The following is a 275699-nucleotide window of genomic DNA, read 5'->3' as shown; positions in this document are numbered from 1 at the left end:
AATCGACGAGTGAACGAAAAACCATAACTGAAATCCCCAGCTTTTTGTCCAAGCGAACACACTTTTGCCACTCATTGATCGCGGGGATATAGAAGAAGAGAGGATCCAGTAATGAGACCTCAATGGCTAATAACACTACAGGTATCCTAACAAAAAATAACACTATAATTGTCCTTAACATCTCCATAACCCCAAGAGCCAATCTTATATGATTAAACACTAGCTTCCCATCTGTTTCTTCCTCCAGGTTTTCTGTGCCTTTTCCTTCCTCTACATCACTTGTGTTGGACCTGAGCGAATCACACACTGTATCATGGCCAATTCATAATGCTTTCCATAATATGAACCCAAAAATTTTCAAGGGCCAAGTCAACAACTGATGAATGAGTAAAGGATTAGACAGTTCCTTGAAATTTATACCCACAAAATTACGAAGTATTTATTAATTATTATACACATAGATATGAACTGGGTCAGTACTAGAGTTTTCATTGCAGTCTGCATTCATAAATAGACAATATAAGAAAAGGGTGAGCGCTAAGTGATGCTATCAGAGCTTTCTGTGATGGTAATTTCTGTTTGAAAATATGTGCAATTTTGGATAATCTGATAGTATTCCAGTTACAACATCACTACATCAACATATATAGAGCAATATTAGAGTGGCGTTACAGTATGCATATATATTCTCTGTAATGTGATGTAATATCATGTCTACAACTAATTGTGCACTGAAACTAACCTCATTGAACTGAAGCTTCAAGCAAGTTGACAGGCAATCGACCAAGAAAAAGCTTGTAACTCTGAGAATAACTGAATTGAGAAAGTCTTAAGAGTTATGTAGCAAATACCAAGCAAGGAGCCATGTTCTTTTCTGTCAAGGATAACGAATCTGCTGTGCTTTGGGGAGTTCCCATGGGCCGTGGCTGTGTGAGAGAGGAAGAGGGCAAATGGCTGCTTTTTGCTGGGCCTTGGTCATCTATACAGTCATATACCCAAATATTTAAACATATTTACTTGTCTTTATTTTTTTTTAAAATATTATTGAAAAATATGTTTCTCATTGGAATCGAACTTTAGACACATATATGTCTAAATCCATCGATTGTCAATCGAACCACCTCTCGTTAGAGAGGCATATTTATTTGTCAATTGGTTTCTGATCTTGGACAATCAACGAGCTGGAATAGCATAAAAAAATAAAATCATATCAAAATTATTACAAATTAATCATGACAAAAGCGAGACCAACCAACTTTGACATTAAATCATATCAAAATTATTACAAATTAATCATGGAATAATTATGTGTATCAAAGTGGTTACTACTAAAACTTATAGCAGACCCGTATATCAAAATGGTTATAAAATAAAATATCCAAAAGGAGTGTATATATATATATATATATACACCATTCAAATACATTTCAAAATCAAGAACTCTAATTTCCTACCAGAATATAGAGAACCACATCGCAAGATTGTACAAAAATTTTCATATCTCATATCTTTTTATCTTTAGTAAAGTTGTTTACTTTGAACAACTTTGGTAAAGGTGTGGACCACTTGTCTGCCGTTACGAGATGGTAGGGTATTTGCATTCTTAAAATAGTGAATTGTTTGTGTTGTCATCTATCTACTGTAGAGTTAATGAAACTTTTCATCACTCAAAGATACTCTTTGTTCCAACTCAGTCACTCAATTTCAGATTGTTCCAACTCAATCACTCAAAGTTTAGTTTTGTTTCAATTTCATCACGGGCAGTCAAACATTACACCTGGCATGTTGACCACCAAATCAAAGGCTGATGTGGAAAAAATGCCACGTGGAAAAAAAATTTGTAACAAAACATGTCAAAATTCTACACCTTAACAAAACAAATCAAAATAACTCCACCATAAAGATTAAAATTCCACCATAATAGACCTTTATATTAATTCACCATATCATATTTGTTTCATAGAAGCAAGTCCAAAACAACATTATCTAGATGCCAGATGATTGTCATACGTAAGTCCAAAACATATTCAGATGCTAAGTCCACCAAAAACATATCCAATAGATATTTACTAATCTAGTTAGCACGACCCTAATATTATCACTAATATGACTACCTCCTTGCTTTCGTTATTGATTCCTGAGTTGCATTCAGCATGGTAGTGTACCTAGCTTTGGATGTTGCACCTTGAATTGTAAGAATAGTGTTTGGCATCCTCCTGGCACTTGATTTTGTTCTTTTTCCAGGGCTGCATGATCCACCAAAACTCAAATCCATTGGCATTGTATGGCTCTCGGTCATGACAATTCCACCACCACTTCCACCCCCTCGCATCATAGATCTTTTCATGGGCATCTTTGATCGAAAGACATTGCCACTGTTGACTCGATCCGCATCAATACTCACTGCATCAGTATTAGTAGTAGAAGACCTACCAATGCCACCTCCTCTCATTGGACCAACCTTTCTACCACCTCTACCACGACCTCTTCCCTTAGTACCCCTTCTTCCAACTGCACTTTCTATGTCGACATTAACATTCACATTGGGTGGCTGGCAATTTAGAATTTGATATCTTAGTTACAGAATATTATAGAAATCTCATGAATTTTGCATTTAAAACAATGTCTACCTGAGATATTGCAGGATTATGACATCCTCTTTTGTTGTGCCCTAGTCCTCCACATTTGCCACATTTTATCTTCGGATACCTTCGTCTTAGTCGACTGCTTGTCTTAGGCTCATCGTGTTCTCTCCTTCTCTTTTTTGTTGGTCTTCCAATAGATACTTTCATTGGAGGAGGTATAACGGTATCACCACCAGTGGCAACCCATAAGTTCTCTCCATTTGTTGGTTCAACATTGTGATGGTATACCCTGAAATATGTTTCCCTTGTATATGCTTCATGCACAAAGTCTACTGGATCTTTGTGAAGCCATCCAATTGCAGCGACAGCATGAGTGCATGGAATGCCAGATAAGTCCCATGACCTACAAGTACATGATGCTTGTTTTACATTGACAACGTATTGCTCTGGCTTTTTGCTCACCTGTTACAGACAAAGTTGTGTGTTTATTAACTACCATCATCAATGTGATATGTAAAAGACTAATATTTGATAACCATATACCTGAAAAACTGACTGTTCTGAATCTCCAGACCATTTTGCTGTCCATAATCTACTTTTCTGGAACTCTTTAACTAATCTATCGTGCACTTCTGGCACAAGTCTCCCTTGTTTTCCTTTCCATCTTTATCCTCAATCTAACATGCCTATCCATTGCATCAGCTCTTAGCTCCTCTAACATTGTGATAATTGGTTTGCCTCTAATTTGCACAATCTTACCATTGAAGCTCTCTGACATGTTATTCACAATGGCATCATTCTTGCTAAATGTCGAGAAAGCTGCCCTAGTCCACAAACATGGAACTATGTCATCCAAATACTTCCAAGCCTCTTCATCTAACTCTTTTACCTTCTGCATGTGTGAGAGAAAATCTTGCATTGTTGTGGCCTTTGCACAATCATATACCAAATTTCTATAATGAGCTCCTGGCCATTTTTTACTGAAGTTGGCATAAATATGCCTCACACAGAATCGATGCTCAATGCCTTGTTCCACTTCTCTTTCAAGCTTATCAATGGTTGACACCAATCCCTACAACATAATATATCATATAGCCTTAGTAAGTAGAGTTAATAGAGAATGTATTAATATATAGAAAACGTGTGCAACTTGAAAAACAGAATGTTAAATGTGATACCTTTTGCCTATCAGAAATAAAGCACCATCTCCTCCTATCGAACCCTCCAATGTCCAATAGTAACTTTCTTAAGAACCATTCCCATGAATCTCCGTTCTCCCTTTCGACAACCGCTCATGCTATGGGAAAAATCCCATTAGCACCGTCATGTGCTACTGCAGTGAGTAATTGACCACCATAAACAGTTTTCAGAAAACACCCGTCTAGACCATTCAAAGACCTACATCCAGTAAGGAACCCATTCCTCAACGGAGCAAGGCACATATATACCCGCTTGAACACTGCAGGGTCTTCTAGTCTATCCCTATCCACAAGTAAATTGCATGTGCTACCGATGTTGGTCCTTAAAACCTCGGACATGTAACTTCTCAATTGACCATATTGTTCTTTATGTTTCCCATCGATCATGTCCAATGCTTTCTTCTTTGCTCTATATGCATGTGTCCTTGAAATTGCCAAAGACATGTGTTCCTTTGCATATGTAACCAAATCAGCCGCACTCACTTTTGGTTCCCCTCTTATCTTGTCCACCAATCTCACTGCTAGCCATGTGCTATTGGCTTGCTTGTTTTCTAGTCTCCGATTACACATATGTTGTTTAACGTATGTCTTGATTTGGTAAGTACTCTCCCCTTTGATTTGAGAGCACCATATCACCCACGGGCATCCAACATCACACTTTGCTTGACATCTTGTCTTCTCATTCCTCACTATATGTATTTGGTACCCACCATCAACTGTATAGCTCTTGATAGCTTTTTTTAAATTCTTTGAGATCAGTAAATTCCATTCCAAGTTCAAAGATCAACTTTTCTGAAGTAACCTTAGGATTGAACTTTGGATTTGCAACCATACTTCTCCTAATGCCATTGTCACCATCATCTTCAAATAGTAGTATGTCCTCATTATCTGATTCATAGACCTCTTTAAAATCTTCATCACTACCAATGTCACCCAAACCATCACCGTCACTGCTATCATCCCCACTTTTATCATCTTCATTCCCCTCAGCATCATTGCAATTATCTCCACTCCCATCAACATCAACATCAACATCAACATCAACATCAACATCAATATCCTCATACCCACTCCCATCGACATCACTATCCTCATACCCACTCCCATCACTACTAGTATCTCCACTGCCACCATCTCCACTGCCAATAATAGAACCTCCAACATTGTTTTCCAAAGATGTCATATATGCATCAAGGAGATCATCATCCCCATCATCAAGAGAACATTCAATAGAAGGTTTCATTTCAACAACAAACTGCAAGCATATAAGTACAAAAACACATAAAACGAATTACAAACTCAGATCAACAAAAACAGAACACACAATCACAAAAACCTAAAAACCTTGATACCCAAATCGGGTACAAACTTAAATCATAATAAAGAAATCGATTGAATCTACACAATCATGAAAGATATGAGATAAATAAACTCTTACTAGAGTGATAGTGATATACAGTTGTTGTCAAGCTGGAGCCAGATCGCGTCCAAGAGACTGCAGCAACAAAGTCTTTTTTGAAGACAAAAGTTTTAGGTCTTTTTCGCATCTTCTGGAAGTATGCCAAATATTTGGGCAATTTTTTTTTTTACAAATGCCACATTTTTATTTTTTCCACATCAGCCTTTGACCTGGTGGTCAACATGCCAGGTGTGATGTTTGACTGCCCGTTTTTGTGAAAATCTGCCCAGGTGATGAAATTGAAACAAAACTAAACTTTGAGTGACTGAGTTGGAACAATCTGAAATTGAGTGACTGAGTTGGAACAAAGAGTATCTTTGAGTGATGAAAAGTTTCATTAACTCATCTACTGTAAATCCAACATCCCCATACAATCAATTATATTATCCGCTTTGGGTTATTCGATTCTCATATATACATTGGGCCCGCACGACTTTATTTGCTACATAACTCTTAAGAATCATATTTTTAGAGGATACGGGGCTCTGAAATTCTTTAGAGTCTCCAATTAACATTCAAGATTAAAAAGGTGTCAGTCTTTCTCATCAAATTATTATATTTTTAAGTATTGTAAATTTTGAATCTCTCTCCCAAGAATGCGGCTAGATCTATCATTGGCAACAATTACTGGCCACACCACAGTCGCCTACCAACTACCATAAGCCAGCTTCATTGACTCCACATGTCCCACAAATCATTCCACGAAGCCCAAAGATAGAGACTAGTTTCAAATCTAGTATTGAGACTGCAGATGTTTCAAATCCTGTCAGTAATCTATTATGGAGGCTTTTTTCAAATTCAGTATTGAGATTGTAGATGTGAGGGCTATTGGTTGCGAGGAAGAACAGGTGAAGTTGAGGAAGTTTAGAGACAAAGAAGTTGATGAAGAAGCTATTGATTGTGCAAGATTTAACGGATGGGGTAATGGTGTTGGCTGATATTAGGGATGGAAAGGGGCTCCTCTTTTGGCCGTTGGATTAAAATTATGCAGCAAGTTCATAATCGTCAGATGTTAATTGGAGACTTGGGAATTCTTAAAGAATTTTAGAGTGTCAGCACCGTCATAACTCACTATTTAAGTTCTGAATGAGACAATTTTCATGGCATTCGAGAAAAAACTCTAAGACCCACATAATTATGTCCAATACATATTTGGAAATTCAAATATTTTAGAGATCAAATCGAGACTCAGAATTTGTCTCGGCTGAGAGGGCAAAAATCTATAGAGAAATCGATCGATAGGATGTCTTTGCATCCCGAATATTTTAGACGATTTTTATGACGTACCAACTTTCTTGACTTATATTTCTTATGACCTATGAGCACCTGAAGCCGCAGAAGCTTAACACAAAGTTACGTCCCAAGAGTTTTTCGCTTCAAGCTTCACAAGCCCTGAAACTGGAGTTGGAAAACTGGGATTTCTCATTGTCCATTGGTGGCCGTCGATCTCGTCTTCTTATGTTTTGAGAACACGTCCACTAATAGCAATACTAGTTCTTTATTCTTGTAATCTTCTCCACTATAGTGGAACATATTAATCACATATAATATATAATTACAATGTCAACTGACTAGATGGCGCCGGAGGGGTGGATCTCATCCATTCTTTGGATTTAAGATATTCCTCATTCGAATTCACGACGTATGCTCCTTTTGAGGTCGTCAGGAAGGCGACGGAGAAAATCTCTCACTTCATCGGCTGGGAGAACAAGGGCTTTAACTCTGGTGACCAATCAGATGACCAATCATTAAAAACATCCCATGTAACTTCTTCTCCACAGAGGTCATCATATTTTACGACCTTAATTGTGTTTCTTTTATTGAAAGAACTATGGACCTCTCGCTTACCTTGCTCGATAAAGACCATGTACTAGTTAATCGGCTTTCCCTATTGCATAATGTATTCACCTAATTCATTGAAAATACGCAGCTCAATAGACTACGACAGATCATCCAACTCTCAAGAATGAGAATCAAGAAGTGTGATAACTCGTCAGGAAAGAAATTTGAAAGACGCAAATCAAGCAAAGTTCATGCCTTACGATCCTTATCATTTCATTGGGGAGGCGACCAAGAAAATCTCTCACTATTTCGGCTGGGAGAACGAGATAGCATGAACTTTCGTGCGGGTTTTAGTAGTCATAGTTAACCCCCAAAGATCAGATGACCGCCGATCATTAAAAACACCCCATGTAACTTCTTCTCCACAAACGTCATGCACCATGTTTTAAGATATTACTTGGAGTTTATATCACTGAGAGAACTATCAGCCTCTAGCTGTCCTTGCAAGATATAGACCATGTTATTAATCGGCTTTCCCTCTTGCATAATAGAGCACATATCAGGTGCCCGTAACTACTTGGCAGATACTCTTACAAGAAATCTGCTAGAAGTTCCAAAAAATGATAGTGATATACATACATAGGATTTGTGTACGTAAAAGATACATAATGATGTGGCAATTGATTGGATATGCAGACTAGGCAACTTCAAAATTAAAAAATTAAAAATCAAACCCTACAAATCACTTTTATCTCTCCTCATATCTCACTTTTCTCTCTCCTCTCCTCTACTCTGTCTCACGAGATTCTCTCTTCTTCTCTCACGGCCAATACCGGACCTCCACCGTCCGGCCATCGATATGACCGCCGTTGCCGCCAAAAGAAGCGTCTGGCCCCCAGAGCAACGCCCAATCACCACTTGCCGTCACCGGTTGTTGATTTTGTCGCAAATCCACCATGAAGCCATGAGTATCCATCTAACAAAATTCACAGATCCGACTGATTTCGGTGTCGATTTGGCAACCCGACCTCACCAATGGACTCCCCTACGTGAGGAGCACCTAGCCCAGCCCTTCGTCGACCGAAACGACCATCGAAAAACGGAGACCCACATCGAAGGTATGCTCCGTGCGTTATTACACTATACATTTGACAGTGTATTTAGATTTTTCTGTTGATTGAATGTCTTATGGATTACTTGTGAAGCTTGATAGTGGGTTATTGCACTGTCATAATGAAAAGTGTAATTATTTTATTTCATGGTTTATTTGGAAAATATAGTTAACTACACTGACAGTTTGAGAAATTTAGATTGTGTTGTCTCATTCTATGATTTAGTAATTTATTTTGTTTCATGATTTGTTTGGAAAATATAGTTAACTACACTGCTGGTATGCATAACGTATTTGGGATTAGTAGGTCTTGTAGTTTTTTTTGTTTCATTGTTTGGTTAGAAAAGTGATATAAATACACTTGCAGAATGCCTAATGCAGAATTGGGGAATTTAGTTTGTGTCGTCTCATTCTATGATTTACTAGTTTATTTTGTTTCATGGTTTGTTTGGAAAATATAGTTAACTACACTGCCAGTATGCATAATGTATTTGAGATTAGTAGATCATGTTGTTTTTTTTTGTTTGATTGAACGTCTTATGGATTACTTGTGAAGCTTGACAATGGGTTATTGCACTGTTATAACAAAAAATGTAATTATCAGGAAAGTGGACTGAATTGGGTGAATTGATTGGAACTATTTTACTATTTTCTAACTACACTGCCAGTATGCATAATGTTTCTCTTGTTGTTTCAGGTTCTTATTTAATGTATTTTGATGAACACTGGAGTTTATGTTTGTGTTTTTGTATGGATTTGTTGAGGCTAAGTTGGACGTGGTAGATGCTCATGTTTTTCCTTTTAGATTTGTTGTGACTGAGTTGAATGTGGTAGATGCTAATTTTTTTCCTTTTAGATTTTGTTGTGATTGAAGTATTATTTGCTAAAAAAGTTGAACAATTTGCTGTTGATGAACATTGTCATTCCCTTAATACGTCTTTCATGATGATACTTTATTACTGGATATACCCTTTTTTTTTCATGGCAATGACTTGTTACATTATATTTTTGATAGTGTATTTGTTTGCCAGTTTATAATGCGTTACGAATTACCAGTGTATTTAGCGTCGTTGTTTATTACATAGTCATTTTCCTTGTTAAATACATTGGTTTCACTTTTTATGGCATTGAGTTATTACACTCTAGTATGATAGTGTAATAATGATAGAATCATTTCATTTTGGTGTTGATATTATATGAGTTATTACATTATGAATCACTAAATTTATGTATTTATCAAACAAATGTATGTTTCAATATTGTTTTGTAGTGAAGAGATGGGTTTTCAATCAAGAGGAGGTCAATAACGAAGGATGCGAATGGTGATTACAAATATATGATATTTACATGCGGGAGGTTGGATAACAAGGCGAGGCTTGTTGATAGACTTTCCGTCGATGGGAAGTGGAAGATTACATTGTTTGAAGATATCCATAACCACGATCTAAGTCCTTGTCATTCTAGATTCTTCGTGTGTAACAGATAAATAAATCCGAGTGTGAAAATGTAACTAGAGATTATTGATATTGCTGGAATTCGACCGAACAAGAGTTACAATTCAATTGTCATTGGTGCCGGTGGGCATGATAATTTTACAGTATATTTGTTTCTCAGTTGTTAATGCATTACGAATTATCAGTGTATTTAACCAAGCTAATCATGGCAGTGACTTATTATATTATGTTTTGACAGTGTATTTGTTTCCCATTTTTTGGCAAGTTCGATTGTTATCATGCAATACCTTATTACATTATGTTTTTGACAGTGTATTTGTATTCCAATATTTAATGCATTACGTATTAACAGTGTATTTTACTACTAATAGAGGAGAGAGTCTAAAGAGAGAAAAGCGGAAAAAAAGGTGGACATTTAGGGTTTTGTGTTATGTATATTATGTAATTGAAAAATTATATATGTATGTCATTTTCCTAAAAAAAAAGAGGAAGGGGTCCCACGTGAGCTGGAAAGCAAGGAGTCTGAGTCATTTCCAACTCAGAACAATAATGGAAGAGTAAAGATGTCGGCAACGAATCTTACCTCCACTCCTACATAAAGAGAAGTTTGTGCATAGAGCTAGACACCAGTTATTACACACAACACATCACAACACGACTACTTACCTCTGAAAGACTTAGAGATGAAGAGGAAAGAGCTCGAACTCGAGCTAGAAATGGCCCAACTTGAGGTGAAGAGGAAACAGCTCGAACTCGCGCTAGAAATGGCCCAACCTGAGGTAAAGATCTCAGAGGCCCAGTCTCCCTCAGAGACTACGGATTCACTCGATAAAATTCGAGCCCAACAAGCTAGCAAAATGATGTCGAAAGCTGCTCCCTTTCAAAAGGGGGAGACCCAATTGTCCAAAACCACTCGTCTCCCTATTGGAACGAGAATCCAAAGAGCACAGCACACTGCTGTCTCAAGCAAAGGTGTTGTTGAGTCATCTACTCACACCGAAGCCCCCGGTAAAAGCCTTGAGCCCACAGAGAAGCTCAAGCCAAACACCGTCCTCCCGGCAAAGGCCGATGATCCATTCCGGATGATTGACCATTTGGCTCGCCAGTCAATCCAAGTTGACGAAGAGACAAACCCTGATTTAAGACCCGAATCCACTAAACCTAACAAGGTGAAACAGAACATTTTAAAGACTAGTATTAATCAGACTCAAGGTAATCAGACTCATGTAGAACAGACTTCTTCATTCAGACCTCAGGTAGCACAGACTCATTACATGCAAGAACACATTAGATTTGGAAATCAAGAACTTTTAGTGTTTCCAAACTCAAACATTTCTTTTAGGACTCGTCAGCACGTTTCAATTTCTAAAGAACAGAAATGTATTTTAGACAATCTTTGGATTTCTTTCAAAAAAAAAGACCAAAAATATTTTCTTACATGCATGAATGCTTTATCAGAACATTTTCATTCCAACCAGAGTGGCTTTAAATTTATGTAGTCATTAAAGGAAGACTCCCAGGTGTTTTCCACACTTGGATTGAAGTTGTTTATTTTCAACAAATTTTGTAAAGGTGTCGACCACTTGTCTAGCATTATGAGGTGGTAGGGTATTTACTTTAAGACTCAATTATACAACTCTGTCTGTCAAGTTGTAGTAGTAAAAAGCTGTGTTAACCAATGTAATTAAGTTGAGTTTTATAGTATGATTCTCTGACTTCTTCTATTTTCTTGAAAGAGTGAATTGTGAATTGTTTGTGTTGTCGTCTCCTCTCCTCTCAGAAGCTTACATGCAGTTACAATCTTGTCTGAAAAAGAATATTAAAAAATAGGATAGTGTTTGAGACCACACGACCTCAAAAAGATCTTCATTTAATGTGGAGTGTTGGATGTGAAGTGAGTTCTACATGTGTGTTTTTAACCCATGACTATTTTAACGCCACATAGATTTGAGGGACGTATGACTATTTTAATGCCACATAGATTTGAGGGACGTTTGGGGGTCAAATTATATATCATTGACGATAGGAATATTTAACGTTTGAGGCGGACATCTAATTAGTTCATTTCTTTGATTTTACTTGATCTCTTTTCATTCCCATTAAAAAAAAAAAAAAAAACAACAACTATCGAGAATCTGACGTCTTTATACATGAAAGCATAAAATTTATCCTCAAATTCTTCCAAATAAGCAAGGATTAGGACTAGTTGCGGAGCAGCAACAGCATCACATTATCTGTGTTGCAGAATTCAAGTAAATCTCCGGCAATGGCAGAGTTTGTATCATACTTTTGGAGGATACGCAAACTATTGAAGTCTTATTATTTGATGAAGAATTGAAATCGAAGATGGGAAAGCGAGCAACAGAATTACAGTTAACAGGTACTTCTGATTTGTATTTTACAAGCTCACGGCCTATAACATATTATAAGCCCGACAGGTTGAACTCACGTCCTCAAGGATCATTCTATGTGGAAGCAATTCATCGTTCGAATTCATGGCGTATGCTCCTTTTGAGGTCTTCAGGAAGGTGATGGAGAAAATCTCTGACTATATCGGCACGGATAACAAGGGCAGTAACTCTAGTGAGGGCTTTAATAGACATAGTTGACATGGGGAGCTCATCCCATGTAACTTCTTCTCCGTAGAGGTCACCATCTTTTAGGACATTAGATGAGTTTCTTTCACTGTGAGAACCATGGGCATCTAGCTTTCCTTGCAGGATGAAGACCATCATATTAATTGTCTCTCCATCATGCACAATGTATTCACCTTTTCCAAATGACAGCAGCTCAATAGAGTCAATCAAATCATCTAGCTCATTTTGACCAATGGGTTTAAACGCCTTTACCTTTCACATTCAAGAAAAAGAATTAGCAAGTGTGATATCTCGTCATGAAAGAATTTTAGAAGAGGCAAGATCAAGTTTCCAGTACTTGAGCAATGCAAAAAGAAGAAAACTAACCTTCTTAAGTAAATCAAAGCAAAGTTCATGCCTTATCCTCCTCCGGAGGGAGTAGCAAAGTTCATAGAGAAAATATCTCACCGCATGGGCTGGGAGAACAAGGGCTAGACCTCCCGTGAGGGCGTTAATAGTCATAGTTGACTTGGGGAGCTCAGATGACCAAGCATTAAAAATATCCCACGTAACTTCTTCTCCACAGAGGTCACCATCTTGTAGGACGTTAATGGGGTTTATTTCACTGAGAGAACTACGGACCTCTACCTCTCCTTGCATGATAAAGACCATCTTATTAGTCGTATTTCCCTCATGCATAATGCAATCACCTTCTCTGAATAGCTGCATCTCAATAGACTCAGAAAGATCATCCAACTCATTTTGAGGAATGGGTTTAAACGCCTTTACCTTTCACATTCAAGAATATTGAGAATCAGTAAGTGCCATATCTCGTCAGGAAAGAAATTTGAGCTGACCACAACAGAGTAATATCTTTAGGGATAACAACTGAACATAGATAAATATTCAAGTTTTCACCAACCATACGAGGAGAAGGAACAAGAAATAACCTTCATCAATAATTCCAAGCCGAGGGCGCGCTCTATGCTCTTCTTGAGATTAGTGGGAAGCTCATGTAGAATAATACCTGCATCGGTGGTTTTGTTTTCCCAATTATGTTTAAGGTATTTTTTAATATCCTGTTTGAGATTCACAGAGAGCTTTTTGAGCAGCGGCCAATTCTCTATGCTCTCTATAGCTTTCAATATATTTTTTTCTTTCTTCTTTCTTTGAGACTCCATAGATGTCTGTTTCACAAATATAGTTCATAATTATTCATCAAATTCAATTCAACCTAAGCTGTGTAACAAATGCATTGATCAACTTTTTATAATGATCGCAATAGACAAATATATTGTCTGCGAGAGGCATCGCAGTTAAAAACAATGAAAAATTAATTTCATTTAGCTTCTCCTTAAAATATATGAACAGTAACCAATGCAAAATAGAACTTCACTTAGCTTATACAATTTTAATGATTCTATAAAGGCATTCAAGGTGATAAAGCAAAAAAAAAAAAAAAGAATCCTGGTTTTCTGTTATACATAATTTGCATGGAAAACCTAAATCATGTGAAAACAAGGTAATCATTAAATTTAGTACCAACCTGCAGGTTTCCAATGAGAAGTAAAAACAAAAGCATACCCAATATGCTCGTTGATATTGCAAATAAGTTTTCCGAGATATAGGTGCTTGTTTTGAGGTTTTGACCAAAGCCACTGCAAAAGGTGCACGGGACCAGTTTATAAAATTAGCTCAAACTAAGAAACTTAAAACAAAGATTAAAGCTTTCCAAGAGACAGCAAGAGGGAATAAGGGTCATATTGTGTGGTAGAGTAATTAAATAAAACAAAATAATAATACGTGCAAACCTAAGATTTTGTAGACTCCATTGGAAGCAGTATAACAACTTCTTTGGAAAATTTGTAGTTTCCACAACACGAGTCAGAAGAGCATCACTAAATATTCCAAAGTCAAAGAACTCGGTCTTTCGGGAATCTGTGCCTATGGGGCAAAAATCTTTCAGAGAGGTATGGTCTCCAATACTGTCCTTGCAGTAAAAGGAGTTGACACACCCAACATGAATTTCACAGGCTTTGGTCCAGCATTGCACTAATCGCTCAATGGAGAGAAAGTACCATAAGGCTCCGATAACCTAGAAGCAGTAAGCAGTCAGTCTCTTGGTGATCAGCATGAGCGCAAAAGTTTGGTCAATTTATCAAAGCAGCAAGAAGGTGCAGGCAAGAACTGCAATGAGGCTAAGTTAATGGCCTCTAAAAATCCAAATTTTGATAAAACTAAATCAACTGTCAATGAAAACATTTAATGGGGAGAATTTAGAGTTGGGGGAACAATATTGATAAACTAATTCATACTACGATAAATTACAATTTCTTATTGACATGAAGAAATGTCTGACTTCAGATAATCATTGAAATGGTGGTAATGGTAATTCAACTTACATCAATGCCTAGCATGAAGACAAATGGACTGAACTTGACTCTTGCCATTGCAGGTTCTCCAAAAGTGCCTGAAGAAATGAAAAGGTATGCCCGAAAAGACCTAGGCACAAATTGGCAAAGGACAACAGTTCTCAACAAGTACATCGCATTCAAAAACCTGGAGCCTCTCATTGCTGGGATGATCAATATAACCACCTAAACAATCCATATCGTTTCAAATCAAAATATGCAGAAATTCAAACGTAAGTCTGAATAGCACATATATTTCTGGGGATAGGTGGTCTTCAGATTCAATTGCTAGTAAAACAGATGGAAAGGACATAATTAGCAGAATCAAGAATCCCTTACCTGTGGTAGAGGAAGAACAGCTAGAAAGTCAATTAGGAACAGATATTTCCCTAACCTTGCGTACTGATCTTCATCTTGATCTTTTCTAGAACGCGCCACCAATAAATGTTTATGAAGTTGAGCAATGATATAAATCACATAAAAGGAATCGATGAGTGAACGAAAAACCATAACTGCAGTACCCAGCTTTTTGTCCAAGCGAACACACTTCCGGTGGTCATTGATCACGGGAATATGGAAGAAGAGAGGATCCACTAATGAGATCTCAATGGCTAATAAAACTATAAGTATCTTCTTAATCCACTTCACACTCTCATGAAGCGTTCTTATGTTTTGAATCTTTTGATCTAGCTTCCCATCAGTTTCTTCCTCCGAATTTTCTCCGCTTTCTCCTTTCTCTTCATCTCTTACGTTGTACCTGAGCGTATCAGAGACGGTATCATGGCCAATTAATATCGCTTTCCATAATAGGCGCCCAAAAAATTTCAAGGGCCAACAACTGATTAAGTAAATGATTAGAAAGTTCCTTGAAATTTATACACACAAAATTACTAAATATTTATTAATTATCATATACAAGACATGAATTGGGTCAGTACTAGAGTTTTCACTTTTCACGACAGTCTACATTCATAAATGGACAATATAAGAAAAGGGTTTGAGCAAGGTGATCAGGGAAGGTCCTAATGGTCATAGGGAAATATTGTGATGCTATCAGAGCTTTATGTGATGGTGATTTCTGTTTGAAATTAAGTGGAATTTTGGATAATCTGATACCCCAGCTACAACATCACTACATCAACACATATATAGCAATATTACAGTTATAGTGGGCATATAGTATCAGTATGCATACATATACGCTGTAATGTGATGAAATATCATGTGTGCATTGAAACTAACCTCATTAAACTGAAGCTTCAACCAAGTTGATAGGCAATCGACCGAGAAAAAGCTTGTAACTTTGAGAACAACTGGAAGTGAGGAAGTCTTGAGAGTTATATAACAAATACGAAGAGAGATGTCACTCATACCAAGCAAGGAACCATCTTCTTTTCTCTCGAGGATAACGATTCTGCTTCCTTTCTTTTCCGTTAGGGATTCTGCTCTGCTTTGGGAAATTCCCATGGCTGCGTGAGAGAGGGAGGAGGCAAATGGCTCCTTTTTGCTGGGCCTTGGACATCTATATAAAGTTACAAAATACACACCCATATATTTAAGCATTTTTATTTGTAAAAATATATTAAAAAAATTGACGTCAACCCGTTTTAGTTATCAATGAGTTCTAAAACATTAAAAATGAACGTCAACCCATTTTATTTTAGGGGTATTTTTTTCCAAAAAGAAATATACCTTATTACATTAGGTTATCAAATAAATTAGGTAATTGAGAACCATAAATACTCGAATCATGATAAAGATATAGTCAAAAAGATTAAAAAAGCAAGAAAAAAATCAAAAAACACAAACACGATCATTGACGATCTTCTTCTATATTCAAAGAGTGAATTGTTTGTGTTGTCATCTTCTCTTAGAAACTTATTACAGTCACAATCTTGTCTGAAAACAATATCAAAAAAAAAACACCCTCTACTAATAACAAATTATCATTTACGACAAGAATATTTGTTGTTTGAGGTAGACATCTAATTAGTTCATTTCTTTGATTTTACTTGATCTCTTTTCATTCCCATAAAAAAAAACTATGGAGAATCTGATGTCTTTTCCCACGAAAGCATAAAATTTATCCTCAAATTCTTCCAAATAACCAAGGATCAGGACTAGTTACAGAGACTTATCCAAAAAAAAAAAAGGACTAGTTACAGAGCAGCAACAGTAACATTATTGGTTCTGCAGGATTCAAGTAAATCTCTGACAGTGACAGAGCTTGTATCATATTTTTGGAGGATCCATTAACATTCAACGATTGAAAAGGTGACACTTTTTCCCATCAAATTATTATATTTTTAAAAATTGTGAATTTTGAATCTCTCTCCCAAGAACGCTCCTAGATCTATCACTGGCAACAATTACTGGCTACACCACCATCGCCTACCAACTACCATAGGCCAGCTTCGTTGACTCCATGTCTCACAAGTCAGTCCGCCAAACCCAAATATAGAGATTAGTTTCAATTCGTATTGAGATTGCAGATGTTTCAAATCCTGTCAGTAATCTCTTATGGAGGCTTGTTGCAAATCCAGTATTGAAATGTGAGGGTGATTGGTTGCGAGGAAGAAGATGTAAAGTTGAGGAAGTTTAGAGACAACAAGTTGATGAAGAAGCTCTTGATTGTGCAAGATTTAACAGATGGGGTAATGGCGTTGGCTGTTATTAGGGATGGGGAGGGGCTTCTCTTATGGCCGTTGTATTAAAACCATGTGGCAAGAGGATAATCCAAGGCCCAGATCTTGACTCAATTCTCTTGTATGTTGGCCTACAGGGTCAGTTGGCCTTGCGCTCTGTTGAAGTATAAAGGGCACGTTATTCTCTAACCGGTGAGAGTTTCCAAGAGGTATTAAGATTGTTGTATCCAGTGAAACGTTTAAAAATGCAGCAGTATCCAATATGGTCAAGCCTGACCTCTTCAATTTTAATTCTTGAATCTAACAATCTCCTCTTCTTATGTTTTGAGAACATGTCCACTAATAGTAATACTAGTTCTTTATTCTTGTAATCTTCTCCAATATAGTGGAACATATTAATTGCATATAATATAATTACAACGACAACTGACAAGAGGGGAAGGAGGGTGTGGATCTCATCCATTCTTTTTTGGGGATGGAGTTATAAAAAAAATTCCTCATATTCTAATTCAAGGCGTATAATCCTTTTGAGGTCGTAAGGAAGGCGACGGAGAATATCTCTCACTTCATCAGCTGAAAGAACAAGGGCTGTAACTCTGGTGAGGGGTTTAATAGTCATAGTTGACTTGGGGAGCTCTGATGACCAATCATTAAGAACATCCCATGTAACTTCTTCTCCACATAGGTCACCATCTTTTAGGACCTTAATGGGGTTTATTTCACTGAGAGAACTATGGACATCTAGCTTCCCTTGCACGATAAAGACCATCTTTTTCATTATGTCTCCCTCCTGCACAATGTATTCACCTTCTCCGAATGACAGCAGTTTAATAGAGTGAGTCAAATTATCTAGCTCATTTTGAAGAATGGGTTCAAACGCCTTTACCTTTCACATTCAAGAATATTGAGAATTAGTAAGTGTCATATTTCGTCAGGAAAGAAATTTAAAATACGCAAATCAAGATTCCACAAACTTTTCCTATTTTTAGCAGGCTTTATAGTAATGCAGAAAGAACAAAACTAACCTTCTTGAGTAAATCAAAGCAAAGTTCATGCCTTATGATCCTTCTCATTTCGTAGGGGAGGCCACGGAGAAAAGCTCTCACTTTATCGGATGGGAGAACAAGGGCATAACCTCTTGTGAGGGCTCCAATAGTCATAGTTGACTTGGGGAGCTCAGATGACCGATCAGCAAAAACATGCCACGTAACTTCTTCTCCGCAAAGGTCACCATCTCTTAGGGTGTTTCTTTCACTGAGACAACTATGGGCCTCTAGCATTCCTCGTATGATAAAGACCATCCTATTAGTTGTTTCTCCTTCATGCACAACATATTCACCTTGTCCGAATGACGACAACTCAATAGAGTCGATCAAATTATGTAGCTCATTTTGACCAATGGGTTTAAATGCTTTTACCTGTCACATTCAAGAACGATAAATAATCAATAAGTGTGATATCTCGTCATAAATTAAATACACAAGAGGCTTAATTTATTAGTGTGCATAAGCAATGCTAAAGAACAAAACTAACCTTCTTAAGTATATCAAAGCAAAGTTCATGTCTTACGCAACTTTTGAGGTGGTCAGGAAGTTGATGGAGAAACTCTCTCACTCTATCGGCTGGGAGAACAAGGGCATGAACTCTTGTGAGGGCTTTAATAGTCACAGTTGACTTCCAGATATCATATGACGGCGAATCATCAAAAACATCCCATATAACTTCTTCTCCACAAATGGCGCCCTCTTTTAAGACATTAGTTGAGTTTATATCATTGAGAGAACTAAGGGCCTCCAGCTCTCCTTGCACGATAAAGACCATGTTTTTAACTACTTCTCCCTCCTGCTCAATATATTCACCTTCATCGAATAGCTTCAGTTCAATAGACGTAGACAGATTATCCAGTAAATCTTGATCAACGCATTTAAACACCTTTGCAGTTCACATTCAAGAGTAAGAATCAGTAAGTGCGATACCTCATCGGGAAATAAACTTGAGCTTACCACAACAGAGTAATATCTATATATATATATATATATATAGGGATAACAATTCAACACAGACAAATATTCAAGTTTTCACCAACCATAAGAGAAGGAACCAGAAACAACCTTCTTCAATGATTGCAAGCCGAGTTCGCACTCTACGCTCCTCTTGAGGCCAATGGGAAGCTGAAGTAGAATACTAAGTGGATCGACGGTTTTTTTTTCCCAATTATATTTAAGGTATTTTATAATATCCTGTTTGAGATTCACAGAGAGCTTTTTGAGAGGCGGCCATTTCTTTATGCTCTGTATAGCTTGCAATCTCCTTCGTTCTTTCTCCTCCATGCTTTGAGACTCCACAAGTGTCTGTTTCAAAAGTACATAGAGTTCATAATTATCCATCTCATTCAATTCAACCTAAGCCAATGTACCAAACCACCATCATCCAATTTCGAGTATATGCCTTGACCACCTCAGGTGAGGTGTTGTTGGCTTTGCATGGAACACCAAAATCCAAAATCATATGAGAACAAGGTAGTAATAATTAAATATATATAGTACCAACCTTCAGGTATTCAAAGAGTTGAACAAACAAAAGCGCGCCCAAGATGCTCATGCAAATTGCAAATAAGTTTTCCGAGAGATGGGAGCTTGTTCGGAGGTTTTCACCAAAGCTACTGCAAAAGGTGGACGGTACCAGTTTATAATAATAGATCTAATAATTAAAAACAAGATTAAAACTTTCCCAAAGAGCGCAAGAGAGAACTAAATAAAACCAAAAATGTTTTGAACCCAAAAATGAATCATAAAAGTTAATTAAGATCTCATAAAAGAATTCCTCATATTTATTTATTTATCTATTTATAAGGCGAACCTAAGATTTTGCAGACTCCATTGGAAAGTGTATACAAACTTCTTTGGAAAATATGTCACTTCCATAATACGAGATCTAACAGCATCAGTATATAGTCCAAAGTCAAAGAACTCAGTCGGTTCTGTATATATGCCTGTGCCGCAATAACCTTTCAGAGAGCGACGGTCTCCGGCAATATTGCCGTTGCAGTAAAAGGAGTTGATAGGCAGAACGAGAGTTTTAAAGGCTTTGGTCCAGCATTGCACTAATCGCTGAATGGAGAGAAAGTACCATAAGGCTCCAATAACCTATAAGCAGTAAGCAGTCGTCAGTCTGTTGTTGATCAGCATATATATATGATCGAGCGCAAAAGTTTGGTCAATTTTATGAAAGGGGCAATAAGTTGCAGGAACGAACTGCAATGAGGCTAAGCTAATGGCGTCTAAGAAGTTCAAATACAACTTACATTAATGCATAGCAAGAAGATAAATGGACTGAACTTGACTCTTGCCTTTCCAGCTTCTCCAAAAGTGCCTGAAGTAATGAAACGGTATACCCGAAAAGACCTAGGTACAACTTGGCAAATGACAACATATCCCAACACGTACATCGCATTCAAAACCCTGGAGCCTCTCATTCCTGGGATGATCAATATAACCATCTAGACAAATCCGATTGTTAGTAAATTAAACAGATGGAGGAAAGGACGTAAATAATTAGCTGAATCAAGAATAACTTACCTGTGGTAGAGGAAGAACAGCTAGGAATTCAATTAGGAACAAACAATATTTCTTTACTCTTATGCACTGATCTTTATCTTTATCTTTATCTTTATCTTTTCCTTTTCCAGAACATGCCGGCGACAAATATTTATGAAGCTTACCAATGATGTAAATCACATAAAATAAATCGATGAGTGAACGTAAAATCATAACTACAGTCCCCAGCTTTTTATCCAAGCGAACACACTTCTGTTGGTCATTGATCACCGGGATTAAGAAGAAGAGAGGATCCACTAATGAGGCCTCAGTGGCTAATAGCAAAGTAAATATCTTAGCCCATTTCCCTGCTTTTTCTGATCTGCTTTTTCCTTCCTTTACATCACTTGTGTTGGACCTGAGCGAATAACGCACTGTATCATGGCCAATTCATAATGCTTTCCATAATATGAACCCACAAAATCTCAAGGGCCAACAACTGATGAATAATTAAAGGATTAGAGAGTTCCTCGAAATTTATACCCACAAAATTACAAAGTATTTTGTGGGTATAAATTGGGTCAGTACTAGAGTTTTCACTGGAGTCTAGTAGTCTACATTCATAAATAGAGACATATAAGAAAAGGGTGAGCGCAAGGTGATGCTATCAGAGCTTTATGTGATGGTGATTTCTGTTTGAAAATATGTGGAATTTTGGATAATATGATACTCCAGTTACAACATTACCACATCAACACATATAGAGCAATATTATACTTGTACTGGCACTATAGTATCAGTAAGAATACAAAGACGCTGTAATGTGATGTAATATCATGTGTACAATTAATTGTGCAGTGAAACTAACCCCATCGAACCGAAGCTTCGAGCAAGTTGACAGGCAATCGACCAAGAAAACGCTTGTAAATTTGAGAATAGCTCAAGTGAGAAAGTCGATCTTAAGAGTTATATAGAAAATACCAAGGGAGATGTCACTCATACGACCAAGCAAGGAACCATCTTCTTTCCTCTTATGGATAACTATTCTGCTTCCTTTCTTTCCTGTTGGGGATACTGCTCTGCTTTGGGAAGTTCCCATGGCTGCGTGAGGGAGGTAGAAGGCAAATGGCTCCTTTTTTCTGGGCCATGGACATCTCTATCTATATAAGGTTATAAACCCAAATTATTTATTTGACAATTATGGCATCTTACAGGATTATATGTCTTTAAAAAACAATAAAAATTGACGTCAACCCCATTTATTTATCAATGACTTCTAAAGCATTCAAAAAAAAAATGAACGTCAATCAACCCATTTTATTTTATCAATATTTCTTTTTTCAACGTCAACCCAATTTATTTTATCAATTACTTTTTTCTTTTCCCCAAAGAAACAAATTTTATATGGGTTTTCTCTTCAATGTTAGTACTTTTTTTTTCTCAGGTTTCAATGTTAGTAGTTACTATTTATTATAGTAAATATTACTTTTCATGATTGAAAATAACATTTGTTATAACTCAGTTACTCATTGTTGAACGTTATATTTTGGTCACTGATGTACGTACATAATTGTTTCTCAGTCAATTGGTTGTTCATCTCGGCCATCTCAACATATTTAACAGTAACAAGATAAAAAGGACACACGCCGCATAACTGTATAAAATCTCGTATCCATATCTTGAGGAAAACCCAGACCCTAAGTTTTCACTAATCTCACTTATGTTACAATTTTGTCTGAAAATAATGCTTTTTTTTATTAAAAAAAAAAAAAAACACACCCGCAACCTCTGCTAGTATCAAAATCACATAGCAAATATATATGATGCTTGGAATCTTTGTTGTTTGAGGCAGACATCTAATTAATTCGTTTCTTTGATCTTACTGTATCTCCTTTCCTTCCCCAAGAAACTATGGAGAATTTGATGTCTTTAACCATGAAAGCAAAAGATTTCTCCTCAAATGCTTCCAACGAAACAAGGATTACGACGACTCAAGACTCTCACTTTTATCTCTCAGCCTCAAGCCTCTCTCTGACTCTCTCCTCTCTATGCCTCACGCCTCTCTTTTCTCTCTACCTCACGCATCTCTCTCTTTCCCTTTCCAAGATTCGACTTTCTCACTCTCTCTTCAATCTCTATTTTATTTTGGAATCATTACTCTCTCGCTTTGCGTTTTGTTTTATTTGAGTTTTGCAAATCTTTTTTTTCTAGACCTGCACTTCTGGACAATCTGAATATATTGTTGAATATTTGGATGTATTATTGATACGTTACACGTATTGTTGAAGAAAAAAGAAGGATTTTTTTCTCAAAATCTCGGTTCTTGTCCATTTTAATGGGGAATGGGTCATTTTTAGGTTAAAAAGGGTGAAACTCTGTAGTTAATTAAAAATCATATGAAATCATTATGGGCGAAAATAATAGATCTTAGCAAAAATTTTCAAAAAATTATGAAAATTTGACCAACAGTGAAATTTCTTGTTTTAGTGATTATATGTATTCCGTTTGCTATGAAATTTTATATGAACGTTCTTACATGTTTAATATGATTTATCATGAGTGAAACTTAAGGAAATGTCATTGTTTTGATTGAAAATCTCACTGATTTTAAAATTTCACTGTATATTACTTGTTTGAGTGATCATATGTACTCTATTTGTCATGAAATTTCCTATAAATATTTTTACATACTTTATAAGATTTCAAATGATTGATTACTGTTATGATTGAAAACCTCATTGATGTAAAATAAGTTCACTATTGAATAAAATTTAATATCTATATCTTGACGAAAACTCAAACTTTGCATTGATCTGGCTTATTTACTATTTGAGGCAGGTATCTAACAAAAATGTTAGGGATCCCAACAATCCTAGCAACCAGTCATGATTATTGATTGATGTAAGTGTAGGGACCCACAAAACCTGATGTACATCAATCAAGGGACATGATTGGTTATTGGGATGATTGGGATCCCATTTACTAGAATCCTTATCACTTCTGGGTATCTAATTAGTTCATTTTTTTGATTATATTGATCTCTTTTCCTTCCCACAAGAAACCATGGAGAATCTGATGTCTTTACCCATGAAAGCAAAAAATTTATCCTCAATTCTTCCAAAGAAACAAGGATTAGGAAGAATTACAGTGCAGCAACAATATCACACAACAAAGATATCTTTAGATATAACAATTGAATATTGACAAATATTCAAGTTTTCACCAATCATACAAGGAGAAGCCGAGAAGGAACCAGAAACAACCTTCTTCAATGATTCCAAGCTGAGTGCGTGCTCTATGCTCTTTGTAGCTTTCAATCTCTATTTTTTCTTTCTCCTCCATGCTTTGAGATTCCATAAATGTCTGTTTCAAAAGTATATATATAGTTCATAATTATCCATCAAATTCAATTCAACCTAAGCCACGTAACAAAAGCCTTGATAAATTTTTCTTGTTATAATGAAGAGACCCAATCGCAATAGGGGATACCTACATATATATATATATATATATATATATATATATATGTATATATATATTGTCTGTGAGAGGCATCACAGTTAAAAAACAATGAAAACCTGATTTCATTTCAAAAAAGTAAAATAGAACTGTTGCAAAACGGGTTCCCTTACAAACGATCACAGTTTATAGAACAATATAGAGAAACAATTGAAAAGAGAAAGAGAGAAGAAAGAACACAGGATTTACGAGGTTCGGCAATGTGCCTACATTCTCGAGGTTTGTGGCTATTTTCAATATAGGAAATTCCTTAGTACATTCGGCTAGGGTTTTCACAAAAATATAATTTTACCCCCATACAAAAATAACCAACCCACATCAGTAATACCGTGCCATACCCACGACTTCCTCTTTCCTTAGAGCTTTTAGGTATTAGATAATATTTCTAATATTATCCATTATTTAATAAGAACTTCTCTTCGCTCATATAGTAATCATTTATAAACCGAGGACATTATACTTGTATATTCAAACATGTCTCGCAGTGCGACTAGCGAATTATTGACTCGCATTGAGCATAGTTATGCATCTAGAACTTAGAGTTGCAGCTTGTATTGTCTCTATTGTTGTTGGTCTCCTCCACACAACATTTTTCCTCAGCAACACCCCCTCCCATATCTTCTAGCAATAAGACATGCCCCCATAAAACATCGATTTGTTGAAAGAGGGAGCATATTCAAAAAAATCCTAACCAAAACGTCCGACAAAATGTAAAATGGCACACAAGAAAACTCAAACAATCAAAACAAAAAAACTATTATTGTATTGTATGGTTTGTATGTTATGTTACATTGCTAAAGCGATGTTGAGTGGTAGTAGGTAAGGGAAGTTGTTTACCAATTCTAAAATCGGGTCTTGTAGCTGCTGCCAATGATTCCATCTTGTTTGGAGTATGCTTGGATTGTTTTGGTGCTTGGTTTCCTGAGCATTTTTTGTAGGGTTTATAGCTCCTTTTTTCACTTCTCTCTTATTGGTTTTTTCACTCTTTTTGGGTATGCCCTTCGTATTTTGTATTCTACTTTTTTAATGTTATTTTTTACTTACCAAAAAAAGTAAGGGAAGTCGTTTATTTTCAACAAGTTAATTTGGTAAAGGTGTCGACCACTTGTCCACCATTTTACGATCTGGTAGGGTATTTGCTTTAAGACTCAATTACAGAATCTGTCAAGTTGAAGTACTAAAAAGCTGTGCGTGTGTGTGTGTGTTTTTTTAGTAACTCAGTAGATATATATATCATAACTGAAAAAGAAGATAGCAAGGCATCAAATGGGATGGCCTGAAAAAGTAGAGATACACGATAACAACTACAGAAAACAACATAACCAACTAGGGAGAGGAAAATCTACAAGAGAGAGGTTCCAATGTAATTAAGTTCAGTTTTATAGTATGATTCACTGAGTTCTTCTTCTATATTCTTACAAGAGTGAATTGTTTGTGTTGTCATCTCATCTCAGAAGCTTACATTTACAATCTTGTCTGAAAAGAATATCAAAAAAAAAAAGAAAAAAAAAAGCACCCTCTCGTGGTAACAAATATCATTGAGACAGGATATTTGTTGTTTGAGGCATTCATCTAATTAGTTCATTTCTTTCATTTTACTTGATCTCTTTTCATTCCCATAAGGAGAATCTGATGTCATTACCCATGAAGGGATAAAATTTATCCTCAAATTCTTCCAAATAAGCAAGGATTAGGACTAGTTAAGGAGCAGCAACAGTATCACATTATCGGTGTTGCAGAATTCAAGTAAATCTCCGGCAATGGCAGAGCTTGTATCATATTTTTGGAGGATACGTAAACTATTGAAGTCTTATTATTTGATGAAGAATTGAAATTGAAGATGGGAAAGCGAGCAACAGAATTACAATTTACAGGTACTTCTGATTTGTATTTTACAGGCTCACGGCCAAACACATTATGAGCCCGACAGGTTGAACTCACGTCCTCAAGGATCATTCTATGTGGAAGCAATTCATCGTTCGAATTCATGGCGTATGCTCCTTTTGAGGTCTTCAGGAAGGTGATGAAGAAAATCTCTGACTATATCGGCACGGATAACAAGGGCAGTAACTCTAGTGAGGGCTTTAATAGACATAGTTGACCTGGGCAGCTCATCCCATGTAACTTCTTCTCCATAGAGGTCACCATCTTTTAGGACATTAGATTCACTGTGAGAACTATGGGCATCTAGCTTTCCTTGCAGGATGAAGACCATGTTATTAATTGTCTCTCCATCATGCACAATGTATTCACCTTTTCCAAATGACAGCAGCTCAATAGAGTCAATCAAATCATCTAGCTCATTTTGACCAATGGGTTTAAACGCCTTTACCTTTCACATTCAAGAAAAAGAATCAGCAATTGTGATATCTCGTCATGAAAGAAATTTAGAAGAGGCAAAATCAAGTTTCCAGTACTTGAGCAATGCAAAAAGAAGAAAACTAACCTTCTTAAGTAAATCAAAGCAAAGTTCATGCCTTATCCTCCTTCGGAGGGAGTAGCAAAGTTCATAGAGAAAATATCTCACTGCATGGGCTGGGAGAACAAGGGCTAGACCACCCGTGAGGGCGTTAATAGTCATAGTTGACTCGGGGAGCTCAGATGACCAAGCATTAAAAATATCCCATGTAACTTCTTCTCCACAGAGGTCACCATCTTGTAGGACGTTAATGGGGTTTATGTCACTGAGAGAACTACGGACCTCTACCTCTCCTTGCATGATAAAGACCATCTTATTAGTCGTATTTCCCTCATGCATAATGCAATCACCTTCTCTGAATAGCTGCATCTCAATAGACTCAGAAAGATCATCCAACTCATTTTGAGGAATGGGTTTAAACGCCTTTACCTTTCACATTCAAGAATATTGAGAATCAGTAAGTGCCATATCTCGTCAGGAAAGAAATTTGAGCTGACCACAACAGAGTAATATCTTTAGGGATAACAACTGAACATAGATAAATATTCAAGTTTTCACCAACCATACGAGGAGAAGGAACAAGAAATAACCTTCATCAATAATTCCAAGCCAAGGGCGCGCTCTATGCTCTTCTTGAGATTAGTGGGAAGCTCATGTAGAATAATACCTGCATCGGTGGTTTTGTTTTCCCAATTATGTTTAAGGTATTTTTTAATATCCTGTTTGAGATTCACAGAGAGCTTTTTGAGCAGCGGCCAATTCTCTATGCTCTCTATAGCTTTCAATATATTTTTTTCTTTCTTCTTTCTTTGAGACTCCATAGATGTCTGTTTCACAAATATAGTGCATAATTATTCATCAAATTCAATTCAACCTAAGCTGTGTAACAAATGCATTGATCAAATTTTTATAATGATCGCAACAGACCAATATATTGTCTGCGAGAGGCATCACAGTTAAAAACAATGAAAAATTAATTTCATGTATCTTCTCCTTAAAATATATGAACAGTAATCAATGCAAAATAGAACTTCACTTAGCTTATACAATTTTAATGATTCTATAAAGGCATTCAAGGTGATAAAGCAAAAAAAAAAAAAAAAAAGAATCCTGGTTTTCTGTCATACATAATTTGCATGGAAAACCTAAATCATGTGAAAACAAGGTAATCATTAAATTTAGTACCAACCTGCAGGTTTCCAATGAGAAGTAAAAACAAAAGCATACCCAATATGCTCGTTGATATTGCAAATAAGTTTTCCGAGATATAGGTGCTTGTTTTGAGGTTTTGACCAAAGCCACTGCAAAAGGTGCATGGGACCAGTTTATAAAATTAGCTCAAACTACGAAACTTAAAACCAAGATTAAAGCTTTCCAAGAGACAGCAAGAGGGAATAAGGGTCATATTGTGTGGTAGAGTAATTAAATAAAACAAAATAATAATACGTGCAAACCTAAGATTTTGTAGACTCCATTGGAAGCAGTATAACAACTTCTTTGGAAAATTTGTAGTTTCCACAACACGAGTCTGAAGAGCATCACTAAATATTCCAAAGTCAAAGAACTCGGTCTTTCGGGAATCTGTGCCTATGGGGCAAAAATCTTTCAGAGAGGTATGGTCTCCAATATTGTCCTTGCAGTAAAAGGAGTTGACACACCCAACATGAATTTCACAGGCTTTGGTCCAGCATTGCACTAATCGCTCAATGGAGAGAAAGTACCATAAGGCTCCGATAACCTAGAAGCAGTAAGCAGTCAGTCTCTTGGTGATCAGCATGAGCGCAAAAGTTTGGTCAATTTATCAAAGCAGCAAGAAGGTGCAGGCAAGAACTGCAATGAGGCTAAGCTAATGGCCTCTAAAAATCCAAATTTTGATAAAGCTAATCAACTTTCAATGAAAACATTTAACGGGGAGAATTTAGAGTTGGGGGAACAATATTGATAAACTAATTCATACTACGATAAATTACAATTTCTTATTGACATGCAGAAATGCCCGACTTCAGAAAATCATTGAAATGGTGGTAATGGTAATTCAACTTACATCAATGCCTAGCATGAAGACAAATGGACTGAACTTGACTCTTGCCATTGCAGGTTCTCCAAAAGTGCCTGAAGAAATGAAAAGGTATGCCCGAAAAGACCTAGGTACAAATTGGCAAAGGACAACAGTTCTCAACAAGTACATCGCATTCAAGAACCTGGAGCCTCTCATTGCTGGGATGATCAATATAACCACCTAAACAATCCATATCGTTTCAAATCAAAATATGCAGAAATTCAAACGTAAGTCTGAATAGCACCTATATTTCTGGGGATAGGTGATCTTCAGATCCAATTGTTATTAAAACATATGGAAAGGACATAATTAGCAGAATCAAGAATCCCTAACCTGTGGTAGAGGAAGAACAGCTAGAAAGTCAATTAGGAAAAGATATTTCCCTAACCTTGTGTACTGATCTTCATCTTGATCTTTTCTATAATGCGCCACCAATAAATGTTTATGAAGTTGAGCAATGATATAAATCACATAAAAGGAATCGATGAGTGAACGAAAAACCACAACTGCAGTCCCCAGCTTTTTGTCCAAGCGAACACACTTCCGGTGGTCATTGATCACGGGGATATGGAAGAAGAGAGGATCCACTAATGAGATCTCAATGGCTAATAAAACTATAAGTATCTTCTTAATCCACTTCACACTCTCACGAAGCGTTCTTATGTTTTGAATCTTTTGATCTAGCTTCCCATCTGTTTCTTCCTCCGAATTTTCTCCGCTTTCTCCTTTCTCTTCATCTCTTATGTTGTACCTGAGCGTAGCAGAGACAGTATCATGGCCAATTAATATTGCTTTCCATAATAGGCGCACAAAAAATTTCAAGGGCCAACAACTGATTAAGTAAATGATTAGATAGTTCCTTGAAATTTATACCCACAAAATTACTAAATATTTATTAATTATCATATACAAGACATGAATTGGGTCAGTACTAGAGTTTTCACTTTTCACGACAGTCTACATTCATAAATAGACAATATAAGAAACGGGTTTGAGCAAGGTGATCAGGAAGGTCCTAATGGTCATAGGGAAATATTGTGATGCTATCAGAGCTTTATGTGATGGTGATTTCTGTTTGAAATTAAGTGGAATTTTGGATAATCTGATACCCCAGTTACAACATCACTACATCAACATATATGGAGCAATATTATAGTTATAGTGGGCATATAGTATCAGTATGCATACATATACGCTGTAATGTGATGAAATATCATGTGTGCATTGAAACTAACCTCATTAAACTGAAGCTTCAACCAAGTTGATAGGCAATCGACCGAGAAAAAGCTTGTAACTTTGGGAACAACTGGAAGTGAGGAAGTCTTGAGAGTTATATGAGAAATACGAAGAGAGATGTCACTCATACCAAGCAAGGAACCATCTTCTTTTCTCTCGAGGATAACGATTCTGCTTCCTTTCTTTTCCGTTAGGGATTCTGCTCTGCTTTGGGAAATTCCCATGGCTGCGTGAGAGGGAGGAGGCAAATGGCTCCTTTTTGCTGGGCCTTGGACATCTATATAAAGTTTTTGTTTTTTTTTTTTTGAAAGAGGATCATGGACCCAGTTGTATTAGGATGAGGACTAGTTACACCCCCAACTTAACTAAGTACACTCCAATCTAAATAAACTCCAGGTAAAAACATAATAATTATGGGTACATCCCTGATTTCTGTTTTTTCTAAAAAATACCATCTACACCCCATTCTACCCTAATTCTCAATTCTTCTCTACAAAGGTGGCGGTGAAGGTGGAGAGTTGCTCTGCCAGGAGAAGCTCAGAGGTGATGTTTAGGGTCAGAAAGGAGGAGGTGGTGGTTGAGATGGAGGAGACAGGTTAATTGGGTCACAAAAGAATTTGGGTTGAAGATGGAACCTGGAGGAGGATGCCCAAATTCGTAGCACCACTACTGCTTCGCTATACTGGAATCTCGCCAAAATCGGTGGTTATCACATTATCGTCTTCATCATCGGCACTGACTGGGTTCTCGATGATGGTCATGGTGGGAGTTCTAGGACTCCATGAGGCTTGATTTGTAGGCTTGATTATATCTGGTCCATTCATTTGTAGGCTTAATTTACATGCTCGATTTATGAGTTGAAGGCAGAGGAAGGTTGTTGCATACTTGATGTATGAGTGGAAGGTAGGGAGGAGATTTTTGCAGATGTGTGAGTTGAAGGTAGGGGAAGAAGAACAAGAAAGTGATTTTAGGGTTAAAATAGTAGGGACGATGGGTGTTGATAGATGAGGGATTTTAGTTGGTCAATGAGGTGTATTTAGTTCAGTGATAAGTGTAAATAGTCCTCATCTTGTATTAGAGAAAAAACCAATACAAAACCACTACCCAATGGTCACTTTCTCTCCCCGTAGGAAGACGAAACACAATAAACTAAAAGACTACAATCAAAACATGAAGAACTAAAAACAAAACAAAAACTTAGACCTTGGACACAACCCAACTACCAAAAAAAAAAGACTGAACTACTAATAACAGCCCAAGGGGACCCCAAACCTGGAAGCACAGCCCCCTACACACCACTTCTAACGTCAGAAGAACATTCCCTTACTACAATTACCTCCTCCTCGGGGGGAACTTCCTCAATCCAAGATAGAAAAGAGTTGACCAAAATGTCTTTTTGTGCAAGAAGATGAACCGCCTCATTAAAGTCTCTCTTAACATGGGAAACCTTCCATTGAACAAATAAACCCAGCAAACTAATTATATCCAAAACAATCACACCCCAATCCGATAAATTGTTAAACAATCACATCTATATAAAGTTACAAATTACAAACTCAAATATTTAAGCATTTTTATTTGTAAAAATATATTAAAAAAATTGACGTCAACCCGTTTTATTTATCAATGACTTCTAAAACATTAAAAATGAACGTCAACCCATTTTATTTTAGGGGTATTTTTTTTTCAAAAAGGAATATACCTTATTATATTAGGTTATTCAATAAATTAGGTAATTGAGAATTGTAAGTATTCGAGTCCCATAAAGATATGGTACAACCAAAAGAGTTAAAAAAGCAAGAAAAAAAATCAAAAAACACAGAGACGATGATTGACCATCTTCTTCTATATTCTTAAAAGAGTGAATTGTTTGTGTTGTATCTCCTCTCAGAAGCTTACGGTTTACAATCTTGTCTGAAAAGCATATTAAAAAAAAAAGACACCCTCTGCTAGTAATAAATTATCATTGACAGGAATAATATTAGTTGTTTGAGGCAGGCATCTAATTAGTTAATTTCTTTGATTTTACTTGATCTCTTTTCATTCCCATAATAAAAAATAAATAAAAAAAAACAGAGAATCTGATGTCTTTTTCCATGAAAGCATAAAATTTATCCTCAAATTCTTCCAAATAACCAAGGATTAGGACTAGTTACAGAGTAGCAACAGTAACATTATCGGTGCTGCAGGATTCAAGTAAATTTCCGACAGTGATAGAGCTTGTATCATATTTTTGGAGGATCCATTAACATTCAACGATTGAAAAGGTGGCACTTTTTCCCATCAAATTATTATATTCTTAAAAATTGTGAATTTTGAATCTCTCTCCCAAGAACGCTCCTAGATCTATCACTGGCAGCAATTACTGGCCACACCGCCGTCTCCTACCAGAGGCCAGCTTCATTGACTCCATGTCTCACAAATCAGTCCGCGAAACCCAAAGATAGAGATTAGTTTCAATTTGTATTGAGATGAGATTAAAGATGTTTCAAATCCTGTCAGTAATCTCTTATGGAGGCTTGTTTCAAATCCAGTATTGAAATGTGAGGGTGATTGGTTGCACGGAAGAAGATGTAAAGTTGAGGAAGTTTAGAGACAACAAGTTGATGAAGAAGCTCTTGATTGTGCAAGATTTAACGGATGGGGTAATGGCGCTGGCTGATACTAGGGATGGAGAGGGGCTTCTCTTCATGTGGCAAGAGCATAATCATTGGATGTTAATTGGAGACTTTGGAATTCTGAATGAATTTCATAATAACTTACTTTTTTGAGATCCAATTGAGACGATTTATATGGCCTAAGCTCTACACAATTCTTTCTAATACATATTTGAAGATTCAAACATCAAATCGAGACTCAAAGTTTGTACATCGAAACATTTTTGACGATTTTTGTGACATGCTAAGTTGGATCTTGCATTCATCTCTGTTTGGCACTGTAAAATTTTCTCCCCTCCATCATCTATTTGATTCATTTGCTTTTATTGAGGCTTAATCTTAGATATATGATTAGTTCTCACAATTTTTTTTCCTCAATGATACCAAGAAATTGGTACCACTTTTCCTCACTTATTTCTTATGACTTATGCGCACCGGAAGCCGCAGAAGCCAACACAAAGTTATGTCCCCACAGTTTTTTGGCTTCAAGCTTTTCAAGCCCTGAAACTGGAATTGGAAAGCTGGGATTTCTCATTATTCATTGGTGGCGAGCGATCTCACTTGGCCTTGCGCTCCGTTGAAGTATAAAGGGCTCCTATTCTCTAACCGATGAGAGTTTCTAAGAGGTATTATGATTGTTGTACCAAGTGAAAGTTTAAAAATGCAGCAGTATCAGTAGCCACTATGGTCAAGCCTGACCTCTTCAATTTTAATTCTTGAATGTAACGGTCTCCTCTTCTTATGTTTTGAGAACACGTCCACTAATAGTAATACTAGTTCTTTATTCTTGTAATCTTGTAATATTCTCCAATACAGTGGAACATATTAATCGCATATAATAGAATTACAATGACAACTGACTAGAGGGGGAGGAGGGTGTGGATCTCATCCATTCTTTTTTGGGGATGGAGTTAAAAAAAATCTCATTTTTTTAATTCAAGGCCTATGATACTTTTGAGGTTGTAAGGAAGGCGACGGAGAAAATCTCTCACTTCATCAGCTAAAAGAACAAGGGTTGTAACTCTGGTGAGGGCTTTAATGGTCATAGTTGACGAGGGGAGCTCTGATGACCAATCATTAAGAACATCCAATGTAACTTCTTCTCCACAGAGGTCACCATCTTTTAGGACCTTAATGGGGTTCATTTCACTGAGAGAACTATGGACCTCTAGCTTTCCTTGCACAATAAAGATCATCTTATTAATTATGTCTCCCTCCTGGACAATGTATTTACCTTCTTCGAAGGACAGCAGCTTAATAGATTGAGTCAAATTATCTAGTGCATTTTGAAGAAGGGGTTCAAACGCCTTTACCTTTCACATTCAAGAACATTGAGAATCAGTAAGTGTCATATCTCGTCAGGAAAGAAATTTAAAATACGCAACTCAAGAATTTGCACCTAATTTTCCTATTTGTAGTAGGCTTTATAGTAAAGCAGAAAGAACAAAACTAACCTTCTTGAGTAAATCAAAGCAAAGTTCATGCCTTATGATCCTTCTCATTTCGTAGGGGAGGCTATCGAGAAAAGCTCTCACTTTATCTGATGGGAGAACAAGGGCATAACCTCTTGTGAGGGCTTTAATAGTCATAGTTGACTTGGGGAGCTCAGATGACCGATCAGTAAAAACATGCCATGTAACTTCTTCTCCGCAAAGGTCACCATCTTTTAGGGTATTTCTTTCACTGAGAGAACTATGGGCCTCTAGCATTCCTCGTATGATAAAGACCATCCTATTAGTTGTTTCTCCCTCATGCACAACGTATTCACCTTGTTTGAATGACAACAGCTCAATAGAGTCGGTCAAATTATGTAGCTCATTTTGACCAATGGAGTTAAACGCCTTTACCTCTCACATTCAAGAACGATAAATAATCAGTAAGTGTGATATCTCGTCATAAAATAAATATACAAGAGGCGCTTAATTTATTTGTGTACATAAGCAATGCTAAAGAAAAAAAAAACTAACCTTCTTAAGTAAATCGAAGCAAAGTTCATGTCTTACGCTTCTTTTGAGGTGACTAGGAAGGCCAACGAGAAAATCTCTCACTTTATCGACTGGGAGAACAAGGGCATAAACTTTCGTGATGGCTGTAATAGTCATAGTTGACCCCCAGGGATCATATGACCATCGATTATTAAACACATCCCATATAACTTCTTCTCCACAAATGTCACCATCTTTTAAGAGATTAATTGAGTTTATATCAATGAGAGAACTACGGGCCTCTAGCTTTCCTTGTATGATAAAGGCCATGTCATTAATTGTGTTTCCCTCTTGCACAATGTTTTCACCTTCTATGAATAGCTGTAGCTCAATAAACTTGGACAAATCATCCAGTTCATTTTGATCAATGCCTTTAAATGCTTTTACCTTTCACATTCAAGAACAAGAATCGGTAAGTGCTATATCTCGTCAGGAGATATATTTACAAGAGACTTTATAGTGTGCATAAAGCAATGCTAAAGAAGAAAACAAACCTTCTTGGGTAAATCAAAGCAAAGTTCATGCCTTATGCTCCTTTTAAGATGGCCAGGAAGGTGACAGAGAAAAGCTCTCACTTTATTGGCTGGGAGAACAAGGGCGTAAACTCTCGTGAGGGCTGTAGTTGTCATAGTTGACTCCCAGAGATCAGATGACCATCGATCATTAAAAACATCCCATATAACTTCTTCTCCACAAACGTTACCATCTTTTAAGACATTAATTGAGTTTATATCGCTGAGAGAACTACGGGCCTCTAGCTTTCCTTGCACGATAAAAACCATGTTATTAACTGTGTTTCCCTTCTGCACAATTTGTTCACCTTCTTTGAATAGTCGCAGCTCAATAGACTGAGACAAATCATCCAGCTTTTTTCGACCAATGTCTTTAAACGCCTTTACCTTTCACATTCAATAATGATAATCAGTAAGTGTAATATCTCATCAGGAAATACATTTACAAGAGGTTTTATAGTGTGCATAAGCAATGCTAAAGAAGAAAACTAACCTTCTTAAGTAAATCAAAGCAAAGTTCATGTTTTACACTCCTTTTGAGGTTGTCAGGAAGGCGATGGAGAAAATTTCTCACTTCATCGACTGGGAGAACAAGAGCATAAACTTTCGTGAGGGCTGTAGTAGTCATAATTGACCCCCAAAGATCATATGACTGTCGATCATTAAAAACATCCCATGTAACTTCTTCTCCACAAACATCACCATCTTTTAAGATATTAATTGAGTTTATATCATTGAGAGAACTACGGGCCTCAACCTTTCCTTGCACAATAAAGACCATATTATTAACTGTGTTTCCCTCTTGCACAATGCATTCACCTTTTTTGAATAGCCATAGCTCAATATAATCAGACAAATCACCCAACTCATTTTGATCAATGCCTTTACCTTTCACATACGAGAACAAGAATTGATAAGTTTGATATCGCGTCAGGAAAGATATTTACAAAACTCTTTATAGTGTGCATAAGCAATGCTAAAGAAGAAAACTAACCTTCTTAAGTAAATCAAAGCAAAGTTCATGTTTTACGCTCCTTTTGAGGTGGCTAGGAAGGTGACAGACAAAATCTCTCACTTTATTGGGTGGGAGAACAAGGGCACAAACTCTCGTGAGGGCTGTAGTAGTTATAGTTGACTCCCAGAGATCATATGAGCATCGATCATTAAAAACATCCCATGTAACTTCTTGTCCACAAACGTCACCATCTTTTAAGGCATTGAATGAGTTTATATCACTGAGAGAACTATGGGCCTTTAGCTTTCCTTGCACGATAAAGACCATGTTATTAACTGTGTTTCCCTCCTGCATAATGTGTTCACCTTCTTTGAATAGCCGTAGCTCAATAGACTCAGACAAATCATCCAGCTCATTTTGATCAATGCTTGTAAACGCCTTTACCTTTCACATTCAAGAACAAAAATCGATAAGTGCAATATTTCGTCAGGAAGGTTATTTACAAGAGGCTTTATAGTGTGCATAAGCAATGCTAAAGAAGGAAACTAACCTTCTTAAGTAAATCAAAACAAAGTTCATGTCTTATGCTTCTTTTGAGGTGGCTAGGAAGGCGATGGAGAAAAAAATCTCTCACTTCATTGACTGGGAGAACAAGAGCATAAACTCTCGTGGTGGCTTTTGTAGTCATAGTTGACCCCAAGAGATCATATAACCACTGACCATTAAAAACATTCCATATAACTTCTTCTGCACAAACGTCACCATCTTTTAGGACATTAATCGAGTTTATATCACTGAGGGAACTATGGACCTTTAGCTTTCCTTGCACGATAAAGGCCAAGTTAGTAATTGTGTATCCCTCCTGCACAATGTATTCACCTTCTTTGAGTAGTTGCAGCTCAATAGACTCAGACAATTCATCCAGCTCATTTTGACCAATGTCTTTAAATGCCTTTACCTTTCTCATTCAAGAACAAGAATCGATAAAGTGTGATATCTCGTTAGGAAAGATATTTACAAGAGGCTTTATGTGTGCATAAGCAATGCTAAAGAATAAAACTAACCTTCGTAAGTAAATCAAAGCAAAGTTCATGTCTTACGATCCTTTTGAGTTGGCTGGGAAGATGACGGAGAAAATCTCTCACTTCATTGGCTGGGAGAACAAGGGCATAAACTCTCGTGACGGCTTTAGTAGTCATAGTCGACCACCAGAGATCATTTGACAACCGATCATAAAAAAAGTTCCAAGTAACTTCTTCTCCATAAACGTCACCATCTTTTAAGAAATTAGTTGAGTTTACATCACTGAGAGAACTAACGGCCTCTAGCTTTCCTTGTACGATAAAGACCATGTTATTAACTATGTCTCCCTTCTGCACAATGTATTCACCTTCATAGAATAGCCGCAACTCAATATACTTTAACAGATCATCCAGCTTATTTTGACCGATGCCTTTAAACGCCTTTACCTTTCACATTCAAAAACAAGAATCAATAAGTGTGATATCTCGTCAGGAAAGAAATTTGAGCTTACCAAAATAGACTAAATATCTTTGGGGATAACAATTGAACATAGACAAATCAAGTTTTCACTAACCATACAAGGAGAAGGAACCAGAAACAACCTTGTTCAATGGTTCCAAGCCGAGTGCGCGCACTACGCTCCTCTTGAGGTCAGTGGGAAGCTCAAGTAAAATAATACCTGGATCGGTGGTATTGTTTTCCCAATAATATTTAAGGTATTCTTTAATTTGTTGTTTGAGATTCACAGGGAGCTTTTCGAATGGCGGCCAATTCACTATGCTCTCTATAGCTTTCAATCTCGTTTTTTCTTCCTCCTTTTTTTGAGACTCCATAAATGTCGTCTGTTTCAAAAGTATAGTTCATAATAATTATCCATCAAATTCAATTCAACCTAAGCCACGTAACAAATGCATTGATCAATTTTTTATAATGAAGATATCCAACCGCAATAGGGAGATCTATATATATTGTCTGCCAAGGCATCACAGTTAAAAACAATGAAAATCCTATATATATATATATATATATATATAGAGTTTTTCTCCTATGTGGACCACATTTGTGGACCAAATTTGTGGACCACAGCCAACCATTGGATCTCTTTGACCCATCCTTCTAATACCACCATTGGATCTCTTTGACCCATCCTTCTAAAGCCATATTATTCACCCAACATCATTTTTCTCCTGAGCAAGATTCTTCATAATCAACAAAAAAATATCTTGAGTGATCTTCATAATCACCAAAAAAAAAAAAACATTTGCTTACAAATTTAATCATTGCTTCACTACTTCATAATACAAAAAAAGTTCAACACCATTTGATCACATATTTCACTAGCAGTAAACTACTTCTTCATAATACAAAACAAAGTCATAACAGCTAATGTTCTAATGGTGTGTATAGGCTATGTAAGCACCACCATTTTGTAACAATATTGATCATCAAAATGTCAACGTAATTTCCTGTATTTTCTTCGAAATCCATAATTATTTTCCTCAATTCCTGCAACCATAAAATTAAATATATGAACGTTTCACCATTGAACAAAAACATCAAATATATCAACAACTCAAGTAGACTCACGTAGAATTGGCATAAGGACAATTCCTTTTGTCATGTTCTTGCCCCTCTAACCCGCAACCATTACAACGCCGCTTGCTCTTGTTCTTTGTAGCAATCTCTTTACCTCCCTTAAGCCTTTTTCCACAACCTTTTGCTCTAACCTTTGCAGGTTCATTGTAAACTCGTTTCGATACATCAATAGGTGCAGAAGATTGTCCACTATCACTTAGTGTCATAGTCTTTAATTCGTAACGAATGGACTCCAACATTTCTGATGCGAATTTATATGTCTCCGCATTTACCAATCCTTCATCAACAACACTCGAAGCAAGCCTGCGCAATTCATTGTGTTGCATAACAACACTATGGTGAACATCGCCATCACCTACACAACTTCCCAAAGAAGATGATGCAATGCATTTTGCAGATTTCGTCCATCTACGCAGTACATAAATATCAGGTAATGGATTATAAAGTTGCATTTTGGGGAAAGCTGCAAATATATGTCGACAAAGAATTCCATAGGATTCAAATTTTCTACAACTACAAGTCATACGATTAAGTGACTTGTTCTCAATAACCGTTCTCATCCTAGTTTGACTCCTATCAACACGTTTCACATGGTATGTGCACATATACTCCGTCTCATTTTCAACAGTTGCCATATAGACCTGACTTTGGCAAAACTCTTCCTGGACTTTGTAAAAAAGGTTGTGTGTGTATAACTCAGCCATTGACTTCTCCAAACACCACATACTTTTCATAATTGGTTGTTCATTAATATCCTTGTGATCAAGACACAACTCTTGGTGTCGTTGATGCTTTAGCGCCCTAGAAAACCTTACCACAAAATCCATCAGAGTATTTTTTTTTGAAACATAGTAAATATAAGTTTGACAATGAACAGATATAAATACCTGCAGAGAAAGTATTATCAACGTAAGCAGGAATCCACTTGAAACGAATTTCATACAAGTTTCTTAACCATTCGTTTGATGACAACCCACTTTGCTCCAATAACTCAGCCCACTCTGTTTCAAATTCTTCTGGAGTCTCTGATCTCCAAATGCATTGTTGAAACTGTGTATAGTGGTCTCGCATTTTCACTGCATCAAGCTTCTCTGAAAATTTCATCAAAATATGCCACATACAATATCTATGAACAGTGTTTGGAAATAATTCAGCTATAGCTTTGGTCATCGCAGGATCTTGGTCGGTGATAATCATTTTGGGAGGACCAATTGGCATAGATAACAACAACTGCTGCAACAACCATGAGAAAGACTCGGTTGTTTCATCACTTAAGAAAGCAGATGCAAAAAGGGTCGTTTGTCCATGATGATTTACACCAACCAATGGTGCAAAAATCATACCATAACGGTTTGTATTATACGTAGTATCAAACACAACTACATCACCAAAAGCATGGTACGACTTCCTGCATTCCATGTCTGCCCAAAAGCAATGAGTGATCTTCCTTTCTGTGTCCATCTCAATTTGAAAATAGAATTCTGGATTCTTTTCCTTCTCAGATTGAAAATACTCATATAACATCTGACCATCATGTCCAGCATACATTTTCATTTCATCCCGACGAGCATTGTAGAAATCTTTTTCTATGCAACCAATATTCTCTATACCCCCTGCCTCTAAATCCAAAATACCAATCTGTTGCCAAATAGGCACATTTGCCGCAGAAAGTTGTTGTGACAAAGATTTTTTGGCAGCAGACATGACACGGTGAGACCTTAGTAAATGAACTTTCCTTGGTGTAGTAAGCACATGATTATGTGCCTCATGAAATATAGAAACTTTGAAACTCTCTTTAGAAGATGACCTTAAAACTGCCATCTTAGCCTTACACCCTTCCCTAGTTATCCCACGTTTCCTATTACGCTCAATATTTAATTCCACCGACTCTCGAACCCCCTGTTTATGGCAAACATATTCTCTTCTAATTATCTCATGACTTCTATTTTTTTTAAAACTTGACATTCGAATACTAAAACCAGCCTCTCTAGCATAGTCATTGTAAAAGGTATGAGCTTCCTCAATTGATTCAAATTCTTGATCAAGTTTTGGAATTTTTTCAACCCTTACTTGGGGAATGTAATTCAAATCATTGGAAGAAGAAGAACGGAAATTCATCTCCTGTTTCAAACACATATAATTATTAGACCAAAAAAATTGTTCACCTCTGCTCATCTTAAATTCACCATTAATCAGATTACAAAAAAATTTAATTTTTGGAAGAAGAGTTGAAGAATTAAAACCTCAAACTCTATCTCTGTTTGTCCTATCTCCATTTCTGTCTCTGCTTGTTCCATATCTGACAAATCATCCATTTCCTTTGTGGTTTATATTTCAAGGCCTGCAATGCGATAGAACAAAAAATAAAAAAAAAATCGAACAAAAAATAAAAAAAATTTAGGGCCCTTGTCATGATGATGCAAGAATGCTTCTTACCCTAGATAAGAAAAACTCACGCGCGTATCTTTGAGGGTGAAGCTCTTCTTCGCAGGACGAACAGATGTGGGCTCCTGGATGAAAGTCAAACAAGCTTGATTATGTATTGGCCCTTACTATTGAGAGCTTCCTTGAGCGCCGCCTTCAAACACTTGTGTACCAGGGATGATTAATATGAGAAGCCGAAGCAGAAATCCCACATACATGTACCAGGGATGAAGTGTCTGTTGTCGAAGGAGACTCGCGATCTAGAATTAGAACGAAGGATGGGTCAAAGAGATCCAATGGTGGTATTACAAGGATGGGTCAAAGAGATCCAATGGCTGGCTGTGGTCCACAAATTTGGTCCACAAATGTGGTCCACATGGGAGAAAAACTATATATATATATATATATATATATATATATATATATATATATATATATATTATGAAGGCATTCAAGGTAATTTGGCGTACGTACATCCTTTGCATATATGGAACGCCTAAATCATATGAGAACAAGGTAATCGTTAAATTTAGTACCAACCTGCAGGTTTCCAAAGAGAAGTAAAAACAAAAGCATGCCCAAGATGCTCGTGGAAATTGCAAGTAAGTTTTCCCAGATATAGGTGCTTGTTTTGAGGTTTTGACCAAAGCCACTGCAAAAGGTGCATGGGACCAGTTTATTAAATTAAACCAAGATTAAAAGCTTTAATTTCCAAGAGACAGCAAGAGGGAATAAGGGTCATATATATGGTGTCGTGTGGTAGAGTAATTAAATAAAACAAAAGGTTATGTTGTGTGCAAACCAAAGATTTTGTAGACTCCATTGGAAACAGTATAGCAACTTCTTTGGAAAATCTGTCATTTCCACAACACGAGACTGAAGAGCATCACTAAATATTCCAAAGTCAAAGAAAGCAGTCTTTTGTGTATCCATGAGGCAAAAATCTTTCAGAGAGGTGTGGCCTCCAACAGTTTCCTTGCAGTAAAAGGAGCTGACACACCCAGCATGAGTTTCACAGGCTTTGATCCAGCATTGCACTAATCGCTCAACGGAGAGGATGTACCAGAAGGCTCCAACAACCTATAAGCAGAAAGCAGTCAGTTTCTTGGTGATCAGCATGAGCACAGAAGTTCGATCAATTTATCAAAGCAGCAAAAAGGTGCAGGAAAGAACTGCAACGAGGCTAAGCTAAAAAATCCAAAGTTTGATAAAACTAAATCAATTGTCAATGAAAACATTTTAATGGGGGAGAATTTAGAGTATTGGGAACAATGTTGATAAAAGAATTAAATTACAATTCCTTATTGACTTGCAGAAAGAAAATAAAATCATTGAACTGATGATCGATGGTTATACAACTTACATCAATGCCTAGCATGTAGATAAATGGACTGAACTTGACTCTTGCCTTTGCAGGTTCTCCAAAAGTGCCTGAAGTAATGAAAAGGTATGCACGAAAAGACCTAGGTACAAATTGGCAAAGGACAACAGATCTCAACAAGTAGATCGCATTCAAAAACCCGGAGCCTTTCGTTGCTGGGATGATCAATATAACCACCTAAACAATCCCATGTCGTTTCAAATCAAATTATGCGGAAATCCAAACATAAGCCTAGCTGAATTAATAGCACATATATTTGTGGGATAGGGGTGCATGTTCTTCAGATCCAATTGTTAGTAAAACAGATGGAAAGGACATAATTAGCAGAATCAAGAATATCCCTTACTTGTGGTAGAGGAAGAACAGCTAGAAAGTCAATTAGGAACAAATATTTCGGTAATCTTTTGTGCTGATCTTTACGTTGATTTTTTCTAGAACGCGCCATCAAGAAATGTTTATGAAGTTGAGAAAAGATGTAAATCACATAAAAGGAATCGATGAGTGAACGAAAAACTATAACTACAGTCCCCAGCTTTTTGTCCAAGCGAACACACTTCTGGTGGTCATTGATCACAGGGATAAAGAAGAAGAGAGGATCCAGTAATGAGACCTCAATAGCTAATAACACTATAAGTATCTTGACGAACTTCACTCTCCTGAAAAACCTTCTTATATTTTGCTCAAACACTTCCTCCTCATCTAATTCTCCCTGCCAAATTTCTATGATTCTTCCATCCTCTTTATAGCTTGTGTAGGACCTGAGCGAATCACAGACGGTATCATGTCATATTCATAATGCTTTTTCATAATATGCATCACAAAATTTCGAAGTCAAACAACTGATGAATGAGTAAAGGATTAGAGAGCTCCTCGAAATTTATACCCACAAAATTACAAAGTATTTATTAATTATTATTTACGTAGACATGAATTGGGTCAGTACTAGAGTTTTCACTGTAGTCTACATTTATAAATAGATCGACAATATAAGAAAAGGGTGAGCGCAAGGTGATGCTATCAGAGCTTTATTTGATGGTAATTCCTGTTTGAAAATATGTTACAACATCACTACATCAACACATATAGAGCAATATTATATATATATATATATATATCCACGCTGTAATGTGATGTAATATTATGTGTACAATTAATTGTGCACTGAAACTAACCCCATCGAACTGAACTCCAAGCAAGTTGACAGGCAATCGACCAAGAAAAGCTTGCAACTTTGAGAATAACTGAAGTGAGAAAGTCTTAAGAGTTATATAGCAAATACCAAGGGAGATGCCACTCATACCAAGCAAGGAACCTTGTTCTTTCCTCTCAAGGATAACTATTCTGCTTCCTTTCTTTCCTGTTGGGGATTCTGCTCTGCTTTGGGAAGTTCCCATGGCTGCGTGAGAGAGGAAAAAGACAAATGGCTCCTTTTTGCTGGGCCATGGACATTTATCTAAATAAAGTTATTATAAACCCAAATTATTTAAGCATATTTATTTGTCAACATAACTATAGTTGCATGCCCACGCTTTACGCGTATTGTTATCGTATATTTTATTAACCATATGTATGAATTAAAATATTATAATCCTAGATTTTATTATTCAATTTAATATTAGATTAATATAATAAATATAATTTTATTATAATTAATTTTATTAATAAATATTATGTGTGTATCAAAAAAGTTATAAAATCAAGTATCTAAAAGGAGTGCAAACCATTCAAACACATTTCAAAATTAAGAACTCTTTTCCTACCAGAACATCTCACAAAATAATATTACATTGTAATAACGTTGTCCAAAATACTTACCTGCCTGCTAGAACATTTATAAGCATATCTGCAATCAATATTTGATTTGAGTGAATTTCTGTGATGATTACAGCGCATGAGCTTTGAGTATGTAAAGGTGTTCACGATGAACTAACTAAGCCATCACAACATATTTTACAGTAACGAGATAAATATATAGGACACCTTAAGTTTGCACTGATCTCGCTTATGTTACAATTTTGTTTGAAAATAATGTTCTTTTAAAAGAAAACCCAACCTCTGCTAGTATCAAATCATGGAGAAAATATCTATATATGATGCTTGGAATCTTTGTTGTTTAAGGCAGACATCTAATAATTTATTTCTTTGATCTTACTTTATCTCCTTTCCTTCCCTAAGAAACTATGGAGAATTTGATGTCTTTAATCATGAAAGCAAAAGATTTATCCTCTCAAATTCTTCCAAAGAAGCAAGGATTAGGACGAATTGCGCCTTTTGCAGAAATATAGTGTTGCCCTAAACAATCTCTATTTTATTTTGGAATCATGAATCTCTCTCTTTGCCTTTTGTTTTATTTGAGTTTTGCAATTCTTTTTTCTAGATCTACATTTCTGGACAAATATAATTGTTGAATATTTAGATGTATTATTAATATGTTATAGGTATTGTGGAAGAAAAAAGAAAGATTTTTTTTCTTGAAATCTTGATTCTTGTTCGTTTTAATGGGGAATGACTCATTTTTTAGGTTAAGAACAGTGGAACTCTGTAGTGAATAAAAAATCCTATGAAATCATCATATTGTGGGCGAAAATCATAGATCTTTGTAGAAAATTTGATCAACAGTTAAATTTCTTGTTTGAGTGATCATATGTACTCCGTTTGCTATGAAATTTTATATGAACATTTTTACATGTTTAATCTGATTTATCATGAATGAAACTTAAGGAAATGTCATTGTTTTGATTGAAAATCTCACTGATTTAAATAATTTCACTGTATATTACTTGTTTAAATGATCATATGTATTCTGTTTATTATGAAATTTCCTATAAACATTCTTACATACTTAATAAGATTTATCATGATTGAAACTTAAAAAAAAATTATTGTTATGATTGAAAACCCCACTGATTTAAAGTAATTTCACTGTTGAATAAAATCTAATATCTATATCTTGAGAAAAACTCAGACATTAAGTTCGCAGTGATCTGGTTTATGTTACAACTCTGTTTGAAAAGAAAATTATTTTAAAAAAAAAACCCACCCTCGATTAGTAACAAAATCACAGAACAAATATCATTGACGATAAAAATATTTGTTGTTTGAGGAAGACATCTAATTAGTTCATTTCTTAGCTTTGCACATGATATGCTTCTTGCATTCTTAGCCTGATACTTGGATTGATGAAGTTGGAGATTCTTGTATGTTCTGAGACTCTGAGTGGATCCAAATTTGGGTAAAACAAATGAATTGTTTTTACTTAAATCTCTACAGTAGATGATATTAGATGATATCTGACGGTTGTGCCAACAAGTCTGTATATTTAAACCTGAAACTTAAACCCGTATGTGAGAAAACAAAACCCAAATATAAAAGGTATGCATATGATTAGATGTGAACACTAAGGTTGAGATATGTATATATATAAACATACAATATCTGAAAATGAAATATATATATATATATATATATATATATATATATATACAGAAATTCTCCTATGTGAATCAAAAGGTGTGGACCAAGTTTGTGGACCAAAATCCAATAGTTGTAATCAATCACAACATAAGTGGGGGTCACACATTTATTATGGGACCCACCACATCTATGGTTGGAACAAGTCCACATTTTTAATCACATAGGAGAATTTCTATATATATATATATATATATATATATATGAGTAGTTTTCAGATGAGGACTCCCTCAAATATAGGTGGTTGAGATTAAAAATAATACATGTATATTACTAAAATACCCTCATCTCTAACTTCGTTCTCAACTCCCATCAACAAAATAACAACCGTCCGTTTTCCTCGATTGCCGCATCTCCATCACGCCCACACTAAGACCTAGCCGCATCTCCCCATTGTCGTCGTCCCTGCACAGCCGCTACCACACAAATCACCGTCTTTTGATCGATACAAATAGACAGAACTGGGTGTTTTAGGCTTTCATTTTGCTCATCGATTTCCGCGTCCATCACGCCCACACTGTGCCTTTGGTTGTATACAAAGTTACAAACTGTTGCCAGAACAATGCTCCTGCCTTGAAATTAGACTCACCTTGGCTGCTGGATTGCTGGTTTTGAACTTCTTGGCCATGGCTTCTCACCCAAAATAAGGCCTATCTCTGAATCAACCATGACTAGTACATAAAACCCATCAACAGGTTCAAGCTCTGTGCCATATTTAACATTGGAGAGATCCCAGAAGACTTTGATCTTCGAATAAGTATCAGATTCGATCATTTTGATTACTTTCTTCTTCCTGAGGGAATTTTAGTAATGTATTACTTTTAATCTTAACCATTGAATGAATCCAATTGTTGAGGTTAAGAGTTCTCACATAAGTTATATGAGGGATCTGCTCTATATGTAGATATAAGTAACATGATATACAAATATGTAAAGATGAGGGCTTCTCAGGTGCGAGATCCCACATTTTATTTAAAGTGCAGGATCCATCTAACACCATTCACTCGGGGACTCCATCACATGTGGAGGCCACACTTACATATAATGAATGGTATTAGATGGATCCCTCATTTTAAATAAAGTAGGGATCCCTCACTTGAGAATTTTTTATGTAAAGATACAACCAGCTAAAAAAATGAAAAATAAAGATACAATTGTAAATAATTGTAATCAGTCAATGTTTTCCATAAGTTTGTCTATCTGATTTTTGGCTTGTATGACCCATTTGCTGAAAATGGGAACGTGAATGAGACAGTGTCCCACATCCGCGGCTGGGAGAACAATGGCTCGAACTCTCGTGAGGGTTTTAACGGTCACAGTTGACAAGGGGTGCCTCTCACGTTTAAGAAATGCATGTACGAGTTTTTCCCCACAGAGGTTACTGACTTCATTTGAGTCTATTATTTCACCGCGAGAACTACGAGCCTCTAGCTTTCCTTGCACCATCAAGACCACGCGATAAATTTCGGTCCCCGCTTTTATAATATCATCACCTTCTTCAAATAGCTGTAGCTTGATAGCATCAGAGAGAACATTCAGCTCCTCTCTACCCATGGATTTAAACCCCATTACCTTTCATATTCAAAAACAAAAATCAGTAAGTACTGCAATGGTAATAGGAATCCGATTGCAATACAATGTTTAATATCCATTTAAGTGCGATATCTCGTCAGGAAAGAAATTTAAAAGAGGCAAATCAAGTTTTCAGTACCTTTTTTTCCCCCAATTCGTAGCTAGCAGGCTTTATAGTGTGCATATATATATAAGCAATGCAAAAAAGAACAATACTAACCTTGTTAAGTAAATAAAAGCCAAATTCATGCCTTGCGCTCCTTTTGACGTCGTGGTGAAGGTGACGGAGAAAATCTCTCACTTTATCAGCTGGGAGAACAAGGGCATAAACTCTAGTGAGAGCTTTAATAGTCATAGTTGATACCCAAGGCTCAAATGACACCTCATCATTAAAAACATCCCATGTAACTTCTTCTCCACAGTGGTCACCATCTTTAAGGACCTTAATTGAGTTTTCTTCATTGAGAGAACTACGGGCCTCTAGCTTTCCTTCCACGATAAAGACCATGTTATCAATTGTGTTTCCCCGCTGCACAATGTCTTCACCTTCATCAAATAGCTTCAGCTCAATAGACTTATACAGATCATCCTTGAAATTTTCACCAATGCCTTTAAACGCCTTTACCTTTCACATTCAAGAACAAGAATTAGTGAGTGCAATATCTCATCAAGGAAAAAATTTGAGCTGACCACAACAGAACAATATCTTTAGGGATAACAATTGAACGTAGGCAAATCAAGTTTTCACCAACCATACGAGGAGAAGGAATCAGAAACAACGTACATTCTTCAATGAGTTTACGCTGAATGCGCGCTCTATTCTCCTCTTGAGTTTAGGGGGAAGTTCAAGTAGAATAAGACCTGCATCAGTGGTATTCTTTTCCCAATTATATTTAAGGTATTTTGTGATATCCTGTTTGAGATTCTCAGCGAGGTTTTTGAGAGGCGGCCATTTCTCTATGCTTTCTATAGCTTTCCATCTATTTCTTGCTTGCTCCATCTTTCTTCGAGAATCCATAAATGTCTGTTTCAAAAGTATAGTTCATAATAATTATCCATCAAATTCAATTCAACCAAAGCCACCTAACAAATGCATTGATCAGTTTTTTATAATGAAGAGATCCAATCGTAATAGAGAGACCTATACATATTGTCTGCTAGAGGCGTCACAGTTAAAAACAATGAAAATCGATTTCATTTGGCCTCTCCTTAAACTATATGAACAGTAATCAATGCAAAAAAGAACATCACTTTGCTTATACAATAATAAAATAAACGAGCTTAAATGATTTGGCACTTAAATGTTTGACCTGTGTTTTGTAATACCCAAGTTCAAGTTTTACATATGTGAACCTCTAATAATAAAACAAACGAGCTTGGCCAGACAGGTTTCATGAGCTAGGTCGATTGCACGGATGGACCGCAGGTTGACAAGATTAGATTGCATAAAATGGTCGGCATTAGAACCGGCCTGGATATACTGAAAAATTATAGTTGAACCGGCCTGTCGGACCGGCCAGGCCGTTTCTGATAACACTACATAGTACACCTAAATCATATGAGAACAAGGTAATAATTAAAGTTAGTACCAACCTGCAGGTTTCCGATGAGAAGTAAAAACAAAAGCATGCCCAAGATGCTCATAAAAATTGCAAATAAGCTTTCCCAGATATAGGTGCTTGTTTTCAGGTTTTGACCAAAGCCACTGCAAAAGGTGCACGGACCAGTTTATAAAATTAGCTCAAACTAAGAAACTTAAAACCAATATTAATGCTTTCCAAGAGAGAGCAATAGAGTCATATTGTGTGGTAAGAGTAACTAAATAAAATAAATTTATGATCTCCTAAGTTGTAAGAATAAGGGTCAAATATATATAAATAGTGCAAACCTAAGATTTTGCAGACTCCATGAGAAACAGTACAAAAACTTCTTTGGAAAATATGTCATTTCCACAACACGAGACTGAAGAGCATCACTAAATATTCCAAAGTCAAAGAAAGCATTCTTTTGTGTATCCATGGGGCAAAAATCTTTCAGAGAGGTGTGGTCGCTAATATTGTCCTTGCAGTAAAAGGAGTTGACACACCCAGCATGAGTTTCACAGGCTTTGGTCCAGCATTGCACTAATCGCTGAATGGAGAGAAAGTACCATAAGGCTCCAATAACCTATAAGCAGAAAGCAGTCAGTCTCTAGTTGATCAGAATGAGCACAAAAGTTTGGTCAATTTTATCAAAGCCGCAAGAAGGTGCGGGAAAGAACTGCAATGAGGCAAAGCTTATGACCTCTAAAAGTTCAAATTTTGATGAATAACTAAATCAACTATCAATGAAAACATTCAATGGGGAGAATTTAGAGTTTGGGGGAAAATCATTGAAATGCTGATAATGATAATGCAACTTACATTAATGCCTAGCAAGAAGAAAAGTGGACTGAACTTGAATCTTGCCTCTACCGGTTCTCCAAAAGTGCCTGAAGTAATGAACAGGTATGCCCGAAAACACCTAGGTACAAATTGGCAAAGGACAACAGATCTCAACAAGTACATCGCATTCAAAAACCTGGAGCCCCTCATTGCTGGGATGATCAATATAACCACCTAGACAATCCATATCATATCAACTCAAATTATGCAGAAATCCAGACATAGGCCTGAATAGTACATATATTTGTGGGGATAATTATGTGGTCTTCAAATCCAATTGTTAGTAAAACAGATGGAAAGGACATGATTAGGTGAATCAAGAATCACTTACCTGTGGTAGAGGAAGAACAGCTAGAAAGTCAATTAGGAAAAATTTCCCCAATCTTATGCGCTGATCTTTTCTAGAACGTGGCACCGAGAAATATATATGAAGTTGAGCAATGATGTAAATCACATAGAAGGAATCGATGAGTGAACGAAAGACCATAACTGCAGTCCCCAGCTTTTTGTCCAAGCGAACACACTTCTGCTGGTCATTGATCACGAGAATATAGAAGAAGAGAGGATCTAGTAATGAGACCTCAATGGCTAATAACACTATAAGTATCTTAACCCACTTCACACTCATAAAAAACCTCCTCATGTGTTGATTGAGCACTAGCTTCCAATCTGTTTCTCCCAGCGGATTTTCTCTGCTTTTTCCTCTTTCTACATCTCTTGTGTTGGACCTGAGGGAATCACAGACAGTATCATGTCCAATTCATAATGCTTTCCATAATATGCACCCACAAAATTTCGAGGGCAAACAACTGATGAATGAGTAAAGAATTAGAGAGTTCCTTGAAATTTATACCCACAAAATTAAAAAGTATTTATTAATAATATACATAGACATGAACTGGGTCAGTACTAGAGTTTTCACTGCAGTCTCCATTCATAAATAGACAACAATATAAGAAAAGGGTGAGCGCAAGGTGAAGCTATCAGAGCTTTCTGTGATGGTGATTTCTGTTTGAAAATATGTGCAATTTTGGATAATCTGATACTCCAGCTACAACATCACTACATCAACATATATAGAGCAATATTATGCTTATCGTGACCCTATAGTATGCATACATATACGCTGTAATGCGATGTAATATCATGTGTACAATTAATTGTGCAGTGAAACTAACCCCATCGAACTGAAGCTTCGAGCAAGTTGACAGGCAATCAACCAAGAAAAAGCTTGGAACTTTGAGAATAGCTCAAGTGAGAAAGTCGATCTTAAGAGTTATATAGAAAATTCCAAGGGAGATGTCACTCATACGACCAAGCAAGGAACCATCTTCTTTACTCTTAAGGATAACTATTCTGCTTCCTTTCTTTCCTGTTGGGGATTCTGCCCTGCTTTGGGAAGTTCCCATGGCTGCGTGAGGGAGGAAGAAGGCAAATGGCTCCTTTTTGCTGGGCCATGGACATCTCTATCTGTATAAGGTTATAAACCCAAATTATTTAAGCATATTTATTTGACAATGAGGGCATCTTACAGGATTATATGTATTTAAAAAACATTAAAAATTGACGTCAACCCCCATTTATTTATCAATGACTTGTAATTTGTAAAACATTAAAAAAACATGAACGTCAATCCATTTTATTTTATCAATTACTTTTTCCTTTTCCCCAAAGGAACAAATTTTATATGGGTTTTCTTTTCAAGTTTCAATGTTAGTAGTTAACATTTACTATAGTAAATATTACTTTTCATCACTGAAAATAACATTTAAATAACATTTGTTATCTCAGTAACTCATTGTTCAACGTTTATATTTCGGCCACCGATGTACATAATTGTTTCTCAGTCAATTGGTTGTCCATCTCGACCATCTCAACATATTTAACTGTAACAAGATAAATAGGACGCCACGTCGCATAATTGTATAAAATCTCATACCTATATCTTGAGGAAAATTCAAACCTTAAGTCTGCACTGACATGACTTATGTTACAACTTTGTCTGAAAATAATATTTTTTAAAAAAAAAAAAAAAAACCCACCCTTGCTTAGTAACAAAATCACAGAACAAAAATATATCACTAACGATAGGAATATTTGTTGTTTGAGGCTGGCATCTAATTAGTTCATTTCCTTGATTATACTTGTCACTTGATCTCTTTTCCTTCCTATGAGAAACAATGGAGAATATGATGTCTTTACCCATGAAAGCAAAAAAATTTCTCCTCAAATTCTTCCAAAGAAGCAAGGATGAGGGCAAATTACAGATCGAGCAGCAACAATATCACAATCTTTCTTTAGGTATAACAATAATTGTACATAGACAAATAAATATTCAAGTTTTCACCATCCATACGAGGAGAATGAACCAGAAACAACCTTCTTCAATGGTTCCAAGCCGAGCGCAATCTCTATGCTGCTCTTGTCTCTTGATAAGCCCAGAAAATGATACTTGCATATTCAAACATGTCTCGCAGTGCGAATAGCAGATTATTGACTCGCATTGAGCATAGTTGTGCATCTACAACTTAGAATTGCAGCTTGTATTGTCTCTATTGTTGTTGGTCTCCTCCACACAACATTTTTTCTCTAGCAGCACCTCCACCACCATCTCCAGCTGCAACACCCCCCTCCCACATCTTCTAGCCATAAGACATGCCCCCATAAAATATCGATTTCAATATTTGTTGAAAGAGGGAGCAATCCTAACCAAAACATATGACAAAAGGCAAAATGGAACACAAGAAAACTCAAACAATCAAAACGAGGACCGAAGTCGAACAAACGATTAGAGGCAGAAATCCAAAATCACATCTACCTAAACCAACACAAAACTTTAATTTTGATTGAGTGAATCTCGGGGATTATTACAGCGCATGAAGTTTGGGTATGTAAAGGTGTTTACGGCGAATGAACTATGAAGACAATTGAGTTTTAGGTTTCAAAAGGAAGTCTTGATCTTAGTTCCCTTTTTTGGTTTCTACATATTATAGTGTTGTCCTTAAAGTAATTTGGTGAAATTACTTTCATTGAAACTAAATGATTTACAAGAGCTGAATATATATGCATACAGGTACAACGGTCATAAGACTAAAGAGATAGACTAGACTGAGTATGTAGACTAGACTGAGTACTGACAAATATAAGACAGGTAGCCGTTGAGAGACAGTACCCTTTGAGTAACTAAGAAGTTTCATATACATAGACTGGGCCTGAGATTGGGCCTAATATAATTGCTAAGCTATTGGGCTTTTGGTATTTTCCTCATTACACCCCCTCAAGATGAGGGGTCTTGCAGACACTTTCATCTTGTCACGAAACAGAGTAAACTTCTTGCGTGGTAAGGACTTGGTAAGAGGGTCTGCTAGCTGATCCTCGGTAGAAATTTTGTGAACACGTAGTGTACCCTTATTAACAAGATAGCGAACAAAATGCAGATCAACAGCAATATGTTTCATCTTGGAATGGTAGACTGGGTTGCGGCTGAGAGATGTTGCCCCTTGATTATCACAGTAAATGGTTGGTGGAACAGATAACGGATGCAGTAGATCACAAAGGAGATGCTTGATCCACACAACTTTAGAGGAAGTGGAAGCCAGAGAGCGGTATTCTGCTTCGGTGGATGATCGAGCGATAGCACGTTGTTTCTGTGAGCGCCAAGAAATAGGATTCAAACCCAGAAATATTAGATAGGCTGAGGTAGAGGAGAAATCTTCAGGTTGACCAGCCCAATCAGAGTCTGAGTATGCATGAATATGTAGAGGAGATGCTTTGGTGATAGTAATACCAAAATCCAGGGTGCCTTTAAGATACCGTAAGAGGCGCTTGAGAAGAGACCAATGGATGTCCGTAGGTTGACTCATGAATTGGGCAAGGCGATTGACTGCAAAGCACAGGTCCGGTCGAGTGAGACTCAAGTATTGTAGGCTGCCAATAGTTTGACGGTAGAGAGTGGGATCAACGAGTTTGGTTCCTTCATGGATAGTGACTTTGAAACGAGTTGGGAGAGGAGTATTAACTGGCTTCGCTCCAGCCATGTTAGCACGATCAAGAATGTCACGAGAGTATTTATGTTGACACAAAAAGAGACCTTGAGGAGCAGGGAGTACTTCAACGCCAAGAAAATAAGATAAGTCTCCAAGATCCTTAAGAGAGAATTGATGAGCTAAAGCACTGGTAATCCTGTGTAGTAGAACAGAAGAGGAGCTAGTAAGGATAAAATCATCCACATACACAAGGAAATACATAATATGATTAAGTTCATGTAAAATAAATAGAGAAGGATCAGCAGCCGATTTTGTGAACCCAAGACGCAAGAGGCTGGCTTGAAGAGCATCATACCAAGCCCTTGGGGCTTGTTTAAGACCATAGAGAGATTTATGAAGATGACAAATATAATCCAGATGTTGGGGATCTTCAAAGCCCTTAGGCTGTTTCATATAAACAGTTTCTTTCAACCTGCCATTGAGAAAAGCGTTGTTCACATCAAGATGTTTAAGCTGCCAACCATAAGAAACAGCAAGAGTTAGCACAATACGTATAGTAGTAGGGCGAATTACAGGAGGCAAAACAGAACCATCTATAGAAGTCACGATAGCATGTAATATAAATTGATCTTGAGATTTCCATGTTTCATATGCAGTAATGGCAGAGCTATCTGTGGAATCTTCAGCTGGTTCCTTTGGACAGGGACGAGTTCCGTCAACATGCCCCAAAATATTGTAAGCACGTAATAAGGAGGTTATCTGTAAACGCCAGGATGAGAAGTTAGCTGTAGTGAGTTTACAGGGTACGGCAGATATTGCGTGAACAGTGACTGTGGATTGTGAACTAGTGATTGTGGTGACAAGAGATGAAGGAGTTGCCATTGAAGATGAGCTTGACTCGTTGGAGTGCTAGAGCTCCGATACCATAAAGTAATTTGGTGAAATTACTTTCATTGAAACTAAATGATTTACAAGAGCTGAATATATATGCATACAGGTACAACGGTCATAAGACTAAAGAGATAGACTAGACTGAGTATGTAGACTAGACTGAGTACTGACAAATATAAGACAGGTAGCCGTTGAGAGACAGTACCCTTTGAGTAACTAGGAAGTTTCATATACATAGACTGGGCCTGAGATTGGGCCTAATATAATTGCTAAGCTATTGGGCTTTTGGTCTTTATCTTCATTAGTCCTAAGTCATCTTATCATATTTAACGGTAACGACACACATAGGATACTTTTTCGTTCAATCAAAATATCATATCATCCAATAATTGATCGATAAACTATTATACGAGTTCAGTGATCAAAATGTAACGTTTAAACAACAAATGAATTTGAATTTCAGCATGTGTTTAACATAGATTATCTATTTGGTTGCCATATATATGCTTATTGTCCAAGAAATTTGGGTGTAACTTTCTACATTTGAGAATAAATAATGGATCAATTATTAGATAGGTTGGAATACATAATATATAAACAAATTTTTAAACTTAAAAATTTTAAAAATAAATATTAATGGTAGTTACGTAGTTTAGCCAAAACATGGAGGGTAATCTTTAGAAATAACCAATTTTACCCGAATGTCCCTCTCTCCCTCCCAAAGTGATTTCGGCTTAAAAACCATAAACCCTACGCAGGCGCTGCATTCGAGGAAAATCAAAATCGCAAACCAATTTTCATTCCTCTTCTTTTGGTTCCATATGTAATGCATCAGAAGAAATCAGAAATCCAAATCGGAACAGAAAGCATCGGCGTCTCTTCCGATTTCAATCCAATTCCTCAACAATCCTCCACCGCAGATTCTTCTTCTACCACGCTGTCGTCGACGGCACCTCCTCAGATTCTAATTGTTAAAGACGAGATTGTTCCTTCCCCTTTGGCTTCGAAGACCCGTGCCCCTTACAAGCGCCCTCTTTTGACCAATAATCACCACCACCGGTCTTCGCTTTCGAAGTCGCCGAGTGTATATCGATTCTCAGCTCCGAAGCAGGGGCCACCTTCGGCTTCGTTCTTCTCGGTTTCTCTTGCCGCGAAATCGGCGGCTTTTAGGATTCTCCGTCGCTTGCGATATCTCCGGGTCCACCTCCGACTCGTGCTCCTCCTCTCCCTTCCGTTATTCTATTTCCTTGTCTCTCATCCTTCACACTCTTTTCTCCTTGATTTCCTCTCCGCGTTTGCCTTCTCTGCTGCTCTCTTGTTCTCTTTGAATCTCGCTGTTCCGCGACTGCCCTCAATTCGTTTATTCCTCTCCCGGTCCTTACCTTTCCCTATCAAGCTCACTTCTGCTTCTTCAGCAATATCTTCCTCGTCGAGGCTCCCGGTGTTTTGGTCAATTGGATCAAGGCCGAAACAGGATAAGAGATTGGATTCCGGGTGCTTCGTGCAGGTTTACAGCAACGGGGACGTGTACGAAGGGGAATTTCACAAGGGGAAGTGCTCTGGAAGCGGAGTGTATTATTACTACCTGAGTGGGAGGTACGAGGGCGACTGGGTTGATGACAAGTACGACGGATATGGGGTGGAGACGTGGGCTAGAGGTAGCCGGTATCGGGGGCAATACAGGCAGGGGTTTCGGCTTGGATACGGTGTTTATAGATTCTATACAGGGGATTTGTATGCAGGGGAGTGGTCTAATGGACAGAGCCACGGGTGTGGAGTGCATACATGCGAAGATGGAAGTAGGTATGTTGGGGAGTTCAAATGGGGTGTTAAACACGGTCTTGGCCACTATAATTTTAGGTAATTTTTTGATTTATTTCATGGGAATTCATTCGTTTGTAAAGTATAATTCTTGATTGTGATCTTTGTGCTGAGGTTTTTTTGATTTATATGATTGAGGTTTATGAATTTCCCATTGCCTTTAATTTTACTTAGTTTTATGTCATGAAGTTTGTGGAAGTTGATTAAATTAGGATTCTAGCTTCTTGCTTGCTGAATGTGGATTGCTTTTCTTTGGCAATTGATTTCAGATTAATTTTTTTGATTTGGTTTATCATTGGGGTTTAGTGGGGTTAGCAAATATAAATTTAGGATATATTAGTTTGAGCATTAGCAATTCCTATGCATACCAATATGTTTATTCTGATTTATTGAAACATGGTATAACATAAACAGGATAAATTCTAAGCAAACCCATGATGAAGTTATGGAGTTTGGTAGGAGTACTAACTCTTAGGAAGATTGACTGGCAAATGAAAGTTGGTTGGCTCTTGGTTCTTGAATTTGCCTTGTGAGCTATCTATTTATTTTCGTAGGAACATCAAGCCTCATTTGGCCACAAGAGAAAGTAACAACAGAAACGATGATGGGTTGAACTGTTTTGGAAAGGAAGTTCCTCTTCGCATGTATACTCTTTAAAGAGTTACTTTGAGGCATATTCACTGAACGCTTTCATTGATGTAGACTTTTTGCTATAAGTTTCCGAAATTCTAAGGATTTTGGATTCTATCAGCCCTTTTTTTTTCTCTCGTACGTAGTTATGTTTCAATACAAAGCTGATTTAATTTTCAATCTCTTGATCCGTGCTAGTTCCCCAATACCCTTGGTTTTATTGAATATGATATACCAATTGCTGTTTATTTTTGCACTGGCTTATTGAATTCCATTTCATTCAGGAATGGAGATACGTTTGCTGGAGAATATTTTGCTGATAAGATGCATGGTTTTGGCATCTATCGCTTTGCATATGGGCATAGGTATGAAGGAGCTTGGCATGAGGGTAGAAGACAGGGCCTTGGGATGTATACATTCAGAAATGGGGAAACCCAATCTGGTCACTGGCAAAACGGAATTCTTGATGTCCCAAGTACACAAAACACCACCCTTCCCATTTCTCCTGTTGCTGTCTATCATTCCAAAGTACTCAATGCAGTTCAGGTATTTTGAATGACCTACCTTCACTTTCATTTGCGTTTTAACTTGTTGTGTTATTAATCTAAGAATGTTTCTTTCTATTGAATCTTCTGTGTATATATTTACCCATTAGTAGTTCATTATTTTAGACGGACCAAATATCTATCTTCCCTAGTCTCTTGTCCTATTGAATGTGGCGACCACGAAACTTCTTGGCTTGTGTAGTATTCCCCTAGCATAAATTTGTTTTATTATAGGTTTTTGTCTTTATTGGGGAGGAGAGTTAAGAATTTAGAATTGCTATATTCCCCATAAGTGTTTCAGACACAATGACATGTATGACTTGTCCCTTGTTATCAATAGGGCCAGCCTTATTTATGTAGAACTCATTAACTCTGATTTTTTGGGCTTGCATTTATTGCTTTGTAGTAGGGAGAGTATGTTTTGTATGTGAAATTGTTTAGTATGTGCCATGGCTGCTGAATGTTAAGTGCTTACGGATATCCTGTCCCTGTTCTGTTTCATTTCTGAATCAAAATTATATTTGAAATATAAATAAATAAGTTTATATTTGAATGCTGGTTTTTTCTGATTTGTTTTATCAGGAGGCACGCCGAACTGCAGAGAAAGCTTATGATGTGGCCAAGGTCGATGAAAGGGTCAACAGGGCAGTAGCAGCTGCTAACCGAGCAGCTAATGCAGCTAGAGTAGCAGCAGTTAAAGCAGTTCAGAAACAGATGCATTAAACTACTAGCACCGACGACATTCCAATTCAAAATTGGTGAGACCTCTCGCAGCCGCTGATACTTTATTAGTGCAATACCTACGATAGAAGAAGGGCATGCTGCATGCAAATTTCCTTTTCCCTGTCATCATCGGCAATTTCTTATGAGGCCTCAACTCAATAGGACTTAACAGGTGTGGCAGGAGAGATGGCATTTGAGAAGTAGATTGTTTACCCTTTTCTACTCTGAAAAAATGCAACACAAGGATTCCAGCCTTTAGAGGATGATGGTTGACAACGGCAGTTGCATCAAAAGTTCAAAAGTACTTGGTTTTTGGCTTTTGAATTTCTTTTAAGAGTTTTGTAAAGAAGGGCTTAGATGTAATCTAAATGCTGGAGGCCGAGTTAAACCGCCAACCAGTCATTGGTGTATTTCAACTTTGTAAACACCAGCAATGAAAATCATTTGAGATAATATTTTACTTTTCCAGTTGGATATTGCAGCGTTATTCTACCACGAATGAGTATCAACTTCTTAATTAATAGTGCAGAACTTATTACCCAATCAGCCTCAAAATTTATGAATGGCCTGAAAATTAGCCATGATGTAAAACGCCAAAACCAACATATCCCCACATCTAGGAAATTTCTCGCATGTAAAATGCAGCATAACAAAAGGTAAACAACAGCTCCAAATGAAAACCAGAAATAAGCAGTTGATTGCATCTTTAACAGGCATTCAAACCAACATTCATAAGACATGGAAACCATAATCGATCAAAAAGCTAAACAATTTCAGTTCAGAACTTTAAAAACTGTCACAGTTCTTGAAAGTTGAAACAAAATTCTGACGAATTTGATGATTGAATCATAATACAAGTTTAACTCTCTGTTTGCTCCCTCAACCTCCTGATGGTACTCCTTACAGTAACGGCACTCGCAGTACTGCGAAAGGCACGCAAAATAGTAATTAGAAAAACTGGGGTATATGAAAATATGGATGAAGTCAATATCAAGAAAGCGGAAAAACACTTACTTCAGAGTATAAGCACCTCCAGCTTTCACCTTGCCGCAATCTTTGCATCCCCATATTCCCACAGCCTTTCTCTTCACCGCATACTGCAGGAAGGAAGATTATTCAAATGCATGCACATGAAGGGAAAAGTCATTCCAAGAAGAAAAGACAACACAATAAGCATTTCATTCCAATGATTACTAAGTGCATGGGGAGATGAGTTACCTTCCCGCAGAATTCACAGAAGAACTTGCTGTGCTGACTAACTTCCATCTTCTTAATCTGTTTCCTCAGACTAGCACCATAACGAGTGCCTGAAATTTTATCAGGCCATCAGCACCACACTCTAATTATTCTTACGAAGGCAGACAACCAAGTGTCAATAACTTCCTAAGAGTATATTAGGATTCCAAAACTCAGGAAATAATACAAATGTAATAACTATGGACAACAGCAAAACAACCACAAGACAGCAAACCAGGCAAGTAAAACACAACAATCATGTCTTTTGATGATATCAGATGGTTCAAATAATAGGCATGTCTCACAAGAAATAGTACTAATTCACAGAAAAACAGACACCAACTTTCATGTTATACCAAGTTCCTTCTAACAATAGAGCATTCACTTCACAGATGAACAACGACAAATTCCCACTAAAACCTTATATCTAGCAACCTAGTAATGCCTTCTCCATAGTCCAATTGAAAAGCAAGCCTAATTTGCCCCTTTCTCACATTAGTTAAAAAGAACTAAACAAAATTAGAACATACCATACTTTCCAACGATGCCAGCCTTCTTGGTTCTCTTCGTCTGCAAGCCAACAACAGATGAACAATGATGAGTGAGCAACTAAATGAAAATACACATTTGCCATCCATGATAATTGAAACACGATCAGAAAATACTGAAATTCAAAAAGAGAACAATAGAAAAAGCAGTCCGGTGTCAAAAATCAAGGGTTAAAAAATAAAATAAAACATAGAAACGAATTTAAAAACACCACAATAGATACAATCCAGGAAAACCTAGACAGCAATGTAATAGATACAAAGATGCATTTGCGGAACTTTCTCGGGAAGCTAAAATGATGAGATCCTAAGACAATATACGAGGAAATCAATAAAAGGCTAAAAACCAACGAAGAAAGAAAAACAAACACTCGGCTCAGTTGATCTCATATTTTCTAAAAGATGCACAGCTTTGATAAAAAAATGCATAAATCAACCATGGATTCAAGTAGATATGCACGATCTCGTAAACACCAACGAAGCTTAAGTAAAATTAACGAGTTCTGTACAAAACGGAAGAGTACCATTTTCGAATAGCTCTGAAGCGGCGAGAGAGACGCAGAAATGCAGAAACCCTAGAGCTGCCAAAAGTGAAACAGAAACAGAATCTGACCCGTTCGTCAGTTATATACAAGCTTTTTCCGTCAATGCGAAACACCAACATACAATTGTAGCCCTAATGGGCTCCAGTCCTCAATTAGCCCATCTGAGCTCATCTTGGGCTGTGAATCTTTCCTTTCAATGGACCCAATATCATATCATAAAACTATAAAAGGGAAAATTACTGGATGGTATGACTTTTGAATATATAGGTCCACTCAAAAAATATATGGACACATAAGTAATCATGAAAATGTCAATTACATCACTATTCCATCATATATCAATTCATGTTACTGTTTCACATAGTAATATGAAAGAAAAAGTCTCAAATCCAGAAGATTCCAACGACGATTTGCTACATCACCACCTTCATTAGAATCTCTTCATTGAGATGTACAATGCCCAGCCAGATTCATCCAAAACAGTCACCGAAAAGGGAGACCGTAAGTTAGCCCGTTTTACTAGTATGATGTTACTGTTTGAAACAGTAACATACGAACTCATATCCATATGATCTCCGATCTGTAAAGTGAGCATTAAAATGACATTTTCCAATCATAAAAATAAGAACATGGTTTCTTGATTATTCTATACATCCTCAATCGACTACGGAGATCAAACGATGGTAACTCCAATGAAAACGAAACTGCAGGCAATTTCCAACGCAATCGTTCAATCTGTTTTTAAAATTAAAAAACATAATGGACTCCACACTGAAAACTACAGCAGTTTCTAAAATAACTGTTCAATCAATCCAACGCAATCGTTCTCGTTCAATCTATTTTTTAAATTAAAAAACAGAACGGACTCCACACTGAAAAACTGAAGGGATTCATCGGACGGTCCCGCATAAAACTACAGGGGTTATCTGCAGTGCTACCCCAAACCGCTACAGAGCAGGCCTATGTCATGCACTTGGTTTTCTTGAACAAGACCATAACAAGCATCAGACAGAAACAAAGTTCAGAGATCACTAAAGAAACCATCACCAAAGCCATGCAATGAAGGCCTAGATACTTGATCCTCAATTGAACCTTTCATAATTTCGGTGAATATTTGCAAAAATAATAACACTTAAAAAGACCTGAGAACCCCATATATAGATAGATCCCTGCCCACCCACCCACAAAGAAAAATGCTTTCTTTTCTGAAGTAATATGTATAGTACCCTAGGAGCATTTGACATTAATTTCTTCTAGCAAGATACAAGTGAGCCTCTCTCCCATCTAAATAAACGTTTCTAATCTCCTTGATATGTTAGGATCTGGAGGCCGGAAATTCTCCAACTGCAAATTGGAGCTGGCAACAATTGCATTTAAAGCACTTTCTCCTTTCTCGGATTTAATCATCTCCAAGGTGCTCCCAAGAACATCACCGGCAAGCCCAACTTCCTTTAGTCGACCAGGCTCCTCTCCACCATCAAGTAACAGCCGCCCAATCTCCCTCAAGGGGATCAAACTATCCAGAATGACTCTGGCAAACAGGCGGCCAAGAAATTCTGGTGCCTTCGGGGCATCATTTACTGCATCTTCCAAAGTGGAGAGAACCGATTCAAGCCTGAGGAATTGCAAGTATCCAAGACATGTTAGAATTAAGTAAACAGCAAAGTTATGGAGTGTTTCAGTTTTATTATACAAATTGTTAAAAGCTTTTCTACCCTTTCATGAGCTGGCCTTGACTCAGCGCAGCATCCCTAGGCTTTGTAAGGTTGACAAGAAGCTTAGCCAATAGATCACGTTCCACGTCCTTTCTCTCAAAGGAGTCAGTAACCCAGAGGGCGACCATTGATGGATGAAAGCTCGGAGAATTCATATCTGTAATACATAGAGCAACCTCTTTCTCATCTCGTGCGCTGAAAAGTAAAATAAAATATCTTAGTATGCTAATAACAAAAATCTTCCTTGCAACAACAGAAACAATGCCAAAATATCAACTCAAGACAGACTACTGACAAAGATCCATATCCAAGGTATCTCATACCCAAAATTCATATCAATAACAGAGTACAAGAGAGTATCAGCGCCTTGATTTTGTTGAGTATAGTATCAGAACTTTGATTTTGTTGGGTATACAACACTTACACCTATCAACACACACAGTGAAGCCAAACAACAAACACTTTCAAAACCATGTCATCAATCACAACAATACATTTCTAACATAAAGTTTCAGAACATCTTGGTTGAGCCAACACCTATAGAAACCACAATTTCATGAGTTCAACAAGTATCAAAGGGAAGACTGCTGACCATGACGAGAATCTAAACTCCAAAATTACAGCTTTTTTAAAGGTCTTTTCAGAGAGAATTCCACCATAGATGTTTTTCTGATGACTTCCCCCTAAATGCTGCTAGTGACAATGATGCTTTGATGCTGGAAAGGCCTTTCAAGAAAGAAGTGAAGGCAGCCTCAGATCAGATAGATGCAATGGGAAGATAGATTCAGGTGCAGATGGCTTCACCTGGAATTCTACACGAGATTTTGGTCTATTTTGATATCCGAGAAATCCCCAATAATTTGCTAGGTAGTTCATTATTCATGGTTTACTAAAGTCTTCCGGGAGAAGATTAAGAAGAGTGCTAGGGGAATCATCAACCAGGCTCTGCATGCTTATTTACAAGGACAGATTCCAGATGCTTCATCAGCAGCTAATGAATTCATAGATTACTAGTCAAAACACAACAAGAGGGGTCTATCATGTAAACTGGAAATAAAAAAAGCTTTCAACAACTTCAATAGGGACTTCCTTTTGAAAGTTTGGGGACATTATGGTACCAAAAATGGATATCTTGGATCATGAAATGTGTTATTTATGCTTCTCTCTCATTCTTGATCAATGCAGCAGCCACAGAAGTCTATGCCTCAAAGGGAGTTAGCCAAAGTAACAAAGTATATTTCTTAGTTCGTCACCACCATTACATATACAATTTATAGGTTACCATGATCATCTAAAGCATGTGGGCAATCCAAGCTTGTGAGCTAATAATAGCTTGCACAAAAGTAGTCGCAAATTGAATGCCAAAGGATGCTCAATGGTATAAGAATGAGACTAGACAATTACCTGTAAAATTCTTTGATGGCTGCAATAGACATGTCTCTCAAGCGTTCTTCAGGCCACACCTTTTCTGAAGGAATATTCTGGGTAAAAGCTGATGGCTGCCCTCTTGGAGGAGGTGAAGTAGCAATGGATCTTTCAAAACTATGGCCTTGATTTCTTATGTTGTGATTAGAACTCATATTACGATCTAGACCACTAGATTGATCAAAAGCAGCAGGAACTGTGTATCTGTCAGGAGCATACCTGGGAAGGAGATCCTCCCGTGGGCTGTAGGTTGTTCGCTCTGATACAGAATTATAACCATTCAAACCAGCTGCCATACTTCTCGAGTCTCCAGAGGAAGTAGAAATATTAGCCACAGGCATGCTAGAAATTGTTGGTGCTCCTCGTATGGACATTCCTCTAGCAAGGCCACCTTGGGGTCCTAGAGTGAGAGAATCATCAATGGGTCTCTGAGGCAAGGGAACAGACAAGGTCCTCGCCTCATAAGACTTTCTGTCATCCATTCGTACGTCCTGAGCAGCAAATCCACGAGCCTGGCTAGGCAATGCACGGAAACCACCCATTTGAGCATTTGGGGAAGGTATCATGTTTGAACCTCTTGGACCAAAATCCATAGGTGCCCTTCTAGAAGGATTCATGCTAGGTGCACGGGCTAGCCTGCTTGTTTGTGCCTGCCGTTCTTGAGCAGCATCTCTATGTACTTCCTCTATCTTTTTTGGCCCTTCAACTTTCCTCCTCTGCTGCCATTTTCTTTTTCTAAGATCAATAGAATCCTTCAACATGAACCTAACCCTTGAAGATATTTTCATATTGGTTGATAAATTTTCCATCCTGTCAAAATACGCATCCATATGCTCCTTGGCTCTGGGATGGTCAATCATCTCTCCTATCGTGCTCATTAATTTGCAAAGAGCCTCAACGTCTTCCTCATCTGGATTCTGATATTGACCCAGCAACTTCTTAATGCATTCATGCATGATCCTCTCAGTAAGCATTCTCTTCTTGTACAACTCCCCAATTAGTCTAATGTTACCCAGCATTCGTCTCCGTGCCTTCACTCTTTTCTCCTCTCTTTCCTCTAAAGACAATTTAACGTCACCCTCCTCATCACCTTTATTTGCCTCTTCTTGCTCTCTCTCTCCTCTTTCAAATTCCTCTTGACACTTGTTTAGAAGCAATCTCCTGAAAGTTATCTTTTCATTATCTTCACTGAAGTCAGGCATCTCACCAGCCAAATGATGACAAAAGTCTGCATACATTTCACAGAAAGTAGGCTCCATCAAAGCTTTGTCAAAGATTTGTGAAATGACACCAGTGAGAGTGACAACATTGTCAATGTTAACTGCTTTAACTTGCTCAAACAGTTTTTCAAAGTTCTGAGGTGTTAGCTTGTTCAATATAGCTTTTAATTGTCGTTGCTTGGCCTGTTCCTCATCTGTCACTTTACCCACTTCATACTTTCTCTCAGCTTTATGCATAGCCTGTAATGGAGTCTGCAGAGAAGGAAACAAACCCTTGTGCTGGAAATTAGTAGCACGCTGCCACCTGTCTGCATCAGGGCTACTTCTATGCATCCCTCCCTGAGAGCCCATGGACTGTATTGGCCCAGATAAAATCCCTCCATATTGCAGAGGAACCTGTGCACGTGGATTTCTTAAAACACCATAATTGCCTCCTTCGCCAGGACGAGATCCTGCATTGCTTCCATAACCAATATCAAGACGCAGGTCTCTCCCTCCAAAAGGACCTAGCTGCTTATTCCATCTGTCATCATCAACCATGACACTCCCACGACGATCAACACGAGAACTCCCAGAATGCCTATCTATAACTCTTCCAGGACTAGGATACGAATCAATAGGATGAGAAACATTTACATTTGTATTCATTAAGGTTTCAGCTATGTCTGATGCAATTTCAAAATCCTCAGGCAGATTTGTACACTTGTCTGCAAATTGCAAGAGGAAATCTTTAGAATACTTTTTGTCCGTATTTTCATTTCCATCCTTTTCATAATTTAATAATCCTCCATGAGCTTTTTCCCGATTGGCTGGACTTTCAAGTTTCAATGCAGAGATGTCAGCAGCATCTTCCCAATCATCTGGCTCAGCTTTATTCTGCACGCCTTTCTCACTCACTGCGTCATCTCCTCCATGAAAATCAGCAGATTCCTGCTTCAAAGTAACACTATCAGTGACTTCAGAAGAAACAGCAGATTCTTTCTTTTCCTCTGGCCCTTTATATGCCATGTAAAGATCAGAAGTTGTGCCAGCAGCATCTGCTTTCTGGAGAAGTTCTTTTCTCTTCTTTTTCGCTTTAGCATTGCCACTCTTTGGCCTAGTCAGTTCTGGAATGGGTTTGTCCTTGGAACTAGAAATGGAAAGGGAGGCCATGCCAGAACTAGTGCTCTCCACACTGTCTTTTGAAGTTGCCTCAGAAAGATCAGTACTTGTGTCTGCATCAGGCTGCTGATCTTGCATCACAGTCTTCATAATAGAAATTTCACTTCTATCCATCAAATCACTCTTGTTTGTAGAAGCATCAAGAACAGCGATATTATCACCTGAATAATTTTCAAAATCTGTGGAATCTGTCCTGGAAGTCAACGTTTCAATATTATCAGATGTATCATCTGCTTTTTTGCAGCAATTCACAGGTTCATCCAAACCTCTCTGCACAGTTTGCGAGTTTGGACATTCATTGCTGATACCTGTTTCCTTAAAAACATAACCCTGATCAGCTTGTTTAGCAACTAAAGGAGATTCTGAAGTTCCAGAAACCGAAGAAAGGTTGGAACCATCACTATCCTCTTTAGATTCTTCAAGCATCGCTTTCCCTATGTTTTCCTGTGCCCCAAGAGTTTCGCGATCTAGTTGTTCCTGTAGAGAATAATCATCCGACTTCGCATTATTAGTAGTGTCCAGTGTGTGAACAATGGATCCATCATTAGAAACTTCAGAAGAAATGCTTGCCAGGCCACCTCCAACATTGGTACCAAAAGCACCAATTCCTTTAGCTTCGTCACTATCAGAATCTAGTGAAGGCAAACTAGTAGAACTATGTTGTTCACCAACCTGCAAAGAATGGCTTAAATCCATGGCAAAGAAGAAAAACTAAACTAATCAATATTAAGAAGGAAAATTTTCAGGTTAAAGTACCTGATGATGAGGCTGCAAATGTCTATTCTTTTCTAGCCTCTTTTGATGATCGTTAATAGAGTTTGACCTCAAAATTTCCTTTTTCCTGCCTTCGGTATTGGTCACATCAGGAACAAACTCTTCAAACTGGCCATCTGAAGTGGAGGATAAGTGATTAGTCACTGCATTATCAACAGAAACAAAAGAAGTAACCACCCCAATTTGTGCAGCTGCCACTGGCTTAGAAGCATAAGATTCACCAGCAGGTTTTGGCTGCTGCAAAGGGCTTTCAGAGCAAGCCTCGGCATCCCTTCGAGAGTAAGATGAGCTAACTTCTCCAGATGGCCTAGAAGATTTAGGAGATCCACTATTTTTAATAGCAGGTGGATTATTGTGCAATGATGATTCTGCCATTTTTTCTCCAGAAGAACCAGTAGCGGGTTTCACAGTCACCTTTGTTGTTCCCAATGGCAGAGTGGTGATCACAGTAGGAACATCACAGGTATGTTCTGAGTTGGAAGGTACTGCAGAACCATGAACTGCAACTCCAGTCTTATTTATAGGCAGAGAAGTAGCACTTTGGTTCATGAACGACATATTCTGTGGACCTTGGTTGACAGAATAGTTAGGCCTTGGTGCCTGAGAGTTGGGTGCTATCTGGCTACTTTTTAATGGTAGAGAGCTTGGAGCAGGAAAAAACAGTGGATTGGGATTATAGGTGCCCGGATAGTAGTTAATTGGATGAGAAGGTCCATACGTTGGAACAGGCTGGGATTGTGGTACATTAGGATGAGATCTTTGGGCTGATGTGCTACTGTCTGCATATTCATCGACCCGTTTATCCAACCTCAGTTCCTCATGTGTCTCGGGGTGAGTGATCTTCACAGTTGTTTTACGGGGACCACCAAAATTTCCTCCCTGCTGCTGGGGATATTGTGGGGTCATGCCAATTCCCAGGCTGCCTAGATTTGGGGATAGCTGAGGACCCATCTGGGTAGTGAAACCCAGGCCCTGGCCATGATGCATAATTCCTTGAGGCTGCATTTGATGCTGAAGACCTTGAATAAACACTTGTTGCTGTACTTGAGGACCATTTCCCATCGATAATGGCATAGGAATCGGCATCTGGAGTGAAGTTCCAGTCACACCTTGAGACTGTATCTGTGGATTGGGTCCACCAAACTGTACAGAAACCTGTGTCTGGTGAAATGGAATTTGCAAAGAAGTCATTGGAATGGGAAGAACTGGAGGCTTTTGTGTTTGGCTAACTGAAGGTGCAGCTGACTCTTGACTATCCCTTTTGGCTTTGGACACTGGTTGAACCTCCACAGAATTAGGCTGATCAATTCCATTACCCTTCCTTGGTGCCTGTTGCTTAGGAACAGGAGTTGGTAATGGATGTCCAGATCTAATGGGCTCATGCCTTGCCTGCAAAGTTTCACAGATCAAATAATTTTTCTCAACAATGCCCTATAAGCAGCATTAAAAAAAAAGTTATGATTGCATCAGAATGGTATTATGGGACTGAAAACAGAAATGTGGCAACAACTCAATAACCATTCAGTCAGGTGAATTCAATCAAATGACAAAGAAAGTGCCAAATCATGTGTATGGCACGTAGTAATGGAAACAACTTGAAAGAAGATGCTTATATAAAAAGAATTTCAAAGAAGATGTGAGGAAGGAACAACTACAAAATAACGCAACAAGAAAGGGTGCACTGACATAAATCTCTTAAAGAGGACTGAAAACGGAAACATGGCAACAACTCGATAACCATTCAGTCAGGTGAATTCAATCAAATGGCAAAGAAAGTGCCAAATCATGTGTATGGCACATAGTAATGGAAACAACTTGAAAGAAGATGCCTATAAAAAAAAGAATTTCAAAGAAAATGTGAGGAAGGAACAACTACAAAATAATGCAACAAGAAAGGGTGCATTGACATAAATCTCTAAAAAACTTCTTCTCGTAACACGGTAAAACAGCAACAAGAGAGAACCTGGTCACGTTTCTGCTCATCCAAATTAGGCGGAGCTGAGCTTGTTCGAGCAGGAATCTATAATAATATTGGAAACAAGATTAAAAAAATTATAAGAAAGAAACTAAGGGAAAACAAAAGAGAGGGAGAGAGGCAAGGAAGTGTCAAGCACCATGCATAAGTAAAAAGCTTGAATGAAGACTATGAGAGATGAACAATACCTGCATTCCATTCATGAAACCGGGATTTATGGACCCAAATTGAAATGGGAAAGCTTTCGTTGCATCTCCTGGGGCTACGCCGTCAGAAAACATTGATAAGCATAAATTAGGTAGAAATGTAAAATTCAGAAAAGAGAGGGAACCAGTTCACAAAATTAACATTGGTGATATTATTTACATACAAATTATAGACAGCGCCAGGATTATATAATTCAAACATATTTAGAACCATAGAAAAATCTTCTACCAACATCACCGGAGTTGAGATGAGCATACCCTTAACGGGAGTGGCAGGCCCACCACCACCGGAGGTCAAGGTGGAAGGTTGAGAAGTTGGAACTTTCGGAACAGCTCTGTTGCTACTCGTCTGAGTGCCTGACACTCCAGTTGGCTTGGCAGGAGTTCCACTCGATACTTGTACATTAGATGTTCCTATCATGAGGAAACCCAGTTCAAACCAAATCAAACAAGAGCAAAACACGTCACATTGAAATACAAGTTTCCATCAAATTATCACATTATTTCACCGAGTAATATCCATTTAAATTAAGATTAAACAAACTCCCAATCCATTAATCCAAAAGTCATTAAATTTACACTGATATACCGTGTACTTGCGGCTGAATATGGGCACCATTCTGTACATTCCGTGGTGCAGTAGTAGCATTACTAGACTCTGAAGAATTCACAGCAGGTACGTTCCCCCTATATTGCCCTCCTTGTGCATTGTTACCCTTCTTAAAGCTATCACCATAACAGAAAGAAAAGTTAAAACAAAAATCAAATAATCAGAAGAAAAAAAAAACACCCAAATCATAAGCCTAGAAAATTTACCTTCGGCCGGATGGCAGCGTCGACGAGGATGAACTTATGGAAGGAGAAGGGGCGGGCCCGCCGCCACCGCCGCCCTTACCGTATACACCCGAGGAGCTCCGCTGCTGATTCGAGCTTGCGGATCGCCCTGATTTCCTATACTGTGTATCACCTCTATCGGACCTTGATTGATTAACGGACATATATCCGTTTCCCTAAATTCCTCCTATTTTCGTTCGTTTTTACTCTCTTTTTCTCTGCAACGAAACACACAGATCGCCAAAACCCAATTAACAAAATATCAAAAACCAAAATCACAAAGCATAAATATCAAAAATATGAATTGGGTTGTGATTGAAGAAAGTGAGGGAACCTGTAGTGTTGGAGATAGAGAGAAAGAGTGTGGAGAAAAACAGAAATATAACATTAGGGTTTTATTGAGAAGTCATTGCGATATCAATAGAGAGAGCAAAATTGGTTGAGAAAGAGAGAGAGAGAAAAGTAAAGGAAAAATGGGGTAAACAGGCAACAAACTGACAAACAAAGGGTTTGGTCAAAAGCACAGGTTTTTTAGGAGATCGAAATCCATAGATCGAATGGGTCGCTCTCTCTTCATACACACACACACACTCTCTGTAAATCCGAATTCTATATAATTTCTTCTTTGACAAAGAACAGTTTTTTATCACTAACACTACCTAACTCACGAGCAACTGCACGCGCCGCCGCAGCAACCGACAGTTCTTGGCTGTTCGTGATATGGAGCTTCGAATTGAGATTTTGGGAAAGAGAGAAACTGACTGGTAAAAGCACAATCTGGGATATGATTCTATTTGGGGATTTCGAATTGGGATTTTCTACTCCTATTTTTTTCATCCAATCTATATACATACATACATGTATGTGTGTATATATATATTGCCATTGATTTTAGCGAGTAATGGCTCTGTGAATTTGAAATCCGTATCCAAATTTGATTGTGTTTTTTTTTTTTTATTTCTCCCTCATCGATTGTCATATTCATTTAAGATAAGAGCACTAATAAATCCAATCGTTAAATTATGATTGACCTTATATTGATAATTTTTTTTCATAAGGGAAGCTTTTATTCCCTACTAATGAAATGTTGCAATTCAAAGGGCAAGTCTCAATTGCAAAGACTTGTATGTATGTGACGATCCCAAATTATATGTATATGTTTCCAAGTGAATGAGATATCCTCCGATAATTAAAAGATAAGACCAAGTCGAAACTTGTGGAGTTATCATTATGATGAAAATATTTGGTGTATGAATGTAAATATCTAATTTTAAAAGCAATTTCATGAAGAAAATAAAATTTTCAACTTTGGTTTTTGAAAATGTTTGATTACAACTAAAAGGTTCAACAAATAGTAAAAAAATTATATGCTCTAACTCAATTTAATGGATGTTCCAAGTATCTCATTTAAGGTAATTCTCTACCTTTTTCTTTTTTTGAAAAAATATCATGGACTTGATTGTATTCATTTATTCAAAGGGCAAGATATTTGTAAGGGCAAATCTGTTGCAAGCACGAAATGAGATGTGTTTACATATGGAAGTTTATGCTTGAAAAAAGTTAAAGGGTTAGTTAAGTAAGACAGCCAATTCCAACACATTTGGCAAAATCTAAAGAACTAGCATACCATATTTAGCAATGAAAATCAGTCAACCCAATTGGCATGCATAGTATCTCAATTCCTTACAAATATGGTGAAATCATAACATAAATAACCAAGTTCATTCATGCTAAAAATCCTCAAATGCAAAACCCACATTAGTATATGATTCACAATTGGAAAATTAGTCTTTGAATAAGTAAAAGAACTAGCTATCAAAGACATTGAAACCCCAACATATTTGCCGAAGTCTAAAAAATAATACACTCAACTTAGTGATAAAACTCATTCAATCAAATAGCGTAGTTGATAACTCAACATAATCCAAGCATGATAAAGTCATAACATTGAATATCTATAATCAATCATGCTAATATTTCCAAAAACAAATCATTCACATTAACATACAAAAAGATATGGAATTAAAGCACAAATTATACCATGAATGTTCAACTCATTGCAAATCAATCTTCAAGAACAATCAACTAATTGGGCCTTACCCATAAGAAACTACTAGTCAGAGTTTCAATTTGAAATTCAAGTTGGGCCAGCCCAAAAGCCAAAACATTATTTATTGGATCCAACATTATTAGCCCAGGTTACAGTCTAACCTCTGGGCTCCAGTTAATATAATCCAAAGGGTAAAACGTGTTGGGCCCATCTCATAGCCCAGGGCCCCAGGCTTCACGATTACAACTGAAGCTAACCATAGTCACCGTACACCAAGTTGGTCGAAGAAAGCGAGATAAGTGATTTGTTATTCAAAAATTGATATAGATCTTAGCAGTTAATATTATAGTGATCTCAGTTGTTGAGTTGGACGTACATGATTTAAGTGAATTAATGAGCTCGACATAAGAGTGGCAAAAAATGATTCAGAGTCAGACAACGTTACGTGTTTACGAAATAGTTATATGTCCGGATCGTAACTTGATTGGATTTGAGACGTACTTAATTGATAGAACCTGAATTGGTTTAAATTTGGACAAATAAACCAAACAAGATTTATATGTTTGGATCCGGATCCGATTTTAAACCGGACAAAAATATTATGTTTGGACCTTAATTTCGAACATATAACTTATATACAAACTTGGTTTAACTCGGGTTGGACAAATTCGGTCATGAGTTTTGCCATCTCTAGCTCTATGCCTCACATGACGCATATAAAATCATGCGCGTACAACTCAATAGCTGGAATAATTGGGATACCAACTACTCAACCAATGATTCCTATCATTACTATTAGTTTATTTGATTAGACACGAATTCACGCGCACTCCAAATTGATTCAAGTTATTTTTCTTCCCTTTGAATTCCTGTATGAAAATAGAAATTGTGGGTTCTATCGAAGAAGACTTTTTCAAGCAAGCTGTAAAACGTCTTTACTTCTCCTTCTATTTTATATACTAAAGAATTTAGAACAAGACTTTTGACTACAATATCAAATTTGAAGTCATTATCAAATTTATAATAGAGATTTAAGGGATTTCATAACCAGATTATCGTACTTAGATGGACGACTAAGTCATCTCCTTCTATAAAAAAAAGGAAAAAGACCCTAAATGTTACGGACGCTTCCTGTCATTTCTAGATACGTCCCCTATCGCTTTTGGAGTTTGATTAACATCCATTGTACTTAGTTTTATCTCTTGTGAGGTCCCTAAACCCCCGACTATAAAAAATTAAATTTTCACTGTTAATAATACCTCTCTCTCCAACCATCTTCTTCGGACAATGCAAAAAATACAATAGACAAACCTACGTATAGGGGATGTCTATCAAAATATTTTTTGTTGTAGAGAGTGCATATCGAGAAATGACCTAAACCGCAAGACTAAGACGTGTATGCAAGATTTAGCCAAAGAAAATTGTTGTAGCCCACGCAATGGATTACAGTGGGACTGACTTGAACTCTTAATAACAATTAAATGGGGGATTAGGTTTGTTTAATGGCATCCCGGAATTCTATGTAGAAGTAGAATCGGTTGTATGTATCAATCTTGTATAAAACGCCACAAGTGTATGTATATTAGTTTGTTTGAAACAACCAATATATAATGTGTTCCAATTAATGTGGACAAGTTTGTGGGGAGTACTAGGTGCTGGTCTCACTTTTTTTAATAATCCACTACTTCTTCTTTGTAAACTCCACATCTTCGACAACAACGAACGAGTAGCTCAGATGATATTCATATATGTGATATCTCATAGAGATTTCAAGTTCGAGCATTTCCATTCCCCTTCCACTTTATTAAAAAAAAAAAAAAAAACTCCACAAGTTCTATTCCAGGACTTAAGATCAAACAAAATTCTGATAAGTAATTAAATTTTCCTAGAAACTGATCATATTAATTAAGATTGCAGCATATGTATTTTTATTTAAATGCATAGGAAATCCCACAAATAATATTTTTGTTTGGATACCGAGAACGATACCATACAAATTTGACTTTTAGATATTCTTGGACCGTCAGGCCCGCACATAACATAAGTCTATCACATGAAGACATGATAAGTTAGGTCAAAACTTAGTGCGTGGCCATAAGATATTACTACCACAAATAATATCTAATAATTTATTTAAAAAAAGAAAAAAGAGGCTGAGTCACACATCCCAAAAATGCTGAATCAGAATGAAGAAGGGGACAACATTGGTCACACTTGGATTATATAATAACAGAATGGAAACACACATTTGATTCCACAGAGGCAGAGATACATCATATATGTACAAAACACCCATTTCAAACAATTGGACAATTTTTATGTTAAATGAATCTGATTTTCTAACTTGTTGAATGAATCAACATTCAACAGGTGGCAATCAAGACTAATGTCAAGATATATGAGGAACTAGCCTCCAGATTCTTTGCCAATCCACATGAAACTTCCTTTTTTCCAAGCACAAGCACTAGATATAATGGTATTCTGCCCAACCCATTAGAGAGAAAAAGAGAAAAGGTAGATTGATCATTGAGAATGGCTTTGTCCCATTTCTCCTTGTCTGTGTTTTTGGTCTAATTCTGTTAATTCTTCATCTGGGTTTTTATTTGATGTTCAATTCTGTGCAGCAATGAAGTGCTTTCACTACTTCAAGGACATATCTAGAACCAGGGAACGAAGATCAGCTCCAGACCTGAAAGATCAACGAAAATCGGACTATTTGGGGGGCGATGATCGGATCATTAAGTCTTCATGCTCTGCAACTTCTCCTCATGGAGTGAGGGAGTTGTATGAGGAGAAGGCACATAATTTAAGAGTCTTCACCTTCTCCGAGCTTAAGAATGCGACGAACGACTTCAATAGGATGCTTATATTAGGTGAAGGAGGATTCGGGAGCGTTTATAAGGGTACGATCAAGCCTGCTGATGGAAAAGGTGATCTGATCACAGTTGCTATTAAGAAGCTTAATAGGGAAAGCTTGCAGGTACAAGGCTCAATGACTCATTCTATCTGTTTTCATACAAAGTCCTATGCATTTCTCAATGGTGTCTGTGTTTTTGCCTTTTAGGGTCATAAACAATGGGTTTCAGAAGTTCAGTTTCTGGGAATTGTGGAGCACCCGAACCTCGTAAAGCTGATCGGATACTGTGCGGTTGATGGAGAGAGAGGCATTCAGAGACTGCTTGTGTATGAGTTTATGCCAAACAAAAGCTTGGAAGATCATCTCTTCAACAAAGCTTACCCTGCACTTGCATGGGACGCAAGATTGCAGATACTACTTGGAGCAGCTCAGGGTTTAGCTTATCTACATGAAGGACTGGAAGTTCAGGTTCCATTCTCATAACCTTCTGTACATGTTTTACACCGAATTTTCTTCTTTTCCTTTCTAATTTGTATCGTTCTTCGGAGCTATGGAGCAGGTGATATATCGAGATTTTAAATCGTCCAACGTGCTGCTGGACGAGAATTTTAGACCAAAACTTTCTGATTTTGGACTTGCCAGAGAGGGTCCGGTGGCCGGAAGAACACATGTTTCCACAGCAGTAAGAATGACTATTTTCTGCACTTTTCTTCTGCAAAAGTCATGTTGAATCAAGAAATCTACCTTTTTCCTGGTGTGAAAATGGTGTTTTTGTGATCAGGTGGTCGGGACATATGGCTACGCAGCTCCAGATTACCTCGAGACAGGCCATCTCACAGCTAAGAGTGATGTCTGGAGCTTTGGTGTTGTCCTTTATGAGATGCTAACAGGTAGGAGGTCATTGGAGAGAAACCGGCCAAGAACCGAGCAGAAGCTCTTGGAATGGGTGAAACAGTTTCCATCCAATAGCAAAAGATTTAGTATGGTGATGGATCCTCGGCTAGAAAACCAATACTCTCTTGATGCAGCCATGAAAGTTGCCAAGTTAGCAGACAGTTGTTTGTTGAAGGCTGCAAAGGATCGGCCGAAGATGAGTCAGGTGGTGGAGACTTTGAAGCAGATAGTGCAGGCAGCTGATGAAGTTTTCCCTTCAGACTCTTCTGGGAAAAGTTTCGAGAATTCGAGAATTGATGCGAACAATTTGGATGAGAACTCAACTGAGTCAGAACCGACGGATTCGTGGAAAAGGCGGATGGCTCACCTGGTGAAAATTGGTGAGCATGTGGAAGGAGTAAGCAGAAGAAGACTTATGATCATGCAGAGGGCCAAAGTGACATAGATTTAGCAGAAAGAACGTAATTTCTTTTGATTGCAAAGTTCCCTCATCATGGATATGACAAGGGTTTTATTTAAGCTGAATCCATAAGGATTGCTTTATTTTGGCTGGATTCCAGGACTTGGTCGTTCAGCAAATTGTTTCTTAGTTATCATCTCATGCTCATCAGCATTTGACTTTTTTTTTTTAACCGAGCAGGCGTGCCCTTTGGACAACTCATGAAAGCCTAAACTCGAGTCGGATTAAGCATACTCAAATTCGCACGAGAGGTTAGTTGGGTCGAGGTCCAGCGCAAACCACTTGGAAGTAGTGCACACTAGCTTAGAATCCAATTCTCGGCCTCGGATGAAATTTTGGGAGGTAATCAGCTGCCTCCAAGTGATTGATTAGCATTTCATAGCACCACCATGTCCTTATATTCCAACATTGGGCTAGTGACTACTCTGCAAAATGTGAACCAACTCTCCCATCCCAATAAACTCAAATCTCCAACTCCAATGGAATTTCAACCTAAAATCAACAAGCTGAAAATTCCAAGATTAATCGATTAGGGTGTCTGTTTAGAGAAATGACAACAGAGACAGGTGCAACATGAAGAAGTTATCTATCATGTGATCAACAAAGTATTCTCCATAGAAGAAATAGAATAGACAAATCCCAAAAGCAGGAAGAAGGGATTTAAGGAAAACATTAGCTTTCATACTGTTAATGTAGGAATAGTGACAAGAAGTTACGGGCCTTATCAAAAACACAGAGCATAGAGTGATACCCTAACCATCTTCTCTTCCGAGACGCGGAAACAAGACATTGTGAGAATCATTACAAGTTTTATTTTGTACAAGAAGACATCTTCAAGCCATGAACATAGATCACCAGCCTACAAAGATTGTGATCTGCACACTCTGTATTGTCCGCGTTCTTATATCACAATACATCAGAAAGTGTAGATTACAGCAAACCATTAAACAAGTTTTTGACAAACAGAAAAGGAAGTAAGAAATCAGGTGTCCGGGCTAACCCTTTACTTCTCCTGATGCAACAGGTAAGCCTTTGGCCTCATGTGACTCTGAAGATATGGACATCAGCTCAGACCTGTACTTTTCTGCTCCATCATGATCTATCCCATTAACCAGCTCCTCACCGTTCAGTTTCTCCAATGAGCACTGTGAAGCAAGAGTCTTGTCTGGTAAAGCATAAGAGATGGCAATAAGTGATTCCCTCGTAACTTCCTCAGAAGTCTCCTTGCCAATTGCTGTATTATCCATCAACAGTCTGCTTTTCCTGCATGCGTCACTTCCAATTCAGTTTGATAAACGATTTGCTATGCCTAGAACAGGTAACATGCATAGAGATCCATAACACCAAAGTGACTACAAGAAAAACAACAGCGATTGAGACCAAAATAGGATACACCGCAATCTATATGCTACCGGACTACAATCTTCTCTCAAGTGCGAAACCAGAATGCAATATGAAAGCTGTAACAAACACAGGAGCAAAGAAATTACCTCTCTCTATGACAGAGAGAAATACTTGCCCATAACATCACATTCTAAAGCCTTAAAAATTATAGTGCAGGAATCGATACCATGCCATGACACATAAAACTAAAAGAACTATACACAACACGATACAGCCACGCACAGATGACAGTGGGAAATCCACACAGAGCGAGCTTCCATCATATCAACGGTAAACCCAACCAAAACTTGCCAGAAACAACAAGAAATCTGAGACATAAGATGTCAACATTTCATAATGGGAAAGGTTTATCCCAAAATCCAGCTTTCTACTAAAGCTTTTGTTTACAACTTGTCCATTTCAGATTAGAACAAACAATCGAGAGAAACTCCCAGAGGTTTTGATGCTTACAAACTTAATGGTAAACAATAATGTCAAAAAGACACATAAGTAATAGTATTAAAAATCAACATCCATAAATGGAATCCCAAACAGCAACGATTTCAAAATACAAATTCAAACTCGGATTTTAATGGAAATTCAATATCGCAAGAGCTTTGTGGTCGCTACAAGTCAATAAACTCAGTGATTCCATACCATGAAAGAAGCTATAAGATGGGTGGCATTAGGATCTGATGACCTCTAAAAGCACTCACTTCCAACACCAACTACGTGTCTAAGAGAATTCAATGGTGCACATAAAGCACCTACCAGGCAGAAATAGGTATTGAAGGAACTATCATTTCAAATGGTAATCTATGTTCCAGAAATTAGGCCAAATGGGAGAAAGGACAGCTTTTAACAAGTTGGGTCATTTTCGGAAAATTAGAGGCAACATCTAATTTTCACTTTCAGGAGATTAGCAATCACCAAAAGAAGATATCCAGAAATAAGCACCGCCCAAGGTTAACAACTAAGATATAAGAAGGTTAAAAGTGAAAAACTCTTTTGAAAGGTCTTTGGCCCGGATAGTCAGATACATCCAAATTTATTCATACAAAACAACAAATAAGTCCCAGGCATGAGCTTTCAAACTTGCAATACATCCTCCAGTCTTTATAACTAGATAAGGAAATTAGCACCCACATCCTTTGAGTAGCAGGTATTCATCAGAGATTCAGAATACAAATCTTATTTAAAGCCTAGTTAAAAAAATTTAGTCATTTGGCTCAGATCATTAATACTTCTTCCCAATCTTATAATAGAAGTAAAAGAAATGGCAATTTTCTCAGGCAGGTGGGGCTCCCCACAAAAGGGAAAGTACAACTCTTTACAACTTTCTAGCTTAGTTCGGGTGTAAATAAAAACATGATCAGCTACAGATAGTATTTCATACTTAGTCAGCAGGTCTTTGAATTCTTGAGATTCTTCCAACTTAATGAAATCTACAATAATTATCCTTAAAACACTGAGCTTTACCTGGTCATAATATTAATTAACCAACTTTTAATATAAACAAAACTAGCTTGTTCTCAGTATCTAAATCTTGCAAAATTAGTCATTCAACTGTGATATAAGATGGAAAGATTATAGAAACCCCAGGATTACGTACTTTCCAATTGTAATATGTGACCACCGTAACCATGGATAAACAAGACCGAAGTTAAAAATTAAAGGGTCAAACCCCAAATCACTTATATCAACAAATCAATGAATAAGTTCAAAAGCTTAAACCGAAAAAAGAATCGGAGAAATCAGACATGTGACGAAGCAAAGCTCAGATACATGGAAACATATCAGATCATTCGAAATATCTTGACTTGACAGTTGACAGGCAAGATCTAAACAAGGTACAACCCATAAGAGAGGTGGTCAGAGAGAAATCAACATGAAGAACCCATAAATTCTTTAGCTTCAGATAGCCCAAAAGTACAGGTTAATAGATGAAGATCAGAGAAAAAAAAGAGAGTACCGGATATTGCTACCGCCAACAGCAGTTACCGAGCAAAGCAATATGCACACACACAGAGAGGATAAGAAACAGAGGTCTTGACGCTTTCTTCGCTTCTTTGGTGAGCTTTTAGGGTGTGATTGATTCGAGATACGACCTTGTCTTTATAATTATTAGTATTTATCCTCTCTTTTTTTCTAGATTACTGTCTTAAAAAATTATCCATAGCAAAAATCATTTTTCAAATCAATTTTATTAAAATATATTCTCTCTTTCAACTTTATCACATCGAGGAATCACGACTGACACCCAACTCAACGCTATAGTCAAACTACGACTACTAGCTCCAAGTCTCGAGCTTTCTCACCGTCCAAACAGACCCATGATAGAATTCTAGAAGCTGCAAGCTCTAGTATTTCAAAGTCTCGGGCTTTCTCGGCGTCCAAACAGACCCATGATAAAATTCCAGAAGCTTCAACAAGGACCTTGATTAATCCATAATCTATACCAAAATAAAAAGCCCAGTAGTACGTACCCATATGGGCAATAACCATGCCTTTACTTTAGAGAGTAGAGTTGCTGCAATATTAAGAGTTCTTCACCTTCATGTTTTAACAGGAGAAAGAAGATCATTTGGAAGGTTGAAGCAGAGGATATCACAAACTTTTAGACAAGAAAGTTAATTTAAGGCTCAGGATGCAAATGAATCCCCGCATACATAAATGTACTTCGTTGTTACAATCACTCTTTCAGGCTTCAGCACAATACAACAATGGAAGCACACAAGCACATTAAGAACTCATAATGGTTAGTGGGTTATTCTCTACTTATTTTTGCTATCACCAATCATTTATACATTTCACTCTGTATGAATATATTCTGCCAATGATGGAAGGGGGCATCAACTGAAAATAACCCTCACTGCACATGAAATCTAGTCTAATTCCGCATTCATCTTCACCTCCAATGGCGTTTCCATGGTGGAAATGGATAGAGAGCCGCACCCGGATAATGTAAGATTGGCAATAGTTCACTGTTTTAAATGCGCCAGCTGTTCTGTTTCTTTGCTTCGAACGAGGCTCCATCGTTAAGCATGTCCTGAGCATCACTGTCCATTCCGAGCTTGGACAAGGCAAGAGCTTGCATGTAGAAGGCAGTGGGCCACTCAGGCAAGCACACCTGAGCTTGCATGGCGTCTCTCAGGGCAAGTTCTGGTTGGCCAATCATCAAGTATGAGAGAGCTCTCCTAACAAAGACGGTACCAGATGGAACAGACATCATCGATACCAACTGCATGTAAAAACCAACCAGTCTCAGACAAAGATTCCGGCAATTTAAGGTGTTGAGCCTATGAGCATAAATTTATGAGTTGCATTATGACTGTAAACTCAAACACAGCAGATAAGGTTGCAAGAAAATACCTAATACATACAGCACAAGTTTTTAAGCTGCTATAGGGGGGTAGTGTGAACCAGTGATCATTATATCAGACTGAAATATACGAGGAACAAAGTGGCTAGAAGAGGCTCAGCCATTAAATTATTGTTCACAGTTAATTTGAAGATCACGTCCTTGATAAGCCAGGTCCAGAAATTGAAGGATGACCAGCATATATTCACAATACGATTTTACTGATGTCCGTTGCCCTAACTGTATGGGTGAGGGGTTTAACTGTTAATGAGTGCACAGTAAGATCTTTGAACCAAAGAGGGACCTGGTCACAGGTTACATAATAAGCAGAGAGCACACCCTAGTATCAACTATCACATGGCCAAATGCTAATCACCAAATAAAGTGCCGATCAACACCTTGACAAAGTGAAGAGAAAAATATATGAACCGCAAGTAGCCTATTTTCGTTTCTGTTTTCCTTGTTCAATGAAGAAGGCAATGCATTCATGGATTGAGATTCCGAGCACATATTACCCCAAAATTTGACGATTTTATAATTGGCAACTGTATGCGGTGTTTTATGTTTGAAAGGGTTATATGCAGTCACATGTCCAAGCTATTACAGCTGTAAGAACAGTTAAAATAATAGTCCGCCTCACTAAACGCAATCAAATGCAAAAATGATTTTACTTGATCTATATCTGGCCCATTACTGTGTTAAAATTAGAGAATTTTCAACAATTTTGTGACTGTCAATCGTAATCTGTTTTTTCAATCAAATAATTATCCATTTTTCATATGGACACATTTAAAAGTATTATGTAACTATTGGACATAAAAAATCAATCCTTCCTAAGAACATCAATTATTTAGCTCCAGAGGTTGATCAATCTACAGAGACCGAGAGAAGAAATAGTTTCCAATACCCAAACATGAAGAAAATAGGTGAAAATGATGAAATTTATGATTCTAAGGCATGCCAAGGTTCGATTAGAAACCAACTTTTTTTGGAAAAAAATACTAGTAAAATCTTTATCATTCAAGGAAAAAAAGCATACCTTAGAGTAATACTCAATAGCATTCTTAAAATCCTTGTCCCTAAAAGCAATATCCCCAAATTTCTTCGTATTCAACATATCTTGCACTTGCTGTGTCCACTCTTGAAATGATAGCTACAAGAAAGAAATAGCACCATTTTAGATCATTGTGATAGATTTTTAATGGCCTAACAATGCAAATGAATGAGCATAAATATAAGGTAAAGCAGCTTGTTGTAATTGCATTAAAAAACAACAGTTTCTCCCACCAGATTATTTGTAGACATTATAGAAAGGCAGTCCAACATTGCAAACAAAGATCTTATCAATGCTATCTAAATATTTTTCTTTGAGCTCTCGATAATGAAGTGTCAACTTCTTTATTTTGGGAACCACCTACAAATTGTGTATAATACCAAAGAGAACGAACCTCATTTTCTGCACCTTCTTCATCCTTATAACCTGTTTTGAGCAAAATATCATGCACTGCAGTAAGATCCATCCTTGCACAAGCCTTTCCAAGTGGAGAAAGAATGGTTTGTGGCACTACTGGAGTTTTTGGAAGACCCAGAAGAACATGAGATGCAACCTAGAAGTACCAATGCAGAAAACCTTATTAGAGCTAAGATGCATTGACAGAGCAAGCTAATCTCATTATCACAAAGACATAAGCTATGCGTTCACTCAAGCTCAAGGCACTTCAAGATTTCACCTCTGTCTGCTTTTGAAGGGGTGCCACAGCTGAAAGGAGAAATTTAATATCAGGTCGATCCCTAGCCTCGTACTGAAGACACTTAGAGGCCAGCTCAACTAATTCGGTTGCATCTTCATTTGCGTATTGTCCTTCCAGGGATGAATCCATTAATAACAATACATTCTTTCCCCTTATCAAATCTAATGCCTGGAGAAACAAAAGTAATGCAGCGTGATTAAACATAAGCAACTGGGCAACATGCCCTCGGAGGTGACTAAATAATGGCATACTTGCAAATTAGTAAGAACAATAGTACTAATTTTTAGTGTCAAATTTAGTACTTAACTTCACCTACTCACATTAATTAATACACACTAATGTTCCACACTCAATCATTACAAAATCCTCCGACCAGGATTTCAGATTTCCAGTTGTAGAAACAGAATATGTCCAAAAAATAAAGAGTCAAAAATTTTGTCAAAACAAATTTAAATCATTATTCATACATGGCTTGGAGGGATGTGTTTTCCACTCAAAAGGTCCAGCAGCACAGTTCCATAACTGTAGATCACACTCTCTGGAATGACCCTACCTGCCATATTGTAGCATCCAAATCATTAGCAGCAATTTACTCTCAGTAGGCTTCACAATATCTTTTCATATTATCCTGAGCATAAACTCAGTGGTCCTAATTTAACAGTTAAGTGCAGAATAAAGAAAATAAGGTTCAGTGATTTCTAACAACGCGATAGATGAATGCCGAGAAAAAATATTTAATAAGAACATATTTTACTCTTCTAAGTCTGACTTATCAAAAAGAATATGTCGAAATATAGATATACCTGTCCGCAAAAACTCTGGAGGAGTGTAAGCCAAGTTTGTGCTGTAGCTTTTTCCATCTCGACTATTTTTCATCATGCCAAAGCTAGATAATCGAGGGTCGCCATCCTGGCATGAAAATGAATCAAGTTCAACTTATAGAACATGTATGTTTCTCAATAAGATAGAAAGACATGTATATCAAGAAAATAATTCAATTTTATACATAGGCCTTAGATGTTGCGATCAAACGTTGCTTAAAAGGTTCAGCTTTGTACAATAAAGAAAGATATCACTCAATTCAACAATATTCCATCTATATTCTCTATAGACTGTTCATACCAAAATCTCCCAGCACTCAGATATTCTGATTCACACCATTATCCAAATGCATCAATGAATCTTTACCAATCAAGCTGAGAAGAAAACAGTGGGTAATATTTTTAGGCACCAACCACCTGTCACCGTGCCACTGTTTCCCGTGTTCTGTTGGATTCGGATCTTATCACGAAACAATGGTTATCTCACGGCCTTGATATAGATGGCAAAAATTGCCCCAATGAAAGATCGAAACTTTGTCGTTTGCTACAATCTCTCAGTAACGCTGGTCATGAGCCACAATCATCACACAAAGAAAATAAACAGGGAAAAAGAATGTTCGTTCTCCTCCAGGCTTCACAGTTCAAAATTGAGAACAGGACAACTAATCATGTCCTGTATCAACCTACTAAGCACCATCAGTGACCAAATTCTGACCAAGCATTGAGTTATCATTTTTAAATTTATACATAGGGTGCCTCTGCCACTCACCGTGCCACTAAGTGCAAAGACAAAGACTGATGACAGACACGAAAACAACTAAATCTCTGTCATATCCTAAACTTTTAGACATTGATGGGTATGAGAAGGAACACCATCTGGTGAAGCTAATCTCTCACAACTTATGAAACATTATAGAACTTCCAACCACTATGATTTTCATCTTAGTGAGATTAGTATATGGCTCTTGCAAGCATCTCACATTTTCACCAAACGCAACGCAACTGAAGATTAAGAGACAAGATAAAGGAGGAATTGAAGTAACTAAAGACTAAAAAAAATTCATATAAGCAAATAAGCAAACCAACGTTTCATTTCAATAGAGCATATCGCTTCTAGACAGCACCACTTATTAAGAGCACATGATAGAAAGGATAATAGATATAAATAAAAGCAAGAATAGAAAAGCTGGCATATGCATGCTCCAAAACTATACCTGAACTGCATCTATTAGAAGAGGGGGGAAATATTAAACGCAAAATCCAGCCACAATTGGCTACTATATTCTTGCACAAGTAGTTTACAATTAAATAAAAAAGGGTTTCTTCATCCTTTTTCAATCTAGTAGCTGAATTTGATTGAGGAATGAAATTCAAAGTCCATTGATAAAGTAACCTAAAAGATTGATTCATCTTTATCTCAATTTTTTAAAGAAAAAGCCAAGGAAGTATATGTGCAAGAAGTCTATGTCCTTTCTTTCAACAGTTTGGTAAGACTTTTAGCTAAGACCTGGTTGAACTAAAGAAACTAAAGCAATCCATCAATCAACAAACATAAATAATTGCTATGCATAAAGCAAATTTATTCAAGCACCATTAAAGGTCAAAAGTTCAAAAAATCTAGAAAACTATTAAACACAAAGTACCAAACACAACCCACAATATAATGTACCTCATCAAAAAGTACCCGGTAAGCATTTAGATCATGATAGATTTTACGGTCCTGAGCGCTGCAATGATCAAGTGCTTGTGCAATATAGTATGCAACTCTGACTCGCATTTCCCACGGTAAAGGCTGTTTCTCCCCTGAAATAATCAACCCAAAGTTACTCATCTAGTTGATTAAAAGGAAAAGCAATATAAGATCAAGAAGGGGTAGACATACAGTGGAACAGATGCTTAGATAGAGTATCATTAGGCATGTACTCTGCCATCAACAAACGCTCATCGCCTTCAGCGCAGCAGCCAATCAAGTTAACAACTCTCTTGTGCCTGACCTTGCCAAGACCAGCAGCTTCAGTCACAAACTGTTGAGGGTCGGGCCAAGAAAGCCTCGAAAACCGCTTAATAGCCACTAATCGGCTGTTCTTGAGCTTGCCTCTGTAAACCACATTGGGAGCCTTTTCTCCACTCTCAGACACTATGAGATCGCTACTAAACCCATTTGTAGCTGCTCGAAGCTCCGACAAGGAGTACTCTTTAAATGGAGGCACTTGGTCTTCTTCATCAGTTTCTACAGTAGTTAGATCTGGCTTTGCTTCTGGTGGAGGAGGCTCCTGGTCAGGAGATGAAAGATGTCTAGTCTTGGAATGAAAACAACCCATTATTGATTACTCCTCCTCACATCAAAAAGGTGAAGACTTTAGTGCTTTAATGAAGTTAAAACTGAGTTTGGGCATCTGGGTCTTGGATAAGAAGGATGAAATGATTGAAGGAACGAGAGATTAACTAACGATGATGGAGTTGAACAGAGATTCCAAAAGGGATGATTGAAGGTCTTGTTGTGATGCTGTCAAAAGAGGTAATAGTGAGATAAATACCGAAAAGTCCAGCACTCGAAAAGATCAAAAGGGCAGCTGACCTTTGTGTCTTCCTTCCACACTCCAAAAGGAAAAAATCAGGAGAGAGAGAGAGGCTTAAACATGAGCACGTGACGACACAGACTGAGAGTTGTATTTATGTGCAACAGTATCATTACTATTGTATTTGAGTTAACCATTTTAAAAAAAAAAAACAAAAAAAAAAGTACTTCGAGAACACTATTGTAGCTTTATTCATTCCCCAAAAAGTGTTCCAGGCTTTTTTCACCAGCGTTTCCCATGCTCTCCTTCCGTTTTCTCCTCCTTTTCTAGTTTGTACAGTCACTAGTTGGGGCTTTTGCTACCTGTTTCCCCTGTTACAACCACAAACCACAAACCACAAAATAAACCAGATAATGAGAAAGGAAGGGAAAAGGAGAAAACAAAGAAATGGCGGATCTGACGACACATAAAGCCAAGTGCGACCATAAGTGTTTAAACGGCTGCTTTATTAGTCTCCCCAGAGTCCACATCCGAATATTAAATTCCAATATCATGCCACATTGTGTTTGTTATCTACTCTGTTCAAACGCGTCCATAAGTTTAAGATAACATAAGTCACTGTCAACGACATTTTCATTTTGCTGGCTTATCGACTTCAAGCAGAACCTTGTCTCTGTCAAATGTTGACACCATCGGTTCTAAGAATATTGTTACAAAACCAACCAATTAGATTAGGCAAGACCCGAGTCAATATAGAATTAGAAGAACACAATGACACCATAAAAAATGGAATATGGGCTTCATTGCCCATTTAAGGAAGTAGAACAGCGGGGTGGGCATAGCATGCAAAATCTGCTTTAAATCCTGTAAAAAAGATCATTGAATCAACATTTCATAAGGACCAGATGACAGAGGCAGGCAGAGTCTGCACCAACACAGCATGCCTGAATTCACATTTCATGCAGCCACATAGACATAACACAATCTAGAGAAGTATTATAAAACACATTAAGATTAGATGCCATAAGATGTAGACAAACATCCAATCTGCAACGGTCACAGTTTCGGCCGCCCGTACAGCACCCAGTTCAGGGAACAGTAACCTAGAGATGATGGCGGTGACTTAAAACTGTGACCACTGAAACAGAAACCAACATAACCAATGGATGAACAACAAAAGAGAGACAATCATTATGGTCATGATGATAATTTCCCAGCACAGTAGCCTGAAAAAGGACGGCTCACTTGCCACCCTTTTTGGCAGCAGACTTGGTTAGTTTAGCGCCAGAGGGGTCCTTATTTACGCTCCTGATAACCCCAACAGCAACAGTCTGGCGCAAGCCCCTCACAGTAGAGCCCCTCACAGTAGAGCTCCCAAGAGGAGGATACTCAGAAAATGTTTCCACAACCACGGTCTTGGTTGGAATCATCTTAACGAATCCAGCATCATCACCATTTTTCAAGAACCTAGGTTCCTTCTCAAGCTCCTTAGCAGATCGTCTATCAGTCTTGGTTAAGATCTCAGAAAACTTTACAGCAATGAGGGAGGTGTGGCAATCAAGAACAGGGGCATAACCATTTCCGATCTGACCAGGGTGGTTCATGATGTAACTTGAGAGGTGAAGTTGGCAGCCTCCTTGGCAGGATCATCCTTGGAATTTGAGGCAACAAAACCACGCTTGAGATCCTTGACAGCAACATTCTTTACATTGAAACCAACATTGTCCCCAGGAGGAGCCTCTTGGACAGCCTCGTGATGCATCTCGACGGACTTAACTTCAGTGGCCAAACCAAAGGGACCAAAAGTCACCACCATTCCAGGCTTCAGGATACTGGTCTCAACACGCCCCACAGTTACAGTGCCAATGTCACCATCTTATACACATCCTGAAGTGGAAGACAGAGTCGCTTGTCTGAGGGCCTCTTGAGCTCATTGATCAAGTCAAGGGCTTCAAGAAGGGTACGGTCCTTGTACCAATCAAGGTTGGCTGAACTCTCAACCATGTTGTCACCCTCAACTACGGAAATGGGAACAAATGATATCTTATTGGGATTGTACCCAACCTTCTTCAAGAAGGATGAGACTTCCTTCACAATTTTATCGTACCTTTGCCTTTGAGTACTTAGGGGTAGTGGCAACTGGCATCCATCTGTTTATTCAGAAAACAATAATACACATAAATCCACAAGATCCATCTGTTTATTCAGAAAACAATAATACACATAAATCCACAAGATTTTCTAAGGACCAGAAAAGGAAGGTACGCAAAAAAAAGGTGTAAAAAAGGGACACTTCCAACCCCAAAAACTATAAAATTATGTAAAAGAGAGTCAAATTCACTAAATGTATGGAAATAGTTGCAATGTTATCCCTGAAACATACCTTCTTGTAGCAGCAAATCATTTGCTTGACCCCAAGTGCAAAAGCAAGAAGAGCATGCTCACGGGTCTGACCATCCTTAGAGATACGAGCTTAAAAACCTCCAGTAGTGGAGTCAATGATAAGGACAGCACAATTAGCCTTGGGAAGTTCAAGTAATCATATTCTTGATCAAGTCCCGGTGTCCAGGGGTATCAATGACTGTACAGTAGTACTTGGTGGTTTCAAATTTACGCAAGGCAATGTCAACACTAAATCCACGCTCATGCTCGACCTTTAGTTTGTCCAACACCCAGATGATCTCTTGTTCATCTCAGCAGCCTCCTTCTAAAACCTCTCAATCACACGCTTGTCAATTCCTTCAAGCTTATAGATCAAGTGACCAGTGATGGTAGATTTCCCAGAGTCAACATGGCCAATGACAACAATGTTGATGTGAACCTTCTTCTTACCCATTATGAAAATCTCAAATCAGAACTGAATCCAGTGCAAGAACAAATGTCAGCAGTCTATAATAGCTAAAAAGAACTACTTCAAATGCCTTTCCTCACATTAAGCAAACAATTCACGAACTCTAAGACTATTCAAACAACCACTAACAAGCAACAGAAACACATAATCTAAATCATTTAAAAAAAATTCCATAACATTTTACTTCAAGTTCATAGCATCTCTAACATGAAAATCTCTTACGCCACACCCACTAAAATCAAACTGTGTACTATAAGTAAAAAGGTAGGCCAAGTTCCCAAATGGAATATCAATTCATTTGAATACACTTCCTACATATAATAAGTTAATGAATGACAACTAGCCAACAAATTACGCAACAATTAAATGGCAGCCCCAATATGTAAAAATCAAACAGCACAACGATAACTGTAAAATAAATACTCTAAACCCTCTGAAAACTGATTCTCCTTCAACAGTAAAATAAATATATCAACATAGACAAAGCCGAACAAAAAAGAAACTGAGAGCAGAACACGAATAAACACACGCACAGGCCATATCATACGCATCAAATCACTTTCTTCTCCGGAAATTACCAGCACATGTGACTTGGGAGAAATTACCAGCACATATGACTTAAAAACACACTAAGAATAAACACAACCAATGATTTCAAAATCACGCGAAACATCTATGTTTATGCTCTTTCGAAATACTAAATGAGAACTGAAGCTCGCGTGAAAGTACAGTGAACACACTGCAGAACAAAAATCAGAGACAGACAGACCTTCGAAGAGAGAAACTTCGCTAAAACCCGAGTCGCGAGAAGATAGAGGAAGAACTAGTAGACAGAGTGGTGAGTTTGAATATGTACTGGTGTATGGGCCCCCACAGAGCCTGGTCCAGTAGGTCTTGATTTGGGCTTTTGTGTAAGGGCTGCAAATTTAATTGGGCACTTCGATAAAGTGAATTTTTCGGCGTGAAACGACGTCGTGTATTCACTGTTGAGAGAACCTACTGTTGGGCCCCCACAGAGCCTGGTCTAGTAGGTCTTGATTTGGGCTTTTTGTATGAGAGAGGTTGGGCTGCAAATTTAATTGGCCACTTTTCTCTTGATCCAATATTACTAAGGAATGGCCCACTCTTGAAGAGGCACAATTTGAATCAGCCCAAAATGTAACCTAAGAAGTAAGAAGTAAGAACACATCTACTAATCCACATTATTATCTGCCAAAAACATGATTAAGACCAAAACGCACAAGATTAATCGAATTAATCAATAAATAAAATCAACAAAAAAAAACTAAAAAGTCATATTTCGTAATTTGATTAAGCGAAATATTTGAAATTAAGTGAAAATTAGTCAATGGTTATCAAGAATTTGATAAGCTATAGATTAATACAAATTAGTGACATCATCAATTATGAAACCATTGTGAACCAAATTAATTATTACATATTTAGGAGCATTAATTTCCAATTGCGGATTAATTAAAAGTCAATGAGAGAGCTATCCACGAAAATGGAAGATAATGACACAAAGTTTGAGAAAAAAAAAATGTTTTGTGGCATAAAATATTGAATTAGGAGGATAATTAGGGTTTAACATATAATGATGCTTTATTATGATATTTCATTCTGCTTATTTTCTCCAACATTGCAACATGTGATATATATATATATATATTAGCTGTTCCAAAATGATATTTGTCCATAATCTAGGTGACATGCTAATTTTAAATGATCCCCACACTTTTTTCCATGCCACCTAGTTATGGACACATTATGGATGCATAAATTATGGACGTGTAATGCTTCCGTTAGCTGTTCATTATCTCACTAGGTTTTAAATATAATTATTCATAAGCTCATTGTCATTTATTCTTCAACGCATCACCCTGCGATTTATTAGGTATTTAGAAAGATGATACGATCTAAATATTTAGACTTGACATAACCAAATACTCGTGATTCCTCGTTATAAAAAATATATAGAGAGTGAGATAATCCAAATATTCGGAATTTATATGATCAAAGACTCATGATTTCTCATGAAATAAATAAATAAATAATATATATATATATATATATTGACGAAGAGGGAAAGTCACAACCCTAATATGACTAAAAAACATTAAAAAAAATTAAATTACGACAATGCCCTTAAAATATAAAATGACCCATTTGAGGCCCAAAATGATGGAATTTCGTGAAAAGAGGATGGCTCTTAACTCTAATCAAAACGTCGTTTCGCTTCATTAGTCAAATTTCATCAAATTCGGACAACGTTGCACAAAATCCAGCCCAACCAATCCAAGGTCAAAATATGATTTCTACTTATTGGTATTTTTGATAAATAACTCAACTTCAAAAGTAGTACTATATTATATATATATATATATATATATATATATACAGAAATTCTCCTATGTGGATCAAGTTTGTGGACTTGTTTTTCAACCATAGATGTGATGGGTCCCATAATAAATGTGTGGCCCCCACCTATGTTGTGATTGATTATAACCATTGGATTTTGGTCCACAAACTTGGTCCACACTTTTTGATCCACATAGAAGAATTCCTCTATATATATATATATATATATATTATAGAGCCGGGAATGAATTGAATACCACCATCGATCACCACTGGCTTATCACTACTTACCGACCTTGTCTTTATCCATGGAAAGCGAAGTTCAACTTGCAAAGAAAATATTTTTTTAGTACCCCGAAAAATAGATATAAACGATTCCTCGTCAGCAACTTTAATAGTGACCTTAGTGGTTTGCATAGACTTCCATAAATATATATATGTCTCCTCTAATTGTCTCTTATGTCTCTTTTTTTAAGCATATTGAGTTGAATTAGAGGAGGTTGATTAAAAATTGAAAACATTCACCAATCCCAACTGACTCATAGTTTTAGAATTGTCATTGGATTATTTAAAAATAGGAATTTTTTGTCTTCAGTGTTAAAACTACCGCATCGGGTAGTTGTTGGAAAGTCATCCAACAGAGAAGGTGGCCCACACACCTTAACACATAGCAACCAATTTTTCAAGTAAATCTTGGAGGCCGGTTGGGTTAGGCCTCCCTGATCTAACTTAAGATGGACAAATCTGTGAGGGTCGAAAGGGTTCAGAGTTGTATCCAACAACCTCACAATAGATGAGAGATCATCCTGTAACACCTTTCGTGTAAGTCATGCAATGTCTATCAACTACCTATGTTTTAATCCCACATCGCTTGGAGAATACAAAACAAAGCGATGCGATTTATAAGAAAAGTCCAAATCCATCTCTCAAATAAAACAAAGTTGCGAGGATAATCCGATGTATCCACAATAAAATCGAAACTCCATGATTGATAATATTATTTTGTAAGAGAATCCTTTTATGGATAGAACCGTGTAGGTCTTGACTCTCAAAATGAACAATAACTCTACACATTATTTGGGTTGAATTTTTTTTTACGTTCTTCATGCTTATAACTTACGCCCAATTTTGTGGCTTACGTTATGCAAATCTTTCCAGAGTTTTCTTCTAACCTAATATCTTCAAAAATATTGATTAAGAGATATGACAATGGAAGAATAAAGTCAAGCCTGTATTGGTATTAGTTGCTTTCCATATATGTATGTCGACATCAATCAAAGCAGGATTGATGTTGGCATTACGCCCAATAATCGGGATCTAATTAATTAATTAATTAATTAAATTTGTCAATTTCAAACCCTTTAAGTACTCACGACATGTATTATATGTGGCAAAAACCTATATATATATATGTGTTGAAAAAATAATAAGAATTTTGATTTGGCCGCAAACGTGTAGTCCCACGTCAATTAGCATAACCCAAGTTAGTGTTATAGAAACACATCTCATATAAGACTAAGTGACATGTATAAAGAAAACCTTGAGGACCAAAGAGTCAAAGTATCCAAAAAAAGGAAAACCAGCGAAGAGGACAAAATCACTTGTGTGAGTCTAGTGGAGTTGCTGTACGTACCATTCCGATTTTACGTTTTTCTAAGCTTAAGAATTTCGAAAACGGCGTAGAAGAACAAAGTCGTACCAACGTGAAAAATATCACTATGATGGAGTCTCTAAAGTGTGTCCATGCAAGAAAATCAATTAAGTTTGAAATTTTTATGTGCTGCCTAAAGAAACTGCAACCAGACATGAAGTGGGTTACAAGTTGGGGAAAGTAACAAAAAGGTTATTGCCTTTCTCCTCTCTTAATCACCATGGAAATTTAGAGTCTGTTTTTTGGTTTCTTGTGTTTGGTTTGCTATGGAGTCAAAAAAGGGTTTGTCTCATATGTTCTTTTTTAGCTAGCTATACTAATTAGGATATGAGACCTTTGTGATATCTGTTCAATATTTTCCACGTGTATACATTGATTAGATACATTCAGTCCATTTTGCAAATCAAATCAATATTATAATATATACATACATGTATTATTTTTCTTTCTTCTTTTTTTGTATGCTATATATAATATATGTGTTCAATTCATCTTTCTTTTTTTTTTTTTTTATATGTTTTGGGATTTAGTATGGAGCCACTTTTATACGCAGTGACCCGACCCGATAAGATTGATGCAGATCCTGTGAGTTGACTGCCTTTAATGTAATTTTTGGCCTAGTTCTTAAGTGTAGAGTTAGGATTTATAAGTGTGATTGTAACCCTACAGTCGTATCTTGTATTATTTATTCAAAATAGTGAAAACTCTCGGCAATCCCGTGGACGTAGGCACAATTAGTCGAACCACGTAAATCTTTTAGTCCTATTTTCGATTACTTTATTTTTCGTTTATTTTATGTTGTTGATTTGGTTCCCAACAATATATATATAGCATTGTAATTAATGGTAGCTTTAAATTGATAATTAGCAGTTGAAATTAGTCTTCATCAATGGAATTAGATGTGGAACGAAAGGCAATCTTTCAAAGTTTGAAAATGTTGCCGGCCGCCGGGGAAATTTTGAATTCAGATCATGATAAGCCCGAGGAAGTCTCTGATTTGATAAGATATTTGAGCCTACTTATTAATGCCAGCTGCCTTTTAGCTTATAGTATTTGTTTACGAGTGATAAGCCTTCAGCAATGTGGGAAGCAGACGTGAAGGACTTGAATACGACCTCTTGCTTTTCACTTGCGTTTGCTTTTGACTTTTTTCAGATCTATATGGAAAACGAAGTCCAACCAACTTGAAGAAGAAAATACTAAAGCAGACACGTCAGCATCTTGATCAACAATGACATCTTGATGTTGACTGTATTTGTATTTGTCTGGTGACTATTGTCCAACTCCTCCTCCTCTTTTTTAATGTACCAACATATTTGTAGTTAATATTAGTAATCTACAGTTGTGGACCACTAGCATTATCAAATTAGTATGTATTAACCTAACGGTCCGAGTTTAGACTCACATTAAACGTCGAAATGACAAACTTGTATGATAGGGGTGTCGATGCAATTTTCTACACGAGGGACACTTCAACGCCTGATCCCAAGGAGTGACGTGGATGGCAAACCTCGATACCTGCAAGATTGGGAACGGGAGACCCTTCGTGGCCCGGGGGTACTCTGACGCTCAAGTCTGTATTCTTTGGAGAGAATCAAAGTAGTGGATTTTTTTTGCGTACCTCGTTCAGAGGTCTGATACTCCTTTTATAGTAGTCATACCATTTAAAATATTTTATAGTGGTCATACCATTTAAAATATTCTATACTGTTTGAGCTTTTTAAATATTTTGATAAATTACATGTGTTTCATACCATTTAAAATGATTTATCTCTATTGCGTAGTTATATACAATACTATATTTCTTGTGTTGGAAAAACACTTTAATTTATAATATAAGGTTTCTGTTTTCAATTTTCATTTCGTGCAAGTTTTGCAAAGAAATGCGGTTTTTTATACATGTTTTCTGTTTACTCAATGCATAAATTAGTACGTTTGTTTGTGTTTTCCGCAACCATATGCAAATTAGCTAGCCTTTTCATTTTTTAAACATTGTTTTTTATTTATTAAGACATGCATATAGATATATAATACAGTGACAAACATACCACATCGTTTAGGTGAGCATCCTTTAAGTGGTTTATAAATGGGCAACCATCCTTAAATGGCATGTCGCGTTTTAAGGTCGTGCGGTTTTTGATTTAAAAAAAAAAACTAACAATTTCATGCTAATTGTATGTGCTAGTTGTGTTACAAATAGTATCAGAGCCCAACCCATTCGAGTGTCTAAGTTATGGTACGAGACTAGGTTAAGCTTCTGCTTCTCCATGTCCAGGTATAGGAATACGCCAGACAGCGTTTCAGAGAGAGTTATTTATGAATACGGTAAGCCGACAAAAGAGATCGTAATTCTAGTGAAAGCACCCTAAGTTAAAAATATAAAATACATAACAACTAGCAATGAGCATAGCAAATTATTTTTGAGTGTGATCACTGATATCAAAAAGAGTAGTACTAGTATTCATCTGTTGTGAAATATTCGATTTGAACCATAACTATTACTCAAAGAGCGAGTCCATCACAACAATCCAACAACAAACCAACTGGCTATGAGCTATTCTCCACAAATATATGTGAAGCGCAAAGTTTCCCTCCCTCTCAATTACAAACTGGCATTACAAACTGGCAATACTCCCAGTTTGTAATTGTTAATATGACAAAGTTCTTCTCCATCCCCATTAAAAAAGACCACCACTTTCAAAATTCAGCTAGAAATAAAGTGCATGCAGACACTTATTTATCACTATATATTAAACGAAGTGGGTTACAGTTGGGAAAAGTCCACTAAAAGCTGTCTTAACTTTTTTGTCTTAGTTAACTTTGAAAGTTGGAATAGGTTTGCATTTTCTGTTCGGAAAGTTAAAGAGAGAGTCAAAAGTTAATGAAGCTGTTGCTCTGCTGGCGTCGTCAACATTAGGGTTTTCTCTGTTACATTTCAACATGCATTTTGACACGTTGGCTATTGCTTATATCAATAATTTTATCGGGGAAGGGACCTTTATCAACTTTAATTGAGGTAACGTAGATGGTCAAATTTGGATATACATGAACTTTGATAGCTGCTTCACCAGATCCCGTAATGTCTATTGTCGCTATCGCTTGCATATATATACGTATACGTATAATAATCATACACACACATATAACTTGTAGTAGAGAAATCCTTCACGTTCTAATTCAGCAAACATTTCAACTAAGTAATTTGAAATTCAAATCACTTGACGAGTTGACTGTTAGAAAAACCATCAAATTGTGATCGACAGAGTTAATTGCTGAGTGTGTGCTGGTGTATCACGTATGCATGTATATAAGAGGAGATGCAAATTAGCAGTAGCAATCCAATTTTTCTTTTTCTACTGAATACTGAAAATCGTCAAAAGACCCAAAGTTTCTTCTCCACATATCAGTATTCTCTATATGCTCCTACATGATTAATTCACCAACACACGTGTGTATATATACATACATACATACATACATATATATAGAGGAATTCTCCTATAAGTACTCAAAGTAAGAACTTAAAATAAGTACAATTTTTTGACCATTGATTTAAAACATTTGGGATCCAATACAGTGGGTCTCACTAGTCATTTCATTTAAATTAATAGTCAAAAAGCTGTACTTATTTTAAGTCTTTACTTTGAGTATTTATAGGAGAATTCCTCTCTATATATGTATGTATTATAATTAAGCGTACTCTAGTTGACCTGGGCTGCTGGGCATATATGCATCCTCCATGTCCTTTTTCTTTCACTAATCACTCCAACTATATATTCTTCATATATATATATATATATATATATATATATATATATATTGCGTTTCCAAGACGTACAATTAAGACAACTGATCAAATTTTGCTTAAAGAACACCCTACACCAGATGGAGCTAAATTACCACATCAACAATAATACAATGTTCAAGCAATTGCATAATCCATGCACCAGATGGAGCAAAATTTTGCTTAAAGAACACCCTACACCAGATAGAGCAAAATTAGCACATCAACAATAGTACAATGTTCAAGCAATTTCATAATCCATGCCATATTAAGGTCCTAGTCCTACACGAAATTTCAAAGAAAAAAAGGAAGAAAGAAAACCTGTCCATTTCATGTCAAGCCAGCTGCAGCCAGTTATTAACATCCGTGAAATATTGCAAAGCATGAAAGTGACATGATCGATCATATTATATCGTATGGTCATGATCAATTATCTCGGGAGGTTTTGAATTCAATTTTCACTAAAAACAATATCATTGTAGCCACGCTATGGACTTTGACCTAACTTATCACATAATCAGGTGGGAATTACTTCTGTATTCATGGGTCTTACTATTTGAATTTTAAGTTCATACAAGATGTTTAAATAACAAATTTGTATGATATCATTTTCGGTTAAATTTTTTTTTTTTTTATGGTGATGATGTCGATGAGCTATTGATGACTGTACATATATATCAAACACATGTTGCATTGTTGCTTAACAGCTCATTAATTTCCCTCGTTTTACTACATATGTGGGGCCCTCCTCTTGTCCATGCATTCACAGCCGTTGATGCATTTCCCACCACCCTCTATATATATCCACCATAACCTCTTACTTCCCACCTTCATTCAAACAAACCCAACAAACACTTTCCCTATTCCCCTCTCTCTGTACTAGTCTCTCTCTGATCCCCATTATTATTTCCCTTTTGCATTCTCTGTGTAAGAGTTTACATATATCAGGGAGCTAGTACAAATACAGTATAATATAAGCAATTATCATGGGTTCTTCTGTTCGTCCCAAACAGGTATCGTGGGTAATTAAGCAAGCTTTCTATTATTTGTTTGTTTTCCGGGAAAACTATTGCATGCAGTAGCTGGTAATCGTGATCATATACATATATGATCTATTCCTTTTAGTTTTCCTTTCAATTTGTGCATTAATCACGTAATTTAGTTTTGTTTGTCTTAAAACTTAATTAGTGAACAAAGAAGCTTTGGTTGCCTGGTTGGGAAGATAAAGTTAATCATGGTAACTCTTTACAAGTGTGAGATATTTCGGCGTTCTTTTTTTGCCCAAGTGAAAGGCACAGGGGAGACTCCATGGAGTTAACTCTCATTTATGGGCTTCGATCTCGTTCTCTCCGAAGGGTTTTTGACCCGATCTTAAATGTCACCAGCGTAAAACATGTTGGATTGTCTGATAGACATGTTGGGCTCGGGAATTTTCAGTTAAAAAAAATCATAATTGGTGATAGGAGTATATATAAGCAACTAACCATTTTCAACAGTCTTGATATTTGCAAGAAAAATATAATAATGAAAATACCCAATTTTATATATAAGCACGTACTAGACAGTTTGTTTGTCATTATCTGAAACTCCACTTATTAGAAGAGCTTATAATAATAGAGTGGATTAATCTGAATGTTCATAAAAAATGGATTAATCTCAATATCACCATTTCCTTTTAATATTTTCTAAATAATTAATTACTCTGTAAAATCCTTAATTAGGCCACTAAAGACCATAACATGAAGAAGGAACAAGAGATTTCAACCTTGGATGGAAGTGTTGATCGACATGGTCATCCTGCAATCCGTACTAGAACTGGAACTTGGGTTGCTGGAGTTCTACTGCTAGGTAAAATCTTTAATCACCAAATACTCTGTCTCTTGATCGATGAATTTGAAGTGTGTGATTAATGAATAATGATGCAGTGAATCAAGGGTTGGCAACACTGGCATTCTTTGGAGTTGGAGTGAACTTGGTTGTGTTCTTGACAAGAGTTATAGGCCAAGACAATGCAGAGGCTGCAAATAATGTCAGCAAATGGACTGGCACTGTCTATATTTTCTCTCTTCTTGGTGCTTTCCTTAGTGACTCTTACTGGGGAAGGTACAAGACTTGTGCAATCTTTCAGTCCATTTTTGTCATTGTAAGTTCAAAGCCTCCATAACCAGTTCAGAGTTCATGTTTCCTCTTATTTTCATCTCTAAACAAAGAAGTTTTGGTTGGGATGGTGAAGTTGACTGCGGTAACTCTTGCAAATGCGGGAGCCCACAAGTTCAACTCGCATGCACGGACTTCGGCCGGTCTTTCCTGTTGGCGGCCTGAGTAATTATTTTCGTCTCTAATGGGTTTTTTTACAGGGTTTGGTGTCATTATCCATAACTACATATACATTCTTGGTCAAGCCTAGTGGTTGTGGAGATGAAGACACTCCATGTGGATCTCACTCAGGGTATCAGATGGGGTTGTTCTATTTCTCCATATACTTGATTGCATTAGGAAATGGAGGGTACCAACCCAACATAGCAACATTTGGGGCAGATCAGTTTGATGAGGAGGACCCTGAAGAAGGGCACTCAAAAATAGCGTTCTTTAGCTACTTCTACTTGGCTTTGAATCTTGGGTCACTGTTCTCAAACACTGTTTTGGGTTATTTTGAAGATAAAGGGATGTGGGCATTAGGGTTTTGGGCATCTGCTGTTTCTGCTACTTTGGCATTAATCTTGTTCCTTTGTGGAACTCCAAGGTATAGACACTTCACTCCCAAAGGCAACCCTTTGTCCAGATTTTGCCAAGTATTTGTTGCTGCAATAAGGAAATGGAATGTTGTGATGATCCCAAATGAACATCATCTGTTCGAAGCCGATGAAACCAAAAATATTGGTGATAGAGATAGAAAAATTATTCACACTGAAGGATTCAGGTAATTAACTAAGTTTCCCTCAATTTAACTCTGTATCTCATTGTTCTTATCGAGCTCCATCACAAGCTGTTCGTCGAAAGTTCTGTTGACTGATAGTCTGATATGATGATGTATGCTTTATCAGATTCTTGGATAGAGCAGCAGTTGTGACATCAGAAGATTACACAGACAAGGTAAAAGATGATAATACTCCTCCCAATCCATGGCATCTTTGCGCGGTGACTCAAGTCGAAGAAGTGAAATGCATATTGAGACTCCTACCAATTTGGCTCTGCACCATACTCTACTCAGTAGTTTTCACTCAAATGGCATCACTCTTTGTTGAACAAGGAGCTGCAATGAAAACCAACATTTCAACCTTCCATATTCCTCCCGCGAGCATGTCTAGTTTCGACATACTTAGCGTGGCAGCCTTCATATTCATCTATCGGCGAGTTCTCGATCCTCTTGTTGCCAGGCTAAGGAAGGACCCAAAAGGACTAACAGAGCTCCAAAGGATGGGAATTGGTCTTGTGATCGCAATAATGTCAATGATTTCAGCAGGACTAGTGGAGTTATTCAGGCTCAAGTACGCGAAAAAGGACTGCGTAAACTGCGAAAACTCAAGTTCTTTAACCATATTCTGGCAAATCCCACAGTATGTACTAGTAGGAGCATCTGAAGTATTCATGTATGTGGGGCAATTGGAGTTCTTTAACAGTCAAGCACCAGATGGTTTGAAGAGCTTTGGGAGTGCACTCTGTATGACATCAATATCACTTGGAAACTATGTGAGTAGTTTGCTTGTCACCATTGTTATGAAGATCTCTACTGGTGATGATCTGCCTGGTTGGATCCCTGGGAACCTCAACAAAGGCCATCTCGACAGATTTTACTTCCTATTAGCAGCTTTGACAACTGCTGATCTTCTGGTCTACATTGTTTGTGCAAAGTGGTATAAATACATCAAGTTTGAAGGGAAGGGTAATGGAGATCAAGATGTCTTCATAGTCTAAAAAAAACCAGAAAGTCTTCATTTTTATGGGAGATCAATAATGCCTTTGAAGAGAACTTAGTTATTTCTTGCTATGAAACTTGAGAAAGTGCATGCTTTTTTCCACTTCTCTAAGTTGAGCACAAGCTATATATATGTAGGCACTCTAAGAAATGGTTTCACTGGACTATAATTTCTCCATGTCATTTAAAGCCCCTTTCTCAATATTTATGTAAAAATAGTTTCATGACTTCATCTTGTCATAAAGGGTGTGCGTTATTTAAATTTCTTTTTTTTTAATAATAATTTATACTGATTTTAATGATATTGATAAATATATGTGTAAGATATTCTACACACATTGATACCCACCAACAACTCTTTGGTTCTAAGAATCTAAATTAAGATGTACTAATATTGCTCTTTTCTTTCAAAAAATATATTAGTTTAATGCTTTAAAATGTGTCAATAATAATAAGCTTTTTTTAGTTTTTATAAATACGGTATACTTTTATACAAGCTATCCCCAATCCCATCCACTATGAGGATCTTATGTATAATAATTTTTTTTTTTACCTTATGCATACGGTTTTACTATAAAAAAAGAGTAATATTATATCCACCCAAAATATAACTCTCATTTTACCTCAAATCTATGTGACACGTAAAATAATTATACACATGTAAGGTTCACTTAACATTCAATACTTTAAATTGATTGGGGGTTTGTTGGGTTCATATTTTGGGATCAAATATTATTCATTAAAAAAGCATATAAATTATTTTATTCAATTTAATGTAATCATCATATTAAATAATTAATTAATACAAACGAAAATGGTATTTGAAGGAAACAGTATCATTGGTACGGTGACATAGTATCTCACCTGCACGTAACTAACACATTTTTTTCGACATTAATCATCTATTTACATTTTCTGTCACTTTCGATGTTCTAGCCTCTCTCTCGAAACTGGAACTCTATCCATCAGAAACACAAAATTGTTCGTCTACGATGTGGAGGAATTCATTGAGTTCATCTTCGAGGCTGCGATTGAATCCCAATAGCTATGTCTCATCATCGCTATCAAAGTTCGCCATTAACGACACCGACGTTCGGTCGTAGCTATTATCTCACTATTCATTGTCAGCCCCATCAAACAAATATAGGGTCAAGAGAAATTGAGATCTCATGAATTCAGCTAGGGTTGATCTCGGGTAGAGTTACGGGCCCGTAGCCTAGCTAGCCTAGGATCAACCCGAGTCCATAGCTCTACATGAAACCAATCTGGGCCTGAAGCTCGGCCCAGGACAGACTTGGGATTGACCCAGTCCTGTAACTCTACCCGAGATCAACCCTGGCATAACTCTGGCTAGGGACCAATCCGGACCCAAAGTCCAGCCCAAGATAGACTTGGGTCGATAAGCTTGTCACATCAATGATGAAAATGAAAGACAATGACAAAAAGTTTGGAAAAAAAAAAAGTTTTGTCGCATAAAATTTTGAATTAGGAGGATAATTAGGATTCAACATATGATGATGCCTTATTAAGATATTTCATTTTGCTTATTCTCCAACATGTCTCCAACATGGCAACATGTGCTATATTTCATTCTGCTTACAATGTCGTCAGGTCAAAAACTTATGTGCGCACGGTTTAGAATTTATAGTTCAAGTTTTAATATTTAGAGTTTGAGGGTTTAAGGTTTAAGATTTATGATTGTTTAATCAACTTTAATCTCAAATATTTTAGAATTTAGAGATTTTGATGCTAACTTCTTAGGACCCAAAAGAAATTGGGTACCTCAAGTGAGTTGAACTTATATAGGCGTGCTTGAAAAATAAAAAGTTCTAAAGTTTTCAAGTGGTACTTGGATAGTGATTGTTCAAGAAACATGACAGTGGTCCGGCAGTCCAAGCTTTCTCATTCTTAAATGGAAACATTGAGTAAGAAATTTATATGTAACAGCCAGGTGTTCTTATTAGGTGACGATCACCAACTTACAAGTTACATAGATCAATTTATGGATTAAAGTAGTAGATGCACTTATATTAACTCCAATACAAACATATTTACTGGAGAACGACTAATATACATACACACATTGATGTTCAAGTGCGGGATTCATCTCACACCATACACGTTGGTGTAAATGCGGGCCCACACGTGATAGAACTCTCACATGTATAGCATTAGATCAATCCCGCACTAGAGTACAGCTCTATATATTTATACTAGTCGAAATCCCGCGCCATGCGCGGTTTTTTTTTGCTTTAACTCATATTTTTTAGATGTCACATTTCATATTTTATGTTCTGTTTCAATTCTTTACTCAAGTTTTTTTTTATAGGAGAGAGTAATTATTTTGATTGTCGATTTGATTTTTATTAATTATTTATGAGAAATTGTATCAAATATAATTGAAGTCATCCAATTATCTGTTACAGACTGTACTATTTTTTAAAATTTATTTATTTTTATTAAATCCTCTTTGAGTTTTTAATATTTTTAATCACATTTCATTGTCATTTTGTTGTCTTTAGTTGGCCAAAAGTTATAGCCCTTCCATATATCTATATTGGTTTTTATTGATTTTATTATATTTTACATTTTTATTGTTGTTCTATAAAGAGGCTAGTGTTGATTCTATTGTACATTGAAGTAAAATTTTAAAAGTATTCATACCAAAATTGTTATTCTTTTTTATAAAATGAGATTAAAAAAATATTTTTTAAAAATTTTATAATACTCATATATGTAAAATTATATAAATATAACTTTACATATTTCATATTTATAGTGTAATTACAGAGCAATTTATATTATTGGTTTTGAAGAGAGCAATTGTTAGAGCCTCTGTTTTTATATATAGTATAGATATTATTTGAATTTATTTCTTAGTTTTTATAGATGTTATAAATTTTATTTCAATTTCTTTGGTCAACTTCCACACACTATGATTGAAAAAAATAATTATTGTGAGTGTCGAATTTGATTGTTAATATTATTTATGTGAATTGGTATTATACTAATTCAAATATTTTACAATCTATTACTTTTCATAATTGAATTTGATTAGAATTTTATTATTTTTATTGTAATACATATGATTTTCACTAATAAGCTAATTTTTTAAATGACATGTTATTTAATTGAAGGCCACGTTAAATGAAAAAGACTACAATTCTTTAAAACAATTAAGTGCAGTTGTAAAAAATTAAATTGTAAAACTATAGGATGTTAAACACATTAGAAGTGTATTGTAATAAATAATTAATTGTTAATTTTAAAAATAAAAATAAAAATAAAAATAAAAATAAAATAAAACTATTCTTCCAGCTTTTTTTAAAAGTAAATTTACAATAACCACATCTAAAATTTATTGTAATTTTACAATCCCAGCAACTAAAGTGAAGCATCACCGGTACTTTCCGTGAATAGAGTTTGATCGCCCCACAAATTTGTATGCACACAAACGCATTTTTAAAGCTATGTGGAAATTAAAAAGGAACCTCTTAACTAAAAGAAAACAAATGGGTTTATGCAAGTATCAGAGTGTTTCGGTCATAATTGCTTACAAAATGGACCAAATAGAAATCTGTATCACCACGAAGAGGCTAATCATACTTGGTGATTAACCAAGTCAAGTAGAGGAGAAAGACTTGGATAACAGAGATGAAATTAGTCTTCTTTCTCCTGGAGGAAGTAAAGATTTATCTAGGACTTGGGCCATTTGTAATCTGGGACTCACGGGCCCCTTAACCTCCTCTCTTTGGCTCCTGTTTTTTTTTCTCCATAGAGGACCATGATTACACCTTTAATCTCCCATTGACAATCAGCACCAACTCAGAAACATAAACCAATTATATTAATTGAGAGTCGGTTGCAGAGTTACCAACAACAAAGACAACTACAAAACTCATATTAAGGACTCAGAGCCTTTTCTTGACCCTTCATTTTTTTGTGTTGTAAAATCTGTAACATTCAGCAGATTAGAAGCACAATACCAATATTTCTTTCAGTAAGACCTCAATTACTACACCAACTTTTTTTTCTCCTACACAAAGTTTGTCATATGCAATGACTTCCCAATTTAAACAGCTCAATTTAAAGACAGAAAGATCAAGAAAAGAAAAAAAAAAAAAACCAACAATCATACCTTAAATGTCAAAACATGACCAAACTCATATCAGATTAAAGTTCATTATTTCAGGGCAGTCAACAGCCCTTATAAATTAATTCAAATAAAAACGGAAAATTAAAAGTTTCATGTAACCAAACAACATAAGAAAAAGAAATCAATCCAAAATTCAATCCACGAATATATACATTGGATGTATATATTATATAATAGTAGTATGTCAATAGAAGAAGATATTATACAATGAATGCTCCAGCCGATGAACTCATGAACCTAAAATCAATTCTAGGTAAACAAAATATTTTTAAAAAAAAAATTAAAGAGGAGAAGGAGAATAAAACAAACCTACTATGCCAGAACATCAAAATAATTCTGAACATTAGGGCTCGTGTAGGGACGATATAATCCCTCAAAATACCATAACAATTAACTTAGACAAAAGGAGGCATTACCATATAATTCCAGTGGATTGGCTGGACTTGCTGCAAGGGTATTATGTTCCTCTGCCAGTGGAACCTAGCCAGGAACCAATATAGGAAATCAACAGTCAATTAAAAAATAGTAACAGATCAAACACAATATCAAAACAGTCTACCTCGATAGTCACATGGTCACGACTAAGTACATGTCTTTCATTCTTGGAAAAATTTATATCCGAGATTGAGGCAACTATCATGGTAAAAAAGGACCTTATGCCAGGCACCTCCAATTGCTCGAACCTAAACCATCAAAGGCCAAATAAGTTGCCAAAATGAAAAACCATAAATCACCTACAATTTTCAATGACTATCACATAGGAAAAATTGAAATCCAAATCCTACCCTGATAAAATGCATCATCAAGTGCTTAACAGATGAAGCATATGATAAAAAAAAGTAATTACCTCCTGAGAAAATGGTGACAACCTGTAGCTGGCGCCAAAACATCAGCTTAACACACATGTGAGTAGAAAGAAAGGATGGGGCCTTAACATACTCTTGAAATTAATCTTCCTTTTAGCACAAACAAAGCATTGTTGAACTTGTTTAGATAAAATGTTAAATAAACAAAAAAAGCTTTAAGAAGCATCCTCAACTAACCAAAGGTAGCCGATCTAGGAACATTTGATCTTATGGTTTTGGTCAACAACTCCCTTCCATCTGACAGCTTCACTCCTACCTGCAAAATTGAAATTAATTAAAATTAAAACAGATCAGTCTATTTTCTTAACATATATAAATTCACCAAAAAGAATTAGCATCATGAAACCAAAAGTAAGGCTAGACTCACAGCCATATCTGCCCATGAAAAGATTATTTGCTTTATCTCAAAATAAAATCTCTCTCAGGAAAAGATGCTAGAAAATTAAATAAAAGAAAGAGAGGAGCAACCTAGAACTTTCACAGAAAGCAAGAGTTAAGCAACATTGGCATGAGTCATGACGCATGACCGTCTGGTCATCTGCAATTCATTGTTGACCTAGTTTTTAATCCCCTTGCTCGGATAAAAAAATGTATCGTCGAAGAGGCATGAATGAAAGGGTAGCAGCATTTGATATAATGGTTTTAGCCAAGATCAAACACACTCTGATCTAACAGCCTAACCCCATCCTGAAAAATAAAATTTCATTCAAAATTAAAACATATCTAGCGCTTTTCTCAACAATTTAATTTTTTCCAAAAAAAAAAATAGCCATGCAACCAAAAAAAAGGGCTATACACACAGCATTGGCACGTTTCATTATAACTATTGTTGTACAATAGGTTGTTGAGCTAATCCATATCTGCAAAGTAAAAGATTATTTGCTTAATTGTAAAATTAAATCCATCACACGAGGAGAGACAAGAAAACTAAGGAAAGTGAGTGGCAGCAACCCTAAATACCCACAGAACTCAAATAATCTGTTAAAAACTCTAGATTTAACTACTTCAAAGAAGATTATCGATATCACCAAGTACGCGGTGGTTTCTTCCATCACAGACCCCTGCATTCTTCTTATGTCGACCAACCCCCACTACTCCCTCACCTATGACACACATCGATGACAAACCCATAATAAACCCCATAACTCAATCGAAGAGAAAACGAAACTCATAAAATCTCTTGGCCAATAAATAGATAATCATATTAGATAAAACCCATGTAAAATAAAACATCAACAATCACCTCATAACGATTAACAATAAAAGAAAGCAAAAAACAAAATCTTTCTATACCTCTCGCTTGTTGTGGAACACACTCAGGATTCAATAATTTTAGACACAAAATTATAATTAAACATCAATTAATCGAGGAAGCAGGGCAAAGACCCACAAAACATTGCGATTACCACTAACCTGAGCCGACCGATCGTAACCAAGCTATGAATCAGGCCAAACACCCACAGCAAATCGAAGACTCCATCCCCCACAGCAAATCAAAGACTCCATCCCCCACCAAATCGAGGAGCACGCCAACCATCTGTACCAAAATCAAAGACTCAGGATTCAATAATTTTAGACACAAAATTATGATTAAACATCAATTAATCGAGGAAACATGGCAAAGACCCACAAAACATTACGATTACACTAACCTGAGCCGGCTAATCGCAACCAAGCTATGAATCATGCGAAATTGAGGAGCACACCAACCATCTGTACCAAAATCGAATGCGTCGGCAGTCCTCATTGGCTTTAAGCTTTTTCAAGACAGCGTTGTTGTTGGTCAAATTGTCGGAGGCCATGTTTGAGAATAATAACATAGAGAGAGAATCAGTGAACCGACGATGACATGACAGGGTAGAAGACATTTCGTTTTCTGTATTTAGTGTTTTTTTTTTTTACTTGGCTTTCGGCATGTATTTTATTTGAGAATTTGTCGCGTCTGAAATAGGGATAAAAGAAGAATAGAGAGTCCACGTAGGAAGAAAGAGGGAGTTTTAGCAGCTTAGGTGTCAAAATAATAGCAGGGGTTGTTAGAGCCTCTGCTTTATATAGAGAGAATCAGTGAACCGACGATGACATGACAGGGTAGAAGACGTTTCGTTTTCTGTATTTAGTGTTTTTTTTTTTTACTTGGCTTTCGGCATGTATTTTATTTGAGAATTTGTCGGCGTCTGAAATAGGGATAAAAGAAGAATAGAGAGTCCACGTAGGAAGAAAGAGGGAGTTTTAGCAGCTTAGGTGTCAAAATAATAGCAGGGGTTGTTAGAGCCTCTGCTTTATATATAGGTATAGATATTAAAAGCCGTGAATGAATTGAATACTACCATCGATCACCACTTGCTTATCACTATTTAGTGCTTGCCGTCTTTGTCCATGGAAAGCGAAGTTCAACTTGCAAAGAGAATATTATTTAGTCCCCAGAAAAATAGATATAAACGATTCCACGCCAGCATAATAGTGGACTTGGTAGTTTACATATTGACTATAATGTTATATCCCACATTGGTTGGGTCTCCCAATCAAGAGTGGTTTATATACTCAAGTCCACTCCCTTACATCCAATAAATTCTTTTCCTAATCCAAATGAGTTGGGTTTTGACCTTTAGTAGTTGGGTTAAGGAGGAACAAAGCTGTGTGTAGCCAGCCCGATGTATTTTCAAGAACCGAACAATCCAAAACGGACAATAGTATACCACATCTTTAAATTTGCGGGTACGTAATAACTCGTTAGCATGAATATCTTCTTGATGAAACCAAAATATTTCTTGCTTGTCAAGAAGCCAAAATTTTTAGAGCTTCTTGGCACGAAACTCTTTTATCAATGTTTATACTTTGGATTTGACATGTTGTAGTGCATATTTTACCTCTATATCACTTGCACTAAGAATAATTTAAGTCTAAAAAAAAAAAAATTGTAACTACACCTCTACTAAATTATAACTTCTCCGAGAATGGGAGGTAATATGGTGGTCAGGTTGTCTGTTCAGGACCTTGAGATCCAGGATTTCATTCTCATCAGGGGGTTGGGATTTGGATAGTTTTCATCCGCTGTGGTAGCCTTGATGCCCCTCCCTTGAGCATGGTTTAACGTGTGTGTGGCTATGAGCATTTCAAAAAAAAAATTATAACCTCTCCAAAGTAATAAAATTAGTTTAGTCCCACCGTTATGACTATAGAGAAGCATTTGCATTTCAAAAATGGACTACCACCTAACGATAAATAGTTGTAGTTATTAATCAGTTATGACCAAGTTCTTCTCCATCCTCATAAAAAATCCTCAATTTCACACACATTATCATTTCCCTTTCGAAATTCAGCTAGAAACAAGGGCGGAGCCAAGAATTAATGATGGGTGGGTTGATGCTTCTTTGATTTGTCTGAAAATTTTAGCATGGTTTCTGCCCCGAAAATTTTTTTAGAGTTACTTTACAACAATACAACTTATTGAAATGATATTGTTGATGAACATTCATCTTAATATTCGGTCTCATAAAATAGCCCAAAAAGTTAACATAAATATATATTAAAATTGATGAAAATTAATCAAAGACCATTTAAGATATAACTAGAACATGTAAGTATTGTTGTTTAATATAAATAATAATAGAATGAAAGTTATTGTTTTGTATTGTTCACACACACAATAAAAATAGACTAAAAAATATACATAAAAATATATATACACATAATATATATACATATATATATATTATGTGTATATATATTTTTATGTATATTTTTTAGTCTCTCTCTGTCTCTGTGTAATCCCCCTCCCTCGATCCTTGGTTGATGATGAAGTGCATGCAAACACTCATTTATCACTAAATATTAAATGAAGTGGGTTAGTTGGAAAAGTCACTAAACGTTGTCTTAATCTTTTGTCCTGCAGTTAAGTTTGACGGTTGGAATTTGGTTTTACATATTTTTTCGGGAAAATTAGAGATTTAAAGTATTTTGGTAAATCGATTGTGTTAATTATTAACGTTAATCGTTAAGTTGTGAAAAAAAGTTAAAATTGTAAAATAAATTGAGATGTCAGATAAAATTATTAACTGTTATTAGCGATTAAGTTGTATAAAATATGTTTTTTGTATTCTTAAATTTATTTATTTCATTTATTTAATTATAATATTTCTAATTGTAAATTTAATTTATTAAGTCTAATATAACTTAGGGATATCTTATTCAAATAAATCTATTAATTTATTTATTTTCAATTAATTTATAAATTTTAAATATAATATAAATCTTCAATATTTAATATAAAGAAGTGGGACCCACATCAAAAAAAAAACAAACATGCAACTCATTTACAATTAATTTATTAAGTATAAATATAATACAATATTTAATATAAATTTTTTTAAAAAAAAAACCTATAATTTTTTTACATGGGACCCACACCAAACACAAGAAAAGGTTCTGAAATGAAACTTTTTCTTCGAACCATCCTTAAAAAGTGATTATTTTAAGTGAGTGTACTCTTGTCTTGGGCATATATTCATCCTCCATATCCATATTCCTTCACTAATCAGTCCAACTATGGGGGAGGGTGGGGGTCTACACCCAGGGAGGGGGGACTACACCCTAGTGTGGTTTCCCCACCCCACCACGTACTATGTATATATATTTCTATTTATCTTTTGTGTGTATATGTTTATATATTTAGACTATGACGTTTGGAAAGTTTGCTTTAACTTATTATCTAATAATAATGAACAATACATAACAATAACCTTCATTCTATTATTATATATATTAAATAATAATACATAACAATACTTTCATGTTTTAATTACATCTTAGATGGTCTTTGATTAATTTTCATCAATTTTAATATGTATTTATATTAATTTTTTGGATTATTTTATGAGACTAAATATTAGGATGAATGTTCAACAATAATATCATTTTAATAATTTATATTGTTATAAAATAGTCTTAAAAAAATTTCAGAGATGTTGCATCCGCATGAATCAAAGAAGCATTAATCCACCCCATCGTCAATTCTTAGCTCGGCCTTTGGGAATTCTTCACATATTATTGCGTTTCCAAGACGTACAACTACAATGAAGAAGACAACTGATAAGTTTGTGGTTTACAAACACCCTACGCCAGATGGAGCACAAAATCACACATCAATACTAGTACAAATGTTCAAGTAATTTCATGGTCCATGCCATATTAAGGTCCTACACGAAATTTCAAAGAAAAAAAAATATGTCAATTTCCTGTCAGAGCCAGCTGCAGCCAGTTAATATCGCAAAGCACGAAAGAGACATTATCATTTAATATCATAGGATGCAGGAGCGGATCTTAGGCAAGTTGAAAAAGCACCCCCCTAAAATTACTTTTTACCAATAATTTGGAGATGCTCTAATAGGTAGGGGTACGAAAAGGTTGGTTCAGTCAAAAAATTTTCCAGTATTTTTTGACATAAATTTAATAAATATTTCGATTTGTTATTGACGGTTTAATCGATTTTTTTAAATTTTCAGTCAGTTCTCACTAATAAATATTTTATAATAACCTACCAATCGATATGTTTGATGATCGGTTCGATTTGCGAGGTTTTTTTGACAACCCATACTAATAGGTCCAACTTTTCACAAGTTCACATGAATCACATCTTCTTTCCCCTTAAACCTCATAGAGATATCATACTTGCATCAAGAGAACTTACCCCATCTACATATGATTTCCTTCAAAGTTGAAGGACTTCATCCTCATATTAATATATAATTATATTTTGATTACTTTTTATTACTATTCAACCACGCAAAATAATCATGTTATTCTAAATTTGTCCTTATTTATGACAATACTTTTTTTTTCCTCTTGAAAACAAGGATAATTTGGAAATATAACAATAAAATTGTTAATTAATGAATAAAAGTGACTAATTTTAGGACAACCCAAAATAGAAAGAAAGACAATCAATATGGGACGGAGGGAGTATTATTATGGTCAAGTGTTGGGTTTTGGCTCAACTTATCTTATCATTAGGTGATAAGCTTGTGTGCATGCAAGCGTGACTAAGTCAAGTTTAGACCCATATTAGGCAAAAAGATACTTTTCGTCCCTCTCTAATGGGGCGAGTTTCATTTTTGTTCCTAAGTTTTTTTCTCTCTCATTTGCGTCCCTCAACTATTGAAAAGTATCATTTTCGTCCTTTCAAGTGAGAATGAGGTTGGAAAAACCTGATCTGACGAACAATATGATGCCACGTAGGATTTTTCAATGGTCGGATTTATTCAAGGGATAAACATGGTACTTTCCCATAGTTGGGGGACGAAAAAGGGAAAAAAAAGTTAAGGGACGAAAATAAAATCCGATCAATAGTTGAGGGATGAAAAGTACTATTTTGTTGAAAAATTTATATGATATCGTTGTCGGTTTAAAAAAATAAAAATAATGATGTTGATGACTGTTTGTATCAAACACATGTTGCATTGTCGCTTTCCAGCTCATTAATTTCCCTCCTTTTACGACGTACGTGGGGGCCCACCTCTTGTCCATGCATGCATTCACAGCCGTTGATGGATTTCCCACCACCCTCTATATATATCCACCAGAGAAACCTCTTCCCTCCCACCCACTTTGTTTTTTTTGTTTCACTCTCTTTGTACTATTCTCTGATCCCCATTATTATTTTTTTCTTTTGCATTCTGTGTGTAAAAGCGTACATTATCCGGGAATACACCAATTATATAGGTTCTCCGGGTCGTTCCAAACAGGTATTGTGGGTTAAGCAAGCTTTCTGTTAATTGGTTTGTTTTCCGAGAAAACTATTGCATGCCTTGTAAATCTATGCCGCCTATACAACCAATTATATTGTACGTTTTGGATTGTCCGATTCTCGTGTATACATCAGGCACACACGACTTTGATAACACAAGTCAACTTATTTGGACTTGGGAAGGGCCTAGTTGATTGTAAAGAAGGGGGTTGTTTTTATAATTAAGGAATAAATCTTTGTATCTTTTGATGTGGGATAACACATGCAGTTGCTGCTAATCATGATTGTATACATATATGTTCTATTCCTTTTAATTTTCCTTTCTATTTGTGCTTTAATCACGTAATTCAGGTTTGCTTATGTCTTAAAACTTAATTAGTGAACAAAAAAGTTATGGGTGGGATGGTGAATTAATTAGCATAAGTCCTTACAAATGTAATAGGTCGCAAGTTCAATCTACACCCACAACAGTTTCGGAGTTGTTTCCTTGTAAAAGGCAAATGCACGTGGGAGAATTTGTAGAGTTAATTATCCTCTATAGGCTTTAGGCACTTTGTCGAGTTAACTGTCTTTTGTGGGTTTCAGTCTCGTTCTCTCCGCAAAAGTTGAACAAGACTTAATAGGAAATCCGTGAACTTTGTTTGTCAATATCTGAAGCTCCACTTATCACACGATCTTGCAAGTTACAATAACAAAGTGGATTAATTTGAATATCTCCATTTTCTTATTATGTGTTTGATTTTTTTCTAAATTAATTACTCTGTGAAATCTTTAATTAGGCCCCTAAAGACCATACATGAATATGGAACAAGAGATTTTAACCTTGGATGGAAGTGTTGATCGACATGGTCATCCTGCAATCCGTACTAGAACTGGAACTTGGGTTGCTGGAGTTCTACTACTAGGTACTATATCTTAATCACCAAATCCCAACAAGCATATATAATAATATTGATGGATTTTTATCTATCTTGCTTGTCTCCTCCGACCCTGTCTACTGCGAGAGTCTTGTGCACGGGTGTTGTTTACCTTTACCCACCATGCTCTGTCTCTTGATCAATGAGTTTCAAGTGTTTGATTAATGAATAATGATGCAGTGAATCAAGGGTTGGCAACACTAGCATTCTTTGGAGTTGGAGTGAACTTGGTTGTGTTCTTGACAAGAGTAATAGGCCAAGATAATGCAGAGGCTGCAAATAATGTCAGCAAATGGACTGGCACTGTCTACATTTTCTCTCTTCTTGGTGCTTTCCTTAGTGACTCTTACTGGGGAAGGTACAAGACTTGTGCAATCTTTCAGTCCATCTTTGTCTTTGTAAGTTCAAAGCCTCCATAACAAAAAACTTAATGTTTTCTCTTATTTTCATCTCTAAACAAAAAAGTTTTGGTTGGGATTGTTACGAGTCTTTGTATAGAATAAATGTATAGTGTAGTTTAGGCGCAAACCATTCTTTGGGTGGGATGATTCTGAAGCCCTAATCTCGTACAGTACAGGATATATCTTATTTTATTGTGTTCTTTCCTTTTAAGTAGAACTAAGTCTGTTTTGTTTGCTCAAGAAATCTGATTATACTTTCCAAACAAACCGTCTTCTTCATACTCTTCTCTGAAAGCTTACAGGGATGGTGAAGCTCACTATGATAACTTATTGCAAATGCGAGAAATCAACAAATTCAACTCCCATGTCCAACAGTTTTTGTGTTATTTTTCTTGTCGTCAGCGTAGAGCGGATTGAATTGGCGACCCGAGTAATTAGTTTCATCTCTAATCATTTTTTTTAAACAGGGTTTGGTGTCATTATCCATAACTACTTATACATTCTTGGTCAAGCCTAGGGGTTGTGGAGGTGAAGAAACTCCATGTGGATCTCACTCAGGGTATCGGATGGGATTGTTCTATTTCTCCATATACTTGATTGCTTTAGGAAATGGAGGGTACCAACCCAACGTAGCAACATTTGGGGCAGATCAGTTTGATGAGGAGCACCCTGATGAAGGGCACTCCAAGATAGCATTCTTTAGCTACTTCTACTTGGCTTTGAATCTTGGGTCACTGTTCTCAAACACTGTTTTGGGTTATTTTGAAGATAAAGGGATGTGGGCATTAGGGTTTTGGGCATCTGCTGTTTCTGCTACTTTGGCATTAATCTTGTTCCTCTGTGGAACTCCAAGGTACAGACACTTCACTCCCAAAGGCAACCCTTTGTCCAGATTTTGCCAAGTATTTGTTGCTGCAATAAGGAAAAGGAATGTTGTGATGATCCCAAATGAACATCATCTTTTCGAAGCCGATGAAACCAAAAATATTGGAGATAGAGATAGAAAAATTCTTCACACTGAAGGATTCAGGTAGTTAACTAAGTTTCCCTCAATTTAACTCTGCATCTCATTGTTCTTATCGAGCTCGATCACAAGCTGTTCGTTGAAAGTTCTGTTGACTGATGGTCCGATATGATGATGTATGCTTTATCAGATTCTTGGATAGAGCAGCAGTAGTGACATCAGAAGATAACACAGACAAGGTAAAAAATGATAACACTCCTCCCAATCCATGGCGTCTTTGCGCGGTGACACAAGTCGAAGAAGTGAAATGCATATTGAGACTCCTGCCAATTTGGCTCTGCACCATACTCTACTCAGTAGTTTTCACTCAAATGGCATCACTCTTTGTTGAACAAGGAGCTGCAATGCAAACCAACATTTCAACCTTCCACATTCCGGCAGCGAGCATGTCTAGTTTCGACATACTTAGCGTGGCAGCCTTCATATTCATCTACCGGCGAGTTCTCGACCCTTTTGTAGCCAGGCTAAAGGACAATAAAAAAGGACTAACTGAGCTCCAAAGGATGGGAATTGGGCTTGTGATTGCAATAATGTCAATGGTTTCAGCAGGACTAGTGGAGTTATTCAGGCTAAAGTACGCGAAAAAGGATTGCGTAACCTGCAAAAACTCGAGTTCCTTAAGCATATTCTGGCAAATTCCACAGTATGTACTAGTGGGAGCGTCTGAAGTATTCATGTATGTGGGGCAACTGGAGTTCTTCAACAGTCAAGCACCAGATGGTTTGAAGAGCTTTGGGAGTGCACTCTGTATGACATCAATATCACTTGGAAACTATGTGAGTAGTTTGCTTGTCACCATGATTATGAAGATCTCTACTAGTGATGATCTGCCTGGTTGGATTCCTGGGAACCTCAACAAAGGCCATCTTGACAGATTTTACTTCCTGTTAGCAGCTTTGACAACTGCTGATCTTCTGGTCTACATTGTGTGTGCAAAGTGGTATACATACATCAAGTTTGAAGGGAAGGGTAGTGGAGAAAGTGCATGATTTTTCAACTTTTCTGAGTTGAGCACAAGCTTATATGGAGGCACTGTAAGAAATGGCTTGACTGGATTGTGTAATTTCCCCCTCTTATGTAAACCCCTCTCTCTCTTCAAAGGAGTTTACAATGTTAAATACGGTCTTTGCGCATACCTCTGTCCCCAATCCCATCCACTATGAAAATCTTATATATATAGGAATTATTGTTTACCTTATACATTTGGTTTTACTATATCCATATCTATATCTATATATATATAAAGTAATGTTATGTCCACCCAAAATATGATCCCCAATTTACTCTTAAATTTATGTGGCACGTGAAATAGTCATTGGTTATAATACACATGTAGACCTCACTTAACATCGAGTATTTTAAATTGATTGTGGGTCTTTTGGGTCTTGAAAAAAGCTTAAAAAATTTATTTTATTAATGTAATTTAATCATCATATTAAATAATTAATTAATACAAAACTAAAATGGTAATTAAAGAAACATTATCATTGGTAGGGTGACGTTGTATCTCACCCGCAGCTATCCAACTCATTCTTTTTGACATTTATCACCTATTTACATTTTCTGCCACTCGCTGTTCTGCCCTCTTTCGCGAAACTGGAACTCTATTCATCAGAAAACACGGAATCTTTCGTCTACGATGTGGAGGAACTCACTGAGATTATCTTCGAGGCTGCTATTGAATCCTAATAGCTATGTCTCATCGTCGTTATCAAAGTCCGCCATTAACGGCGTCGTTCGATCGCAGCTGTTATCTCACTATTCGTCGTCACCGCCGTCGAACCCTTCCGCGACCGCAACATCTCCTTCGGATTCATTGAAAATTGGATTAGGGCTAGGGTTTCTCAATCAGAAATCCGATGGAGCTCGAGGATTTGTGTCTTCCTCGGGCGCTATCGGCGAGCTCTCCTCTTTGGCTTCGGCATATGTTGATCTCGCTCGCTACTACGGTCGCTGTTATTGGGAGCTCTCCAAAGCTCGTCTCAGGTAGAAGCTAGCCCTCATTGATTCAGTATGTGATTTGTTACTTTGTTTAGTCCAATTTGCTGTTTCTGATGGTATGTTATTATGATGAAGTAAGAAGCTTTGTTGATATAAGAGCACTGCATTTTTGGTGACATGGAATTAAGCCATAGTATCTGCTCGGGATTTGAATTTTTCACCAGATACAGTGGCTACTTAAGCTAATTTTCCTGTTGGCTACCCAGTCCTTTAATTGATCGTCAAACTGCTTTGCGTTTTTATTAACTTTTTGAATATTTGAAGTTTTGAACTTATGTTTCTTGACTTTTTTTGAGCCTTATGTTTGCAATATTTCCAGCTTGCTAGTTGTTGCAACTTCTGGCACAGGATATGTTCTCGGGAGTGGCAATGCTGTTGATCTAGCCGGGCTTTGTTGGACTTGCGCTGGTACCATGATGGTTGCTGCATCTGCCAACTCGTTAAATCAGGTTTCCTCTTGAGACTTGACTACAAAATTTTGTTCTGAATTCTTGTTAATTCAATCGTGATGATTGGGTTTGGAAATGTGAACTAAAATTTATATAAATGCTTGACGTTAATTTTCCAATTAATAATTATTGCTTTGACACGCTCTCTTACTCATGAGCTTACTTAATACTCGCTCTGGTAAGCGTACCACACAAAATGATTCATTTGATTTGCAAGTTAGAAGTTTGCACTTTAGACCTTGCCTTGGTCAAGCTCGATGATGTTTTGACCATAATAAAAAACTTTTGTCTCAATCAATTTGGGTCAGCTATTTGAATCCATTGTCAAAGTCGATTGGTGTCCACTGTTGATTTTCTTTCGCCAATCATTCCTATTTAGTGCGACACTCGCCACTAATCCTATAGAACCCTTATCCTTTTCACTTTCATCCCCTTTTTTTTTTTGTTGTCCCACTACTCTTTATTATTTCCTACTTGTTCCACTATCTCTACTTTGTACATTCTCAAACCATCTTAAATGGTATTCTTGCATCATATCTTGATAAATTCGTTGGTAGTACCCTACTTCGGATCAAATGGTCTCATTTCTCATCCTATAATGATATTAAATTTAGTGTAGATTGAAATGGTGTTATAGATGCGGACTCTGCTTCAGGGTTGCAAATGGAACTTGGGATGGGAGGAGATATGCGGATGTCACCCTTTTTGAATATTGAGTTGGAATTTTCAGTTAAGCGGTTTTATATTGTATGTTGTTAGGTGTTTGAAAAAAACAACGATGCTAGGATGAAGAGAACAAGGCAAAGACCATTACCCTCAGGGCGCATCACTATTCCTCATGCTGTTGCTTTTGCAACTTCTGCTGGTTTAGCTGGAACCGCTATATTAGCTAGCAAGGTGGGTGATTAAGTTTCATCTTATACTTGTTATTTACCCCTTTTTTGAGGTAGAGTTAATATTGTAACCTCCATCACAAGGTTGTTGCAGGCTAATATGTTGGCAGCTGGGTTTGCAGCTTCAACCCTTATTCTTTATGCATTTGTGTACACTCCATTAAAGCAGATTCATCCCGTGAACACGTGGGTTGGGGCTATTGTTGGTGCTATTCCTCCTCTCCTTGGGTAATCCTCTTCATGTTTTTTGGATCTTTTAACTGCATTGGTTCTCTTAGGATTTGTTTAGGACTTAGGAGTTAGGAGTCATTCTGTCATTGAATGGATTTAAAATTACATAGTTATCTTGTGCTTTTCCATGCCCATTTACACTGTAAATTATGTTATGCCTATTTCTAGAGTCTAGACACTGAAGACATCCACTGTATACCAATATCTCCAACTTGTAACTCTCGTTCACATTCAGGCTGCATTGGTTCCTCATTCTTTATCTCAAAAGGCCCAAATATGGTGTCCCGTGATCCCGTCATCAGTAGGCTTGGCTGAGTCTGGGGAGGTCTGATTTGCCATCCTTCGATCTCTGAATCCGGTTATTGGCATGGCATGCCCTGGACCTGGAGTGATGTAGCATATATCTTTAAAAAATGTTTGAGGGTGTCATGATTTTAAAATATGCCAAGTTCTCTTTAGAAATGGACTGTATTTTCATATGAAAAAGACTGAAAATTGAATAACTATATTCTAACGCGTTGTATAATACCTTGAGTTTCACTTCTGGATCGTCTTTTCATTATGGCTCTGTCTTCATTATGGCTCTGTCTCTGGACATGCTGTACCATCAATTTGTCAGATCTGAAGTTTTTGTAAGGGCTTAAAGGAGGCTGCCTAGCATCTAAACCCTAAGTTAATCCTGGTTCCTATTCCCCCTTGCCCCCTATATCTGGACACTTCTATGACGGCTTGAATTTAAATTGAAATTATTATAAGCAGGTCTTATTCTGACTAGTATGCTTTGATTTCTAGGTGGGCTGCAGCCTCTGGCCAGGTTTCACTGAATGCAATGATTCTCCCTGCTGCTCTTTACTTTTGGCAAATACCTCACTTTATGGCCCTTGCATATTTGTGCCGAAGTGATTATGCTGCTGGGGGGTAAGTGGATATACTGTCATTTGGTGTATTTATCTATGAAATAAATCATTTGTTCCTTGCTTTGGCATCAAGTTTCATCCGAAACTTTACTCAAGATTCCCTAAGGGTGGCTTGACGGCTGATAAAAGTATATTTTGGCTATGTAATGGTTTTCCAGTTTGCACAAGGGGCATGAAAAACACAATCACAATGTGATTTATTGGACAGTAGTGCTACTAAGTACGCACATACACTGAACATCTTATATATATCCAAAAAAAATTCTGATTGTGAAATAATTCTGACAAGCCAGTGAATAACAATGTAGGTTAACCTCCTGTTGTTCTGTTTCTTTCCCTCCCAACCCATGTCTGCCTATTGTTCTTTCTCCTGTCCGAAAATAAGGGAAAAAAAGGAAAAAAGAAAGGAAAGGAGGTCATGAGAACATATTGTGAAGATGATTGCCTACAGGCATTAGAGGTGAGGGGGGCAGGGCTGAGCATTTTAATTGTGGTCTTGATCTGCGGTGCATCTACCTCGAGTCTTTTCAATGCTTTCCCGTTTTGATTGTTTTGGCTTTTCAGGTTTAGGATGTAATGCTTTCCCCTTTTGATTGTTTTTGGCTTTTCAGGTTTAGGATGTTATCGCTTGCGGATGCTTCTGGTCACAAAACTGCATTGGTGGCTTTAAGGAACTGCCTATATCTTGTTCCCTTGGGCTTCTTACCCTATTACTGTGAGTTCCAGCCTTATATTAATAGATAATATATTTCCCTTCCACCCCAAATCCTCCGGATCCACGTCCTCTAAAACGTTTTGGTCCTTTGAAGCAAGTTCCTTGAGTCTCTGTTGATCTTGTTTTCTATGCTATATTGCTATTAATACTTGATTAATATATGTCAAGTAGTCTCGCTAAATAATCCTCAAGTGATGTACAGAGCACCTATACTTTCATACACATGAAGTTACGTATGTATCATAGAGGCAAACATGTGGCTCAATGGTCACAGGTTTAAACCCCAGGAACAACTTTTCTGAATATTATGCGGGAAAGACTGTGTATATCTTACATGTCCCCGACCTCACCCACTGTGAGTGTCTTGTACATGAGCGTTGTTTACCATTTTTTATCATACAAAATTACAAATAGTCTGCATGGATATAAGTCATCAAGTAGAAGATTGTAAACAAATACAGTTATTTCTGTATTCTCTTCATGGTCTTGACTCTCGAGTGTCCACTGTAGTCGTGTTTTCTCATCTCACTTTCAGGATATAGAAAGCGGACTTTTTTTTTAAAAAAAATTTCATTTTAAGACGTATAACAAGTTTGCAGATTTCTATCATTTAAGTTGCCAAGGTTGTTTTGTCTGCAGGGGGTTTGACTTCTGGTTGGTTTTCTCTTGAATCATCGGCCATTACCCTAGCCATCGCCGCTTCAGCATTTTCATTCTACCGACACCGGACGACACCAAATGCAAGAAGGATGTTCCATGCTAGCCTTTTGTATCTTCCCGTATTTATGTCTGGGCTCCTGTTTCACCGAATCTCTGATAACCAACAATACCTTACAGAAGACAGTTCAGATACAATATTCGAGCTTTCATCTTCAGATCCAACTGTAAGAGAAGATGATGGAAATGTTGGTTGGAAGAACACCAGGCATTCCGGTGTTGGCACACAGGCTCGTCCTCCTGTGGCTTATGCCTCCATTGCACCTTTTCCTTTTCTGCCAGTGCCATCTTATTCTGCTTCTTGATACTTTCACTCTTTAAAAATTTTGTATTTGTTCTCTATACATGTATTTATTTGCAGGCAAACATGTGGCCTAGAGTTGTAGGGGTATAATCTAGAAGTCGAATGTTCAATTCCTGAAAAAGAGTCTCACAAATTACGTGGGGTAAAGTTTGCGTATATTTTGTCTATTTCCAACTCCTGTTCACTGCTGTAGCTTTGTGCACAAAAGTTTACATTTTTTCTATATAATAATAATAGTGGTGTACATTGAGCGGAAAATTTCAGACTAATTTATTGTTAAAAGTATGATTTCTATCATTTTGCTTCCTCTCTATGACATAATTAACGTATATTGAAATCAATAATTATATTCTGTAAATATTTGTGTTATTTGTAGGTTTGATAGATCGATTGTATTGATTTTTAATATTAGTTTTTAAAGTGATAAATAATTGTAATAATAGACATGGTGGAGCGGGGTGGCAAAAACGGGACCTTCTCGAACAAAAGCAGTTCGTTGCGAAGGAAATCAGGATTCAGGAATGTGAAAAAAGCGACGGTGGTGGCTCACTTTGGTACCAACTCAATGTATTTTCTTTTGGGCTTTTGTTAGAAACTATATTATCTTGGGCTGTATTGGCCCGGAAGCCCGGCCTAAGGCCCAAAGTGTATGAACAGAATCGAAGGGAGAATGCATTGGAGGCCGAAGAAAAGCGACGGAGAGAGTAGAGGCAGGGAGAGAGATGACGGTGAGACAGAGAGCGATAACAGCGATTCCGAAGCTGATACAGAGTCTGAGGGAGGAACGTCCGAAGTCAATATATAAGAATCACGCGTTGCCATCGTTGAGACGGGCTTTCTCCCTTTACGATCAGATCAATCTCATCGATAACGTCCCCGAAGACCAGCTCCGCTTTCAACAGTACCGATTCTTTCCCCTTTTTGCTTTCCTTGTCTTACCTTTAACTTCTCCATGCATGTTCTCCGACTTTCCCCCTTCTAATGTATTGGTTTGTCGTAACTGGAACTGTACATTTTTTAATTTCGATTTTTTACTGAAATGATTGCGATTGATTTATCGCCGACTAGGTATCATGACGATGGATTCACAGTGAACGGGGTTCGGTATGAAGGCAGTTTGCTCTGCTTGGGAAATTTGCTCATGTCTTGGTCTCCCAAAAAGTTCTGTGAGATTACTCCAGACAGGTATATACTTTTTGGGTGCTTGGCATTTCTTGGTCCCCTATGTTTGATTGAAATTAATGTAATTTATGGCATGTTTAGCTATGTTGATTCTGCTTTGACTTACAGGGTTATGTTTGTTTGATAAAGCGAGTCCTTGCAATAGATGAGTCAAAACATTGTTTTGGAACCTGTTCTTAGCTTCCATTGAACTGAGAAATTTTTTTTGAAGACAATCAGCTACTCAATGATTAGATCAGTATTGTCCATCTGAAAGCAAATCGAACATATGAGTTATGCATCTCTTTTTTTCTTTATGTGAGGAAAAGAGAGAAAAGAAAGTCCTTAGGCATAGAGCAGTCATTTTTCTGATGAATGCATAATCTGAAGCAAACTTACTGTATGTTAGATGTTGAGTATTTCCTTTTGTTTTTCACAAATATCATGGACAATGTGCACAGATTTGGGGTTGTTGCAATTAATTTTTTGGTTTGGACCAAGATTAATTCTAATATATTTGCATGTTTTAAGAATAAATGTAGTTTTGTAAGGCATGACATACTGAATTTTACTTGAGTTGCTTTTAAAGAGGCTGACGGTAAATTTTTAAAAGCTAAATTGAGAAGAAATCTATATGCGTCTCTAATCTGTCTTGGCTTTATTATTTTTTCTATGACGCAGCATATCTATCTTTCAGATCATGCGGCCTATACCTGGTAATACTTCCAATATCATATTTGTGTTTCTTTTTTGTGGGAGAGATGAGGTAATTGATACAGGTGATACGTGCCTCACCATAGAAAAATAAATAATAACTAGAGGAGAAAAGGACTGATGCTTGTCCACTGCTTAGTCATGGTACTTACTTGACCTGTCATTTTAAGAGCCAGTCTAACACGGTCAAAATCAAATTCCAGTTTTCTTCTTTTTATATTTTTGTTATTAACCTTTCACCTATTGACCCTTCATATGTGGTGATGCATTCAGAAATTCTGATCCTTGGCTGTGGAAGGAACATTCAACCTGTGGATCCTGAACTTAGGCGCTTCATTCGGTATACTGGCATGAAGTTAGAAGTTGTTGACTCGGTAATACTCTTATGCCTCACAATACGTCTTTCCAAAATTTTCTTTCTCGGACCGCTAATATAGTTTAGTTTCTGATTTTTTTTTTCCTTGGGAACAAATAAAATGGTGATTATGTAAACCATGTTTAATTCCTAAAAATAGCATCTCCACATGTTATGTGGGAGTAAGGTCTGTGGACATCCTGACAGTCCCCGACCCCACCCAGTGCGAGTGCCTTGTGCATGGGAGTTGTTTACCTATTAGATAATCATCAAATAAGTGAATGAAATGATGCAATTATGAGTACTTGTATGAGTCAAATAAAAGAAAATTTCTATTAGATCTAGATCTTGCATTCTGTTGACCAGTACTTCTGTTTCTCCATTTAAGAGTTAAACCATCGTTTCACTAGAGTCCAACTGTTCAAGGCTCTCGATGGCCTGGAATAGAACATCATTAAACACCGAATCACATTTAAAGCATCAAGACGATGACGATCGCCCTCCTAATGCACCAAAAAGGAAGAAAGAGAGAGGGGAGTGGAGTTCTTTTTTGTTTTGTGGGCTGGGGGAAGGGATGTTACCTAGTGTTACTAGGTTTGCAAACAAGTTTTAGTCCCCTTTTTTTGTATGAGGCACGGTTCTTTTCTCTTTACCATCGACATAACTGAGATAGTCAATACATTTGTGTTTTGGTACTTGCACAAGATTATATTCGTTTAATTAAAATAATATACTATTGTTTAAGATAAATCGTGTGAGCAAAACATCTGTGTAATGACTTGTAAGATGTTTTGCTGACTAGTATATTGAAATGTGGGTGATTTTTCACTTTCCATCTTTTCTACAGAGAAATGCCGCATCAACTTACAATATATTGAACGAAGAAGGCAGGATTGTGGCTGCTGCGCTTATCCCACATGGAGTTTCTACATGATACCTAGAAGCCTAGTTGCAATTCTTCTCTTCATGCCATTCATTGACCAGCCAATGCATTTCACGTCCTGGCTCCTGTCATAAAAAAAATCATTAAAAGAACTCACTCCCCCATTTGGCTAGCCATTGCATGCTTGTAAAGTCCACGATATTTGTATATTGTACTTGAGGTTGTGTTTAGCTCATCAAGGTGCATTTTGATGCTTGTAAACCCTTTTTGATGAATAATGGGGATGGACTTTCATCTTAACCTCCATATTTGGTCTCCTACTGAAATCTAATGAAACCCCGAGTGCTTTCCAAATGTGCCTTGGGTTTTTTTGGCACATGATCATGCCTGCTCTTTCGAGTAGTGTCAATTGTACTTGTTTTTAACAATGACACTACTTGAAGTAGCGTGAAATGTCATTTTGGAAAATTACTCGAAGTAGTGTTAAATGTCATTTTGCAAAATAATTGAAAGCGGGTGTTATACTACTATATAAATGTATAGATAAGGTTCTCTAAAATAACCTGTGTTTTTAGAGAGAGTGTGTTTGCCTTTGCATCTGGTGCAAACAAATGACCCTTTCGCAGTATCGTAAATCGTTTATCAAACATTAGGCTCCACAGTAAGCAAAGAAAAAAGGGGCCTTAGAGGTAGTCACGGGCTTATGAGCCCCAAATAAAATGGGCCTTTTGTCCTGGGGGCCCGATAAGGACCGATCAACAAACAAAGCAAGCGACCTTTTTTGTGAGGCGAAGTCCATTATTTTCCGGATTTGGGCCCAGAGCATTCTCTGTTCACTTTACTGGCCTTGCTAAATGAGTTATGGCCCAATGTAATGTTTCGTGCTTAAAACTTCTCTCTGCCTCGCTCTCTCTCTCTCTCTGTGCACAATGCTCTGTCTCACAAATTGGCATAAACCCTAATCCCTTCCATAAACAGTTTAATTTCAGTTTACAGAAGCACACCCAGAATGGCAACTCTGCTTCAGGCATCCAGCTCGGCATTCACTTGTTTTCCCACAAGTCTTTTCTCGAAAGATCATTTCTTTCGCTTTCGACAACACTCACACCCACTCGTCCTCGTAAGTTCAATCACATACCCTTCGACTCCATTGGTTCATTTCATTCTCTTACGATGTTCTTCGTGTATTCTTTCTTTTTGATTTACTTCCGTTTTGTTTTCGCTCGATTGTAGAGGTGTTGTAATTTGGTGGAGCCACTCAAGTTTGAGAATGGAAAGCCACAGCTACCTCTTCTTGATTCTCAACCAGCGTTTCCAAGTTTCTTGCTTTCATCTACCCATTTACACAGTTCTGAAAACAAGCATGACACAAGACTCCGCATCTTCTCTGGCACTGCAAATCTTGCTCTTTCCCAGGTGAGACTTACTCCTCTGCCTTTATAAAGTGATATTTAACTTGATGGTATAATGTAATTTTTTACATGCCGTGTTACCTGTGATCATTTGGTCTGAAACTTACATTGAAGGCTTTGTTTCTTGATTGTTCACTTTGCTCGATCTTGTAGAAATGTTGTGTAGGCTTAAATGTGTCATGTATACTTTTGCTAATGTGTTCTTGTGAATTGATAGGAAATTGCCTGCTACATGGGTCTGGAACTTGGAAAAATTAAGATAAAACGTTTTGCGGATGGTGAGATTTATGTTCAGTTGCAAGAAAGTGTTAGGGGGTGTGATGTGTATCTTGTGCAACCCACATGCCCACCTGCAAATGAGAATCTTATGGAGCTTCTGATAATGATTGATGCCTGTAGGCGGGCATCAGCCAAGACTATAACTGCAGTAATTCCGTATTTTGGGTATGCTAGGGCTGATAGGAAGGTAACTTTATGATGAATCTCAGCATCTGCGTATGAATCACTTTAGCTCAACTCAGTTATGCTTTGACAAATATTTTCTCATACCGCTGTTCAGACTCAGGGGCGTGAATCAATTGCTGCCAAACTTGTCGCAAATTTGATTACCGAAGCAGGTGCAAACCGTGTTCTTGCTTGCGATCTTCATTCTGGGCAGTCCATGGGTTATTTTGATATCCCAGTGGATCATGTGTATGGTCAGGTAATTAAATCACTCTGCTCCTCAGATTTTATTGTTATTAAAGTTGTGGAATATAATGTGAACCTGGTGGTAGAGTTGAATTTGGATGAAGTTGGCATTGCTAAAAAAGATTCATTTCATTATGACTTATGGGTGGTTTTCATACATATCCATTGCTTTTAAACATTAACTTAAGGATGTGTTATTGGAAATGATGTATTTCAGGTTTCATCATCGTAATGGAACTTAGGCAATATCTTATTGCATGCCTTCTCATATGAAGCGATGAATAATCCAAAATCTCTCATTAGTAGTATGTTTCCCATTGGTGAATTAATTTAGTGGTTGATTTGTTTTGTCTCTCTGTGAATCACCAGCCTGTGATACTTGATTACCTTGCCAGCAAGACTATATGCTCTGACGATTTGGTAGTGGTCTCACCTGATGTTGGAGGTGTTGCTAGAGCACGTGCTTTTGCCAAAAAACTATCTGATGCACCTTTAGCTATTGTGGATAAAAGACGTCATGTGCACAATGTTGCAGAGGTCAGATCCATTTATATGTTGCTTTTCTTGTTGGAAATCACCCCCTTTTTTCTCTGCATTACCTTCAAGTGCTAATAACCACTGCGAAGAAAATTCACTGTGTTATACTTGCCATGCTTATTTTTCTCTCTCGATGGATAGTGTTATATATATATTCCTTAAAGATGTCATCAATGTGATTTTGCAGGTAATGAATTTGATTGGTGATGTGAAAGGTAAAGTTGCTGTCATGGTGGATGACATGATTGACACAGCTGGTGAGATATGCTGAATATCTTATTTGATGGTTGCATCAATTGGAAAATGCATGGCACAAACTATGCTTCTTTATCCTTTTCAGTATCAATGTTCTTAGCAGGTGTTAGTTTATAAGAAACTCATGAAATAGCTTTTTTTTTGGCTGGTTGCTTATAGGGACTATTGCCAAAGGTGCAGCTCTATTACACCAAGAGGGGGCCAGGGAAGTCTATGCATGTACTACCCATGCTGTTTTCAGGTACCTAATTCCTTTCTAGTTCCCAGCTTTCCTTGTTGTATTCGGCAAGTTTATTTTAATAAACTGCATTGTTTGATCATGCATCAAATATTTTAGCGGAAACAAAGAAAAGAAGAAATCTGTTTTTTCCCTCTTTGGAATTTTTCTTCTATGACTATTAGGCTTATTTGAGCGGGTCTATGAAGTAGGTCTACACCTTTAGTAGTTTGAATAATTTTATGAGCTGAATGAGAGTGTATTAGTGGGTAGAATTAGCAAGATAATTAAGGAGGGAAAATGTGTTATTTCTTTTTTTAGGAAGGCGTGGATGGTAATTCATTTTTGCTATATTTAAGCAGCATCATTGGATCTAAAAATTAGTTTCTACTGTCTTTGAGCCGAAGCATTGGAAAACTCTCATATGTGACGCTTGCCAGATGTATCATTTGATTTTTTTTTCTTCTGTTTTTTAGACTGATCCTTGCTACCACTGTTGTTTTATAATTTCTATTTGTAGTCCTCCTGCAATAGAGAGGTTGTCAAGCGGTCTGTTTCAAGAAGTGATCATAACAAACACCATCCCTGTGTCAGAGAAGAACTATTTTCCACAGCTGACAGTCTTGTCAGTAGCAAACCTCCTTGGCGAGACCATATGGCGCATTCATGATGACTGCTCGGTGAGTAGCATCATTCAGGAAAATTATTTATTGGACGTAATTATTAATTCGCAGTATTAGAAGTTGAAATTATTTGTTCTACACCATTAAAGGGTATTGCCGCCTTCATCTATATTTTTTGTCTCACTCATGTGAAGGAATTAGATCCTAAATCATATTCTTCATCACCCGTAAGAGTCCAAATTTTCGTAGTATCGCAAATGTGGATGTCTCCATTCCCTAACTTGTTAGATTCTTAACTTTTTCTCTAGAATTATATCTATGATCAATCTGTGAGATTTTCCCAAGTTGAATTAAAGACCATCTTCATTCTGAATTTAGATAATCTCTTATAAAGAATCATCGTTCGTTTGAGATTAAAGTCATGAGTATATTCATTTGGATCTTTGTTTCTGATTGTCAGGGGGGGTTTGAACCCTATGCAAGCTTGGGCATCGACTGACCATATCCGCATCAACAGATTTCCCTCCCAGCTTTCCTTACAGCCATTCGGAAACAGAATTTTCCATATAAAAGTTGAGATCTTATGTAGATAAATGCAAATTGTTTGTTGTCAATGGTTGTTTACAGTCAACCAATTATAAGTAGCTTCAATAAACTCATCACAGGTCCATAGAAATTCGTATGGGGTTGTAAATCTCATCTTTGTAATTCATGTATAATGTTTTGTTTGTGTCTTTTGCTGTAATGAAGTTTGCTTTGTATGGTCATACTCTTCACTCAGCAGGTGATCTAATAATGCATATGTGTTCCACTTTCTTCTTGGAGGACTTTCACTGAGTAGTGTCTTTTATATTCTGCACCAAACCCCACGTCTAAGCAATTTGGAATGTGCTCAACATTAGTGACTAAAGGGAAATTATTTTTATTTTTTTTGGGTGAAAACATAAATAAAAAAAAGCGGCTAGTTTGGTAGAAAATAAAAAATGTAATAAGTTATTGTTGATAAAAGCTACCATGAATGCAATAACTATAACCATATAGAGGTTCATAACGAGAAGGCAAATGAGGGTTTTTCGATTAGGGATTTCGCTACTCTCCGCAGTGGCGGGAAGTCACTTTTCCCTCTAAATCCCTAAAACACAGCCAGAGAGAAATTCAATCGATACAGTTCGAATTAGGGGACAGAGAGAACCAAATCATTCGAAGAAAAAATGGGGAAAGACGAGGAGGAGATGAGGGGAGAGATTGAGGAGAGACTGATAAACGAAGAGTACAAAATCTGGAAAAAGAACACTCCTTTTCTCTACGATTTAGTCATAACTCATGCCCTAGAGTGGCCGTCACTCACCGTCGAATGGCTTCCAGACAGGGAAGAGCCGCCGGGTAAGGACTACTCCGTCCAGAAGATGATTCTTGGCACTCACACCTCCGAGAACGAGCCCAATTACCTCATACTTGCCCAGGTCCAGCTCCCCCTCGATGATGCCGAGAACGATGCTCGTCACTACGAAGATGACCGTTCCGACCTTGGCGGATTCGGTGCCGCCAACGGTAAGGTCCAAATTATACAGCAGATCAATCACGACGGCGAGGTCAATCGCGCTAGGTATATGCCGCAGAACCCCTTTATTATCGCTACCAAGACCATCAATGCAGAAGTGTTTGTTTTCGACTACAGTAAGCATCCCTCGAAACCCCCTCTTGACGGCGCGTGCAACCCCGACCTGCGGCTCAGGGGTCACACCACCGAGGGTTATGGGTTGTCTTGGAGCAAGTTCAAGCAGGGGCATTTGCTTAGCGGTTCCGATGATGCGCAAATCTGTCTATGGGATATCAACGCCACTCCCAAGAACAAGGCCCTTGATGCTACGCAAATCTTCAAGGTCCACGAGGGTGTTGTTGAGGATGTAGCCTGGCATCTTAGGCATGAATACCTATTTGGTTCTGTAGGGGATGATCAATACCTGCTTATATGGGATCTCCGCACTCCTTCGGCCACCAAGCCTGTCCAGTCCGTAGTTGCTCACCAGAGTGAGGTATGTTTCAAGACTTTTGTTCATGGTTTTTATTTTCTTCAAATATGTATCTATATTGACATGAAATATTCATTACATTGAGAAAATTAAGACCTCATAGCAAGATATATGAATCTCAAACAAAAGGGAAAAGACAGAGACCACTGTAATTGAATAAGCAGTATAGCCAGATGAATTTTAGAAAGAATAAAGAGAGAAAGAAAAGCATCCCAATTAACTCTTAATTCTCTTGTTTCTACATTCTTGAGCCAAAATCTATTTTGATTGTCCAACAAAAGCGTTGCACCCAAAAAAAGATTGTCCAACAACAGCTGAAAAAATGCTTATAACCTCCCCTTTTAGCTTAACGGATAGTGGTTATGATGTAATGGATTAATTGACTGCAGATCCCTACTAAATTTAGTTGATTTATTCATTTCTATGTGGAATGGTTCAAAAAGTGCCCTGTGCTTTTGCCTTTAAGGGACTTCTTGGCTGGAAGTTTTGTTATGGTTAATGGATTAAATGACTGTAGATCCCTACTTAATTTGGATGATTTATTCATTTCTATGTGAAATTGCTCAAAAAGTGCCCTGTGCTTTTACCTTTAAGGGACGTCTTGGCTGGAAGTTTTTGTTATGGAGTTTGAGTACCATGTTTAGTACATCATGATACGGGCACCAGAGTGCTTCACCAGATTGTTATTTGTGTGAGGGAAAATATATTGATACTATTCAGACTCCTTTGTATCCTGATATATGGTCATGAAATTAATGCACTGTCATATTATTTGATAATGAACTGAATTTATCACTCCCAAATGTTAAGAGTTAATTGCATTGCTTTCCCTTCCATAAGCTTTATATTTGTTTTGTAAATTAATAAGATAACGATGTTGTGTTCTTGTGTTAGGTTAACTGCTTAGCTTTTAATCCATTCAACGAATGGGTTGTGGCAACAGGATCTACTGATAAGACAGTTAAGTTATTTGATCTGCGCAAGATCAGTACTGCACTCCACACGTTTGACTGTCACAAGTAAGAACTCCGTTGTATATATGTTTTATCTAGTACTTTCACCGTAGGTGCATGCTGTCCTTTTTATTTCTCGAGTCTGTTCTTATGCCATGATGTTACAGAGAGGAAGTTTTCCAAGTGGGGTGGAATCCGAAGAATGAGACTATTCTTGCTTCTTGTTGCCTTGGGAGACGGCTTATGGTGTGGGATCTTAGCAGGTATGTCCTTGATTGATCCTTGACTTTTTCAAATTGAGGTTCTGTGGGACTGGATGACATTCATTCAACTGTGAGGCTATCTCCATTAAGGGGAAAAATTATGAGACCAAGTGAACATATATTAAGAAGTGCTGCATTGAAAGCTGTGATAATGAATTGGAATATTGGCAACATTGACAAATCAATATCAAGATTCTTTCACGAGCTTCTTAATTAAGTCATTTTTGTGCTCTGAACTGTTCCGAAGAAAAATTATAGAATGTGGCCAGAGTTGCTTCCGTTGTATGTTGGCTCCATGATTATTGTCTTTTATAATATTAATGTGTATTTGGGGCCTTGTTTGCAGGATTGATGAGGAACAGACACCAGAGGATGCTGAAGATGGTCCCCCTGAGTTGCTCTTCATTCATGGTGGTCACACTAGTAAAATATCGGATTTTTCATGGAACCCTTGTGAAGATTGGGTTGTTGCTAGTGTGGCTGAAGATAACATCCTTCAAATATGGCAGATGGCAGAGAATATCTATCATGACGAGGATGATATACCAGGAGATGACACCACAAAAGTAACGTAGAGTATTCTTCATACTGGGAAACCGAAATAGTTTATCAAACTGTAATAGGGGTTTATTGTAGTTTTTTGTTCTCTTGTTTAATTTACTATTGAGTTCTGGAAAATATCTTTGGCTCCATCTCTGACCTTTAACCTCTGTGAGTCCGTGTATGTGGTATTGTGTTTCAATCCTTGTACCAACCTGCTGGAATGTTTTACGAATACTCTATAGCTTGTGTGTGTACTTTGTAGGCTTTGGATGTTGAAATGGGTAGGGGCAAGGTCCGAGCTCCTGCAACCAGAGTAGGCACAAGTTGAGGGTTTCATCTGGAGTGGATTAATTATAGCAAAATAGCCTTTTAAGACTCTTTCCCCCCATCTTTATAAATTATAATTGATTGTTTTAGTGGAATCCATTGTCTTCCACATTTTTCGTAGCTTCTCTTATCACCTTTTTATGCCGGTCAACCTACTAATACAATATTATTTATATTATTTGTTTTGGATTCTATCCGCACGACTTTAAAATGCTCTTGTTCATATAAAGCAATTCATGAGAACATAAAATAAATGCTCTTGTTCATATAAAACACTTCATGAGAACATAGGATGATGCGGAGCAGAGGAATGACCACATCCTTCTCTCCACCTCAAAGGCACGCATCCTTGTGTATCCCCACATACATGTCCAACCCATTGTTCGCTTTGGATTTTCACCCGTACAATTTTAAAACTCGTCATACTAGTTAAGGCTAGATCTACTCATACGAAGCACCTCATTAAGCGATGTGGGACGGATGAATCACCATATCACCTTCTTAATGTTGGTTAAGATGGATCTTTGCTTTTCTCTTAGCTTTCTCGTGTTTAGTCTATGAGTGATCAGACAGTCGCACGGAAAAAGAGTATTTATTATTTAAGATGTAAATTCATTTTAAATGCAGCTCTGGTTCAAGAGCCAACAGGCAACAGCACAGATGACACCAACACAATACAGTCTTCAATGGCAGAGCAATTATGCAACTTTACAGTATCTTCTCTGGCTAAAAATAGCTGCTTTTTACTTCCAGACCAAAGTCCTATTTTTTGTGGTCGTTCCATAACTCTTCATTCAGTAGTCGATCAGCTGCAGTGTGAGGTCCTGAATTAGAGTTACCTCCATCTTGTGGTGGCTCCTTGTGATTTTGATCAGAATCCATCTTCATGAAGTTGAAGCCCATGATATGCCTATACTCTCCCGTTCCAAGGCAGCGGGAACACAATCCCAGTCCACTGCCACCACAATCCCTGCACCTGCAACACTTACCCAGTATTTCTTCAACAAATCTCGACATTGTACTCATCAAAGATCGAAACTTTGGTACTTTCTCACCATTTTGGCCATTCCCCATTTGGAAGCATGGTTAGATGCACACAATTTGTCCTTCCTACAGAGGATTGAGATCAGATATTGATAGAGAGAGAGAGAGAGAGAGAGTAGGAGAGAAAATATGAAAAACCTCTTCCGCGACAATATGTACAATCAACTGCTCCCCTGCCATTGCAGACAACACAAGGTGGGTCTGGTTTCTTCCTCACCATTTTTCGAACATTTGACTGAAAGAAACAAACGAATTTCAAAACAACGCAAAACAAAGAAGGAAGAGGAATTCTTGTTAACATTGCAAGGTGAAACGTGCCTCGGTTCGGACAATCCAAGAAGGCTTAGGGACAGAGAGACGGAGAGAAGGAACATCGTTGCCATTCCGATTCGGAGCATCCTGTCCGACGGCTCTTATAATAGAAAGGCTTCCTTCGCCGCTCAACGGCATTATCGCTTTCGCCGTACCACCGAAAACCCCTCCCCAATTCTTCTAATGATCGTGATCAGAATTGTGCGTATGCATGGGCCGGCAAGCTGAAGCCCAATGTCGGTCCAGAAAAGGCCTCATAGGGGCCCTCGTAGACTCTGGAGCTTATGATCTTCCTTTCGAAGATTCTGGGTCAAGCCCAATTTTGGCCCAATAGAGTGCTTCATGTTTAGTTTGAGACTTGAGCCTCTCTCTTCCCTTTTTGGCGCCCAAATGTGAACTTCTGGTGAAATGGAAGAGACTAGCTTATTCATTAGGGCTTAGCCTTTGGATCATGAAAGGTATGTCCTCACTCTACTTGCTTTTTTAGGTTCAATTTAAATATGAAAAAAAAAAAGGTGATGAAAATTGTGATTTGTTATATGTTATATTTCAACTACAATTAAGTTTGTTTGGTCTGTATTGATCACAAGAAAACCAATTTGATTTAAGCTGTTTGTGCTGTGTTTTGTAGCTGTTGTAATCCTATTTCCTGGTTTCTGGTGGGTAAATCGCAAATGCGAGAGGTTGCAATATTGACAGTGATTTTGTTTTAGTCCTTCGTGATGGTAAGCGTAAATCATATAATCAAGTCATATAAACCAGAAGAGAATATTTAAATTAACATTACTTGCTCATAACAGGAAGAGTCGTGGAGTATGATACCCCTGCAAAGCTACTTGAAAGAGAGGATTCATTCTTCTCTAAACTTATAAAGGAGTACTCCATGAAATATTGCAACTCTAAACTTGCAGTTTGGGCGCCCGGTCTTTCCTGTCTCAACGTGGAGCGGCTGGGTTAGCGACCCAAGTTTAGAGTTGGGCATGTTGGGTTGGAGAATTACCAATTACAAAAAAAAGTGTAAATGGGCAAATGGTAAACCATCCAAAAATTCTCCCTCATGTGTTATTACTACTCCTAGAATACTAAAATAATTATTGATATGCTTATAGTTATATCCTGCTAGTTATAGTGATTTTTGTTTCCTGGATTTTGGGTGTGCTGCTTCTCTTTCCTGGGGTTGTACTTGAAAAGAAAGGAATGAACTTTAGCTCTCCATTGCATATTGTTACGGTTACTGCAAGCGGGTTCTTGTTGATTCCTTGGCTTCATTCACTCGAACTGTCTACTGGTATCATCTGAGGATGTTTTCAGTCTCTATTGCTGGGTCATCATAGATTCTGATTAGCAATGATTTAATCATGTGGACTTTTCCTTGCTGTTGAAACCCTTTGATCTCATGGAGTACTCCTTTATAAGTTTAGAAAAGAATGAATCCTCTCTTTCAAGTAGCTTTGCCGGGGTATCATACTCCGCGATTCTTCCTGTTATGGGCAAGTAGATGTTAATTTAAATATTCTCTTCTGGATCATATGACTTGATTATATGATTTATGCTTACCATCATGAAGGACTAAAACAAAATCACTGTCAATAACCGTGTGGATTCTGTGTGCTATTGTCACAACTGTCCGATCTTTGAATTCCTGACTAATAATCTTCTGTATCACATTGTCAGTAGCAGAGTCTACTGATGCTGTTGCTTCATCTAACACTAGAATGCTGCTCTTCTTTAGTAAGGCTCTTCCAAGGCAGAACAGCTGTCTTTGCCCCACACTCCAATTTTCTCCATTTTCAATCACTGCCACAGTCATCAGTGTCAATAATTCTTGATGGAAACAAACCGAATCAGCTATCAGTAGCAGTCAAATTAATGAACCTGACCTGTGGTATCCAATTTCTCTTCCTTAGCACGCACCAGATCACCCAGTTGACACTTGTCTAAAGTCTACAATATTTTGGGAGTTTTCTCAATGATTAGTCAATAATCTGTGTTATAAATAGGACATTATATTCAACAGAAAATGTCGCTCTAATAGTCCTTTGTAGGAATGATTACCTCCCATACTTCATGATCAGAATATTGCATTAAAGGGTCGAGGTTTCCTCTCACTGTTCCTTCAAACATTGTTGGGTCCTGTGGAATGATGCTTAGTCTTGACCTCAAGTCATGAAGCCCAATGTTGCAAATGTCTACACCATCGATTATAATGCTCCCTTCTCTGGGTTCAACAATCCTGAATATAGCCTGTATAAGGGTTGATTTCCCACTACCTGTCCTTCCCACAACACCAACCTTCTTTCTTCCATGAAAGGTGCAGTTAATATTCTTTAAAACAGATGGAAGATGTTCCGCATATCGAATCTACGAAGAAAGCATTAATACTTATTAGTAAATAGGAAAAAAAAAACTTGCATGAACAAGTACATATGTTACAATGGATCTGCTATGGATGCGATTGATATATATATGTGTGTGTGTGTGTGTGTGTGTGTGTCTCTATATATATATATTCTAATAGAGGGTTACTTGCAAATTTTTGAAGCAGATTATTCCGACTTCTGGCCAGCTAGTTGGGGGTCTTCTTTCTTCAATCAAATGAGGTGCTTCACTTGGTATGTTTGAGTACTGAAGTATTCTTTCTACTGAGATCATTTTATTTTCTGCATTGCATATATTCCATATAACTGAAGCTTGCAAAACATTCAGATTTATTCCATACGTTACTGCCAACCCTGCAATGCCTGAAAAAGAAAGAGTACAATTGGATGTAAGTGATCTCTCAGGACTTACTTCTTTATTCCCTTTTGCCATATTTCACTCTACTTTCTGGATAAATAAATCAACAGTCATACTAAGAAAGCTGGCGAATGAATGATATCAGCATATATGAGTCGGATACATGCGTGACATCCACTCCAACTGATAAGGCAAAACAAGTGAACCTTCACATATTCTGTGTTTGTGGTTGTTATGGTAAATAACCTATAAAACTTGTTGTCAGAAGAATCACATGGTGGATTCTCACTTATTTTTCATATGGATTCATATAACTGGCCCCAAACATTGTTTGTCATGATGATGATGATGACTTACTTGGATTGATGATTCCTTCAGGGAGGGATACCAACACAACCAGTGAGAAGGCAAACACAAAATTGGATAGTATATTCAGTCTGAAGGAAAGCCATTCCATTGCAGATACATTGTGAAACCATGGCCTTGAATGGCCATCTATAAGACCAAGGTTTGCATTGAAAAAGCGGTCTTCTTGATCAAAAGCACGAATTGTTGCTGCTCCTGATAGCGATTCTGAAAAGTGGTGAAGGATTGGAGCCAACTGTATCTGTGCTAAGCGGGCCAATTCTCTTGCTGTTGGTGTGTAATATTGCTGGAGCAATCACCAGTAATTCATCATTCATTATACAAAACACGACAGCAATTTCAGATATGGCATTGAAAACAATGTAAGGATGACTCATTTATTCTTTCTTTTCATGTCATTTGAAATATGCCCTTTCAAACTGAATTCACACATTCCATTAGGGGGTTCCATGAAGCATCTTAAAATTATATTTTTGGGCATTCATCATGGTCATTCCTTAGTGCGATTTTCCACATGCTAAGATTATAGTATCCAAACTATTTAGAGAAGATGAGAAATGTTGCTTACTTGGTACCATATGCATATTGCAGTTACTGGAATGAAGATACCAAATACGGCCCATGCTACCTGCGACATCACTGCGATGGTCCCTAGTATCTGTATTATCGAGAAAGCACACCAACCTATTCTGTTTGCCATTTCCAGGTCCAGCACACTTTGATCTGTAGATGCCTATTCATATGATTGCATTAGTCAATTCATGCGAGGGTAAATATATCCTGGAATCATATCTACATGTCGCATAACTGTCCAATACTAAGGAATAGTGTATAAGCTTGAAAGTACTTGGTATTATCAATAATATTATTCATTGTTTTTTTTTTCTATATGATAGCAGTGTAGATGCCAAATCGCAAATTTTCTAATAGTTGTTTTAGTTTATAAGTTACTCACCCGGTTTAGGATCCTTCCAGTTGGCGTTGAATCAAAAAATGCCATTGGTGCACGGAGAACACTCTTCTGCATGTTTGTGAAAAGCTTCTGTGCTGTTGAAATTCCTGCTATTGCAACTAAGGATGACCGCACCAGTACACAAAGTGAACTGCCAACCGCTAGAAGTATATAAACTAGTAATACGGTATTCATGCTAAATATTGGCTTAGCCTCACTTGTAGGAGGAGTAGCCCACGCCATCCAGTAGTTACTGGCTATTTGTAACACTTGGAATGATGACTGTGCCAAGATTATGATTGGAACTAGTATTCCACCCTTCACAGTGGTCAGATATGACCAGTAAACCTCTTTCCCAATGCTCCCTGTCTCTCTCTCTTCGTCTTGCACCAGTTTTCCTCCCTTTTCTGTTATCTCCAGGGACAGGTTATGCTCTGAATCATGCTGTGTGTGTAGAAGTTCCGCATTTGAAGTGGAATCAATTTGGGATTCGCATTCATATGCTGGTTCTTGAGATGTCCTACTTGAACTTTCAACTGCGAGGATTGACTCTAGAGCTTCATTATGAGCACCAACTAAAACTTCAAATCCTATATTCTGTTTTAGAAGTTCTTCAAAAGTTCCAGCTTGTGCAATTCTTCCATTTTGCATCACCTGTCAAGATTTATCAGTAATTCTGTTTTTGCAAGCATTCCAACAGCTCACAAACCTCTACCTGGAAAATTACTTGCGTTTTCCCAAATTTCCCGTCTTTCTTAGTTTTGTACTTTTGTATGATTTGATGATATCTGTATAGTTTTTAAGAGAGCTTTTTCTAGGCAAACAAATGATGTAGTTCCTAATTATTGCGAGTTAAAGTTTTCTTATAACTTGAAAATCTCTAGAAACTGTCTTTCCATTGCTGAAAATATCCTTTATTTTTTTTAAGCTTCAATTCTAGCTTTTAAGACTTAATGAGTATATTTGGCATTCCATGTTGTTCTTCATAAAATGACTGAGCTTATGTACAGGGACTTGTGCAGCAAATTTTCTTACCACTATGAGTTCTGCTGCTGGGAGAAACTCGACTTGGTGGGTAACATATAATATGGTCTTGTCTTTAAGTATCCCCATCAGGCATTCCTGCAAAATGTCAATTAAATTACTGTTTCGTTTATGCATGAAACTAGAGAATATACTTATGTTTTATACTAGTGCCTTAACTCGTTACTTAGGCCCCGAAGTATAGTGCCTAGAAGATACTTACATGAAAGAGTTGGGTTCCTGTATGAGCATCCACTGCACTGAAAGGGTCATCTAGTAGATATATATCTGCATCCTGGTAAACAGCACGGGCTATTTGTATCCGTTGCTTCTGCCCCCCACTCATGTTTATCCCTCTTTCTCCGATCTCTGTTAGGTCACCATGGGAAAACAACTCAAAATCCTTTATCAAAGCACATGCTTTAACTGTTCTGTCATATTTGGCACTGTCATATGGATGCCCAAATAGAATATTATCCCTGATGTTTCCTGTCAGTATCCATGGTGACTGGGGAACATAAGCTTTTGTTCCACTGATCTTCACTGTTCCCGATAGCTTCGATATTTCTCCAATAACACAAGAAAGCAGGCTAGATTTTCCTGATCCTACAGTTCCACAAATTGCCACCTTCATCCCCCTCTTTACTTTTAAATGTATTCCATGAAGGGTTGGGCTGCTTGACTCGGGATCCCAACTGAACTTCCCATTGTCAATCTCAAGTCCGTACTCTGTTTGATCTTTTGGAACAAACTCTATGGCATCAAGCTGAATTTCCTCTTCCCCAAGGAAGGAAGCCACTCTATCTACTGAAACTTTACCCTGTGCTATTACTGAGAGTAAATCGGGTAAACTGAATATTGGGTCCTGTAACATTCTGAATGTCGCTAGTGCAGATAAGACTCTCCCCGCTGTGAGTTGAATCCCCATGAACATGCATGCTCCAAAAGTTACCACAGAAATGAATGTGGGGGACCCCCAGAATATGAAAGCTGACAATGCCCCCAACCTTAGTGATTTCCATAACCAGTTATACTCTATTTTCCTCAAGCCTTCTAGCTTTTGGAGAAACTGACTATCCCATGCTTGAAGCTTTATTATCTTCATGTTTCGAAGAACTTCTGAAGTGGCTTTCATCCTACCATCTTTGGCCTCCATGATCTTCGACTGGTATCTTTTCTGGATCCTTGTAAGGGGTATGTTGAAGGCCATCACCGTTAAAGTTGCGGCTAATGCAGCCAATGATCCCAATCCTATATTTGTATGTAAAACATAGACTGCTAAGGATATTTGTACAGGCAGCATCCATATGGTATTCATGTACCAGATGAAATCTGTGATTCGTTGGATATCCACACTCACATAGTTCATAATCTCTCCACCATTGTGGCTTTGGCGAGATTGGCTTGACAGACGCAGACCCTTTTTATATATTTGAGATACCAATGCAGCTCGAAGGCGAAGGCCTAGCTGGCGAGCCCCGAAGATCCATTGCCTCTGTGCTATTGTCTCCACTGTCTTTGCTCCTAGAAAGGCTAGAGCAAGAAAGTAACCAGTCTCTAACTTCTGAGTTTTCTTCTCCGTTAGAAAGCTTACAAAGTCATTGATGAGATATGGGCCAACATATGATGCCGATGCACTTACAACTGCAAATATTGCATTTATTGCTGCTTTCTTTGTGATGAAGAAAAGTATTGCTCTATAGATTGATGGGTTTGTGGTTTGATCTTTCTCCTTGACTTTATTCAGATCTCCAGTGAAGGACCTAGAGAGAAATTCAGCAGAATCCTTGACGTCGACATCTGGGATATCATTTTGTTCAAGAGGTTTCTTGATGCCGACAGCAAAAAGAGGATTGAGCCAAGCAAAAGTGATGAGTTGGAGAAGAGTAGCTTTCCCATATGAAGATTTCTTTTTGCTTGCTGAATCCTTGTCAGTTTTCTCAACAAGAAGTGGCTGAGTGATGCCATTGGAGGCCACCAAGACAATGCCTGTCTTTCCACGGATCGAAATACCCAGCAAGAAGATCGATGCAGGAAGACAAATGAAGTCTGCATAATCTTGTATTTGAAGAGGTTCACGGTTTGCACCTCTGACATAGGTATCAAGAGAGGTGCAGATAAGATGTAACAAGAAGCTGCAAACCCACCACGCTCTTAGAATCCAAGGAAACTTCTTGTTCTTGTTCTTCCGAATGCAGTATAATGCAATTAGGGTAATTGCCCATGACACTACTTGCATGATCTCTGACGAAAAAGTTTTGACTCTGGCCTTGCAATGGTGAATCTCAGAACCATTCAGCAACATCAGTAGCATCAAACAATGGGTTCCCAGGAGTACAGTAGAGGAAACTAGGGTGGCTTTGTAAGAGAAGCCGAACTTGATACCAATCGGATACTCGTCTGTGCCATGTTCTGTACCCTTTACTTGGAACTTGAATATTTGGCGCAATAATCTGCTTACAAACTGGATCAATAAAATTCCCAGGAAACCTAGCTGGATGGCCATGCTTATGTGCTCCCATAAACAGGGTGAGTCTAGCTGCAGCCATGCTTTTCCAAACTGGAGGTTAAATGCTGTCACAGAATATAAAAAAAGGTTATGAACATCTTCAATAAGGGCACTTCAAAATTTTCTTTCACTGCTATGCTATCATCCATCATTATTTGTAAGGCATTATATACACACAAACACATGCAGCACACATATTTTATACTCTTTGAGCAGTAGATAAATTGGATATTGGTTTTGAAGAATATGATTGTAGTTTGGTCAATATTTCAGATGATATTCTTACTTAAATCTGCCTTGTATTGCTAGAAGACTTTTAAGAAATTAAAAGAAGCTATCTTTCAGAAAAAAGCTTATTGATCTCTTGAATATTCTACTTGATAGGGTCTTGAAACAGCTAAATAGTTGAACTTTATGCTCTATGGCTCCATCCAAATATTCCACAGCGGATGAGTACCCAAGGAGGGTTTTCTACGTTGGTCGCCCCTGCTCATCCTTTCTTTACAAAAAAGAAGAAGTTGAACTTTTTCTGTGCATAATATGCTTTCATCATATTTCTCATCTTTGGTCAAATCTCTTCCTTTTCACACTTTTACTCCTGGAGCAAAATCCATAATCTGTACCCTGATAGAACTTTGATTTTGGTCGCTCGCTCCCAACAGGTTTTAATATCTGCTTGATTACCAGTACAAGTTTTGATGTCTTCTATCTTTGCAGATTTCACTACACTGAACTTTGTTGCCTATTATTGTTACAACTAATTACTATAGAAACAGTGTTGCATTGCATAGAACAACTCATGCAAGTTCCTAGCATCACAAACACATATCATCCATCCATGATAATACGAAAAATTAATGTATTTCATAAATTTTCATGTCCAGACATAGTTTTGCAGGTAACTGCAAAGCGACACAGACAGAGAAAGAGAACATAAATCCAAAAAGGCAAGAACCAAACGGCCTTTCTTTTGCTGGTTATTTTGGATGAATAAAACAGTGAGAGAGAGCTTACAGGCTGAAATATGCGACAAGAACATCTCTTCCAAATCCATCATCCTCCTTCTCTCCAGAGAAGGTAAAGAAAGCTTCAATGGCCCTGAACGTTATGTTAAAGAGTACTGGATTGATCGTGCATAAGATGTATATTATGAAATGCGTTGAAGGGCAGGTTCTAGTCTGCTTCAGAGATCCTATTCAGTCCCAGATCATCAACAGGGGGACCATGAAAATGAAATTGGAGAGACGGAGAGAATAAAGAAATCAAGAACATATAACCAGAATTTGTATGCATGCGGGTTCTTGGCATGTTGTACGGCAAGCGTGTGTGGTTCTGTCACTTGACCTTTCTGTCACGTCCACGACGGCCGCTTTGGCTTCTTTCTTTGTTGTGTTTTTTTCTGATGCCTAGGCATGTGAATGACAGACAAAAGAATTAGTGGTATTTGAAAATTGAGTCTTAACAACAAATCCACTAGGTTTTGTTGGGGGCTAAATTTCATAGAGGAAGAGATTTGGCAGTTGAAAATTGTGTATATGAGATGGGTTTTTCTTAGTGGTGGAGATTCCTAGAGAACAAAAAAACAATAAGCTTTTTGGAATGATGAAGTTATTTGTTGTAATTTTTTGTACGGACTTCAGGCCGATCTAAACTGTTTCAACGTGGGATGGGTTGGGTTGGCGGCTCGCGTTTAGGAATGACCCAACCGTTTGGTGTCCATGTTGGATCCAACGGTCCAATGTCCATATTGGATTGAAGAATTATGGGTTACCAAAAAAAGAGAGATTCCTTAATAAAAAAAGAAAGAAGCAAACTTTAAGACGGATTTATGCTTTGATTTGTCACATTGTGAGATGACATTTGCAGATTTTACATAGAAGTGGAAAAGTGATGTTTTTTTTTTTGTTTGTTCTGCTAAAGAGTGCCCAATAATACTCTTTGAAAGCATAAATTATTGTCACTGTGTAACTTTGATAATTGAACTTCTTTTTGCTTTTGTTTTTTGGGTGCATTTCACTTTGAGTTTTTTACAATAGCATTGGGCATAGATCCTTGTGAGGTGGTTTTCTACTTTTGATTCACCTCCACCTTTTGCCTTAATCTTCTTTACATTTAAAAAACGTGACATTAGATACTGTATTTCCAAAAAAAATAAAAAAATAAATAAAACACTTGTTTTCAATAACCAAAAATGACATCATATAAGTTTATCATTTAGACATTCGATATGGGTTTAAACTCATACTATCAGGCCCTCGTGCACAAAAGTTTCTGACTTAATTATTGAATAAATTGGGTCAAAGGTCAGTACCTAATCACAATGATATTGCTATCCGTGGAAAAAATTGAAAAGAATTATATACTCATTTCAGCCAAAAAAATTGACATTGTAAATAAGTCCAATGTAGAGTTTCTTATTCATGAATCATTCCATCTTTGCAAATGCAAATAAAGTAGTAATGATAACCATTGACACTTGGTCATTTCTTAGAAATTGAGAATGATTAGGGTGGTTGTTATTTGTCCATATTGCACAATTCAATCAGTGCAATGAAATTCAAATTAGAGAATGATTGTTTCATTTAGGATATACCACTTTTTTCCACACCCAGTTGGCAACCACATGCTAATGTTATCAAAATAAATATATTCAAAGGATAATGCTTGAGACCCTCATTTAATGTGGACCGTTGAATGTGAAATGAGTCCTACATGTTTATTTCTAATCAATAACTATTTTAATGTCATATAGATTTAGAGAACGTTTGAGGATCATATTTTAGGGGTCTCTAGCATTTCGCCATATTCAAAACTCTAATGTTAGTTTGAGAATATTATCAAAACAAGTAATCAAACTCTAATGTTATTTTTTTTAATTGAGAAAAACATTATATCAATTTATTATTTGGACATCCAATATAAATATAAACTTAGGTCATCACACCCACGCGCAAATGAATTTATCTGCTCATGACATTTTTTAATATGCTCTCCTTTTTAAAAAAAAAAATTATCTTGCTAGCTAGTGTCTCTTTTTTATGATAATAAGACAAGAGAGATAGAACCTATCTTGTCTTTTTGGCTCAAAATGTGGAGATTTCAATTAAAAAAAAAAAACACAGAGACAAAATTCATTTTCTTATAATTTTCTGATCATAGAGATAAAACTTCATGTGTAATCCACGTGGACTGGTTGTTCCCGGTCTAGATCCATTTGATGGGACAAGTCTTTTTTGTTTTTGTAAGGAGTAAGCATGGGCCCACTTTTATTTGGGCCTATTTTGATCAATCGTTGATAATAGCGTATCGAATAACTTTAGTCATACCCCTACATTTATTAAAGACAATCTCAATTTAAGTTGATCATCCCCTATAAAAATCAATTGATAGGGTATCTTTAATAAATATAAGGGTGTGACTAAAGTTACCCTAGAGCACCTGAGCTTGTTGATGGTGATGCGGGCCCATATATACCATAATGTGAAATATCATACTCTCCACTGTTTTTTTTTTGTCTTTTTCTTTTTTACCCAAAAATGAGAAAGCTTACATATTTTTTAGGGCCAAATCGTATGAATTAGAATGGTCTTGAATTCGATTCCCATTGAGAATAACATACGCTAGGCTTTGTTGAAACTTACTCTATCGTCAGGCGGGCATAACGACTTCAGTTTATGTCCATATTGAATATCCAGAACACAAATTTATATGGCATCGTTCTCAATTAATAAAAACACCGATATCTATGTATATAATTTTAGTTGATTTATGGGTCAATTTTTCATACTCAGGATTTAGGGTGACACTGCTATAACCTCTCCTTGACTACAAGACTCCAAGTATCATATCCATGCATAGTCTTTTATCTTATCAATGGTTTGGTGTATATATATAGTGAACAACATGTGTTTCATTGCATGTGTGGCACACAAATAACATATATTTAATTTTCTTATAAACACAAGCTCATTTGTTAATAATGAAGTACTGTCAATTAATGCATACGCATGTTTGAAAGAATCATCCTCATAATTAGAACAATAATTTTTTTTATGAAATTATAAAATAATTTAATATAATAAACAACATATACGATACAATTTTGATATTAAAGATTTGTAGGCTATTACGGGTCTATAAGTTTATCTAGTGCACATTGGTTTGGGTCTCACATGTGAGTGAAAAAGTGACCCTCGTAAATTTAAAATTTACGGGCGTCCGTATCAAAGCCTTCCTTTACTTTTTTAATTGTTGTATTTTCATATGAATATATGGGGACCTTAATTTATCCGACAGTATAATTTATTGTATATAATAATAAGACGATGGCTTCAAATTTGACCTACTTATTGATGATGTGGCAATTAGGGTCATCAATATTGTATCTTGAATCGATCATTGGTGACCAGCTAGGTACGTGGAATGAATTAAGAATAAGTTAAAACTACAATCAAAACATTCTGAAACTGTAATAATAAATTATTTGATATGCGTGGTAGGATAATAATACATAATAATAATAATAATTTACGCCTAATTAATTAACAATATATGGATGGATCCAAGGGAATTTAAACGCTCCAATTTGCGTAGAGACATGTATTCATTTATAACTATAAAGTAGCGACCGAGACTCCATATTCCACATATACACATGTTATAGCACTCGCATCGAGAGGTGAAGCCAGGGTATAATATGAGGGCATTGTTAGGGACGAACAAGTGATTCTATGTTAGAGTGGGTAAAACTAAGCGAGCAGGGGGTCAGATTTTTTTTACGGAAGCACTACATGTCCGTAATTTTAATGTCCATAAGTGTCCATAGTCTAGGTGGTATGAGGAGAAGTGTGGGGGACCATCTAATACAAAATGATTTCCCACACTTTTCCTCATTCCACCTAGATTATGGAAACTTATGGACACCAAAATTATGGATACATATCATTTTGGTTTTTTTTGGGTTACATAGTAATTATATTTTTAAAAGTATGAAAAATAACACCAAAAATAAAAAATTTACAAAATAGGATAAGTAATAATTGACACGTGTCTTTTCATACCAATGCAGAGGGTATTTTTGTCAAAATCTGTATTTATCATGCTCTATTCTACTTATTCAACCATGCATCATGCAACTACTCTTGGACAAAGAGGCCATTTTCAATAAGACTATTTTTGGCCCATGAAACCCGTTTATAAGAGGCCCATTTTCAGCCTAATGAAACATAGTCCTCTGTTGTACACTTGTACGCCTAGGCCTTTTCTAATATATGGTCATTCGGCCCCATGCAGTCTTCGAGGCCCATTAAACCCACTGTTACATTATCCTCTGTTTCATACAAAAATAAATACCCTAACAGGGTATTTGGTTGTTAATCCAATGAGTGTGAAGTGAGTGTGAGGTGAACATTACTATGTTTGGTATGAAATCGTGAGCATGAGTGTTAGAATTTTAATTGTATAATTTCCATACTATCCAATTTTTTGTACATAAAAATAATAATAGATTGATTTAAGGGTTGTGATTACTTTTTAAGGGGTATAATAATATTTTGAGTATCAAACTCATTTTCCCTTGTGGAGATTAGTCAATCTTACTATTTTAGTAAGCTTGGCTAATCTCCACAAGGAGGGAATGAGGGTGGGATGAGTTTGAGATTTCATCCTTTCAAACTCAATTAAACGAGACAATGAGTAATTCTCACCCTCGATTCTCCTCATTCTCCTCTCAAAATATCAATCAAATGGCCCGTAAAGACCCAGGCCTTTTCTCCACACAAGAATTTTTGGGCCTATAGAACCTTTTATTTGACGCCATTGCGGGCCTAGTGGACCATTGGCCCATTACTTGTTTTTGAATTGTAGCCCATTTATCTTTGATTCCTTTTTTTTTTGAAAGCGCATTAGTATCTGAAACCTTCATTAAAAAGGAATCAAAATATTTTATACACAGGACTAGCATTCACAGTAGAACACGTCCTGATAAGCATCTCATCAGAGAAAAGATAAATAAACAAATACTGAGTAACTTCTGTAACACCAGTTGATGTAGTTCCCGAATTGTCCGGTGGTTCCCAAGCCCCTAGCAATGCCATACTAACAGAGTCATTAAGCCGCTGCCTCAATATCATTGTCAAGGATACCACCCACATCATGATATTTCAACCTTTTTGGAGACATCATACTCAGAATAAGTGTAATCTCTACTGCACCTCTTTTACCCGATTGATCCGCCATAATAGCATCAGCAGAAGGGCGTTTGGATTGAATGATTTGGAGGAAAGGGAAGGGAAGGAAAAGAGATGTTCCTTCTAACATGCGACTTAGTGGAGCGGTCTTGACATGCTGCCGTGGTTGGGTTGCAAACAAATAGCAATCAAACAGCCATGCATGGACGCCACAATAACACCCGTTCCTTGTCCCTTAATGATGCGAAAGTTCCCCCATCTCCATTAATATCCAACTTCTCATGATTAACCTGAAGATGGCTGTCGTCATCACAGAAGAAAACAGACTCCTCCTTCTCAATAAGAACAAACTTAGTCCATTGAGATGATATCTCATCCATCATGAACACTAGACTTCAACGCCTCTGATCTTCAAATAATCAGAGAGACATACTCTTTTTCCTCCCTAGTTGAGAGAAAAGATAGATTCACTTTATCTTTGATTCCTTTTATTGTATGCATGTATGTATGTAAGTAAGTACATAAGTTATCTACACTAAAATATAATTATTGAACTATCCTCTTTCATTGGTTTAATGATCAAAAACCCTAATTGTGACAGGTTTGGGCTTGTTGGGGATGGAGTAGCAGACAAAGACAGCATCAAAAGCAACATTATTCATCCATACATACATATATATATGCACTAATTAATAGCTTATGTTAGACATGATCATCCTGTATTTTCATATTTGTGATTTAAATAATCTTTGGTCTCGTTAATTAATTCATATATCTTCTGCTTGTTTATTTGCAAAGTTTGCTCTCAATTATCATAACCCACCCGAGTGTATGAATTGAGTCTGTGGAGTTTTCTTCATTTCAAGATGCTGCACCGACAGATTGATTATTCACGTGAACTCTTACACTTTTTAGAGTCAAAAATAAGGTGACCAAACATAGATTTGGTCTATTTCATTACCCACCAAAATGTTGACCAAAAGGTTCTATGTACTAATTACTCATATGCTCTAGTTTCATAGGATTAGATCATATCCTTTTTCTAACCCTAGCTATAGCATATGTATAAATATTGAATGATTATGGATCAACTACTTCCTACTCTCTCTCAATCTGGCCTATGTGGCTGCAAAAGATTGGTTTAGACTTTAGACTACCTATCCCTGCTACTTCAAACCATAAAAATATTCTCAAAATCAAAAAAAATAAAAATAAAAAATCAAATATTTTAATGAGATTAAACTATTGTACAATCACACCCGAGTCACTAATTGGAGTAGTAAAAATGGTGTGATCATTGGTTAGAATCCCCTCGTTTTTTAAAAAAAAAAAAAAAAGGGTTGTATAATCTAGAAGAAAAAAAGAAGAAGATCTCACTATGTAGTATAATTAAAGGCCCATCAAACCAACGAGAGATGGTTTGGTTTGTAATCGACTGGATTAGACATATATTTACCTAAGAATCGATTCCAACCGCAAACATATTTCTGTATGGATTGCAAAATTAACGGCTCGTCAATGATCAAACTTTGGATATAAATATAAAGAAGCTACTTCTTTTGCTGTTGCTCTCTGCGTATCTAAACATGAAAAACCAGATGGAGTTGATTGAGAAGATTGTAAATTCCATCTTTGCCACAACTATCATCACAATTATCGTCTTTGCCATCTACATCTTCTTCACAAAAATCATCAATAATATTCTTTGGAGTGACCACCTCCCCACTTTCACCTTCCGCCACCACAAACACCACGCGCCGCCTCCCTACTGCACTGTGTGCCTCCACGAAGCAGCCGACGGTGATAGACTACGGAAGCTCCCCAACTGCAATCACTGCTTCCACGTGGCGTGCATCGACGCTTGGTTCGGGGATCACTCCACGTGTCCTCTTTGTAGAAGTCCGGTTCCGGAACTTGTGATTCTCTGTCACCGTCAAAGCGAGGGTCTAATTAATTACTTTTTAGCTGTTTTGATTAACGGCTTAAGAAAAATAGGTAATTCTCTAGACTTTGATAATTCATTTTTGGGCTTAAATTCGCCAAGAAATATTTTTTAATAAATTGGAAGACAAGCCTTTTTTTTTATTTTGATTCTCATAATTGACCGATAATATTAACTGCTTCATTGCCTTCTTTTCAATTTTATTTTTGAGCATTTTCAAGCACATGATGAGGAAAAAAGAAGAAGCAAAGCTGTTGGTTTAACGACAAAAACTTTACATATAAATGACAGTCCACTCATTAGGATGTGGATTTGAGTTTTATCCCTCCCCTCACTTTATAAAAAAAATCATGATTTGAAAACAGAGAGAGTATATTAGACAGATTGTAGTATAGTTTTTAATTAATGGTAGTATTGAAACGGCAAGTTATTGTTAATATTTTTGGAAAAAGGAACAATTTTGAAACAAAAACATATATATTAGCTAGTTATAGCTTAATGACTTATGCCACCCACTGGCCACTCAAGAAAGAGATGGCATTTCTGAGAGTTGGCACACCCTCTCCTCGTCCTTCAGTCCTTTAGTTTATGATTTTGTATGTATTAAGTGTTCTATATACAAATACATACATCAAGCCCATGTTTGAGATGTTAGAAAATACACCATAAACACTACAAATCAATATTGTTTGTTTTGGGTCAAAGGCTCTCGCGAATTTGTTCTTTTTTGAGCCATCGTCATTGGTTCTTAGATTCATAAAACGCGTTGGGTGTGTGATAGAGATTAGACCTTTATTTATATGTCACTCGGATTTAATATGAGATAAAGTCTTAAAAGTACTCCTCCACGTTATGGGGTTGTGTTATGCTATACCCAATAAGTGAATGGATAGAAGTCAAGTCTAAATTGATTGAGTTTTAACTCCAATACCATGTTGGAAATTCCAACCCAAACAGATATTGTGTGTTTCGGTTCTAAAGAAGAGAAGGTATTAACCATAATTAGAGAGCAACTACAACAGTGCAGTTTTAAGTGGAGAATGGAGGGTATATGTCGTCCCATTTAATGAACCATGGATAAAAAGATCTTCCAATAATAACATTTTGTTGTCGAAAATTTATTGGTTGCAAGCATGAAACTCTGTTGACCTCCATATTGGTTTTAAACACGGACCCCCACTTAAATATATTTACAACTATACAGAAAATCAATATTGGGTCCCGCACCATCTCTATTACATCAAAAACTAAATCAACAAATTTACACAATTAAATCAATACATATAACATTTCATTTCCATTCACAATCACCTCAACAAAAATATGTCTCCCAATATATTTGGTTGTCCCCAATAGTATTGCACCATTGTGGTTGCCCCAAGTTCTTGGTCATCCTCCCTGGTCTGCTGGTCTCTACCTCTCCTTCTCCCTCCGCCCCTTTCTGGGTGCGCGCCCGGTTTATGGCTTCTATCCGAGTCATCTGGCGATTTCTCCCTTCCGGTTCTCGTGGGCTTCTTATTTAGGCTTTGGTCTGGACTAAACCCAGCATTCGCTCTGGGTTTATGGGCTACCCTGGTCATCTGACGATCTCCTCCTCCAGGTTCTCGTGGGCTTCGTATTTGGACTTTGATCTGGACTATCCAATTTTTTCTGAACAAGAAAACCTGAACCATACAATCATTCAAAGAATCCAAACTCTCCCACCTTGAAAACTCTAGGAAACGAGAAGATGCAATCACTCAGCAGAACCTGAACCATTCAATCATTCTAACCCTAATCTGTCTCACACTACCACCGGACCATGCCATCCCTTGCCTCACTCGAGCTTCCTCGCTACCAGACTCTCTTTTCTGCCTTTTCCCCCAAACCCGATCTGCTCCAAAGAAGCACACTTCCCTTCCACAAACATCTGTTGACCTCCTCGTGTCTTCCTCAAATCTCTATTTCATCAAGTTCTTTTGACAGGTGGGTCTTTGTTTTTGTCTGAATCACTTAATTATTCTTTTTTTTTTGGCCAATTTGTTAGTATTTTATTGCAGCAAAGGGAAATCTCTGTCTTCTCTGGCTCCTCTAGAAGCGATAGTGTTTGACATTGATGGGACTCTATGTGATTCAGATCCACTTCATTTTTGTGCCTTCAGAGAACTGCTTCTAGAGGTAATTAAAAAGTTTCTTTCTTTTCTCCATATTTGTTATACAACTCAGTCGTATGGTTGCCGGATTCGAGATCGGCGGTCTCCTTTTGCCGGATTTGAGATCGGCTTTCTCCAAGAGAACCAATTTCTTGTTCTTTTCATAATCCCTGGTAGTTTCTCTACACTGTTTTTTACTTCCTCTTCATGGGCCCAATTTGGCATGACCCCAAAAACCAATCCATCTCACTACACTAGGCCCAAGCCTATCAAGTGAGACCCGAGTCAAACCTGCCTATCAACCCACTGGGTTGGTGACAATTCCTCCTCCCTCAAAAACACCTTGTCCACAAGGTGTGAAATCCCAGAAAGTGAAATTGTTGCAGCCGCCAGGATCAAATGGAAAATTAGCAATGAACACTAGTTCATCTCGTGGTGTTTGAGAACTGTCTGAACCTTCTCCTTCGTTTGCAGCCTCCATTTGAGTTTCTATTACACTTAAGTTCATAGGCGTATCAAGAACAGGATGGTCATTATGAAACCCAAGACTTTCAAAATTTACAGCCAAATCTCCAACACCTACAAGCAGTCCATTCTCATTTGTAGATACCGAAGTTGTGCCACCCCTTGGAATATTTGATTTTTTCTCAAGCATATACAAATCAGATGGTTTCACCTTAATCACTCCATGCTTCATTGAATGAGTTTCTAAATTTATGAAATCCACTTCATCTTTCACCAATTCAGTCTCCTCTTTCAAACCTTCAGCACCTTCCACACAATATTTTTCCTCTTGCACGATATTTACACCATCTACAAGTACTCCTTTCTTTAGCACCCCATCAAACATTATACCCATCTCTTGACAAAATTTACTATCGCAATCAGCACAAAAAATACTATCGCAACCAGCAATGATGAAAATATGTTCCCCATTCGAGTAATTTCGTTTAACATCCCTCTCTCGACCGGTTCTTGTTGGAAGCAAATGATCGAACACCTTACATACATTACAAATTCCCCCTTGTGAACCCAAAAGTATGACCAATCTTTCCATTCCATCAACCTTTATCAACAGTTTCTTTTTGTCAAGCTTATTCGACATTCCAACTAACGAATTATTCATCTCATAACCACCGGGGTCATAAACCCCTCCATTCACAAGCTTCAATGGAATTGGTTCTACACAACATCCCCTACTTGCAAAGGCATCTACCACAAAGGTCCAAGAACACATTTTTCTTTGGACCATTTCCTCAAACAACTTGTGTGCACCAATAAATAATCCAGGTTTTGTTTTAAAATTCAGCAGCCCATCAAGCAACTCCATATCATTCCCTTGTTGTCTAGACTTCACACCCGAACACAAATTTAAAACAAGAATGTCTATTACCTGCTGCCTCTTGCCCTGCACTGGACAATCTGTTACTGCATCAACGATGATGCTCTCGACCGCAACCGGTAGCTCAACATCGACCACGGTGGCTGGGTTGCCAACTCCGAAGTTCGTTAACCCTTTATCTTCATTTGGTAGCACCGGTTCTTCCACTACTAACCTTTTATCTTCATTCGGTACCACCGATCCTTCAACCATTAACCCATCATCTTCAATGCTAGATGCAAAGATTGGCTTGTACCCAAAACAACGAGATGTGGCTTCTGTGAAGAGTGCCCAGTCATTCAAGACACGGTGACAGTGGTTCTTCTCCAGCACCTTGATCCAGCACCTTGAACCATTCTAAGGCTTCACCCTCGCAGAATCGTCGTGCAATAAACGGTCTTTCACTTGAAGGCACTCTGTATTCTTCAAAGAGTATCTCCGCAGTGCAAATCCAGGACATTGGATTTTGTCCATTGAATTTAGGGAGCTCCAACTGAACATGAGGTGTTGAATTCGAACTCAAACAACTATAGCGATCTGGAAATAGAGAAGGAAAAGCTAAATACGCCATAGATCGATGCGAGAATCGTCTTCCTCTGATACCATTTGTTATACAACTCAGTCGTATGGTTGCCGGATTCGAGATCGGCGGTCTCCTTTTGCCGGATTTGAGATCGGCTTTCTCCAAGAGAACCAATTTCTTGTTCTTTTCATAATCCCTGGTAGTTTCTCTACACTGTTTTTTACTTCCTCTTCATGGGCCCAATTTGGCATGACCCCAAAAACCAATCCATCTCACTACACTAGGCCCAAGCCTATCAAGTGAGACCCGAGTCAAACCTGCCTATCAACCCACTGGGTTGGTGACAATATTTTTCAATGTAAGAGAGATTGTTATTATAGCATTTCATTTGTGCAGGTGGGTTTCAATGGTGGAGTTCCAATAACAGAGGAATTCTTCGTTCAGAATATCAGTGGTGGGCATAATGAAGATCTATGTGGGGTGTTGTTTCCTGATTGGGATCTCCCAAAAGCCAGAAAAATCATAGAAAGAAAGGAAATTTTGTATCGTAGGTAACAACTTCAAGCGCCTCTTTACACCATGCTTGACAGACAGTATATGCTTGATGTAAATTGTTGATAACCCATCAAGATTAAAGCTTGTTTTGCTTCTATTTGTTGATCAATGACAGATTGGCGTCAGAAAATCTAGACCCAGTAAAGGGTCTAAGCAAACTGTGCAATTGGATTGAAGACCATGGATTGAAACGAGCTGCGGCAACTAATGCCCCAAGACCGAACGCAGAGCTTATGCTGTCAATCTTAGGACTAACAGATTTCTTTCCAGCACTCATTATTGGGGAAGAATGTGAAAGAGCAAAGCCATTTCCTGATCCTTACTTGAAGGCACTCCATGCTATCAATGTGTCGCATAAGCATGCTTTTGTGTTTGAGGTTTGGCTTCTTGCTTCACCAGTTTACTATTTTCTTTATGCTCTTCAGATTCTGGGTGCCAACACACTTCCAAATGCACCATTTTAGGCCTGAACCACCACCGCGTTCAGATAAAAAAGTATTTGGCCTAGCGCCGTCTGATCGCATTTTCTGCGTCAAGATACAAATTTTTTTTCCAGTCAATATCAATGAAAAATATGTAATTTTACCCTCACATTGCTACATCTTTTTTACCCAAAAACTTTTTTGTCACGGCAACTCACCTTTAGCTCACTACAATTTCGGAACTCGCCTCACCCTCTGTTTACTTCCAATGCCCATTACTGTCAATGCCCAGTTTATGAAACAAGGATTTATTTTATGTTCTTGACTGTTGATGTTGTCTGGGAACTGTTTCTTATTTGCAAGGATTCTGTTTCGGGTGTGAAAGCTGGGGTGGCAGCAGGGATGCCGGTCATTGCTGTAGGCACAAGAAACCCAGAAAAGTTGTTGACAGAAGCAGGGGCGATTTTTGTCATCAAGGATTTTGATGATCCAAAATTGTGGAAAGCATTAGAAGAGATGGAAGAGAAGGCAGAGTTGGCAACAACTGCTGCAACTTAGTTTTTGCTAAACCCTGTACCAAAGTTCTCAAAGATTCAGCGACACATCGGCAAATCGATTTAATCTTTATATCTTGAATAAATTTGATGTCTTCGTACAAAAGTTTTCAGAATTAACCTTACACAGTATTGCAGGCAACTAATTAAAAGTTAAAACAAGCTGAGAAGCAAAAAACAAAAGAAAGAAAATAAATGAACTAGGAAAATTGAATAAAAGTGGAAGCCAGGTCTAAAGATATACAATACACAAAGATCAAAACAAAAGCAAGATCCAGTACAGTGTCTCAATCCAACTAGCAATATCAAAAGGATATTGCATAACAATAAATAATGAAGTGAGAATGTGACGAACAAAATCAATAAGAATAATTTATCTCTGTAGCTATAATACAAGTCATATATATCCAGTAGTCGATCTCTCAATGGGTCCAGGATACAGAATCAATCTCATCCCTCGCTTGCTTGTATAATTCAAGTCTTTTAGCACACTGTTGTCTTCTTTCCATCAATGCTGGGTCTTCATCTAACATCTGTGCAAGCTGCTTACCCTGAAATAGTTGAGTAAACCAACAACAGCAGTCAACTGCTGTACTAAGCCTATAGGATATAATTCCAGCATCCAATGGAATTGTATAAAATAAATTGCAAAATTTTCATTCATAGACCCAAATCCATGCAAACAACAAAAGAATATGGGGTGAATAAGAGTGTACCTCTTTCTTCCCTATCTGGGTGTAGAAGTAGTTGAGCAATGACTGTTTCGCTTCCCTAACTTGGCAATAAACCACGGCTTTAGGAACTGTGATTTTTAGTGTCTCAGACACCATATGAATATAAGAAGAAACATTTGATCCTATCCTCCTGAAATGCCCCTCTGCATAACGGTCAACGTTGGTGGAATCAGGATTTCCCCCCTTTTCCACTTCCTGAGGAAGCCTCCTAAAGAACTCAACAGTCAAATATGAAGATTCCATGTCCACCAACCGAATAACAGTCTTCTTGCTCTCGTCTCGGAACTTCTCCAAGGCCTCACCAGAAGCAGCTGCTAATTCAGCTTGCAGAGTTGGAAAACGCTTCAACTCCTGCTTAGTTGCAAAACAACATTAGAGATCTTCAAATTTACCTAAGAGCCTCCCCATCCATAAACATACAAGAAAAATTTTACTTTAACAATCAGAGATCTTCAAATTTACCTGAGTTTCTGCAATAGACTTTCTTACAAGTTCTTTCAAAACAAAATGAACCTGCATACATTGCAATATCTATTATGAGTTTATGAAAGAATAATCTTTTCCAAAATGAAAATCGGTAACTTCCGCATAAAATATATTTCAATTGATTCAAACCAGTAGGGCAGTATATATAGACATAACGTAAATCCTCACCGCATCCACAGAAGCTTCAGCTGGGCCTCTAAAATAATTCAATGCACTCTCAATGAGACGCCGATATCCTTGCTCTGGGGCAATCAAGTGTGGCTGATAACCATCTGCCTCTGAAACAACCTTCCTTACATTTTGAATAGAAAGGTGCCGATCAAATGGAAGTTTCCTCAAAGCAGCAGGAAGCTGGTTGTCAAACACACCATAAATGCGATCACCACCAGGTCGCCTAAGATTCAAGGACCCAAAGCCAACATCAGAAAATTGCATCCCAAGCTTTGAATTAATAAATTTAAGACGGGTCAAATACCACAGAAATACAATTAAGTACTGATGTGAAAATATTACACCATGACTACCCCAAATGTTCAAGGGTAGGGTAAATATTGAAAGATTAAGAATCTATAAGAATTGCCAACACGAAAAAAAATCAAGAAATTTATTCATTAAGAGAAAATCACTTACCCTCCATCCAAATGTTCCTTAAAAATCCGATCAAATGCACGACAAAGTTCCAAGATGGTGTACAATTGAGCCTAAAATACAGAGTCTAAGTTACGGGCAATACAAAAGAAAATCTAATTCACCAAGTATCGTAGCAGATTAATGCCACTCACCCCAGCATCAACAGCAATAGGCCTGCCAAGATGGTCCATCTCTGCTTCGAGTTCATCAATAGTTTTGTTTATCAAAGATAAGATGCTTGGTATCCGAGCCCTAATTACAGATTCCAAGTGCTGAAACCAAGATCACACGATCAAATAAATATTCCAGACAAAACTGAAACCCACAATAATTCTAAATGTACTAGAAATTGAACCTTTGAGAGAAGTTTAGCAAGATATTCTGAACCCATTTTACTGGCCAAGTGTCCATAATCAGGACTAGTTGCAAAGTATTCGCGCTCTTTGCGCCTTGCAATGATCATATCAACGTTTTTATTTATATCAGCTTGTGAACGGTTCACAATTCCAACCCAAGGATATTGCAGCCGGTACGATCTTCCTTCAAGAACCTGAAGAGAGAGAATCAAACATTATTCTGGGAAACAAGAAATCAGGACAAGCAGTACTAAGAATAATGTATACAACCTGAAATTAAAAGAGTGTAAGGATTCTTCCTAATGCTCAAACATATGATAGTTACACATCCTTTCTTTTCCTTATCTAAGAAATGGTTCTGATTCAAATGCAACTTAATTTGCCTCAACCCTCAACTTCACTACTTGGAACGAGGCAAACAGATTAAGAAAACACAAGCAAACCCAAACATAACTCATAAGCGCAATTATAAGGAAGCTCTTTTGCTTACTCGGACTGAATACAACTAATGTTCACACATATGACAGTTGCACATCCTTTTCTTTTCCTTATCTAAGAAATGGTTCCGATTCAAATGCAACTTATTTGCCTCAACACACAACTCCACTACTTGGAATGAGGCAAACAGATTAAGAAAACACGAGCAAACCCAAGCATCATAACTCATAAGCACAATTATAAGGAAGCTTTTGCTTACTCGGACTGAATACAACTATACAAATTGAAACACATAAAAGGAAAAGGGGGTGGGGGTAAACGTACATCCAATGCATTAGTTCCCTTGTCCATCAAATCAAGCTTTGTCATGACCCCAAATGTTCGTTCCCCTGCAATGGATACAGATAAAAATTGTGTAAGGACTAAGGAAGACTCAAACAAATAAAAAAAACAAAACTATTTTTTAAATTACATTGTAACATATACAGAACATACCTGAGGGATCCACTTCCCTAGCAAGTTTGATAGCGTCTGATGTTGCTATATCTTGGTTTGCCGGGCTTATTGCCAATATGATACAATTGGGCTACAAATATCACATAAATATCAATGAGAATGCGCAAAGATGACAAGCAATGATGTGGCGATTACAAAACTGATTAAGGTGAGCTGGGCTTTTCAAAAGAGTCACCACCTTTTACTTTCCCTTTTCATTTTGGCCAGAGATAATGGTTAAATCATCCCTAATTTTTCTAAACATTTGACATAACCTTTATAATAGAAAATTTCACAATAATGAAACTTCACTCACCCAACCCAAATTGTTTAAAATGCTACCTTAATCATCTCATTACCTTCTCAACATAAGAGTGGACCATGCTTTCAATATCTTGAACAACACTTTCAGGTTGTCCCTCTGAAAAAATAATCATCTCCATCTAAGAGTCAATTACAAAATGAATATATCATTTAAAATATGAAATATATATATAATAAGCAAAATTTACCAACAGCAACTTTCGTTAATCCAGGTAAATCAATCAAGGTTAAGTTGACAACTGCAAATTAAGGAACAAAATTTAGTTAGTATTGAAATTTCTAACATAATAAATAGAATCAACAACCGACACTCCAAACATTAATATAGAAACAGACATAAACAAAAAGAACACAAGAGCACTAAACAACACACCATTGGGAGAATATATGCTTAAATGGATAGGAACAGGAGATATTTGTTTTGTCTTCCCTGTTACTCGATCAGTTTCATCCTGAATTTCCTTGCGAACCAAAGCTGCAACAAGAGATCAGTTCCAATAACACTTTCGTACTTCTTTTTTTCAAACAGTGGTTAAATTGTAGATAGATCAATAAACATCATGAAGTAACAATAACAAATGTATACCGAAATCAGTGTATTTTCTCTTGGGAAGGTGAAGAAACTCGGCATACTCCGGTGACCCATCATCAGTCTGGTGAAGCTGCAAGACCAGAGGCCGTCTAGTCACAATTCCTGCAATTGTTCGCGAAAGGCCTCCATAATTGAACAACAGAATCGACATAACTAAAATATGCATCATCATCTCGAAATAACTAAAAAAAGGGTACAAACCGGATCCTCTGGGAAGAAAGTCCTTCCCCACTATGCTCTCCAAAACCGAAGACTTCCCTGAACTCTGTTGCCACAAATAAAATAAACCAATAAAAAAAAATTTTAAAAAAAAAATCAACCATCAAAATGGACCTTTTCTCTCTCTAAAATATTAGATTTTTTTCCTAAATTCTCTCCGTGAAAAAAAATATTCAGTAAAGCATTCTCTAGAGCTCAATTTTTGGAAGAGAAGGGAATAGAAGAGAGTAACCTGACCACCGACGACCGCAACAGAAGGAAGAGCTTCCCAGAGAGAAGAGAAAGAATTATCGCCGCCTCCATAGTCTCCAAGAACCGTACATGCTCTCTGGATCCGATTCACCAACCCTATCAAGCTCTCCATGGACGACATCTTCAAACTTAGACAGCAAGCACGAGAAGCAACAAGAATCCTAAGAAGACTGGTCTAAAGACTTAAGGACAAAGAATCTAAGAAGAAAGAGCGAGCTTGAGATGAAATGATCAAACGAACGCCTTTGAATAAAACTTCCAGAAATTATATATTTTGCTAAAAAAATACGAATAATGGGTTTTGGTTCGTCTGTTTTGGGAAATTCGTGACAGGCAGTCAATTGGACGTTGCGAAGCAATTTCATCTCAGGAGCCGCAGCTTCTCATTTTAACGTCACGCGTTTGAAATTTTGAAATTTGAGAAAATGGGTCCCACCACAGTTACTTTTGAGTTGTCAGATACGAAAGAACCTAACGGACGGAAGGGCTCACTGTTGGGCCTCCAATTGGTTTAAATTGGGTGGGCTTGAAGCTTATTATCGCATCAATCTATTTCAGGCTGAAGGGCCCCTAAGTTAGTTTGATGGGCTGGGCTTAACATACATTGTTTTGAAGTTGGGCCCCCAAGTTAGGCTGAATGGATAAGGCCTTCCTGGCAAAGACTATAAGACAAACTCTTTTTTTTTTTTGATAACGTGAAACTCACTCAACTGTCTATCGGATAATTGATTGGTAAACTCCAACTCACATGAATGTTATTATTGACACTCAATGCAGAAAGATAAGGCAGGGTGCCATTAGCACACGTTGGATTAAGTAAGGGTCTATATTGTAAATTGCACTGATAAAAACACGTATGAAATTTGAACTCATGACCTCCCACTTGTGTTAAAAATTACAGCAATCAAATTCACCGTCTCAACCAACAATTCATTGTTCAAGAAGGCAAACTTGCCATCATAACAAGCACTTCACCTCGATAATCCCTTTCCATTGTAACTAGTGCCATATGATATTTCCAATAAGCCACATTGAAGTTCAATTCCTAAACTTTGTAGTTCATCTGTTAGTGTTTGTAAATTCTTAGGTCATTAACGTGGTATTAGGAATAACGTTTATTATTATGGAATGACGTGTTGAGGCTTAAACCCTTTTTTGTTCAGTTTCATGTTTTGAAAGGGAGGTGGCTCCCATTGACACCCCCTGCTCTCAAAGCTTGTCTCCTTCGCCATCAATGAGTCTTAGCACCCTTAAGAATTGTAACACAACCAAGATGGTGAATGATGTTGATAATCAGAATAACTTTTCTAAATGATTTAGTTAGCTCCTTTGTTTTTTTTCCTCACAAACCAAAACTTGGAAGATGTTGTTGCATCATTGTCTCTGAATAAGTCCGATACTGCAAAACAGGTTAGGAGGGAAAAGAAGAAGTCTATTTGATCAATCAATCAATTAAACAAAACAAAGTCTATAACCACTATGAAGAAGATAGTGGGGTATGATCAATATAATAAACAAGTAGAATGGTAAGAGAGAACTCAATTATCAGAACTGTCCAATTTTGACAAATAATTAAGCCACCATCACCATGATTTGGATAGTCGGTTCTTCAGTACTTCTGTACGTCAACTCTGCTAATCCAAATTTAGACTTAGGAATCTCATACATCACCACTATATATTATATATTAACACAAAAGATAGAAAGAATTGACTGGATTAAACTATGAAGCCATGCCAAAAACATTTGGAACTTTTTTTTTTAAACGGGGAGGGAGATTCGAATCTTGGTCATAAGGGTGATACACACTATCCTTATCACTCTAACTAGTGGCTCGAGTGTATTTGTAACTTGATATAGTAATCCAAACAACATGAGAAATTCATGTTTAGAAATAATGCAAAAAACCATAAAGAGTACACTACCACTCTTTTTTTTTAGTTTATAATAATTTTGTGATAAAATAATTGATTTTTAAAAATATATATAATCTTGCTATGTGGAGAATTTTCTTGGACACTAAAGTGTTCACATATGTTTTTAAAGATAATATACATATAGTATATATTTATATATATACCATGAACTTGGACACATTGGCATGCATCCCGGAGGAAAAGAACATCCTATTCCTATCCAAGAGGCAAAACCCAAAAAACAAATCTCTAAATTGTAGATACGAATATATGATATGTCAAATGGCTGAATAAGTCGACAACTACAAAAGCCACTACAATGGCGGATTTAGATTCAATGTACAAATACTTTTGGGAAAAAATATATAAAAAATTTGAACAGTGTAGTTAAATAAAAAATAAGAAATTCAACGTTTTTCACAAAATATGAATACAGTATAGACATGATCGCAGCAATAACACCAACAAAATTATGAAAAACAAGCAATGTTTTGCTAGCCTGAGCTACTCACTCCTTACTTTAACCTTATCCAAACATCTTACTGATAGAAACAGACATGAATTAAACGTTCACGCAATCAGCACAGTATGACTACTAATTGGTGAGTTAAGTGGCTAGCCAACTATGACCAAAACCCAATTCTGAAAGGAAATTCTCTCAGAAAACAAAAAATTCTGAAGAATTTGCGATTTTTGCTGCTCAACCTCCTTCCTCCAAGCCAACAAATTAAGCAGAACGGTTATCATCATCATCAAAGTTTTTATCACAAAAGTTTGGGGTTGGCTATATAAGTTTATGAGAATATCAATAGGAATCCACATCCACCTCTCAAGTAGGGAACGCTCCAACAATATTCTCATTTAGACTCATGTTCTTATGTTTGACAAAATTTACGCTAGTTACAAACCTACCGCAACCCTCCTCCTTTATCTGGACTTGGGATCGGCTGCAGGCGCAAACGGAGTTAAGCAGAACCATTATCAAGAGGTAAAAATCCATTCCAATATAGTTAACACAGCAAACCCTTTAGTGTGGGTGGTTCAAAGTAAGTATCCGTCAACTCTATTACACCTTTTTGAGGATAGCAATGGCGCACTTAGAAACTGGTAAAGCTAAAGTCACAGGTTGCCCTATAATCACCTATTGCTAACCCATCTTGAAAATTGTAGAGTAAGAATGATTTAAAAACCTTAATACAACAGGCTCCGTTGTAACTTGTAATAGCATTTTGAGATCAAAATGATGCATTTTTTATTTGAAAAGAAAATTAAATTCAACACAAATAAAACATAACAATTCTAAAACGTATGATATAAACTCAACACATTCGACAATTCGATCTCAATAAATGGTAACCCCATCCCCCACAGCCACACTTGAACGCGGCATCTTTTTCCAAATAGACAAGCAGCCGTGTGGTTAAAACTTAAAAGGACCATTGGTGCTGGCCAACCAAGATTGTGACACCTCACTTTTGTCCAATATTCCTAACCAACTTGTTTCTCACACCCGACTTCAAATTGTTTGAGGGTAGTGTTAACGGGTATCCTAAGGACACTTGTTAAGGATTGAAGTATCCAATATTTATTGTATTGGATTGGATTAGCTCGTCATTAAAAACCCATCTAATAATAACATAAAGCAGTCAACACTACAAAAGGAAGGGGAAAAAAAAATCCTTCTACAGTTTCTAACCATAAAAACCATCAAACCTTTTTTTCTTTGTTTATTTGGTAATAAATCAGATATGTTATACGTATAGAACTGTATTATATCTTATTATGTCAAAAAACTTAATTTTTCAATCTACAAAACCCAAGTAAATCACTCCTGCAGATCTTGTTTGCATGTCCAATATTTCTGTGTTTGGATTCCTCTCTCTCTATTCAAGAAAGATATGAGTCTCATTCCCTTGTATATAACTATATATACAAACTCCCAACTTTCTCTGTCTCAAGTCTCTTGACGCAGAACCAAGAAGAAAACAAACGCCAGCCTTTGTTTTCCTCATCACATCTCTTCCACCAACAACAGGAGACCCAATCGCAATAGCATATAACGTATACATATACATAAGCACACAAGCGGGACGTTTATAGTCACAGTGAAAGTAAATGAGTTGCACGAAGCACCCAACTGACCTGAGTAGCACCGTGGGCGTCTGCGCCTCTTGTCTTCGCGAGCGGCTCTTCGAGTTCATGGTCGTACAAGCCCAGGCCCAGCATAACCAGCACCAGCAGGCCCAATTGACGCAAAAAGCCCATTCACGCGCCTCCGCAGCTGAATCACACAGGAAGTCCGACTCCGAACCTCCGCCTCTGCTATTCCCGTGCTCCGTCTCTCCATACGTCACTCGCCGAAAATCTTACCACACCACCACTACCAATTTGGACAATCACTTCGATGTACGATTCTACAGTACTCCTCAAGTAGGCCCCGGTTACAACACCGTCAATGGAGTCACTACTTCCATCACGACGTCCAGATCTTTTAGCAAGTTCGCCAGATTCCCTCTTCTCTGTAGAATATTTAGGTCCAGATCCGAGGATATCAAGACGGATCCGAATCAAAATTCGGATGCTGGAGATTCGTGCAGTGCATCATCGTCTTCGCCGTCCTGGTTCGCGAATATTTTCAGCGCTACACGGAAGAAGAAATCGAGGTTCCCAATGGTCGATGCTTCATGTACCGGATGCCACAGACCTCGAAGGAGGGCGGATAGGGGAATGTTGCCGGTAGAAGGATTAGAAACCGTTTGTGAAAATTCCGATCATCGTCCTTCCGGTAGTGGAAATTCTGATGAGTCGTCTCAAGTCCCAAAAACGCCGGTGGGAGGACCATCGGTGGCACGGCGAGGGAAGCCAGGGCAGGGCCGGAACGTGTCGACAGGGTTGGTATTTTGCTTGAGGGCGAGCCCGAGCAGGCAAGGGAACCAGAAGGGAGGTCTGCCGCCGGTTTAGGATATTCCGCTGATGTCCGAGTTCCGGCAAATCCTCATCTTGCAAGTGCAGCAGCACATTGTGCGAACCGGTCGAGGAAGGTGGCGGATTTCGGGAGAGTCAATCACAACCGTTAACTGGCATTTTGACTGCGGTGATTTGACAATAGGAATGTACGATTTTGCCCTTCCCAAATTTTCATTTTGTGGGCTGTTATTTTTTTTATACCGTTTATAAATATAATTTATCTGTTATACATTATAAAATGGTTATTTTCATCTAAAATATTAAAAAAAAAGAAGTTATTTTATTTTTGTACAAAAAAATAAATTTATTAAAAAAAAGAAAAATAAATTAATGGCATAATAAATTTGTCGGTCAATGTCTTAACGATGTTTGCTCACCAAAAAATTTAAAGACCCAAAATATCAAAACTAATAAAAATTAGAAGATTACTCTGCCATTGAATTATTGTTCAAGTATAAAATATATGAAACGTAGTTTTTAAAGCACAAGGATTATCTTGAACCAATTGATCACAACAAAGCTAAATATGATTTGAAATTAATCTCTAATCCGTAACACTGTAAAATGTTCAAGAGTGCTAAAAACTACAAACCAATTGGTGATTGAACGGCAAATTATTAGCATGTAAGGGACATCTCACCCACTAGGATGTGGGTTCTAGTCCTATCCCTCTTAATTTCCCTTAAATTAAAAAAAGAAAAAAAAGAGTGCTAAAACTAAAATTCCTAAACCAAATTTACAAAAGAATAATCTCCTTTATTAGATGAATTGCAAATTAAAGAACAAAGTCAAGTATATAATGTGTCCTTGAATTGCAAATTAGGGCAAAAGTTCCACTTGTCCAGTTAATAACTAGGTGGTATAAAGGTCTAGAATAAAGGTACGGCCTTGATCATGACATGACCAAATCTTCTTTATTAACGGGGCCCCACAAGGGTCTTCAAGAAAGGTGGGGCCCTTGATGATAGAGACATGACCAAATCTTTCTTTATTAACGGTCAGAAAAGGTAGGTCGTATTCATATGAATTCCGAATACCGTATGATCTACGATATTGGATGACAAAGGTATATTGGGGGGAATATGTTCCAGTACGGTCATGTCCTTTTAATGTTTTGGCTCCAACCGTTTGATTATTTGACTTTTGTTCTGGTGGTAAGCAGGTTTGATTTAAAGCCAATAATGTTCCTTTTCTTTTCTTTTATTATTTTCTTCTTTTACTTGGCTTTATTTTTTTGAGAATTTTGAATCATGAGTCAGGTTCTTTGGCTTTTGATTTTGATAAACAAGGGCTCATTTGAATTCAAATTTGTGTTAATGATACCAACAAGAGGTGGCTCGATTGACAATCGACTGAGTTAAGCATTTGTGTGTCAAATGTTCGATTTTAATGGGAAACATATTTTTGAGCGGTATTCCAAAAAAGAAATTTGTATTAATGATTATATATATATATATATGTATGTATGTATGTATGTAGGTATGTATGTATAGAAAGACCAAGACTATTGGATGAAAGAGTTTTTTCAAATCAAGATTTGGTTGGATGTCCTTTTTCATGAAATGTTGAATGTAGTTTAACAGTAATGTGGAAAAGGGTTATGAATAAGAAGCTGCTAGGTTCAAACAAGAAAGTCCTTGCATTCTAATTAATTGTCATTGAATTAAATACTTTTTTATAGTGGATGAAATTATGTGTTGAATTGTCATAGAATTGAATTCTGAAAAAAAAAAAATTTAATTAAGAAAATATAATAAGAAACATTAAGAGAGACAATCACATCTGTGTTGACTAGAGATCGTTTTTCCAGAAGTTGACGAGATCGTTTTTCCAGAAGAGTTGATGTAATGTCACATTGTCATGTCATTTTGGAGAAAAAAAGTGAAACCACTTTTAGTCATAGAAATTTTAACCTTTTTCAGGTTCTCTTGAAAAGAAAACACCACAAAAAACGGAAGAAGAAAACACCACAAAAGGGAAGCGTGCCCACAGAATATTGGATGAGCTACCGAGTGATCAATAAATTAAGTTTTTTGTCTCACATCGCCCTCTAGGTGGAGGGCGTTGTGAAGTTCAATATATAATAGGTAAAATTTCTTAACTAGTTACGTTTATATAATAGGTAAAACTTCCTAACTAGTAGGAATACAAACCATCTGTGTAAACAAATTTATTCTAACAAAAAACTTACGAGAAGTTAAGATGAAGAAACTTGATACATGCGAACAATACATGTTGACTAGCCTAACTAGCACAACATTATCCTTGTAAAAAATAAACCTCATAAAAATGAACCAAACTCAAAAGCCAATGCTACAAAATGTGGACATGGAAAATTTATAGACAGCCTTGAATGTCATAAAGCATGTAAGGGAATAAGAAGATGAACGAAGCGCTTAGATCTCAAATGTTCCTATCAACAGGCACACCCTCCTGACTGTGTTTGTGACTGAGATGCATTAGTGTTGGAAGACCTGAGATTGACATCGACCATATCTTCTTGCTTTGTCGAAGAAAGTGTTTCCATTCCTGGCAAGGCTGCTGCAATCTTCCGAAACAATGCCTGAAGAGGGTTATGGAAAGGAAAACCTCCATTACTTGGCAGAAACACAAGACTAATGAATCACTATAACAATTGGGTTCTGACAACGGGCGCAAACTGTACTGCAAGTTACCAGCTCTTATCAGGCACTTCAAAACTTTGAATAAGATCCACAACTTTAGTATGATTTATGACTTGATGTTCCAATTAAATATTTATTCTTGTGATCCAGGATATGATATATACATTCATATATATGAATATCAACATAACCTGATCTGAGAAAGGAACATTTTAAACAACTTTCTGCCATCAAGTCTTTCATTAATAATGCTCATGACTCTTTGCATTCAAAATTGATAGTGCTCATGACTAACAACTGGAGAAATCCATTACTAGGGCCATGAAAACAAGAATTTGGACCATACACAAGCCCCTAAGGGCCATAATGTGCGAGCAATAAGATCCACTGTCAATTATAGGATAATTCCAAGGAAAGACTATCTCAAGATAGAAGAGGATAACAGTGTTTACCTTTGTATTTTAAAAGAAAAACATGGAGCAGTTTACCTTTATATTGAAACCAGCCTTGGCACTAGTTTCAATAAACATGACATTGAGTTCACGAGCTTTGGCTTCTCCTTCCTCTATTGAAACTTGCCTGCCAAACCAGTCACAAGACGAGTAAACAAAAACTCCCGTGCATAAAGTACATATGTAGCAATAATGATTTAATCTTCCTTCTCCAAGTGTACAAGAGGGCATTAAACCAAGAAACTCTCTGGATCAAGTAATAATTTTGAAGTTTTAGTGGGGGCAAAGTAAGAAATTAATAGGGGACAAATGTAGTATCTCATATACTATTTAGATATTTTCGAAAGTGTTTTCTGGGAACTGTGGAGTCAACTTGGTGACACTCGGGCGCCAGTAGCAGCAGCTTAATATAGTTTTTCCTTTTAAAACAACATAATTAAGTCATTGTTACTTGCAACATAACCGATCCAAATTATCAACTGATTCTCCATATGGCCAAACAAGCATCTTTAATCAGACTAAGCAATTACATTACATTAGAATGTAAGTTAAATGCTTTATACAAAAATAGCAAAATCCAACCTTTTGTCCACAAGATCTGTCTTGTTGCCAACAAGCACAATGATAACATCACTGCCTCGCTCAGTGCGAACCTCTTCAATCCACTTGGATGTGTTCAGAAATGACTGCCTGCCTAAATAGGGAAAGAGACATAGTTACAATCCAGTTAGCAAATTTCATGAACCACGCAACTTTATGTTGAATAGAAAGTATGATCCTATGAAATGAATAGCGGAAACGAATGCATGTAGTGAATTCCCATTGCTCATAGATTCATGTAGCTGATCCCAAACTTTATATCAAAATCTAGTTAGAATACAATGTCCAAAACAGCAAGATGTATTTTATTCATGTAGTTAAAAGCTACAAGTAACCGTGACTCTTTAATATGCCTGCCTAAAAAAGACAGTATAGAATTGAATGGGAAATCCATAAATTAGCAGGAATTTCCAAAAACAGATAAAGACATAAGAAAAGATGGCATACTTGCAACATCAAATACAATAACAGCCACAGAGGAATCCCTGATGTAACTTGGAATGAGACTCCTGAATCTTTCCTGCCCTGCAGTATCCCTATTGCAAAAGTTAAATACTTGAGTCAAATAGAAATATAAACCAAATAGACAAAGATAAATATTAACCAGCGTACCAAACAAACTAGGTAACTACGGGACATCCCTCCTGTCCTATGTTAATCATTGAAGTTCTCCCTTAATCATCACAATTGGACAATTCTAGCAAACAGAAGCTAATAGAACATTATAAAATCTCTGGTAAAATGAAAAAGGTTTGAAGGATTTGAAACTAATGTCCCACCAGAGCTGCAATCGAACTGTTCGATCTTCAAGATACATTGTCTTTGACAGAAAATCAATACCGATAGTAGCCTGATTAAAAATAAAAGACATATATAAGCTCACAAAGTGAACAAATAAAGAATCTGAATAGGCCGAGTAAATTAATATGTGTATGCTAGAGGCTTTATTCAGAGACACATGCACACACATAACATGCATGTATGCTAGAGTTAACTAAATAAAATCAATCTAATTTCAAGCAAATCACACGCAAAGCTGGAATGAAATCAAATCAAAGGAACAAAAAGTTACATTTTGCAAACCGTGAATAGGAAACTGCAAAACAAGGTAAAAAAGGTAAATAACTCCCGTGCGGCCGTGCACAAGGCTCCTGCACTAGGCAGGGTTGGAAACAGAAATGATATACGCAAACCTAGACTGTTTCTAGGAGCTTAAACTCAATTGCACTTGGTTTTATTTCGGTTGCAGCTGACCTCGAGTCAAGTTTTAATACAGAGGCATAGGCTAGAGTTTGAATATGGTTATATTCAGGCATTCGCAAGCAAAGACTGGTAACATAATACTTTAAAATAAATAATATAGAGAGAAAGTGATGTGGCTCAAGTTTGGACTAGCAAGCTAGAGTATATAGGCAAGTTCAATGGACCTCAACTTAAGCAAAATGAATACATGCTCGAATCCACCTCAATAGGAAAAAATAGGTAAACAACTCTCGTGCACAAGTTTGATTGGGGTAAACGAAATCTCAAGAACTACAACATCTTTGAATTACAATCTCAGTGTATGACGCCAAAACAAAAGGATCACCACCGAAGCCTTGACGCAAAATCTCACTTCTACACAGGGAAAGGCAATAAGGATATCAAAATCGCACGAAAAGCTTGGCTCCGACATCTCGAAGGCCCTAGGCAGACCGAAATCCACTCTGATCACAAAGAAGATCCGAATGACCACAACCAATGAAGAAACTACATGAATCTACGAAAATTCGCGCGATAAAATCTCTCAGAGTAGCTTCCCAAAAAAAATTGACAATGACAAACCAATACATGCCAAAACAAACGTCATTCTCAACTGAGATCGAATACAAAAAGTCAAAGAATCCCAAAATTCAACGACCAGTCAAAACCGAAACGAGAACGCACAAAGATCCTGGATCGAACTGATCCGTGAAAAGTACCTGATATGTGTTATCGAATTTATCGTACATGAAGCGGGTAATGATACTGGTCTTCCCCACGGACTGATCTCCCAAGAAGACGAGTTTGTACTTAGCCAGAGCCGAAACCGGAGCCATGACAATTCCGATCTAATCGAAACGCTCACCGGATCAGACAGATATTTCAATCAAGCTCGAGATCTCGGGGAGAATCAACCGGAAATATTGCCGGCAAAATTGGAGATCTCGGGGAACCCTCGTTAATCGGGAGCCTCTATATTGCACAGCACTATGAAGAAAGGGCCTTTGATGTTTTCTGTTTTAGCTCTTTTTTTAAACAACCAGCCCCTACTTTTTTATTAAAATATATTTTAAAAAATCCGGGAAAAATTTATTTTGTAGTGCATTAAAAAAACATTTTTAAAAAAGGGGCAAAATAAATAAATAGAGGTATAGTATTTAATTATTTATAATTTCTTTTGATAGCCCACAAGTCTACAAAGACACCATGTAAATTTATCTTTCGTTTCATGATAAAGGTTGACAAGCTTGTCCATTGTTATCATAGGAATCGAACTCAATAATTTTTGAGTACATATAATTCGGCCCGCAAAGAGATTCGCCACTGACTATCATCAATTGAGATGATTCTGTCGCAATAATGGATATGCGAAAACAAGAGATGTATATAAGTGCAAAACCTCGATACCCTTATTATTAAAACAATCATGAACAAATTTAGCAATTAAGATTACAGTTAAAGACAGTTGGAAATCACGCATAGATAGATTTACTACAATATATACCTCAAAATTGAGATGCGAAAAGAAGAGATGTATTAGAGTGCAAAACATCGATATCCCACATTATTACAAACAATCATGACAAATTTAACAAGCTTACAATCAAAGACAGATGGAAAATCATGCATAGATAGATATAGTGATATACTACAACAACCTAAACCTCAAAAATCCTATGCACACTTATTTACTTCTCGTCAAAATAATATAACCTCTCCCAACCCATATGAATGTTACAATTCTCATTAGGAAGCATCTCAATCTCACTCTCTTCCACACTGAAGGATGAGTGATTCTGCATCAGTCAAACTCCCATATTGCATCACTGCAAACCACTTGATCATCATCACATTTGTCTGCACCAGCTGGAGTAGACATTGTCAATGGTTGATTCTGCAGTGAGTCTTGATCATATATTGCTCTGCTATTGCAGTCTGCTGTAGTTGAGGAAGGAGTAGGTTGCTGGGGCTCAATGTGTTCTTTCCATCCCTTTCTTCCTGCTTTTGAATTGACATTCTTCTTTAGGCTACAGAGCACAAGGTCCTCAGGCTGAATTGGTAAAAAAAAAAAGAAAAGTTAGAGAAAAAAAAAGAAGAAAGTCCGGCAGTGAGTATCCAAATTATTCCGGCAGCTGAATTAGATGCACTGGATATATATATCAGGTACCAGTTACATGTATCAAGATCAATCATAAGAGTAGCTTAGAACTTACATGTCCAAGATTGAATTCGAACATGATCCATCGACCGTGCTGCTCCGAATTATTCAGATTCTCGTATCGGAATCTCTTCTTAAACCCAATACAATTATTAGCAGTAATCTGTTTGGGAGAGTCCTCAGCTTCCCATCCACCGCCGTTGGACCCAGCTACCCGTCGATCAAATCTCTTGCTTTTAGGAGTTTTCCTGTTCAACTTGGTAAAAAAGTAAAGAAACCCCTTGTTGTTTTTAGTTTCCAATTCAAGACCACCATTCTTGTTCCATATGTCCCAGGGCTCTTCACTGTACAGATCAAACTCCTTCACAGTATAATTACCTGGAATAATAGGCCTGTTGTGAAGTTTGTTGTATAGGCAATGACTGATTAACTCTTCATCTGACGGAGAACAACTCTGCACTCTTCGAGTTCTTATCATGGTGACGATCGAAACCAATTGAACTTGTGATTAGGGCAAAAAAGAAGGGAAATTAGGAAAAACAGAGTCAAACAGACAGACGATAAAGACACAACTATCCCAAGCTCAGTGGCATTGTCCGTGCGGTGCATATAAATAGCTAGCGTGGGAATGGTTAGGGCCAGTTTCCTTGAAAGGAGTCGAATGTTTGAAAATTACAAATAAAGGGATAGTGCGGTTATAAGTTTCCTTATGAAACACCCGAGTTATTAATTGGAGTGGTAAAGATGGTGAGTATTTGGGGATCAGGGTTCGGATCACCCTCCCTTTAAAAAAAAGTTTCCCTCATGGGATTAATGTATAGATTTATGAAACTAGGAATTAAATAGAAATTATTCAATAAATGAAGATTCAAGCAGATTTTACCAGATAATCGTAAATTTAGTATATTTGGGAAATGTATTTTTGATATATATTTTGAATAAAAAATATAGAAAGGAATTCCAAAACCCAATGTGTGGAAAAGTTTCAAGATAATAAAATTATAAAAGCCTGCATAATATTTGAATGAAACCAAATTTTAAAATTTAAGTTTATGCAATTCTAATACAGAAACTAGTCACACTGCTATGAGCTATCCCAACCACAAATATTCTCAATAGGTAAACAACACATGTGCTCAAACTTTCATGGCGACGAGTAATTGAATAAGTGATTTCTAGATTGCATTCTTGTAACTCTCTCATTGGATCGTATATTTGTTTATATATATGTATATAACATATTATCATATGATATCATGGAAGTCGACGATAAGTTAACAATTGTTTTGCGTTGTATTTAATGATTTTATTCGTGAAAATTACTAATTACTAATGTTTTGATCAATTACCTCATATTTAATGTCTCTCCTATAAAATTATTTATTATTTAAACCAATTTCTTGGTAATTTTAGATGGGCTTCTCGAGAGGGTGGGGATCCCCGCTCCAGTTGGCGAGGAGATCCACCTTCTGTCACATTCTTGGGCCAGAGCCCAAGAATGTAAGATTGAATTGGGTCGTGAACACGTGCACAGCGCGTGATCAGTAAGTAGTTTCGCTATTTCTTTCATCTCCAGTGAAAGAGCGAAGACTGGTTACTGGCGAAATGGCTATGAGAGCGGCCGTACTTCGACACATCAGAGTCCCTGTCCAAACCCTAACCGGATTAAATTCTCGGCGATGGGGTCTCGGTGGTTCCGTTCGGTTGATGTCGTCTCACGACGATCATATCACCAAAGAAGAGGTCATTGCGAGAGTTCTCGATGTCGTCAAGAGTTTCCCTAAGGTCGATCCTTCCAAGGTCAGTAAGCAATCAGCAATCTAATCTATCTATTTCGTCAAAATTGTTCCATTTCGCTCGATTTATGTTTAGATTACGAGAGATATTGGAGTTCTTCATATGGGAAACCATGAATTGCGGTCGTTTGATTGGGTGTTTTACTGAGATATTGCTCGATTTGTGAAGTAGGTATTGAGTTTTGGCTGTACCTTCATTGCAAGTGACTATTTGTGTTGATTTCAATTAATTGTGTAATTTGTAACGCAGTAAGCTACTTTGTTGTAGTTTATCTAATCCCCATTCCATTACTAGTCTACATTTTTGGGCGTTCTCAACTTTGTGGATTTTATTTGTTCATTAATCAAATGAGCATTGTTGATCTCAAAGTCAAATCCACGATATAATTTTCCAACTAGTTCACTGACAATTTGGAAGTTCTTGGTCAATAATCTGCAGATTGCTCCTGATGCACATTTCCAGAAGGACTTGGGCTTAGATAGCTTGGATACTGTGGAGATTGTAATGGCGCTGGAGGAAGAGTTCAAGCTTGAAATTCCAGACAAAGAAGCTGATAAGATTGACTCTTGCACTCTGGCCATTGAGTACATCTCTAACCATCCAATGGCTAGTTAACCTTCCACGAGGGGGTTCTCTGCCACCTTGCTTTGTTTCATTTGTTGGTTGTTTGTAGAACACTGATCCCTGTAATTGGAGGGCAAATAATCAGAATCTGTTTGATAACAAATGATCTTTATTGGACTAGCATTTTTCAATTGTGTTACCGTTCTTTATAAACCTCCATATTTCTCTTTGCAAAGTATTTTCTTTGGTTGCGTGATACTTTTACTGGTCTTTGATTCGTTGTATCTCTGTTTTAGATCCATTCTATTTTCATCCGAATTGAGTTTACGGTTTTTTTTGGTCTGTGGCACTTGGGATGTGGAGTTTAGCAGCCAAGTTTTAGTTAGAATTGATGAATATGTTACTCTGAGTTCTGAGTTTAATCCATTTACTTGAATCTCAACTGTGCACATCGCTCGAGGCTTTGTAGAAGTTCATATCTTGGTATCAAGAGTCTTGTAATTGGAGTTGGGAAAAGCTAGATTGGGGAGAATAGTCGTGGAAACTCTCTGTTTTCTCTGTTGTTGCTTCCCAATACTGTCACAACCTTGCATCCTTGCCAAAGGATATTGTGATATGTTGTTTTCATTCTTTTGGAAACGTATTTGTTTACAAGCCTTAATTCTCTTGTTAGTTTTCCCTCAAGTCCTTGCATATATTATTGAAGCTGCTTAATTTTAACATGAGCTGCATTATTAGCTGATTAATAATTACACACTTGAGTGAGACCCCCTTTTCATAGTTCATATCTCCTACACTTTTGTCACCAGTTCTTCTATATTCTACATCTTCCCATTGATGGTTCTTCATCTTTTGAGTGTAAGAAAGTTTTTCCATTATTAGAGTTTTTGGTGCACAAGTTAGGGCACTAATAAACCTTTTTTTAAAACTATTCAATGTTCTTTTACAAGGATAGATGTTACTTGTTTATACACTTTACTTTTAAAATATCTTCATTTGTACTTACCGACCGGATTGGATTTTGACCTTATATATATATAAAGAGAATTTTTGTTATGCGGACTTTCTCAGTTGTTGGATTTCACAAACGGCTGAGATCTTAAAGTTACAAACTTCCCTTTTCAACGCGTATGAAGACTCGGTGAAAACCCTTCTTTCGTGGTTTCCTCGTTTCACGCATCTCACACAAAGACATTAATGAACAACATATAACTAAAATTATGTGGCTTATAGGGAAGTGGTGTATACGGTTTCAAAAGGAAAATTTGTAGCTTTAAAATCTCAGTCGTTGGTGAGGGAGGCCCAATGGCTGAGATTTCAATACGTATATATATATGAATTTTCATATGAGGGTGTTAAGTAAAGGGTCTATGTTTACATCATTAATTAAAAGTATGTGAAATCCAAAGTAGTGGATCCCATTTGTCATCTATCACTAAAAAGTGTCCTTTACTTATATGTCTATATGACAATTTAACCCATCTGAAGCCGATTGGTTGAAGTAAAAGCTTGCCATTATTCGTCAATCATAGAATTAGAAGTCACTCTTATCTTTAAGTTAGCTTTAAAGAACAAAATACAGCATTAGCAACTTGTTTGACGACTGTATCTTCAAACAAAATTTTCACTGAAGAGATAGGATCACAAGACAATTTGTAATAAAACAAGATGGACAACACAAATAATTTACAACTTCTTACAAAATGAAGGAACAAGAAGAACACACTGTAATATATATATTTGTATTATTATACATTATGAACGAAGCATATTGATGATTGAAAGTGCTATAGCAGACAACTGAAACACATTGTTATTCCTCTTTGTCAATGGTGAACTTGCACCATCTTTCTCCTTGAACCCATGTTCACAAGTGGTGGAAGCATCCATTACTGAACTTATATCCATATTAGCATCTTCATAGTGCTTGGACTTGTAATCTTTGTTGGACTGTTCGATTGTATCGATGGCATCAGAATAAAGCTCCAAACAATCATTCAAGCATGCCCTTATGTGTGGATCATTAATCTTCTTCTTCTTCAACATCCCCTCAATACTTTGCCTTGTAGTTGTCAGATTGTGTGCAAGTAACTTGATTGAAATCAATCCGAGTTTGCGAAGATCGGCGCTGCGGGTTCTGGGATCTGCTTGAAGAGAGGTTACACAGAAGTTGTAGTCAATTTTTGGATCATGTTGTGAGCATTTCTGACAAGTAGTATTGATTATATCTTGTGCTGCTAAGGCATGGAAGGTAAACAAGAAGAGAAGGAACATTAAGAGGGAAAAGGAAGAAGAAGAAGAAGAAGAGAAGTTAAGCCACATTTTTCTTGCTCTTGTTGTCATCAAGAAAATAATTTATAGATCAGGAAGGCATGTTTTTCCTTTGTGAAGAAGTTATTTGATAGTTACTTGTGAAGATGAGAGAGAGAGAGTAATGTTGGGACACATATGATATGACCTAAAAATGGTTATGAATTATGGAATTAATTCATGTGAAATGAAAATAATCAATCATAATTAATATAAATGTGAATTAACATGAGATTATGTTAGTCGAGTCTAGAACTCTTCATATGATTAATAATAAAAGTTTGATTGATTAAAATTATTGAACCACTAGAACAATCATATCTTATCTAACTCTTAATATGTGTGTAGACTTGTTGTGGCTTGTGATCAATCGCTCAGTCGCTCCTTCTCTTTCTCTCCTCTTACGAGTTAGATGTTACGGCTTACGAGTTACGATTAGGGCTATTGTGACTTGCGAGTCTCTCCTACAAATGATGCTTTTGATGATTTTGATCCATCAAAGTTGATAAGGTTAGCTCAATTTTATCCTGATGACTTCTCTCTCATTAAATGCATGGCTCTAGAGCATCAATTAGAGACATACATTGCATATATACGTATAGTTGATAAATTTAGTTAGTTGAAGGGACTTAGTGATTTTTCTAGATTGTTAATACAAACAAAGAATCATCTTTGTTTTCCTTTGGTATATCGACTTTTGAAGTTAGCATTGGTCTTGCCTATTGCAACGACAAGTATTGAAAGATGTTTTTCAAGAATGAACATTGTTAAAACAATTTTTCGCAATTGGATGAGCGACCAAATTTTGAATAATTATCTTGTATGTTTTATAGAGAAAGAGTTGTTTGGAATTATTACTAAGGATATTGTAATATAATTTTTTCAAAATATGAAAACTCGTAGAGAGTAATTGTGATAAATAAAAATATATTGCTTTATTATATGAAATTATTATTAGTGATTCTATTCATGCTATATAAAAAACCAAAAAAAAAAATGTGAGGTCATTGGTCATTATCCTATTTAATTGTTACCCTAATGACCTTATTTTTGGATTCGCTATGCATCTAAACTCAATCACGCCTCGCACAGAACTCAAAAGTATCTAGCTGTGCCCGCATAGAAGTGACGACTGACAACTCACAAGGAAAGATAAAACTAGTAAAAAAAAGGAATAAGTATCAAAAAAAAACCCTTGAATTTTCGTAAAAGACTAGTTCATCCCCTAAACTTTTTTTCAAAGCAAACAAACCCCGCAATTTCAAACAACAGTACAAAGTAGCCTTTCGATCACTTTTCCGTTATAACAGAAATGACAGTGGCCGTTAGTTGCTTATGTGTAATTTTTATTTATTTATTGATATTCCAGAAATACACATCATAAATTTATTTATTTTAATTTTCTCCCTTATTCACTACAATTTGTCAATGACCGAACAACAAAAAGAGCAAGAATTGAAATCACAGAAAGCACTTCTAATACAGATTTATCTTTGTAATTCTCCTCTTTCTAAAGTGAATTTTATGAGATGCAGCAGAAATTCAAGAAAAGCAAGGAAATGTAATTAGCCGAATGGAATAGATCCAAGAAAGCAGAAATTCAAGAAGTTTATCTGAACGGAATAGATCAAGAAAGCAATTTTATATATATTTATCTCTTTCTTTCTCCTCTTTCTAAGCCCTCTTACTGAACCCATCAAGCAAAATAACCCAATTAAATCAAACCTAAAAAATCCACTAGTTCTATACAGCAAGGAATCAAGGAATCTCTGTTTGAGAGGGCTAAGCAGAGGGACTCGTGGAGCTTGATCTTGCTATGGATTTTCATGGGCAGAGATCGACGAATTGAGTGTAGATCGATGAATTGATCTTGATATGGGTTTTAGGGTTTGCGAAAGGGGGTTTTGATTTTTATTTGCCTTTTCTTTCTAAAAGGCCATGTCATGGAAATTAGACCCTGAGTTGTTTTAATTTTTTTCTTTGCTTTTTAATTTTTATTTCTAAAATGCCATGTCAAATTTACACGTAATTATCATTTTTAACAAAATCACATCTCAGTCAAGCCACATCAGATTTTTTTAACGGAAAAGTGGGTTGAGGACTAACGTGGACGCTTGTTTGATCGGAAAAAAACTTAAGGGTTCAACTGATCTTTTGTTTGAAAGTTGAAGGGTTTCCGTATCATTTATTCCTAAAAAAAATAAAACCCATAAACCCCAAAAACAGCAAAACAGTCCCTTAGCGGCAACTCAGATAAGAAAAACCTTGAAAACTCCATTTCTTCTCCGAAGGTCACTAAGAGGGAGAAAATGGCGAACCTGAGAACGGCAATGGACTCACAATTCTGGGACCAGAACGTAGCGTCGCCGCAATTCCTTGACGGGTGTGCCCGGTCCGTTCCCGGCCACCCTTTTCCGCAAGACGGCACGCGAGCTAGCCGCGCTTTGAGAATGCAGCAGCTCTCGATTATGGGAATGGGGTTTCCTCTGGGTATCATCCCTTCTTATTCTCCCGTTCCCCATCACAAGGAGCTAGGTTCCTTCTCTCTGCAATCTCTCTTGCTCAGACTGGAGACGTCCAACTGGTAATTTCAGATTTTCTCTCTTGTTGTTTGTTTCCGATAGTATTGGTTATGCTGTTACGCCATTCTCTAATATTTCTTCAATCTATTTGGGGGTCTCGAAATTAACTTGTGCTGCTCAGTAATTCATTTAAGAGATGCTAATTTGATTCAAGCAATTACTTTCAATTTTAACAAAATAATGGGTGCAATCCTCGAACTTTATTTCTGTAGGTGGCTGGGATTAATTGGGCAGTTCCGTCCAAAGAAACTGATTTCTGCAGTTAAAAAAGAAATTGCCAGAGCAGAGGAGTTTGGACTCCCTGTAATCAAAGAGGCCGCGAAGCAATTTTTGGACAAGTCACTCTATTCGATTGGTTTAAGCTCACAATTTTCTCTGAGTTCCTCATCATCCTTACTGTTGAGCACAGAACGGCATGGTGAAAAGAAGAAAAATCGCTACAAAATGATGCTCTTTCACCAGGCAGGCATTTGTATTCCTTTTACTTATATCCATTAGGATAATTATGTGAAACTATCTGCCGAAATAATTGAATCTCTACGTAAAAGTATATATTTTTCATGAATTTCGGAGTTGTCTCTTTCAAAAGAGGAGAGATTTTTTATCTTCCATACCACCATCCCACATTAGAGTTTTGCCTAATCTTTTGGTTCATGATTTCCTTGTTAAAATGTGTATTGTTAAGATAAATTTGAGTATAATGTTGTTAATCTTAGTGAAAAAATCTAGTGGAGTTATCAAAAGCATGACTATGTTGTGGCTTCTGAATTTGTGTATTATGTTGCCATTTCACAACTTTTAACAATAATTCCCGTGCACATGACTCCCGCAATGGTCGGGTTTAGAGACAGTCAGGATATACGTAGACCTTATCCTCACTTATATGTGGAGAGACAAAGACTAGAGATTGGTTCCTGAAATTTAACTTGTAACCTCTAGGTTGTACCCTTGTAACAATCGAGCAAAATTTTCTTTGTTCGTAATTATTAGTAATTGATATTGCACTCAGTAATCATGGTTCCTCATCCTTGAGTTGACACTTGACATCTGGAACGTCCACACAGAAACATGTTTACCATTTCTGCTAACTCGTTTTCCTTGATGCAGTCCCTGGTATCACATCATTCTTAGCTCATACACTTTAAGCTTCATTCTAACACATGAAATGTTCCTGCCAGAAAGTCTGTTGAACTTTTATCTCATTGAATTGATCTATATGGTGAACTCTGGTTTTCTTTTTCCAGACTGGATGTAAGCTGTCCTGACTAGGTTATGTGTTTATACAGCTCCCAGAACACGACATTACGTTGGAGGCTGCATGGCCTGAGCTATTCATTGACCATAAAGGAAAATACTGGGAAGTTCCAGAGTCAATTAGCCTTGATTTGTCTTCCCTTGGCTCTGGTTCCGGGTTACGATACCGTTTTGGCATACACAAAAACACCGGTGATCCCTATGCAGTCAATGCCATTGACAGTGAGGTGCCATTTTCATTAATGCCTGGATTATGTGCTAAAGCTGCCTTTTCTTATGATAAGAGTGTGGACCTTTGGAGGCAAAAGGAGAAATTGAAGGACGTCGTCATAAGAACTAACAAGGCTTGGTATTTACGGCCTTCTTATGATGTGTTTCTTAGAGAGCCTCACGCGGCCGTATCTGGCGTTATAGGTATTTTTTTTGCGTCTCACAGTAGATCTCGTAGACATATCTGGTATTACAAAATACAAATAATTTTGCGTGGTGGCTCCTTCTTATAAACAGTGTAACTAGAATGAAATTTTGGTTACAAACTTACAATTATGTACTTTTACAAGTATTAGTTGGAGATGGCTTCATGTTGAATGATGATAGATTTTCTTGGAAGGTTCTCTTCAACTGAAATGCTGAGGAGCTAAATACTACTAAATTTTTAGTAACAGTGCTCATCTGTATTTGTTCTTTTTTTTTTCTTGTGTTATAACTAGGAAGCAGTTTTCTTTTGTCTAATTAGTTGCTTCTAACCTACATTAATGTGACATGTTAGGTGGCACATGCGCAGCATGGTTTGGGGGCGGGGAGAGCCCAGCGTCCGTTCAAACCCAAGGTGGTGAAGATGTTCATAGGAATATTAGAAAGAGAAGTCCACTGATTGCAGATCTGTTCGGCTCAGTTTGCTGCACATTCCAACATGGGAGGTTCAAAAAGGATTATGGTGACTTGACCAGGGTAGATGCCCGTCTAGATATCTGTTCGGCTTCAGCTCTTGCCAGCAGGGTTTTCAATGTTATTAGGAGTCCATCAGTTCGAAGCATTGACAATCCCTTGTCTTCGCCGAGGCTCAATTTGATCTTTCAGCAGCAGGTACTTCTGTTCATAGCTTCTGATCTTGTTTGTCTCTGTTCAAAAACTGGATCTATATTGTGGAACAAACTTGCAAATGATTTACTCAATTTGACGAAATTAAAGTAATGAGTCATCATTAGTGCATGTAGTGAAATCTATATGCTGCTTTCTGCTGTTATGAGGTTTATCATGAAAATTCAACCTGTTATTTTCTGCTTGCCTGGAAACTTTGTCCTAAGGTTGGGTGGCTAAATTTACTTTTGATTCAGAAAAGGCGAGGAACTGAGGTTCCTGTGACAAAGTTTATGAATTATGACATTTTCCCAGATAGACGATTTATTTTTGAAATGAAGTAAAGAAAATCTGAACTCTTGGTGTGTCTCGGCACTATTCTTATCATACAGTTTCCCTTATGGCTTTCCAGATTGCCGGGCCTATTGTTTTTCGACTAGATTCAAGGTTTTCGCTCAGCGCATCGTCAGAAAAAAGTGGTCCGCATATGGAGGATCTTATATGCAGCTTGAATTACTCATTGAGGCTCCTAAGCTCAGGGAAAGTTGTTGCATGGTATTCCCCAAAAAGGAAAGAAGGGATGATCGAATTACGTCTGTTTGAGTTCTAAGCAATATTTTTCCCTTTGTGCCTCTTGTCTTATGATTGTTACATGTTAACTCTTTGTCTATCCTATTAGAAAATTATTTTACTGCTGTACATTAGCCATTGTTTCTTGAAGAAGAAAAGATCTTAATCTCCACTGTGCCAATGCCGGAGTCTTTAACTCAATTTGAATAATTTACATAGGCTTTTGGGATGAAACTTGACTTCATAGTTGATAGCTTCTCTTGCCCATAAAAGCTTTAGACTTTCTTTTCAAATCAGAGTACAAATCCAGAATGAATCAGATTTTTGGGTATAAAATGTCACAGGATCTTGACAAATTTTCAGTTGAAAGGTGCACATTCACACCTGTTGAAAATTATAACCTGTTGAAACTAGTTCAGTTGTTCCCCTACTAGAAAGCTTCAAAGCTGTTATTCCATTTTCTAAGTAAAGGAAAAAAAAAATTGCAGCAGGGTATTGAAGCAAAAAAATAATAGATACAGATATCAGCTGTCAATGCAAAAGAATCATTATCAGTGACCATAAGAAGGGTATTATTCCCATATAACAAGAACTATAAAAGAGCCAAGTAGGTTAAAGGTCCTACAATAGAGTAACTCTCATGGATGTGCAGAAACAAACATCTTGATCAATGGAAGGTGAACTCCAGAAATTTTGTGGAGATGCCGAGTTCTTTACTCGACCACAGCCAATAAGTCACTAGCCTTGCAAAAGCAGTGCCGAGAATCTGTTCCCAAATCAGCCTTCCACAATTCCAGAATTCAACATAAGAGAAGTTTCTATAAAAAATAACAATGTATATGACACTAATTATCTATATAAAGTATACTCATAATGTAAACAGCCTGGCCAAGCCAACCCCTAATATTCACTACTGTCTAAGCCACCAACAGAGATATGAGCTTAACACACATAATCAGTCCAATAAGAAATAAAATTGATTCAATTATGCAAATCCAGAATGAAATAACTCTGCGCTGAAATATTAGGTAGATTTCAGAAGTCAAGTAATAAAGCAATGGGGATGAAAGGGTGAATAGTCAAGCCCTCTACATTCATAAGCAATTGCAGACGCTAAGCAATGACATGACGAGTCAACGACAATGGCATACTCGGACATGACATAGAGAGGTCAGAGATGCCCTTTGGCTCAAGACATACTGGATGGTTAACATATGCCACATACAGTACATTGCTATCACATTATCTACAAGACCGCAAACAACAGCTAAGAGCAAGCCCACATCTTTAAAGAGGCAATTATCAAACTTGAGACGCTCAAACTTGTCAGGAAAAAAAATTAATAAACAAAGAAAGTAGTTTGTAATACTCTGCACAGAGTAGTTCATTATCCATCATCGAGAAGCGGAAGTGGTGCTGCCGGGGAAGGGAAGACATAAAGAGGATTGGATGCATTTCCACTGAACATAGAACTTCAGTTATCTAAATGGGTCATGAAAATTTCTCCAACCAGGCATTTCACTTACCTCATATGCATTTATGTCTGAAAAAAGAACCTGCAAAAGAAGTAGATACTTGTTATCAATGGGTTTGAGAAACTATAGAAATTGCTGAAATAATAGAAATCCCAGGAAGCACAGAAACCATAGTTTATATATGCTGCAATCTTTTATCAAATAAAATTGTCAAACTCGCTCACCTTCTTTCCAGCTTCCACACTTTGCCCAGCCTCGGCACCAACTGAGAGTATCTAAAACAAAATTTAAGGGTCTCAAATAACTTCAGTCGCAGCTATATAAAATAATGAAATATATTTTATTTTTCAGAGCTCCACCCACCTCCCCCATCAGATACCGCTCAAACTTGACAGCAGATTTGGGCAACAATACACCACCAGCAGATTTCTACAGCAAAAACCAGCTACCATCAGCATGAAAGCTCACAAGATAGACAATTTTCTTATTACACATAAAAAAAACATTAACCAACCCAAGGTTGAAAAAAACAATTAAATAAATAAACCTAAAAATTCCACCATAACCAACTAAAAGCTTATTGCAATCATCAAAAACCATTTACAAACTATTCACCATCGAAATGCAACGACTAAACAGAGGCCTGATTTAAGTTCTCTTGGGGAAGATTTTAACTTACAACAATTAGCAATTTTTCAAAGAAAGATGGGCATCTTTCACTTAAATTGACAAATATAGTTTACATTGTCTACCCTCCTCAGCCAAATGGATGGAAAAGGCTTTGCATTTGATTAAAAATCAAAAGGGGAGAAAAACAGAAAAGAAAGAAGTGGCATACCTCGGGTAGCTCCTCAAGACGGATAAGAACACTAGCAGCCTGTGGAACAACCTGCAACCCCAATAGTTCACTATTTTCAATATAAAAATTGATCAAATAACCCAATACATTACAAAATATTTTATGCACAATCTCTTGTTACTGTTTTCATTACTTTCCAGCAATTGAAAAAGGAAGAAGAAAGCATCCCAGAAAATGAAACTTCAAACGCGATAATAAATAACGAACCATACATTAAGCAAAAGAAGGAAAAATTCAAAGAGATATTGACAGATACCTTCGCCGGTTCCCATTTCTGAGCTACAGCATTGATTCTCAACGAACTTCTCCGAAATCCTTAAAAAAAAGAACAAAAAAAACACACAAAAATAGCAATGAAGGGCGAGAATTTCACAAACCGAGAAGTCTCTGTTGAGAGGGAAATGGAGCACTGGTTCTGCTAACAGCGAAGGGCTTTGGGAATGTCACAAAAGTAGACGCCATGGATAACAGAGATTGAGCAAACACAGAGGCAGAGAGGGTTATGTTTTAAGTAGGGGTGGCAAAACTCTTTCTTAAACCCGAATCAAACCCAATTAAATCTGAGCTGAAGCACAAATTTTTAACAGTTTAAAACCTGTTTTAAAATCAGTCTTAGTACAAACACATAAATTTTATTGATTTATTCATTCGGACCTTAATCCTTGTCCAAATCAATTCTAATATAATCAATTAAATATATTCGGAATCTAATCCAGTTACTGATTTGAAACCAATTTTTTTCCTTCACTAGCTAAGGGCAACGTGGGGAGTAAAACTAAAACCTTCTATAAAGACACGTCTCATTTGCAGAATGTTCTTGTTTGTTCTTGGACACAAGTGATGGGCCTGAACCCTAACTGTAAGCTAATACGGTTACAGAATGTTTGACCCAATTACAAATAAAGCCCAAATGGGCCCAAGTTCAACCCATTGGTCTGTAGGTTACATGATATATGACAATTTGTTAATGCAACGTGTTGTAGATTTCTATCATATAAATCCATGAAACAACTTTTAATAGCAAGATTCAATTTGTACACATCTTACTTGGCAGTCGCTGAGTTTAAGCATATGTGTGTCTATCATTCTAAATCCCAATGCAAAGTATATTTTTCTGTTTTATTTTAAAAATTAGGAGCTAATGGACCCAACAAGATTTTAATTTCGGTTATGAATGAAAAATTCCCTTCAATTTCTGGGTAAGAGAAAAGTTTTGAGCTTTTGCTTTCCCTGATTTTTTCTCAAAGGGAACCCATTTTGGGTTTAGGGTTTTAGGAAAAGTTTGGAAGCGTTGGTGATCGTGCTGAAGAAGAAGCTTTGTAGCTTGTAAATGGGTTTTCCTCTTTCATCTACTCTTATCTGCTGTTGTCTGCTCCAAACATCATGGTAATCTGCTACTTTTCTTCTTCCTTTTTTGTTTTTTTTCCCTAATTTAGGAATCTGTTCAGTGCATGTGTTTCCTAGAAATTGGGTTTTTGTTATGATATTTGGATACATTGTAGTGTTAAAAGGTCGATTCATGAATTATAAGACTTCTGAAGTTCTTTGCACTGCCGTTTCAGAAATAGAATTCGGTTCTTGCCCATAGAAGATATTCGCGCTTTGTAGAGGTGATTTCTGGGTTTTGCTTTTCTTACTTTTTCTAGTTTAGAAAATGGTAGATCCAAGTGCAGTTTCTGGGAGTGAGAGCGAGGCTCAGTCTGATAGTGGGAGGTCTGATTCGAGTACTCCAGTGGAGACTTCTGAAGAAGGAGGCACTGGTTCTGAGAAAAGTTCAACGGTAGTCATGGTTCCGGGAAGAATATTGCCGGCAAAGATCAATCCGAAATCAAAATTGACCGAAGATGATATGGGCCGTCTGCGGAGGCTATACCGGATTCCAGAATCAGTGGAGATTAGGCCTCCTTCAAATGATGAAAGGGCGGACCATGAAGTTCCTGGGTGGTCAGTTTTTTATGAAATTATGTTCAAAGTAGGTATTAGGTACCCAGTACCCTCTTTACTAGCTGAAGTTTGTAGATTTTACAGTATTGCTCCAAGTCAATGGATGCCCAATGGCTTAAGGATTATTATAGGGATTCAATGTTTGAGAGAGAAAGAAAATAAGGAATTCAGTTTAAGGGACCTTCTGGAAGCATATTCTGTGAAGATGGGTGACCCTGGCAGATATACATTGGTGTGTAGGCGTGGAAAAAGCAATTTGATCACTGAGTTGACATCAAATGACCATGGTATTGGTTGGAAGAAAGAATACTTCTTTGCAAGAGGAGCCTTAGTATTCGGAAGTGAAGAAGGCATTGAATCTGCATGGCGACTGGCAGATAGTAAGTGTTTGTACTTACTTTTTGTTCAAGTTTTACTTGAAACTTATACATTTTTATTTGCAGTGTCTGGAAATGCCCAAAAGGGGAGGAAGAAGGATCCCGAAGTTGATAGGCGAGTGAAAGAATTCTACGAAATTGACTCGTTCAAAAGATCGTGCAAACACATTTTGACTCGACACAATTTGCAGGATACAAGTTTGTGGAAGTACACAGGTACGTATAACTGGGCAAGTTTATGTAGTTTGAAGATTGATTACGTACTTAACTTTATCCTTTGTCGTGTATTTCAGGAGACAAGATGTTTGATTTAGAAGGAGAGTTTGAATCAGTTGATAGTCTGTTTGAGATGGTGAGACAGTCGTGTATTTCAGACAAGACGTTTAATTTAGAAGGAGAGTTTGAATCAGTTGATAGTCTGTTCGAGATGGTGAAACAGAAAGAAAGTCGTTCCAAGACAAAGGCTGTGAAGTCTAGTCACCAGCGATTCAATGAAGAGCGGCGACTGAAAGAAAAAGAAGCTCGAGAGGAAAAAGAAGTTGAAGAGAAGAAGAGGACGGATAGAGCTCAAGTCGAGCAAGACAAGAAAAAGATTGAAGAAGAAAAGAAAAAAGAAAAATCAGAAGTTACTGTTCAAGGCAAAGGGAAATTGCCTTTGCCGACTGGCGGTAAGAAGCCAGGCCAGATCAAGAAAGGTGACTATCCTCGAATGCCAAGGGGTTGTGGGGATCAACCTGTTAAAGAGAGTCGAGATGCTGGCACTGATGATGAAAGTTCTTTGAAACGTCATCGAGCACAGATTGATATTACTGGAGATGATTTTGATGATGAAGTCAGGAATGCTGGTACTAGTGGCGCTGATGATGAAAGTTCTTTGAAACGTCATCGATCACAGATTGATATCACTGGAGATGATTTTGAAGATGATGTCATGAATGCTGAAGATACTTCAACATATGCAACTGTAAAGAGGGCTTGCCCAACCCCAATTCCTACTCAAGAAGTAAGGGTTCCAAGTCAACAGGGAGCTGATGTTAATAAAGAAGGTTCATCTCAGCAGTATGTGGCGAATGGAGAAAGGAGAATAGTTATATCAATCTCAGAATCATTCTCTGTGACCACCACTCCTGTGATGCCTCCAGATAGCATCAGAGGGCTATTATTTCCAGAGGATGCGGAGAAGCTTGGAAGGTTGGATCCGCATGCTACACTTGATTATGCTACAGCTCATATTTTTGCGGTATGTGGACATTTTATTTTAAGCAAGTATAATGTTTATGAACTTTTTAAAATCTTGTTGACTAACATTGGATTTTATTGCGCAGGGTTTACAAGGGTTATTGAAAGCAGGTGATGATACTGCTAAGGCTGAAGTTGAGAAGGAGAAGAACGAAGCCCGAATCAAGTTTTTAGAGAAAGAGGTTGCAAAGGCCAAGCTTGAAGCTCAAGAAGCCAAGACTTGTGCTGCAAATAACGTTAAGGATACTCTGGAAGCAATAAGAGGGCTACTGAAAGACTCGGAAGGCAGACTTGGTATTGCAATGGGAGAGGTTGAATCTCTAAAGAAAAGATTGGAGTTTGGCGCTTCAGAGTTAAAAGAAGCAAAGATGACGCTTCAGAAGGTGGAGGAAGACTGCAAGTCTTATCAAGAAAAGTGGGAGGCCGCCCTAAAGCAAGTCAGTGAATTGAAGACAGACTTGGTTATTCAACAGGCAAAGAATGACGCGGAGAAGTTAAAGGCTGAGAAAAAACATTTGATGAAAATGAGAATAGCTGGAGGAGTTGGTGGCGCCTATCGGAGGCTGGAACTCTTGAAGGAATACAAAGAGGGGAAAGACTACTTGTGGCGACCAGACGAAGAAATTCGTAAGTTGGAAGAAATTATAAGGCACTACCAGCCAAGTAAGAAAATTGAAGACAAAAATACAGTAACTTCTAAACCAGGCGCAAAAGCTACAAGAAAAAGGAAAGAATGATAAGGAGTTGTATCTGCCTGGCGCGCACAAGGTCAATGAACTATGTTTTGTTTAGATGTTTAGATGTATATGTTTAAACATAGTTCAGATGTTTTGATGTACAGTATATGTTTTGTTTTGTCAGTGTACAGTTGTCATACCTTAGGTGAGCCTTGGGCATGTCTCTGAGAAAGGACTTTGGGCAGTCCACAGGTGGGTCGTGTTGGGCTGGTTATCTGCATGTAAGGCCATGGGCTATGAGCCCGTTAGTAGATAGATTTTACTGGACTTTGTCATCAAGGCCCATTTTTTAGCCACTGCAATGAACAAGTTTGATTGTTTTGTCTAAGCTTGAAATACCTGTAGGTTACACATTACCATTCCGTTAAGAAAAGTGAGATTACAGTGGGAGTCTTTTTTGTGTACATGATGAGCCATTAATTACTTGGAATTCATACTTGATTTTAAATGTATTAGTGAGTTGCTTGAGCTTGAGCTCAAGGAGACTTACAAATATTGTGGGCAAAGCATGCAAGAATTATGGCTCAACCCTGGTTTTTGTCCATTACAAAGAAAAGAGGCATACTAAGCATGCAAGTATAGTACAAATAAAAGCCCCAGCAAACAAATCCGCAAAGAAAGTCTAGAACACATAAAGACACTGATTGCTTTTAACAAGAGCCTAGGCCTAGCTAATGTGTTTTGTCATGTCTTCACCTTTGAAAATAGGTCCAAGGCTTTCCAATGTCATACATGACAAAGATAACAAGAAGGAAAAAAGACCCTGATTCCAGAACAGTACAAAAATAAATGAGCCTTCTGCCCTTAATTGAAAAAGAAGAAGCCAATTGACCTAGCCTTAGTCCCCTCACCCCTGTGCTTGATGTTGCCTATTCCCTTCTTGAGCAAGCGAAGAACATCTTGCCAAAGCAAAAGAGAGCAGACACATATGATTACCAAAATCAATTGCTTTATCTAGTATTCCTTGCCTTGTTTTCCCTCAATTCTACCCTTTTATCCGATGAGAATCCCTTCCCTTCAGTGGAAATCATTGCAGTGGCCGATTTGTGTATCAAATTCATAAAACTATGTGAACCCTATACGAGTATACAGAAGGAACATTTATGGTTAAAATTGCAGGGAAACTACAACGATTTTTCCACGGGGCCCCCATTTTATAGCATTGTGTAACTCAAAATAGGAATCAATTTGGAGAAATAAACATGCATCACAAAATGTAGCCTTGTGTTACCAATTTGTGAGAAATACACAAAAAAAGAAAAAAGGTTTGGTCAATACTCACATTATCCTAGAGGATGTGAAAATTCTTCAATTAATTGGTCGGTGATTCATCATAAATGATGTGTCCTCTGCCATCACCTACCATAGTACTGGACAGTGGAGAGTAGCTAACATGATCAATGGATCGTAGAACTCCTCCGCAATTTCCACATCTCAGCCGTTGATCAGAATGACCAAAAAAAATCTCAACCGTTTCCACTCCATTTGCTGAATATTTATAGTTGTAATTTTTTGTATGTTGGGTTGTGGCACGAAGAAAGGCATTGATGCGGCGAAACTGAATTACTAATTTGCCCCTGAAACTTTCTTGAATTGGCAGATCATACCCCGGAGAACCAACGGAAAAGTTCACTGATTTCTTCCCCTGCACGATCGGCCTCCATGTCCCACCCCATGGTACCAGAAATCTCGCTGTGGTGGTTGCTTCCGGTGAAGAATCGTCCCGAACTTCTAAATGATAGTGTACGAGAGGAAAGAGAATTTGAGAGTCTATCAATCCAGCTCCTCCCGGAGGCTACTTCTTCTGAGACAAGAGTTGGCTCCGGATCGGCCGTGTTTCGAGGAGTTACAGTTTCTTCCTTATTTGAAATGCTTCCATGGTGCATTTGGTTTACTGTGATTTCCGATTCTCCATCCACAATGTAGTCGAATGATCCAATGGAGAATGACCTAGCAGACTCGATTGAGTCTAGTGTTGGTATTTGACGACGGCTGATTGAGCCGATCTCCAGACGGAAACTGCCTCCTCCTCCATCATCGCCACCGTTTCTGGTGGTTGAGGCTAGCATTGATTTCATGACATCCGCCTCGGAAACTTGAATTGGAGATCGACAGAGCGGACAAGTATGGTTTATCTCGTTTGATCGGAGCCACGTGTCGATGCATTCAGCGTGGAACACGTGGCAGCATAGAGGGAGAAGACGGAGCTGATCGTGCGGCTCAAACTTGGACAAGCAAACAGCACAGTCTCCACCGCCTGAGGCAGCGGCCGCGGTAACTGTAGAGGAGCAGCGACGAGTGATTGAGGAGAAAGTGAACAGCGGGAGAGAGTCGATGATCGCAAACGTCGGCGATATCTCTGGCGAAATGCGACGGTTAGAAGACGACGAGCTGGAGGCGGTGGTCGTGAGGTGACGGATGCATCGGCGGTTGAGATGGCGGAGGAAAAAGCAGAGAGAGACTGAGACAAGAACGGTTATAGAGAGAATTAGAATTATGATCAGGATGCTCGGCTTCAAACTCTGTATCCACGACTGTGAGTGACCTCCGCCGTTTTCGCCGCTGTAAGTGGCGGATGTAGCAAGAGCATTCAACATAGCAGGAGGCGGAAGTTGCGGCGTTGGTGGTGGTGTTGACATCGTGAAGCCTAGAGAGAGCGTCCGTGAGAGAGAGAGAGAGGAGATATGGTTATTGGCGCCGTTGAAGGATATAAATGCGAATAGACTGTAGAACGTGACAGGCACGTGATGGATGGTAAGAGTCTTAAAAATATAAATAAAAATATTGATGTCCAAATAAAATATAAACACGACCGTGTCATTACCTAGTACCTTCATTTAAAATTAAGGTAGTAAATGGTGGTATGTGTGTGTGTATATATATATATATATATATAGGTTACTTCCTACACACTCTTGGCATGCAGCTTCAAGCAATACCTCTTTATATAGTCAACTGGAAATCAATTAGTAATATATGTATATGTATATATATGCCTTTACATGACCTGAAATAGTTTCAGAGGTTATTAATAAAGTAGAACATCGATCATTAACTAGCTTTTTTGTTGCTATATGAGTATGTTTTTTGGGCTTCAATTGTGGGCTTTCTTTTCCTACCATGTCCACAAGCCATCTTTTCCTACTTTATGGATAGATATATTTTTGTTATCTTTTAGATTTTCTCACCTAATTTTTTTTTCCTGGAAAGTGGCAGAGCAAACTGTTTTCCATCTAATAGTGAGAGATTAGTTCAGCTAATTCTTGTGTTTTTATCTTTGAAGGCAGGATATGCTTGGGAATGTTTATCAAGTTAGTTAGGTGAACCCCTTGCGTATAGTCCATACTCATGACATATTTTCTTCATTATATATCTATATATTTTGACCTGCTATTTTGTAGATGACAATAAAAACTAAAAAAAAAACATTTAGGGTTGGGTTGGTTTTTTTTTTTTTGTTTTCTCTATCTACCGTATTTTTCATTTTTTTAGTTTTTTTTTTCAAGTTGTTTTCAATTGATTTTTGTATTTTTTAAAATCAACAATCAAACGTATTTTTGAGGTTGTCCTTTATTCTTAGAAAAATAAAAATAGAAAATATTTTATTTTACATACAAACAACTATGATTAGCTAGAAAAATAAAAGGAAACATTTCTATTTCTCTATGTTAGAAAAACTGAACTAACTATTAATTTTCCTCTTTGTTGTCTCCTTCCGTTTTTCTTTCTAACTTTGCTTCCTCAGCACTCTTGGCATGTCGATGAGAACTACTAATCAATTTTATATATACTCTTGTTGGCTTTTGAGCTTTCCGTAAATGCCTTATGTACTTTCAAGTCTCAACATTTATAGCAAGTCAAAGAATACCTAGACTTGGTATTTACACTTACACAAGCAGCTATTCACATAGTATACTACTATAAGTACATGCAATGGAATTCGTTTTCTTTCATAGATGATTGGGATAAGTATGGATTTAGCCCTTGTACTTTACATTTTGGATCAAATAAGCCCTTGAACTTTTTTTTGAATCAAATAAGCCCTCATACTTACCAAAATAGAACATGTTAGCCCTTCTGTCAAAGATCTGTTAAAAAATGCTGACGTGGCCGTTATATGTATATCATGTATTTATTTTATTTTATAATAATTATTGACATGGCATAAATGTGGCATTGACCAATGAAATGGGGACACATGTGATTTTTAATTTCTGATTTAAAATAATCAAATAATGAATAATTAAAAAAATCTAAAAAATGAGCATCGTCTTCTCTGGGCAAAGCTCCATTTCCTGCAATCCTCAGATTCAATTGATTTAGGGCCAGGAAGCTAAGAGTCCCACCTTCTATCTTCTTGCTTCAATTGATTTAGAGCCAAGAAGCCAAGCCCCAAGTCAAGCAAGTAAGAACATCACACTACTAGAGGCCTCTAATAGCCCCAAGCTAAGCTCCATCTCCGGCAACCCTCTTTGAATTGTTGTTGAAGAGTCCCACCTTCTTTCAATTTTTGCTGTAGACAACCGTGGTTTATCACAAAAATCAAGAACTTATGCTTTAAAAAATCATGTGAACCTGGATCTCCAAGATGATGTAGATCTAGGGTTTGGTGAGAAATTGAAACCCAAATAAAATCCTGCCATCAAATCCCCAAATCGTTGCAAGCAGTGTAGGAGGGTGGAGATTGATTTTGCAGATTGGTAGAAAACAAAGGGTTTTCAAAATGGAGGAGCCAGCGGAGATTGATTTGCTCTGCCTTTGGAGATGAGTAGTAGAACAAAAGGTTGAGCAACTTGAGATTTTTGACCATGGGTTTTCTATTGCCATGTCATTATCTTTCACATATTAGTATATTACACATCATTTTAATTTTTTTTAAAATATAAATTATATTATTTTTTTTGCCATGTCAGCAACATTTAACGGGAATTGATTATAAGGGCTAACGGAATCTGAAATCCAAAGTGTAAGGGCTTGTTTGATCCAAAAAAAAGTTCAGGGGCTTTTTTGATCCAAAATCCAAAGTATAGGGGCTAAATCCATACTTATCCCTAGATGATTACTAGCTCTAGGCATGTGTGGACCTTCTCGATGAAAATCAAATATGAGATATTAAAAGTATAAGAAAAGAAAGCATTGCTTGAGAAACAGACTTGAAAGATAGTTAAGCAGTTGAAAATTGAAAATGGGGTGAGTACAACAGTGGTCCGTTCGAGGGGTTTTATGAAAAACTTGAGATTGTTAGGCAATTCACAGTTAGACATACACCACAATAAAATAGAGCAGCAGAACGAATGAACATGACTTTATTGGAAAGGGCAAGATGTTATCAAATGCATGATTTGATAGAGAATTCTGGGCTTGGGCAATAAATATAGTGTGTTACCTACTTAACATATTACCATCCATAACATTAGATTACAAGACTCTGATAGAGATGTGGTAAGGCGAGCCTGCAAATTACAATTTACTGAGGATCTTTGGATGTCCTGCTTATTACCATGTCAGAGAGATTAAGATTGATCCAGGTCAAAGAATGCAATCTTCTTGCAGATGGCGTTATAGATTGTGGTATATAGATTAGGGTAAGTTTGTGACAAATAGAGATGTGATCTTCGAGGAGTCTGTTATGAACAAGCACAGGAAGCAGACGAGTCCTATTGGAGGTGGGACGAACATGGATGATTTAATTGAGGTGGAGCTGGATAGTCCTGCAGAGTCATCGAGCAAGGGTGACGATGAGTTTTTCTTGAAGAAATCTGAAGAGGGCAACAACTGCAGCAGCAACATAGATCACCCTAGCAGTAGTCTTTAGAAGTTGGTAGACCCAAAAGGATAGTAAATGCATCTGTGCTCTATGGATTAGAGAATATGATAACCTATGCGTTGATTATAGATGGTGATGAGCCATCTTCATTCAGAGTCCAGAGAGACAACGAATGATAAAAAATTATGTGAAATGGAAGACCACCATGAGTGAGGAGTTTGGGTCTTTTCAAAAAACTAGAATTGAGAACTTGCAGAGTTATCTAAGGGAACGCGTTCCCTGACTGATGATGAAGAAGGTGACACCAACAGTCAAGTTTAAGCAGAACAGGTGGATAATGTTGTACTGCGCGCCAGGTCCCCCCTCAGAGTGATCGCCAGCCCACCTCGAGGGCGGACCATGTAAAGGTTGGGCTCAGAGTTTGAAGCCCAGGTCCAGTTCGGATGCAGACCAGGTGGAAAATACGGTTTGGCGCTGGATGACCTGACGAGGACACACGTGTACCTCTAAATGGTGACCAAGGCACACGGGCAGCTGTTGTGGGCCCGTGAGACAAGGACCCTTGCAAGTTGAGCCTGCTTGATCAATGAGTCAGGTAGGTCCTATGGCATATTTGTTGAGGAAGTTTGGTGGGGCCCGTGCCGAGTCACCTTCAAGTTGTTCTGTTTTGTTGTTTACTTGAGCACTCACAATTGACCTAGTTTTGTTGGCACAAAAGTGTAATTGAATGTCCTCCTCCTGGGTCAAACAAAAAATTGGGTTCCACTGGAACTGTTTTATTGTCCCAAAATTGATGGGTCAATTTTTCAAGAATGGATGTTTCAATGCTTAATTATTTGCCCACTTTTAATTGGGGCCCACCCAAGTCTCAACTATCAATACTAGGGCTGTTAAAAAAAAACCTCCAAAATCGAAACCGACCCAAACCGAAATGATTGGTCGGTTTTTTATAATACAAAGTTACACATTTCTCTACTAAAAACCGAACCGACAAAAACCGAAAAAACCGATCGTTTAATCAGTTATTTTCATGTCAAAAAAACCCCAAAAAACAGACTGAAACCGATCGCGAACACCTAATACTTGAGACCCTCAAAAGTGATCCCCAAAAGACCCCATTTAATGTGGAGTGTTGGATGTGAAGTGGGCTCTACAAATGTGTTTTTAATCTATGGCTATTTTAATGCCACATAGATTTGAGGGACTTTTGGGGTCATATTTTGGGAATCTCTAGCATTGTCCTTATCAAAAATAGTTCAACGTGTGAAGTGGGACGAAAATTTATGGTCTCCACTTTTGTTTTGTTTTATTACAATCATTATTGGATTTGAAGTTCACACTTTTAGTTCACGTAGGAGAATTTTTATATATATACACACACATATGCTATATATATGTGTGTGCGCATACTGTGTATATATATACATATGATGCACACACATTTTTCTTGGTGAGTCCTATCTCTATTACACAAAACACAAAAATCAAGCCGACAAATTTATATCATTGTACCCATCTTATTTCCATTTTCAGTCACATCAACAAAACACAAATCCTCATACATTACACATGCCCTAACAAAAAACCACCATTATGATTGCTCTTAGGGAAAATTGTGGGGCCTACGTTTGTTCTTTGTTGAACAAGTGGTCCTACTATCAAGAGAAATCAAAAGGAAGCCTCTCCATTTTGTGATTTTCTCTTACATGCCTTGATCGATGGCCAGACGACATGACGGAGAAGGGTGGTGATCGTTTGGGTTGCTAGCTCAATTCACTTCATTGTCACCATTTTTTTAACTCACCTCACTCAGTAAGTCAAAATACAACACACTCCCAAACGGATCTATTGAATTCTTTATATTCAACTTACAAGAAGGGATTGAGGGGGGAACCAATTCACTAGTTGACAGGTTAATAACATGTTCAATTTGTGAACCGTCAGATGTTTCTCTCTAGATCTGACGGTTCCCCCTAAGACCACCTATTTGTACACTTTCTCTCTAAATCAAACACAACACTTATCCTGAGTATTTTTAGGTTTCTCGGTTTCTCTCTTCTGGTTGTACTCTCTTTCCAAAATCAAACACAAATATCACTGAAGCTTTTTGATTTTGAGTATTTTTAGGTTTCTATCTTCTGGTTGTACTCTCTCTCCAAAATCAAACATAGAGATGTTGAAGAGTTTTTATCGATTTCTCCTCAACACCCCCTAACAAAACAAAACGCATGAAAGAGAGAGGGAATAATAGGTTTTCCTAACAATGAATCATGTCTCAACGAGTTCTTTCTTTAATTTAAGAAGACTCCCTTGTATTATTAGTCAAGATCTATGTAAAATAAGCAAAGAAATCTTTGATTCAACAGCTTATTATTCTTTCTTCTCTAGATACAAGATTATTCTTTCTTCTCTAGATACAAGGTCAAGATCTAATTGTTAGAGAGAGAATACAACAGAAGAGAGAGAAGTTAGAGATAAGTCAGAGATAAGTCATGAAATTGAAGATAATAATTGAGATAAGAATGAATTTTTTATTAAACAAAGTTATAACCGTGAGATATAAATTTTTTAATCTGACGGTGGAGAAACTGAACATGTTATTAACCCGTTCACTAGTGAACTGCTATCCTTTTTACCTATACATGTGTCCTTTATATAGAGATTTGAATTGAATTATTACGAAAAAAAAAATCTAACTGACATGTAAACAATAAGCGATAGAATAAATATCAAATTTCATACCAATACGCAAAAAGTCCGACACATAATAAGAAATAAACTAGAAAATAATTTGAACAAATTGAATTTAGATTCAGCATTGCTGATGTACACAAGAGGAATATGTGTAAACAGTCCACGCATTGGATAGAGGCCAAAGAAGAAACCCAAATAAAAAAGCACTAAAAAAGTATTTGGTCCAACGAATTATTTAAAACAAAAATAAAATTCGTCGCTATTGAAATATAGAATGTTTTGAGTTTATACCCTACAATTTAGAATTATTATTATTTCTTATGTTGTTTTATTTTTATTTTGAATAAAAAAAAATATATAATTGAATTCGTCAAACTGAATATTTAAAAAACCCTCTATTACAGCAGCCTGCGGCAACAAAAAAAACTATGTTGATGGAAATTTTAAAATAGATAGATGTGTTGACACAACATTCAAAGGTGGTTCTGCTACATTTTGTCGATATTAATGAAGTTAAAGCTACTATAATCATAATGAGACACACACACACGCACATACTCTCTGTCTGGTTCTTTTAGTATTAAAGCTTGGCTTGCTTTGTACAAACGGCAGTGGCACAATCATAGTCTCATAGTGTTTTAGCTTTATAATATTTGTCCTGCCAAACAATGAATAAAGAGGGGGAGAGTATGGTGTTCACATCATTCATTTTAATATTTTTTCACCTTCTGACCTTCATCTTTATTTATATCAAGTGCTGCGTCATGATGATAAAGAAACACAGGAGATGATGATTGCGGATGAGAAAAATAACTCATACCAAGTTAGCATGATAGGTGGCAAGGCATTTGATCCTATCAGGACATCTCATGAACGATAATATCAAATAGTCAAGAAAAGGTTTCATCTTAATCACTAGTCGACCCCTTATATAAAGGAGGCTAAGGTCAACCTTAAGGTATTCATGACAATTTACAATTACTAAGATTATGAGAATTTTCTGGGTTTGAAATTGACTTTGAGAGTTTAAGTGTCCACGAGTCACGAAGGGCTACCCTCTTCCTTTATTCTTGTAGAATTCACGAAGATTTACCGCTGCATTAACCCTCTCAGTAGCTGATATTTGGATCGTTTGTTTTTTTCATCCACGATGATAATTGCTGAACTTTGAAATATAGTTGGACTTTTATATGCCCCGTGCAATCCACTAAGTAAGGGAACAAATTTTCTACCTTTTCATCAAGCATGAGATCAATTATAGGATGTCAATAAGATTTTTTAGAGTGTCTCACCACAAAAGAGAAATACTCCCACCCAAATTTCATACAATTTTTTTTTTGGCTTGAGGAATCACTCAGTTCAACATGCCCTTCGAATAATTAAATGGACGTAAATGCTCTTAACCTCACCACGAAAATGGAAAGGCTCAATAACTAGGAAAACTCAAGAAAATACTCACAACTTGTTTGAATTCCCAACTTTACCGTCATTCGTCTTAAATTAAAACCGGTTCCATCATAATGAAAACGATCCTTTAGATGTGTAGTGGATAAATTCAGTCAACTACCTAATAATTTGTAAATTATGCCTATTATATAAACACAGAGAAAATTTTGTGTATGGTTCGTTAGGAATTAGACCATTTAAAACTCCTTCATGACACTAAATTAACTAAAAGATGCCGACTTGGGTAGGGTTGGGATTTCCAGATATGGAGTATTATCAGAGTTTTTCGGGATTTCAGGATTGAAAAGGTAAGAATCTGTGAGATTTGTAAGATTCGTTACAGCCAAATAGAAGAGTCCAAGTGGCTGGCTAAGTGGAGCAGGTGAAGTAAAAATATGCAAGCAGGGACATGATAGGTGATGAAGATGGAGGTCTAATGAAGAACTTCGACTTTATTATTGTTTTTGGACGAGACAAATATGGGCCGGCACTTCTGTTTTCATCATTATCAGTAACCATCACATGGTTGTACCCTAAAAGCATTTCTTCTTTTCTCCTTTGTTTTTATTCAATTTTAGTTTCCAGAAGAACGTTATCAAACACCCCCTTTCTCTGTCCCTTCCCATGCTTGGTCATATAAATAGCAGGCCATACAAAGGGGTCCAATAGGGGACTCTCTGAGCTCCAAACGCTTTCTTTTTATTGGAAAACTTTACTTGCTGTGCCGGAATTGTATTGGGTCCTCTGAGAGAGAAGGCTTGGTGGGTTCCCTTCAATATTATCGGATTATGGAGTTAGGGTCTGTGCTTATATGCATCTTTGTTGCTTTTGTGACTCTGAAATGGGTTCTCAAGAGGATAAACTGGTGGTTGTATGAAGCTCCACTGGGTGAAAAGCAGTATTGTCTTCCTCCTGGTGATCTGGGTTGGCCTTTCATTGGCAATATGTGGTCCTTCCTCAGAGCTTTTAAGTCCTCTGACCCTGAATCTTTTATGCAAAGCTTTATTACCAGGTAATTTCTTCCTCTCTGGAATCACACATAGATATACCTATATACAACAACTTTTTTTCTTTTTAATTTTAATTTTAATAAGTTAGCAAACTTTATTGAATCATGGATGAAGTGTTGATGAGTACTGTTTATGAGTTCTTTGTTAGTTTCTCTCATGGTGATTCTCTGAAGAGAGGAGCAGCAACTGTCCTTTTTTTTTTTTTTCTTTTGTCATTTTGGCTGTCCACTTTACAGTCACAAATTGGCTTCTTCTTGGTAGTATCGATTCCGTGTTGGTACCAAATGTTTTGTATGTTGTTTCTTATTTTCAATTAGAGTTCTGTTGACATGGATTAGTATAAATGACCAACTAAAGTGACAAAAAAACATTACTCAGGAAAGTGATTGACATACTCTCTGTAGTAGGTAGTATGCAAAGAGTCTTCACAACCATGGTCCCTGTCTAATAGATTGGGGTCCACAACCGTGACCTGTCGCTGCTTCGGATTAAGAGGTTTGGTTAACTCCATTAGTTGATACTTAACAATTAAGATGACTAATGTTTGCTTTTAATATTTGACTTTGTTTAGTATTATCCATCTGATTGTTTGTATTAGAAGTCTATTTGTTTATGCTAGAAGAAAAGGTATAGAAGATGGTGTGCCAGTCAAAGATTAGGCATTTCCTACTAAATTCACTATTAACTAAACCAAGTTTTTATTTCTAAATCTAATTGGTGGAATGTCTTTTATACCTTTCTGCTTCTTGTGAGGTATGTTTGGCCTTTGGGGTTGTTGGTTTGTGTTTGTCAGTTATGCTTTGGTGATATATGCCAAAGTTTCAATATTGAAAAGCTTCAACTACTAGGAATCAAGATTTGCATTTGTTTTCTAGTCACTCTCTCTTTATTTCAAGGTTGTCTTCTGGAGACTTCAAGAGGTTTCGAAAACATTCTGGGAGTCTTCTTTCAGAGCATCATTAGTTTAAAATAGGGAGCTCTTGGTCATTAAGTTTAAGTTTTGATGCTGATTAATGGTCTCTCCGGCGCAGTCATGATCCTAATTATACCTCAAATGTCTAATGATACGTTTGTCTCTATGTTTAAACGATAATAAACTAATCGATGATGCAGATATGGACGTACTGGAATCTACAAGGCTTTCATGTTTGGGAATCCAAGCATAATTGTTACAACTCCTGAGGCCTGCAAGAGAGTATTAACGGATGATGACTCATTCAAAACTGGTTGGCCTATTAGCACAATTGAACTCATTGGAAAGAAGTCATTTATTTCCATTCCTGATGAAGAACACAAGCGTCTTCGCCGCTTGACGGCTGCCCCAGTCAATGGCCAGGAGGCATTGACTGTCTACCTGCAGTACATAGAGAAAATGACAGTATCTGCCTTGAACAAATGGTCCAATATGGGAGAAGTTGAGTTCTTATCTGAACTTAGGAAGCTTACTTTTAGGATTATAATGTATATCTTTCTTAGCTCTGAGAGTGAGGCCGTAATGGAGGATTTGGAGAAGGAATACACGACTCTTAATTATGGAATTAGAGCCATGGCAATCAATCTTCCGGGTTTCGCTTACTATCATGCTCTCAAGGTAAAGTTTCTTGATTGTTTCATGACTAAGTTCATCATGGTGATCAATATAGTTTTTTGTGGTTTTGATCTTGATTTGAAATGGATATTTACCTTAGGCCCGGAAAAGGCTCGTGGCTATACTGCAATCCATAGTGGATGATCGAAAATATCGTAGGAAAGGCAATGTTAGTTCAACAAAGAAGAAAGACATGTTGGATGCTCTACTGGATGTTGAAGATGAAAATGGCAGGAAATTGGCTGACGAGGAGATCATCGATGTCCTGTTGATGTATCTGAATGCAGGCCATGAATCTTCCGGCCATACCATGATGTGGGGTACAGTTTTCCTTCAGGCACATCCTGAATTCTTCCAAAAAGCGAAGGTACCAATACTTATGATATGGCTGTTGTGTAATCCTTGTTCTAATACTGTCCAAAATCAATTAGATTGCAATTAGCAAGCTCTAGCTCTGTTAGTGTTGTTTCACTTCTGTGCTTAAGTATCTTTTTTGAGATCCTATTCTCCGTTGCAATTGATTACAATCCAGGCAGAGCAAGAGGAGATTGTCAAGAGGAGGCCACCAACACAGAAGGGAATGACGCTTAAGGAGTTTCGCGAGATGAATTACCTTTCAAAGGTACAAAACCTGCAATGCATCTTTAGCTGCTTTTTACGGTTTGGCATTCGTAACACAATTCTTGATCTGTTTTCTTAACTGATTGTAAACTCTGCAGGTGATTGATGAGACATTTCGTGTTCTAACATTCTCTCTTACGGCTTTCCGGCGGGCCAAAAAAGATGTCAATATAAATGGTTAGTTCATCTTCTGAATTTTTTCCTGTAACTCTTAGGTTCGCCAATGTTTTGATCTTTTGTTCTCGCGCGTGAAAAGCAGCATGCAATTATGTCTTGCTTCATGTGAGGATTCATTGCTCTTTAAGCTTGAGATCTTCGCTTAACCGGCAATGTTTGCAGTCCAATAATATTTGTTAGATGTCTAATAGCTCATAGATGAACAGTTGTTGATTCGTTGTGGCATCCATATTTGCATCTTTTCATTTACGGAATGAAAAACGGATTTTGTATCAGGTTATATTATTCCTCAGGGATGGAGAGTTCTGGTTTGGTTTAGGGGTGTCCACTTGGATCCTGAACTTTATCCGAATCCAAAGGAATTCAATCCTTCAAGATGGGAGGTAAGTTAACTGCAGTTGCATTTATTTACAGCATGAACACACTTCTCATGTATTCCTTGGCATAAATGGATATGTGACACGTTTTCTGATACCATTTACCCTTGTTGTGATCTCGGTTGTAGGGTTTTACGCCCAAAGCAGGAAGTTTCCTTCCATTTGGAGCAGGAAGCAGATTGTGCCCTGGAAACGACCTTGCCCTGCTTGAAATATCTGTTTTTCTACATCATTTTCTGCTTAACTATCAGTAAGTTATCCTGCAACATCTTCTTCACCTACATTACTTACTGAAGCTTTTATTTGCCAAGAGCATTTATAGGCCATCCTGATTTAGATTGTCCGAGGAATATGTTAAACTATCAACTCCTCCAAAAGCTTAAACTGATGGCTCCGATACCATAAAAGAATAAGGAAACCAAATTATGAAGCATGAAAAGCTCCTTTTGAAAAGTAGAAATATGACAGTGAGGATGAATCATATCGGACATTTCAGAATAGAATCTAGTGGTTGAAAGAAGAATGTTATGCAAGAACATTGTGCATTAGGAAAAAATGGGGGATAATATATTGGTGCAGGCCGTAGAAATTTGCAGGCAGCTGGCCATTTTTTTTTGTTTGGTTATTTCATGTTGTTTCTGTTGTTCACAGGCTAGAAAGGCTCAATCCCAATAGCCGCGTAAGGTACTTACCTCATACAAGGCCAGTAGACAACTGCTTGGCGAGGATCAAGAGATGTTCATCATAAGAGAGAACATGTAATTCTTGTTTCAAGGACAAATGAATACATATATTATCTTCCTGATAATGCCTTTAAGCTTACAAATTTTTATTATCCGATCATTTTAAAGGCTTAACAGTTTTAACTTGTTACAGAAAGAAAGTTTCATTCCACGCTGCTCACTAGAAGTGCATGTTGTGGATGCAAATATTGGTAGTTGAGTATCTGTTTATGAGGGTTAAGGGCTCCTTCAGTAGAATTTTGTGCATTGTCCGTAGCGTTAATCATAGACGTCTAACGTGTTTACTAAATTCAAAAAAGTGTGTAGACCCTTTATTGATAAATTGACGGGACGTCTGTGATTGAAACTACTGAGATTTATATTGTCGGCCTCGCTGCTTATGCTGCTATTGCAATGTTGTGACACAGAATTAGGTTCCATGATTGTCAGACACAGAAACTGCATATATTTGGGTGCCAAAAAAGTGGGTGGCTGATATTTTTAGAGAGTAAGAAATTAAAACTACATTTTGCCAATTCCCATCATCTAAAACAACTGTTGTTTTTTTTTTAGGAGGATTGTTTTAATGGTTTTTTCCAAGACGTCTGCATTATATTTCCAATGCAAGTGTGAAGGCAAAAGTGAGAAAAAAAAAATCAAAATACGAGAAAAACAGTTGGGGGTCCGTCTCAGTTAAAGACCTACAATAGAAGTCACTGCAGCGGTCATGCAAGAGGGTTGATTGTGTTTATCATTGTGGGACCCAGTTTGTTTTTGTACTTTATTAAACAGATTGGACGGCATTGATTTAAACTGCAGACTATTCCACTGCAGGCACCCTCCGTTGGGGTTGTGATAGTGATGATCAGAGAACTCAAGTCAAAAAGGATCTGAATTTGTGAGAGGAGGGAGATTCCTATCTAATGGCGAATACGACTCAAAACTAGAATCTATTGCATTCAGTTGATGTAGTGCCTGATTATGGGCCAGTAGGCCCTAAAGCCCGGCCCAAGGCCTTCTTTTTGCTGGTTTTAAAATAAGTAACTATGGGCCGGTCTTGGCTACAATTTTAGGCCCAAAAAATTTTCCAGCCAAACCCAATTTGATGCTTTACTCTTAAACCCAACTTGGAGATAAAGGTAAGCCCAACGATATGGACATTAGCCTAGTCAACCAAATGTTCCTTAGGTGTTTAGTGATGAAAATTCAAATGCTTGTATTATAATCTAGCTCTAACTAACCACTTGAGTGATAGTCTAGCGATAAATTTTTATGAGGCTATATAGATTGCACTCAGAAGTTTCTGAATACGATTCCTATTATGAGCAATATCATTATGGTCGCTCGTTGCGTTTTGACTAAACATACCTTATCACCATGAGAAAAACTTATTTGTATGTTGATGGCCGAATTTAAACCCATATCTAATCACAAATAAAATATGACTTGCTTCTTTATAAAGAAATGCTTAGTCCTCTAATTGTAATTATAAAAATTCCTTTCGTGCAAGGGAACCAACTTAAAAAAGCTACCATTTTCCATAATCAATTAGTACTTTTTTAAACGATAATCCATGATTAATTAAGATAACATGATGGAGGAATCCATAACATAATATACAAAAACAGAAGTGGGAAGAAACACTAAAACAACAACATTAACAATAACAAAACACTAACCGAATTAACTAATTTTTAGAAACTACAAAGATTAGATATTTATAACTGACCTTTTGATCTTACAACATTATATATAGACTAGTCAATAACCCGAACGCGCAGCCGGGCTTCCACCCCAGCCGTCACCCGCAGCTGGCGGAAGTTGAACACCATTAGGTAAACTAAAGAAGGGAAGCGACGGCGGCGGCGGATTAGCCCCACTACTATTAGCTCCCGTCGTCGCCTTCTCCTCCTCCTCATCCAATGGCAGCCTCTCGTAAGCCATGTTAGTGAACGAAGCCGCTATCATCATAACCGGCCCAGCAGCAACCAACTCGCCTACCACGTTCCCTCCGACCACCTGCCCTTGACCTCCAGCCAAAAAAATAGTCAAACTCGTCGCCCCTGGAGGCGCTGGCGGCGGCAAGAACGACCCGGACAAAGAAAGTATCTCGAACCTTCCGTGAAGCGTGACAACGGCTCCAGCCGCTGCTGGCTGGCGCAGACTCACGTTAGTTACTATACCACTCCCGCTCATTATACAGATCCCGCGCTGTCGCTTTCTTGCATACATGGCAACCGACTCGAACACGTCGCTCCCGCCGCCTACTTCGAGGATGTGAGCGCATAGCGTGTTGGCGCTTTCGCGAGTTATTATGACTGGCGGCTTCGGCTTGTTCTTGGATCCGGGAGGCCGACCCCGTGGACGCCGAGCCACTACATCTCCATTGTGGTTTTCGGTGGTTTCGTCTTCGTTTTGAGAGTGAAATTGGTGCATAAAATGGGTAGTGGAAGTTGCCATAAATACAACATCAAGAAATACCCAAAACAAAACTAACAAAGCAGAAGAAGCTTTGATGAATGCCAGCCATTAAATCATTAATTTAAAGCACAAATTTTTAATTAATTAATTGGACTTTGGTAATGTGAATTTAAATATTAATTTTTTTTTAAAGAAATGAAGTGAAAGCCACATAGTGAAAAATAAAATAAAAAAAAAGAATAAAAGACAAAGGGAATGGAGTGAAGTTCGAGGAAAAGATATGAGAAAGAGAGTGGGGATTAATTTATTATAAATAAATGTTATTTTTATAACAATTATAGTTTATACTTTATAGTATTGATTGATTAAAGATAATATATATTAAAAATGTTCCTTTAATCAAGTTTAATTAATTTAAAACTAGTTAAATATTCTCATCCATAGTAAAGTTGTCAACTTGTCATTGCCACACACTAGTAGTTAAAACAAAAATGAATGTCTTAATTAGTCAAGGGCAACCTCCACCACTATAAACAATTGGGCAATAGTCTCGATAGTCTGGTAGATTACCTCTCTAGACTTGAGGATTGAATGTGCCTAAAGTCGGGGAGTCGAAATTACTTGAAATACTTCCATAGTTCCATGAGCCTCTTACAACCACTTATGGAGCTCGACCAAATCTAAACGCTTGTCGTCGTGGTGTGGGTTGTGATAATTAGACTCGGATTTTAAATTAACCCAGGGGTCACAAAGTGAACATTTGGCTGAGACCTCCCGGTTAAAAAAAGCCTCCACCACCATTACATATACATACTAAATTAAATGTTCGATATTTATGTAATTATTATATTCCTAGACATTGTGAATGAAACTCTTCAACAATCAAGAAATTCAAGGAGCATGAAAAGAATGGCCAGGACAAGCATTGGTAATGCATAAATATTACATATTTTTTAGGGTTTTTGGGAGAAGAGAGAGACCACGTGAGATGTTCCTACCCAATGGGCAATATAACTTACTCAAAAGTAAAAATAAAAAATAAAAAATAAAGAAAGAAGAAAAAACCCAATAAACTCTCTCCCCACTACTATAAAGAACTTGCTAATTATATTATCATAATTATAATATTGTATAATAAGCTAGCTAAAATATAATATAGCTACATATGTGTGTAAAAATTATTTACATAACCTACTATTTATATACAGAACATGCCTTGTAATTGCCTAATCATTTATAATTTTTTCTGATTAATTTACTAGTCATTGACAGATAGAGAGAGTGACCACTTAATTATCTAAAAGACAAGAACATGCATTCATTATAAACCAATCATAACACTTTTTTTTTTTTTTTTAATGAGGTTACATTTTTAATTTGTTGAGATAGGATAGGATAAAAACTTTAAAAGGATTGATCTAGAAGGTTCTATGGACTTAATTATTATAATTAAAAGGTATGGAAAAGGCTAAAGGCTGCGACCCAACCTTCGTGTGATCGTGTCATATATGCCAAACTGCCAAAGCAAGTCTAAGGTTTTCATTATTTGTTTTATTTCTTTACAAAAATGATGATAGAGTTACTCAAGGGACAGCGAAATGGGCTGAGTCTGCTAGCTAGAGAAGATTTTTTACTATTATAAAAGTTCACATCCTATATGGTCATAATTGGGCTATTCTGGGCCCAACCCATGTGTCACCGCGAGAGGAGCATATTGAGATTGTTTGAGTGAATTGCATAATCGTTGATCTCTTGCCAATTGATTCTATGTAACTTTATCGAGATCATGAGTGAATTGCGCAAAGGCTTCTAATTCTGTGAATTGAGCCAATTCCAATTTTAATTTGCCCACAGCTTGTTTCATAACTTTAATTTGAGCCGAGAGTAGGATCATAGCTTTAATTTGAGCCGTGAATCCTACTCTCGAGATGGAAATACCCACATTAATAGCAGGCCTGATTCCAGCTTATATATAAGTGCCAACTTAGAACCAAAAAAGTGAAGTTATTTTTTGTTGTGAAAAGAAAAATATCAGTGTGTTTGGTTGAATACAAAGGAAAACGTGGAATGCATCCATGTCGAAAAAATTGCATTATGAAACCAAATAAAAGAAGAAAAATAAACAAAAATGCTATAATAAACGGAATAACCTTTATTTTCTTTGCTGAATGAAGAACATCATTTATGTTGTTCTGTAAAAACCTGGATATGTTAATCTCAATGCGGCTGCCTCGGATGAAGTGGGGGCTCGGATAACATTCCACAGAAATCAAAACATAAAACATAACATGTTCTGTAAATAACGAACTCAAAAATGCCTGAAGTAAGTGGAATGGACTACTGTACAAAAATTTGAAGACAAATTTTACAAAATTGTTGAAGCAATGTCAAAAATTTTATTGAACTACCAATCTCTGCAGATGATCCAAGAAAACCTCAAAGCTAACATCATCAGTAAATATGACGTCTCCACCTGGAACGGGAGCTTCGGAGTTATATGTAGCAGAAGGGTTCAACTTTGCAAGGAGAAAACGGGCCTGTAGCGAAAATTTGTGTTAGTGCTCCTACAATGAAAGACCAAAAAACTTTTCATTTGCACGCAATTTATATAGCCGAAAATAAATGGGTATATCTTCATCTCACCACTATTGCTACCCCCCACATGACAATGCATCTAGTACCAATTTTCACGGCAGAAGACCAATTTTTTAAGGGCACCTCAGCCGTAACTCTAGAAGAGAAGTGCATTTATACGCAAAAATAGAATGAAATGTAATAATCCATCCGCTTGAAACATGGAACCGAACTGCCAATCCATTTTCTCGTAGAAGTCATATGGTTAATTCCTACTACGTTATATTTACGCCAGAACTTCCAATTGAGGTTATTGCACGAGTTAAATGGGAAGACTGATGTTAGACCTAACAAGTAGGACAGCCCTAAATAATTGTCAAGGGCCACTTTTCAGTAGAGGGGACTCTGGTTGCAAACTGAAGCTTTTCTCATAATGACAACTTCATCGGCATCCAAACCATCAGACAACTTGTCAAGAGAGATACTAACCTGTGAACCATGCTGATCACAAACGACCAGACGAGGAACTGGAAACCTTTCCTTGATTATAGCTTCAGCTTCATCGCAAGGAGCTTGCAGCAGCTGGGCAAACGCCTGCAACACAGAGAGATTTCTCAGGCTTAACCAACACCAGATTCTAGGAGCAGCAAGCTTTTGCTCTAAATGGAAAAGGAAAAAGAAAAAGACAAAGAGAGAGATATTTAAAATAAAATTTTATTCTGGAGCAAGCACAACTTTTGACTACTGTGAAGCAAGAAATATCGTTCTCACTAAAATAGAGAAATTGGTGAAACCAGCATGATCAATGTAGAAAAGATGATAAATTTAAAAGAGGACAAAATCAATTACTAAGACATTTTGAATCATATTCTGAGGGCATCGCAATGTTCCATGTAAAAGAGCAAAGACATCCCTTACCAAGGTATTGTTTGAACTTTGAAGTTTGAACAATCAAATTTCTGATGTGGCACAAATAGTTAAGTTTTTCACATTGTTCTGCTTAATTTTACACCAGAGAACGGAAGGCTTACCTACATCAGGCCTAAACCAAAAGGGCAAATATGTTTCATATTTTGCACAATCTATGTATAGAGAAATTTACCTGATGTTCAGGCTGATTATGATATCCAGCTTTTCGCCACTGAGCAATAGTTGCACCATGAAATATAACAATTGTGAAATAAGAGTCCAAAAGCAGGATCCTGTCAGCTGCAATGGCAGCCACATCAAGAAGTGCCGGTTCTGGTCCTGAATGAAACGAGTAAGAAATCAATGAAGGCTGAATCATCACAACTGAATTGGCCACATTTTCTCGATTCAGGATCATTCTGAAGTATGCCGTCTCATCTGGGCTGTTATTGAAGACCTACAACACATTGAATTAGCGAAGTGCACATGTAAAATTTAGTGAATAACTACCAAAATAATTTTATGGTACTAATTTTTACTCTCTTCTTCGGCAAAAATAACTCAAAATGTTCATAAGATGTTCAAGATAATGTGATTAACTTATACAGAGTGACGTACCTGGACAAACTGTGAACGCCGTAAATGAAAAATAAACTGAGGAAATATTGAAAGCCGTGGAGATAAGCTGAAAGAAGAAGGGCTGTCCTTTTGGAAGTCTCCAAACCGAGAACACAAATGTATCAAAGCTTTGTCCAGCCATCTTATGGGGTCAAACTCAGTCTGTAAGCCAATTACATCACTCAGATCTGGCCATATAATAAAATAATACAAACATACACAAGCTAAAAATATTTATCAAATCCCCGACCACTAGGAAGTTACCCGCACAGAAGCAATCTGGATACAATCAAGATATAAGGTCCCAGCACTATATGAAGTTTTATTTTAATAATAATTTAGCCTCTACCTGATGTAAACAACCCCCCTACCCACAAGATCCAATACCTCCAAAATTCCCAGAAACAAAACTTTCAATTTATAGGAGCCTCAAGGAGATCCTCACATGGGCACAAAATGCATCATCTGCACACAAGAATACACACCCACACAAAAACACACAGACATGTATATATACATGGATATCTTTTCAGTCACTAGAGGATTAGAAGCAAAAGCCTCTTGAATTTTCAAAGAAATTTTGAAAAAAAAAGGGACCAATAAGCACCTTTGTCCCATAAGCTACCTTAACCCCACCATCTTACCTCCAAGATCCAAAGAAAGATTTTCTCTAGCCAAATAACCATGATCAGAGCCAATAGGGCACAAACCTTATTGAACTAATGAATCACCAAGCACAATGAATATTGTCAGCCTTTCCCCCAACATGTTTGAACTGCACATTCACGTCGAAGTTAGGCAATTCGGAGCTCTCAATTCCGTGCACAGATTACACTCAAGTCGGTGACTGGTAAAAAGAATACTCTCATCCTTTGAGAATAATCAAAAAAGGAAAGTGTTCAATTGGAACATGAAAACGTGACTGAACTGGGTCTAGTCACCAATCATTTTTGAGGGGGAAAAAAGGGAAAAAATCAGAAGCCAGAGACCATTGGAAATGAAATCAAAGAGGCCATACAAGTAAACTGACCCCTTGAGATAAGAGCCTATAACTTTCATCCAGCACACCAACTGGGCATGATCTATTTCAAAGACACTTCACTCTACCACTCAACTCTAACCAAGAAACAACATAATAACCAATAATAACAAACGCATATACAGAATAAAAGACTACACAAATAAGGCCCCATTTAATACTGTGGTGTGGGAGTTAAAAGAACTTTTTATCATGAAAAGCAGTTCATTACATGTTTTGTTGCACTTAAGCACTTGAAAATTAGGAGCTTAACCTTCTAGGTGCTTTTGCGAAGTGAACAATAACATATTTCAGTTGCAATCACCCCAGTAACAAACAAAAAGAACCAGTGAATATCTAGTGTTTACCTCTATTTCCATCTTGGAAGAAACAATTCGTGCCATGGTTACTGCAGCTGCTTCTTGGTCAAATCCAGCTATCAAGTCCTACAGTATTTTGAAGTATATTTGCAAATTATGCAGCATACCCAACAAAATTTAACTGAAGGGCACAAACACATAAGAAAAAATGCAAAGAAAGTACTAAAATCCATGCTAATCACTTTGAGATGAAAAATATCAGCATTTTTATTTTGAATAAGATTTTCAAAATCAAATTGATTGTTAAGTAAATGACATTGCCAAAGAAACATAGAAAATTCTACAGATAAAAGGATAAGTTGTTATTCAACCCTCCATCATATTGGAAATCAAGCTGTGGCAACCCAAATTAACCACCACACAATTCTATTGTGGGAGATGAAAACAATAACTTCAAAATCAATTACTAAATCAGCATAATTAAGAATTTATGCATTTCCTTCAAAATAGGTAGTGCTAACTTCTCCCCTTCTGATCAGTGATAACAACAGGGATAAATGTTAGGGTCGATCAAATCTCTTGCTTCACCCAATGGTCACCTTTCAAGATTACACCAGTTTAGTAAGCACTCCACAGCATTCATCAACATTATGTACTAAACTTAACGGTGATGCTAGAAATTCTCTAAATGAAATAGAATTGACAGAATAAAATATGAAACGAAGAACACTTCATCCAAAAATTTTCGGTTATTCCACGAAGTTCAGTTGATCCAAAAATTATTGGGGCGCTTGGAATCATGCTTACACAAGTATTATGCTCCAAGCTTTATCAAACTAACTTCAGCACGGGAACAATATTACAGCTCACCAAACAGCCACTAAAGGGAAACAAATTAATGATGCATTCCAAACAAGAGGACAGCAGATCTTGCCTGTATGCTTCCAGGACCAGCTATCCATCTTCTTGACAGGGTTGTAACACGAAGTCTCATTTGACCACTGTTATGCTGGTAACTGTGGAAAAGGAGCAATGAGAAGTTAACTGTTGACATTTCCGTTGATAAGAGAGACAGCCAGAGAAATAATTCCGAAAAGAGAATGAGCTTGAAGTTCATACTAAGTTACAAATTGAAAATAGAATTGATTGCTTGTGGATTGAACAGTAGCTTCCGGGCTGTCCTTCCTGGCAATTTCAAATATTATGCTCAGGGATGTAGCATTGTCAAGGCTACACAACTTCCAAGCACTAGTCCCCCCCTGGCCAACTACATTGTCAGAGCACAGAGGACCTTTCTGCATGATGTCACCAACAACCAAAAATGAAACACAACTGGCAGATATAAAAAACAAACTAAGCCATCAAGTTATACCTTTTCAAGAGATGCACAAGGTCCAATAACTCCCTGAACTTTAATATCCTTTGAGCAGTTTATCTCAAATATACCACTGCATAAAAAATGCGCACCGATGACCATTACGATTGTTTCTTAGTTCAGATAGTATATAAATTTTTAGCATACAGTCAACAAGGAGCACAAATCATTATATTGCAAGTTTGAACAAAGATAACACGATCTAAACATAACAACTACAGGAATTCTTGTATGATGATTGTACTAAAATCTAAAATTGACAGGGTTGACATTGTAAGCTGAAATAAACTGCAGTTAACAATGTATTATATGATACTTCCGGTTGTTGAGGAGGTCAAAACTAGGATTGCTTGATATATGACTCTTTCATAGATGGATGATAAAGTAATTTGGAGAACACATTCTGTCAGATATGCACCATCATCATATAAGCTATAAATATAGGAAAATAATTAAAAGAACTATAGCAACTTTTGTGAAAATATCTTCTAAGGTTTAAGAAGCAACTGCACTGCAAGCATTAGAATGTGAACATGATCCAACATAGAAGGAAGATGAGTAAGATAAAGCAAGCACATACAAGTAAATTGGGTCACCATCATCATCACAAGACAATGTAAATAGGCTGAATAAATCTCGTCCCATAAATTCCTCAAGAATATTAACAATCCAAACAAACTAATGGACCAATTCACGAATTAACAAGAACTATATAAACCAACTAATGGACTTGTTAGAATATGATATAAAAGATGTGAAATGCCCTAACCCAACAAGTTAACTTATTGGGTTGAATGACAAAGTAACTAATCTTAATATGGTATCGGAGCGGGAGGTCTTGGATTCAAACCTTAAATTCCGCAATTTAAACCCCCATTTGTTGTTGCCCCAAGTGTGGGCCTTTGTGTGTTTGTTGTTGCCCCAAGGAGGGCCTTTGTGAGAAACCCCTAGTGTTAGGCCTCATTTGTTGTGCATGTGTTGGGCCATTAGATTTTCCAGCCCACAAGTAAGGAGGTGTTAGAATATGATATAAATGATGTGAAATGCCCCAACCCAACAAGTTAACTTATTGTGTTGAATGGAAAAGTAACTAATCTTAACAGACTAAATCCGGAACAAGCTAGAATTAAGATTACTAAAACATAATGCTTTTGCAACTTCAGTACAAATAACTGGAATGACATAAGTTCAACAAAGCCTTACTTCGATGATAAACCAAGATCATTTTCGCCTGATTGAAAAACACGTCTAAGAGAGTCCTTAAATACTGAATGTCCAAAACTTTCTGCTAGCACAACAAGCCCCCCGCTTCTTTCAACTGCAACTTTAATCTCAGCCATACCTACCTAAAAAGAGAATAAGGCATGCAAAGAAAAATCTTGTTAAGTTTCAACCAACATACAGGAATTACACAGAGAAATCAGAATAGAAAGTAGACAATTTACTAACATGGTTCGCAATTATGTATAGTTATACATTGCGAGTATTAGTAATAAAAACGCATATATTTTCTTTCTCCAAGTCATAGTCGTCAAAGGATCAATGATGTGGAGTTTGGTTTAATGTCGAACTTAATTGCTCTAATTGCATAACATTCACGTTAGCTGTTGGACATCATCCAGAGCAAGACAGCAGAGACAGGCCTCCCAAAACCTTGAATTGTATATGGAAGGATGGAGATATGTTGGAACTAAAGGTACATCAATCCATTCCCTGCTCAAAGAAGGTGAATAATATTGAGTGCATCACATAGTTGTTGAAAGAAGATTATCAAAGTTTCTGGATATGGCAGGTACAAAATGGTTATGGAAACCATCAGAGATGCAATGGTATTCTTGGTATTCTAGCTGAAGAGCAATTTTAGAAGATAGGTATGGGCTCTAATGGCAGTCAACAGTGAAGTTATGGGGTTAGTGAATATGATGGAACCAAATCATACAGGGGGAAGTCAAAATTCCAAGAGCCATGAAGGACCTGTTCCTCAAGTAAATCCAGTGAAACAACATAGAAAGAAAGGAAGATTGAGGAAGGATTTATGGAAAGATTGAAATCAGCAGCGACGTCTTTGATTCTTTGGACACTGAAATATTTAATGAGACTCCTCTTTTCAATTGGCATACGGGCGACTTGATGTAAATGAGAATTTTTTATGGATAAATAATCTCGATTTTAATTATACCTGATAGGGATTTGAACCTATATTTGGTTACCACTAAGCCACACCCCAAGTTGGTATGAGAATTGGTTGTTGGATGTTATAAGCTCTTTATCTTGTAGATGTTTGTAGCTGGGAGGTACCCCTTTTGCCTAACTTCCATTAGAACTGCTTATCATTCATCAAAAAAAAGTACTTAAAAACCTCCAGTATTCGACCTCAAACAAAAATGGGGAAAGGATGAAACTCAGAAGTAAACAGATCCACAATTTTATTCACTTGAAGGTTCTTTTAGGATTCTTTGCTAAACTATCAAACTTGCATCTTCATTTAACTTATTATAATGTAAAAATATTCACAGTTTGCTCACAAGGATAATTAAGGGCAACTTTCAACTCTACTAAATTCTTGTGACACACACTGCTTTTGAGTTCTACATTCCATAATATGTGAAAGGTGAATATTACCTGGTCCAGGGCACAAGCAAACAAATCAAGCACGTGTCCTTGATGTACAAGCTGTTTGGAAAGTCCCTCATAGAACTTGACAGCTTTGTGATAATAGGGAGCAGAATCTTTGTCAAGGTCCTTGTGTGAACGGATTGGCTCAGATAGATTCTTTGACACAATCTACAAGGCAGAATAATAAAACAGTGCAGTAAGTTTGCATTCATAAGAGGATGCCTATGCAATTGAGCATGTAAATAAGAAGGAAGGAGAAACACAACTACAAATCCTTACAGCACCAGGTCCTTCCGTAGCCGGGCCACCAACAAATGTCATGATTCTAGCAGCCGAACCAGGAACACAAGCTCCTAACAAGCTGGCAGCCACACTCAAGGCTGTGCCAGTGCACCTGATAGCCCGCTGATCAGCAGGGACGGCCCAAGGATCTTTCTGAAGCTCCTCCAAAACCTATTGATAAATTCATTTTCAATAACATCAAGGGGGAAAAGACACGTTACAAGAAAATAACACACAATACGGGAGTAGTAAATTAATACAGACCGACTCAAGTGCAAACTCGCACTCAGAGGCGGGCAAGAGGAAGCGAGCGATGCTCTCCGGAGAGAGACCATCCCTAGCTCCAGCAACAACACCAGTAGGGGGCTTAGGCTTCTTGAGGAAGAAGCTCATATGTTCAAGGAGCTGGTCCTTGGAGACGAGGTCTTTGGTAGCCCTGAAAACGTAGGACTTGGGGATCTGAGAGAAGCCAAGCTCGTGGACCTGGACAAAGGTGCCAAAGGTGATGAGTCCCACAAGTGAATTATCCGGAAGGAGATGAATGGCCTGAGAGAGGGCGGACTTGAGGAATGTCATCTCCTCCTCAATGATGCAGGTGTCGACGACAAAGAGTAGGACCGGAGGAGGGAGAGGAGGAGAAGACTGAGGCTCGGCATACTCAATTGTAGTGTAGTTAGGGAAGAGCTCGGCGGGAAGATTGTCTTCGGAGATGGACGAATACTGAGGCGGGAAGTGGTTCCGATTGAAGCAGAACGGGCAGATCCAGATCCTAGCGATGAAATCGACGATTGAGAAGGGGTTGAGGACCGAACGGCAAGTGCGGCAGCGAAGAGCAGCGTAGGGAAGGAGAGGCATATTCGGGAAGGGCTTGATCGGAGTGTAGATGGCGGAAACCGGTACAACGCAGTTCGCCGCTTCTTGCTTCGTCCCTGGCACCACGTTCCACGCCATCCTCACCCCGTCTTGCGCTTCCAGGTCCATGAATTCCGCCATTTTTCGTCCAATTCAGATTTCAGAACTTGTTGATGTTATCGAAATTCAGGAAGAAAAAAAATTATTGCACTCTCACTACTAGTACCACTATCCCTGAATTCATGGAGTCCTCTTCACCTCAATAGCCTGAGCAGATGAGAGAGGCTCTGCTAGTCGTCTTTGCAGATCTCGACGTATTTTCAGTTTTTCACTATTTGTTTCCAGATTAACTCGATCACTTACTATTTTCCTTTTTTCTTAAATTCGGCTACGTTTTTCTTTAAATTTTCATTAAAAAATCTAAGCAGTTTTTATAAAAAATATATATATATATAAGTGCATTCACGAATCCAATTGTACAGGGAAAAAATTCAATTAAAATAAACTGGACATTAACCAACTAAATCAACCAATTAATTGAATCATCAAATTTGAACTTGGATGATTTCAAAAATACCCTCCACCAGAATGAGGGCACATGACACAAATGATGATGTGTGGTACCTTGTTGTCAAGATCATACATAGTCGAGGTACTGAAGAGGCATCCACCGAGCTTCCAATCAAAGCATAAGTGAGGTGCCAAACTAAGCAACCGGTACTTGATGAATTGTCAAAGAGTGCACCAAGAGCAATGTGATTTGAGTAAAGAGTATCTTGGTCACCTTGGGACAACCAAGTAGTAGCACCTCGAAAACCCTTTATGACCGAACACCAAAGAGATTTGAGAATCATGAAAGATTTAAAAGACTTCATTCTTCCAAAAATCCCCCTGAAAGATCTCACTCATACTCATATAAAATGAGGCATCCATCACCAGGTAAACGATTCATAATCCTATACTTTTAATTATTGAAATCGAGAACTCCAAACACCAAATACTCCCAACTAATAACATTTTGAACTAGCTTGAGTGTTAAAGGGATTCCCCGAGACTTTCACTGTCCCTCCTAATTACAGCTTTATCTGTGGTGCTATTATACAGTGTTGTCTCCATGAACATGATGGATTGGGATGCAACAACAGCTGAAAACGACTGGAATGGCAAGAAAACAATAATGAAAAGTCATCATTCGATGCTTGCTGGACTTCCATAGCAAACCAGGTGGGCTCAAAATTTGCAGGCCGACTGTGTCCAAAACGCATTGGCCTTTTTATGGGCTAGCTAGGGTTTAAGGATGTTTGTGGGCCTTGGGCTTGTAATACATAACATATTTAATTTATTATTTGTAAATTTAGATGTAATTGAGATTTTGAAGAACACAACTAGCTTGCCTCCTAGAAAGTGTCCAATTTCAAGCCAAGAGAACTGGTTTTAAGTGATTGTTACCTTATCTTCCGACAAGAAACACATCAAGCAACGTTTTTGAGTGCAATTCCTTGAGCCTTGGAAACCCAATTATTAATTCTTTTCTTTTTTCTTTTTTTTTGAAAGGCCCACAAACCACACACACGCTAAACGCCCAAACACCTCTAGTCAGAATAAAACTCTAGACCTCAAGGTCTTGGGCAGACAACCTGACCAATCGGGCTATCTCCCATTCTCAATTATTAATTCCTTTTAAGAATAATATTCATCCATGAAACTACATTTGAACACAAACTAATTGGCACTAATTAACACGACATCTCTAAACTTGACATCTTTTTTTTTTTAGAGAGAGAGTTGCTTGTCAACAAATCTTTCTTGCATACTCATCCAACTCAACCGCAAAATTAAGGATTTGCTATCAAGACAACTGGAAATAAGAGTATGACATGTATCTCCAACCCATATAGCTTCTTCTTTTTTTTTATGCATATATTGGAAATTCAAGCCTAAACACATTAATGATGTTGTCCATTCTAAACCACGATCCGTACGGATTTTATTTTTCATGGATCGTCTTCATTGGTTCTGAGACCCAAAAAACGCATACCAATGTGAGAATTGAGAAGAACAAGATCTTTACTCATATACTACTTAGTTGGCGGATTATACCAATTCGATATGAAATATTAGTGTTAAAGAGCATATATAGTTGCACTGTAAGCACATGAAGGTACAAAGACAAAAGCTTTTGAAGCAGTCAACTAAAGATATCATGTGATTTGTTGAGTATACTTAGTGTCAGCAAGAACTGAGAGAAAAGCTGTATCAAGCCTTCACACTTGGTGGTAACATCTTTTATGGCTTTAACCAACATTATATATTCAAAGCATGCAATAACACTAACAGTTTTTCTGAGGTCCGGGTTTAATCTCGTATCGAATGTTCAAAGTATAAATTTATATCGTATCGTTCTGGGTGCCCTACCTTGGACATCAAATGCTTAACATCTAAAGTATCTATGCATCGCTGGTCCAAAATTGAGAATTAGAGGCTCATTTTTTGCTGTCATTCAAGAACAAATTTTATTTTATTTTTCACGAGCTTTGCATGAGCTACAAAACAAATGAAGGGGCTTCAATATATATATATATATTTCCGTACTAATTAATTAATTAATTTTGATTATATATTTTACAACTAATTGTGTTCACCTACCAAGTTGGTTTGACGCTCATTAACTATTGATAGTTATAACCGTTATAGGAGTTAGTTTAGGCGGACGTTTTGCATGGTACTTGTGATTTTTTTAAGTTAAAAAAAACTACAAATCCAACCTAAATTAGCACAAATTACATGAAGGGGCTTCATTCAAAGTTAAATGCGGAATCATCTCCATTCAAATGATATACCGAATGAGGGTCTCTGCAATAGAAGTCATTACAGTAGCCACCACAGAGGCGTCCAATCTGTTTATCAAATTCAAAAAATTGTGTGGACTCCACACTGGTAAACATATTGAACGTCTGTGATTAAAACTGTAAGAAAACTGCAGTAACTTCTATTGTCGTATACATAAACTTCATAGAATTATCACAAAATATTTAATAATTAATCCAACTTAATTGCAAAAGTGAAAATAACTACCAATGAGATGGAAGGATTTGGGGGCTTCGCAATTCGATTTAAATTGTAGAGTTTACAATTTGAATTTAATGGTTTGCGAGGTGTACCACATCACACCATATTTTTGTTTTAAACTTTTTCTTCACCATTAGATGTGAATGGTAAAGTCTGAAAATTGCAGAGTCCCGAAGCCTTGAGTAGGAGGGAGGAGAGGAGGATCAGGAGGAGTACGGAAGTGGATATAAAAGCGGGGTCCACTGGTGGGAATCTTAGTAACAACCTCCTTTGCTGTTGCAGAATGGAAATCATCACAAATAAATAAATAAATCACATACAATTTCCAGTTTTTGCTTTCTTTTCTTCTCCTCTTCCCCTTAATAGTATATATACATATATACATAGACACATACACTCACATAGGCCCTCACCTTTCTCTCTTTTTTTCTCTCAACTGTCCTCCAATTTCCATTCCAAATATTTGAGGTTTGTTATTCTACATATTTGGATTTATTGCTTTTCATGTGTACTTCTGATTCATGCATGCCTTTTTGTTGTTGCAGTGAGAGAAAGAAGACTCAAATAGGTCCAAAAAATGTATGTGGAGACAGGTTCCTTTGATCCCAACACCATCCCTGAAGTTGCAGATGATGGGTTTTCTCACCTGCCACCACCACCACCACCACTGACTCCACCTTCAACAATGGTGGGTGGTGGCTCCACAAACAGTGTTGAAGAAGTCTCCTACCACCACCCTCTCCAAGTTGATGCTGCTGCCATGGATATCCACCTTCAACAGCAACTGGCCTTCTCCAATGAGATAATTAACAATACCCAATACCATACCCAGAATCAGAACCAAATTTATGATCAATCTAACCCCAACTGGGTTAATGAAATTGGGATTCAAGATATGGGTTTCATCAATCCTGACCATCAACAACTCCAGATTGATCACAACAGCAACTACAACCAGTCTTCAATCCCAGAAACTCAAACCCCAGAAATTCTCAACCTGTTCCACCACTTGCCTAGATGCTCAGCTTCCTCTTTGCTTCCGAATTCTTCAATCTCTTTTTCATTTCCGATGGGGGAGACTAACGCGTCGTCTTATGACCCACTATACCATCTGCAGCCTCCATTGTTCAGGGAGTTGTTTCAGTCCCTACCAAATGGAGGCTACACCTTGCCTGGCTCATTGTTTGGGGGTGCAGGGGATGATCAGGATCAGAGAGATCAGCACGACGCAGGGGATGGCTCGGTTCTTGAGTTCAATGCAGGGGATATTCCTTGTGTCAATAAGAGAAGGGGAGCTACTGGAAAGAAACATTTCGCCACTGAGCGCGATAGGAGAGAAAATCTGAACCTGAAGTACAAGGCCTTGCAGAGCTTGGTTCCCAACCCAACTAAGGTATACTTTCACATCTCTACCTCCTAATTTTCACTCTTAAATATGAAAACCCATCAATGTAATTTCTTGATTAATGCAATTTGATGATTAATTGGCGTGAACAAGGGTGATCGAGCATCCATTGTGGGAGATGCAATTGAGTATATCAAAGAGCTTCTTAGAACTGTTAATGAGCTCACGTTACTGGTAGAGAAGAAGAGATGTAGCAGAGAGAGGAGCAAGAGGCACAAGACTGAAGATGATCCTGCTGGTGAAGTGGAGAGCTGTAACATGAAGCCTCTTGGTGGTGATGGGTCCTTAAGAAGTTCCTGGCTTCAGAGAAAATTCAAAGAGACCGAGGTCGATGTTCGTATAATTGATGACGAGGTTACAATCAAGCTTGTCCAGAGAAAGATCAATTGCTTGCTGTTAGTTTCCAAGGTCCTTGATGAGCTTCAGTTGGACCTTCATCATGTTGCAGGAGGCCATGTTGGAGATTACTACAGTTTTCTCTTCAACTCCAAGGTACAATACAATACACACTTCCAGATCTCCACTTGTTAAATTGCTGAACCATGTATCTTTTGATTTGTGGGTCTGATAATTTTGCAGATATGTGAAGGCTCTTCAGTGTATGCCAGTGCTGTAGCCAACAAACTGCTTGAGGTTGTGGACAGACAGTATGCAGCCATCCCACCAAGTACTAGTTATTAGGCTGTAAGACTCTTTCTGTTCCTGAGTCTTCTACCACTTTCAGTCAAGAATAAAGAGTATATTTCTACTGTAATGGATAATCAAGTAGCCTTTTAATAGCACCAGTTGCATTTCCATTGGACATGTTTGAAAAGATTTGCTATAATATAGTTTAAAGTTTGGTAGTATTTCCTGATGATCTGCTTTGGAATTGGATTTGAATGTGAGACTAAATTTATTTCTCTTCAAACTACTGATGTTTTGATTTCATGAGAGAGTGATCAAAGGAGTGAAAGCAAAGCTGGACAAGAAGGTAAGGATAGTGGGATTAGAAAATACTGGTTTGTCCAATGCTTTCTGGGCATTCAAAATGACTTCTCTGGGAGGAGGGGATGGAGGTGCTTTTGTAGCAAATGTGAGGCAATCTAATCTTGTTTGGGAGACAAGTTGGAAGTGCGGGGAGAGAACCCCAAACAACTCATGGGTAGTTTTTTCTCCAACCCTCCAAATTAGAGGGGCTGAGGAGATGTATAAATTATTGTATATTTAAGAATAGAGTTATAAGCGAGTGTTAATTTGGAGTACTACATTGTTATCGTATTATCCTCAGGCGTTGCCCTTATTATGAGGCCTTGTTGGAGATTGAGGATTTGACCCTCTTACACAACAATATTGTTCGCTTTGAGATTCTGATTCACTGTTAATACATTAGATTACCCTCACAACTTTGTTTGCTCTTTGATCAATCTTTGTTGTATGAGAGAAGCTTGAGGTTTTTTTTATAAACCACATCTGATGCTCTTTAAGCGATGTGAAATTACAAATCCGAGACTTTAACTATTTGATAGCAACTCAAACTAAAAAATGATAACTCAAAGGATAGTTAAATAGGGTGTTAAAATAATAATTTTCTAGTAGGGGGCTAAATTTTGCAATTTTTGAAGAGAATGAGAAGGGAGGTATAAATGGAGGAGAAGTTAGTTAATCATTGGATAAGTTGTTAAGGCTTTATTTGGGTCTCTATAATGAAAAATTCAAAATCGAAAAAAAATAATAAATTAAGAAAATATTTAAAATATTTAAATAAAAATAAGACAAAACAATATTTTATTTTGTCTTAGTCCTCTCGCTCCTTCGATTGATTCTTCTTCTCCGACCATAAACTCTGTAGCCTCCCTATCGCCTCTTCTCGTCCTCCTGTTCTCCTCGCTCGCCCTGTCTCTTCCTCGTGTTGAATAGAGTCAAAGATTTACCCAAGATTTACTTTATTGATTGAAGACTTTATTGACAAACTCAATATTGATTGAAGACTTTCCTTAATTGAAGATTCGGCAATCAATATTGATTTGTCTAAGTTCATAATTGATGCCTCAATTGTTGACTAATTGATGCCTCAATTGTTGACTTTGATAGTGACTTTGATAGAGATTGTAATTACGTAGATCATTGATTGTAAACCAATGTAATAGCTATATAGGTGTTTCCCACTTCAATAAAAGATATTGATTGCAAAATTAAGTTGGTATCGGAGCAAGGTTCTCTTAACATACTACCTCTCCATCACCGTAGCTACTAGGGGCCGACTGCTCCAACCATCCGACAGAAGCCGATTGCTTCGTCCATAACAGGTGCCGATTGCACCATTGAACCAGAATCTCATCCAGAAATTACAAACAACTCATGGCTGAATCCGGTGCTCTTATAGTTCCACCTGTGGTGACGCCAACTCAAGAACCAACCTCTATTCCTTATGGGATCAAACTGAATGGCTCAAATTTCACTCTTTGGTCTCAGGTGGTTACTATGTTCGTTGCTGGACGAGGAAAGATGGAATATCTCAAAGGTACGACCTCGAAACCTACTGTTAGTGACTCTACATATAACAAGTGGATGATGGAGGATGCTACTGTAAAAGGCTGGCTTATTGGCTCTATGGAGGCCGATATAATGAATCTTTTTATTCGTTTACCCACTGCAAATGATGTTTGGGATGCTGTGTCTCAAACATATTTTGAGGGTGCTGATAAATCTATTTTGTATGATCTGTCTCGAAAAGCTATGACAACTAAGCAGGCAGGGCGACCTGTGGCTGCATACTATTCCGATCTTAAGGTTATTTGGCAGGAGCTTGATCATCGTCGTCCAATTACCTTTACTCAGCCAGATGTGATTAAGACTCGAATGGCTGAAATTGATGAAGATCGAGTCTATTCTTTTTTGGCTGGGCTTGATGATATATATGATTCTGTTCGGGGAGATATTCTTCGTACTAATCCTCTACCTGGACCTGATAATGCTTTCTCAACTGTGAGACGTGAAGAACTTCGCCGGAATACAATGATGTCTTCAGAAGTTCCTCAGATGGCTATGGCAGTTCGAAAATATGGAACTCCAACAAGTTCTTTGTCACTGTCAGTACCTACTGGTGGTAAATGTACTCATTGCGGCAGCACCAAACATATTGTAGATACTTGCTTCAAAAAGCATGGATATCCCGAGTGGTGGCAGGCTCACAAAGAGCGATTACAAGCTCGAAAAGGTGGTAAAGTTGCGCTATGCACCTCACCTACAGTCCCAATGGCACCGACTCCTTCTTCAATGGATACCATGGCTTCCACTACTCCAGTTGATATCACTCACTCTGTGGTAGATCCTACTCTTCTCCAACAGTCAGGTAGTGTTGGTCTAGCCCTTCTTGCAACAAATTCTGAAAAAGATCCCGGTTGGATTCTTGACTCTGGTGCGACTAATCATATGACCTTTGATGCGTCCTTATTACATGATGCTTGTTTACCAAATTGCTCTACTGTCACCAATGCCAATGGTGTTTCATATCCGGTTACGGGCGCTGGAAGGGTTAACTTAACTCCTTCATTATCCTTGGAGCACACTTTATTGATTCCTGCTCTTTCCAATAATCTTTTATCTGTGCCACAAGTTACTACACAACTAAATTGTTTAGTATTAATATATCCTACTTTTTGTTTCCTTCAGGATCTCTGCAGCGGGGAGATAATTGGGCGTGGTACTAAGAGAGAGGGATTATATTATGTGGAAGATGTTAGTATGGGACGATCTCTATCAGCAAAAGGGTCATCTAGGGCATCAGAAGATCAGATTCGGTTATGGCATCATCGTTTGGGTCATGTCTCCTTTGGTTACTTGAAATATTTATTTCCTACTTTATTTTCTACATGTGAACCTTCCAATTTTCAGTGTGATACATGTGTTTTGGCCAAGAGTCATCGTGCTACTTATTCTGATAGTTCTAATAAAAGAGTTGTGCCTTTTGCGTTGGTTCATTCGGATGTTTGGGGACCTGCCCCTGTTACTACTTCTACTGGCTTTAGATGGTTTGTATTATTTATTGATGATTGCACTCGTATGACTTGGCTTTACCTTATGCGTCATAAGAGTGATGTGGCTGCTTGCTTCCGCACGTTTCATACCATGATCAAAACACAATTCTCTGCTAATTTACAAGTTCTTCGATCTGATAATGGTGGTGAATTTGTAAATCAGGAGTTACAAGCTTATTTTCAGACTCATGGAATTTTGCATGAAACCACTTGTCCTTATACACCACAACAGAATGGTGTTGCTGAGCGCCGAAACAGACAAATTTTGGAGATTACACGTGCTGCCCTTATTGGAGCCCACATGGCACCACGTTTTTGGGAAGAAGCTGTTACCACAGCTGTATATCTTTTGAATAGGGTACCCACTCGTGTTCTACAATTTCAGACACCACTTGATAAATTGGCATCCTATGTAACACTGCCATCGCACCTCACACTTCCTCCCCGGGTGTTTGGTTGTGTTGTGTTTGTACATTTACAGAAACATCTCCGCACGAAATTTGATCCTTGTGCCCTCAAGTGTGTATTTGTCGGTTATCATCCTTCACAAAAGGGTTACCGTTGTTTTCATCCTCCTACAAGTAAGTTCTATGTTACTATGGATGTCACCTTTTCTGAACATGAAATGTTTTTTTTCTTCACCCAATTCCACGCTTCCGGGCCCGAGTGGTGATACTGTTGTTGAAGCTCCAAATTGGATGGAGTTGTTTCCTGATCCACTGTGTGTTGCCGATACTGTTGCTGAAGCTCCCTCTCTCTCATCTTCGCTAGTACCCACTCCCGATACTCCTCGTACAGATCCTCCTGAGGTAAGCATTGAGTCTGATGTTAATACTAACAATATTTGTGATAATACTTGTGTCTCGATTGAAGCTGACAGATACGTACTCCCACCAAGAAGTACTCGTGGTGTTCCACCAGATAGATTTTCACCAGAGGTTGTGCGAAAAGTGAAATATCCTATTGCTCAGTATGCATCCACTCACCGACTGTCAAAGGAATGCCGAAGCTTTGTCAGTAATATGACTGTCATAGATATTCCTACTAAAGTGCAAGAGGCGTTGTTGGATCCAAAATGGGCAACTGCAATGACTGAGGAGATGACAGCACTTGAGAAAAATCAAACTTGGGAATTGGTGGAGTTGCCGAAAGGAAAAAAAGCTGTTGGTTGTAGGTGGGTGTACACCGTCAAGTGCAAGCCTGATGGTTCGGTTGATAGGTATAAAGCTAGGCTTGTGGCTAAAGGATTCACCCAGACGTATGGGGTTGATTATCAGGAAACGTTTGCTCCTGTTGCAAAAATTAATACGGTTCGAGTCCTAATATCCCTAGCTGCAAATTTTGATTGGCCTCTACAACAATATGATGTAAAAAATGCTTTTTTACATGGTGAGCTACAAGAAGAAGTTTATATGTCTCTGCCCCCAGGATATGAAGCTCCAGGTGATCAAAGTGTCGTGTGTAAACTGAAGAAAGCCTTATACGGGTTGAAACAATCTCCTCGAGCTTGGTTTGGTCGATTCCGACTTGCTATGAGAAGATTCGGCTATAAGCAAAGTAATGCAGATCACACTTTATTTTTGAAAAGAGTTGGTGATAAATTAACGGCTCTCATTATTTATGTTGACGACATGGTAGTGACAGGCAACGATTCTGAAGAAATGCGTAAACTGAGAGACTATTTGTCAACTGAATTTGATATGAAGGATTTGGGAGGATTAAAATATTTTTTGGGCATTGAAGTTGTTCGTTCTGAGCAAGGCATATTTTTATCCCAACGAAAGTATGTGCTTGACTTATTAACAGAAACTGGTATGCTTGGATGTCAGCCAATTGGATCTCCTATGGAACAAAATCATGGATTGGAAGAGTCTTCGAATCAAACTTCAATAGACAAATTACGATATCAAAGGTTAGTTGGGCGTTTAATCTATTTGTCTCATACGAGGCCAGATATTGCATATGCGGTCAGTGTTGTGAGTAGATTTATGCACAATCCTGGTAAACAACATATGGATGCAGTTATTAGAATTCTGAGATATTTAAAATCTGCACCGGGAAAAGGCTTACTTTTTTCTAAGAATGGGCATGCAGACGTATGGGGCTATACCGACTCAGATTGGGCAGGTAAAGGAGACCGAAGAAGATCAACCACTGGGTATTTAACTTTTGTTGGAGGAAATCTGGTTACTTGGAGAAGTAAAAAGCAAAAAGTTGTCTCATTGTCTAGTGCAGAAGCCGAATACAGAGCAATGGTGAAAGGTATTTGTGAGTTGTTATGGCTCAAACGGCTTATGGGGGAGCTGAGTTTGTCAATTAAAAGACCAATGAAATTGTATTGTGATAATCAGTCAGCAATTAAAATTGCTGAGAACCCAGTGCAACATGATCGGACTAAACATGTGGAAATTGATAGGAATTTCGTGTATGAAAAGCTAGAAGAAAAAATAATTGAAGTTCCGTATATGAAGACCGAAGATCAGTTGGCTGATGTGTTAACCAAGGGAGTGTCAAATTCAGTGTTTGCTGATTCACTTGTCAAGCTGGGCATATACGATGTCTATGCACCACCTTGAGGGGGAGTGTTGAATAGAGTCAAAGATTTACCCAAGATTTACTTTATTGATTGAAGACTTTATTGACAAACTCAATATTGATTGAAGACTTTCCTTAATTGAAGATTCGGCAATCAATATTGATTTGTCTAAGTTCATAATTGATGCCTCAATTGTTGACTAATTGATGCCTCAATTGTTGACTTTGATAGTGACTTTGATAGAGATTGTAATTACGTAGATCATTGATTGTAAACCAATGTAATAGCTATATAGGTGTTTCCCACTTCAATAAAAGATATTGATTGCAAAATTAAGTCCTCGTACTCGCTCAGTTTTCTTTGTCTTAATCTCTCTATTTAGATCTCCCCTCTCTTACACTGTACCCACGACCGCGCTCTTATCCTCCGGTCGATGCTGCGCGAGCTTTGGCGACGGGTTTCTTCTCTCTTTTCATCTTATATAAGGTATTTTCTCTTTGACCCCTGATTGTATTTTATTTCTTTGGCTCGCATTTGAACTGCTCTCTCTCTCTCTATTATTGGGCATTTGAACTCGTAAAAATTCTTTATTTTCTTTATTCAATTTGGAATTCAACAGAAACGCAAGTAAACCCATGGAAATAATGAGTTTGAGGCAACTGTAATAAGAGATCGCATGAATTTTCGAATTGGGGGTTTTTTTTCCTTGAAGAAAAATGATTCTGATATGCCAAGAGAATAGCAGCAGTACCTGTAGGTGTAATTTCTGTCAATGGAGGCAATACCATTAGCATTGTTATCGATCACAGACGCTTATGGGAGAGTATATGTGTGTTACGAGAAAATTCAAAATGTATGTATTGATGGTGGTCGCTGGAAGTAGTAGGGAAAGCTTGTGCACTAAATCAGGGGAGAGGATAGAGCAAGCCATTTTGGGAGATTAGATTGAGTAGCTCCTTATTGGGTATATGCAGAGTTAAATATCCTTCTGCCAAAATCAAAAGTTCCTCTCTACTTGTGTAGAACTAGACAAATTGTCTGTCCCGTAGGCTGCTATAGTGCTTGAGAGGTTTGAAGTTATATAGAGCTTTATAGTAATGAGCCTTTTCCCCAACCACCAGTTCAGGAGCATCTCTCATTAGGTGTGAGCGATGTCCCCGCATATTAGTCTTAAGGGTGAATTTTCCAGTAAAACATGGCTTGAAATACTCATCAAATACATCCAACTCCCAATCCATGCCCTTTCTGTTAAACAACACATTCCAAATAACCTCACCATCTCGAATTAACAATTAGCAATCACATTTGCCTTTTTGTCTCATGCTTAAACGGTAAACACACAAATCAAAGAAGTGATCCTTTGGAGGAGGCTTGCCACTCCAATGTCCACTTCTTTCCCCATACCAACCATAGTTAGAACATGAATCCATTCTTCCTACAGTTCTCCAATCTTCCCCACCTGCCCTCTGCCCATGCATCCCTTTCCCCTTGATATCCATTTTCATGTTCTAACCCGTATTGTGCTTGAATAGTTTGTCTCCATTAACTTTCATTTTCCGTATAGAACCTCCATGGCATTTACTTGTAAGTGCTCAGTTGCTTCACTTTCTCCCACTTTATTGAATGATATTTCTAGAGCTTTCTGTCATTACCCCAGAAGATTCTAGTTTGAAAGTCTTCCAAACGCCTGCTATTGGGAGGCCGGCCTGGAAAACAGACATAGTAAGCTAATAGATTGGATTTGGATTAGTTGCTTTTATTTATTTATTTTTATTATTTTCAATGGATAAGGTGCTTTTTAATGAGTGCACTTCTTTTTGAGAGCGAAAGCTTCTGTTCCAGCACTAAAGCTTCTTCTTTTCAAACCCATTCAAATCTTTGTCACCTTTATGTTTGTTCCAAAAGAAAGACCTAACAGTTAATTGGCACAGAGCTAAGCTTGAAACCCAGAATACTTACTACCTAATAAATCTACTCCACTTGGTTGCGGGGTTTCAACTCATTTCTTTGTATCTTCAATATTTGCTCATTTTTGCATTCATATTACATGCCAAGATGCTTGTTTGGTATTTAGTCGCGCTAGTTTTCTTTTCAATGTGCTTATTGCATAGATTTGATTTCATAGACGTCCAATGGTTGTCTTCTTTTAAATATTATTCTTGTATTTTTTTTAACCTTACTTAAAAGTTTGAGGCATATGACTCTCATGGGTCTTCCTTTTCTTATAGAGGTTTATGATTGTCCTTCTAATGGCTAAATTAATTAAGATGCCTAAGACCGCATGAAGAAATTTCCCTGCACTGATGTTGTTCAGTTGTTCTATAAGTTGAAAGTTTCATTATATTTCAATGTTTCGTAGTAATTTTTTAATGTTGTCATTTGGTTGGACTGGATTTCTATTGTCACTTTTACCTTGCATGGATAAATCCTTTTAATGGTTCTTTTATATAAATTTTCCTTTTCTGCTATTTTGTAGTATCTATATCTCACTGGGGATTTTATGTTGTGGCTGAGTCTGAAGCATTGCATTCTTGAAGAATTAACCTGTATACACTATGCATGTAATCCATTGAATCTGGTGAAGTCGCCACTCTTTGTTTTGGTGGATTCATGGCTGATCATTCTTTAATCACATATGATGCTTCTATTACTCTATCCGATCCTACTTTAGTTATTGGGCAAGAATTTCCTGATGTTGAAAGTTGCCGAAGAACACTGAAGGATATTGCTATAGCATTGCATTTTGACCTTCGGATAGTAAAATCAGATCGTAGCCGTTTTATCGCCAAATGTTCTAAAGAAGGTTGTCCATGGCGTGTCCATGTTGCAAAATGCCCCGGAGTTCCAACCTTTTCAATTAGAACCCTCCAGGGGGAGCATACCTGTGAAGGTGTTCGCAACCTTCATCATCAGCAAGCATCGGTTGGCTGGGTTGCTAGATCTGTAGAAGCACGTATTCGTGAAAATCCACAGTATAAGCCAAAAGAGATCTTGCAAGATATTCGTGATCAGCATGGAGTTGCTGTGTCTTATATGCAAGCCTGGCGTGGGAAGGAGCGCAGCATGGCAGCACTACATGGAACTTTCGAAGAAGGATATCGCCTTCTTCCTGCTTACTGTGAGCAAATAAGGAAAACCAACCCAGGAAGCATTGCTTCTGTTTTTGCTATAGGACAAGAAAATTGTTTCCAGCGCCTTTTCATTTCTTATCGTGCATCTATATATGGGTTTATAAATGCTTGCAGGCCTCTCTTGGAACTTGATAGAGCACATCTTAAAGGAAAATACTTGGGTTCAATACTTTGTGCAGCGGCTATTGATGCAGATGATGCACTATTTCCCCTTGCAGTGGCTATTGTTGATGTGGAAAGTGATGAAAATTGGATGTGGTTCATGTCAGAGTTGCGGAAGCTTCTTGGAGTCAACACTGATAACATGCCTAGACTTACAATACTATCTGAAAGACACAAAGGCATTGTAGAGGCTGTAGAAACACATTTTCCAAGTGCTTGTCATGGGTTTTGTCTACGCTATGTTAGTGAAAATTTCCGTGATACTTTCAAGAATACGAAGTTGGTGACTATTTTCTGGAATGCTGTTTATGCCCTTACAGCTGTTGAATTTGAGAGCAAGATATCTGAGATGATTGAAATTTCACAAGATGTGATACCATGGTTTCAACATTTCCCTCCTCAACTATGGGCTGTTGCGTATTTTGAGGGCGTACGATATGGCCATTTTATGCTAGGGGTAACAGAATTGTTGTATAACTGGGCTCTTGAATGTCATGAACGACCTATTGTGCAGATGATGGAGCATATTCGCCATCAGTTAACCACTTGGTTTCATGACCGGCGGGAAGTGTGCATGAGTATGACCTCAATTCTTGTACCATCTGCTGAGAAGCATATTTTAGAGGCTATTGCAGATGCCCGTTGTTATCAGGTATTACGTGCTAATGAAGTCGAGTTTGAGATTGTGTCAACTGAACGCACAAATATTGTGGACATACGAACTCGTGTATGCTCATGTCATCGTTGGCAGATTTATGGTTTACCTTGCGCACACGCCGCTGCAGCGCTTATTTCTTGTGGGCAGAACGCCCATCTATTTGCAGAGCCTTGTTTCACAGTGGCAAGTTATCGGGAAACCTATTCACAAATGATAAATCCTATTCCAGACAAAAGTCTCTGGAATGAGCCCGGTGAAGGAACCGAGGGTGGAGGTGCCAAGGCTGATCTTGTGATACATGCACCCAAAATTCGCCGGCCCCCAGGCAGGCCCAGAAAGAAGGTTCTACGTCTGGAGAACTTCAAACGCCCGAAGAGAGTTGTCCAATGTGGTCGCTGTCATTTGTTAGGACATTCCCAAAAGAAATGTACAATGCCAATTTGATTAGGAATTGTTACGAGTTTTAGTTCTTTATTAGTCTGGACTTGCTAAAGAACAACAGTATGTCTGTAGCCTTGAATTGTATGTCGTAATTGTTCATTTGCAGTTGCAAAGCAAGGATTAGTTTTTTTTTCCTACAGTAGTTCTCTTATGTTTCTGAGTTGCAGTATTGCAGAAGCTATAATTGAATGCTTCTGCGTAACAGTACTGCTGATGTAATGTTTGAAGTTATTATAAGATGAACACTTTTAACTGTATGTCATTTCTCAAAGGAAGAAGATGCTTCCGATCGATTCAGTAGACCAAGAAATTATTTTCATTCATGCTTAGCAATCCCTCGTCAACTGGCTGTTATATGCCTACCTTCTGGTAGATTTGAGGGCTGCAGTGTCCCTCAGACCCTTGTTCTGGCCTTGATTTACTCTTCCTCAAGGAGTTACATTATGAAAATGTATCCATAATGTATCCGAAAATATAAGCTTTCTAAAGATCGAACGAGCAATTGCTGCATAGCTCCTGCTACCCCCGGGTTAAGGGCTCCTACAATATAAATAACTTTAGTTTTAATCACAGATGTCCAGTCCAATTACCAATGTGAGGTCCACACAATATTTGAATTTAGTAAATTGATTGATGTACGCGGCTTTACTACAGGAGCCCTCGTCCGTGCTACCCCTTTATTTGGTCACTTGAGGTTTAGCTTCCCAGTTTGAGTTCAATTTCAGTCTTACCAGTTTTCATCAGTCCTGCACAAAAAATTAACAGAGACTCTTCCCAGAGCGAGACTCTCGCATAGCAGATGCACATAGAACAGTAAACAGGCACCTTTTAGCCTTTCCCCAAGAAGATTTTGTACATCAGATGACAACGGGGAGAAAAGCAAGTGGGTTAAATCGGTTGTAAATCATAACATTTGACAAGAGAAGCTCAGTTGTATGATAATTTATAAATCACCATATCTGCAGAAATTTCAGCATCTTTCAATCTCAAGCAACCTTAACATGGATTTCAATTACAACTAAGCAGCGAACTACCGACATAATAAACAGCCACAAGACATTTTTATTTTTTACATATCTCAAGCCTGGGGGTTAGAAAGATCTACTGCACAAGAACAAGACAAATCATCCAGAGGCATGTCACACAAAAAACAGATACCTCACATCTTGAGCTATAACTTGAGACTTGGGAGAAATCAACGGGAAAAAGAAAATTACTGGCCAGACATGATGGACATTGCTCGTCTGAAATCTAAAGACTTGAGCGCCGACTCTGGAAAGTGCTTCCCATCTGGTACCCAAAATCCACCTTTTGAGGGCAGTAAGACCTGCCGTTCAATACCCGTTGGATGCTGTTCACCAGCTGGGGTAGATGAATCTTCGTTCTTTTTCTTCACAAATTCAAAGAACTCTGCCACTTGCCGGGCATACCTTCGCCAAATCAAATTGTGAAAAAAATTAATCCAAAGGAATATAATCATATGATTCAATGAAAAGAGTAACTTTGTTATCATGACTCCCAACACAAGCGACAGATATAGGAAAGCACATATCCTCTGGGACAAAGCATGGCACTTAGAGCTCCATCCCTTTTGGAGGATAAGCCACAAGCAATGAATCCATTTGCCAAATTCCAATTCATTACAAAACTCGAGAAGTTCATTACATACATAATCACCTCGGTATCAATAAAAACAACAAAAGATTATTTTTGAGTGAAATAAACCATTTAATGTTTAGCCACATTTTACAAAAATTAAATGCTCTACCCAGGTTTAGACAAGTCCAAAGTTGCAAGGGATTGTTATCTTACTCTCTCTTTGCTTCTATGTCTTTGCTGAAATCAATGTTTGGTTCACAGTCAAGAACTAAAGCGGGAACCTGCCAATAGCAAGAGAACAATAAGCTTTTGATGTAATTAAGAACTTAAAATAAAAATAAAGTAGAAAGAGTACCTTTTGAATACTTGAATGCATATGATCACCCTCCAAATAAAAAACACGGTCTCTTATATCAGGATGTAAAGAGCTGTCCATATGCAAGGGTAGCTTATTGACAGATAATACACCGTGATTTCCACTTTGGAATGGGAAAAGCCAGCTCTCGTGCTTTTCATGCAAGTCACGGAGATATTCAAGGCTGACACCACCCTCTTCTGCTCTCTTACGTAGCTTCATTCTCTTATGGCAAGTATCAGGACTCGCTCGAAGATAGATGAAACCATCAGGAATAAGCCCAGGCAAGCACGATACAACTGGATCAAACCAAGAGTCATAAATGCTGATCTCCATCTCATTCATCCAATTTGCTTCATGAACAGCACGAACAAAGACCTTTTTAATTATCAGAGATAAAATGCATCAGCCATGAAACTAATTAATCACGTTCTTTGTCCTTGTGCATGAGATGAACCAAGTGAGAAAAGAAACTTCACAATCAACATTAGTGAAGATCCAGATCCTTTATTAAGTCTCTTTTTCGTTCTTCTTTATGCCCAGAGTATCATAATTATGTTGGCTTGAGAATAATAAGCACAGTGGAAGGTGCAAACTTTATGATTGAAAAAGAAAGATGACCTAATTATACATGTATAAGACAAACTAGAAGACGTTGAGATGCTTACCATCCTGTCACTAAAAACGCTTCTCTCCATCAACCTGAGGGGCTTAATTCCACCAGATGATTCTCTTTCCTGCATAACTCTGGTGACAAAGACATAATTCTGGAAGGTATAGGCATACCTTTCTGGCTCAGCATAAAAGGCATCCAAAATGTTGAAGTGGTCAGGTCCAATATCCTGCCACTTATTGATTGGTTCAGGAACCACTTCAACAAGATCGCGTAACTCAAGTGTTTCATCGGCTATTCTCTGAAGGAACGTTGTTTTCCCAACACTAATATTTCCCTCGACACAGAAAGTTAGTCGTTTTTTCGGGGCTTGCTTCACATCTGAGTTTGAGTCCTCTAACTCCCCGTCAACACTTTCTTTTATGAACGTTGTTATACTTTCAGCATGGTTTCTGTGAATAATTCCTACAGAACTTTGTAGATACTCTACCATCTTCTGACTAGACTTCCCAAAGAACTGCATAAACACGGCATGGAAATGTCAGACAGCATGCAACTGAAATAGACCATACCAAATAATTAAACGTAATCTTGTTCATATGAAAGACTTATATTATCATCTCAACAAATTATTAAAATCTAAAATTTGAAAGTTAGAACAACAACAAACAAAAAATAAGAACAGCCTATTTACTTCATCCCCATCGGCTTATCAAACAGTTGGCCATAAAAAATGCAGAAAATTCACCTCAATATCAAAAAATATCGGTTGTTATATATGTGAAATTTAGACAAATAGCAGCAATAAATTCCCCATCCAATTACAATCAAAAAATGAAAAAAATACATTAGAAAACAGCCTTTTTTAAAAGGCAACCCAGTTCCGGGTCGCTTCTTCACCTAACAAACTCCGCAGTCCATTAGCACTATCATCATTATTCTTAAAGCGGATTTCATAAAAGATAAAATGCGTTTGGCAGAACACAGTTTCCACACCAACAAAATAAAAGACAAAATAAAATTCAAACAGAAACACTCTAATCAACAGACAAAAAATACGAAGCCAAATACCTTATCTTTATACAACTGCTTTAGCTGAGCGACTTCACCAATTCCCTTCTCAACCAGCTTCCTCAAATTCCTGGGTCCCACACCTGGTATTGTCAACAAATCCACATTGGCTGCCATTCCTCCGCTACCCGAACCCCTCTGCCGCCTATTCAACTTCACCGGCTTCTCCTCAGCTTCCTTCTCGACCATTATGCCCTCTTCTGCATCGTCACCGCTCCCACTCCCCAAGCCCTTTTGACACTCACTAGACCCATCCGCTGCTGCCGCTACAGCAGCGACCGTGTGGAACCACGCGGGGCGGGTCACCATCCATGCCCGATAAGGCAACCCCTTTATTGACTCCTTATCACCTATTGAGCAGCGGCAGGTGCTGCTACTGCTATTGTAATTGCGAGAGAAGAAAACAGCATTGTTACTGAGACTCCTCTTGGCTAAGGAAGAGGCAAGAGTGGAAGCACCGCCAGGAAAGGCGGTGGTAGTACTGGCGGACATTGTTAAAGGTTCAGGAGTCAAAGACGTAAACCGAATCTCGTTGGCACAAAACCCAACAAACAGAGTAGGAAGAGACAGAGAACGATTAGCGTGAGTACAGAGGAGGGGGCCTGAGGGGCTTCGGCTTAGCAACTTCTGCATCCCTAACAAGCATTCTCACTCTCGTTTAGCTTCAACACCGTGAGATTAGGGCGGGAAGGCTCAAACTGGTGCAGTGTTGTGCTTTCAGAATTTCAAATTAGGGTTTTTGGGACTTTGCGTTTGTCTGAGCAACTAATAAAAGAGGATTTGTAACTGCTCTCTAATTTATAGTATTAAATGATAATTATTTGTCTTAATTCAGGTTTTCTGCTTAAGGAATGTTTTACTTTTACATAATAAAAAAGCGGATTAAGGGGGATTCTGTCTGGTCTTTTGGTAATTTCCGCACAAGCTTTTAGTATTTTACCAATTACAGCTTCCCACAGCTAGGAGCAGGGGTGACAAAACAACTCTATCCGCCGCTCCGGATGATCCAATTTTTCTGACTCGGATTCGATTTTGAATAACAGTCCTGTACAGAATACCGCAACATTACAAGGGAGTGAAGCAGGAAACACAGATCGCCCATACATAGAGGGTTTCCACTCTGAAGGGCAAAAATACCACAAACAATACGATGCCCGCCGGTGTGACATCTTCAGATGAAAACCAACTTGCCCACATGAACAGAAGATGATAAGTGCGACAAATATACCAGCTAGAATTTCACAACCTTACCACTATTAAGTACTTGGCGCAAATGGAAAGCTTCACCTTGATCCCCATTCAAGGTTGTTCTCTCCAAGCAGCAAGCACGCACTTTGCTGCCTGAGTAACTTCTCCAGACATGAATGCAAGCAGCCTTGGAAATTTTTGACACTGGGGTTTGGGGACGATCAAGGCCCCACCCCAGAGGATCTCTCCAATTGTACTTGTTTGAAGGAGGAATGGAAATAACAAAAATCCGGGAGGCTTTCTCTCAAACTCCAAGTCAAAATATCCTTGGCCCGACTTATGAGCAATTTCTCAAACCGAAGTTGTAAGCTATCTTGTGCATAATGATTCGATTTCAGCCCTCCAAAACTTTGGCTTCCATCACTATCACCTTCTTTTTGAACCAGTTTGAAAGACTGTGATATACTCTATGTTTCAAGGAGAGTGACAAGCTTGAAAGAATATGATAAGGAAGTAGTAAAAGGGTATGTCTTCTGTTACCCTTGGGCTCAATTGAAGTGTTGTTAGTAAACGGATCATTTACACCAGACTAGCAAAAATATAATAAAAACAATCAAACATACTTTTTATTGGCATTAGAAAGGCTGTAAAAATGACTTCTAGAATAAAATTATATATGATGCAAAATACTTATTTAACAATCCTCTGGTAATCATTGAGCATTGCTCCAAAAGAAGATAGCAATTACTTAGCAGGTAATTTTTTCTTCACCTTCTGCAGTTCAACTTTCTCAAAACTCGGGCTGGCTGCTCCTTCTACCACAACCGGATTACTGAAAAAAAGATTCAAAGTCTAGTCAGTATTTGAATGTAGCGGTCTTGATAAGCAAAAGCTCTTTTAGATTGAACAAGCAAGATTCATGGAATAAACTTTTGGCTAGTTCATGCATCCAAACGAGAAGGTGATTTCAGTCCATGTCTAACACAACAAAAGCTGGTTAACAGCAAAGCAAATCTTTTCCCCTCCTCTCTAATGAAGGATGCAGCCGATGGTTGATCATCGATCAATTGGAAGTAGGAAATGTGTTAATAGAAGAAAATAGAATTTCTGTTCAACAATTTTGCGTCAATGCTATGAAACTACATCCAGTACTTAAAGCAGCAGAATTTCTCCACAGTACCTTGAATCGGAGGAAAAACTATAAAAGCCAAGGCATTAACCAAATTGATTCATTCAGTTTGCTTACCTTTCTGCATCAATATTTCACTGTTACAACATACTTGATGAGCGTGTTGACAGCCTCTGCTGAGACCCAAGATGTGGAATCCTTTAAGTTTTTAATCTTAACGTCAGTGTCCTCTTCCAGCCGCTTTACAGTCGAGCCAGAGCTACCGCTTGCCTGCAGGAAGTAGGTATAAGTGAAAATGATACAACATTGTAAGCCAAACATACTAAAGATTACAGATTTGCAGCACAAAATCCATTGATCCTGATGAAGTTACATATACATGTCAAAAAATCATTCATATCATATCTATGAAACATCTGTTATACCTCAGAGATTTTCTTTTGGAACTCATGTTCCGAATTTGAGCGGTAGAGTGCCAAATCTCTCTCAGCTTCATCTTTGGCTTGCTTCAACCTTGCCATCTTCACTGAACATTATGACATATAATAAATAACAAATCAAAGAAAAACATAAGAAACCTAATCCCTTAATTATCCCCAAAAGAAACCCCTCTCTTACAGTTTCTAGCATCAGTGACAACGCGTTGGGCTTCCTGTTCTGCAGTGAGCAGCATCTGAATGCCTCCTTGACCTCTTAAGGAATCCATTTGAAGTATTCAATCTCTGAGAAAAACAAATGGAACCCAGAAATTCAGTGAAGAAAATTCAATGTACTGCACAACCATCAATTTAAGAACAAGAAGCCTAGAAAAAAGTGTGCTTAAAAGAGCCGAAAATATCTTCGATCATATTACAGTGACTGTGAGGGGAATTGAGAATCTGAAATCCAATTACATTACACCAATTGGAAGGTAATAAAATTTTAGAACAACCCCAACTGTTAATTCAACATGAAATCACATTTATTTTGCATAAAAAAGAATGAGGTGAATTACCTGAAGCTAACCCAGAACGGAGAAATGACAGTGTAGTAGATGAGAATGCGAGAATGAAGATGCTGCAGAAGAGTGAGAGAGTGGCGAGGAAGGAGAGGTCTACACCCTACTCTTCTTCGCCATGTTTAAAGGGGTTAGTTTTGGTCAAAATTGAATTATTTCGGAGAAATTATTCAATGTTAATTTCGTTATCGTCTTGAGATTTCTGTGAATTTTTTTTTTACATCAAATTATTTAAAATATTGATATTAATCAACTTTTTTTATATGGGATTATATTTATGCAAAAAAAAAAATTTACTTCCACGAAAAATACTTTTATTTGTTGATTTCAATTATTATTTCTAATATATAAATTCAATACAAGTTTGCACACATTTGATATAAAATTAAATTCAGACCATTAGACCCACGAACATTATAAAAATTGGGCCAAAGTCTACGAGCACAATATAAATTAGGCCAATATCTTCAGCACATGACCATAACAATATTACTTATGTTGGTATGGCTAGCTTGGTGCTAGCCATGGTGCACTTGGAGTGGGCACCCAAGATGGGTCAACCCATTCCAACAAAGGGTTCCCAACCATCATGGGTAGTTAGGGTTTTGAACCAAATGAGAGTTGTACAACACCCCAACACACCAATTGTGGTCTCACTTGTATCAAACATGAAATTCATCAAGAAATCTCATAAGGATTGCTCTCTCTCTCTCAATGGACAATCAATCAATTTGTGATCAACAAAGTATGCTGTTATAGTATGCTTTAGACTATCAATGCTATGATCTTGGGCATGAAAAATTATTTTCCATGATAATGTAAGTGTGTTGTCATCCATCAGTTGTCAATAAGAATCGAGCTCATAATCTTGCGAGTTCACATCATCCCAGAGAGATTCACTATATTATCACCCGAGTGGTTTCCATAATATTATACACTCTTCGCATCCACAATCACACTTCGAATCAACTTCATGTGAGCTGATTTGACAACTTCCATTCCTACAAGTCAACACCCTTTGAATACTAGCAAAACAGTGGTGAACAATCCAACATCAATAAATTTTTAACATGATTATACAAAAAAGATAAGTAAAGAGATTTATGTTTATGATCAACAATGGAAATACACTTTTAATGTCCCAAAATCCATATAAAACTTTTTATCTTTCCCCTCTTTGCTCTGGTGTAAGCCCTCCTTTTCCACAGCTTGGACAACTAACCAGTCCAAATCCTTGACAATCATAACACCTGATCAAACCAAATATATATATATATATGTCAAACTTTTCTTCAAGCAAGAGCTCTGTGTGTGGAGTACTGAAATTAAAAACAAAATCATAATTTTTTTTAGTAATTAATTATACATGGACATATATATATATATACACTTACTTCCAACGCTCAAAAATATTTCCATTCTTCTTATTCCTTCCAGTTCCCTGCGTGCAAACATGCGAGGCAGATTAATGAGCTACAAAAGAAGTTAAATAAACTTTCTCATCTCCGGCCGAATAAACACATATAATAATCATTTCACCTTGCATCCTCTACATTCAACTGCACCTTTGCCTCCACACGCTTCACATCTTTTCAAGATCTGCGGACCATGCAATTGTGTGTGTATAAGAAGTTATATATATACATACATACATACATACATACATATATATATATATAATCGAAATATCAAAAAACAGAGACTTACCGAGTTAAGTGAAAAGCCGCCGGATTTTGAGGCCGCCGGAATCATGTTTCTCTGTTTTTGTTGCTTGACACCCTTCCATGTTGTGCTACAACTGTGTTGAGTATGAGCTGGTGATGCCGATGAAATGCACAAGTTATGGCTGCAGGCAAAGAGTTTGGGCATTTTGGCTCATACCCTCGTCTTCATCTCCCGTCACTAATACTTTTGTTGGAAAAAGTGGATAAGGTAATACAAGTGATAAGATCCACAAGTTTTCTCATGTGTGGCCCACAATTTTTTTATCCACGAGTTTTTTTTTTCACGGATTTGGGTTTTCGTAATTCTCTAAGATTTACAATTCATATATAATGATGGAGAAAAAGTCATGTAAATTTTAAAAATGAAAAAACAAAAATATTTTTTGATGTGATGCACCACTAAAACCATCGGAGTCAGACTGTACGATTATAAACTTATTGCGGAGCCCTCGATCTTTCACGTCACAATTTTAAACGAATTGCGAAGCCCCCGATCTTTCACCTCAAAATTAGGCTAATACCTAATGTGGGTTAGGAAAAAAATTCTTCCAAAAATGAAAGTATGAGGGGGCCAAATGCGTTTTTTGAAAGTTGAGGGGTAAATACTTCCTGCCAATACCTGTAAAAAGTAATATTTAAAAATTTTAAAAAAAACCCAATTATTGAATATATTAATTTCTTAATCCAATAAAATTAGCATATCAAACAGTCACCGTTAACGGAATCGCCAGTTTGAACAACCAATCTATCTCCTTCTTCTCACCATCAAAAGCCTAATACGAACTCCATCAAGAAAATTCCCACTACCAATTTTTTGATTTTCCAACAAAAATGATCAGACCCAACAGGCACACATAGCCTATGATTGTTTGTTGTTTATACAGAATCTCCGTCGATGGCGAAATCCGAGAATTCAAAATCCTCTTCGCTGCCGCCCCACGCTCCGTCATCCGCGAAGATCCATCCGTCCAGCGACCCCGAGACTGATCCCAACTCATACTCGCTCGAGAAGTTCATGCTCTACGAGACTAGAGCGGTAAGGGCGAATTAGACTTCATTTGGTTCATTTTGTTTTGAATTGTGGAGGTATTATTTTATTTGTTTGACGAGATAAAACAAGGCAGTTTCGAATTTGGGTTCTTTTGAGTTTTGAAATCTGTTGATTAACCGTCCAACTTTTTGGTTGTTGGAGCAATGGAGCTCCAGTATTGTAGTTAATTTGATCTTCATCTTCAACTTAGTGAGCTTAATATAACTTGTTTAGCTGAAAACTCATGAATCCTTTTGTGTTGGATTTTGCGGTGTCTTTGCATGATGATAAAATTTTAGGAAAAATGGGAACGGATGGAAGGATTTTAATTATGTTGCTTGCTAATGCCATTTTTCCCGTGAAAACAAATTTGCCAACATGAAAAAGACATTGTAACTTGGGGAAGCCTTCTCTTATAGGAGTACATTTTCAAACTTAACCATCTGGGTACTCGCCCCTTTTTTGCGATCCTGTCATGTGAGTAAAGAGATTAAGAGACCCAAAAGAGACTCTTGTTGGGAAGTTTGAATGAAGATCATGAGTACCATCCAATGGTTTGGAATGATTGTGGATATTTGGATTGGGGAAAGATCACCCTAAGTAAATTTTGTGAAGTACATGCTTGGTCAATGTGGATGGACTTCCGTGTAAAAGGAGTTCCTTTTGATGTGGGAGTGTGTAAGAAAGTTAGGCAAATATGAATGGATTGGAACCTGTATCAATATGGGTCTATGATCCTAGATGGGGTTATATGTCTTGCTATTGAGCTCTTTCTCATTGGCACCTTATTGGTGGCTTTGAGTGTTATTTCTAATTTTCTATATAATTATTCAAAGAAAAAAATGGGAATCAGTTGTAAATTTCGCAAATATGGCAGTTGCTGTTTCTCAAATTCTCTATAATCTTCAATGATTGTTGCGACTCCTCCCTTTGACTAGGTTAAAACGATTCCCAAATTTAGTTATTCGAAATACAAAAAAGACCCTACAAGTTTTAAGAAATGACTGGAAGAAATTGGAACATAAGGAAATAATAGAACATGTTAAAAATTGAAAGAGTGGTCCAGCCCAGGGGCTCTTCAGCCCGTATCAATATGGGTCTATGATCCTAGACGGGGTTATATGTCTTGTTATTGAGCTCTTTCTCAGTGGCATCTTATTGTTGGCTTTGAGTGTTATTTCTATATAATTATTCAAAGAAAAAAATGGGAATCAGTTCTAAATTTCTCAAATATGGCAGTTGTGGAGAAATAATTGACATCTGTCTCGATTCAGTTGGGCCCCGTGCAACTGGCTTATTTCAAATGATATTGGGAATCAGTTCAAAATTTCTCGAATATGGCAGTTGTAGAGAAATAATTGTCATCTATCTCGATTCAGTCGGGCCCAGTGCAACTGGCTTATTTCAAATGATATTTTTGTGCAAAATTTGTGTTAAGCAGAGTACGTGAATGATCTAGCCAAATTTTTTTTAACTGATGGTAGTTCTTATGCTATTTTGGACTACATTTCTTATGGTTCATGTGTTGCGGTTTGATTAAGCAGAGATATTATCTTATTGGAAGTGATCGAAAGAAGAGGTTCTTTCGAGTTTTAAAGATTGATCGCTTGGAGCCCTCTGAACTCAGTATCAGTGAGGATCAAGTGGTTTATTCGCCACAAGAAATCAAGAATTTGCTTCAGCGGATCGCTGAAGGTAATCGTGCAACTGGAGGGCTAACCTTTGTGGTTAAATTTTATGGGATCGCAGGTTAGTTTTAGTTCGCATTTTTATATCATCTATATCTTATAATATATGCGTCTATTTATTGTGTTGCATATGATATTTTTGTCTTTCTAGGTTGTATAAAGTTTTTGGAGTCGTATTATTTGATTCTGGTTACAAAGCGTAGGCAAATAGGATGCTTATGTGGCCGTGCTATATATAGCATAGATGAGAGCCAGTTGATTACAGTTCCACATGTCTCAATTCAAACTGATGTGGCTCACTCTAAAACCGAGCTTAGGTAATTTCTTACTTCACTATCTTTTGTTTGCTTGATGTTTTGCATATTTTTAGTTAAATAAAACAAGAATGTACCCTTTCATCCGTACTTTTCTGGTTTTTTTTATAGAGGATTTTAATGTACCGATTTGTGTTTTCCAGTATTGGTTGCCTTAAAATCAAACTTCTGTAACTTATGAACTGTTCTTCTGGGTCTTGACCAATAACTGCAGGTACAAAAAGTTGTTGTCCAGTGTAGATTTGACCAAAGATTTTTTCTATAGTTATACATATCCCATAATGCGAAGCTTGCAAAAAAATGTACTGTCAATGTGTGAGGAGGGGATGCCATATGATAGCATATTTGTGTGGAATGCTTATCTGACTCAAGCCATTCGATCAAGATGTGGCAACACTATTTGGACTATAGCATTAGTTCATGGGAATTTTAAGCAGGTATGAAACCCTTGCCTTTTTTTGAGTTTCTTATTATGTGTCATCACGCACCCTAGACATATTTATGTAAAATCTAAACAACACCTGTACACAAGACTCCCGAAGTAGGCGGGGTTGGGGACATGCAAGATGTACCCAAACCTTACCCTCACATAATATCTGGAGAGGTTGTTTCCAGGCATTGAACTTGTGACCTCTAGGTTGTACCCCTGCAATTCTATCACTAAGCCACATGTTCGCCCTATCCTAGATATAGTTATGTATATGTATTAATTTGTCTACATAAGTCACATCCTCTAACTTTAGTAGCTTGGTCAATTTTGTTCCTCAACTTTGCACAATTAAGTCCTTCAAAATTATTGTTGCAAATTAAAAGTTTTCTACAGAATTGGAGCACAGCTTTCTGGAGGAGAACATGGGGGGTTGTGAAGGGGTCAAGGCACAGGGAATGGTGTTTTCATCTGTGAAACAATACTAGTGTGGACTCAGGAATTATATGATAAAGAAACTCACCAGACCACACCTTTTGCGTGTCTCTTTTTTTAACATCTACATGAAATGCTATGCGAAAATAAATTTAATTTTTGATGAGATGGAGTAATTATGTATTTTTCTCTTTTATTGTTATTTACCTGCAACTTCGTGCTATAATTTACACAATTCTTTTGTACTTGATGATCCCAGATTAGGCTGTCAATATTTGGAAGGGACTTCAGTCTTTCTCTTGTTTCTAGACGATCTCGGCACTTTGCAGGGACCCGGTATGTTTTGATTTAAAATATTTACTTCAGAGGTTGCCTTTCTTTTTCTTATTTCCCTTGTATTTTTCCAGATCTTTGGTTGAGAATTGACTTGGGTGGCTTTAAATATTGGATTGTCAACGCCTCAACGGCTTAAAATTTTAGGCTGGTTATTAAATGGAATACTGTTGAGTTGATATAAATATTTTAGATAGTGTATGGAGCTGTCCTTTTTTATTTTAGTTCCCTTGTTGCCTTATGGTCGTATCAAGTTTTTTCCTAGAAGGAAGTTTCATAATTTCTTCTATTTATGTGATTGTTATTACTTTTATCAATATATCTAATCATCCATGCAGAAGGGGCTTTGTTACATTGTGGCTATAGATGTAGATCAAATTATTTGAAGCGGCTCTTTATTTGTTCTGTGTTGTTAGTGAAGTACAAATTAAAGCACCACTAAAGTCCAAGATCAACCTTGGTCTTCATGCTGATATATTGATATTATCTCAGTTAGTAGTCCATTCAAAAATCGTACTAGGTTGTCTGATAGCAGCTTGGCTGTTATGTGGGCCAAAGTTGTTCTTTTAGGAGATCAATGCCAAGTGTTAGATGAGTGTGAAGCAGCTTATGTTTTGTGTGAGTTGGAGATGCTTAGATGCTAAAGGACTTATGAATCTAAGGTTAATATGCCAAATAAACCTGCATAGTCAGTCATTTTGGAATTATTTTTATCATGTAACTGGCTTTTACGATGGAAACAACATAGGGTGATATTCAATGGCATGCAGGAAGACTGCATCTGCAGAATCGAATGCAAATTGATAAAATCTTGCACATCATCATCTTCTGAGCCTTTATTCCAAAAGTTTGGGGTTGGCTACACGTTTACAGCATTAGACCCTTTTCTTTTTTTAAATGGTAACCTTTTATGGTACATTATGAATAGGATGAGCCAAGGTTCTGCTGTGTCTAAAGCAAGAAGCTGTTGATAAGAGTTGTCATCTGTTTTTTTACCTCCTATCACTTTCTTCAAATACTTGATCTTTGTCTGGTTTGGTTTGTTTTTTCTAAAGCTTGTTTAATTAGAAGGTTAAGTATTATTCATTACAGGTTTGTACTTTTGATGAGAACATGTGAATTCTTGCTTAATTATAATTTCATTGGCTTTATGGATCAGGTATTTGAAAAGGGGAGTGAATGACCGAGGAAGAGTTGCAAATGATGTTGAGACAGAGCAAATCGTCCTTGATGAAGAAGCCGGGTCATGCAAGGGAAAGATGAGTTCTGTCGTGCAAATGCGTGGTTCAATTCCCCTTTTCTGGTCCCAAGAAGCTTCAAGATTTAGTCCCAAGCCTGATATAATATGTGAGAATTTTATTTATGAATGAATATAATGTGTAAGAATATTTACTTGATACATTTTAAGTTTAATATCGAACTCTTTATGTGCTTTCACTTGTCTACATTTATGCAAGTTCTCTGATGCTTGTTTGCCTATCTATCTCAGTGCAGCGGTATGATCCCACCTACGAGGCAACCAAATTGCATTTTGAAGATCTCATGATGAGATATGGCAACCCAATAATTGTGCTTAATTTAATTAAGGTTCTTCTTGAATTCTAATGAAACTCAATCTTAAGATTTACTAGTTACATGATACAATTTGTATTGATGTGCTATTGACTTTTATCAGTTTTTAACTGAGTTGATTAGTTCTAGTATAGTTTTTATTATAACAGATATTTTGGGAAATGAAAGGTGAATTAATCTCTCTCTTGTAAATTTCTAATTTTGCAGACCGTTGAAAAAAGGCCTCGAGAAATGATGCTAAGGCGCGAGTTTGCTAATGCAGTTGGTTATCTGAACACAATTTTCTCAGAAGAAAACCATCTTAAATTTATTCACTGGGACTTTCACAAGTTTGCAAAGAGGTAACTGTTGACCAATATCCTTGATCCGACCCCCTTCTCTCTGGTTGAAGGTGATTTTTATATAATGGTTCTTGTCTTTGCTGTTTTCAAAGCAAGTCAGCCAATGTCTTGGCTGTTTTGGGTGCTGTAGCAAGTGAAGCACTTGATTTAACTGGATTTTACTATAGCGGTAAACCTCTTGTTGTTAAGAAGCGGGCCCAACAAATTAGTAGAACGAGCACCGGCAGGTATTATAATTTTCTTTGGCATTTTATCTTATCAATTATCACATTTCATAATAATTTGCTATATGGGGTTCTTTTATATAGTTATTTATTTTTGAATGCAAAAGAACTTTATTTCACAAAGATAGTGCAAGACATCCTTTTGTTATGGTTTGAAAATTACCTAAGATGCTGAAGTTCAAGACTTTTTTGTTGTTGTTTCTAACATTAAAAGTTATCCAGAAGGTAATTTTTTTGTTGTTTCTAATATTAAAAGTAATTCGAAAAGTATATTTCTAGTAAATTATTAAAAAAAGTCTGCTTCATTTATGAATTTTGGTGTAAATTTCACCTACTATATTTCTCAGGCTGACTGAGAACATGCACCTTTTTTTATTTGTTATCATTTTCTGCAGAGATGCGTCAGTTAGAGATCTGAGAGCAAGTTCAGGAGATCTCACAAGGATTGGAAGTAGCAATGAGAATTTAAATTCCATTACTAATCGAGACAGAGAGACCGATAGTAGTGAACATAATAAAAAAGAGAAAGCTGGCCCTCAGGAACCTCTTTTTCAAAGTGGAGTTTTTCGAACTAACTGCATTGACTGCTTGGATCGTACAAATGTTGCTCAATATGCTTATGGTCTAGCAGCTTTAGGCCGTCAACTTCATGCAATGGGTTTGACCGACATACCCAAAGTGGATGCTGATAGCACCATTGCTGCAGCTCTTATGGATATGTATCAGAGTATGGGAGACGCACTTGCCCAACAATATGGAGGCTCTGCAGCTCATAACACGGTATGTTTTCCTCATGCATTATTAGATAGCAGCATGCATGTCGCATTCAGTTTCAATGTACCCATATGTATATTAAAGTAAACAACACCCATGCACAAGGCTCCCATATGTACACTGAGTGGATGAATTATTTATCATGGTATCAGGTATTTCTAGAGCGGCAGGGAAAGTGGAGAGCTACTACTCAATCTAGAGAATTTCTAAAGTCTATCAAGCGCTACTACAGCAATACCTACACCGATGGGGAAAAGCAAGATGCAATAAACTTGTACTCTTTCTTCCCCTTCCATGGTTACTCTGATTTCATTATTAAAATTCCTTTCCAATGCAGCTCAGTGAATGAGACTGATGAAGTATTTTTGAAACTTCTCTTCACAACTTCCTGCTTAGAAATTAGTCTTTTCAATAGGCTAGGTTGCTCCACATTTGCAGATATCACCACGAGTTCTTAAGTTTTAATTTGGTTTCACTAAATTTATTGTTGATTTACATTAACTTAAAGTACCACTATGGATGGTATTGTCAGATTTTTGGGTTACTTCCAACCGCAGGAAGGGAAACCTGCTCTTTGGGAGTTGGATTCTGATTATTATCTTCATGTATCTGGGATTGGAGATGACGTATTCCCTGATAAATGGTAAATTTTTAACTTTTTTCTCTTTGGAGGCTTTGCAATGATCAACATGCAAAGGACATATTAAGCACAACTAATCAAGAATTTCCATTCATTTTTTTCCAGCCCCTCCTTGTGTTTTAACAACTATGTATCATTGTTGTATTTTTCGAACTTATGCAGTTTGCAAGCCAGAGCTACTCCTATAGGAGTTGGCATGAAACTTTCCCCTACTCCTGCTTGCAAAGAAGACTTTTCGCGGATGCAGTTGACATCATTTGATAAATTGATAGAGATTACATGCAGTGCAATAAAGAATGTAAGACTTTGCAGCGAACCAGACCAAAGACTAGGTGGCATTGCAGGAAATCCTGGTGTAGCACCCGATGCAGCGTAATTATTTCTAAACCTCAGAAATTCCCTATGAAGACTTTAGCTCTCTCTCTCTCTCTGCAGATACACACAACACACATGGTGACATAGCTTGCGTGTTAATTGACACTAACTGTTTTGTCACACTTTGCTTCTCATATGTTGTTGATGTCGTTCCTTATGGTTTTCTCAAACAGTTTTCTGAATATAGATGCGACGTGAATCACGTGATTTTTTAATGATTCCTCAAATGGCCTTATCTTATTGTACATTTGTGTATCGTGGTGCTTGCTAATTTCCAGAAGATTGTTTTTCTTTCACTGTTAACATTTCCTTGAAACATGTTGTTTTTCTGCAGGTTTAGAGTTTTTAGGAATTATTCATTCCCTTATTTCCTTTCACTGTTCCTTTTTTTTTTTTCATTTAACATTTTACTTGTTTTTGCTTTTGGTGCAAACTTATTTATTTGCATCTTTTAAGGTCAAAATAATTGTTTTGTTCATTCAACAAAATTTTGGAGCACTGTTTCTTTTTGTTAGTTTTGTGAAGGTTTGTAATTTGGGGACATTTTTCTGTTTCAGTCACAGGACTAATGAGCACTTTTTAGCCCACTTTTTAGCTTCAGTCTTTTTTGTATTTTGGGCTTAAATTTATTGCATAAAGTCATCTCCTTTTTTTACAGTCCCAATTTGACCATGTTATGTGTTGTGCTGAAATGGGTTGCCTAGTGGCTCATAGCTAGAAAACAATATATCATGCTTGGTTATCTGCACTACTGTTATTAACATTTTGTGGCATTGTCAATGCAGTGAAATTCAGATGAAAAGCCCAAATTGGCTTTTCGGCCAGAGAAAGTTTGAAGAAAGTGGCTCCGCCCCTAAAGCGGCTTCTCATGAAATTGCAGATGGATTATGCCACAGTGAGATGATTGCTAACAGCGTCTACAACTTAAATACGCTCTGTCCTGCTCATGATATGAATGAAGAGGACATTTTCCAGAGGTATTTTTGCTCCAAGAATGTCCTTCCATGGTACTGGGGGACACATTACTTATCTGATATGGTCTGGTACTGGTACTGGTAGCTTTGTTAACCATAACCATCCAATCTTGGTTATGAGTTGGCTTGCTAAATATTGTTCAAGCCTGCTAACAAATAAGGTCACTCATATTTCTGTGGCATAGTTTTTGGGGTTTTGGCTGAACCCTGGGAAGTTATTTTATGAACACCGTCAGTGTGTAATTTCCTGCTTGTGATACATGAACCATGATTTCACTCTCCACCACATCACATTAGCAGAGGGATGCCATCAGGCTACAAATTACTGATTGAAGATTCTTGTCATTTCAGAATTTTATGTGCTCAATTCTGTCAGCATTTCCGATCTCTCCTTCTCATGAGTTGGATTTTCGTTCAAGTTGTATATACAAAGGCTCACTAAAACGGAAAGCTTTTAATCTTGATTTTAGTTCTTGTTCTTAATGTTCACATTAGTAGGGGGGGTTCTTAATGTTCATTTTATATTTTCTTGTTCGCTGTCCCTAAATTTGCTACTTTCCGAGTTTAGCAGAACTTACAAACAAGTGCTGCATTAAGCATTGTGTCACAACTTGGTTTTGCTGTGCATGGTTAATGTTTGTAATGCTTTGATTTTCAGGTACCTTGCAATAACCTCGGTTGACAAAGCCAACGGTTGGTATGGCGGTACACTAATGGGTGATCGTGATGAAAATAGTGAAATCTATCAGAATTATACTGAATTATGTCAGGTAATGTAATCTAGAAATAATCTGAAGAAGCAAATTATATTTCCTGGTCAATTTCTGTACTGTGACGGGAACGTCTTTTTTGGAAGTTTATAGTGGTTTTGTTTGATTTGTTTCTCATTAAACCGTCTGTAATACAATCTAAATCGTTGGAATTGGCAGGGTCTGGTTATGGATCCCTTCCAGCATGATCCTGAGATAGAGAAGCACTATGCTAATTTTCTAGACCTGAGTACAATCGATACTGAAATGGATGCTGTTAAAGAAACAGAAGCAGCTCTAGAGGAATATGAGAAAATTGGTGCTGATCTCGGTATCATTCCGAAGTCATGTATTTCCATTGCTGAAGATCCATGCTGGTTGACAAGATGGATCATTGGGGATGAGAAGATTCATACTAGTTGAAAACAAATGTTTTGCCTTTCACAGATTTGTGTTCTCACTCTGTTAGTAAAGTTGTAAAAATGAGCTAGGAAAGGCGGGCTGATAAGTGTATAACTGAATCATGCTTGCAAATGTACTTCTTCACAGGCTGATTTGTATTGAGGCCATGGTACTTGAAAAGTTGAAGTATTGCTTAAAATGCAAAGTCCAATAAGATGTGCGTTTTATCATCTTTTTCTCCTGTTTAACCCGAGTTCCTGTCTAACAAGGAGAATTTGCTACTTTTAGGAATAGAGGTGTAAAATGCCCAGTTGAATAAGATGTTCCGTGCTAGGCCCGGCCCGGCCCGGCACCTCTTAACGGGCGCCTGACCCGATTGGTTTTAATGTTTTATTCATGATGAACATTATTTGCATCCTATTTTTTTACTAAGTACACTCCACTCTAGTTTGTTTAAAAGATTAATGGGGTGTACTTAGTAAAAAATGGAGTGTAAATAATATTCATCGTACTAGTTTTAAACCTTTTGGTTCTACGCAAGTCGAGTCATGGGATTTGATATTTGTGGACCGGCTCACTAACTATGACGGACCGGCCCTTTCCATTGCCGGGCCAACCCACTTTACACCTCTACTTATTATGATTATGAAAATTCTATTGCCTAGCTGAGTTTGGGCCTGCAGTTGACCCATCCCACTAATGGGTGCGGTACTCCGAAAAGGGTTTGCCGTTAATGAGCTTGAGTCCGGTGAGGAGAGGCCCAAAGTTGCGACACTGCAACTTTTTCCCTTGCGCTAATCCTTTTCATGGTCAGTCCCGCCCTTTTGCAGTCCCGAACGTGTGTTCGTAGTAGCGAAATGGAAGACATAGAGGATTTGCAGGTCGGGAGAGGCGATGGTGGTATTGCTCCTTGTTTTCGGTTGGAGTTGAGCTCAAGAAGAATAGGAACAAACCTAACAAATCAATGACCTACTGGCTCCTCCTTCCTCCAAAAAATCCCTGGCATCAAGGTTTCTCCTCGCCTCCCGCAGTTATTATATGTTTTGTAATTGATTGTTGATGTTTTTGGTTTGCTGCAGTCCGCAGACGACATATATCAAGACTTTTGGATGTTCTCATAACCAGGCAAGTCTTCTAATTTCAATTGGTAGATAAATGTTGAGCTTCACAGATAAGAGTTCGAGCTAAACTTTTTTGGATACTCAGATTCATGTTCTGAGCAAGCAATGAATTTGAATTATTTGATTAGCGTATCTGTTTATAGTTATTTTTACTGTTCTGTTCATCCTGCTAGTGCTTTAGTGCTTGATTTGACTTGAAAATTTTGATTCATTGGAATTTGAATTTTGGAAAATTTCTCAAGGTTTAGGTAGCTCGCTCGAGCGTATTGTATTGCCTTATTTAAAATTGACAACGAAAGAGAGAAGATGATGGACAGCTATTTTTTGTTGTTACAAAGATTGAAACTACTTCTGTTATTACAATACTTGATGCTGTTATTTACGGCTGAAGTAAACAATACAATTACTTGTACATACATGGGAATTGCGAGTGAGAGCTCCAAAAGAATGGTGAATTTGGATTGAATGAAAGTGAGATTCCGTTGTTGTAGATAGCATCCTTGATTTCATCTCTCTCGGTCGGCTGAGTTACTAAAGTGAGTAATCAATGCTTTATTATTTGGCATTTTTTTTCTTACAGTAGCATATCTGACCTCGCTGGTAATCTCTTGAAGAAATTGACAGGCACAGAGGGTGTTCTGCTCCTGAACCGGGGATGACGAAGCAAGTATAAACCAATCAGCACTGCCACCACCTGAAAAGGAGTGACATATAAACATACTGCAAAGATCAATGAGAGGATGATGAAGATAGATGTGGCTCTTGGATCCCTCCAGCTCAATAATGCTTGAGCTCTTTCTCCTTGTGATGCCAAGTCTCCAGCGACAGTTTGCACTCGACCTGCCACACTCCGTATTCTGTCATATCTCATCCTCACCATATCTGTGTGCTTGGATGTTGGGAAAGTATCAAATTCCTCATCAAGCTCATCTGGGTGCGTATGATCTGCCTGGGAAACCCGAGCATCCATGTGAGGTGGATGCCTTGGCCTGAACCTATAGTTCCATATCCCTATCACAAACAGGTAGAGAAAAATTGTTGGCAGAATCAATTCTGGGTAGCAGACAAGTATCAGGAACAATACATGCACGAGAATGGTTGTCACTGGGTTTCTCCAGAGGCAAATGTCATTGAACCACCTGCAGATAACCGTGACCCCTGACAAGAGATTCATTATCCTGAAGAAATTTGCTTTGCTTTTACGGAGACTAAACATATTCATATCAACATCCAACATGTACTCTACAACCTCCCTCCTAAGTGGTGGTTCTGCTCTCGTCAACCTTGCTGCCACAATCTGCATTGCCTGGTAGCGTAGCGATTCGATGAACCTAAAAGGTATGGGGTTGACGTAATGCATTTTAGGAAGCAATGGCTTTCCATATTGAACCAACATGTTGCTCCAAGCTGTACATGTGAATCTCAAAGCCAACTCGAGTTCCCCTTGATTTTTCAAGCCAGATGGAGTGAGAACCAGCAGCGGATAGTAATGTGTATATACGCGTTCAGTCTCCAGAGTGGATAGCCTAATTCTGACCTTCCCGATCCTCTGATCCCTCGCGTCACTGCTTCCACTTATATGGTGATTGTCGAAGACTCCAATTGTTATGACAGTACATGGATCATACACTTCCCAGGAATACTGCTCGTTCCATCGTGGATGCAGCGTGTCGAGGATCGTTCTGGTTCGAATCCATTTGTTCCCATACTTGGCGACACAATAAGCATCAGTTGTCCTTCCATCCTTGCTCTTCATTGGATGCAAATTTTTGGCACCCAGAATCCCAAGCTCAAGAATTCCAACGTTTCCCTTCCTCAGATGTTTTGATGAAGGCTGAAGGTTACTGCTGAAATGTGTAGACTCATCAAGAACATGATAACCGGCTTCGAGTACAAACCGGATTTGGACTTTGCTTGAAAACTTCTCTTTCTTCTTTTCAATACCTTCTTCGTGTACAAGTGAAGGCCTGTGGAGGTTCAACCAGCGAGGATCAGGGAGTTTGTTCATCCCAAGTCCATGAGTGTTGGTCTCAAGTCTCTGAGGTACATCTCTAACTGATACAATCACTCTTCCTAAAGTCTCATCCTTGCCAGGTCCAACCCTGTCTTCAACTGAAACAATTATGAAATCCTCAAAAGGCTCTGATGCAACAAACATCATCTCATCATTCCAGACCGGGTTGATACCACGGACCGGCCTGGTTGTTCTTCCTTGATTTCCAAGTATTATCTTCACATATGCTTCTGGAGCTCTGCCTTTATCATGAGGTACAAGATCTTGAGCTTCGATTACATGTGCTCTAAGATAATATAATTTGGGAGAGAAATAGACCTTCGATCTTGTATTAGCCAAGTTGGAGTGACTAATCTCATGAGCATCAGAATGCCATGCGTCTGGAAATGACTCATCAGCTTGTGTTCCAATCCAAACTGCAAGCATAACCTCCCCTTGTTTATGCTTGACACCGTGTTTATCCTGCAATCCATACCATTGTGGAGCCAGAGGACTATCCGGCGGCACCCGAACTGGTAAGTCCGTTACTTCGAAAACAACCTTCCCCACAAAATCATCCAACCCAAAATCCTTATCTTTCACTATTACCTCCACCAAATTGGCCTGCAATCTCTCTTTGGCGAAAGCAAAGGTCTGGTGCCAAACTGGATTCTGGTTCTTCTCAAACTGTTTAGTCCTCCCTATATAATTCCCAAGCTTCACTTCCACATAAGGGTCCAGACTCCCTGTAACATCCATAACAGGTAGATCTCTTGCCTTCACAACACTCACATACAAGTAATGCATCTGCTCCACTAAATCGTAAGTACTTGTTATCTTGCTACCTCCTCTGTACCTCAATCGCGCCGCCAGAGGTGGGAAAGTTTCCACCAGCAAGAATTCCGGATTCTGCTTTGGCACTTGCATTTGCATTTGCATCACTGCCGGTGTCACTGCTTTAGCGAAATCCGCTCTCGTCTCAGACACCTTTTCCTTCATTGGAGGAGGAGCAGCAGTACCAATTGAGTGAAAGGTCCTCACTTCTTTTTCCTTCTTTTTGTTCTTCTTCTTAATCTTCTCTTCATGATCACTATAATCATCTGGTACATGCTCATGATCTTCATGACCAAACCTGTTATTGGTATTGATTTCTTGAAGTGGGGTCTCTTCTTCGTGTGGTGGGGGTGGTTGTTGTTGTTGTTGTGGTGAGGCATGATTATAATCAGAACCACCATCATGATCAAGTAAATAGATCTTCAAACCAATATCTCCTTTGATGTGTGAAAACAGGCCACGTTTGTCAAGTGGGTATCGCTGAATACTTGCTTCAGACTCGGACAAAGGCACTGAAACACCATAAATCTTCACACGCCCAAGAAAGTTCCTGTGATTACCGGCTTTTTGGTCATTATACACAACCACATCAATAGTCTTGCTTGGAAGATCTCTGAGGCTGTTGTTGACATCAAAAACAAGCTTTTCATTCCAAGCAGGATTGAGGTCTTTAGGCTTTGTTTGGGTCCTCTGTCTTTGTTCATCAAATTCTACTTCCACAAATGGACTTGCCGAGCCTTGCCCATCTTTGTGCATCAAATCACTTGCATCAAGAACTTCCACTACTAGTTTGGTCATGATTTTGGTGTGCAAATAACTGGGTTTTGGCTCTTTTTTTGCAGAGAAATCAAAATAATGTTAAGAGTAGGTGTGAAGAAGAAGAATACAGAAATGGTGGTATGAGAAGAAAAGGTAGCGGTGGAGATGATGAGAGGTTATCTTTTGGAGTATGAAGACAAACATATCGTGTAATGGTGGCCACTTAAGTCATCTAGATTTTGGTTACTGGTTACTGGTAAGAGTGGGAGAGAGAGGCTAGTTTCTTTTTATTGTATATTATATTATATATATATATATATCATCATGTGGTGTTTGAACTTTGATGGAGAGAATACATTAGGTGAGGTGATGAATCCGTTGATGAAAGCTGAGAAAAGTTTGTCCAGAAAAGCAAGTCCCACCACTTTTAACAAGATCTCTCCTTTTTGAAGGAATTAGGCAGGTCCAATAATTAATTACCAGGTACTCCTCTTCTTTATGGCCAAAAAAGGTCAGCAACTTGATAATTATCTTTCTCATTATCTATCTAAAATATCTACCACAGAGTTAGATTAATTTTCTTTTTTTTGAATTGAATCAATCTCCTACTTTTCCTTGCATGAATTTTTAAATATATTATTATGCTTCTGTACTGTATTACTGTTTTATGTTCATATGAATTAATAATATAAATTAAAGTACAGTGATTCAGTCCTAATTTTTAAATCAAATACTTTCCCATACTTTTTTTTTCTTCAATTTTTTAAAATGTAGATTAACTGCATAATGCTATGTATAGTAAGAACATAGATGCATGTAGGCTGTTTTTTTTTTAATTATTTTTCCAGTTAGAACTTAGAAGTAGTTTGTAACATGACAAGACAAGAACTACTGAACTAGGTTGCTTGTGTCAGTCTGATTATTTGAATGTTTTTCCCATGCACTTGTTTAAACATTAAAAAAGTGTATGTATTAAGGTAGGTAAGAGTCATTAAGGTGTAACAACAACCATGATATTGCATTCAATTATGGTCTCAAATAGTCAAGTACAAAATTACATCCAAGGCATCCTTTGGTCTTCTTAACGGTTCATATTATTTAAGTTTAATTGATATAATTAATCCCAACAACTCTATTTTTTTTTATTGTTTAACTAGAGTTCAATATGCATAAAAAATGCTGAATTATTAAAAAAAAAATTCGAAAAAAAAGGTTTGAATACTATTCTCAAAATATGTTATTACTTTTGTTCTCAAAATACATGGCAAGATTAATAAAGAGAAAAAAATAAATAAGTTTTTGAAGATAATGACCAAACAAGGGATTAGTGAAAAAAATCTAGAGAAGATAAGTTTGGTGGGTTCCACCCACTTCAACACCCACCAAATTTTTCTAAAAAGTAATGTAAAATCCTGCTAACTTAGGTGCTAAGTTTTGTACCCAAATCAATGCATGGAAATTAATTCAATGCTTAGCATCATCAAAAATGGACCTTGCTTTACATTTACATTGAAATTTCTCTCTCTCTATCTCTACTATTTATTTCCACCACTTTTATGTAGCTTGTTTCTTTGTTTTGTTTGTTTGCATGCATTTTATCCTAAAGATACTTTAGTCTTTAGACTTTATAGTCCAAGGTCCTCTCTCTCTCTAAACTTTTGCAAAGCTGTTCATACCCATTTGGTGTATAGAACAATCTATGGATAGAGGGTTATTGCTTTTAACTTCTTCTTCTTTTGAGATAAATATATATGCCCATGTAGAAAAATCATTCATATCAATGTAATATACAATAATATTTTGTTTGGAAAACTGTAAAAAGAGCCACCACATATGAGGGGTTAAATAATGATAAAATAAAATAACATGAAAGGTATTTTATATTGGTATGTGATGGGTCGGGTTCTGAGTTGTCGGGTCAAACCTGACCCTACCCGTCCATTTTTAGAGTTCACCATAAGATAAAAGTAGAGATGAATACCAATGCAGCATTCCAATCAGAGTTCACAATAAAACATAAAAATAAGGGTTTTTAGAGTTCAAAATAAGATAAAAGTAGAGATGTATATCAATGCAGCATTCCAATCAGAGTCCACAATAAAACATAAAAATAAGGGTTGTTTGTGGACAGCATTACTATTGTCTATAAGTTCTAACAACGGGTCGTTTATTGAAATTGTGAACTTGACCGTGGTAATTCTTAACGCAAGTGCGAGGTCGTGAGTTCAAGTCTTATACTTATTTTTATTATAGCGTGCTCTTACTTAGTCTACTGTGTGTAAATGTCACCTGCGTTATCTTCACACGTTGAGTCTCGGGCTCTCGGTCCAGATCTCAATTGATCCTCGAGAGTTGCGGGGTCTTTCATGTAACCCAAAATTTATCAGTCAGTTATTCGGTGAGACGCTAGGTGAATTCTATGTTACCAAAAAAATGTCTTATGAGTCCCAATCAAAATTTGACCCACAAATTAAGCAACATATGCTAAATAACTCTTGAATGGGTCAGGTCACCCATTCAAGAGTTACATCACCGGACCCATTTATCATCGGGCCGGTTCTATGGGTCGAAATGGGTTTCCGAGTCTTTTACACGCTTCTAGTATTTTGATAGTGCTGATCAAAAGTCAGAGAGATGTAACGTTGGTGGGGAGTGACAGGACCGTAGGACAGGGAAGGTCTGCGTCGGCAGGCACAGAGTCTGAGTGTGTGTCGTCTTGTAACTTGGCAGATCACTAGTGCGTGTAGAATGGGAGACTCACTTTCCCGGAATTTACACCGTCCAATGTAACCGTATCTTCGACGGATTACAAAAATTATTGACACTGCTTTACGTGGAGAACTTGATTTAGGAATCATCAAGATACATTCTGAATACAATATATACTAAAGGATTTGATTAAGGTGGGTGTAACCGTGGAGGTATATACTCCAAAATGGTCTGACCAACCCGAAATAAGAAAAAATAGGATGGAATCCATAAAGCGGTAAAGAATATGAGGAATTCTTTTATTGTGCACTTAATTTACGCACTTATTAGAATGTTGATATATGTTTGTATTGGTATTTAGTTTGTAGGATCACTTGCACATGCAAAAGCAGATGCTATCTTTTGGTCTCCTTTGGTACTTGATGATGGTCACTTCCTAATCAAAAGATAGTATAATTAAACACTATTCATATTATTTTCAGTGGATATTCAGCTGTATATACAGTTATACACTAATCATTGTTTGGACAATATTATTTCAAAATGGACCATTAAGACGCTCTTGATATTGATGGTTTTTTGTTTTTATCCCTGTACTATGATAATCTCGATCTGAAATTAAATATCTGAGGCATAACATTACCTGCACTGGTTTTTGTTTATCCATAGAGAAATACAGAAATCAAAAGAGGAAAATTTATATTTATATTTATATGAGGTATGAGTGGTCACAGGTTGTCTCCAACATACCATCATGTAAGCAGACACAGCATTTTCGTTCAAAAATAATAAATAATCTTTCTATCTAGCCCTGAATTTGGCAGAATCTTGGTTCCAATTGGTGGTAATTATTAAATTTCGAGGATGTCTAGCTGTTTTATAATGCTTTATGGTACGATTCCTAATTTATTGCGATATATATGTGGCACTTCAAATAATAGAAAATCATTTTCTTTACATTTGAGCAGTTGGTGTAGTGCCAATAATGGTGTGAATCTCATAGCTATTGCCTATTAGAATTCTCCCACCCTTACTACCACAAGATTTCTGAAGAATCTGAAGCCCAATAACAAAGGTCTTTGGTTTCCTACAATAACAAAGCCCATGAGGCCAACATTATTGGGCTTTCCTCTGTCATCTCGACATTAACAATAAAAGAATGTTTTGGTAAAATTAAATAATTTTAAAAAAATGTGTGCAGTGAATCGAAACTCATGTGCGAATAGTGGCTAACATCCTACCTTTCCCAAAACCCCTATTTCAAAAAAAAAAATTACATGTCTCCCGTTAATGGTTGCTGATAATATTAAAGGCCATAACATGGCTAGGCCCAAGCTAGTACCACCCCACAATACAAAGCCCGAATCGCAATGATAGCAACCAAATAGCCCAGCCCGCAACGATCACTCATCTTATCTGATCAATGAACACTATATACTCTCCATTTTTAACTAAGTACATCCTACTCTAATGTATTTTTAAATGATTAATGGGATATACTTAATTAAAAATAGAGTGCATATAGATATATTGCTCATCATATGGTCATAGATGGGCATACTGAAGCATACGTATCATTCACTTTTAAGTTCTAACCGTTACATGCCATGCGGACATATGCTATTGCTCTTTTTATTTAGAAACCCTAAAATCTGAAGAAAAGCTAAATGAATGTTTCTCAAAATGTATTCTTTAAAGATTTAAAAAAAAAAAAAAGGTAAACAATTAGTATATATGCAAACCTTACCCCTAATCTGTGGAGACATTGTTTCAGAAAATTTAAACATGTGACTTTTAGATTGTCCTACCGCAACTCTATCAATGGATCACATATTTACCTCTAAGGTGCTAAATTGTCCTCCTGCAACTCTATCAATGAACGATATATATACCCGTGAAACTACAATAAACATACATACCTCAAATTTGACCTCTCTGAGGTTGAAGAGGATGATGAATCTTTTGGGTTTGTGTGTAGTTGTAGCAACAAGAGTTTTGTCTCCAATTCCAGCTGAGAAACACAAAGTAACTGAAGAAGGTGATTCAACACAATCAAAGAAGCATCATCTGTTGAAGTACCCACCAAAATGAATTGATGCTAATAAAATGCCCTAATGGTCCAAATACTCATTCAGCCAAAAAAAATCTAACAGAGCATAAGATTAATAATATATAAATATTGAATGGTTAAAAAAATCACATAATTTCCGAAAACAAAACAGAAAAAAAAATCATGCAACCCATACATTTTAAGCATATATGAAAATATCTGCATCTATAAAACTTCCTCATCTCAAAATAACAACGATTAGACAAGATATTCATATGAATAGTTGGCTATCACACTATTCTACCCAGTAAACAATATAAACATTCCATGCAAGAAACAGCAATATGAATGCATCAACTATAAATCTTCCTCCATCTCAAAATAACAACGATTAGACAACATATGCAGGAATAGTTGGCTACTGCACTATTCCACCCAGTAAACAATACTAATATTCCATGCCAGAAACTGCAATACAAATGGAAATAAATAATGCTTTTACTACAGCTTACCATAGAAGGAGGTGGATTCTCACTAGACTCATATGATTCATGTAGCCAACCCCAACATTTTTTGCAAGGTAAATGCTATGATGATCATGATTTTCAGAAAAAAGAGGGGGGAGTAGAGGAAGAAGTGAGATGAAAATGACAAATTTAAATGCCACAGAAACTTCCGTATACGCAGAAAGAAAAGAAAATATAAGAGGGGGAGGGGCAGCGTGGGGACATGTAAGCGTGTCATAAACCAAACATATAATTGAAACATTTTTCTTAAAATAATATTAGCAAAACTAGCATAAAATAGAGAAGACAGAATTACCAGATCTAAAACAAACACTTATGAGTACAAAAATTGAAAGTGAAATATGAACTTTAATCTTTCTGCCACAACATTATGAAATTTATCAAAATTTGACAATTATGTGTTTAATGTGTTCAGCAGAGTTTAACAATCATGGTCTAAGCTATAAGTAAAGGGTGTCCAACCTGAAAACTTTCAGTCTCCTTCACCAACCAAATGCTATCAAAATTTGACATAAGAAATAAAGGGAAGTTAGTTAGGAAATAACAGACAGCACACTTGATTTGTAGAAAATTAATTTTATTAATCCAATAGCTTCTTGAATGTAAATAAGGTTTCATCAAATACATAATTGAAGATATGGGAAACAAATATCATGAATAACCAGCTTTTATTAGAGTAGCACTTTATAAAGATATATTATTGTGTACAATTTTTACAACCACCACACTAACTAATATCAGGGAGCAGTTCCAACATGAAGCAATAAGGCCTTGATCTGGCACAAATCAACGTAACAGTACCTTCACGGCAACCCACCATCTATGTAGTTCAGAATAATAGGAGCTATAAAGCTTGTACTAGAAGTTGGGTTATTGCAAATAAAATGACATCAGCCAAGGACTTGGAAGATATCAAACGAAATCATATACTTAGTCATGTATACCAGTTTGCAGGCATTAAAGTCTTCTCCCACCTAATCTTTAGCCATGCATGTGCATTTGCTTCGATGTTCGGTAAGTTCCTGCAATTTTCAGGTTTTTAGTATATAAAAAAAATTACTTTCTGTGTGAAATAGTCCAATATTCAAATTTAATCATGATATGATTATATTACACTCCCATTTAGTTCCTAGTTCAGGAAGATTCTTTCGAGAATTTTCTGATCATTAAAGGAAAAATAGTTATATTAGAATATCAGACTTGCAATTTTTTGCCCCCAGTCCTCTTGTAAAAGGATGAGTCTTCAAATAACAAGAGAAACATCAATTTGATACTATCTACAATGCTCAGCATACAGATCCATTTTTGGCTCAGGAGATACCTGAATCTGTCTCTGCAGAAACTTAACATACTCTACTGCTTCCTCTAACATATCTGCAGTACTTGTTTGCTGCAAATAAAAACAAGAGAAACAACAATTAGATCTGTCTTCAAGACTTTTCATGCATTTTCGTTCAAATAGCAAACTATTCGGTATTAAAAATTCCAGCATCTTTTTCTTCAAAGTCAAGATGAGATTTCATGATTAGGAATATTGCACCATCGCTTCAATCACATTACCATACTTTCTGTTAATATTCCAGGTGCAAAGATCATGAAGGTTTTGGAAGGAGTTGAAACCGAATGCATATAAAGAGTAAACATAGTTTCTCTGGTTTAGCTGTATTACAAATTCAACAGTCAACACTACAAGTTTTGATGTGCTCCAAAATATTCAGCATGCAGAATTGCAGATCCACTTGGAGCAAATGAGTCAGTCATTCCTGAGCTACCACTATAAATCTATAATCCTAGATGTGTTCTGAAGGCCACAGAGCCTTTATTGCTGTCATGTAATAAGCCATTAATTTGAAGCAACTAAAGTACTAGGTTCGAATTTAGCAACGGAGAAGACTAATTCGACTACTAAATACCATCCTATATAGTAACCGCCGCTACTCTGCTCAAAAGAAAATTTGCATGTAAAGCTACATGAAAATATCTACACATGACAAATGATAAGTCAATAAAGTGAATCACCAAAGTTGAACCAAAGCTACTAACTCACATCATTACTTTCAGTGATATGAAACTTTCAACTATAAAATGAGATATGCCACTAGACAAAAGAATTCAAGTTGACGGGTTTAATTCTGTAGCACCAAAGATTTCATTAACTTCGACTTTATAGCATATAGTTGGGCATATAAAAACTATTGTTTACTGTCTATACCAACAAACTTATTGCACTGGTCAACTATGATCAGTAACATAATCACCACAGAAACAAAGTTACCTGGTAAGAAAGAGGGATCATGAAGTAAAAGAATTTCACAATTATTACATCCATATCATCAAATCTGTAAAATTCATGCATATAATACCTTATCCATGTTGGGAACAAGATCCTGAAGCTTTCTTATACGGTCACTTATTCGAGTTCTGCGAACCTATGTTCATAAGAAGAGATATGTATAACTTAATCAAGACAAAACACAAAGTCTGAACAAAATAAAGATAAAGTGACTAATCTTACCCTCTCTGCAATGCTACGAGGATGCGTAGCAAAGCCACGCTTTGCACGAATCTTGCAAGGCACTGAATCCTCCAGGAGCTTTTCCATCTCTGCATCTATCAAACTAGATGCTCCACCGGGTATCTGACCACTCTGCTCTCCTTTCTACCGATGTTCAACCAAAATAAACTACTAGTTACTAACATTTGGATAATTAATTGCAAGAATTTCTTATCAATCAGATCCATAATTTTATTTTAATAGAAAATCTCAGTTCCATAATTTGTGCATAAATATTTACCAAAGATGGATTCTGCAACTGGACCTCCCTAAACCGTTTCGCGGCGGAAGAAGTTTCCAAACTCGGCGGCACAGACTCGTAGTCGGATGAGATTCCATAGTTCGAATAATACTCCTCCCGCTTAACAAGAAAATCGGCCGGAGAACTATTTTGCCTGGGCAAGCTGGACGACGGGCCCGCATGGAAGAAGCCACCAGTGTCAGCAGAGGAAGCGTAGGCGAACGATTCCCTCTCTATTGCGGGGGAATTCGCGACAAGTAACTGTGTCAAACCCTGGCTAGGCTGCTCTAATTCGTCTTCAAGAAGCGCTTCGAGCCAGGTGGCCGGAGCTGAGCGAAAACGGGCTAGTCCACCCTGACTAAGTTCAGCACCTCCACCGCCACCAGAGCCACCGCTGCTACCGTCAGTTGTTCGTTGCATCTGCTCGCCGTTACCTATGCAAGTGACTGGCTCAGAAGCTTCGAGCGTTGCTTTCTTTTCTCTTTTTTTCTTTTTACTAATTAAAAAAGCTTCACTCCGTAGTCTATACGATAAAAATATATATTATTAAATATTTTGGTCCGTCTGATGTAAATAAAGCTTTGAAAATGATTCGATTGAATGAAGAGCAACGGTGATTAAGCGTTCATGACTTTGGACGCGAAGCGGCGGATGACAAGGAACATCTCCATACGCAATAATGCGCGTGAACACACACTTTGATAACAAGCAAGTACAGGTAACATGTCTAGAAATGGGAATTTGTGTTTTGCTTTTAGTGGAAAAAGACTATGATGAATGGAGGAGACTCACAAGACTAACAGACATCAATGACGAGCGGGGTCTACTGTAATTTATTTTATAATTAATATACGTTTTTTTGAAAGATTATAGATACAGTCATCATATAGCCCACAGGCCTAGGTCCCATCCAACCCGAAATTATATAAGGTTTGGGCTTCATTTCTGGGTTCGGCCTGAAATCCTACACCTCTAGCCAATTTTGGCCTAGCCCAAGCCCGTCTAAGCATCATACATTATTTATATATATATGTATGTATAGAGGAATTATCATATGCGCACTTTAAATACGTACATATGTTTTAACTATTGATTTGAAACATGCGAGACCCAAAACAGTGGGTCCCACTTGTCATTTTACTCATCCACTCCTTTAAAAAGTGATGCGTATTTTAAGTGCGTAAATTAGATGCGTATGGGAGAATTCCTCTATATGTATTTATATGTATAATATATCTACATATATTATATATATACATATAGAGGATTTCTTACATAAACGTCTAATGTAAGGGTGTAAAATAAGAATTACATTTTAATGAAGTGGATGAATGAGATAACAAGTGGGGTCCACTGCTTTGGGTCCCACATGTTTCAAATCAATGGTGTAAACATAAACTCTTATGTTACACCATTAAATTAGACTCTTATGTGAGAATTCTTCTATACACTTTTTTTTTTTGATTAGGGAACCTACAGACACGTCTTGCGGGCTTTGCCCTACACGACGCCCCAGAGTAAACCCTAACCCAGCCAGTCACCCCACTAGACTGTCTGGGCTTTAAGTCAGGGCCTAGGCCCAGGTGGGATATAACTCCAGTGGACGAGAAAACTCGCGTTCGTTCCCCGTTGGAATCGAACCCCTTCCCTCCCGCCTGCACGCGCGAGCACGCACAGTTGAGTGGGGAGACCGGGGACACGACCAACGAGGCTATACCACTTTCGTTTCTTCTATACACACATATATATGTACTATATATATATGTATGTATATAGTAGATATATACATATATATATATAGGTGCATTTATATGTGTATATATATTTGTGGATACATATTGATCTATCTGTGTGGTGTGTATATATATATCAAAAAAATAAGAAGAAAAAAAACTCAAATAGTCAAAAAAATATTAAATAGTCAAAGTCGGGTTGATTCTCAAAATCGGGTTCGGGTCTGAAAAAGTCGGGTTTGTCCATCCCGATGTTGATCTCTAATTATAGATATGTTTTAATTGAGTTTATGAGTATAATCAGGCGCAGAATCACCCTTCAATATTAGGGGGCGGAATTTAGTGCGGAGTCATTTTTCTTATAAATATTCTTATTACTCGAATGTTCGATCATCCAACTCCCCAATTTTGCCGACATATAAGTGTTCAAGTTAGAGACCATGAGAAAACATGAGTTATGGGGTTCCCTATGTGTATTTCAAGGAGATGCTCCGATACTCAAGTAAACTCGACAAAGAGTAGTGTTATGGAGGGTGCTCAGTGTTCAGTGTTTAGCTAGTAATCATAAACTGAGGTGATGCCTCCTGAGGTAACATCTCGGTTGACCGAAATGTTTCCACCTCGGTCACTGCCTCTCTCCTCTGCTAACTTTCAATTTAGATGCTCTCTCTTAAAGATGAGAAATTAATTTTACTAAATAAAAGAAGGCATGCATGTTCAAAAAATATATTTTCTTAATTTGAACAATTTTAAAATAAGAAAAATAATATTGAATGCATTTACAAATACAACAATGAATGGGACATTTAGAGTTACTTCAACCCAACCCAGCAGGAGAAAAAAAAAAAAAGCCAAAAAAAAAAAACAATCACATGTATAAAAGTAAAACTCCTCGCTCATGTGGATTTGAGTCAGCGAACCCCAAAACCAGTTCTCCACCACCACACCTGCCATCACGTAATGAAGCCGGACGAACCAATCACCACAACTATTCGACGAATCCTCCTTCGATGTTCGAGCGGGCACGCCAGATCATGCTAATCGGCGCCTCCAGCTGCCGGCTCCGGACGCCGTGGAGCCGCATCCTCTTCCTGCTCCTCTGCTCGCCCCTGCTCTTGCCCTTCCTCTGTGCCACTTTCCCGATCCTTTGCGCCGCCGAAGTCTGCATACGCCTCTGCAGGCGACGAAGAAAGGAGTTTCAGAAAGAAGAAGCAGAGCCGCTGCGGCGGTGCGAGGAGGGTTTGTGCGGCGATCAAGAGGAAGAGGAAGTCGGTTTGCTTCAAAGGTATTTGGAAGATCAATTGATGCTCGTTGGATCTATGTACGATTGCGGTGATGAATTTGATGATCAAAATGTTGATGGTGATCAAATTAAGAGTCCTCTTTTGGGTTGATTTAGGTTAATTATGTGTAAATGACAGTAGTTTTCTTTTTTGACTTTTCTGTTTGGATTGTGGAATTGTGAGTTAGTGCTTTTTTAATTTGAAAAATGGGATTTTGCTCTGATTTTGGACTGTTTAATTTGACTGTAATTTCTTTTAGTGAAATTAAAATTTGAAATTTGTGTTTGACTATGGAGCAAAGTAGGATAATCTATTAGAATTTCTAACTCAATATACACCAATAATATCGTTCATTTTGAGTTGTTCGATTTCTGTGAAAACATCGGAATCGCATAGCTTTCTTTTCTTAGGAAGTTACACATTCCAAAAAAAATTCGTACATTTTAACGCATAGCTTTCTTTTCTTAGGAAGTTACACATTCCAAAAAAAATTCGTACATTTTAAAAACAATTCAAAACAATTTAGAGAAGCACGTTTAATTGTGAAGTTATTAAGAAATTTTTTTTTTTTAAGAAAACGTATCAATGATAATAGTAAAAAACTGAATTTATATATATATATATATTAACAAAATCATTATATACATTGAACTTGAAACTTGAAAATGTGTCACACCAAATTCTAAATCCAGTTGTTTACATGGATATTGAGCACTGAAAAAAAAGGAAAACAAACATGAAGAAAGTGCAGCAAACATTCTCTCTTTGGATGGTTCAGGCAAGCCTGCTTGGCTAGGGATATTTATTGCTCAGAAAATGGGGTCCATGTAAATCTCAAGCATATTTTGTATTTTTCTTTTTTTGGAAAAATCTGTTTACTAAACCAAATACATTCGGCTTGTTTGGTGGGGTATTTTTGGGACGGCCCGCTTTTACAGTATGCCCACCAAACATATGAATAGACTGGGCGTTTTCATTAGTGTCAATTTTTAGTTGGTCAATTACTTTATCAAACAGACTCAACCACTCACCCCCATTTAAAACAAAGTCACCACATTAAGTTGAGGGGAAAAAAAAATAAAGCAGCAAAGCATGCAAACCGGCATTGTTTGATAGATAATTTTGTCAATAGTAGTAACATATACGCTAACGTATTTGCTGATAACAAACAAGATCTATGGGCTCCGCAAATCGTTTGAAATTATAGAGTCTACAATTTAAATCCAATGGTTTGACAATAAAATGCTTGAGAAATTGTATGGGAATTGCATCCAATAAATACTTGTTTGGTTGTCACATAACATATATGCTACTAATTAACATATACGCTGGACAAATTAGCTTGCCAAACGTGGCCAATATATCTGATTTTCCATCTAGCTTCACACCATATCTGGGTCTTTTCTGCAAGTGTCGGGAAACAAAAACATATTTATCTTATCACAAATGAAAATAATAACTGCTGAAAGACTAAGATATATATAATTAAACAGATATATATATATACATACACATATATATGCTTGAAAGTTCAAACTTTAATACGTTGTTTTTGCTGGAGTTTCTTGAGCCTTTGGAACCCTATAATTTTAGACGTTAGTTGGACCATACCTGTCACACTAGTGCTTGGGACACTCCTTAATCATAGCACTCAGATGTCTCTTGACCCAAAACAAAAATATTCAAATAACAAAGGTTGGAAGTGTAATCATCCAACGTTGATATAATCAAATTAAAAAGAATACTTTCTCCAATGCCCTACAAAAAAAAAATCATTTTTTTGAGGCATAAATAAATAAATAAATATATATATATATATATAATACATATGTGTATATAAATATATGCGTATACATATACATTTATGTATTTTGTACAATGTTATTGACATAGTAATCATCTACACAAAATATGTGAAGAAATGGGCGGAAAAAGAGCCCATTAAGAGGAAATGGGCTTAAAGCATTATTTGAATCTTGCGTTGCGTTGGCCCATTTATGGCCCATATCTGTGATACTCCAAAAAAGACCAAGACCTTAAACTCTCACTGCGAATCTTTCATCTTGACATGTATACGGATAACTGCTGCGTCTCTGATAAGAACAGGATTAAAATATTGCTTCTTCAATTAATTATTGAGCATAGTAATCATACTTTTTTTCTTCAAATTAAAGTGGAAGGGGATGGAGAGACTCGAACTCGAGATCTCTTTGAGATACCAAAACGCATGAGTATCATCGAGTTACTCATAGTTCTCGCATGGCAATTATCCTATACGTCAATGGACTTTGTAGACAATTAGAGAGGCGTTTGTGGTTAGGTTGAGTGGTTATGATTCTATTGTTTGTGTGGTAGTTTTAACTATTGAAACAGACATCTCTCTTCTTTATGTGACCTTCACGTCATTTCACAGCTTCATTTTAGATCAACAATCACACGAACGATCATGCTTCTCTATTTAATTATGCCCTAAATAATTAATTTCTTTTATATTTTGTATAAAATATAACATGATGCTATATTTATGGCAAATTGTTGTCCATTACATAAAAAAAAGAGAGGTACATGGGGGTTCAATAATACAACACAAGAAATGCCTAAAATATGAATTTACAAGCAATTAATTAGCACCATGTTAAATTGTTTTATAATAAATAAATAAGAAATAGTATGGAAATTACAAGTAATTAATTAAGCCAAAGATATGACTTTCCTTTTGTCTTGCATAGCTAAGCTAGGGAAGGATAAGGCCATACAAAAAGTCAAAACAGCAAAACAAACCTGGTAGGTATCAAATTCATGATTTATGACCCCTTCAATAAAAAGAAGTGCACATGCATGTGTATATATGTCTATATATATATGTCCACACGAAAGGCAAAACGTCGGTGTCTCTCTGTATATAATTGTACCAGCAGCGACTTCACAAACTGCCTCACCAGGAAAAAAAACATTCTTTACAAGTTATTATCATTTGTTGGTCCAATACTCGTTTCTAGGTGTCGAGAAATATCATATGTGGAACCAATTATTATTTATAAAGAAATAAATGTCTATTTATTGGTGACAATAATTGTTTTTTGATGTCGATAAATGTCATATATAGAACCAATTATTATTTATAGAAATGTCTATTTATCAGTGTCGATAATCATTTTTCGATACCGATAATCATCTCTTGATGTCAATAAATGTCATATGTGAAACCAATGATTATTTACAAAATTATCTCTTTATCGGTGTCGATAATCATTTCTTGGTACCAGTAATCTTTTTTGGTGCCAATAAACGTCATATGTGGAACCAATTATTATTTACAAGATTGTCTATTTATCGATGTCGATAATCATTTCTTGGTATCGGTAATCTATTTTGGTGCCAATAAACGTCATATTACACGTTAGAAATACAACCCCCATCAATGCCAACAAAAAATAGTTTAATTTTATCTTACTTATGTACTGGTCCCCCAATTAGCGGTGGTAAAAAATCAGTTTTGGGTAGATTCCAAATCAAACAACATCACATGTTTACAAAAAATTTACATGTCCAGACCCTAACTTGAACGACAACAACCTAATTCCGATTAAGGTCCGGACAAGTAAACCAAACAAACTTTTTCTGTTTAAAACTAGACTCGGTTTTGAACTGGATAAAAAAATTTGTATTTGGACCGGATTTCAGACATATACCTTATGTCCAAACTTAATTTAGCCCGAGTCCAAAAAATTAGGGATTGGACAAATTTTGTTATCCCTACCCCAATCACACAACTGTATTTCCTAAAATAAAAAGATAAGAATCCATTTTTATTGATCTCTAAAATTCTTTTCTGTTTTTTTTTTTCCCAAAAGAAAGTGACAGCAAAGAAAAACCAGCCAATGGCTTTAGCTTGCTTTTCGAAATAGATAAAAGAAAAAAAATAGAAAAAAGGCACTTGTGGGCCCCACTAAGACTATCTATCTGTTCTTGCCGGCTTTTGTGTGCAAAATGAAATGAAAAGACGATATCAAAAACAAAACGAAAGGTCGTGTGATCTTATTGACAGTCTGTCGCGGGTCACAATGACACGTATCGAATTGTTGGCGCTGTGATGCGCTTGGTTGCTCCCACGTGGATGGTACAGGTCATTCCTTTGACAGTTTGTGACAAAGAAATAATAAGAGAGCGACAAAAAAAAGATTTTTTTAGAAATAATCTTGTGTTATTACGTGCAAAGCAGTTTGTGATTGGATTTGCATATAATATTTGACAGTTTTAAACTTTTAAGATTGTGTGCTGCCGCCTATTGTTTTTTGCAGGATGGGAAGGACGGCTTAGGTAATGAAATTTTGTCTAATCACACCTTCTACTTTTCTTTATTCAATTTTTCCTTAATTTGTAAATAAAACTAGTTATTAAAAAAATAATAATCAGAGTAAAAAAAAAAGAGTAAATAGTGAAAAACTAGGGCTATCAAAAAAACTATGTCAAACTAAACTGACAGTTAAACCGATCGATTGATCGATTATTGTTAAACATATATTAATGAAGATATACCGAATAATCAAAAAAATTGATCAAATCGTCAATAACCGACCGATTGGTAGGTTAATTTTATGTCAAAAAAAAAAAACAACGTGGACACCCGTACTGAAAACTATATACACATGAAAAATAGTTGATAAATGAGTTTACATGTTTTTTTTTCTCTAACCGATAATCATGTCATATAAGTTTATATTCCTTGTAGCGAATTCACACAAAAATCTCTCACTCGACGACATGATAAAGTTACTTTTGGTTGTTGTACACAATGATTATCGTAATGATAATGAAAATGTGAATAGTATTAGGAATGAGAATGAGTTTCATGACCATTAAAAAAAAAAAAGTTTTGTTGAATTAGTAATGATAGATTACAATTTTGGAATGTAAAATATTTGTGAGAATGAAATGGAGAATGAAGTATTATTGACCTTAATACCATTATGAGAATGAAAAGGTAACGAGATATTTTGTAATTTGAGGGTAAACAATAAAATTTGGTAAATATTAACCATTCCCTCATGCAAAGGAATAGGCATGCATAATGCATTCATTGGGTAAGCACGAGGAATGATAATTACAACTCTCTTTGTAATAACTACTAGGATTACAAATTTGCGATGGCCAACTATCTTACCAAAATATATGCATTGTAATAAACCAGTGTAATAGTCATTCATAATCATTGATCAAAGGACATGCCAAACATAATTAATATAAGTTGATCAAAACTCAACACGGGATTACAAAAATATTACTCCTAATAAAAAATCAAAACCCAATACGTGACTAGAAAATATTATTCCTAATAAAAAATCGAACTCATGACTTCCCGACAAAGTGGGGGTTACACTTGGTTACGACATAGTGACATTTCACATTGAGTAATGTTTTTTTGGCACCATACACAATTGAGTCATGTTTACAAGATAAACACAGACATTGGAATATCTGTTTCTTAGTTGCTTATGTGAGGGGGAAAAAATGTGTCTTGCCTTCTTGGTTTGAAGTATCTAACCCAATTTTGTTTTGTTCCCAAAGACACATCACTCATCATCACTTCATGCGGTGGTTACAATGTCAGATGAATATATACTTTTGAGTTACAGTCAAAAAACATGAACAACATGAATTGATCATAATTACTACTATTTGTTTTGTAAATAATTATGATTCCAAAGATTCCAAACCAATAGTAGCGAATTTGAAATGGGAGACGTTTCGAAATAACCCCTAAACTTTCGTAAATGAATAAATTTACTCCCTGAACTTCGATTAGGTTTAATTTAGTCTCTCAACTTCAAAGACTGTAGTTTGTTAGTTCTTTTATCAAATTTCCGTAAATTTTAGTTGATATGACATATTTTTTCTGTTAGTTACATGATATGTGATAAATTGTGGTTATTTTTTGAAATCAATTTATCCCTTATAGTTATGAGACTCGTTAATTCAAGTCATGGTAAATTGTTATAACACATCAAATTATCCCCTGTATATTTTACATGTCATTTGCGATTTCGGTGTCATGTCAGGAAACAAATTGCCACATCCGTTAGAATAAACATAAATTTTACGTAGGGGCTAATGGACTACAGTCTTGGAAGTTAAGGGACTCAAATGATCATAAATGAAGTTTAAGAGATAAATTGATCCATTCACTAAAGTTGAATGGTGATTTCAAAACTTGTCCCGATTTGAAATATTAGAAACATTGTGTTAGAAAAGAATAATATGTGAAAATTAAAACAAATCTCCAAAAATAGCAGCGGTAAAATTAGGTGATTGGTTGGGGAAGTGGAATGGGACCCACTTACGAAGTTGTGTATTAGCTGGCATTACCGTTCTGACAGACTGGTTCGTCTATTTGAAGAACCTTCATCTTCCCTGTCCTTCTCTCTCTGTAACAAACACAACCAACGACAACACTACTTTCTCTCTCTATAACTCCTCTCTCTCTATACATATACATACATACATATATATATCTATTTGATTATCATCTATTACAAGTCTAGGAAGCCAAAGCAGCGAAAGTCATGGCAGAGGAGACTCAGACTCCAGCAGCAGCACCAGTAGCGCCAGCGACTTCTGAAGTAGTGCAACCGACGGAGGAGGTGGTGGTGGAGAAAGAGCAGTCGCCTGTTCCGGAGCCGGAGCCGGAGGTAAAGGAAAAGGCGGCGCCGGAGAAGCAGGCAGTAGAAGAAGCTGTGGCAGAGGCAGAGAAGGAAAAAGTGGCTGAAGGAGATCAGAAGATCACGCAATCGCTCTCTTTCAAGGAAGAGAGTAACGTTGCAGGCGAACTTATTGATCCACATAAGAAGGCTCTGGAAGAGCTGAAACAACTCATTCAAGATGCTCTGAATAAGCACGAGTTCACTGCTCCACCGCCGCCTCCTCCTACAAAAGAGGAGGAGAAACCGGCAGAGCCTTCAGAGAAGGTTGAGGACAAGCCGGCAGAGCCTGAAAAGGTTGAGGAGAAGACGGCTGAGCCAGAGAAGGCTGAGGAGAAAAAGACGGAGGAGAAAGTTGAAGTGAAGGAAGAGGAGAAGGCTGTGCCTCCAGCAGAACCAGCGGTGGCGGTTGTGGTTGCGGCTGAGGTGGTAGTGGAGAAAGCCACTGCTGTGGACGAGGATGGAGCCAAGACAGTGGAGGCAATTGAGGAGACCGTTGTTTCCGTAGCGACTTCTTCCGCTGCCGCTGAGCCAGAGACTTCAGCTCCGGCTAAAGAATCTGAGCCAGCGCCTCCAGCGGAGGAGCCGAAAGAACCTGAAGTTCCTCCAACACCAGAGGAGGTTTCCATATGGGGAATTCCACTACTTCAGGATGAGAGGAGCGATGTGATCCTCTTGAAATTCTTGAGAGCCAGAGATTTCAAGGTGAAAGATGCATTCACCATGATCAAGAACACCGTCCGTTGGAGAAAAGACTTTGGAATCGAGGCTCTTCTCGAAGAGGACCTTGGAAATGAATTGGAGAAGGTCGTGTTCACGCAGGGATTCGATAAGGAAGGCCACCCCGTCTGCTACAACGTTTATGGTGCTTTTGAGGACAAGGAACTGTACCAAAATACCTTCTCCGATGAAGAAAAGCGTGTGAAGTTTCTCCGGTGGAGGATTCAGTTCTTGGAGAAGAGTATCAGGAAACTTGATTTCAGTCCTACTGGTATCAACACCATTGTTCAAGTCAATGATCTCAAAAACTTCCCTGGAATTTTCAAGAGAGATCTCAGGAACGCCACAAACCAGGCCTTGGGTTTGCTTCAAGACAATTATCCCGAGTTCGTAGCCAAACAGGTATTTGATTATGACTTGTTTGTTAAATCAAAATTATATTCAGTCCTCATTGAATCATGTTGAGTTCTTAATTGGGTTTTGGTTTGTGAAGGTGTTCATCAATGTTCCATGGTGGTACCTTGCCTTCAATAGGATGATCAGCCCCTTCTTGACGCAGAGGACCAAGAGCAAGTTTGTATTTGCAGGACCATCCAAATCTGCTGAAACCCTTTTCAAGTCAGTGAACTTCCATTAATAGCTCTGTAGATATGTCTTGTTGTCTTTGTATCTCTCTCATGGGTTTGCAATTAATGTGCAGGTACATAGCCCCTGAGCAAGTACCGGTTCAATATGGTGGATTGAGCAGGGAAGGTGAGGAATTCTCCACATCTGACCCAGCGACAGAGGTCACAATCAAGCCAACATCAAAACATACTGTCGAATTCGCATTTACAGAGGTGGGTTGTGGGCAGATTCTTCTTCAATTCTTGATACTTGCATATTAACTGTTTGATTAAATGTGCTTATGAAATTGATTATTGAATTCGCAGGCAAGCCATCTTGCTTGGGAACTCCGAGTGGTCGGCTGGGATGTGAGCTACGGGGCTGAATTTGTGCCGAGTACAGAGGATGGCTACACAGTCATTGTATCAAAAACTAGGAAGGTCACCCCAACCGATGAACCAGTCATCTCTGAGAGCTTCAAGACTGGTGAGCCTGGCAAGGTTGTAATCACCATTAACAATCAAACCTCCAAGAAGAAGAAGCTCCTCTACAGGTCCAAGACCAAAACTCCATCCCAGTGAGAACTTCAATACTCAATGCACTTGATAGTCCTGGATTCCTTTAATTCCAAAACAGGGTTTCTTTCTTTACCTATTATTTTGTCTAAACTTATTTTGATTTCACAGTTTGGGGGATTTTATTTATTAGATTTGGGGGTTTACTTTGTTTGTTTTGCGATGAACACAATTGTTACTGGTAAAAATAGTCATGTGGGAAGAAGAAGAAGAAGAAGCATGGGTTGAAAATATTTTGACATTAAGCCTTGATACTCTTCTTGCCTGTAAAATCTGTGTAGAGTTGGTACTTCTTTCTATTGATCATTGTTGTTCATATTGCCTTGTAAACTTGAACATGATTGTAAATTCAAAAATGAATGTGAAAGGCTTTAATATTTTTGAATTTGCTGAGTTGTGAAATGGTCACCCACCCTGGCTTTGTCTTTTTTTGGGAACTGATGGATGGGGATTCGAATTTTTTTTTTTTTTTGAAGCTCAACAGGCCACACATGTCCGAGGATATGAAAGGTTATCACAGATGAAACTATCTAAATCCCAAAGCCCTGAGATACGAACCCTTATGATAATACACACTATTCTTATCATTTAAACTAGGGGTGACGTGGGTGTCGCACGTGGGTGTCGCCCTGACTTTGTGTTAGTAGGGCATGCATTTGCATTTTGCAATGATTGCTTGTTACCATATTTCACACAATAATGACACACAAGCATGGCCTTCTGACTTTATTCAAAAATGTTTCTTTAATTGGGGAAAAAGGGTAGTATGCGCAGTAACTTTTTAGCAGTAAGGTTCAGTTTACTGTCTTTTTCGATTTTCTTTTTACCTCTTTGTAGGGCATAGACATTAGAGTTTAGACAACGAAAGTATATTGCTTTGTGACTATGTTGATTACTTGATTCCCTCTTAAAAGAATCCAAGTTTTGGTCTCCTAATCATGTACTCCACCCACCTTAATTAAAGGAGGATTTTCTGATTGTGATTATGGATGTTATATCAACATCATGATTTTGATGCCTATTTTTTTTAAAAAAAATTTCCAATTCTTAATTTGTGATTGTCAAGTATGATACAACAAATCTTGTAGCTGAAAAGATTCATCCCTAGTCTGAATGGTTGAATTGAATAATTTAAAAGAATTAGTGTATCTCAATTCGTCTTATACAATTTAGGAGTTGAAGTATATGTACATAAGGAAAAAGTTTTGATTGAAATGGTAAAGTTGGTCGTGGTAATTCTTTGCTATTGTGGGTGGTCACTTTCGTTGTTATTTTTCGCATAGGTTTCGGCCTAGTTTTTTCTATTGCCAGTCTGTATTTGATTGGGTTGACTGTTTGAGTTAAAGTTGGTCCAATTAACCGGTGGATATGTTGGGTGTTGAATTCTCGGTTAAAAAAAACAATTAAACATATAAGACTTTCTTTTTTTTTTTTGTGAGAAT

The 275699-nt window shown here is 37.3% G+C and overlaps 44 protein-coding genes, 1 long non-coding RNA gene and 2 pseudogenes across 53 annotated transcripts in view; 20 read left to right on the top strand and 27 right to left on the bottom strand.

Moving 5' to 3' along the window:
- Positions 1–1019, bottom strand: part of LOC119983692 (putative cyclic nucleotide-gated ion channel 8) — a 1330-nt gene extending 311 nt beyond the window's left edge. Inside the window, exons 1-2 of the mRNA XM_038827385.1 lie at positions 743–1019; positions 1–290 (exon numbers count right to left, since the gene is read on the bottom strand). The exon at positions 1–290 is cut by the window's left edge and continues 311 nt beyond it. Of these exons, the coding sequence (XP_038683313.1) occupies positions 1–290; positions 743–747 (295 nt within the window). The 5' untranslated portion in view covers positions 748–1019. The remainder of the gene's footprint in view (positions 291–742) is intronic.
- Positions 1020–1764: 745 nt separating this feature from the next.
- Positions 1765–3233, bottom strand: LOC119983821. The gene is made up of 3 exons (XM_038827551.1): positions 3129–3233; positions 2631–3047; positions 1765–2551 (listed from the first exon to the last, which is right to left on the bottom strand). Exons 2-3 carry the CDS (start codon positions 2790–2792, stop codon positions 2111–2113), a joined length of 603 nt encoding a protein of 200 aa, XP_038683479.1. The 5' UTR covers positions 2793–3047; positions 3129–3233; the 3' UTR covers positions 1765–2110.
- Positions 3234–7864: 4631 nt separating this feature from the next.
- Positions 7865–9657, top strand: LOC119983706. Its single transcript, XM_038827398.1, has 2 exons — positions 7865–8143; positions 9407–9657. The coding sequence occupies exons 1-2, from the start codon at positions 7885–7887 to the stop codon at positions 9460–9462; spliced, it is 315 nt and encodes a 104-aa protein (XP_038683326.1). The 5' UTR covers positions 7865–7884; the 3' UTR covers positions 9463–9657.
- A 2060-nt stretch (positions 9658–11717) lies between these two features.
- Positions 11718–16079, bottom strand: LOC119984538 (cyclic nucleotide-gated ion channel 1-like). 2 transcript variants are annotated; one of them, XM_038828537.1, is made up of 8 exons: positions 15820–16079; positions 14917–15334; positions 14569–14763; positions 13978–14261; positions 13713–13824; positions 13117–13353; positions 12554–12955; positions 11718–12439 (listed from the first exon to the last, which is right to left on the bottom strand). In XM_038828537.1, exons 1-8 carry the CDS (start codon positions 15822–15824, stop codon positions 12071–12073), a joined length of 2022 nt encoding a protein of 673 aa, XP_038684465.1. In that variant the 5' UTR covers positions 15825–16079; the 3' UTR covers positions 11718–12070. The 2 variants fall into 2 exon arrangements, with proteins under 2 accessions (XP_038684465.1, XP_038684466.1); XM_038828538.1 differs by having other exon boundaries at positions 13117–13193; positions 13751–13824.
- Positions 16080–25953: 9874 nt separating this feature from the next.
- On the bottom strand, positions 25954–30081 carry LOC119984606 (cyclic nucleotide-gated ion channel 1-like). 2 transcript variants are annotated; one of them, XM_038828637.1, is made up of 8 exons: positions 29991–30081; positions 29089–29506; positions 28741–28935; positions 28151–28434; positions 27924–27997; positions 27287–27363; positions 26724–27125; positions 25954–26609 (listed from the first exon to the last, which is right to left on the bottom strand). In XM_038828637.1, the coding sequence occupies exons 1-8, from the start codon at positions 29993–29995 to the stop codon at positions 26250–26252; spliced, it is 1815 nt and encodes a 604-aa protein (XP_038684565.1). In that variant the 5' UTR covers positions 29996–30081; the 3' UTR covers positions 25954–26249. The 2 variants fall into 2 exon arrangements, with proteins under 2 accessions (XP_038684565.1, XP_038684564.1); XM_038828636.1 differs by having other exon boundaries at positions 25958–26609; positions 27287–27523; positions 27886–27997.
- Positions 30082–38642: 8561 nt separating this feature from the next.
- Positions 38643–40837, bottom strand: LOC119984307 (protein FAR1-RELATED SEQUENCE 5-like). Its single transcript, XM_038828175.1, has 2 exons — positions 39607–40837; positions 38643–39127 (listed from the first exon to the last, which is right to left on the bottom strand). Exons 1-2 carry the CDS (start codon positions 40835–40837, stop codon positions 39075–39077), a joined length of 1284 nt encoding a protein of 427 aa, XP_038684103.1. The 3' UTR covers positions 38643–39074.
- Positions 40838–41644: 807 nt separating this feature from the next.
- On the bottom strand, positions 41645–46769 carry LOC119984306. Its single transcript, XM_038828174.1, has 9 exons — positions 46585–46769; positions 46372–46518; positions 44340–44420; positions 43697–43958; positions 43508–43566; positions 42871–43282; positions 42507–42701; positions 41946–42223; positions 41645–41795 (listed from the first exon to the last, which is right to left on the bottom strand). The coding sequence occupies exons 1-9, from the start codon at positions 46767–46769 to the stop codon at positions 41645–41647; spliced, it is 1770 nt and encodes a 589-aa protein (XP_038684102.1).
- Positions 46770–47131: 362 nt separating this feature from the next.
- Positions 47132–51426, bottom strand: LOC119983994 (cyclic nucleotide-gated ion channel 1-like). Its single transcript, XM_038827734.1, has 8 exons — positions 51169–51426; positions 50322–50718; positions 49970–50164; positions 49456–49733; positions 49161–49272; positions 48352–48591; positions 47788–48192; positions 47132–47567 (listed from the first exon to the last, which is right to left on the bottom strand). Exons 1-8 carry the CDS (start codon positions 51171–51173, stop codon positions 47166–47168), a joined length of 2034 nt encoding a protein of 677 aa, XP_038683662.1. The 5' UTR covers positions 51174–51426; the 3' UTR covers positions 47132–47165.
- A 4150-nt stretch (positions 51427–55576) lies between these two features.
- On the top strand, positions 55577–59054 carry LOC119983323. Of its 3 annotated transcripts, XM_038826992.1 has the most exons (4): positions 55578–56727; positions 57603–57864; positions 58446–58621; positions 58759–59054. In XM_038826992.1, exons 1-3 carry the CDS (start codon positions 55694–55696, stop codon positions 58584–58586), a joined length of 1437 nt encoding a protein of 478 aa, XP_038682920.1. In that variant the 5' UTR covers positions 55578–55693; the 3' UTR covers positions 58587–58621; positions 58759–59054. The 3 variants fall into 3 exon arrangements, with proteins under 3 accessions (XP_038682921.1, XP_038682920.1, XP_038682919.1); XM_038826993.1 differs by having other exon boundaries at positions 55577–56670; positions 58446–59054; XM_038826991.1 differs by having other exon boundaries at positions 58446–59054.
- A 206-nt stretch (positions 59055–59260) lies between these two features.
- LOC119983852 (60S ribosomal protein L37a) lies at positions 59261–61015 on the bottom strand. The gene is made up of 5 exons (XM_038827581.1): positions 60895–61015; positions 60353–60392; positions 59805–59893; positions 59601–59683; positions 59261–59509 (listed from the first exon to the last, which is right to left on the bottom strand). Exons 1-5 carry the CDS (start codon positions 60895–60897, stop codon positions 59446–59448), a joined length of 279 nt encoding a protein of 92 aa, XP_038683509.1. The 5' UTR covers positions 60898–61015; the 3' UTR covers positions 59261–59445.
- Positions 61016–61990: 975 nt separating this feature from the next.
- Positions 61991–70787, bottom strand: LOC119984463 (eukaryotic translation initiation factor 4G-like). The gene is made up of 10 exons (XM_038828419.1): positions 70560–70787; positions 70208–70443; positions 69981–70117; positions 69650–69805; positions 69374–69447; positions 69174–69230; positions 67193–68599; positions 64035–67108; positions 62631–62825; positions 61991–62530 (listed from the first exon to the last, which is right to left on the bottom strand). Exons 2-10 carry the CDS (start codon positions 70387–70389, stop codon positions 62200–62202), a joined length of 5613 nt encoding a protein of 1870 aa, XP_038684347.1. The 5' UTR covers positions 70390–70443; positions 70560–70787; the 3' UTR covers positions 61991–62199.
- Positions 70788–74536: 3749 nt separating this feature from the next.
- On the top strand, positions 74537–77721 carry LOC119983669 (probable serine/threonine-protein kinase PBL19). Of its 2 annotated transcripts, XM_038827362.1 has the most exons (5): positions 74537–74789; positions 74900–75255; positions 75340–75600; positions 75692–75814; positions 75914–77721. In XM_038827362.1, the coding sequence occupies exons 2-5, from the start codon at positions 74902–74904 to the stop codon at positions 76469–76471; spliced, it is 1296 nt and encodes a 431-aa protein (XP_038683290.1). In that variant the 5' UTR covers positions 74537–74789; positions 74900–74901; the 3' UTR covers positions 76472–77721. The 2 variants fall into 2 exon arrangements, with proteins under 2 accessions (XP_038683290.1, XP_038683291.1); XM_038827363.1 differs by lacking the exon at positions 74537–74789 and having other exon boundaries at positions 74817–75255.
- Positions 77722–80476: 2755 nt separating this feature from the next.
- Positions 80477–86302, bottom strand: LOC119983668 (serine/threonine-protein kinase BSK2). Its single transcript, XM_038827361.1, has 8 exons — positions 85685–86302; positions 85472–85605; positions 83785–83890; positions 83449–83534; positions 82961–83149; positions 82679–82837; positions 82270–82383; positions 80477–81110 (listed from the first exon to the last, which is right to left on the bottom strand). Exons 1-8 carry the CDS (start codon positions 86121–86123, stop codon positions 80859–80861), a joined length of 1479 nt encoding a protein of 492 aa, XP_038683289.1. The 5' UTR covers positions 86124–86302; the 3' UTR covers positions 80477–80858.
- A 246-nt stretch (positions 86303–86548) lies between these two features.
- LOC119983667 lies at positions 86549–89997 on the bottom strand (annotated as a pseudogene).
- A 7789-nt stretch (positions 89998–97786) lies between these two features.
- Positions 97787–101185, top strand: LOC119984881 (protein NRT1/ PTR FAMILY 7.2-like). Its single transcript, XM_038829025.1, has 5 exons — positions 97787–97978; positions 98687–98813; positions 98891–99108; positions 99323–99885; positions 100010–101185. The coding sequence occupies exons 1-5, from the start codon at positions 97952–97954 to the stop codon at positions 100878–100880; spliced, it is 1806 nt and encodes a 601-aa protein (XP_038684953.1). The 5' UTR covers positions 97787–97951; the 3' UTR covers positions 100881–101185.
- A 3048-nt stretch (positions 101186–104233) lies between these two features.
- LOC119984722 lies at positions 104234–107788 on the bottom strand. Of its 2 annotated transcripts, XR_005464958.1 has the most exons (7): positions 107556–107788; positions 107317–107440; positions 106372–106590; positions 106081–106159; positions 105885–105993; positions 105597–105720; positions 104234–105517 (listed from the first exon to the last, which is right to left on the bottom strand). It is a non-coding gene; the product is annotated as an uncharacterized LOC119984722 (long non-coding RNA). The 2 variants fall into 2 exon arrangements; XR_005464957.1 differs by lacking the exon at positions 106372–106590 and having other exon boundaries at positions 104235–105517.
- Positions 107789–113431: 5643 nt separating this feature from the next.
- Positions 113432–116153, top strand: LOC119983989 (protein NRT1/ PTR FAMILY 7.3-like). Its single transcript, XM_038827729.1, has 4 exons — positions 113432–113550; positions 113743–113960; positions 114431–114993; positions 115118–116153. Exons 1-4 carry the CDS (start codon positions 113442–113444, stop codon positions 115974–115976), a joined length of 1749 nt encoding a protein of 582 aa, XP_038683657.1. The 5' UTR covers positions 113432–113441; the 3' UTR covers positions 115977–116153.
- Positions 116154–116533: 380 nt separating this feature from the next.
- On the top strand, positions 116534–121472 carry LOC119983319 (protoheme IX farnesyltransferase, mitochondrial-like). The gene is made up of 7 exons (XM_038826989.1): positions 116534–116973; positions 117308–117437; positions 118197–118334; positions 118425–118558; positions 119354–119479; positions 120090–120193; positions 120833–121472. The coding sequence occupies exons 1-7, from the start codon at positions 116627–116629 to the stop codon at positions 121213–121215; spliced, it is 1362 nt and encodes a 453-aa protein (XP_038682917.1). The 5' UTR covers positions 116534–116626; the 3' UTR covers positions 121216–121472.
- A 344-nt stretch (positions 121473–121816) lies between these two features.
- On the top strand, positions 121817–124633 carry LOC119983741 (NADH dehydrogenase [ubiquinone] 1 alpha subcomplex assembly factor 3-like). The gene is made up of 5 exons (XM_038827466.1): positions 121817–122115; positions 122283–122399; positions 123057–123091; positions 123363–123463; positions 124292–124633. Exons 1-5 carry the CDS (start codon positions 121937–121939, stop codon positions 124376–124378), a joined length of 519 nt encoding a protein of 172 aa, XP_038683394.1. The 5' UTR covers positions 121817–121936; the 3' UTR covers positions 124379–124633.
- A 595-nt stretch (positions 124634–125228) lies between these two features.
- Positions 125229–128882, top strand: LOC119983651 (ribose-phosphate pyrophosphokinase 1-like). Its single transcript, XM_038827343.1, has 9 exons — positions 125229–125447; positions 125561–125743; positions 125957–126205; positions 126299–126442; positions 126799–126966; positions 127154–127223; positions 127381–127462; positions 127959–128118; positions 128522–128882. The coding sequence occupies exons 1-9, from the start codon at positions 125337–125339 to the stop codon at positions 128558–128560; spliced, it is 1206 nt and encodes a 401-aa protein (XP_038683271.1). The 5' UTR covers positions 125229–125336; the 3' UTR covers positions 128561–128882.
- Positions 128883–129099: 217 nt separating this feature from the next.
- Positions 129100–132275, top strand: LOC119984071 (WD-40 repeat-containing protein MSI1). The gene is made up of 4 exons (XM_038827832.1): positions 129100–130097; positions 130989–131113; positions 131215–131310; positions 131657–132275. The coding sequence occupies exons 1-4, from the start codon at positions 129273–129275 to the stop codon at positions 131883–131885; spliced, it is 1275 nt and encodes a 424-aa protein (XP_038683760.1). The 5' UTR covers positions 129100–129272; the 3' UTR covers positions 131886–132275.
- Positions 132276–132753: 478 nt separating this feature from the next.
- On the bottom strand, positions 132754–134152 carry LOC119984072 (chaperone protein DnaJ-like). The gene is made up of 4 exons (XM_038827833.1): positions 133543–134152; positions 133363–133459; positions 133236–133290; positions 132754–133156 (listed from the first exon to the last, which is right to left on the bottom strand). Exons 1-4 carry the CDS (start codon positions 133672–133674, stop codon positions 132943–132945), a joined length of 498 nt encoding a protein of 165 aa, XP_038683761.1. The 5' UTR covers positions 133675–134152; the 3' UTR covers positions 132754–132942.
- Positions 134153–134519: 367 nt separating this feature from the next.
- LOC119984069 (putative ABC transporter C family member 15) lies at positions 134520–142739 on the bottom strand. The gene is made up of 11 exons (XM_038827830.1): positions 142137–142739; positions 138837–141187; positions 138626–138712; positions 137594–138244; positions 137207–137371; positions 136630–136924; positions 136063–136277; positions 135592–135897; positions 135417–135480; positions 135094–135333; positions 134520–135017 (listed from the first exon to the last, which is right to left on the bottom strand). The coding sequence occupies exons 1-11, from the start codon at positions 142177–142179 to the stop codon at positions 134893–134895; spliced, it is 4542 nt and encodes a 1513-aa protein (XP_038683758.1). The 5' UTR covers positions 142180–142739; the 3' UTR covers positions 134520–134892.
- A 7903-nt stretch (positions 142740–150642) lies between these two features.
- LOC119984159 (haloacid dehalogenase-like hydrolase domain-containing protein Sgpp) lies at positions 150643–154925 on the top strand. Its single transcript, XM_038827981.1, has 5 exons — positions 150643–151217; positions 151292–151409; positions 153685–153839; positions 153959–154220; positions 154629–154925. The coding sequence occupies exons 1-5, from the start codon at positions 151054–151056 to the stop codon at positions 154821–154823; spliced, it is 894 nt and encodes a 297-aa protein (XP_038683909.1). The 5' UTR covers positions 150643–151053; the 3' UTR covers positions 154824–154925.
- A 103-nt stretch (positions 154926–155028) lies between these two features.
- On the bottom strand, positions 155029–159692 carry LOC119984158 (dynamin-related protein 1E-like). The gene is made up of 15 exons (XM_038827980.1): positions 159326–159692; positions 159076–159139; positions 158869–158976; positions 158656–158757; positions 158471–158521; positions 158318–158379; positions 157959–158049; positions 157788–157852; positions 157025–157219; positions 156822–156941; positions 156670–156740; positions 156208–156433; positions 156016–156066; positions 155536–155904; positions 155029–155370 (listed from the first exon to the last, which is right to left on the bottom strand). Exons 1-15 carry the CDS (start codon positions 159464–159466, stop codon positions 155242–155244), a joined length of 1845 nt encoding a protein of 614 aa, XP_038683908.1. The 5' UTR covers positions 159467–159692; the 3' UTR covers positions 155029–155241.
- A 1312-nt stretch (positions 159693–161004) lies between these two features.
- LOC119983699 lies at positions 161005–164453 on the top strand (annotated as a pseudogene).
- A 1930-nt stretch (positions 164454–166383) lies between these two features.
- LOC119983585 (ras-related protein RABH1b-like) lies at positions 166384–170160 on the bottom strand. Its single transcript, XM_038827261.1, has 6 exons — positions 169866–170160; positions 168684–168754; positions 168352–168440; positions 167887–167998; positions 167341–167431; positions 166384–166791 (listed from the first exon to the last, which is right to left on the bottom strand). Exons 1-6 carry the CDS (start codon positions 169980–169982, stop codon positions 166645–166647), a joined length of 627 nt encoding a protein of 208 aa, XP_038683189.1. The 5' UTR covers positions 169983–170160; the 3' UTR covers positions 166384–166644.
- Positions 170161–170947: 787 nt separating this feature from the next.
- On the bottom strand, positions 170948–172507 carry LOC119984305 (transcription factor JUNGBRUNNEN 1-like). Its single transcript, XM_038828173.1, has 3 exons — positions 172372–172507; positions 171360–171805; positions 170948–171196 (listed from the first exon to the last, which is right to left on the bottom strand). The coding sequence occupies exons 1-3, from the start codon at positions 172505–172507 to the stop codon at positions 170948–170950; spliced, it is 831 nt and encodes a 276-aa protein (XP_038684101.1).
- Positions 172508–172884: 377 nt separating this feature from the next.
- LOC119984495 (acyl carrier protein 1, mitochondrial) lies at positions 172885–173882 on the top strand. Its single transcript, XM_038828482.1, has 2 exons — positions 172885–173104; positions 173540–173882. The coding sequence occupies exons 1-2, from the start codon at positions 172910–172912 to the stop codon at positions 173714–173716; spliced, it is 372 nt and encodes a 123-aa protein (XP_038684410.1). The 5' UTR covers positions 172885–172909; the 3' UTR covers positions 173717–173882.
- Positions 173883–175388: 1506 nt separating this feature from the next.
- LOC119984302 (putative invertase inhibitor) lies at positions 175389–175987 on the bottom strand. Its single transcript, XM_038828172.1, has one exon. The coding sequence runs from the start codon at positions 175985–175987 to the stop codon at positions 175421–175423; it is 567 nt and encodes a 188-aa protein (XP_038684100.1). The 3' UTR covers positions 175389–175420.
- Positions 175988–178206: 2219 nt separating this feature from the next.
- Positions 178207–181662, top strand: LOC119983707 (protein TRIGALACTOSYLDIACYLGLYCEROL 4, chloroplastic). Its single transcript, XM_038827399.1, has 5 exons — positions 178207–178559; positions 178770–179019; positions 179844–180225; positions 180581–180897; positions 181304–181662. The coding sequence occupies exons 1-5, from the start codon at positions 178285–178287 to the stop codon at positions 181499–181501; spliced, it is 1422 nt and encodes a 473-aa protein (XP_038683327.1). The 5' UTR covers positions 178207–178284; the 3' UTR covers positions 181502–181662.
- A 299-nt stretch (positions 181663–181961) lies between these two features.
- Positions 181962–184551, bottom strand: LOC119984740 (10 kDa chaperonin 1, chloroplastic-like). The gene is made up of 7 exons (XM_038828827.1): positions 184173–184551; positions 184052–184110; positions 183775–183825; positions 183300–183365; positions 183161–183211; positions 182988–183017; positions 181962–182243 (listed from the first exon to the last, which is right to left on the bottom strand). The coding sequence occupies exons 1-7, from the start codon at positions 184255–184257 to the stop codon at positions 182175–182177; spliced, it is 411 nt and encodes a 136-aa protein (XP_038684755.1). The 5' UTR covers positions 184258–184551; the 3' UTR covers positions 181962–182174.
- Positions 184552–184840: 289 nt separating this feature from the next.
- Positions 184841–188483, top strand: LOC119983760. The gene is made up of 5 exons (XM_038827487.1): positions 184841–185181; positions 185358–186119; positions 186183–186332; positions 186410–187356; positions 187442–188483. The coding sequence occupies exons 2-5, from the start codon at positions 185450–185452 to the stop codon at positions 188090–188092; spliced, it is 2418 nt and encodes an 805-aa protein (XP_038683415.1). The 5' UTR covers positions 184841–185181; positions 185358–185449; the 3' UTR covers positions 188093–188483.
- Positions 188484–189245: 762 nt separating this feature from the next.
- LOC119984773 (E3 ubiquitin-protein ligase ATL4-like) lies at positions 189246–190719 on the bottom strand. The gene has a single exon (XM_038828881.1). The coding sequence runs from the start codon at positions 190687–190689 to the stop codon at positions 189694–189696; it is 996 nt and encodes a 331-aa protein (XP_038684809.1). The 5' UTR covers positions 190690–190719; the 3' UTR covers positions 189246–189693.
- A 7469-nt stretch (positions 190720–198188) lies between these two features.
- LOC119983960 (ent-kaurenoic acid oxidase 2-like) lies at positions 198189–202607 on the top strand. The gene is made up of 8 exons (XM_038827702.1): positions 198189–199011; positions 200123–200600; positions 200698–200964; positions 201130–201219; positions 201317–201395; positions 201672–201778; positions 201901–202022; positions 202424–202607. Exons 1-8 carry the CDS (start codon positions 198788–198790, stop codon positions 202518–202520), a joined length of 1464 nt encoding a protein of 487 aa, XP_038683630.1. The 5' UTR covers positions 198189–198787; the 3' UTR covers positions 202521–202607.
- A 1482-nt stretch (positions 202608–204089) lies between these two features.
- LOC119984510 (AT-hook motif nuclear-localized protein 23-like) lies at positions 204090–205003 on the bottom strand. Its single transcript, XM_038828497.1, has one exon. The coding sequence runs from the start codon at positions 204952–204954 to the stop codon at positions 204256–204258; it is 699 nt and encodes a 232-aa protein (XP_038684425.1). The 5' UTR covers positions 204955–205003; the 3' UTR covers positions 204090–204255.
- A 2143-nt stretch (positions 205004–207146) lies between these two features.
- Positions 207147–215839, bottom strand: LOC119984351 (protein transport protein SEC23-like). The gene is made up of 12 exons (XM_038828257.1): positions 214892–215839; positions 214625–214798; positions 214352–214513; positions 212933–213075; positions 211727–211802; positions 211474–211649; positions 211289–211370; positions 210403–210480; positions 209017–209178; positions 208592–208855; positions 207979–208083; positions 207147–207452 (listed from the first exon to the last, which is right to left on the bottom strand). Exons 1-12 carry the CDS (start codon positions 215618–215620, stop codon positions 207312–207314), a joined length of 2292 nt encoding a protein of 763 aa, XP_038684185.1. The 5' UTR covers positions 215621–215839; the 3' UTR covers positions 207147–207311.
- Positions 215840–219213: 3374 nt separating this feature from the next.
- Positions 219214–220701, top strand: LOC119983306 (transcription factor bHLH91-like). The gene is made up of 3 exons (XM_038826970.1): positions 219214–219941; positions 220047–220445; positions 220533–220701. The coding sequence occupies exons 1-3, from the start codon at positions 219234–219236 to the stop codon at positions 220632–220634; spliced, it is 1209 nt and encodes a 402-aa protein (XP_038682898.1). The 5' UTR covers positions 219214–219233; the 3' UTR covers positions 220635–220701.
- A 6150-nt stretch (positions 220702–226851) lies between these two features.
- Positions 226852–231157, top strand: LOC119984680. Its single transcript, XM_038828750.1, has 2 exons — positions 226852–226994; positions 228985–231157. Exon 2 carries the CDS (start codon positions 229119–229121, stop codon positions 230901–230903), a length of 1785 nt encoding a protein of 594 aa, XP_038684678.1. The 5' UTR covers positions 226852–226994; positions 228985–229118; the 3' UTR covers positions 230904–231157.
- Positions 231158–231827: 670 nt separating this feature from the next.
- On the bottom strand, positions 231828–235420 carry LOC119983533. Its single transcript, XM_038827196.1, has 5 exons — positions 234539–235420; positions 233523–233984; positions 232855–233232; positions 232713–232780; positions 231828–232330 (listed from the first exon to the last, which is right to left on the bottom strand). Exons 1-5 carry the CDS (start codon positions 235169–235171, stop codon positions 232114–232116), a joined length of 1758 nt encoding a protein of 585 aa, XP_038683124.1. The 5' UTR covers positions 235172–235420; the 3' UTR covers positions 231828–232113.
- Positions 235421–236337: 917 nt separating this feature from the next.
- LOC119984586 (V-type proton ATPase subunit G1-like) lies at positions 236338–238004 on the bottom strand. The gene is made up of 5 exons (XM_038828604.1): positions 237850–238004; positions 237474–237577; positions 237281–237381; positions 236973–237125; positions 236338–236558 (listed from the first exon to the last, which is right to left on the bottom strand). The coding sequence occupies exons 2-4, from the start codon at positions 237559–237561 to the stop codon at positions 236982–236984; spliced, it is 333 nt and encodes a 110-aa protein (XP_038684532.1). The 5' UTR covers positions 237562–237577; positions 237850–238004; the 3' UTR covers positions 236338–236558; positions 236973–236981.
- A 935-nt stretch (positions 238005–238939) lies between these two features.
- On the bottom strand, positions 238940–239766 carry LOC119984865 (protein SPA, chloroplastic). Its single transcript, XM_038829004.1, has 4 exons — positions 239560–239766; positions 239392–239451; positions 239247–239293; positions 238940–239102 (listed from the first exon to the last, which is right to left on the bottom strand). The coding sequence occupies exons 1-4, from the start codon at positions 239719–239721 to the stop codon at positions 239015–239017; spliced, it is 357 nt and encodes a 118-aa protein (XP_038684932.1). The 5' UTR covers positions 239722–239766; the 3' UTR covers positions 238940–239014.
- Positions 239767–240290: 524 nt separating this feature from the next.
- LOC119984583 (phosphatidylinositol-3-phosphatase SAC1) lies at positions 240291–250084 on the top strand. The gene is made up of 16 exons (XM_038828598.1): positions 240291–240612; positions 242151–242355; positions 242446–242611; positions 242823–243045; positions 243730–243806; positions 244963–245150; positions 245293–245390; positions 245583–245716; positions 245809–245943; positions 246336–246720; positions 246867–246988; positions 247247–247357; positions 247517–247726; positions 248515–248706; positions 249362–249473; positions 249633–250084. The coding sequence occupies exons 1-16, from the start codon at positions 240472–240474 to the stop codon at positions 249873–249875; spliced, it is 2742 nt and encodes a 913-aa protein (XP_038684526.1). The 5' UTR covers positions 240291–240471; the 3' UTR covers positions 249876–250084.
- Positions 250085–251285: 1201 nt separating this feature from the next.
- Positions 251286–254816, bottom strand: LOC119984015 (FT-interacting protein 7-like). The gene has a single exon (XM_038827760.1). It carries the CDS (start codon positions 254598–254600, stop codon positions 251550–251552), a length of 3051 nt encoding a protein of 1016 aa, XP_038683688.1. The 5' UTR covers positions 254601–254816; the 3' UTR covers positions 251286–251549.
- Positions 254817–258135: 3319 nt separating this feature from the next.
- LOC119984017 (transcription factor bHLH81-like) lies at positions 258136–263142 on the bottom strand. 3 transcript variants are annotated; one of them, XR_005464822.1, is made up of 8 exons: positions 262643–263142; positions 262363–262506; positions 262211–262276; positions 261169–261237; positions 260792–260869; positions 260310–260343; positions 259190–259281; positions 258136–258357 (listed from the first exon to the last, which is right to left on the bottom strand). XR_005464822.1 is itself a non-coding variant. In XM_038827762.1 (5 exons), the coding sequence occupies exons 1-5, from the start codon at positions 263060–263062 to the stop codon at positions 260822–260824; spliced, it is 747 nt and encodes a 248-aa protein (XP_038683690.1). In that variant the 5' UTR covers positions 263063–263142; the 3' UTR covers positions 260408–260821. The 3 variants fall into 3 exon arrangements, 1 of the variants encoding a protein (XP_038683690.1); XR_005464821.1 differs by lacking the exon at positions 258136–258357 and having other exon boundaries at positions 258971–259281; XM_038827762.1 differs by lacking the exons at positions 258136–258357; positions 259190–259281; positions 260310–260343 and having other exon boundaries at positions 260408–260869.
- Positions 263143–265212: 2070 nt separating this feature from the next.
- On the top strand, positions 265213–265946 carry LOC119984018. The gene has a single exon (XM_038827763.1). It carries the CDS (start codon positions 265248–265250, stop codon positions 265767–265769), a length of 522 nt encoding a protein of 173 aa, XP_038683691.1. The 5' UTR covers positions 265213–265247; the 3' UTR covers positions 265770–265946.
- A 6161-nt stretch (positions 265947–272107) lies between these two features.
- LOC119984016 (patellin-3) lies at positions 272108–274644 on the top strand. The gene is made up of 4 exons (XM_038827761.1): positions 272108–273478; positions 273570–273694; positions 273777–273915; positions 274009–274644. The coding sequence occupies exons 1-4, from the start codon at positions 272222–272224 to the stop codon at positions 274261–274263; spliced, it is 1776 nt and encodes a 591-aa protein (XP_038683689.1). The 5' UTR covers positions 272108–272221; the 3' UTR covers positions 274264–274644.
- Positions 274645–275699: the final 1055 nt, after the last annotated feature.

Source organism: Tripterygium wilfordii, chromosome 18, assembly GCF_013401445.1.
Source record: "Tripterygium wilfordii isolate XIE 37 chromosome 18, ASM1340144v1, whole genome shotgun sequence".
NCBI classification, from domain to species: Eukaryota; Viridiplantae; Streptophyta; class Magnoliopsida; order Celastrales; family Celastraceae; genus Tripterygium; species Tripterygium wilfordii.
Note: the sequence above shows the minus strand (reverse complement) of the source record. Positions and strands in the feature narration are given on the sequence as shown.

Coding starts and splice junctions, on each gene's coding strand:
- LOC119983821 (XM_038827551.1), bottom strand. CDS start 2,792: ATGAAAGTATCTATTGGAAGACCAACAAAAAAGAGAAGGAGAGAACAC. Junction 2,552..2,630: donor ATAATCCTGCAATATCTCAG/GTAGACATTGTT, acceptor CTAAATTGCCAG/CCACCCAATGTGAATGTTAA.
- LOC119983706 (XM_038827398.1), top strand. CDS start 7,885: ATGACCGCCGTTGCCGCCAAAAGAAGCGTCTGGCCCCCAGAGCAACGC. Junction 8,144..9,406: donor AACGGAGACCCACATCGAAG/GTATGCTCCGTG, acceptor ATTGTTTTGTAG/TGAAGAGATGGGTTTTCAAT.
- LOC119984538 (XM_038828537.1), bottom strand. Junction 14,262..14,568: donor TCTTCATGCTAGGCATTGAT/GTAAGTTGAATT, acceptor TACTGCTTCTAG/GTTATCGGAGCCTTATGGTA. Junction 13,825..13,977: donor TGGAGTCTACAAAATCTTAG/GTTTGCACGTAT, acceptor CACCTTTTGCAG/TGGCTTTGGTCAAAACCTCA.
- LOC119984606 (XM_038828636.1), bottom strand. Junction 27,998..28,150: donor TGGAGTCTACAAAATCTTAG/GTTTGCACGTAT, acceptor CACCTTTTGCAG/TGGCTTTGGTCAAAACCTCA. Junction 26,610..26,723: donor GCTTTGATTTACTTAAGAAG/GTTAGTTTTCTT, acceptor TGAATGTGAAAG/GTAAAGGCGTTTAAACCCAT.
- LOC119984307 (XM_038828175.1), bottom strand. CDS start 40,837: ATGAATTTCCGTTCTTCTTCTTCCAATGATTTGAATTACATTCCCCAA. Junction 39,128..39,606: donor TGATAATACTTTCTCTGCAG/GTATTTATATCT, acceptor TGTACTGCGTAG/ATGGACGAAATCTGCAAAAT.
- LOC119984306 (XM_038828174.1), bottom strand. CDS start 46,769: ATGATCGAATCTGATACTTATTCGAAGATCAAAGTCTTCTGGGATCTC. Junction 46,519..46,584: donor CCAGCAATCCAGCAGCCAAG/GTGAGTCTAATT, acceptor ATACAACCAAAG/GCACAGTGTGGGCGTGATGG. Junction 42,224..42,506: donor TCTACATGCTAGGCATTGAT/GTAAGTTGTATA, acceptor TTCTGCTTATAG/GTTGTTGGAGCCTTCTGGTA.
- LOC119983994 (XM_038827734.1), bottom strand. Junction 48,592..49,160: donor TTCTCATCGGAAACCTGCAG/GTTGGTACTAAC, acceptor CTTTTGAAACAG/ACATTTATGGATTCTCGAAG. Junction 47,568..47,787: donor GCTTTTATTTACTTAACAAG/GTTAGTATTGTT, acceptor TGAATATGAAAG/GTAATGGGGTTTAAATCCAT.
- LOC119983323 (XM_038826992.1), top strand. CDS start 55,694: ATGCATCAGAAGAAATCAGAAATCCAAATCGGAACAGAAAGCATCGGC. Junction 56,728..57,602: donor CTTGGCCACTATAATTTTAG/GTAATTTTTTGA, acceptor CATTTCATTCAG/GAATGGAGATACGTTTGCTG. Junction 57,865..58,445: donor AAGTACTCAATGCAGTTCAG/GTATTTTGAATG, acceptor TTGTTTTATCAG/GAGGCACGCCGAACTGCAGA.
- LOC119983852 (XM_038827581.1), bottom strand. Junction 59,894..60,352: donor TGGCATCGTTGGAAAGTATG/GTATGTTCTAAT, acceptor ATAAAATTTCAG/GCACTCGTTATGGTGCTAGT. Junction 59,684..59,804: donor TCTGTGAATTCTGCGGGAAG/GTAACTCATCTC, acceptor TCCTTCCTGCAG/TATGCGGTGAAGAGAAAGGC.
- LOC119984463 (XM_038828419.1), bottom strand. CDS start 70,389: ATGTCCGTTAATCAATCAAGGTCCGATAGAGGTGATACACAGTATAGG. Junction 69,231..69,373: donor GTTTCATGAATGGAATGCAG/GTATTGTTCATC, acceptor ATATTATTATAG/ATTCCTGCTCGAACAAGCTC. Junction 67,109..67,192: donor ATTTGCAGCCTCATCATCAG/GTACTTTAACCT, acceptor CATTCTTTGCAG/GTTGGTGAACAACATAGTTC.
- LOC119983669 (XM_038827362.1), top strand. CDS start 74,902: ATGAAGTGCTTTCACTACTTCAAGGACATATCTAGAACCAGGGAACGA. Junction 75,601..75,691: donor ATGAAGGACTGGAAGTTCAG/GTTCCATTCTCA, acceptor GCTATGGAGCAG/GTGATATATCGAGATTTTAA. Junction 75,815..75,913: donor GAACACATGTTTCCACAGCA/GTAAGAATGACT, acceptor TTTTGTGATCAG/GTGGTCGGGACATATGGCTA.
- LOC119983668 (XM_038827361.1), bottom strand. CDS start 86,123: ATGGGTTGTTTTCATTCCAAGACTAGACATCTTTCATCTCCTGACCAG. Junction 82,838..82,960: donor CCCTTCAAAAGCAGACAGAG/GTGAAATCTTGA, acceptor TGGTACTTCTAG/GTTGCATCTCATGTTCTTCT. Junction 81,111..82,269: donor CTATTGAGTATTACTCTAAG/GTATGCTTTTTT, acceptor TTTTACATGCAG/TTGGTATCGATGATGTCTGT.
- LOC119984881 (XM_038829025.1), top strand. CDS start 97,952: ATGGGTTCTTCTGTTCGTCCCAAACAG. Junction 97,979..98,686: donor CTTCTGTTCGTCCCAAACAG/GTATCGTGGGTA, acceptor ATCCTTAATTAG/GCCACTAAAGACCATAACAT. Junction 99,886..100,009: donor ATTCACACTGAAGGATTCAG/GTAATTAACTAA, acceptor ATGCTTTATCAG/ATTCTTGGATAGAGCAGCAG.
- LOC119983989 (XM_038827729.1), top strand. CDS start 113,442: ATGAATATGGAACAAGAGATTTTAACCTTGGATGGAAGTGTTGATCGA. Junction 113,551..113,742: donor TGCTGGAGTTCTACTACTAG/GTACTATATCTT, acceptor ATAATGATGCAG/TGAATCAAGGGTTGGCAACA. Junction 114,994..115,117: donor CTTCACACTGAAGGATTCAG/GTAGTTAACTAA, acceptor ATGCTTTATCAG/ATTCTTGGATAGAGCAGCAG.
- LOC119983319 (XM_038826989.1), top strand. CDS start 116,627: ATGTGGAGGAACTCACTGAGATTATCTTCGAGGCTGCTATTGAATCCT. Junction 118,559..119,353: donor GCTATTCCTCCTCTCCTTGG/GTAATCCTCTTC, acceptor TTTGATTTCTAG/GTGGGCTGCAGCCTCTGGCC. Junction 119,480..120,089: donor AGTGATTATGCTGCTGGGGG/GTAAGTGGATAT, acceptor TTGGCTTTTCAG/GTTTAGGATGTTATCGCTTG.
- LOC119983741 (XM_038827466.1), top strand. CDS start 121,937: ATGACGGTGAGACAGAGAGCGATAACAGCGATTCCGAAGCTGATACAG. Junction 122,116..122,282: donor GACCAGCTCCGCTTTCAACA/GTACCGATTCTT, acceptor ATCGCCGACTAG/GTATCATGACGATGGATTCA. Junction 123,092..123,362: donor GATCATGCGGCCTATACCTG/GTAATACTTCCA, acceptor TGATGCATTCAG/AAATTCTGATCCTTGGCTGT.
- LOC119983651 (XM_038827343.1), top strand. CDS start 125,337: ATGGCAACTCTGCTTCAGGCATCCAGCTCGGCATTCACTTGTTTTCCC. Junction 126,206..126,298: donor ATGCTAGGGCTGATAGGAAG/GTAACTTTATGA, acceptor ACCGCTGTTCAG/ACTCAGGGGCGTGAATCAAT. Junction 126,967..127,153: donor ATGTGCACAATGTTGCAGAG/GTCAGATCCATT, acceptor GTGATTTTGCAG/GTAATGAATTTGATTGGTGA.
- LOC119984071 (XM_038827832.1), top strand. CDS start 129,273: ATGGGGAAAGACGAGGAGGAGATGAGGGGAGAGATTGAGGAGAGACTG. Junction 130,098..130,988: donor TAGTTGCTCACCAGAGTGAG/GTATGTTTCAAG, acceptor TTCTTGTGTTAG/GTTAACTGCTTAGCTTTTAA. Junction 131,114..131,214: donor CACACGTTTGACTGTCACAA/GTAAGAACTCCG, acceptor ATGATGTTACAG/AGAGGAAGTTTTCCAAGTGG.
- LOC119984072 (XM_038827833.1), bottom strand. CDS start 133,674: ATGCCGTTGAGCGGCGAAGGAAGCCTTTCTATTATAAGAGCCGTCGGA. Junction 133,460..133,542: donor CTTGGATTGTCCGAACCGAG/GCACGTTTCACC, acceptor TGTTTCTTTCAG/TCAAATGTTCGAAAAATGGT. Junction 133,291..133,362: donor TACATATTGTCGCGGAAGAG/GTTTTTCATATT, acceptor AATCCTCTGTAG/GAAGGACAAATTGTGTGCAT.
- LOC119984069 (XM_038827830.1), bottom strand. CDS start 142,179: ATGATGGATTTGGAAGAGATGTTCTTGTCGCATATTTCAGCCT. Junction 136,925..137,206: donor CAATATGCATATGGTACCAA/GTAAGCAACATT, acceptor TGATTGCTCCAG/CAATATTACACACCAACAGC. Junction 135,334..135,416: donor AGAGAAATTGGATACCACAG/GTCAGGTTCATT, acceptor TGACTGTGGCAG/TGATTGAAAATGGAGAAAAT.
- LOC119984159 (XM_038827981.1), top strand. CDS start 151,054: ATGCCATCCCTTGCCTCACTCGAGCTTCCTCGCTACCAGACTCTCTTT. Junction 151,410..153,684: donor TCAGAGAACTGCTTCTAGAG/GTAATTAAAAAG, acceptor TCATTTGTGCAG/GTGGGTTTCAATGGTGGAGT. Junction 153,840..153,958: donor AAGGAAATTTTGTATCGTAG/GTAACAACTTCA, acceptor GATCAATGACAG/ATTGGCGTCAGAAAATCTAG.
- LOC119984158 (XM_038827980.1), bottom strand. CDS start 159,466: ATGTCGTCCATGGAGAGCTTGATAGGGTTGGTGAATCGGATCCAGAGA. Junction 159,140..159,325: donor TTGCGGTCGTCGGTGGTCAG/GTTACTCTCTTC, acceptor TTGTGGCAACAG/AGTTCAGGGAAGTCTTCGGT. Junction 158,758..158,868: donor GAGAAAATACACTGATTTCG/GTATACATTTGT, acceptor CTCTTGTTGCAG/CTTTGGTTCGCAAGGAAATT.
- LOC119983585 (XM_038827261.1), bottom strand. CDS start 169,982: ATGGCTCCGGTTTCGGCTCTGGCTAAGTACAAACTCGTCTTCTTGGGA. Junction 168,441..168,683: donor ACAGTTCGATTGCAGCTCTG/GTGGGACATTAG, acceptor CTTTTGCAATAG/GGATACTGCAGGGCAGGAAA. Junction 166,792..167,340: donor AGGCTGGTTTCAATATAAAG/GTAAACTGCTCC, acceptor AACCCTCTTCAG/GCATTGTTTCGGAAGATTGC.
- LOC119984305 (XM_038828173.1), bottom strand. CDS start 172,507: ATGAGAGAGTTACAAGAATGCAATCTAGAAATCACTTATTCAATTACT. Junction 171,806..172,371: donor TAGCAGTGTGACTAGTTTCT/GTATTAGAATTG, acceptor CCTAATCACAAG/TTCAATTGGTTTCGATCGTC. Junction 171,197..171,359: donor TCGAATTCAATCTTGGACAT/GTAAGTTCTAAG, acceptor TTACCAATTCAG/CCTGAGGACCTTGTGCTCTG.
- LOC119984495 (XM_038828482.1), top strand. CDS start 172,910: ATGGCTATGAGAGCGGCCGTACTTCGACACATCAGAGTCCCTGTCCAA. Junction 173,105..173,539: donor CTAAGGTCGATCCTTCCAAG/GTCAGTAAGCAA, acceptor AATAATCTGCAG/ATTGCTCCTGATGCACATTT.
- LOC119984302 (XM_038828172.1), bottom strand. CDS start 175,987: ATGTGGCTTAACTTCTCTTCTTCTTCTTCTTCTTCCTTTTCCCTCTTA.
- LOC119983707 (XM_038827399.1), top strand. CDS start 178,285: ATGGCGAACCTGAGAACGGCAATGGACTCACAATTCTGGGACCAGAAC. Junction 178,560..178,769: donor AGACTGGAGACGTCCAACTG/GTAATTTCAGAT, acceptor TTATTTCTGTAG/GTGGCTGGGATTAATTGGGC. Junction 180,898..181,303: donor ATTTGATCTTTCAGCAGCAG/GTACTTCTGTTC, acceptor ATGGCTTTCCAG/ATTGCCGGGCCTATTGTTTT.
- LOC119984740 (XM_038828827.1), bottom strand. CDS start 184,257: ATGGCGTCTACTTTTGTGACATTCCCAAAGCCCTTCGCTGTTAGCAGA. Junction 183,212..183,299: donor AGCGGTATCTGATGGGGGAG/GTGGGTGGAGCT, acceptor ATTTTGTTTTAG/ATACTCTCAGTTGGTGCCGA. Junction 182,244..182,987: donor CAGACATAAATGCATATGAG/GTAAGTGAAATG, acceptor GAATTGTGGAAG/GCTGATTTGGGAACAGATTC.
- LOC119983760 (XM_038827487.1), top strand. CDS start 185,450: ATGGTAGATCCAAGTGCAGTTTCTGGGAGTGAGAGCGAGGCTCAGTCT. Junction 186,333..186,409: donor AAGTTTGTGGAAGTACACAG/GTACGTATAACT, acceptor CGTGTATTTCAG/GAGACAAGATGTTTGATTTA. Junction 187,357..187,441: donor CTACAGCTCATATTTTTGCG/GTATGTGGACAT, acceptor TTTATTGCGCAG/GGTTTACAAGGGTTATTGAA.
- LOC119984773 (XM_038828881.1), bottom strand. CDS start 190,689: ATGTTGAATGCTCTTGCTACATCCGCCACTTACAGCGGCGAAAACGGC.
- LOC119983960 (XM_038827702.1), top strand. CDS start 198,788: ATGGAGTTAGGGTCTGTGCTTATATGCATCTTTGTTGCTTTTGTGACT. Junction 199,012..200,122: donor ATGCAAAGCTTTATTACCAG/GTAATTTCTTCC, acceptor TCGATGATGCAG/ATATGGACGTACTGGAATCT. Junction 200,601..200,697: donor CTTACTATCATGCTCTCAAG/GTAAAGTTTCTT, acceptor TATTTACCTTAG/GCCCGGAAAAGGCTCGTGGC.
- LOC119984510 (XM_038828497.1), bottom strand. CDS start 204,954: ATGGCAACTTCCACTACCCATTTTATGCACCAATTTCACTCTCAAAAC.
- LOC119984351 (XM_038828257.1), bottom strand. CDS start 215,620: ATGGCGGAATTCATGGACCTGGAAGCGCAAGACGGGGTGAGGATGGCG. Junction 211,803..212,932: donor GATCTTGGTTTATCATCGAA/GTAAGGCTTTGT, acceptor TTTTTTATGCAG/TGGTATATTTGAGATAAACT. Junction 211,650..211,726: donor CTTGTGCATCTCTTGAAAAG/GTATAACTTGAT, acceptor GACATCATGCAG/AAAGGTCCTCTGTGCTCTGA.
- LOC119983306 (XM_038826970.1), top strand. CDS start 219,234: ATGGTGGGTGGTGGCTCCACAAACAGTGTTGAAGAAGTCTCCTACCAC. Junction 219,942..220,046: donor TGGTTCCCAACCCAACTAAG/GTATACTTTCAC, acceptor GGCGTGAACAAG/GGTGATCGAGCATCCATTGT. Junction 220,446..220,532: donor GTTTTCTCTTCAACTCCAAG/GTACAATACAAT, acceptor ATAATTTTGCAG/ATATGTGAAGGCTCTTCAGT.
- LOC119984680 (XM_038828750.1), top strand. CDS start 229,119: ATGGCTGATCATTCTTTAATCACATATGATGCTTCTATTACTCTATCC.
- LOC119983533 (XM_038827196.1), bottom strand. CDS start 235,171: ATGCAGAAGTTGCTAAGCCGAAGCCCCTCAGGCCCCCTCCTCTGTACT. Junction 232,781..232,854: donor TGCATTCAAGTATTCAAAAG/GTACTCTTTCTA, acceptor TGCTATTGGCAG/GTTCCCGCTTTAGTTCTTGA. Junction 232,331..232,712: donor GACATAGAAGCAAAGAGAGA/GTAAGATAACAA, acceptor GATTTGGCGAAG/GTATGCCCGGCAAGTGGCAG.
- LOC119984586 (XM_038828604.1), bottom strand. CDS start 237,561: ATGGATTCCTTAAGAGGTCAAGGAGGCATTCAGATGCTGCTCACTGCA. Junction 237,382..237,473: donor TGTCACTGATGCTAGAAACT/GTAAGAGAGGGG, acceptor CATAATGTTCAG/TGAAGATGGCAAGGTTGAAG. Junction 237,126..237,280: donor TCCAAAAGAAAATCTCTGAG/GTATAACAGATG, acceptor TACTTCCTGCAG/GCAAGCGGTAGCTCTGGCTC.
- LOC119984865 (XM_038829004.1), bottom strand. CDS start 239,721: ATGCCCAAACTCTTTGCCTGCAGCCATAACTTGTGCATTTCATCGGCA. Junction 239,294..239,391: donor TTGAATGTAGAGGATGCAAG/GTGAAATGATTA, acceptor GTTTGCACGCAG/GGAACTGGAAGGAATAAGAA. Junction 239,103..239,246: donor AATATTTTTGAGCGTTGGAA/GTAAGTGTATAT, acceptor TGGTTTGATCAG/GTGTTATGATTGTCAAGGAT.
- LOC119984583 (XM_038828598.1), top strand. CDS start 240,472: ATGGCGAAATCCGAGAATTCAAAATCCTCTTCGCTGCCGCCCCACGCT. Junction 243,046..243,729: donor TTCATGGGAATTTTAAGCAG/GTATGAAACCCT, acceptor TGATGATCCCAG/ATTAGGCTGTCAATATTTGG. Junction 245,391..245,582: donor TTGTGCTTAATTTAATTAAG/GTTCTTCTTGAA, acceptor CTAATTTTGCAG/ACCGTTGAAAAAAGGCCTCG.
- LOC119984015 (XM_038827760.1), bottom strand. CDS start 254,600: ATGACCAAACTAGTAGTGGAAGTTCTTGATGCAAGTGATTTGATGCAC.
- LOC119984017 (XM_038827762.1), bottom strand. CDS start 263,062: ATGCAACGAACAACTGACGGTAGCAGCGGTGGCTCTGGTGGCGGTGGA. Junction 262,507..262,642: donor AGTTGCAGAATCCATCTTTG/GTAAATATTTAT, acceptor GAACATCGGTAG/AAAGGAGAGCAGAGTGGTCA. Junction 260,870..261,168: donor TTCTGCAGAGACAGATTCAG/GTATCTCCTGAG, acceptor TGAAAATTGCAG/GAACTTACCGAACATCGAAG.
- LOC119984018 (XM_038827763.1), top strand. CDS start 265,248: ATGTATAAAAGTAAAACTCCTCGCTCATGTGGATTTGAGTCAGCGAAC.
- LOC119984016 (XM_038827761.1), top strand. CDS start 272,222: ATGGCAGAGGAGACTCAGACTCCAGCAGCAGCACCAGTAGCGCCAGCG. Junction 273,479..273,569: donor CCGAGTTCGTAGCCAAACAG/GTATTTGATTAT, acceptor TGGTTTGTGAAG/GTGTTCATCAATGTTCCATG. Junction 273,916..274,008: donor TCGAATTCGCATTTACAGAG/GTGGGTTGTGGG, acceptor TTGAATTCGCAG/GCAAGCCATCTTGCTTGGGA.